This window comes from Mirounga leonina, unplaced genomic scaffold, assembly GCF_011800145.1.
Source record: "Mirounga leonina isolate KUSES-001 unplaced genomic scaffold, KU_Mleo_1.0 Mir_125, whole genome shotgun sequence".
Taxonomy (NCBI): Eukaryota; Metazoa; Chordata; class Mammalia; order Carnivora; family Phocidae; genus Mirounga; species Mirounga leonina.
This window is the reverse complement of record NW_023270305.1, coordinates 8,247,528-8,506,832: the sequence shown is the minus strand read 5'-3', so window position 1 is coordinate 8,506,832 and position 259,305 is coordinate 8,247,528. Positions and strand designations below refer to the sequence as shown.

The 259,305-nt window shown below is 46.2% G+C and overlaps 2 protein-coding genes, 1 long non-coding RNA gene and 1 other non-coding gene across 11 annotated transcripts; 3 read left to right on the top strand and 1 right to left on the bottom strand.

Annotated features, from left to right (window-relative positions):
* The first annotated feature begins 20,701 nt into the window (after positions 1-20,701).
* Positions 20,702-121,974, top strand: PUM2 (pumilio RNA binding family member 2). Of its 7 annotated transcripts, none has more exons than XM_035000649.1 (21): positions 20,702-20,862; positions 46,235-46,303; positions 53,778-53,886; positions 56,355-56,542; positions 57,093-57,262; positions 60,624-60,894; positions 61,131-61,224; positions 68,794-68,919; positions 71,660-71,802; positions 72,946-73,075; positions 85,127-85,270; positions 85,384-85,668; positions 89,861-90,097; positions 107,598-107,865; positions 108,815-108,944; positions 110,621-110,755; positions 114,111-114,248; positions 115,336-115,461; positions 115,730-115,851; positions 116,990-117,182; positions 118,953-121,974. In XM_035000649.1, the coding sequence occupies exons 2-21, from the start codon at positions 46,253-46,255 to the stop codon at positions 119,082-119,084; spliced, it is 3,192 nt and encodes a 1,063-aa protein (XP_034856540.1). In that variant the 5' UTR covers positions 20,702-20,862; positions 46,235-46,252; the 3' UTR covers positions 119,085-121,974. The 7 variants fall into 7 exon arrangements, with proteins under 7 accessions (XP_034856540.1, XP_034856544.1, XP_034856542.1 ...); XM_035000651.1 differs by having other exon boundaries at positions 20,703-20,862; positions 71,714-71,802; XM_035000650.1 differs by having other exon boundaries at positions 20,703-20,862; positions 110,621-110,749.
* LOC118008322 lies at positions 111,179-111,282 on the bottom strand. The gene has a single exon (XR_004678643.1). It is a non-coding gene; the product is annotated as a U6 spliceosomal RNA (small nuclear RNA).
* Positions 121,975-135,562: 13,588 nt separating the features above from the next.
* SDC1 (syndecan 1) lies at positions 135,563-159,769 on the top strand. Its single transcript, XM_035000648.1, has 5 exons — positions 135,563-135,911; positions 154,469-154,550; positions 155,494-155,972; positions 156,992-157,118; positions 157,252-159,769. The coding sequence occupies exons 1-5, from the start codon at positions 135,846-135,848 to the stop codon at positions 157,419-157,421; spliced, it is 924 nt and encodes a 307-aa protein (XP_034856539.1). The 5' UTR covers positions 135,563-135,845; the 3' UTR covers positions 157,422-159,769.
* A 4,338-nt stretch (positions 159,770-164,107) lies between these two features.
* On the top strand, positions 164,108-187,022 carry LOC118007625. Of its 2 annotated transcripts, none has more exons than XR_004678441.1 (3): positions 164,108-164,179; positions 168,041-168,171; positions 185,314-187,022. It is a non-coding gene; the product is annotated as an uncharacterized LOC118007625 (long non-coding RNA). The 2 variants fall into 2 exon arrangements; XR_004678442.1 differs by lacking the exon at positions 185,314-187,022 and adding an exon at positions 168,353-170,148.
* The last annotated feature ends 72,283 nt before the right edge of the window (positions 187,023-259,305 follow it).

The following is a 259,305-nucleotide window of genomic DNA, read 5'->3' as shown; positions in this document are numbered from 1 at the left end:
AAGGAAGGAAGGAAGGAAGGAAGGAAGGAAGGAAGGAAGGAAGGAAGGAAGGAAGACCAGAAATTGCAACAAAATTTCCCAGCTACAAAGAATCACCCCAAAAATGAAAATCCCAAACAAATATTTGGCCATGACTTAAAAAGACTTAATGAGAAAGTAGACTTAGTGAAGAAAAAGATACAGAAGAGAAATCTCTCGTCCCAGAGAAGACGGTGTGAGAAAACAAGAGAAGATAAAACTTGATCTTACCCATTTGCAGAACTTAGAGCAGAGGTACAAGGGGAAAAAGAAACATCATAGAAATCAAAGCAAAAGCCAGGGAGCACCAGGGGGTATAAACACAGTGGGAAACACAGGAGAAGAACCAGGGCATAAAAATGAAACAGGTGTAGAAAATGAAATGGAAATAGAGTTTTAAAATAAGTCATAAAGAGGGGCGCCTGGGGGGCTCAGTCGTTAAGCTCAGGTCATGATCCCAGGGTCCTGGGATCAAGTCCCACATTGGGCTCCCTGCTCAACAGGAAGCCTGCTTGTCCTTCTCCCACTCCCCCTGCTTGTGTTCCCTCTCTCGCTGTGTCTCTCTCTGTCAAATAAATAAAATCTTTAAAAAAAATAAAATAAAATAAGTCATAAAGATGCTGATACATAGAGAAGACAGGCAGTGGAGAGGCAATAAACAGATAAGTGGAGTCCCCAAAGGAAGAAAACAAACTAAAGGAACCGAGCAAGTAATATGAGATGATGTTCCTGAAATAAAAGGCAACTTGACATACTGAGTACCAGGGGAAATGGACACCACATGGTCACTGCAAAGACATAGTAGACGTTAAAAATAAAGGAACAGTCCCTCTTCCTCTTTCACTTCCTCTTTCTTTGTCCTGTCCCTTCTAATCAATTCAGACAAAAGTCATTTGTTGGCACCAGGTCAAACTGGCATGCATGTAGGGAGGGGGAGAATGGGCAGAGGCGACCCCAAAAGTAACAGTGTTGGAGCCTGAGCAGAGGAAGGAGGACATCTGGGGACAAGAGCACAATGGACGGAATGTTTGTGTCCCCCTGGAATTCATATGTTGAAATCCTAACCCCCCAATGTGATGGTATTAGGAGGTGGGGCTTTTGGAGGTGATTAGGTTAGCAGGGTGAGGCTTCACACAGAGCCCCCTTGCTGTCTTTCTACCACGTGGGGACACAATGAGCGAGAAGTGAGCAGTCTGAAACCTGAGAGAGGGTCTCACCCCACCCGACCCTGTTGGCACTCTGATCTCAGACGTCTGGTCTCCAGAACTGTGGGAAATCAATTGTGTTGTTTATACACCACCTCGTCTGTGGTATTTTGTTACAGCAGCCTGAAGTGACTAAGACAAAGAGTGACCTGTCCTAGGATGTCAGAGCTTCATTGGGGTAGAGAGGGGACCCCATGGGGAAGAGCTGGCTGGCACAGGGTGTCACAACCCAAGTGGGGTGCAGAGAGTGTCCATGTTAGAGGGCAGCCTGGCGTGGGGTGCTGGAGCCTAAGTGGGTGAGGAGGGCTTCCGCATGGAGGGACAGCTCAGCATGGGCCCAGGTCTTGTGAGAATAGTATCAGTGCAGGAAGGGAGGCGGCCCAGCATGAAGTGTAGCCCCCTGACAGCGACCTGCAGCCATGAGTAGCCGCCAGAGCAACGGGGCTGGTGCGTACTCCGCAAAGCTCAGAGAGAGCAGGCTATCGGGACAAACAAACCTGTAGGTGACGACAAAGGCAGGCACCACCCCTGGACTCGGGAACCAGTGCTCAGGTCAGTACAGCGCACAGCGGCAGCATGGCCAGCCTGCCCAGACCGTAAGGCTGGCCTCAGGGCTGCCCGTGGGCGCCACACAACAGCAAACACCCGAAGGTGTCAGAGCTGATTGGGAACGCGGTGCTCTGCGGCGCATTTCCATCCATCTCTGGTGCCCCACCGCCAGGCACTTGCCTGCCCCTCTCTCACTTCCATTTCTTTCCTTACTTCTCCCATCTGAGGACTTCCAAGAGAAGCGACCTCTAGCTGATCAGAGGCAGATCAGAGGGAGCCTCCTGCAAGAGTTAATGATTACAACAGCCCAAGAATGTTTGAACCAAAGGATTAGCAGGCTAATCTAAAGACCTTGGTTCCGGTCCTTGGCCCTGGGTGTGGGACCTTACCGACTCAGGCTTAGGTAAATCCTGCTCCCTGGACAACTGGGCCCCGTTCCAAAGGAGAGGTTTCAGTGAGAGCTCCTGGCACTCACTCTCTCAAGTTGGTGCAGAACTAGTTGAAGAAATTTCTGTACCTAAAATGTAAACTCCAAGCGATTGCAGATGGAAAGACCAAATTCATTTTAACAGGCAGTTCAGCAAAGATATCAAGAGACGTTCCTTCCAGGTCAGACAGCGTGGGACGAGGGACACAGATAAAGCCTCTGAATCAAGGATGAGGAACATACAGACGGGAATTCCAGAGTGTGAAGAGGTTAGATTTAATGACATTCTAGAACACAGCCGAGGTAAGACCGTCGAGGATGGTAGAAACGTTCTTTCCCTGGGCTGACTAATACGGCTGCACCAGTGACATGTGGCTACTGAGCACTGGGAATACGGCTAGTGCAACTGAAGACCTGCATTTTCAATTTTACCTAATTGTCATTAATTAAAATATTTAAATAGGCACATGTGGCTAGTGGCTCCCATACTGAACAGCGGGCAGCTCTGCAGAAGTTGTGGTCATTGTGTAATTGACTTCTGGTGAACTGTGCGAATTATTCTGGTAGTTTTCAAATGTCTCAAATAATCAAAAAGAATTATTTTTTGTATAAATAAAATTCTGAGTGAAAGAACTCTTTTTTTTTAAAGAATTTTATTTATTTATTTATTTGTCAGAGAGAGAGAGCACACAAGCAGGGGAAGCAGCAGACAGAGGGAGAAGCAGGGAGCTGGATGTGGGACTCGATCCCAGAACCCTGGGATCATGACCTGAGCCGAAGGCAGACGCTTAACCGACTGAGCCACCCAGGCATCCCTGAAAGAACCCTTCTTAATTCATGTAAGTCAAATTTGCAGGGCTCTGGAGTCCTGGTGAGGCAAGTTACGTGAACTCGGATGCTAACTGTGGTCCAGATGGTGGTGTTCAAAGTGGGCAAACCACTCCCAGATAGGCATTACCAGAGCTCGATGATGACCAGTTGCTATCTGGGTGTTTGTTCCTGGTGTATGAAGGGGCTTTGTAAACGGGTAGAGTGCCTTGTAGACCTCCCAGTGGGGGAGAATTCCCCAGTGTTCCCATCCCTACCTAAATCTTCCCCACAAGAGCCTATCAGACACGTGTCAGAAGAGGTAGCATGGTTTTCTTCAGACCAGCACTCACGTGGTTTCTTATGCATGGGAAGTAACACAGGGAGGGTAACAGAGATGGGGAAAGAAGAAAACAGATGGGAAATGAGGGGATAGAATGGGGTCAACAGGAAAGGAAAGTCATCTTCTGCCTGAGGTAAGAAACCAGCAATTTCTAAGACCCCTTGGTGAGGATTTATTAATGTGTAAACAAGATGTTCCCCTTTCAACCCCAAAGACTCAGAAGTCTTTTGGGACCCATAAACCTGCAGGAAGAGGGGGCCGTGAGGTGGGCTAAGGGGAGCCTGTGCCGTGAAGAGGCAGGAAGAAAGTAAGGTTAGAGCTTAGAACTGCCAAGAAAATAATGGGCAAGGAGAGGAGCCAGCTCAGGGTTTTCCTGGTCTAAAGGGACTAGGAAGGCTGAGGCCTCTCCCCCAGCTGTCTCCCACCTGCCATACCTAAGTGTCCTACAGCTTCAGTGGGGGACCCTGGGAGGCCATCGCTGGCCTTCCATCACTTGTGTGAGGGGACAGACCTTGCCTATGGCCCTGTCTGCTCTCAGCAGTGCGGATGAAGAGGAGCACCTGAGGGCCAGGAAACTTTGCTCTATGGCTACTTCCCTGTCTGTAACAGAAATCCCAAGTGCCTCCCAGGACTCTTGTAAGCATAACCCAAAAGTCCCCATAGCCGTCAGTCTATGGATACAAACAAAATTATGTTTGCATCAGCAAGTGGAGATGTCCTGCTTTCGTCCCCACTTGCCCACTTGGGGCCCCAGGGCCCGGCCCGTTGCCCTCAAGTATTTGGGGCATTTCTCAGGAGGTGCGTCCTATGTGCTCCGAAACCCATCTGTGGGCTAGAGTCAGCGTCAAGCACTTTCGCCCCGTCCCCCCTCCTGCCCTGCTCCTCTCCACCAGCGTCCCCGTTCACAAGCCTGCGGCGAGGGCACCTCACCTGGGCCTCAGCCCAGGTGCCGCTTGTGAAAATGCAATGTCTGTCCCATGAATGCTCTCCCGTGCTTCTAGTGCTGTGCTCAAAGGCGCCAGCCGCTGGGCAGAAACTTCTCCGATTTTGTGAAATACTTGACAACCCTGCTTGTTTCACTCCAGTGACCAGACCTCAGCAACCTGTGGCTGCCAGAGAAGGTCATTTAAGAAAAAAACAAAAACAACTTAATTTTGAATAATAATAATGAGCTCCCCTTCTGCCTCCCAGCTCCCCTTTTCTGAGGTGGAAGCCCGGTTCAGCCGCACCTCACTTCGGGTATTTTGAGGTCTCAGGGAATGCTTTTTGCTGTCCTTGATTTGCTCTTCCTTGTCACTCGCTGGTTCCCCTGCCTGGGGAACCGATGTTCAGTCACAGCCCTGTGTCCAGACTTTGCCAATGGTCTGGCCAGTTCTGCAGCAGGTCTGGGTTCTCTCAGAAGTATCTTGTACAAATATGCCCTGAAAAATACAAACCACTGCACTCAGAGCTCGGAATGTTCTTATATAAAAGCTGAAAAGTCTACGAGCCCGTAAAGATACATCTCTTCTCCTCTGAATCAGACAACCGCGGTGCCGGAAGCACCCCTAGCAATGACCCAAAGTCATTATACTTGTGAGGACAGCCCCAGCGCCACCGGGCTGATCATGCCCAGAACTCCCTGCACAGGCCAGGCAGGGAGTGCCAAATTCTGGAAACCAGGTCGCGTCAGCCTTTGCGTGTCTTCGCCTCACCCAGCTGCTTCAGACGTGCCGGTGACTTCACCCCCTCCAGCTGCCAGGGAGAACACAGACATCCGCAGTCTTGCCACTCCCAGAGTCCTGTGGGAAGCCGAGCCGGCCCTGTGGCCCGTGTCTAGGGGGTGAATGGATCAGGCCAGCCTGTACGACTTCAGGGTTAGCATGTCCCACTGAGCATTCGGTGGATCTTCCATTGCCCTCCAGGCCTTGGCAGGGTCAGAAGCAGCCTCGAGTGTCAGTGCCTGGGGGGCCTGCATCAGGGACTGCGGTCCATTCTGGATTCCCAACATGGCCCACTGGCCTAGAGTTTGGCCCTCTCGTATGGCTACCTGAGGCCTCCTCACCCACAGCCCCGGCCAACATCCCTAAAGAAATGCCCCTAAAGATACGCCCTGAAGAAACATATCTTGCTCCATTTCCTCCTTCTTCCCTGGACCCAGCCGGCTTCCTCGCCCCCAGCAAGCTACAAAGCCAGAGCCAGTAGTGGGCTGTAGGGCAGCTGGTGGAGGGAGGCCATCAGCAGACAGAGCTCTGGGTCTAGAGCACAGAACAGCAGGTGGTGGAAGTGACCCTCTGTCCCCTGGGGAGTTTGCAGCAGTTAAGACAAGGGGCGGAGGACCCTCATGGTGAGAAGCTGTGGTGGGAACCTCCGGGGGCTGCTCAGTGCCTCCCTGGGTCACCAGCATCCTCGGTGACACAGGCAGCTCTGATCCCTAGTGGAGGTGGAGCGGCAACCCAGCCTCAGCATCCGGGGAGAAAGAAGTAAGACTCCGACCTGGAGGGGAGATCTCGGCACTCTCCTGAGCCAACTTGGGCCCCTCCCTGTGGCCCGTGGCCCATCTCCCAGGCCTCCTCAGCTCCTGGAACAGTCTCCGAAGGCCTAAAGTCATGCTTGGCACATAGCACAGGCTTGGTAAACAGGTGCCAAATGAATGGATGAATCTGAAAGTGAGGCCTGCTCCCCTGCAGTGTCTGCTTTCATGGCAAAACAGGCTGCAGCTTCGATATCCTTTGTGTGTTGGGACGCCGCCGCCCTGTCCCCCTCACCGTCTCAGCCCCTGTTCCTCAGCGAGAGTGCCCTCCTTGCCCTCCTCACTCGGCGTGGACAGAATCAAGGCTTGGGAGGCCCCCATGATTCTCTCTTTTTTACTAGTCTGGGCAGAATCCTGCCCTCACTCCTGTCGGACTGGTTTGGATGGCTCCATTTCATGGGGCCTGCACTCCTAAGAACAGCGTCATAAACACCTCACAGCGACATCTCTCACACAGTTGAACCTCACTTTCCTGGGGCCACAGCCCTCTGTGCTGAGGGCAGAAGCAGAGCACCGTGTGAAGGGCAGCACCCTCCTTGACCACATCTCCTCAGGGGCTCTGGAGGAAATCCTTATAAAATCTTTTTTTTCCCCCAAAAAAATGCTTAAGCAAGTAGGAGTAGACAGCTCCTGTGTGGAGTTCATTCATACACTCCACACATATTTCTCACCTGCCTTCCCTGTGTCAGGAGCTGCCCTAGGAACTGGGGTCCAGCAGAGAGCGCAACTAAATGCCCTCATGGAGCTTCCATTCTACTGCAGTAAGAGGGACGATAAACAAATAAATAATAGCACTAAGTGCCAAGAAGAAGAATCGGTCAGAGTAAAGGGATACAGAATGGCTGGGAAGGACGTGTGTGTGCGTGTGTGTGTGTGTGCGCGCGCGCGCGTGTGTGTGTGTGTGTGTGTGTCTTATCTGAGGGAATGTCTCCAGAGAAAGTCTTCCCGATAAAGTGATTTTGAACAGAGACCTGGAGAAAGTGAGAAAGTGAGCTGTGTCTTTGGGAGGAAGTTTATCTGTCCAGGAAGAAATTAAAAACACAAAGACCCTGAAGCAAGAGTGTCTGGTATGTTGAAGGAACAGCCAAGCAGCTGGTGTGGCTTAGGTGAGGGCAAAGAGCGGTAGATTTGAGAGGTAGCACGGAGTCCGAACCCAGATGTCACGGTAAAGATTTTAGATTCATTCCAAGTGATATGGGAATCCATTACAAGGTTCTGAGCGGAGGTGAGACATTATCCAACTTGAATTATCAGAGGAACACACGAAAGGATTGGTCTTTTATAGAAAGCTAACCAGGGAACTTAAATCCTCTTAACATCTCTATTGATATCACCATTGAGCAAGTACTAGAGATAATACCTCCAATGGCTTACTTCCTTTTTAGGGTCTGGTTATTCTTTGTGGGTCACTGGTAATTATCATAAAAAAGACACCCACCCCAACGCCTAGGGCAGGGTGGTCCGGTTTGTTTCCTTATCCCTGGTTTTCCCACACCTCCACATTTTTGGGATTTCTGTGAGCCTGACCACATAGCCCCCTATGTATGTCTCCCTACCTAGCCCCACCTGTCCCTTACTCATTGTTTCATACATTTGTTAGCATTCATGATCTAGGAAACACAGTTTTTGCTTATGTCTCTATTTCAGAGGAGGATTTGCTTCTCTCTAATATCCTCTATAAAATGCTGAGTGCTGTCTCTACATGATGGGGCAGTTCTGTTTTCCCTGCCATGCTGTGTTTTCTCTCTAGGAGAAACTTTCTCCTCGAACTTCTGCTATGGGAGGGATATTTTAAAGCCCCGTGACACGACAGCACACCGGAGACCATGAACACTGAGGGTGAGTAAGTAGGAAAGACTCACCTCCTCTGCTACAACAGCTGAAGGGAAAAATTCTGTTTCTTCATCTACTACCCTTAATACTCCATTCTGGTCACCAAATATGGGGGAGAGGGGTTCCCCACACCAAGCAATTCTCCAGTTTTCTGTAGATAACAACTGGGTGTCCTAGAACTCAATTCTGACATGACCTACCTTGGGTTAGAGCATACCCCACTGGTTAAGAGCTAGTCCCAGAAGACTTCAGCCCCTCCCCCGCTCCAGATAACAATTACAAGTCCACGTTGTTACATGTGCTTGTGACCTACTGAATATAAGTCAGAGGTTCCCACAACACCCACCTTGGGTTTGATAATTGGTTACAGCAGCTCACAGAATTTATAAAAATAGTTTACTTACTAGATTACTGGTTTATTTTTAAAGGATACAGTTCAGAACAGCTAAATAGAAGAGGCGCATAGGGCAAGGTATGGGGGAAGAGGTGTGGAGTTTCCCTGCTCTCTCCAGCACCCTCACGTGTTCACCAGCCCAGAAGCTCTCTGAACCCCACTGTTTAAGGGTCTTATGGAGGCTTCATTATGTAGGCATGATTGATTATATCACTGGCCATTGGTGATTAATTCAACCTCCAAACCCTCTCCCCTCCCCCAGAGATAAGGGATGCGGCTGAAAGTTCTAACCTTCTAATTACCTGGATGGTTCCCCTGGCAGCCAGCTCCCAGGTTAGAGGCTTTCAAAAAGTCACCTCATTAACATAAAGTTAGATATGGTTGAATGGGACTTGCTATGAATAACGAAAAACACTTTTATCTCTCTCATCTCATGAAATTCCAAAGATTTTAGGAGCTCAGTGCCGGGAATGGGGATGAAAACCAAAAATATACTTTTTATTATAATTCACAGTATTGCACTGAGCCTGGTGTACTACCAGGAGGTTTTCTCTTTCTTTCTTTCTTTCTTTCTTTCTTTTTTTAGGATTTTATTTATTTATTTGAGATAGAGAGAGAGAGCGCGAGCGCACAAGCAGAGGGAGCTGCGTAGGGAGAGGAAGAAGCAGAACCCCCCCGTAGAGCAGGGAGCCTGATGTGGGGGCTCAATCCCAGGACCCTGGGATCATGACCTGCGCCGAAGGCAGACGCTTAACCCACTGAGCCACCCAGGCCCCCCTACCAGGAGGTTTACAATAATATTTTGTATATATTTTTCCTATGGGAATGCATCTCTAATTTAATGACAAATGAGAAAATATAATCAACTTGCAAAATCTCTATTCCTGACAGTCTATAAAGTAGAAGATATCAGTAGATTTTCCTTGACACCATGGACTGGTGGTAATTTATTTTTGAATTTATGAGCATTATTTGACTCCCTGACTCACCACACGGCCTGAGAATCACTCCGATGGCATGCGAGTCATACTCTGGGAATTATGGAGGTGTGGCATGTCTGAGATAGTACAGAGTCTCCTGGTCCAGTTTTGCCCTTGCCTAAGTCAAAGACATTGGACAAAATGTCCTAGAGCTCCCTGTGCCCAGGACCTATTCTTCTTATTTTAAGTCAAGGAAAGCCCTACTCTTTACTATGCGCAAATGCGAGGACCAGCCAGGTTCTCCCCCCTGAGAAACTAGAACAAGCTGGGAAAACCTCACTCTACCCAGGCATGCTCTTGTTCAGGGAAATGCCTCTGGCCCTCCCTCTAATATTCAGTTGGCTTCTCCCTCAGGGCAACAGGACACACAAAGCTATAACAACACTGGCCTCGTGCACAAACATTCAGAGAATACAAGCAAACAGACCCATGGCTACCACAGCTTCCTCATACTAGAACAACTGTTCCTAGAACCCCAAACATACCATGATTCAGATCTCCACTGTTTTATTGCCTGTCATTGGAGAATAGGTAGTTAAGGTTTAGCTAACAGTGGGGTCTTTATTTTGTATAAGCTTTAGAGCAAAGGTGGGGATTCAAGCCGCACTGGCCATGTTGTTCCTGACAGTACCACCAGAATGACAGAAGGTAAGTTTGGAAATGATTTTGAGATGGGAAACAGCAGCTTTGGAGAAATGCTCTACCTAAGACTGGAGGCCTCACTTGGAGAACAAGAAATAATTCCATGTTCTGAGAGGTCACCAGCTAAGACTATCTAAGAAAATTTTCCTCATAATTTTGAAAATGAGAGTGTGATATAAACCAATCTTCCACAAATATACAATTTCTTAAGAAACTGGGCTATGTCCTGGAAGGGGAAAGGGAAGGAAAAGGAAGCTTATTATAGCTATGCATAGGCTGGTCCTGGTTCTTGCTTAGCTTTCGTACTGAGATAGGGTTCACAGACCAGACAGTTAGGATGGAACATGACAGGAAACAAAGTGGACGTCACCATGGTTTGCCATCTCCCTGGACACTCTGAGTTGACGGAACAAGCTGAACCGCACGGGGGTGGAATAAAATCCTTGAATGGGTAGCATGGGCCTTGGCAAAGAGTGTTCAGGAGAGGGCGCCTGGGTGGCTGAGTTGGTTGGGCGACTGCCTTCGGCTCAGATCATGATCCTGGAGTCCCAGGATCGAGTCCCGCATCGGGCTCCCTGCTCAGCGGGGAGCCTGCTTCTCCCTCTGACCCTCCCCCCTCTCATGTGCTCTCTGTCTCTGTCTCAAATAAATAAATAAAATCTTTAAAAAAAAAAAAAAAAAAGAGTGTTCAGGAGGATCTCTACTGAGTGACCAGAATCTAGGTCCTCCAGCAAGAATCCAATTTAGTGCTGAATAAGCTTATTCCCTCCTCCACTATGGGTTCCGCGGGCTACAGAAAAGTGGCATAAAACTGAGCCTCCTGGGGAGGGGGGTGGGAGGATGGGTTAGCCTGGTGGTGGGTATTGAGGAGGGCACATTCTGCATGGAGCACTGGGTGTTATGCACAAACAATGAATCATGGAACACTTCATCTAAAACTAATGATGTAATGTATGGGGATTAACATAAGAATAAAAAAAAAAGAAAAAAAAAACTGAGCCTCCTACTCAAACTATAGCTCTGAAGGGAAGATACATTTGTCCCGGATGAGTGAGAAAGCTCACACTTGTTCAAAGCCAAAACGAAAGTACGCCAGGTCTGCCTACTGTGACCTTGAGCAGCAAGAAAAATAAGTGGCTTTTCCCCCCGGGCAATTAGGTGAAAACACAAGGGGGAAAAAGAAAGAATACCTCATACAAAAGGCAGAAAACCCAATCCGAGAGAAACTGCAATCTGAGAACAAAGACGCTCTACCCAAAAACTTGTTCATGAACACTCACAGCGGCATTATTCATTATAGCTAAAAGGTGAAAACCACCCAGATTTCCATTATTTGATGAATGGGTAAACAAAATGTGGTATATCCCTGCAATGGAATATTATTTGGCCATAAAAAGCAACAAGGTACTGATGTATGCTCCAGTGTAGGTGAAACTTGAAAGCATTATGCTAGGGGTGCCTGGGTGGCTCAGTGGGTTAAGCGTCTGCCTTCGGCCCAGGTCATGAGCCCAGGGTCCTGGGATGGAGTCCCATGTTGGGCTCCCTGCTTCTCTCTCTCCGTCTGCCTGCTGCTCCCCCTGCTCATGCTCTCTGTCAAATAAATAAATAAAATCTCTTAAAAAAAAAAAGAAAGCATTATGCTAAGGGAAAGAAGCCAGTCACAAAGACATATTTATATGATTCCATTTCTATAAAATATCCAGAATAGGCAAACTATCTATATAGACAAAAAGTGGATTAGTGGCAGTTTAGGACTAGGGGGTGGGAGGACAGCAGAGTACTACCCAAAGGGTATGTGGTTTCATTCTGAAGTGATGAAAATATTCTAAAATTGACTGTGCTGGTGGTTGTACACATCTGTGGATATCCTAAAACCCACTGAATTGTACACGTTAAATGGGCAAGTTGTATGGCATGTGAATTACAGCTCAATAAATCTGTTTAAAAAAATAAGAGCTAGCAATGTTGTCTAAGAGACTCATTTATTTTTATTTTTATTTTTTTATTTTTTAAAGATTTTATTTATTCATTTGACAGAGAGAGACACAGCGAGAGAGGGAACACAAGCAGGGGGAGTGGGAGAGGGAGAAGCAGGCTCCTCGCTGAGCAGGGAGCCCGATGCGGGGCTCAATTCCAGGACCCTGGGATCATGACCTGAGCCGAAGGCAGATGCTTAACGACTGAGCCACCCAGGCGCCCCTATTTTTATTTTTTTAAAGAGTTTATTTATTTGACACAGAGAGAGAGAGAGATAGTGAGAGAGAGAGAGTGCAAGCAGGGGGAGCAGCAGGCAGAGGGAGAAGCAGACTCTCCGCTGAGCAGGGAGCCCGATGCGGGGCTCGATTCCAGGACTCCAGGATCAGGACCTGAGCCGAAGGCAGACGCTTAACTGACTGAGCCACCCAGGCTCCCTAAGAGACTCATTTAAACCAACCAAAAAAAATAGGTGCAGAAAAAATGCAATAAAGGCAGGGGGGAAGATTTTTTTTTTTAAAGTCAAATTTTCTGCAAATGCTTATGCTATAATATTTAATTATAAAACTTTAATAAATTCTAGAAAGTGATGCATCAGTTCAGGACCAGTCAGGAAAACAGGGACCACATTGGTTATTTTAACGGAGAGAATGTGGGGAATTGGTCAGGCTGACAAAACAAAAAGCACAAGGAGAAGCATGATGAGGTAGGTAGTAGAGTTAGTAACTACAGCTACCACCCCTGGGGAAATCAAGAAAAGAGGGGGACATTAGCTGAACTTAGAAACAAAGGAGGTGCCCCACAGAGTTGGGACTTGGATCTCTGAGGAGGGGACACCCTGGTTCCTCCTGCTACCTCAGGAGTTTGGAGTTTGTCCCCAGAGAGCAGGATCCCAGTCCTCTGAGGAGGGGGCACTGTTCAGCCACTGCTTAGCCCTCCAAGGGAGTATCAGCAGGCTGGTTCTAGGAGCAGGCAAAGAAGTTAGAAACTGGAACCAAGTGCTACAGTTGGGCTGAGGTGCTGTCTTGGGATCCTTCTGACAGGAATAATAAGTGGAAAGAGCAAGAGGCTTCTCCTCTCTCCCACCTTCTCATCTCTTTCCAGGTGCCCGTTATTGACAATGTTTACCAGGTAGCCCACTGGTGAAGAAGTGTCATTTGCAGAATCCTAACCTCAGCACTGCCAAGTTTGGAGGTGGGAGACAATAGATTAATAGCACAGATGATGAGAAAACATCAAAATGAGATGAAAGGGATGATTGGAGAGCTAAGGAAAAATCAAAACCAACGGTCACATTGCACCATTGACAATTTGGCTAAAAATTGAATTTATAACATGGAGAAAATGCTTGATGTAATTGTAGTAAATTCAGAAGAAAAAGACAAAGATATTAAAGCAATTAACAAGGAGATGATACATGTGAAGGACAAAGATGTTTCTTTTTTTGTCCCCCAAATTCTTTTTAATAGTGTCTTCTCATTGGCTTTAAGTTGTACAAGATGTTTCAAACAAGACTAATTCTTATCCCTGAAGTAGAAAAATCTATCAAAGGTCAGAGAAAAAATATTCAGGGCTGTTATACAGAAAAATTTCCCTGAAAAGATTAAAGAACTTAATTTCAAATATCAAGGTTATACTGTAATACTGTTAGGAAATCTGTTAGGAACTGATTGACAGCGAGATATATTGTGGTTAAGACATCAAACTTCAGGGGTGCCTGGGTAGCTCAGTCGTTAAGTGTCTGCCTTCAGCTCAGGTTATGATCCCGGGGTCCTGGGATAGAGCCCGGCATTGGGCTCCCTGCTTCGGGGGAAGCCTGCTGCTCCCTCTCCCACTCCCCCTGCTTGTGTTCCCTCTCTAGCTGTCTCTCTCTCTGTCAAATAAATAAATAAATAAATCTTAAAAAAAAAAAGACATCAAACTTCAAAAGTAGAGAAAAAAATTCTTTTTTTCTTTTTTTTTTTAAAGTTTTTAATTATTTATTTGACAGAGAGACAGCGAGAAAAGGAACACAAGCAGGGGGAGTGGGGGAGAGAGAAGCAGGCTTCCCCCAAAGCAGGGAGCCCAATGCAGGGCTCGATCCCAGGACCCTGGGATCATGACCTGAGCCGAAGGCAGATGCTTAACTGACTGAGCCACCCAGGTGCCCCGAGAAAAAAATTCTTAAGTAGTTTAAAATCAAATCAGCCTAAGACTTTTCCATAAGATTCTTATGTAAGAACAGTGTTCACAAAGTCCCCGGGGGTGAGGGTGGTGGGGGGGGGGGAGGGGACAGCAAGACTCAAGAATAGTTGTTTAAGGGGCACCTAGGTGGCTCAGTTGGTTGAGCATCTGCCTTTGGCTCAGGTCATGATCCCAGGGTCCTGGGATCCAGCCCCAGAGCCCTGCATCTGGCTCACTGCTCAGATAGGAGCCTGCTTCTCCCTCTGCCTCTGCCTCTCCCCCTGCTTGTGCGTGTTCTCTCTCTCCAATAAATAAATAAAATCTTAAAAAAAAAAATCAGTTAAGTTTAAATAAAACAAGAAGGCATTTTTTTGTTTTGATTTCTTTTATTTAAATTCAATTAATTAACATAGAGTGTATTATTAGTTTCAGAGGTAGAGTTCAGTGATACATCAGTCTTATATAATACCCAGTGCTCATTACATCATGTGACCTCCTTAATGTCCATCACCCAGTTACCCCAATCTCCCACCCCCCTCCAGCACCCTCAGTTTGTTTCCTATGATTAAGTCTCTTATGGTTTGTCTCCCTTTCTGATTTCGTTTTGTTTTATTTTTCCCTCCCTTCCCCTAAGATCCTCTGTCTTGTTTCTTAAATTCCACATATGAGTGAGATCATATAATTGTCTTTCTCTGATTGACTTATTTCACTTAGCATAATACCCTCTAGTTCCATCCATATCCTTGCAAACAGCAAATTTCTTTTTTTGATGGCTGCATAATATTCCATTGTATATATACACCACAGCTTCTTTATCCATTCATCTGTAGATGGACATCTGGGCTCTTTCCATAGTTTGGCTATTGTGGACATTGCTCCTATAAACATTGGGGTGCACGTACCCCTTCGGATCCCTACATTTGTATCTTTGGGGTAAATCCCTAGTAGTGCAATTGCTGGGTCATAGGGTAGCTCTGTTTTCAACTTTTTGAGGAAACTCCATACTGTTCTCCAGAGTGGCTGCACCAGCTTGCATTCCCACCAACAGTATAAGTTGGCCCCCCCTTTCTCCACATCCTCACCAACATCTCTCTTCTCCTGACTTGTTAATTTTAGCCATTCTGACTGGTGTGAGGTGGTATCTCATTGTGGTTTTGATTTGTATTTCCCTGATACCTACTGATGTTATGCATTTTTTCACATGTCTGTTGGCCATTTGGATGTCTTCTTCGGAGAAATGTCTGTTCATGTCTTCTGCCCATGTCCTGATTGGATTATGTGGTTTTTGGGTGTTGAGTTTGATAAGTTCTTTATCGATTTTGGGTACTAGCCCTTTATCTCAAAAGACATTTGCAAATGCCTTCCCCCATTCTGTCAGTTGTCTTTTGGTTTTGTCCACTATTTCTTTTGCTGTGCAAAAGCTTTTTATCTTGATGAAGTTCAAATAGTTCATTTTTGCCTTAGTTTCCCTTGCCTTTGGAGACGTGTCTAGGAAGGCATTTTCAAAACTTAAGGAGTATAAGGCTGTTGAAAGATTGCAAATACACACAAATTCTTTGTAGCTTCTCCCATCAAAAGATGAAGTCTGTTTCTTCATCATTTAAATCTGGGCTGGCCTTATGATTTGCTTTGGCCAATGACACAGCAGAAGGGACATGACATGAATTCCAAGCCGGCAGCTTCCATTCTCACTCTCTGCCACCACTGTGAACAAACCCAAACAAGTCTGCAGGAGGGGCTACAGGTGCCTTGGCTGACCACCAGACCTGAGCCATGCAGCCCAGCCAGGTTTGATCCTGGCTGACCAGTTGCACAGGTAGGTCCAGGAGAGATCAGCTGAACCTCCCAGTTGAACCCAGCCCAACTGACCAACTTACAGAACCGGGAGCTAGGAAATGATCATTGGGGGTGGTTTGTAACCCACATAAATAAAGGCTAACTGATAAATGATGAAATCCCTATAACTGAATCAAAATCAAGTCAGACATGAAGAAGCCATACACAGTAAATACATTTAAATACTGAAATTAAGAAAAATCAATAGGAAAATGATGGATAAAAATAGAATGTAAGTATTATAAACCCTGACGAAGTAAAAAATAATATGATCCCCAAATTAGGAAGTACAGGGAAGATAGCAGGGAACTCGCTACTGAGCAATATTGAAACACATAGTTGAAAAAGTCCCTCCGTCCTATTATGATTTTTTTTATCATTTTAACTTTTGAGAAACCTTTTACAAATCAATCTCTCTTACAATGAAGAAACATGCATCTGAGCAGTTTCTTTCAGTTCTTTTGTTAAATCCAAGTAAGACTAAGTTCAACACTGTATTTTAAAAATAGCATGTGCAAACTGAGCCTATTCCTGTCCATTACTCTATGCAGCTCTCTATCTGTCCTCTCTGTATTTATGCTTGTCATAATGCTGTTCACCACATGTGGATATTAGTATTTCTGTGATACTGAAATTGGGATGGCTTGAACTTTTATTTCTTGAAATTTTTATAAAAGGCTTATATTATTTTTATAAAAACAACAAATTTGTAAAAAGAGTTTACAAGAAATTTCATTAGCAGTCCCGGTGGAAAGCGGCATTTTCATAGGGAATATTAAAATGGCATTATGCTCTAAGATGTGGTCTATCTAAACTAGTGGTATGCAATATCAATATCCAGGCTTCAGCCAGACCAGAACCATTCAATCAAAATCTCTGGGATGGGGCCCGAGAATGATATAATTCAAATGTTCCCCCAGGAGATTCTGATGTGCAACTCTGGCTGAGAACCACTTGTCTCAACAAGCCATACAGACACATTCCTAAAATGCAATGTGTGTTGCTGGAAGTCAGGCTCCTCATTCCACCCTATGCCTTTTCCAGCCCACAGGGACATCCAGAGGATCTGTTACTAAAGAAGACAGGGAGAACGAATATTCTGGGTGGGCTACTAGCAGATAGGATGCCTGTCAGCACCAACTGGGGGCAAGATGCTTTCTTGTTTACATCCAGAAGGAGAAAGAGCCTGGCTTTTCCCCCCCAGATGCTCTGAGTTGGCAGGTCTTTGTGTCCCACAGGTTCTAAATGAATCCACTACAGAACCAGTTCTTATCAAGTGAGATGGAATTATTGTGATTGGTTTACCAATGCTTCTTAAACTTTATTATGTAGAGGAATTGCCCAGGAATCTTGTTAAAATGCAGATTTTGATTCAGCAGGTCTGGAGTGGGGCCAAGATTCTGCATTTCTAACAAGCTCCCAGGTGATTAGAATGGCTGTCAGGCATCAATTACAATGTCCACCTTAACTATCAAGCACACCTGATATTTACAGTAGCTGAGGAACGCATTCTTTCCTTGTAGGTGAATATACGAGAAGCCAATTATTATCAGAAGGTGCCTAATGAGCAAAGCCAGATTGCAAAGCGTGTATGAAGGCACAGAAGCAAGGAACTGCTCACGTGCAGGGTGAATCAGGAGCTGGAGGTAGGCAGAGTCAGATCGCTGAAGGGTTGGACTTTCATCTGTATTCTGCAGAGCACAAAGCCTCTAAGAGATTTAGCATGAAAAAAAGTCTTTTAAGAGTCAAATTTGTTTGGGCAGTGCTGTACACTATGTCCCTCACTTGGACATTTACAATGCATAATTTGATTTTAAAGATACTAAGAAGCCTTTTGTCAAATAAAGATAATACCTCATAAACAGTACAGGTTATATAATTTGTGGAGCCCAATGCAAAATGATAATTTATCTTTTCCAAAAACTTAAGATTTTCTAGATGACAATGACGGAGCATTAAACCAATTGTGGAAGTCTTCTACTAAAGCTTCTAAAGCTTCAGGCCTTGTGGGACTGCAGGTCACATGCCTGTGAAGCTGCCCTGTTCATGGGGATATTGGGAGCATTAAATGAAATAATGTATGGAAAGTGCTTTAGTGCTTACATGCTGTAAGCATCACTACCAAAGCTACGGTTGGGTCTCAAGCCTGGAATCACCACTACCAAAGCTTACATACTGTAAGCTTACATATTGCAAGCACTAAATAAATAAATAATGATAGTGTTCACACAGCTTTTAGTTAGGACTCTTGGTTGTAACAAAAACTCACTTCATTAAGCTTAAGCAAAAAAAGCAGAATTTATTATAATGATCCAGGTATGTGTTTCAGAATCCAAGGGTAGGGGCGTCTGGGTGGCACAGTCATTGGGCGTCTGCCTTTGGCTCAGCTCATGATCCCGGGGTCCTGGGACTGAGCCCTGCATCGGGCTCCCTGCTCCACAGGAAGCCTGCTTCTCCCTCTCCCACTGTCCCTGCTTGTGTTCCCTCTCTCGCTGTCTCTGTCTCTGTCAAATAAATAAAATCTTAAAAAAAAAAACAAAAACAGAATCTAAGGGTAGAAGCAGCTAGCAAGGTACAGGAACAAAGGGAAAGAGAGGCATTATTAGGACTCTTCTTTTCTCTCTGAACTCAAGTTTTCTCTATGGGTTCCCTGTCCACACTGTGGGACAAATCAGCCCAGAGATGACAGGTTCAAGAGACTTCCCAGAGGGAGATGGGGGTCTCTTAATCCCAATTCCACATTCTGAGGGAGGGCTTCTGATGGCTCCATCTATGTTCACCCAGATTAAACAACTGTACATAACTCTTCAGCTATTATCAGCCCAAAGGAAGGGGAAGAAGGCAACATATGTACATCCCAGTGTCTCCCATTCTTCCTTGATCATGAGACATTTCTTGAAGAAACATCTATTAGTACTGAACAGAACATACTTGGGAAATGCAGTTGTGGGTGACAGGAAGCAATGGAATGGCTAAAGGAGAGGCAAGAGAGCCAGGAATCAGATTTTCATTTTATTTTATTTTTTTTATTTTTAAAGATTATTTATTTATTTATTTGAGACAGAGAGAATGAGAGAGAGAGAGCACATGAGAGGGGGGAGGGTCAGAGGGAGAAGCAGTTTCCTTGCTGAGCAGGGAGCCCGATGCGGGACTCGATCCAGGGACTCCAGGATCATGACCTGAGCCGAAGGCAGTCGCTTAACCAACTGAGCCACCCAGGCGCCCCAGATTTTCATTTTAGATGGCAGGGAGCAGAACTGACTAGAGAGAACAAGACTGAACACAAGAAGGCTAATTAAGAGCCTGCTATAGAAATCCAGACCTGGCATGCAAGGCTAGTATTAATGATACATGAGGAAAAACTCTCTCCAGAAATATATGGGAAGTGAAAATCCTGTATGAGGAGGGAGGTATAAGAGAAAGAGACAAGGATGCTTCAAAGGACTAACTTGGGGTACTCAGTAGGTCATGGCACTATCAACTGTTGAGATAATACAAGAATTGGGGGTGGGGGATGGGTGTAAGTTGTTTTTCTTTGGTGCCAGGAAGAATATTCAAGTGGGAATATCTAGAAGCGGGCGCCTGGGTGGCTCAGTTGGTTAAGCGACTGCCTTCGGCTCAGGTCATGATCCTGGAGTCCCTGGATCGAGTCCCGCATCGAGTCCCGCATCGGGCTCCCTGCTCGGCAGGGAGTCTGCTTCTCCCTCTGACCCTCCCCCCTCTCACGTGCTCTCTCTCTCTCTGTCTCAAATAAATAAATAAAATCTTTAAAAAAAAAAAAAAGAAATATCTAGAAGCCTGGAATGTGGGCCACACGTAAAGGCTTGAGACAGATTCAAATGTCACACATTTTCGATAATAATTAAAAACGGAAAAGCTCAGGCATTCAGCATATGATTGTTGAACACTACCATGGCCCAAGCCCTGGGGGACACAACACACCTGCGTGAACGAAACACACATGGTCCCTGCAGCCCCTCGTGGAGCTTACAGTCGCCCAGGAAGATAAATTAAAAAGCACTCCGTTTCAGAAATACAGAATGTCAGAGTTGTGCAAACCATGGAGAACAAGGTGGACACAGTGCCGCTGCCCCTGCCACATTACAGCTGTGCGACAGGGGCACACTACGGCTGGGTCTCAAGCCTGCAATCACCACCACCAAAGCCACGGACTCAGGATGGCAGCGCGGGTTTGGTCTCTAACTGCTGGGGGTGGGGCCCGGACAGGGCGGGTGCGCTTGGCGAGCGCGGGTGATGAAAATCGGCGGCGAGGGAGAATCACTCGCCCAGTAGATCGACCTGAATCTCCTTTGTGTTTACCCCGGCCAAGCAATGTGCTGAGCTGGCTCCACTTGCCCAAGGGGCAACGACTAGAATGACAGTCCACGTGGGGGGTTCACTTTTCCACCCGAAACACGTCTCCACCGTCTTGCTGCGGGGAGAGGGTGAGGATGAAACCTAAGGGCCTGGCTTTCTGTCTGGCTCCTGTGGGTGCCAGCACCCCAGAAGTGAAGTTCGAGGGCAATGACACCCGCACAAGCGGTTGGCGGAGAACAATGAGCTACCGGGGAGGAAGCGGAGGGTACGCGAATTCGGAAGTCGAGGCCCCACGCGGGAAGACAGAGGCGAACGCGGTGCTCGGCGACAGCACGCCTGCGCCACCCGAACTCAGGCTAGCGTCCCCGTCTGGCCGCGCCGCCGCCGAGCCCGGGACCAGGCGCGAGCCCGCAAGGTGAAGGCGGGGGAGCGCACGCCTGAGGGACGGCCGAAAAGCGCGAGCGCAGAGAGCGTGCGCACGCGCAGAACTCCCGCCGGCCGGCGCCCGGAGCGCGGGAGAAGCGACGGAAGCCACTGAGAGGAGCCGCACCTCGGTGAGTGCTCCCCCTCCCCTTTCTCCCGGAGTGCCTTGCGCGCGCCCGGTGGGCGGGGGGGGAGGGGAGGGGAGGCGGCGGTGGCAGCCATGTTGTTGTGAGTCTCTGTGTCTCACCCTCGGTACTTCGGTGGTTCGGAGGAGGAGGGGGAGGAGAAGGAGGAGGTGGGGTGGGGGGGAGGGAGGTAGGTGGAGAAAGAAGATATTGCCGCCACCGAAGGCGGAGGAGGGAAGGACGGCCAAGAGCGACGCCGCCGTGTGCCCAACGGTCGGTGTCCCCGGCTGAGGCAGCGCGGCCGCAGCAGCCCCGTAAGTCAGTGCGCGTTTGCTCCCTCTCCCCGTGCTCTGGCGGCGCAGGAGCTGGCTTCCCGGGCTTTGTGTGGCGGTCTTGGCGGGAGCAGCCCGCAGGGCGGGAGGGCGGATGGGGCCTGCGGGCAGCCCGGGAAGGCTGCGGCCTGGGGCCCGGGGCCCGCTCGCACAATGCGGGGGGAGGGGTGCCGGAAGGGGGTGTGCGCCCGGCTCGGGGGGGCTGCTCGGCTCTCCCGTTTCCTTTCCTCCCCCACGCCGCTGCCTCGCGGCGCTGGGGACCCACCCCACTAGCCCTGGGTTTCTCGGCGCTTGGGGTTAGGGACCGAGCTGTCCGCTCAGCCCATGGTCGTTAAGAGGGGAGAGGCCGGTAGACCCAGAGAAGTGTGCGAGTTGGAAGTGGGCGAAGAGGAAGGAGTGGGTTTATGAAAACAAGTGTGGGAATTCTCGGGGAGCCGAGTGTGTCCGGGAAAAGCTTTCGGCAGACAGGTGTGGGTATGAAGGAAACAGCGACTTGGGTTAGACTCATTAGGTGCCATTCTTAAGGAATGTTATGTTTCTGTTACCGGAACAGATTTCGACACTCAGGTGTATAAATTAAGACGAAAGACAAGATTAGAAGCTTCAGGCATTTTAGCAATAGTTTTGTGTCTGCATTGGGCCAAATTTTGGGATAATTGTTTAAAGTTTTATTCCCAAACGCGTGTAAAAGTTACGCTGCTTCTGAGAACACAGCTAGGGAAAACCCATTTTTCTTAACTTCGTTTTTCATTCTAACACATATTTAAACATTCTGGGGGGTTAATGTTGCGAGCATATTAGGTGTAATAAGACAATCATGTCGGTTAAAGTTAGGGTTTCGGACTTTGTGAGATTTTAACGTAAGAAAACTGGTGATAGGTTTTTTTCGGTAAAGGTTTTTAGGGAAAGCTTTATTAGACAAATGCTTTTAAACGCTTACGAGAAATATAATATCTGTAAGGGTATATCAAAAAACCAATTTTAACAAAGGGAGTTACCTAAGGATTTTAAAAGCTTGTTTACTGCTTAGATTTCGTATTTAATAGGTGACTCACCATGTGACCTGGAGTATCGGAGGACGATTTAAGGAATTCTGGCTAGGAATCGTAGGACAAATATTTTTAATTGGTTTCTTTTTAAAGATGATTGGCTTCATCTGCACAGGCAGCGTGAATAGTTGTTGATACTTCCCTTTCGCATGAATGTCTTTTAAAGTTCAATTTTTGGTGAACTTAAGTTTTGTAGAATTGTCTTTTGGGGTCCTAAAGGGCGGTTCTTTGTACCCAGTAAAGGTTTACACTGATTTAAAAAATTTTATTTCAGAATCCTGGTTCTTAAGCTTTTAAGTTTTTTTTTCTTATTTGTACAAGTCTGGCTATTTAATCTTCAAGTTAGATTTGCTATTAACAAACTTGAACATTTTCAAGAAAATTTAAACTTTAATTTTTATGCATAGTTTACTTAATTTGAGTGCAAAGTTCCCTTAGATGTTTTTAATATTTAGTAAGATTTCCACTTAAAAGTCTAAATTACTGCCATATTTAAATTGGTCTTACAAGGTTTGTACACCTTAATAGTCCAGTTTTTCTTAGGTAAGCCAAACTATGCAGTCTGAACAAAGGTAATACTAGGATTTTGTTTCTCTTAAACCTTCCATACTTGTTTATAAATCTTTCTGGTGTTGTAATATAATTTGTCTTCCTGTGTACGTACTTAGAAGTAACTATAATAGAGATTTGGGCCAGGTCTGACATCCAAATCCAATCTGGTCAGTGACCAGATAGTCTTGCTTTTTATAGACATTGACAAGATCTTCATAATTTTAAGGGGAGGTTGGTTCCTGTCTCCTGGACTCAAGTTCTCCATACTTCCTAATTCAATGACCTTTAAATTTGTTGGATTTTTAACATAGCAAAATAATCTGTATTTTTTTCATGTTTTTAAAGTTTAGGATTTTAAATATCTGAGTGTATCTCGTATGGCTTTGGCTTGCAGTTTGTGGCTGTTTTACTGACGTGTGTGATTAATATAAAAATTGTACTAATAACTAAAATTGGTTTGTGATGTATTAGATTTCTTGCTGTTTTTAAGGCATGAAAAACAGTCTGACTTGGCTCCTGTTGTCCCACTTGACTCTTGCCGGATGAATTTGTAAGAAGGAACTGATAAGAGTTTGACTTAGCCTTTCTCTTTTTCTCTTTGGAAGGCTGCCCCCTGCAGAAAGCACTTTGTTCTGCTTCTTGAGGCCACCATGATAGACTCTGCGCCTTTTTGGAGGACCATCTGTTGTCCAGTGCTATATCCCTGACTGGTTTAGGATAATTAAGGGGTATGGTGGTAGGAACCCCATTGGCCTAGGTCTGAATTAGTCGTTCCATTGTACCTTGGTCAGTAAAAGGAGATAGTTGAATTGCTATCAGTCTAGTTCCTGTGTGTCTCACTTCTGAATTCTGATGTGGTGGAAAAATTTTCCTTCAAACCTTATCATTTAGAAGCTAATATTTTAATAATGATTTTTATATTTAGGAAAGTAGAAGGTGTTTTTCACTTAAAATGTATTGCTTTTGTAGTGGGAAAAGTGAATTTACAGAGCTATTACTTTGAAGCCTTTCCAGTGAAACAGTATAGAATTATTATATAGGTAGTTTCATGGTAAATGCTTTTTTCTTCTCAGAGTTTCAGGTAGCAGTATGTTTACACATAAGGTTAATGTATTTTTTTCCTTAGTGACTTTTTCGTCCAACTCAAAAGATCCAACTTTATAAATAAAAAATTAAGACTTGGGGTGCCTGGGTGGCTCAGTCGTTAGGGGTCTGCCTTTGGCTCGGGTCATGATCCTGGGGCCCTGGGATCGAGCCCCACATCGGGTTCCGTGCTCGGCAGGAAGCCTGCATCTCTCTCTCCCACTCCCCATGCTTGTGTTCCCTCTCTCGCTATCTCTCTTTGTCAAATAAAGAAATAAAAAATCTTTTTTAAAAAAATTAAGACTTGCCTAATTAAACAGTGTCACCTTCTAAAGAGTCATTTAATTCTTTTTTTAAAAAAATTTTATTTGTGGGGCGCCTGGGTGGCCCAGTCGGTTAAGCGTCTGCCTTCGGCTCAGGTCATGATCCCAGGAGAGTCCCACGTTGGGCTCCCTGCTTGGCGAGGAGCCTGCTTCTCCCTCTTCCCCTGCTTGTGTGCTTTCTCTCTCTCGCTATCTCTCTCTCAAATAAATAAATAAAACTTAAAAAAAAAAAGATTTTATTTGTCAGAGAGAGCATGAGTGAGAGAGCACAAGCAGGGGGAGCGGCAGGCAGAGGGAGAAGCAGGCTCTCTGCTGAGCAAGGAGCCTGATGGCCGGACTCAATCCTAGGACTCTCCAGCCGAAGGCAGATGCTTAACCAGATTGAACCACCCAGGCGTCCCGAGTCATTTAATTCTTAATGAAATTGTGGACATTTTTGTCTTTTGTTGACCTTTTTCTTAAATGAAAAGTTTATTTGACCGTTTCCTGGCTCCTTTATTTTTCTAAAGTGCCTTTTTTTTTTTTTTTTTTTTTTTAGATTTTATTTATTTGACAGGGAGAGAGACAGAGAGGGAACCCAAGCAGGGACAGTGGGAGAGGGAGAAGTAGGGCTCCCGCTGAGCAGGGAGCCCAGTGCAGGGCTCGATCCCAGGACTCCGGGATCATGACCTGAGCCGAAGGCAGACACTTAACGACTGAGCCACCCAGGCGCCCCTCTAAAGTGCTTTAAAGAATTAAAGTATGGGTTATTCAAGCATGTTGGCAGAAATCATAGTTTCTTTAGTATATTTCACCTCTGCAGATTTAGCTGCTGTAATCCCATCCATTTTTAGTTTATGTATTACAGATTTTTACTTTTTTAAAAAAAGATTTTATTTTATTTATTTATTTGACGCAGAGAGCGCGCAGACTCCCCGCTGAGCAAGGAGCCCGATGCGGGGCTCCATCCCAGGCCCCTGAGATAATGACCTGGGCTGAAGGCGAGCCGCCCAGGCGCCCCTAGATTTTTACTTCTTATTCACTTACTGTTCTCTTCTAGAGAGATAAAAGATGTTGGAGTAGAGTACTAGAAAAACATGCAAAGGTGTACACCTTATGTTCATATCCCAGGATTTCGCTTCCAAGTACAAAAAAGGGGAAGAAGTGTGAAGGGAGAAGGGGTAGTTGGAATGTCAGAATACTTTGGACTGAAAATGGGACAGGGAAAGAAAAAAGGCAGTCATTATCACCTACCTAAGGCGAAAGGTGCATTTGAACCACAAAACTTCCCTTCCAGGAAGGGATGGTGAAATGGACTATAAAACGTTACAAAACCATCTATTGAACACCTGCCCAGGAGAATAAAACCTGCAACTGCCTGCCAGAGTATCTAAAAAATGGTGTGTGATGTGATGGGATGGGGTATAAAAGGCTCTTTTCACACTTTTTTTTTTTTTTTTTACATTTATTTATTTGAGAGAGTGAGAGCACACGAGGTGGGGGCAGAGGGCATCCTCAAGCAGACTCCCTGCTGAACATGGGGCCCAATGCAGTGCTTGATCCCAGGACCCTGAGATCATGACCTGAGCCCAGATCAAGAGGCAGTGCTTCATCAACTGAGCCACCCAGGCACCCCATATCTTTGTGATTTCTATTGTAGTGGACATCTCATATCAAGAGTTTTAGATCTCAAAGTAGTGATCTGTGATTTTAGGCATGGTTTTTGAAAGACTTATTTAGGGATCAGTGGGATATCCTCTTGACTGTGTAAGATGCAACTGGTTTTATTCATTCAGACATTAAAGAAGGTAAATGAGTAGTAGAGACAAGCTAACCCTAAGTATAGGTCTTTGCTAGGCAGTCAAATAAAGCAAATTGTACGTAGAGAAAAATATGGGTGGTTTTTGTCTGATTTTGTTAAATACCAAAAATTATATACAGATAGGAGCTACTTGTGTTTTCCATTTTGGTGATCAGGTCATTTATTAACATCTATTTAGTATTTTATCAGCACTTTAAGCCTGAATAAATGTAAAATAGTAAATTTTCTGTAGTACAATCTGAATCTTTAAAACATTATAAAATAAGCAAGATTAGAAGTTTTGAGAAGATGATAGCTGCAGTTTTCCCTGCAGATGTTTTCTTGGACCACCTTGCAGTTGAAATACAGTTGACTGCTGAAAAGGAATGCAAGGGGAAAGTCTTAGGTGCCTTCATTTAATCTCTAAGTTAGTTGCTCCTACACTAGCAGAAATGGGAGTACTCTGTGTAGGAACTTGCCAAAGATAAATTGTTTGCTAATTTTTATTTTAAGTCTGGTTGAGAAGATGGTTCTGGAGTGTTATTTGAGGAGCATTCAGTCCCATTTGTTACTCTGGATATTCTAAGTTTTATCTTCTCATCAGAGTAGACTACCAGAAACTTGCACACATTTTTTTGAGATTTGTAGGCCTGTGATGTGCCAGACTTTGTTTAGATATTGGTGGTACCAGATCCTTGTTAATTGAGTTTATAGCAAAGCGAAGAGTAAGATGATTAAACTTGTGATTGCAGTGCAGTACACTAAGTGCCACGCATATTGTGTTAAAAAAGTGCGGTGGACTCACATAGGTAGACATTGCAGGGGTCAGGAAGAGCTTTTCACATGAGGTTAAGTTAGTCTTTTTTTTTTTTTTTAATTTATTTATTCATGAGAGTCAGAGAGAGAGATAGAGAGAGGCAGTGGCAGAGGGAGAAGCAGACTCCCCACCTAGCAGGGAGCCCGATGCAGGACTCGATCCCAGGACCCTGGGATCGTGACCTGAGCCGAAGGCAGATGCTTAACCATCTGAGCCACCCAGGCATCCCTTTTTTTTTTTTTTTTTAAGATTTTATTTATTTATTTGACAGAGAGACAGCGAGAGAGGGAACACAAGCAGGGGGAGTGGGAGAGGGAGAAGCAGGCTTCCCACTGAGCAGGGAGCCTGATGCGGGGCTCTATCCCAGGACCCTGGGATCATGACCTGAGCGGAAGGCAGATACTTAACGACTGAGCCACCCAGGCGCCCTGAGGTTAAGTTAGTCTTAAAAAGACTTGAGAGGGGCATCTTGTTGGCTCAGTCAGTAGAGCATGCAACTCTTGGTCTCGGGGTCGTAAATTCAAGCTCCATGTTGGGCTTGGAGCCTACTTAAAATGGGAAAAAAAAAAAAGACTTGGAGAAATTAATTTAGTCAAGAGATAGGTGAAATGGCATTCAGCTGGAGGGATTAGTATGGGTAGTGACCCTGATAGGGGAGAATAGCAGAACTTGACATGGAAATAGGGAAAATTGAAAAGATATGACTGGGGGCACCTGGGTGGCTCATTCGGTTAAGCATCTGCCTTTGGCTTAGGTCATGATCCCAGGGTCCTGGGATCGAGCCCCGTATCAGGCTACCTGCTCAGTGGGGAGCCTGCTTCTCTTTCTCCCTCTGCCTGCCTCTCTGCCTACTTGTGCTTTCTCTCTCTGTCAAATAAATAAATAATCTTTAAAAAAAAAAAAAAAGATATGACTGGACGGGTGCCTGGGTGGCTCAGTCGGTTAGGAGTCTGCCTTCTGCTCAGGTCATGATCCTGGGACCTGGAATCGAGCCCCATGTAGGGCTCCCTGCTCAGCGGGAGCCTGTTTTCTCCTTCACCCTTTGCCTGCTGCTCCCCCTGCTTGTGCGCATGCACATGTGCTTCCCCCTCCCCATGATAAATAAAATCTTAAAAAAAAAAAGAAAAATGACTGGAGAGGTAAGTAGGGGGACCCACCGGATTTAAAGGCTTTTTCTGATTTGGGTAATCCTGAAAGACTTCGGATATCCAAGATTATAACTTGGGAAGATTAGACCATATTGTCCTGGAACCCTTACAGAATTAACTGTGGAATTGCTTTCCCTGGATTGTGTTACAAATTAGGTGCATGGCTTTCCTTGAGGGACTGACTATAAAAAATAAGATTATGAAACCTTGCATCTGTTGAGAGAATGTTGTTGGGATTTTCTATTATAATTCTGTGTCCTCTGTAATATCCCATATAAGAAATTTCTTTGAAAGCTTAGTGCTAGAAATATGGTTACCTATGAGGAATTGTTGGTATATTTTTTTTCTATGGATAGTGAGTATTGTATGTAATTAATTGTGTTTTCTCCCCTTTTATCTTTGTATCTTCAGAAGTTAAACTTAAGAGTTTACTTGCTATTTTGTTATTAATATTTACTTTGTTATTTTCCTAAGATTAGTTTTTGTTTTAGTGTGTATATTTCCTGTGAGATATTTCACGTACTTTTCAGAAATTGTTATTTAGGGGTGCCTGGGTGGCTCAGTCGGTTAAGTGTCTGCCTCAGGCTCAGGTCATGATCTCAGGGTTCTGGGATTGAGCCCCACTTGGGCTCCATGCTCAGTGGGGAGTCTGATTCTCCCTCCCCCTCTTCCCCTGCCCCTCTTCCCCTCCCTACTCCTCATGCTTTCTCTCTCTGTCTCAAATAAATAAAATCTTTATAAAAAGTTTTTTTTTTTTTATTTAAGGGGCACCTGAGTGGCTCAGTAGGTTAAGCATCTGACTTTTTTTTTTTTTTTTTTTAAGATTTTATTTATTTGACAGAGAGAGACACAGTGAGAGAGGGAACACGAGCAGGGGGAGTGAGAGAGGGAGAAGCAGGCTTCCCGCAAAGCAGGGAGCCCGATACGGGGCTCGATCCCAGGACCCTGGGATCATGACCTGAGCCGAAGGCAGATGCTTAACGGCTGAGCCACGCATGCACCCCAAGCATCTGACTCTTGATCTCAGCTCAGGTCTTGATCTCACAGTTGTGAGATCAAGCCCTGAGTTGGGCTCCACACTGGGCATGGAGCCTACTTAAAAAAAATTTTTTTCTTTTTTTATTTAAATGCATATAAAACAAGTTTCATCATTTAAAATCTACTCAGGAATAGACCTTTTTTGGTATATAAGGTAGTCCTGGAAACTTAACAAATTTGGTTTCTCTTTTCAGACATTGTAGCCTAGGCATTTGTTTTTTTTAATTAATTAATTTATTTATAAAGATTATTTATTTGTCAGAGAGAGAGAGCGAGCACAGGCAGAGGAAGTGACAGGCAGAGGGAGAAACAGAGTCCTCGCTGAGCAGGGAGCCTGATAGGGGACTTGATCCCAGGACACTTAACCAACTGAGCTGTCCAGGCATCCCTATCTATCTATCTATCTATCTATCTATTTTTTTAAAAGATTTTATTTATTTATGTATTTGACAGAGAGACAGCGAGAGAGGGAACACAAGCAGGGGGGAGTTGGAGAGGGAGAAGCAGGCTTCCCGCTGAGCAGAGAGCCCGATGCGGGGTTCCATCCCAGGACCCTGGGATCATGACCTGAGCCGAAGGCAGACGCTTAACAACTGAGCCACCCAGGCGCCCTGCTATTTATTTATTTTTTAAACTAATTTCTATAGCCAACTTAGGGCTGGAACTTACATCCTGGAGATCGAGTCGCATGCTCTTCTGAGCCAACTAGGTGGCCAGTGGGCATTTGTTTTTTTGTTGTTGTTTTCTAAGCAACTACTTGGAAAGTTTTTGTTTTGTTTAAATTGTTTTTTTGTTTTGTTTTGTTTTTTATTTACTTGAGAAAGAAAGAGAGGGAGAGCACAAGCAGAGGGAGCAGCAGAAGGAGAGGGCTGAGCAGGGAGCCTGACATGGGGCTCAATCCCAGGACCCTGAGATCATGACCTGAGCCAAAGGCAGACTCTTAACTAAACTGAGCCACCGAGGCACCCTGGAAAGTTTTTTAAAACTAAAACATCTTTAAGAAATTGGTTAGGTCATCTCACTTAAAGTTATTGGGGGAAAAAGTGATCACCAATTAAAGGCTTGTTCTTGAATATTTGAGGAATTTTAAAAATCACAATTCGTACTTACCACCTAAAAGATTACTCTTACTTAATTGAAAAGTTTGTACAGCTCATATATTTTTCTCATAGATTGTTCATAGTAGTCATCATAAACTAAATATATTTTAAATGTTTTTTTTTTTTTTAAAGATTTTATTTATTTATTTGAGACAGAGAGAATGAGAGAGAGAGAGCACATGAGAGGGGGGAGGGTCAGAGGGAGAAGCAGGCTCCCTGCCGAGCAGGGAGCCCGATGCGGGACTCAATCCAGGGACTCCAGGATCATGACCTGAGCCGAAAGCAGTCGCTTAACCAACTGAGCCACCCAGGCGCTCTATTTTAAATGTTTTAAGTTGTGAGTTTTCCTAGACAAAAGTTAAGAGTTGAAATATGTTACATAATTGACTAATTTTTTTCTTTTTCTTGGAAATGACTAGAAATACTGCTCAAAATAACCTTTTTTTTTTTTTTTAAGATTTTATTTATTTATTTGACAGAAAGAGCGAGAGAGCACAAGCAGGGGGAACAGTAGAGGAAGAGGGAGAAGCAGGCTCCATGCCAAGCAGGGAGCCCGATGCGGGGCTCGATCCCAGGACCCTGAGATCATGACCTGAGTCGAAGGCAGACACTTAATCATCTGAGCCACCCAGGCGCCCCTGCTCAAAATAACTTCTTTTGCATTAACATATTTACAGAAGAAAGTTATGGTAATACTGGATTAAATTTAAGCCATTTTAACTGTAGGACTTACTGTGTGAAAATGAATTCTGTAGTGACCATGTGCTCAGCTTGCAAAAGAACAAATGGGTACTAGGGAGCAGCATATAAATTTATTGGACAGGGAACCTCTTATTTCAAAGAACACTGTGAGTTGGTGATTAAGGAAAACGCTTTGGAAAATTCTGGTCTAAAGAAAAAAATCCGGGACGCCTGCTTGTGCACACGTGTGCGTGCTCTCTCTCTCTTCTCTAATAAATAAATAATACTGTAAGAAAAATAAAAAGAACATTTAGAAGAAAATCCCTTTTAAAACTGCATTCGAGTCTGCTGCTTAGAATGGTTTTTATTTTTTCTCAGTTGTCTCAGATCATGCATTGAAATGACTCCCTTTAGTTCTGTTACAACCTAACATTTCTTAGGATATTTCTCCTTGGTGCTATATTGATTCTGATTGATTATGTATAATAATTGAAAACTACTAGATAGCCATTTGAGACAAGTCTTCACTTTTTTTTTTTTAAAGATTTTATTTATTTATTTGAGAGAGAGAATGAGAGCGAGTACATGAGAGGGGGGAGGGTCAGAGGGAGAAGCAGACTCCCTGCCGAGCAGGGAGCCCAATGCGGGACTCGATCCCGGGACTCCAGGATCATGACCTGAGCCGAAGGCAGTCGCTTAACCAACTGAGCCACCCAGGCGCCCCGACAAGTCTTCACTTCTTAGGCATTCAACCTAGTACTAAAGTGAATTGAAAATAACACAGGATCATTGGTACTTTATTCTGTGATAAAGCCTCTGAACTATAGTGCATTTAAACAGTATTAATATGGGACCTTTAAAAAAAACCTTTATTTTGCTAACTTTAGTGAGCGTTACAACACAGAAAAAATGCAAAGATAAAGCAGTAGTACCTCCTATCCTACCAGAGTTCAGTGTTTATTTTGTTACAGTCCACACAAATACATAATTATGGTATTGCTTCTCTCTTTTAAAAAAAAATGGGATTGGGGCTCCTGGGTGGCTCAGTCGTTAGGCGTCTGCTTTCAGCTCAGGTCATGATCCCAGGGTCCTGGGGATCGAGCCCCATGTCAGGCTCCCTGCCAGGCGGGATGCCTGCTTCTCCCTCTCCTGCTCCCTGTGCTTGTGTTCCGTCTCTCGCTGTGTCTCTCTCTGTCAAATAAATAAATAAATAAATAAAATCTTAAAAAAAAAAACCCAAACAAACAGGATTGTATGATAACACCTTAGGCAACTTGGTGTTTTTATTTAATATCATAGACATTTTACTGTATTTGTATATTTAACTTTAATAACTTAAAACATTCAGTACATAGATTTTTATTTTGCTAAACCATTTTTCTGTTGAGTTTGTGTTCAATTTTTTTTATTTTTTATTTTTATTATTTATTTATTTATTATTATTTTTAAAATGTTTTATTTATTTATTCATGAGAGAGAGAGAGGCAGAGGCAGGCTCCCCGCCTAGCAGGGACCCCGATGTGGGACTCTGTCCCAGGACCCTGGGATCACGACCTGAGCTGAAGGCAGACGCTTAACCATCTGAGCCACCCAGTTGCCCCTTTTATTTTTTATTTAAATTCAAGTAATTAACATAGCGTATTATTAGTTTTAGAGGTGCGTTGTTCAGTTCTTATTTTTGAAGCACTGGAAGCGGTGCTGCAGTAACTGTTGATATGCTGTTCATTCTTTTCGTGTTGGTGCTGTTTATGTAAGGTAAATTCCTGGGTTAGAGGATTTTATGTTGATTTTTTAAACAAGAAAATATTCGCTCATTATGGTAGATCATTAATACTCTAGAAAGCACTTATATTTTAATTTCATATATTATCTCATTTATTTTTCACAGTAATCCTGTGAGGGAGGCGTATTCTCATTTGCAAACGGGAAAAGAGGACCAGTGTTCAACTGTTCTGAGTTCGTTCACCTAGTTTGGGACAAACATGGAACCATATTCTAGATCTTTTGATTCAGATTCATCTGTTACACCATGATGAGTGATTAATAATTTTTTTATTTGGAAAACCAGTAGAGTGGGTGTGGATATATTCCTTAGCTATAACTGTTAACAGTAATGTGTAAGGGTCTCAGTCCTATCCGTACAGGGAAGCATCATCTGGAGAACTTAAAAAAATACTAATAAAAATCTGTCCCTGTTTCCCTGCCTGGACTAATTCAAGTAAGTTTTATATAAGTGGTAACTGAGTGTGCAGTTTTAAATCTTCTACCTAGATTCTGATGCACCAAGGTTTTGAGAACTAGTGGCCTTAAAATTGGGGGTACATGAAAAATTTCCAAAATGTTAGCACATTTAGTTTTCTGGGAATCAGTTAACAGGTCCTCCTTATATATACTAAGAAATGCATACCTCCGATCCATCCCAAATCTTAATGTGGTATGTTTTACAGACAGTTAAGCCTTTAGGGCACAAAACTTAAAAAGTTAGCTTCCTTTAGTGGTTTAGCTCATTTAGTCTTAATTCATTCACATTGCTGTTAGGAATGAAAACATAGGATAGAACTGTAAGTATTTTGGCTTCTGTTGGGAATTCAGATCAGTGATTGGGCAATAGGAGTAATGGCAAATTAAAAAAAAAAAAAACAGCTCACCATGGGATGTCTGGGTGGCTCAGTCGTTTGAGTGTCCAGCTCTTGGTTTCAGCTCAGGTTATGATCTTACGGCAGTGGGATAGAGTGGTTCATGCTCAGCAGGGAGTCTGCTTAAGCTCCTCTCCTCCTCCCCCGCTCATGCATGCACTTTCTCAAAAATCTTTTTTATTTTTAAGATTTATTTAAGAGAGAGGAAGGGCGAATGGGGGGAGGGGCAGAGAGAGAGAGAATCTCAAGTAGACTCTGCATTGAGCATGGAGCCAAACATGGGGCTCAATCCCAAGGCCCAGAGATCATGACCCAAGCCAAAATCAAGAGTCAGGTGCTAAACCAACTGAGCCACCCACGCATTCCAAAATAAATCTTTAAAAAATAAGATAAAAGTTTAAAAAACAGTTTGTGTCTTCTTTCCTAAGCCTTTCTCAATACTTACTAAGCTGAAACAATACTATGAAATTGACTTTGAAAGCAAGAAATATGGGGGCGCCTGGGTGGCGCAGTCAGTTAGGCATCTGCCTTCAGCTCAGGTCGTGATCCCAGGGTCCTGGGTTCGAGCCCTGCATCGGGCTTTCTGCTCAGCAGCAAGTCGGCTTCTGCCTCTCCCTCTGTGATCTCTCTCATTTTTGCTCTCTCTCAAATAAAATAATCCTAAAAAAAAAAAGAAAGCTAGAAATATGTAAATCATGTTTATCACAGCATACTGTCAAATATATTGAGGAATTTAAAAGGTATGATTTGGTTGGTTCCTTGTTTTTGTTTTTGTTTTTTTTTACACACTTTGAGGAATATATCAGAGTAGGGTAGAACTAACCTACATGAAGTGGTTAGAAACGAAGTGCTAGCTACATATAAGTACAATGCCTTTAAATCAGGTGAGAAAATATTTAGATCTACAAATTAGATTTTGCTTTCTTAAAACCCAAAGTGTCATGAAGGTGTGGCTAGAGATATTTACTATAGTAGGTATTGGGTATACATGTAAATTTCTTTATATTGCCTTAAAAACCCTTAGAGGTTTACAAATAAGACCAGAATATTTTTCTTTTAAGTGATGGCCTAGTTTATGGAAAAGATGTTTTTCTGGTGTGTTTCTTTGTAAGTCGTACATAGCTTATGTATAGGTGTACATTTTTTTTTTTTTGAAAGATTTTATTTATTTGACATGGGGGTGCAGGCACAGGCAGGAGGAGCGGCAGGCAGAGGGAGAAGCAGGCTCCCTGCTGAGCAAGGAACCCGATGTGGGGCTGGTTCCCAGGACCCTGGGATCACAACCCAAGCCGAAGGCAGTCGCTTAACCAACTGAGCCACCCAGGTGCCCCATGTATAGGTGTACTTACGAAATACTTGAGTATTACCATGTAAAACTTGAGTTTTACCACGTAAGGCCATTGATTTCCAAGCTGACTTGACAGCAAGAACTATGTAAATGTGTTTAGTGATTTCCAGCATGTATATATTTAAATATTTTCTTTTTTTTTTAAATGATTTTATTTATTTATTTGACAGAGAGACACAGCGAGAGAGGGAACACAAGCAGGGGGAGTGGGAGAAGGAGAAGCAGGCTTCCCGCCGAGCAGGGAGCCCGATGTGGAACTCGACCCCAGGACCCTGGGATCATGACCCGGGCTGAAGGCAGACTCTTAATGACTGAGCCACCCAGGCTCCCCTATATTTAAGTATTTTCAAAGAGATAGTAATGAATGGGAAATACTCAAGGAGTGAATAATTACAGAATGTAAAATAAAAATCATGCATTCCCTTTTCCCAGATGTGTCACTAATAACAGTTGTGTCACAGTTTCTGATTGTTTTCTGTGTATCCGTATATATGTTTTTTTCCTGTTTTTACAAAAGTTGGATGATAGAGTGCTTTTCACCTTGCCTTTTCACTTATATTCTGGCTTTTTGTTTTTCCATATATGCCTAAATACATTTATCTCATGCTTTTAAATGGACTCATAGTTGATAATGTTATCAGTTTCCCTCTCCCTATTAATACTATCCTTAGTATTCTTCCTTTGATCCCCTCCCTCATTTCATGGAACACTGGTGTGACCAGAATAGTTTGCATAATTGTGCTACATGTTTTTTTCTATCCTAATTCTCATATAGAGAAGTTTTAAAGTCTTAACAGATGGGTGCCTGGGTGGCTCAAGTCGGTTAAGCATCTGCCTGCGGCTTAGGTCATGATCTCAGGGTCCTGGGATCGAGCCCCGCATCGGGCTCCCTGCTTGGCATGGAGCCTGCTTTTCCCTCTCCCTCTGTCTGCTGCTCCCCCTGTTTGTGCTCACGCACTCTCTCTCTGTCAAATAGATAAATAAAATCTTTTTTTTTTTTTAAAGATTTTATTTATTTGACAGAGACACAGTGAGAGAGGAAACACAAGCAGGGGGAGTGGGAGAGGGAGAAGCAGGCTTCCCCGCAGAGCAGGGAGCCTGATGTGGGGCTCAATCCCAGGACCCTGGGATCATGACCTGAGCCGAAGGCAGACGCTTAATGACCGAGCCACCCAGGCGCCCCTGGATAAATAAAATCTTTTAAAAAAAAGTCTTAACAGGTAATATGTTATTAATACATTGAAAATACCAATTAGGGTGCCTGGGTGGCTCAGGTGGTTAAGCGTCTGCCTTCAGCTCAGGTCATGATCCCAGGGTTCTGGGATCGAGTCCCACATTGGGCTCCCGGCTCAGCGGGGAGCCTGCTTCTCCCTCTGACCCTCTCCCCTCTCATGCTGTTTCTCGTTCGCTCGCTCTCTAAAAAATAAAATCTTTAAAAAAAAAATAAAGAAAATACCAATTAAATGCCATGGGAATTAAGAAAAAGATTTTTTGGGAGTAGGTTTTGATGGAAAAAGTGGCATTTGAGCCAAACTTTGAGTTTGTAGTATTTGCATATGAACAGATAAATGGCAAAGACCTGTCCAGGGGACTTGAATAGTGTAAGCAAAAGGATGATGGGCGGGGGGGGGGGTGCGGGAGGGGGAACTTTAAGAGAATTGTATAGTTAACATATAAGCTGACTTACGGTTTATGCTTGGTTGGTATGGAAAAGAACATGGAGCCTCTGGAGTCTTGACAGTATCACATCTGCCATTTTAGTAGTTTTGTCTGTGAGGATATGGAAATTGGCCACAGTTTCCTTATTTGTAAAGTAAGAATACAGTATCTACTTTGCTGGATAATAGAATTAGATATAATGTGTCTAGTACAATCTCTGGCATGACATTGAGTGTGAAATAAACTTTGTTTCCTGGGGGCATCTGGGTGGCTTGGTTGAGCTTCTGACTCTTGATTTTAACTAAGGTCATGATCTCAAGGGTTGTGAGGTCAAGCCCCATGTTGGGCTCCACGGTCAGGAGGGAGTCTGCTTGAGATTGTTTCCCTCTCTGCACAGGTGCATGCTCACTCAAATAAATAAATCTTAAAAAAAAAAAATTGTTCTCTTTGGGGGATGGTGTCTGATAAAAATTAGTCCAAAGATGTTTGTGTTCATTTGGAAATCAGTTTTTGGGAAAAAAATTTCATATGCCATTTGTCAAAAATACGGTTGAGAAAGTAATCAGGGATACTGAGTTTATACAATAGCTTGGAACCTAAGTCCGTTAACCTTGTGGGGAGTAACTGCTTTTATAAGCTGCAGTTTATAAATGTTTGTTCAGAAAGGGGGGAGTGGTTTCAAATTGTGCTTAACCCTCAAGGCCCAGCTTGAATGCCATCGGTTTCACATGGCCTTCTGTCCTAGTGTTATATTTTATTAAGCTTTATTATGGAAATATTAAACACAGAAGTAGAATAATGCATTGCATCTTCAGGTATCTATCATTGATTCAACCTTACGTGAAATCTAGTATTTTACTTTTTATAAAATAGTATTTCAAAGTAACTCCCAGACAGCAGGCCAGTTTAAGCATAAATTCTCTGGGTTAAGCATCCGACTCTTGATTTCACTCAGTGCCCCTGATGAGGGCTTATTAAAATATATAATCCTCTTGCTATTATTACCACTAACAAAATTCATGAATATCATATATACTCATTCTGTATTTAGATTTCCCTGATTTTCTCGAAAAAGTCTTTTTTATAGTTGGTTTATTAAAATCATGATTCAGAGAAGGTTTCCACAATATATTTGACATTTTAGCCTCTTAGTCTGAATAATATTCTTTCTTCTGTCCTCCCCCTTTACACATTTTGGATTAGACGATTACTTTCTTCTGTTATCTCTTGACTTTGTGCTTTTATATTGCTCATACGTCTGATAAACAGTATTTAGATCTGGCGACTTTATTGACTTTATTGAGATTGGGGTTTAGTGGGTTATTTTTTTGAGACAACTTTTCATAGATGGTGGTGCTGTTTCATATTTTATCATGGGGCAATATATTTGCTTGTTTTAGTTTTAAGATGATAGCATATTAAATTACTTAAAATGTTAATTCAGAAATACTGCCTTTGGGGGAGCTCATTTCATAATATATCTTTGATATTTCAGATGTATCTTTGACTCATTGGAGTCACTTTGTGTTATCTAAGTTTTTTCAGGCATGTCATCTTTACTTCCAGTTTATTTGACCTGCTTCTCTTAGGTGTTATCTAAAAGTTTGTTTGAGGTCGATTTAGTTTGGAGATCTTCTCTAAGCAGTATTTCATGTTTTAAAATAAAAGAATTTCCTTAAGCAGTATTTTATTTCTCAAAATAAAGCAATTGCGAGAATGCCTTGTAAAACAAGAGACTTCGTAAGGACTCAAATACATGGTAATATCCTTTGAGAGAATTTTAAGGAAAAAAAAATCTTGCCTCATATTTGCATATATGTAAGTTAAATATTTATCCTGTTTTGCCTGTTTGAGAATATGTTCTGAGATTTATCCTCAGCTAACACAGTTTTGCATGGAAATTCTTGGTAAATTTGTATTTAGTGGCTAAATGCTGATGTTGGAATAATCTAATTTCTAATCTTATTAAAAGATTTGAGGTAGGGTCTTTGAAGATTTCTGGTTTCTGGGAATCTATATTAATACTTGTGTTTGTGTGTCCAAATTTTATTCAAAACATAAAAACTTGACTTTTCCTTAGTATAGTTGTGTCAGTCATACTGTTTTTTATTACTGGGAAAACAAGCATCTATAATTACCCCATGAAGTATGTGGACAAACGAGTAGCAAATATCAAAAATGTTGATGTGGTTCTTGGCTCAACTACTAGCTAAGTGACTTGGTCAGCACCATTAGAAAAGTGTATGATTCAAGGGAAACAAGCAAAAATGAACTTATTGGGACTTCAAGATAAAAAGCTTCGGCACAGCGAAGGAAACAAATCAACAAAACTAAAAGGCAGCCTTGAGAATGGGAAAAGGTATTTGCAGATGAAGGGTTAGTATTCACAATCTATAAAGAACTTCTTAAACTCAACACCCAAAAACCAAATAATCCAGTTAAGAAATGGGCAGAAGACATGAATTAGACAGTTTTCTAAAGATTTCCAGATGCCTAACAGACACATGAAACAATGCTCAACATTACTTATCATCAGGGAAATACAAATCAAAACCAAGATGAGAGACCACCTCACACCTGTCAGAATGGCTACAGTTAACAACACAAGAAACAACAGATGTTGGCAAGGATGCAGAGAAAGGGGAACCCTCTTGCACTGTTGGTGGGAGCCACTGTGGAAAACAGTATGGACGTTCCTCAAAAAGTTAAAAATAGAACTACCCTGTGATCCAGCAATTGCACTACTAGGTATTTACCCAAAGGATACAAAAGTACTGATTCGAAGGGGGTGCATGCACCCCAATGTTTATAGCAACATTACCAACAATAGCCAAACTATGGAAAGAGCCCAAATGTCCATCGACTGATTACTGGATAAAGAAGATGTGGTATATATATGCGATGGAATATTACTCAGCCATCAGAAAGAATGTGTGGATGGAGCTAGAGTGTGTTATGCTAAGTAAAATAAGTCAGCCAAAGAAAGACAAATACCATATGATTTCACTCATGTGGAATTTAAGAAACAAAACAGATGAGCATATGGGAGGGGGGAAAAAGGGAAACAAACCATGAGAGACTCTTGATAGAGAACAGACTGAGGGTTGATGGAGGGAGGTGGGTGGGGGATGGGCTAGATAGGGGATGGGTATTAAGGGGGGCACTTGTTATGATAAGCACTGGGTGTTATATGTAAGTGATGAATCACTGAATTCTATTCCTTGAAACCAGTATTGCACTGCATGTTAACTAGAATTCAAATTTAAAACATTTCTTAAAGCCTCAAAATGTTTAAAGTTACACTTAGTAAAACGTACACACACACACACACACACACGAAAAGTGTATGATTCGATTTATGCCTCCAGAAAAAGTAAATTACTAGGTGTTGATGGTGATTAGTAGAAACTTGCAATGTAAAGTCTTTGAAGACTAATGGTCTGCTATAAATATGTAAGCCTGGATCTGGTTTAAAAAAAAGTAGCAAATTTTCTGGTTTAAAAAAAAGTAAACCTGGTTTACTTTTGTTGTGGATAAGAAAAGGTATTACTAAACAAATTTGTTGGCGAATTTGCTAAAGTGCTTTAATATGCTGAAGAAATGAAGATATTCTTAAGGACTTTAGCTTCTGTTTGCATTGGATACCACTACTGCTCAATGATTATGTTCATTAAAAACTATCCAAGATGGATGATTACCAAGAATATTTCATAAGCCTCTTAAGTTACTCTTTGTATTGGCTTATATTTAATTAAGTTTTCATGTAATTTTGTTGTTTTTGTAATTGATGCACAAGAGAGCAGTAGCTTTCAGGTATTATAGAACTGATATGGAAAAGTAGTGCCAAAGGGAAGTTGCTGTCAGACATTTTATGTTGATAAATGTCTTCATTGTTACAGAAAGTCTGAGGAAGAGCCTTGTTCACATCTCCATTAGAATGAGCATTGTGTATTAATACATATGAAGGCATTTATAAGCAGTTACTATCTGATACTTGATTTCTTGATCTGAATTTGCATTTCATAGCATAAAAAATCTTTTTCATTCAATATATATTGAGTATTTATAGATAGCTGAGACACAGTTCCTAGCCCCTTTGACCCCAGAGTTAATTTCTGCTATGGTCTTAAATACTGTGAAAATGTGATTAGTGTCCTTTGGTAGTAGAAAGTGCTTTAATATCATTTATTGTAGCTCTAAGTGGTTTTCCCCCCACCTTATTTTTTATAGTAGGCATATGGTGAGGAATTGGATCAGATGATGTCTGAGAAAAATTACTCTTAATGATATAAATGTACTTTATTAATGCATATTCTTGGTTCTTTACACAAACTTACTTGTAAACCTTTTGAATTACATGTTAGTAAATATGAAAACTTAGAACTTAACCAAGTTTTGTTATTCGAGGTGCTTTATCTGTTTTTCTCATGTAATTAGCAGTAATGTCGCCTACAAAAAGTTGGCTAATGTTAAATTTTATAATTTAATGAGACACTTCTCCTTTTTTTGAAACAAAGAATCAACCTCAAAAACTAACTTTTAAATTCAGACTTAAGATTAGAGTCTTGGCCATAGAAAAGTTTCTATTATGTATCTTCTATATGAGCCAATTCCAATTGTTTATTAAAGAAATAATATTGGGGGAGTTTCATGGCTTAATGATGCAAACAAAAAAAATTTGAAGACAGACTACACCCCAAGTAATACTGTGTACCATAACTTAGATACATTTTCTTCAAATTAACATAGTCAGTTCAATATTCCGTACCTGGATGCTGTATACTCTGTTGCTTGTTAGAAGAAAAAAGTGTTCTTTCTTCCTAAGATCTAACCATTCTGGATAAAGTTGTTAAATTCATGTCCAAATTCTTTTCCCTTGCCACCAAATGATACCAAAATTTGTAACTGTGTAGAACATAGAAAATTGGCATTTTCCCAAAATTTTGAGGGTCCCACTTAATGGTATATGTATGACTCCTGCCCCCTCAGCTTTATTATTACTAACATGGAGATTATTGGCCTGAGTGTTAGTGTTTACTTTCTATCCTGTTTTGCCCACTTTATCCTCCAGTCTTTTCAAGATTGAAATAAATGGTAATACCCTAACCTGCAAAACTGAGTTTGAGTCTTCTGCGGATTTTGTTTTCTTTAAAGTCTTTTCCTCATAACCTACTCAATCGCCTCCATTTAAATGTAACTTTCATTATAAGAAGACATATGCCTGGGGATAGTGTAGATGAAAAAGTTGGAAGCAAAGCCCTAATGCTTAACTTTTGGCTTGCTCATATTTGAGAGTGGATTATCTGCTTTTGATTTTTTTTGTAGAGCAAGGTGAATCCACTAGAGCAGAGGTCAGCAAACTATGGCCTACAGTCCAGATCTGGCCCACAACCTGTGGTTTTTTTGGCCCACTTTTTTTAGAATTGGTTTTTAGATTTTTAAATGGGTGGAAAAAGAATACTATTTTGTAACACATAAAAAAAATACATGAAATTAAGATTTCACTATTCATAAATAAAGTTTTATTGGGACACATTCATGCTCATTTATTTCGATATCATATGGCTGCTTTTGTGCTACAGAGGTGTCATTGAGAACATAGATCATATGACCTGCCAAACCTAAAATGTTTACTGTCTGGCTCTTTACTGAGAAAAGTTTGTTGACCCCTGCCCTGGGGCGTGATTCACCACAAAAGTAAGAATGGCTCCTAGAGACTTGTCACATTTATCTGGAGGTTCTTTAACTTACGCATAACCTCATTTATTTGGACCACAGATGAAAACCTGGAAGTAAGCAAAGAAAGGCTTCAGTAAAGATCCAGTCCTTTTTCACTCTTGAGAAAATTTCTTGTCTTCTACTCTGCTCTTTTCATTTTTCTTAATAAAAGTCTCCCTCCTGGGAAGCCTGGCTGGCTCAGTCAGTTGAGTGTCTGTCTTTGGCTCAGGTCATGATCCCAGAGTCCTAAGATCAGGTCCTGCATCCGGCTCCTTGCTCAGCGGGGAGCCTGCTTCTCCCTCTGCCTGTCGTTCTCCCTTTCCAGTAATTTCTTTCTCTAATAAATAAATAAAATTAAAAAAAAACCCAAAACAACAAACCTCTCCTTTTATTCACAGACCATACAGATACATTGTAGAAAGGTAATAAAATACAGATAAATAGAAAAAATGATGTACTCTGATCACTTAAGGACTGTATGAATTTGGGGTTATTTCCTTTCAGTCTTTCTGTTTATTTTTATTTTTATTTATTTATTTTTTTAAGATTTTATTTATTTGACAGAGAGAGAGAACGAGAGCAGGAACACAAGCAGGGGGAGTGGGAGAGGGAGAAGCAGGCTTCCTGCCGAGCAGGGAGCCCGATGTGGGACTCGATCCCAGGACCCTGGGATCATGATCTGAGCCGAAGGCAGACACTTAACGACTGAGCCACCCAGGCGCCCTATTTTTATTTTTTAAAGATTTTGTTTATTTGAGAGAGCACAAGCAGGGGGAATGGCAGGCAGAGGGAGAGCAGGCTCCTCACTGAGCAAGGAGCCCAATGTGGGGCTCGATTCCAGGACCCCGGGATCATGACGTGAGCCAAAGACAGACGCTTAACCTGCTGAGCCACCCAGGTGCCCCAGTCTTTTTGTTTTTTTAAAGATTTACTTATTTGAGAGAGAGCACGCCAGCCAGAGTGAGTGGGGGGAGGGGAGGGACAGAAGACGATGGGGAAGCAGACTCCTGGGGAGTCCCAGCACAGGGCGCGCAGGGCTCCATCCCAGGACCCCCAGATCATGACATGAGCCGCAGTCAGATGCTTAACTGACTGAGCTACCCAGCTACTCCTACTTTCAATCTTTCTTAACATTACTAAGCATTTTCTTAATTGCAAACTCAAGTATTTTTAATAGTTATGTGATAATTCCATTTTATAAATGTGTTGTGTCACTTAACTATTGTAGGACAGTTATGTGGTTTATAATTTCAGAATTTCAGTAATCTGCAAGCAATGCTACTGCAAGCATGTTTGTAATAAAGCTTTATATGTATTTATATATTTGTCTTTACATGTTGTCTTTACAGGTTGTTTTCCTTTCTGAGACTTCCTTCCTCAGTTTCCAGCATCTCTGGTTGCCCCAAAGTCTGTCCTTTGGTTCTTCAGGCCTTTAAGAGTGGATTCTCTATAGGAATTTTGGCACCCCACCTCCAAACCCAGGCCTGTCCTCAGGCAAAAAAGCCATTGAAAAACTCACTCTATGCCAGTTCTTTCTTTTAAGTGTAGACTATCTTCCAGTTTGTTTTTGTTGTTGTTTCCCATCACCTTCAAATTGTTTAGTATTTGTCCAGAGTTTATACTTATCTGCAGGAGGGTTTAGGTTAAAGGACTACACCTTCAGTTACCAGGAAACCTATGCAGTTCATTTAAACTCTTTAAGAACAGTGACCATATTTTAACTTGTTTTTTTCTCTACAAAATCTAACACATTGCAGATAATCCAGTAAAAGCTTACTGAGTAAATGAAATGTTCACTTTGTGAGAACTGTTAATGAATCCAGCTTTTCTAACAAGATAATAGCTTATTTGCCATCCATATATCTTTTTTGATGTAGTATCTGTTCAGATCTTTTGCCCATTTTTAAATTGGGTTATTATTTTTTTAAGAGTTTTTAATATATTCTGGATACAAGTCCTGTTTGGGATATGTGATTTCCAAGTATTTTCTCCTGGTCTGTGGTCTTTTCATTATTATCAGTGTCCTTCGTACAGTGTGTTTTTTATTGATGAAGCCAAATTTTTTGGACATCAGTTTTTCTTTTATTGACTCTGATTTTGATGTTGATCTTAAAAATCATTACCAGACTCTAGGTCACACAGCTTTTCTGTTTTTTCTAGAAGTCTTATTAGGTGTTAAATTTAGATGTATGATCCATTAGTTAATTTTTACATTAAGATGTAAGTTAAGGTTCATTTTTTGCATATGGATATCTCATTGTTCAAGTATCATTTGATGAAAAGATTGAAGAGCCTTTTTTTTAAATAATTTTTTAATTTATTCATTTGAGACAGATACAGAGAGTGAGCGAGAGAGAGCATGAGCAGCAGGGAGAGGCAGAGGGAGAGGGAGAAGCAGACTCCCCGCTGAGCAGGGAGCCCGGTGTGGGGCTTGATCCCAGGACCTGGAGATCATGACCTGAGCTGAAGGCAGATGCTTAACCATCTGAGCCAGCCAGGTGCCCCTGAAGAGCTTTTTTTTAATAGCTAACTTTTTTTAAAAGATTTTATTTTTAAGGTCTACACCTAACGTGGGGCTTGAATTTACAACCCTGAGATCAGGCGTTGCATGCTCTGTGGACTGAGCCAGCCAGGCACCACTTTAATAGCCAAGTTCTGAATACTTATGTACCCAGCACCAATTTAAGTGTTCTGTTATCTAATTCAGCTTTTCCAATAAGCCATGTGGCAGCTGCTGTTACCCTCCCATTACCCTCCCCTACCCCCAAAATTGAGAAAAAACAAGTTTAGATTACTTGTCCAGAGTTACAGAACTAGTAAGCTGCCAGAACTATAATTTGAATCCAGTTCTATCCCCTTGTAAGAAAGGAGTCAAGGATTAAAATATAGGAGTTACATGAACAAAGTACAATTGAGGAAGATGACTGATTACACTTTGAAGATTAGATTGTATAATGGGAAGATAGGAGAGGATCGCAATATTTTAGGTAAGAGATGATGGTAGTCTAAACAACCAGACAGCTGGTGGGGCACCTGGATGGCACGGTCGGTTAAGCATCCAACTCTTGATTTTGGCTCAGATCATGATCTCAGGGTAGTGAGATCAAGCCTTATGCCGGGCTGCACACCTGGGCGTGGAATCTGCTTCAGATTCTCTCTCTCTCCCCCTCCCCCCCCCCCCAAAAACCAAAAAATCACACAACAACCAGACAGATGGAAAATGGTTAGATGTTAAGTGAGGTAGGAGGCTGATATTACTGACTGGATATTGATGTAAGAAAGGAAAGAATGAAGTTATAAGTGGGGAAGAAAGAAGAGTAAAGTTGGAATTTTGTCCAGGGAATGGGAAGGAGATAATTGGAAATTTTTAAGAGGAGAGAAATTTGGCTCATAAATAGAAATGTTAGAGCCAGTGTCCTAAGCATATATATGGTTTTGAAAGCAATGAGAATGGATGAGATTACATAGGATAAAGGGTAGAGAGGAGACTACCATGAATAGAATACTAAGGAACTCTAACATTTACAATGGAGTTGAAGAGACAAATTGAAGTGTGTGAAGAAGCCTGAGAAAAAGCAGAGACACACAGGAAAGTAGAAAAGAATTTTAAGAGACAAAGTAGCAACAAAGAACAGTATTATAGGAAGGGAGGAGTGCTTTGTAATGTCACATGCTGTGGAGTTTTAAAGAGAGTTTTAAAGGGGGAAATGATAGGGTTATATTGTAAGGCCCCGAAGCAGGAAGGCTAAATTTGTAGTAGCTTCAGTGTTGAGTGTTGAGTGATTTTTTTTTTTCAGCAGTACTTAACATTAGAAGGCAAAGGGCCTCTGACTCAAGAACACATTGTCAAGTGAAAAACTAAACAGTTAGAAATGGAAAGATAAAATACACTTTAGTTTTAGTTGAAGAAGGGAAAGGAGCTACTCTTAAGGAAATTTCAATATTGCTCTCACAGCTGATTAATTTTTATGTTTCTTTGAGGTTGAACTGGATCACCACTTAAATATTTTCAGTGACTTTTTATCATTGGTATAAGATCTACAAATAATGAAATGCTGAGAAGTTTTGAAAAATGTTGAAGTAAAACAGTAATTTTGTAATTGGAGCTATAACAAAAAAAACAGACTATATTTTAGTATTTGAGCTTGCTTCCTTTATTCTTTACTTTCCATCTATTTTGCTCAACTAGTAGGGGTTTCTCTTGGCATACATAATAGCCCAAGAACCTTTGACCCCAGGGTTTTAATTTTCATTTTAATGTAGATTGCTATTATGTGCTCTATTTAGGAAAATCTGTCTTCATAGAGAAATCGATTTTTGCCCATCTCAGCTCATGCTAATAACAGTAATAGCAATATAATATAAAAATATTTGATGCAGTCTGTTTAAATTTTACTGATTTTTGTTTTTGTTATTCAACAGGTTTGATCTGTGGATGAAATGAATCATGATTTTCAAGCTCTTGCATTAGAATCTCGGGGAATGGGAGAGGTAAGTATTTATGAATACTAAGAATGTATACCTCACTTTGATTATTTGAGCCATTGAGACTCATTTTTTTAACCATAAATATTCTTGAAAATAGTGGTTATGTCTTCCACATGATGTGGGTTTTTTAAATCTTGGATTATACAATTCTGTATTGTGGTGATTTCAGCTTTTTTTTTTTTTAACCCCTAGCAGTAATTTTTAGTGAGATTGTGTCTAGTTGATGTGATCGACTTGGTTTAGAAATTAATGTTTTATATTTTGGTAATGAACCACAATTACTTGGCTCTGAAGAGCCTTTCTTTATCCTTGTCCTGCTGTTTTATATATGTATGATGTTTGCTTTAGCCACACTTAATTGTTCACTATTCTCTCTTCCAAAAATCTCTCCTTGTTTACTGTTCGCTTAATTAACTTCTAATCCTATACAAGACTGTACTGAGAAATGAGAGTCTTACTATTGTCCCATTGCTATCTGTAGTAGAATTAATTACTTCCTCTTCTGACTTCTCATAGATCTTTATACATATTTTTATTATATTACTTTGTTACAGTTTGTTTTATATTAGTCTTCTCTGTAGATTGTTAGCTTTGAATGACTGACACACAGTGAGCACTCTGAATTTTTTAATAGATTTTATCAGTCCTGTTAATATATGATTTTCATTGGGGTATCCCATTTAACTGCACCATAACATAATTTAAGGCATCAAAATGCTGTTTTCCATATACCTAAAGAATATTTAGAAAACTTTAATTGCTTATAAAAGCCCTTGTGGTCACATCTTTATTTTGTCATGTTCTATAGTACTAACATAGTGTGGACTTTGCTAATAGAACATAACAGTGAACAGACATAAGATGTGTAATTAACTGCTTGCTCCTGGAGATTATTTTACTTTGGTAGATTAGAGACCTTCATGAGACTCAACTCCATCCAATGCTGTGTGCTCTTCAGATGCAGAAAAAGAGTCCAGTCACTCCTCTGGGCCACAAGAGGGCACCCTGCAGCTAGCTAACCCTTCCCTTCTCCAGAACAGCGTTTTCCAAAGAGTTTGTCATTTTCAGAGGACTGATTTAAGGGTGAGTTAAGGTGCTTAAAGTGTTGCCAAAGTAAACTTGTTAGTCTAGTGCATAAGGTAAAATTCTAGTCCCTCAGAAAGATTTGAAAGGGGGAATAATTTTTTAGTCAAACAACAACAAAAAACTATAGAGCTTCACTGCAGTACAGTGGCTGCTTAGGCATTATTTACACTATGGGCGAATAAAAAGAAGCAGTTGAAAAGGGCTTTTGTTTTGTTCACTGCTAGTCTTTAAAAAGCAGAATAACCTATCTTGAAAGCAGGTTTGAACAGTGTTTCAGCCTAGTCTCTGACAAACTTGATTTTTAAGAGCAAGTAAAGTCACATCATTAACTTAATTCTCTTAGACCCCCCCAGCACTTTGCTTCCTAGATCTACATTGTACAATGATCTACATTGTACAAACCGATTGGCTTATTTTCTCCCTCCATTTCCAAATAGTGGTTGATAAATGCAAAGACATCTTTGCAGTTAAAAAAATGTCATGATCAGAAATAGTTGGAAGAGTTTGGTTAGTTACTTGAGGGTGGAGGAAGTACACTTGATGTTTTTGGAAAAGAGACAAGCTGGGTTGGAATAGTATGTTGATCTAAACTTAAATCTAGGCTTTCTTAATGGAAATTTCAGATAGGCAGAGTACAAGTAGGTAGGGTATAGACTGCCTGCTTTTTTTGGGCAGATAGCAGTAGGTCAGTGCTTCTGTGACCTTCATTTAGTAGAAATGTATTTTTAAATAAGCTGTTACTCACTAATTAAGTATTTTTTCTTAACAGTTTACCAACTAATTCTGTTACCTCTAGGAGATAGATAAGAAACCTACTCAGGTTTCTGTCTCTGGGTTCTCTCTCCCACAAGCCTTTCTATCTTTCCTCATCTCACAGGCAGCAGGGAACCTTCTGGGATTTCCTTCTTTGCCTGTCTCTCTCTCACCAGTCTTCTCCTCCTTTCCTGACAGGTGAGGTGTTTTGTTTTTGTTTTATCCCAGAATCCATTCATTTTAATAAATTAAAAGTAGCCCTGAGTTTCTGGCTCTTCCGTTTTCTAAAATTGCTTGTTTATTTTTTTAATGTGACATCCTTTTTTAATGGATTGCCCTATTCTTGACTTTTTCTTCAAAAATAAAGTTTTCTTATGTCTTAAGTTGTTATAGATCTCTAATGTAGAAAGCACTGCATTACATACAGGACTGTTTTCAAATGTACTGGGTTTTGTAGATCATGGTATTCTGTGCTGACCCATCATCAGAAGGGCAGTCTTTTCTATTTGGTCATCCAGAAATGGGAACAGATCTGTATTCATCCATTCATAAACTCATTCTTTCCATATTTTTCCATAGCATGTTTTTGTCAAAAGACTTCCTGATTTGTATTACATCATATCATTTAAAAAGAGCAAAGCTCATTCATAGGAGGTTGGACTCAGTTTCATTAGTATAGTGTTTTAAAACTACACTGCAGGGGCACCTGGGTGGCTCGGTTGTTGTGTCTGCCTTCGGCTCAGGTCATGATCCCAGGAGCCTGGGATCCGGCTCCCTGCTTGGCAGGGAGCCTGCTTCTCCCTCTCCCTTGGCCTGCTGCTCCCCCTATTTGTGCTCTCTCTCTCTGTCAAATAAATAAATAACATCTTAAAAAATAAAACTACACTGCAGAGGCACATACCTGTTGTTTTATACACACACTGTATGTTCCTGTTTATTTTTTAAATAGGGGGAAAGAGGCCCCTGCCTGAAATTCTTTAGGAAACCCAGAATTTAACTTTAAGTCACTGAATTAATGTGTCTTTTGGGGGGAGTATTCATAGCTTAGTATGATAAATAATGCCCCCTCGTTTCTTACACAATAATATTTAAAGAAAATTATGTGCTGAGATCCCAGGTGGTGTGGTGAAGTGGAATACTGGATAGGGGAGTAAGGAGACTTCTGTTTTCTCTGATCTATCACTAGTGCTATGACCTCAAGTAAGACTGACTTCTTTGGAGACAGTAATAAGAATAACCTTTTGTATGAATTACACATATCTCAAATGTTCTAGCTCTGATCTGATCTGTTAGGGATAACTAGAATGGAAACCAGCTACTTGAAGATAGATCATAGTTTTGTCTACATAAATCTTTGTCTTAACAATTCTACCTTAAAGTTTATCCACAGTAATGAATACCCACATTATATAGGCAGAATATCATGATAATATCATTAAAGTTTATTATATCTAGTGGTATTCTAATACTGGGAATTTTCAGAAGTACTGATTAATTAGACTGTGATTGAGAAGAACCATCTTCTATGGTAGTTAAGTGTAAAGAGAATGAATGTTAAAATTATAGAGATTGATGGGTTCAAATCCTAATGCAGCCATTTACTAGCCATATGTGTAACCTTGGTTCTGTTTCCTTATGCAGAATGGGACTGTATTAGGCATCTGTTCTTTGTTTCATGATTCTCCTACGATACTCAAATGGACTTGAAAAAGAAGGCAAATAGCTATAGACAAGAGTTTTATAATGAATAATGTCATAGTTCTTAGCCAGTTAAATGTTGCTGGTCAGTATGTTACTTATTTTTTTTTTTTTTAAGATTTTATTTATTTAAGAGAGAGAATGAGATAGAGCATGAGAGGGGGGAGGGTCAGAGGGAGAAGCAGACTCCCGCTGAGCAGGGAGCCCGATGCGGGACTCGATCCCAGGACTCCAGGATCATGACCCGAGCCGAAGGCAGTCGCTTAACCAACTGAGCCACCCAGGCGCCCCTTACTTATGTTTTATAATATTAGAAGATTCCTATTTTTTGTAGTAAAGATACCTAATATTTATGTGTCTGCAGTGTGCTAGATACTGTTCTAGGCCGTTTACTTACGCTATTTCATTCTAGCCTCATAGAAACTCTACGACAGTTGCTTTATTATCCTTACAGATGAGGAAACTGAAGCTCAGAATGGTTAACTGGCCTAAGATCATGTATGGTAGTAATGGAATGGTATAAACTCATGAATGCCTTGACTGTTTACAATACTGCTTCCTATTGGAAGTGATGACATCTAATGTTTTCTGTTAAAGGATATTAGGAATGGAGAAGATTTGAGGAAGTTGTATGATTTGAAAAAATAAAGAAGTGTTGATCTCTTTTCTTAACAGAAGAGATTAAAGTCTGGAAAAGCACTAATCTGGGGTTATAGGGAATTACCTTGTGTTTTTTGTTCTCAACACATTTAGTTATTAGCATCTATGCCTCTCTTTTCTGAATTTCCATAGATAGTCATTTTACATCCTAATTTGCCCAGACAGTCCAGATACATATCTCTTGTCGTGGCATAATTATTAATAGCACCCCCTTCCTCAAAAGTGTCCCAAGTTTGGATGTTTTATGAACACCTTAATTTAAAACACTGTATTGTAGACATAAAGCTTTTCAGATTCTTTTGATTCTTGGGATTATGTTAATTTGGTTGGTTATGTGATTTTATGTAATAATTTGTATTAAATCAGGCGTACCTCTAAATTCTAGTAGGAATTTATTATGTATTTTTGAGGCAGTATGCTAGGTTGTTGACTGATTTCTTTGATGATGGAGAGGGAAAGCCATAAATTAGCTTCTTGAAAGAAAGAACTAATAAAATGGTGGACAATTGGGGGATGAATTTGTATGTTCACCCAGTCATTTCTCAGTTGGAAGGACAAAGGTGCAGGTTGACAAATACTGAATTGCTTGACCTTGGTTTAAAGCTTTTGTGAATTACGGAACTAATATGAAGTGGTAGTGGATCATATATTTTACAGATCTTTAAGATCTGTTAGCCCTTGTTTTCTGTAATATTCTTCCCCATTTCTACTACAGTAAAAGAGTCTCCGGGGGCAAATTTCTGCTGCTGTTACAACCAGTGTACTGCCTAAATCTTTTTTGTTTGTTTGTTTCTGTTCTATCCTGAATTATTGCCTTCCCCTATATTTAGTTCATTTTAATTTAATTTATTCTTGGTCACAAACTAGTAGTTTCTGAAAGTATTTGGAATCAGTGTCTAAACTGTCACAAATAGTTGTTCCTAGAATGTACAGGTCTTTGTCAGTAGAAGTGTTAATTTTATTAACTACTAAATTATTTTCCTGTGCATGATAACTTACAAATGTTTGCAAAATGAAAAGATATTCATAGTATAGTGCTTGGCAGAAAGTAGGCACATTGCATAAGTGCTTAACATAGATTTTTTTTTCCCTAGTTGTACAATTTGTATTTTAAAGCAGTGATATATGAGTTTCTCTGTTAAAACACTACGTAGAATTTTTATCACAAAGACTTTGGAATGGTTTCCTCAAAGAGTTTCTATTATTTCTTCTACCTTAGAAGATTAGTTTTAAGCCACTTCTGTGTCTATGATGACTGCTTCTATTAAGTTGTTAAAATTTTATTCTCAATTCCTTATTTGTTACTATTACTTTGATATTGAATCTTTTTTCATGATGTGTGAGGTAAAAACTTTATTTTCTCAGGAGCCATTTTTTTAATGGTATTTTGAAGGATTAAGTTGGGTTTTACTATGAATGAATGTTCAATTATTTATATCAAGCACAGTGTTTTAGTATTAATCAGCTTTACATTTTGTACATGAACCTTTTATAGTGAGATTTAAAAAAAACAAAGGAACAGAGGTTGCATTTGGCTGGGATCTTTATTAGAGCAGATTATTGTTTAAAATGTCTGTGCACAAATCATTTGCAGCCCAGCCCAGTTCCTAACATGGAGAAACTTTTCTTTTTAAACTAGCGGAAGTTAGTTTCCTTTAAAATTAAATATATATAGTTTAGCAAAAAATCTGTAGATTAGGAACATGCCCAAATTGAACTTTTCCCCCTGCCATCAAAGCTGCTTCTGGTTTTTTGTTTGGTCAGTAATACTACATTTACCTTATTACCCAAATTTTAAAATTTTATCAATCTCCTCCCCGTTTGTAATCATATCCTACTGACTCTCCTAAATATCTCTCAAACCATTTTATTTTTCAATTCTTTCTGTTAGTGCCTTATTCCAGTTCTTACCATCTTGGCCCTGTTGTAGTTCTGCTAAACTGATTTCTTTGTCTGTAGTCTAGGAATATCCATTATTCTTATAGCTTACAACTTGAGTTGTTTTCTGAAACACAGTATCACTCTTAACAACCTCTGTGGATTCTCTTTACTTCAAAGTAATGTGCAGTTTTACTTTAACTTGTCGTTAAGGTTCCTGAGGATCTGACCTAGAAAGCTTTCCCAGCATCAGCTTTGACATTCCCTCATCTGTTCATCATCTCATACCTTGTTGTACACACAATGCAATTTACTAGGTTGTGCCTTTGTTCATGATTTACTTTATCTTCCTCGCCTTCCACTCACACTTTCACACCCAACACAGAGTTTTATTTCTCAGATCCAATTCAGGTTTTACTGAGTTTGTTTTATTACATTTAGTTTGTATGTTTGTGAGCTCTCTGAAAATAAGGTTACCATGTCCCTAAGGAGGCAAACAGGTAATTTAGTGTGATAAGTATAGTGTTAGAAGTATATACAGGTTTAATTATGACCACTGAAAGACTGGGTACCTAATTATGGGCTGAGAGGGAAGAGATCTGAGGAATGCTTATTTAAAATGCTAAATGCATGCCTCAGGAAACCAATCTATTGTTTTCAAACAAACATATCCCCAGTCCATCTTCTCTGAGTATCAGGGAAGGTAGAGAGGAGAGGCTAGGACGAGTGATAAAGTATCATTAGGAATTAGCCAAATGTACATTTTGAATAATCAGTGAATCATTGTATCAACACAATTTTTACGTGCTCTGTGTGTCACATGTATGGTAGATAGAGCATGGGGCTTTTAGATTATTTCAGAAGTATTTGAGGTTCCTTTCTGTGTGTCTTCCACCATCCACAGGTTCCTGATTTGGAATTGATAGATTGCTAGCACTCCAGACCTAGGAAGAGTCGTGAAGTTATGAAGTAAAAGTGAAGATGTATTTTCTATCATGGAAGCTATGGCATAGGAGGTGATCCAAGGGCAGTAAAGGAGAGGTTTTCACCTTTTTGTATAGATGTTTTTATTACCTATATTAAGAAATTTAGTAGGTTTTTTGAAAAAATTTATAAAGAAAGTCACATGATGGTAAAACCATTTCAAACATGTAGAAGAGTCAGAAGTGGACTTTGACTAGTGTTCAGGGTTAGAATTACTGGAGCCAGTACCCAAACATTAAGTGGGGAGTTATTTTATTATTAACAAGAAAAAATAGAAAATAGTTATCTCTGAATTTTCCTTAGTATTGAAAACTCACTTGTACATATTGGTGGTAAGTTCTCTTTCACCCACATGGAATTAGAATAAATTTGCAATTAGAGTGAAACTTAAATTAATATTTTTTTCCCTCCTAAATAGCTTTTGCCTACCAAAAAGTTTTGGGAACCTGATGATTCAACAAAAGATGGACAAAAAGGCATATTTCTTGGGGATGATGAATGGAGAGAGACTGCATGGGGAACTTCTCGTAAGTTATTGGTGTTAATGTGTGAGAATTATGAGTTTACTTGAATTTTTTGAAACCCTGCCTACCCCCAGACAGACAGTATTTGGAGGAAATTTCTGATGACTTTGTTGAAAATTTTGTAAGTCATTATAATGTACATTTTTAATGTAAATTAACCCTTATCTAATGGTCTACTTAATAGAAGTCTTTGTCACGTAAAATATTACTGGATGATAATTAATCAAATTAACTTTAAATTTTGAGTGTAAATTACCCGGGTGTTTCTTTATTCTCCCTTTGGCACCCCCCCGCCCCCCCATGCTTTTTCTCTCTCTCGCAAAAATAAATAAAATCTTTAAAATAAAATTACTTGTGCTCGAAAGTAGACATGTTTTAATTTTTGTTTTGAAGGTCGAGTGCTTAATTACTTTATTTACCAGAACCAAATATTTTTTAAAGCATTCTGAAGCAAAACATCTTGAGCACAACATGGTAATGAGAGATTATTTTCAAGATGGATGGTTGGGAAGTATTTTTGGTATGTTACATTTGGAGGACAACTTGTACAGGCAATAAAATATTTAAGCAACATTATATATTTCTTTTTAGTTAGTGTCAAGTTTGTATTTTTAATTTCTTGTGCCACTTCCTCTTGCAACTTAACTCTTTTTAGCTGTATGGATAAAATTTTGAAGATGAATATTAGTCTTTACCCAGAGATAGGAGGAAATTAGAAATGAATGAAAAAATTAGAAGTTATTTTGTTTATAGAACATTTATTGAATGCGAAGTATGTTACAAATACGAGTAAGATATTCCTTGTTCTAGAGGAATTGTTCTAAAGAAGAGTCTTTCCATGACTGCAGGAGACTTTATCATATAGTTAGTTTCTCTAACTGAATTTAAGGATTTTGTTTGACAGAGACACAGAGAGGGAACACAAGCAGGGGGCAGGGGAGAGGGAGAAGCAGGCTTCCCGCTGAGCAGGGAGCCTGATGCGGGGCTCGATCCCAGGACCGTGGGATCATGACCTGAGCCACCCAGGCGCCCCTCTAACTGAAGTTCTCTTTCTCACCCTCATGTTCATCTATTTTTTGCTGACTTTAACTCTTTACCCTTCGTATCACTTTGGGATTCACTCTAAGACTGGGAAGGATTAATGTTCCTTCTTTCTGTTTCCATAGTATCCTGGATCATTTTTACTGATGCACTTTTACTCTGTTACGATTGCCTTAGGGCAGGGACTGTGTTGTTTGTTCTTGGACTCCCCATACATAGCACAATGCCCAGCATACAAGAGACCATAAGCCAACATTTGTTTGAACTATGTTAATGAATGGGTAAATGAGTGAATGAAAAATATAATGACTAATCTCTTGTGGATAAAGGTACTGCAATGAAATGTTTTAATATGCTTTAACAAAAGTAGTAGTCATTTAAAAACATAAGAGTTCGTGAAGTGATGGCTGAGTACTACCGTGATAGTTCAGCCTGTTAAGGACCGGACTAATATTGAGTATTCTGTGTGATAACAAATGAACCAGGGGTAGCTTATTGGTGCCTTAAAAAAACAATATTTGAATGTTGCCTCAAATGTTTTATTATATTTGTATCCCATTTGTTCTCTAATCTTAAATACTGCTTTTTTTCTTTTTGTCATAAAAATGTGTAGAAAAGTTATTCACACCAGTTGAATAATTTTTTGTTAAAAATAAATGGAAAACTTTTAAACTAGGAAGGGACATTTATTTATTTATTTAGATTTTATTTATTTGACAGAGAATGCACACAAGTGGGGGGAGCTGCAGGCAGAGGGAGAGGGAGAAGCAGGCTCCCCGTCAATCAGGGGGCCCAATGTGGGGCTGGATCCCAGGATCCTGGGATCATGACCTGAGCCGAAGGCAGATGCTTAACAACTGAGCTACCCAGGTGTCCCTAGAAGGGACTTTTAAAAATAATCTTTAGGTGACAGTTTTTACACCAAGAGTAGAAAATTCTGTGATATTAACTAATATTTTCCAAACGTATTTGTTTGTGTTTATAGTGGTACAGCCATGTGTTCTGAATCTGCCCAGTATATAACTATGAGCTTGAGATGTGCCTCTGCCAGTTTAGGAGTTCTTTTTATTCTTCTAGGTTTCTATTTTGAATTATTATGAATCATGAAGAAAGCTTTAATATTTTAACAAGATGCTTCTAGGTAGCAGAGCCTTCAGGTTAATGTTTCTGTCTCCGTTGACCTTTCTGGTTTGACTGTTCTTCATATCGGCTTTTACTTTTTTTTGTTAACCAAATGGCTCTGTCTGTATTCCCAAGAAATGTGCCCAGGCCAGTGAGTTTCAAGAGTATGAAAGCTTTTTATTAAGATTATAATAACATTCAAAATAAAACAGTATGCCGATTTTTTTTTTTACTTTATTAATTTATATAAATACATTTTGGTTAGTTTAAAAGTACAAATATGTAATTGTGTTTTTCCTTCCAAACAGACCATTCAATGTCCCAGCCTATTATGGTACAGAGAAGATCTGGACAGGGTTTTCATGGAAACAGTGAAGTAAATGCAATACTGTCTCCGCGATCAGAAAGTGGAGGCCTTGGTGTGAGCATGGTAGAATATGTATTAAGTTCTTCTCCTGCTGATAAATTGGATTCTCGATTTAGGAAGGGAACTTTTGTAAGTATTTTGAATAAAGAAATATTTAATTAATGGTTATTTGGTTATCTTTTAAGTCCATTTATTTTTTTGGCTCTTCCAGAGCTCAAGGAAATCTTGCAGTTATTGGAGCTCTGGTTTTCTTCTCTTGGCCACTTCTTGAAATACATGAAATAGTAGAACCAATGGGAATATAACCTTAGCCATGTTACAAAAATCAAGCCATATTAATTATGAAACATAATTTGCAAGATTACAGTTGCTTATTTATGGTAGTGTTTGATGTGAAAGTAACTAAAAATCATCTGCATTAAGTAGAATTTTAATTTCGTCTGTGGTGTTACTGCTTTTCCAGCACCGCTATAGTTAAGGTTGCCTTAGCCCTTCTGTTATAAATCACTGTTTTGTGCTCAATTTTTTTGCCTTTGATAAATTAGTTGATTACAAAATTAAAATAAGGTACAATGCTTTTATTGTTTACGTGCACTATAGCGCAGTTTTAGGTCACCTTATGGAGCCTTTTTTTGTGTTCTATTAAATATTCAGAATCAAACAGATTCTTTTTCCTCAGGGCACTAGAGATGCTGAAACAGATGGACCTGAGAAAGGAGATCAAAAAGGCAAGGCTTCTCCATTTGAGGAGGACCAAAACAGAGATCTTAAACAAGGAGATGATGATGATTCTAAAATAAATGGCAGAGGTTTGCCAAATGGAATGGATGCCGATTGCAAAGATTTTAAGTAAGACTTTAACTTTCTCAAGAAGAAAAGCATATCTCTTTAGGGATAATTACTACTAGTTGGTGTGATTGATTTAGACATTTTCCAATTTTGGTTTATTTTATTTCCCTTTGTACCTTGTGTTAATCCAGAAGAAGATTTAATTTTTTTCCTAAGGAGTATTAGTTGATTGTGAACCTTTTTTTTTTTTTTTTAAATAATTCTTCAAAGTAGTCTCTAAAACAGTGCATTCCATTAAAGAAGTAATGTTAGAAGTTGCTGTTACCTTTCTGCTCCTATGGTAGTCTAAAATTTAACTTTTTCCTCCCTGCTAATATTTAGTGAATTTTAGGTTTAATCTGGTTTTTCTTGGCAAACTCCTTTCGGGGTTGCTCTTGAGCACCTTTCTGTGGAGTTTCCTCTTCCTTCTACCCCTATATTGTACCCCACCCAATCTAACTCTTAATCTTGGAAATGAGGGAACATAATTAGCTTGGAAGCTGTGACCTTTCTTCTTTAGTATATATGAATTTATGGTAATACTTAATATTCCTGAAACTATTCCTGAAGTAGGGAACATATTAGAGACTTCAAAAAGTTAACTTTAAGCTTAGAATTCTTTAAGTTGTAACTTTTTAGTTGTCTCTTTATGGTAATTAAATAAGTATTTTCTTCTAGCTTTGATCTCAGATTAGGCAGTGTGCATTTACCTAGATATTAGGGATTTGTTTCTTCATCCTGAATTCCTATACTTTATACTGCATTAGTCAGATGTTTTGGGGCTTATACCTGAAAATGAGCTGTTTCTTTAAGATCTTGTGAACCATGAAATCTCAGTTAACTGAGTATAACCATATATATGGGTGGTATGCTTTTACATTTATTGCCTTTAATTATCAAAAGCAGAGTAAAATGCTTCTTAAAACAGTGCCATTTGTATCTGTTCTAACTGCAAAAAAGCATCCAAAACCAGTAAACCTCTTTGATAAGAAATAAATTTAATGCTTTTCAATTTGTTTTAGAACCTTATCCTGATTTTACTTTTCTGCAATTATGTAATCTGAGTTTTAGTCAAGGGCATGTATTTAAAACTGAGTTGATTATGAGCCCTTCAGAGTATGCATTTATAATTGAAGTGTTAATACACCATTAACTATAGCAAGAAAATAGCACCACTTAATAGCGCAGTGCCTTTTTTCTCTTATATTCTCTAATTATTGCTGTATTAGAGTTGTTTGTATGAAAGGCTATGCTTCTTCATATTATGAACTTTTACATTTTTTAGCATTCTAATTTTATTCCATTAAGTTTGGGGTATACATTTTAAATTGTTTATGAAATATTTTAGATACAGTATTATACTTCATAGTGTAAAAATGTTTCAGACTAATAGCTGTGGCCATATGGTCACTATGCTGACATATCACTAATATGTACATTAATTGATACAGCATCAGTATATAATCACTGGAGTGTAGAACTGAAAGGAAGGGAAGAACTATAGTAGGCTTCATTTTAAAAGGCTAATTTTATTTATTTTTTAAAAGATTTTATTTATTTATTTGACAGAGAGAGACACAGTAAGAGAGGGAACACAAGCAGGGGAGTGGGAGAGGGAGAAGCAGGCTTCCCGCTGAGCAGGGAGCCCGATGCGGGGCTCGATCCCAGGACCCTGGGATCATGACCTGAGCTGAAGGCAGATGCTTAGCGACTGAGTCACCCAAGCGCCCCTAAAAGGCTAATTTTAAAGAAGATCCTTTCAGGTTTTTTTTTCTTTCCATATATGTTCTGAATGAAAAACCTTTGAATATTCACATGAAAAATTAGGTATGGTTAAAGGGGAAAGGACGTAGAAATTTCTTCTAAATATTGCAAGGATAGTGGTTGATTTTTAAATAAAATGTAAGTTCACCTAAATATGTGGAAACCTATTCTTTTTTTTTTTTTTAAAGATTTTATTTATTTATTTGACAGAGAGAGACACAGCGAGAGAGGGAACACAAGCAGGGGGAGTAGGAGAGGGAAAAGCAGGCTTCCTGCCAAGCGGGGAGCCCGATGCGGGGCTCGATCCCAGGATCCTGGGATCATGACCTGAGCTGAAGGCAGACGCTTAACGACTGAGCCACCCAGGTGCCCCGTGGAAACCGATTCTTACAATTAAGTAATTTTATTAAGTAATTTGTAAAATGCTCTGTACATGTTTGCAAATTTATCTTGATGTGAAGCTCCTGAACTTGGGTGCAGAGTTACATAGGTGTTAACAACTGGCACTGAAAACCAGGTAATATAGTTACTGTCATTTACTTAATGTACTTACGTTTGCATATACTGTGAACTCATGTTCCTCAGAACAAACTTATTTCTTGTGAGGGAAAAGATCTTGCATAAAATATTTTTGTAGAAGAAAAGACACTGTAAATGAGGATAGATTATGTCTAGATATAAAGTAAAAATAAGGTTTAGACCATGAAGGATGTTGATAAAAAGAGAAGAGTCGATGCTCAATAAATTTTTTGAAAAAATTAAGGAGGCTTGTTAGTAGAGGAAGTTGATGTTTTATATGACATATACTTTTTATTGATGGGCATACTTAATTATTGGTAAATATGTTACAAATTTCTATTTCTTTTTGATGATTTTAACTGAAACAATTTTGTGTGATAAAGATGGTTTTTGGAGAGCTGTCATAAAGGCTTTTCACACTTCATTTTTTGTCCTTACTTGAAACAGTAAGCACAAGAAGGTTATGTCTTCAGTCTCCTTTAAGAAACTGAGGCTTGGAAGATGAATTGATTTGCTCAAAATTGTATTTAAAGACAGTCCGGAGTCAACCTTCGTCTTAGTTCATGTCGTTTTCCATTGTATCTCACATTTTACACTCTGAAGTCATGAAGGCCATCCTTTATGGCTAATCCCCCCCCTCCCCCCCCGAACCATTATTAAGCAAGATATGGCAAAATTCTGTGCTGGTAGACAAGACCAGGAGTATGGTAGGTGGGTTTTGGTTTTGAGTCTTTCCATGTTTGTCACTTGATAGTCTGCTATTCATACACCATTCATTTTTTCTGTGACTTGAGAAAAATTTCGGGTAGTCTAAACCCTAAATTGTGATATTGGCTAATTTTCTTATCTGTAAAATTGAGTTAAATCTTGATGCTATTCAAATTAGAGAGAATGATCATTAGTAATATGAAAAAAACAAAACCATGTCAGTTCTTAAGAAGAAGTTAGAAAAAAAATGATGGAGTGGTTAGTGACCTGGGGTGCCTGATTTGCCCTCTGTATTTTACAACCTTTGTTTTTCATTATTTTCCTACTTTCCAATTCCAACTGTGACTGACTTACTACTTTTACTCATAAAGTCTTTGTTTTCTTTATACAGTCGTACTCCTGGAAGTCGTCAGTCTTCTCCAACTGAAGTAGTTGAGCGCCTGGGCCCCAATACTAATCCCCCAGAAGGATTGGGGCCTCTTCCTAATCCTACAGCTAATAAACCACTTGTTGAAGAATTTTCAAATCCTGAAACTCAGAATCTGGATGCCATGGAACAAGTTGGTCTGGATTCCTTACAGTTTGACTATCCTGGTAATCAGGTACCCATGGACTCTTCAGGAGCTACTGTAGGCCTTTTTGATTACAATTCCCAGCAGCAGGTAAAGCATGAAGTTCCTTTAATGATGCTCCTCTTAACTATGTACTGGTGTAGCCTGAAGTACTATGAGGCATTGATATGAATAACAGGAGTGTTGTTAAATACTTAATGTTTTATAAGTAAAATGTTTTTATAGTTGAGAAAGCGATTAAGTGTTTAAATACACTGTTCACAGCTTTTTAAATAGAAATGAAATGCTTTGAGACTAATCTTTATATTAAATGTTTTCTCTAATAGCTCTTTCAGAGGACTAATGCACTAACAGTTCAGCAGTTAACTGCAGCTCAACAGCAGCAATATGCATTAGCTGCAGCCCAGCAGCCACATATAGGTGAGTCTTTGTAAGTTACCATTTTGATGAGACTTAGAAAATCTTGGGTTAGTGTTTATTAGAATGCTTCGTTTTTCTTTTACTGAATGGTGTTATTTCGTTATGTTTTAAAACATCTCATTGAAATCAAAGAGTAATTACATGGCAAGAGTAAAGATTTAACTAGGGAAGAACTGTTTCTGATTATTGTATCCTAATCAAGGATATTTAATGAAAATAAAAATCTATAACTTGATGAAAGCTGGAGGCACATAAGTTTTTTTCTGTGTCAAGTTGAGAGTCAAACACTTGGAAATTTGGAAATTCAAATGTATGTTATATCTGTTATCAATCACAATGTTTACTTAAAAAAATCAGATTTCCAAGAAAATTCCTTAAAATATTTTCTTCTTTACTTCATTATTTGGTCCTTGACTTTTAGCCTTTAATGTGAATTATTATAATTACACATTTGTTACTGCTAAAGCATTGGTACGTGTTATCCATGTTGGGGTTTTATGTTTGCTTTTTAACTTTTTAATTTGAAATAATTATAGAGTCACATGGAGTTGCAAGGAGAGTACAGAGAGGTTCCCCACCCAGCTTTCCCTATATAGCTACATCTTACATAATTACAGTACAGTACCAAAATCAGGAATATGAAATTGATAAATGTATATATATGTGTTACATCACTTTATCACATGTGTAGATTTATGTAACCATTTTTATGCCTGATTTTAGCTGACCTTAATTTATTAAGTAGTTTGAAAAGGTATGAATATTCCCCACATCATAACCTATGGAAGCAGGCTTGGGAGGGGGTGATATACTAAGTTGATTCTCTTCCCTTACCTTAGTACTGTTCTGTGTCAATCCAAGAAGGTCTCCTACATCCCAGATTTTATTTTTGGTTTTAATCAAAGGTGACCACGCATTTCTAGATGGCTTCTAATAGCAGCATGCATTCTTTGCCACCAGCTTCCTTTATCCTTATATTTAGTCGTTCTTATTAGAAATGTGGTGATTCCTGGGGTACCTGGGTGGTTTAGTCGGTTAAGTATCTGATTCTTGATTTCAGCTCAGGTCATGATGTCAGGGTCATGAGATTGAGCCTCTTGTATGGCTCCACACTCAGCGCTGAGTCGGCTTAGGGTTCTCTCTCGCCCTGCTTGTGCGCGCATGTGTGCACGTGCGCACACTCTCTCTCTCTCTTCCAAATGAATAAATAAAATTTTAAAAAAGAAAAGAAATGTAGCGATTCCTGTCTACTCACAGACTAGTATAACCCTTTTTTGTTTCTTGAAGGCTCTAAGGTATGTTTTAGTATGTGACATTTTGAAGTTTTAAATTTTCTCCTCTTATTTGCTTTTTTAATATGAACTTTAGAATTTGCTTATTTATTTACTTCCAGAAGATTGGGTTTAAATTTTAAATTAACTTTGGGAAAATCTACATCTTTATGACCTTAAGTATTCTAACCAGGACATTGTGTATCTTTACATTTGTTCAAGTTTGCTTTTGTATTGTTTATCAGTGCTTTAAAGTTTTTCTCATGTAAGTTTGCATAGTCCTTGATAAGTTTGTTCTTAGGTATTTTATCTTTTGCTATCAATGTAAGTGGCCTCCTATCTTTTATTAAATCTTTAGATATCTGTGAAAGCTCTTGATTAGCAAATACTAAAATTTCTGAGTATATATTCTAATTGAACCATAATTGTGTTCACGGAATAAAAAAAAGTGCGTATAATCTCTTAACGAGCTCTTTCAATTTGCTAATGTTTTATTTAGAATGTCTGCATCAATAATGTGTACATGAAATTAGTCCTTAAGTTTGTGTGTTTCCTTGCATTTTTGTCAGATTTTGGAATATGGTCACTTCATAAAAACAATTTAGAACTATCCCCCCTTTTAATACCTTAAAGAGTATTTCAGGTAACATTGGACTTATGTCGTCTTTTAAAACTTGGCAGAACTTCTTTGTGAAGCCATCTAGGAAACCATGCACATAAATTTGAAAACCTGAATAAAAATGGAAATATTTCTAAGCATAATTTACCAAAATTGACTCCACCTTTTAATCTTTGTTCCGTAGTTAAATATATTCATTGTTGACCATCAGTCTTACTATCCAAGTTTGCCTAGTCATCTCTTGGCTGGCTGAAAGCCCATTTTAGAACAGCATTGTACAATAGAAATATAATATGTGCCACATAGATTTTTAAATTCTTTGGTAGCCACATTTTTGAAAAGTTAAAAGAAATAGGTGAAATTAAATTGAATATATTATTTAACCCATTACATCCAAAAATGTCATTTTAAATGTGACCAATATAAAACTTACTAATGAGAAATTAAAATTTTTTTCTTCATATGAAGCTTTTCTAATCAGGTGTGCATTTTTCCACTTTGAGCAGATGCTCAGTAGCTGTATCTGGTTGTAACTATCGTAATAGTGTGGCTCTAGAAGATTCTTCTAGAATGGGGATTGACAAACTTTAATAAAGGCCCAGATAGTAAATATTGTAATTTTTGCAACCCGTGTGATTTCAGTCACAACTAGTCAACTCTGCTGTTACAGCACAGAAGAACCTTGAGTGACATATGACTGAGTATGGCCATATTCCTATAAAATTTTACTGTGGATACTGTAATTTGAATATCATTATAATTTTTATGTGTTGCAAAGTATTATTTTCAACTGTTAAAAAATGTTAAAATTGTTCTTAGTTTATATAAAAATAAGTAGCAACCTGGACTTGGCTCATGGACAGGGCCAGAAAGAGATAATAGATACAGTAAGGGAGAGAAAGAGAAAAGAAAAAGGATTGTTTAGGTGGTTGGGAAATTTTTGTACTTTAGGAAATTGAGAGATAAGCCATAGGAGTAAATTAGAAATGAATCTATAGTCTGCAGAGGGCTATAAGAGGGACAAACCAATAGAGGGCCTACACACTACCAGGATTGGAGTTTGAGTCATGCTAACCATGTGTGGTAAGAGCACCCAGGTCACAAATAGAAATAAGACTTGGTTTGGAGACTTAACTTTATGATGTGTAGTTGGCAGTCTTGATATCACCTGATGGACAGGTGAGTGTAAGAGCTTCTCACAGATAGTATCGCAAACAAAATTGACAGTGTAAACAATAAAGATCAGCCAGAAAGCAGTCAGTTGTGTAACAAAGAGTAGAATTTACACCCGAGATGTAGAAATAAGAGAACCTTAAAGTTTCAGAAAGAACTTTTAAAAGTTGACTCACAATCTTAGGAGATAAAGGACTTAAGCCATCCAAGATCAGCGGTCTTAAAACAACAAAATGATGTGAAAACCAACCACTTCAGAGTCTTGTAAGTAAAAAGACCTAGGTGGGCTTCATTATTGAGTAGTTGTCACCTAGGATGAAATGAACTGGAGAAGAAAACTTAAGAGATCTCCAAGAACACTTAACCCATAGTAATTAGTACTTGGCAGAGAGGAGAGAAATTAGAAGCTAAGGAGTGGAGTCGGTAGTAACTAAAGATATGCAAGGCATAGAAGACTATAACTTTTCCTGACGTCTCAGATAAATGTGGACACATACATTTTGGAGAAAACTCAACATTATAAAGATGTCACTTCACCTAAGTTAATTTGAGGATTTAATGTATTCTTGGTTGGAATCCCAGTAAGATTTTTTTAGAACTTGAAAGTTTTTGATGTTTGTCTTAGAAAAGTAAAACGAGAAAATTAATGGAAAACTAAAGTGGAAAGAGGGAGACCTACTCAACCATATTTCAAAAGTTACCGTTTTCAATGATTAAAACTGTTGTACTGACTTTGGCATATACAAGTAGGTAGTAGACACGAATGCTTTGCAATAGATGTGCACATGTGTCTGTTTAGTGTGCAATGGTGGGAAAAGATTTTAATTTTAATTGACATCTCAAATAAACGATAAAAGAGTGTATGTGGAAAATAGCTTGGAGATAATTGGGTTCTCTTCCTGATAGATTAAAAATTTAAATGAGAGGGGAGCCTGGATGCCTCGGCAGGTTAAGCGTCTGCCTTCGGTTTAGGTCATGATCTCGGAGTGCTGCTCAGTGGGGAGTCTGCTTGTCCGTCTCCCTCTGCCCCTCCCCACCCCACTTGTGCACTCGCTCTCTCACATAAATAAAAATTACTTATGTGAGAGGGAGACAGACACAGCGAGAGAGGGAACACAAGCAGGGGGAGTGGGAGAGGGAGAAGCAGGCCTCCCGCCAAGCAGGGAGCCAGATGCGGGGCTCGATCCCAGGACCCTGGGATCATGACCTGAGCCAAAGGCAGATGCTTAATGACTGAGCCACCCAGGCACCCCTAAATAAAATGTTCATGAAAAAATTTTTTTGTTTTAATCTCTGGTTCTTTATCAAAGAGACATAACTTTATCTTTCTCATTTAATTTTTTTTTTATAGATTTATTTATTTGCGAGAGAGAGAATGAGAGAGAGCATGAGAGGGAGGAGGGTCAGAGAGAGAAGCAGACTCCCCACTGAGCAAGGAGCCCGATGCGGGACTCGATCCTGGGACTCCAGGATCATGACCTGAGCCGAAGGCAGTTGCCCAACCAACTGAGCCACCCAGGCGCCCTCTCATTTAAATTTTTTTGAACATTTTATTTATTTATTTATTTGAGAGAGTGAGAGCCAGAGAGATCATAGAGGGAGAGGGAGAAGCAAACTTGCCTTTGAGCAGAGAGTCTGATGCGGGACTCCATCCCAGGACCCCGAGATCATGACCTGAGCCGAAGGCAGACACTTAACTGGCTGAACCACCCAGGCGCCCCAAACAAAAAAAAATGTCTTAATGCTTTATTTTACGTCTCAGATTGACAACTGTTTAAAAAGTTTGGTAATGTCCTATTTTGGCAGGAGTCTGAGTGGCATTCTCATATGTTCCTGATGAGAATATAAATTGGTACAACTTTCCTGGAGAATAATATGGAAATGCTGAACAAGAACTGATATATATTTTCCCATTTATGTGAATGTTTATAAAGATACAATGATAATGCAGAACCCCTTTGTACTTAAAGAATAATAGGAGCACTGTTATTTATAACAAAACGTAGTGAGCCATGTGAATATATAGCAGTAATAGACTGATTAAATCACATTCCTTCTATACATTAGAAAGAATGATTTGATAGATTGTTTTGTTTTGTTTTGTTTTAAGATTTTATTTATTTATTCATGAGAGAGACAGACAGAGGCAGAGGGAGAAGCAGACTCGGGAGCCCGATGTGGGACTCAATCCCAGGACCCTGGGATCATGACCTGAGCCGAAGGCAGTTAGCCATCTGAGCCACCCAGGCGCCCTAGATTATCTTTTGACATAGAAAGGGATCTATGGTTAATTGGCAAATGAAAAAAAGCATATTAAAGTATCATCATAGCCTACAGTATAAAATGTGTGTGTTCATTTAAAAATGTAAAAGGATATATATTTCTACTTGTGTGCATGTATAAACAGATACATATTTGTATGTGTATATGTGCAAACATAAATATGTATGCATATATGTAAATACACAAGCATATTGTTTGATGCCTAGTATGTCTAGTATGTTGTAAATATTTCTTCGATGACTCGTGAGCTCTTTAAAACATGCGAGAAACATTTTTTTCAACAGAAGATTCAATATGTATCCATTAGGTCAAACTAATTCCTTGTTTTTCAAATATCTGAAACTTCCTGTCTGCTTTATAACATAAATGTGGAGAAAGCTGTGTTAAAATTATTTATAAAATTGAAAAATTTAGAAGGATATAAACCAATGGTCAGTAAAGAGTACATGAGGACTTTGGCTTTACATTTTATATGCTCTAATAGTATTTGAGATTTTAAAAGCAGTCTTTTTAACGACTAAGCCACCCAGGCGCCCTAAAAGCAGTCTTTTTAAATCCTATAATATGGAATATAAAAAAATTACATCTTAGCTTTGAGATTTTATACTGGTATGACTGGATATGAATACCGCTGCATCCTTTGTTTTCTCCTGTGATAAAGATAATTTGTGGTAGAGGAACCAGAAGGAAATCTTGAAACCTTTGCCCTCAGGTGTAGTTAAGGATGCAACTCTGAGCAAATGATTTTTTAAATAGTGCGGGGATTTTATTGAACCCTCTTAATTCTTCCTCTATTAAAAGCATATTTTTCAAATGGCTTTTTTGTGCCTGTGCATGAGATCAGTGTTATGGGTTATGGCCACTATATTTAGAAATTAAATAGATTTATAGACATTAATATAAAAAAGAAAAATTAGGTAAAAAATAGGTTATGTTGGAACTTTATAAAGATAATTTTTTTTGAGATATTTGTGGCATGTATATGTGTATATGGACACTAGGTCGATGTGAAATACATTTCATATTATGGGTCAGTCAAAACATTTAAAAACTGCTATAATACAGAATGAAGTTTCTGAATCTCAATTTTTAAGACAAGTGCTCCTTTTGGATACTTTTTAAAAGTTACTTATGTCCACTTGCTTTTATACTCCTATTCCCCCTTCTTAATCATCTTATTTTTTTTTAAAGATTTTATTTTTAAGTAATCTCTACACCCAACATGGGGTTCAAACTCACAACCCCAGTATCAGGAGTCATATGTTCTACCACCTGAGTCTGCTAGGCACCCCATTAATTATCTTTTAAATTGAACCTTTTTGAGCTCTTTTAACTTTAAACACACCCCTTTTGTTATTTCCTCACCTTCAACTTGTCTCCATTATTTTCCAGAAGAGACAGCTTTGGCAGTTAGTACTTTATGGTAAATGGTATACACAGTGATTCCTCGAAACCAGCAGTCGTCTTGTCTCTCTTAATAAATACTGCAAATGAATATTTTAAAATCTTTTGTAGCATTTGCTAAGTTCACATTGGCATACATTAGATGCAGAAGTGGCCTTAAAGTCACCATACTACTTAAAGCCCTTCATTTTTCTTCTATTGCTTTTGGGGGGTAAAGTCCAAACTATTTAACATAACCCAGGAAGATCTTTATGGGTTTTCCTTCTGATTATAACTGGTTTTGTCTTGTCTTGCCCTTTAGTCCCGCTTCATCCTACCCACTCCTTCTGAAGCTTAAGTACCCCTTCTCTCTATGTCCATAGCACTTACTATACTATATTCTAATTGCCAATTTGCTTGTTTTTCTCATTAGATGGATTGATTTGTGAGGGCAGAGCATATCTGTCTTCCTCACTGGAATCCCCTAGCTCATAGTATAGCTTAATAAAGATTGAATGAAAAACTACCATTGAACAATAGTAGTTCTAGCTCTCAACATTTATCATGTGCCTGTTGTGCTAGTTCTATATAGTCATTTCATAATCAGGATCATGTAATTCTCACAAAAATCCTCTTAAGACGTGGATAGACACCTATTTCAAAAACGAAGAATCTTAGAGTCAGGTTGTGTTACATGCCCAAGGTCACTCATTTAATCAGAATTTGAACCATTATACACAGTCTCTTCCCTCACTCCAAATTTAGTGTAGAAATGATTTTACCTAATGAAGAAACTCATACTTTACATTTACTCATTATTTCCTCCCTTTTTAAATACAGCTGGTGTATTCTCAGCAGGCCTTGCTCCAGCTGCATTTGTGCCAAATCCATATATTATTAGTGCTGCTCCTCCAGGGACTGATCCATACACTGCAGCAGGATTGGCTGCAGCAGCAACATTAGCAGGTAACTTACTCTTCATCCTTGTTGCTTATTATGGATTTAGTTTTAATTCTGGTATAAGCTTTATTTTTGTCTATTTGGGCAATTTGAAGTTCTAGGAAAATGAAACATTTATCTAAAATGAACTGAAGTTTCCGGAGAGTTAGTTTCCTACTTTTCCTGTTGTAATGCTTGGAAAAAGCCTAAGCCTGGTAACTCTTTCCTCATATACATAGTTGATTTATATTTCAGTTTTGTAGTTTCAGAAATCTTACATTGTCAACCACAAATCTTCCTTTTTGTGACCGTTTCTGTTGCCCACAGAGACAATGCAAAATCAAGTCACTTCTCATAAAATAAACTGGGGGTAGGTGCTATAAATACCCATGTCAGGGAAAGTGTGAGGTAAGGAGCTTCAGCAATCTTGAGAGAATGAGTATCTAGAAAGTAATTTATTTAGCAGTATTAAAATGTGTAAGCCAACTGAAGGGCAAAATGGAGGGATGGAGTTGGAAAGAACTTAACTGTCAAAAACCTGAAGCTACCACTCAAAATCTGAAATGAAAGCCAAAACTATACAATGTTACATGTTAGTGGTATTGCAATAAAGCTGGGGAAAAAATGTTTTTAAACCCAAAACTATATTTATTGCTTTTTTAAGTAAGGAGAGTTGTGTGCTGGTCAGGTACTATCCTGTTGAGCAAAGCAATTTGTTGATCTTCTGTGGGGTTATGAGGAAGTTATTTTAGGCTGAGTTGGGTATAGAGACAAATGAATGAGTCTTAGGTATGGGTTATTATGTTGGTCACAGAGGCAGAAACAGGGTAATATCAGCCACAGATGTATGTTCACTGGAGTGAGCCTGGCAGTTGAATTTCATTAACTCTAGACTACCATGATTTTTTTTACTTTGTTCACTGAAATGAATTGTCAGTAAGTGCCACTTCTGCGAGTTGTTATCATGACCATAGAACAGTTAGTCTTTTCCTAAGAGTTTGGGACTTTTTTTTATACTCAAGACTTTAAGAAGTGAAAAAATAAATGTTAGTTTCAAGTTCTTGTTTGATAGCTTGTTTAGCAGACTGAAACTAACCTGTCATATTCAGTAGTGTTTGGTATAGATCTGCATGTGATTCCATAAAGAAGGGATGAACTGTCTTGGTGCCATTTAACTGGATGTTAGTATGTAAAGTTCTGGTGTATCGTACAATCTATGGAATCAAAAGAAGCCCCTTTAAGAAATTGTTAGTTTTGAGAGTAAGTAGGCATTCTGGACTTAGGCTTCATGAGACCAGTGCTACCTAGTAAAATACAGTGTGAGCCAGATAATGTAATTTAAATTTTTCTAGTAGCTACATTATAAAATAAGTAAAAAACATGAAATTAATTTCAGTGTTTGATTTAGCCAAAATACCTAAAATATCATTTTAATATAATTTTAAGTTACTAATAGATGTTTTACACACACACACACACACACACACCCATGCAAAGTCTTCAAAATCTTGTGTATATCATACTTATAGCACATCTCAGTTGGGCTATCCAATTTTTTAAGTCTTGAGTAGCCACAAGTGGCTTCTGGCTACTGTTTTGGGCAGACAGGTTCTAGGTAGATGTCTCACTCTTGTTTTGATAATGTATTCTTCCTTCATAAATCCTGTTAATAGTTCTCATTGTAGAAATAGATTTTATCTTTAAATTTTTTAATGCTTTTTACTTTAGTTGATTCAGTACAGTTGTGTACTGGGCTTTACTTTTCTCCAAAACAAAGTAAAACCAAGAGTTTAACTTTATAAAATGTTAAATAGCTATACTAAAATCATACCAGTGGAATTTTAGGCCATCTTTGTTGTATCAATCCATAATAATGACATCTTATTCATCAGCTTAATGGTGGGGCTATATGTGCATGCTCTTTCCTCTCCTGGAAGCAAATTTATCTTAAATAAATAGAATAGAGCAATAAGAATTCATTCTGTTTTTCCTACTTTGCTTTTGCATGTCTGTGTCTGTCTGTGCTTTATATTACCTAGTTCTTTCTTGTCTTGACTCACTAGTCCCATTTTCCTAACCATATAAACACTGAAGTTTATTTTCATGTGATTTTCAATTGTTTTGTGAGAATTGTGACTAATTCTGTTTCAAATGTGAAGAATATGTTTAATAAAAACTTAATTAAATATATTTTTAAATTCAAGAGTTACAATTCAAGTAACAGTTGTAGCAAGCTTGGTGCCAGAATGTTCCCTAGTTTTATGTTATAGATTGCAAATAAAAAGATAAAAGTGTTTTTATTGTTGTAATTCTTTTCAGTAGTCAGAAAATGATCTTTCTTAAGAGAATTTGAATTGACATAGTAAATCTTAAAATTTTATGACGTCTAATGTTCCCTAAAAATATTACATGTTTGCCAGTATCAAACCCGTAAACTGGCATTCAGTAAATGTTGGATACATTGCTAAGTGTCCTGTCAATTCATTGGTCCTCTTGACGTTAGCTTTACCACCTCCACTAAGGCTGTTGCTGTCACTCCTGAATACTTTCTCTTTTAATAAACATACCTGAATGAGACTGTCCCCCTAATAGAATCAGAAAAAAATAGAAAGTATGTAGCAGATGTTAAGTGGGTAGAGGATTATAAGGACATTTGCTCTAAGTTACACACTGTTCCTTTTTATGATCTAATGGTAACTGACCTCATTTATCTATAAAATGTAAGTAACTTTTTTTTTGGGGGGGTGGGGTGGGGTGTGGGGTTTAGGTCCAGCAGTGGTTCCACCTCAGTATTATGGTGTTCCGTGGGGGGTGTATCCAGCCAATTTATTTCAGCAACAAGCTGCAGCTGCGGCAAACAACACAGCAAATCAGCAAGCAGCATCACAAGCTCAGCCTGGACAGCAACAGGTATAGGCCTGCCTTCATTAAATTAATACCTGGAGAGTCTCTGAAATTGCATGAGTTCCTTGTCAAGATCTGTGTCTTTTCATCATCTTCAATATGTAATATAGTACCTAGTATATAATTGATATACAAGTATTGATTACATTTTTTCTAATTATATGAATTTAAAGATTTGGATGTACTCCCATTTCTATGTTTCTGTTATTGAAACTCTTGAAATCTCTAGCAATTTTTAATTTTCTTTTCATGACCTCTTCAAGTGTGCTAATTTTCCTATCAAAGTAATTAACACTTCATTTTCTTCTGAGTATTTAAATTACTATTTTAAATATTAGTATATATCTGAGCAGAAAAAGATTAATTACTGGGTACTTTATATTTTTAAGCAAGATGAAAATATATTCACTAAACATTAGATTTAACTTCTTAAAATAGAAAATCTTTATTACAAAGCTGCCCCCCCCCCCCCCCAGCTTTCCTGGAACTATTTTAGTAATGTAGAAACACTATTGATGATTTCAGAATTCTGGTTGTCAATTTCTTCATATTTATACCAAAGAAGCAACTTAATTCCAAGAATAGTGTTACTTGACAACTAAATTTTGTTCTAAATTTCCTTTATATACTTGAATACTATATTGATGTTCTGTTGAAGCTGTCCTTTGGCTCAGTCCTTGTAGATTATACCACAGCATGATTTAATAAGTTCTTTTTTAACCTATATCTTCTTTGGGCAAACATGAAAATACCATACTACCTGAACAATACACACACCTACATGTGAGGCTTACTTACACAGGTGGTATTAACAGTGAATCCCCCTTGTCCTGAATTCCCCTCTCCAAATAAATTTCTCTTATTTTTAGTACTACATTGTTAACACAAATACTAGAAATAATTTTCCCCAAAGGCCTTCTAAAATTTCCATGTTACTTAATAATTGTTCTGGTTGTCAAGAGCCAGTGATTGTGTTTTTGATTTTAAGTATTTTATATTTTTTCATGCCAAATCAACATTTCATTGCACATAAATATGTTCAGAGAATATCCAGAGACTGTGTGTCATACGTAGAGAGTTGCCCGGGATAAATTTATTTATCTGTTACTTTATAATTTCATTTTTAAGGAAATCATTTGTCCTTTGTAGGTTCTTCGAGCCGGAGCAGGTCAGCGCCCTCTTACTCCCAATCAGGGCCAACAAGGGCAGCAGGCAGAGTCACTCGCAGCAGCAAATCCAACTTTGGCTTTTGGTCAGGGTCTTGCTACCGGCATGCCAGGTATATAGTTATGGTTAGTTAATTGTAGAAATTTGCATAGGTTTGAAATGTTAAATGTAGACACATTGGAGAGTGAAAAAACTCAAGAAATGTCTTTAGAGTCTTGCCTACCTTGCAATAAGTTATTTAGAACTCAGATGCCAATAGTTGAAATCAGTACTATTCGTGAGACTTAACATGAATGGCATACATGTACTAGAATTCTCAGTGCATCCATTTTTTCTTCTGTGTATGGCATCAACTGTGGCATTTTCCCAACCTAACATAGCCCAGAATTCTTGAAGGAGTATTTCAAGAAATAAAATCAGTTAGAGTTGGCATGTAAAGTAAAACTTCTGTTTGCCATTGCTGCCAAAGAAGGTCACTTCGTTAATATTCAGAAGTTTGCCGCTAAAATTTTCCAATTTGAACATTGTTCCTTTGTGTTCAGACCATTTATAGTATTTTAAACTGTTATTTATAACCTGAATAGTGTCTTTGAAATATGCCTTTGAAAGCCTAATACAAAGAAAATTATAAAGATTTCTTCCCATTACCACACTACAACTTTCAGAAAGGGCCAACAAAATACATTTTTTTGTGAAGTAGGTATTTATGAAACCAGATAGAAAATTACTACTTCAATAATAATGGAAGGAAGGTATTTTTCTTAATCTGATAAAAGCACTTGCTATGTTTATAAAGTGAAATTTAAAGCTGCATTTGAATATTAGTAGGTAATGGGTCACTTCCTATTCCTTCCTTCTCTCCACTCCTAAAGACTCATTCTCTTTTAAATATGCTGCTTTTTCATTTTTAGTACATGGGTAGTTATATAGATTGCTAATTAATGAAATGTGAGTTCCAGTTTCCATTTAATTGTAATGTAGTTACATTTTCTATTCATATCACTTCGGAAATGGGTTTAATGTACTGGAAAATAAGTGTAGTTGAGGGTTTCTTTTATGTGTTACGTGCTGCTGAATACTTCTGAAGTATGTTACTTTAAGGACTTCTCAATCGATTACATTCATTCTATTTTCTCTGAGATTCTGAGGTCTGATTTTATCATCTTGTGTAGCCCTCTGGATAAAGAGAAGATGTTAATACTGCAGTCCCTGAAGTACAAATAATAGAATGGAAGTGTTCTTGTCCTTTTTTTTTTTTTTTTTTTTTTAACCCCAGCCATGTACTTGCTTCGGGGAATCTGCTTTCCTGGAGCCATTGTGGATTAGAGACCTTTGAAAATGTACAGTGAAGCTGAAGTTACAGATGTGGAGGGACATGGAAACAAGGCTAAAGGGAACTGAGCTGAGAGTTTATGGAAGACACTGCTAAGACTACTCTGGGCTCCTCTTTCTACCCCTCACTTTTAAGCCCTGCCTCCATGATTCCTTTGCAGTAATCCTAATATTAACTCAGTAACAATTGCAAAGTATGACCTCCTCTCCTCCATTCTTATTTTTCTCAGTTCTTTATTGTGTTTCATCATATTGATGATGTCCAACTCTTCTACAACTGCTCTCTACCATTACATTACCTTCTGTGATCTTTTATTCTCCTGACTTTCCTTTCTCATGCTTTTTATCAAGTCTCCCTTTCCTCTGTGTATATCCTTAAAAATGAAAGATAGTCTGGCTTAGTGACTAGATGCTTTGGAGTCAAGTCTGCCTAATTGCTGTAGCACTTAGTCATGTGACCTTGGCCAAGTTACTTTCCTCTTTGAACTTAACTTCCAGTATTGGGACAATAGATACTTTACTTTTTTGTGGGGGAACGTCTGTCTACTTTTACCTTTTCAGCCATCATCCCTCTACCAGTAAACTAGAGTTTACATCTACATCTTGGATTCTTTGCTGAACACTTAACACATTTCTCCTTTTGTATAGGACATTACCGTGTGTGTTTCAGCCACTCTTCAAACTGAAGTGTCAAAAAATGAACTCTCTCCCACATTTACTTACCTTACTGTTTACTCTATTTCACTATTAATATTAATTCCACTATCCTCTTTTTTTCCAGTACCAAAATAGTTTTATTTTCAACATTTACTAAGTTTAAGTTGTGCTAATTTCTGATATATAAAAATGCGTATCCACTTAACTAGATATACACACATATAAATACATACCAACGTAATTCATATCCATAGTAATATTTTAAGTTTTATCTATACAATTAATTTCAATTCAGGTCAAATATTTCATCTTTTACGATAAACCTAATCTGTTCATGAGACTCTTCATTCCCTCTGAGGTAAGGAATATAATCCTGGGTAGAACTGGGATATGGTACTGCGATGGTCAGAGCTGCTCCTAGCCCATACAGGGTACCTTGGTACAACTTAGAAAAGAAGCCACATCGTCTGAGTAGGTATGGCCATATACCCATAAACTAAGCTTGGTGAGTGGAGCCTGACAGGATTTCAGCTCTCATTGGTTATCTCAGCCAGGTCCCCTTGTACAGGACACAGCCTGCATGTAGGAAGCCATCCTAGAGGGGGCTGCGCAGTGATGGTGCAAGCAGAAAGGAGTGATCAGGCCACCTTTGTACAGGTTTACTCCTTGCTCCAAAGACTGATCTAATTTGGCTGAGTTTGGTCAGATAGGGGGTCTCTTCTTCAAACCACTAATGCTAATTTAGTTCAGGAGAGCCGTCTCCTTGATGAAAGATCATTTTCATGCTTAAGTGTGCAAATGGCTGTGCCATATGCAAGTGGACTTTCAAGGTGTAGTCTTAAGAAAACAACCCAATGTCAATTCTTGACTGCTAAAAATTATGTTGTCCAGCTGGCTATAAGGGAGCTATGCAATTTCCCTCTTTTAAGTGTCTTTAGTCTTGAAGTACAAACTATAAGGAAGGCTTGTTCCAAAACTATTAAGATGAATTCATCACTTGGAGTGGGAGCTCAAACCACTGCTCTCGGAGCCTCGGCTTGGCCGCCTTTACCCAGGAATAGTCTGGACTGTCTGAGGGGAGGAAAGAGGGGCCAGCAAGCAATCTCTGTGTTGTGCCCTGGCCCCGGGCCCACGGGCCAGAGGACCAGGGCCATGGACGTCCCCATCTGCACACCTCAGCAAGGCAGATGCTTGCTTGGTACCACGCCCTCAAGGCTGTCCACTCTCCTCTTGAACTAGAAACTTTTGGTTTCAGCCTCTGTATCAGCTTCAGCTTTTGATTTTCTTCTGTGCTCCACATTCAGTAACTTGTCCGTTCTTTTTTTTTTTTTTTTTTTTAAGATTTTATTTATTTATTAGAGAGAGAGAGAAACAGCATGAGAGGGGAGAGGGTCAGAGGGAGAAGCAGGCTCCCCGCTGAGCCGGGAGCCCGATGTGGAACTTGATCCCAGGATTCCGGGATCATGACCTGAGCTGAAGGCAGTCGTTCAACCACCTGAACCACCCAGGCACCCAGTAACTTGTCCGTTCTTAATCATTCTGTCTCCTATTCATTTCTTTTCATCTCTGCTATTCTTGTTCAGCCTCTTCCTTACCCTCCCACTAACTCTGTCTGCCTCCAGTCTTTTCTATTCATCTTTTTATTCTCCTTTCATTTACCTTTCAAAAATACAGGTTAGTTTATACCATTCTGGTTCTTGATATTTTTAGTGATCTAATCCCAAACTATCTAATTGGTAGTATCCTTCTACATAACACACTAGATCATATACTGCCCCCCAAAAATACTTGTACTTTGATGCCTCTAGCCCTAGCTAATGACTTTTCACTTAGAATACCCTTTTGTACTTTATAAGCAAAATTGAGATATATAGAGTTTAACATTTTCCTTTTTTTAAACTAGCTTTATAAACATTTTGTAATTAGCTTTGCTTGTCATCCTTTAATATCCTTTCCATGATGCCTTCCCAATCTTTCTTTCCCAGTGCTTTTTCATCAATAATTATCCTTTCTTTTCCGTTCCTGTAGCACATAACTTGACCTGTCGTTAGTACTTCTGTCTGCCTTACATTTCATTTAGCTATTTGTGATTTATTTTCTCAATTCTGCACTTATTTTTTACCATGTTTAAAGGTAGAAAATGTCTTAAAATTAAAGTGGAACAGCTTTTTCTATTTCTCCCTGAACGGCAGTTAGTAGATCAGTGTCACGTCTTAAAACAAAGTGGCATCTTAGAATTAAGGAAATAATACATTACACACGCTACTAGATGGTACAGGTTTTTGGGGTGCCTGGGTGGCTCAGTCGTTAAGCGTCTGCCTTCGGCTCAGGTCATGATCCCGGGGTCCTGGGATCGAGCCCTGCATCGGGCTCCCTGCTCGGCTGGAAGCCTGCTTCTCCCTCCTGTACTCCCCCTGCTTGTGTTTCCTCTCTCGCTGTCTCTCACTCTGTCAAATAAATAAATAAAATCTTAAAAAAAAAAAAAAAAAAGGTACAGGTTTTGAGTATGGGGACCATGTCTTTTTTTTTTTTAAGCCCCTGGCTCTTTTCAGACTCTCAGTAGTAGAAAGATAAGTACAAATTAGCTTTTGAATTGAATGATCATGAAAATGCTAAAAATTAAGCTTGTGAACTACACCTAAGACAACAGAAGGGGAATATAAGAGGCTCAAATGCATACATTAGAAAATAAGTTTCTACTTAGGAACTAAGGAAGAGAAAAAACCCAAAGAATTGTAGAAGGAAACCAAATAATAAAGATGGGAGCTGATGTGAATGAAATAGATGGCAAACATACAATAAAAAGAGTCAGATTATCCCAAAAGTTATTTTCTTTGAAAGACTTAATAAAATTGATAAACCTCTGAGAGACTTACAAAAAAAGATTTAAAACAGGCATAAATAGCCAGTATGAGATAATCATTGGAAGCTATTAGGAACAATCTCATATTAACAAACGGGAAAATGTAGACAAAATGGACAAATAACTACTGAAAAATGTAACCAAACAGACTTGAGGATATATAGAAAATCTGAAGTCCATTACTATTAAGGAAATCAGTTAAGTAATCAAAAATTTTCCCCCACAAAAACTTTAGGCCAGCATAAAACTTCAGTGGTGAATACCAGGTATTTGAAGAGGAAATAATTTCAATTTTTAAAATTCTAGAGAATAGAAAAAGACAGTGTATGTCCCAAATAATTTTATGGGACTAGCAAAATCTAAATACTAAAACCTGTCACATTCAGTGCAATCCCTGTCAAAATCCCACCAGCATTTTTCACAAAGCTAGAACAGACAATCCTAAAATTTGTATGGAACCACAAAAGACCCCAAATAGTCACCATAGCTGGAGGCATCACAGTTCTGGACCTCGAGCTCTATTACAGAGTTACAGTCATCAAGACAGCATGGGACTGGCACAAAAACAGACACGTAGATCAATGGAACAGAATAGGGAGCCCAGAAATGGACCCTCAACTGTATGGTCAGCTCATTTTCAACAAAGCAAGAAAGAATATCCAGTGGAAAAAAGACAGTCTCTTCAACAAATGGTGTTGGGAAAATTGGACAGCCACATGCAGAAGAATGAAACTGGACCATTTTCTTACACCACACACAACATTAAATTCAAAATGGATGAACGACCTAAATGTGAGACAAGAAACAATTAAAATCCTGGAGAACACAACGGCAACCTCTTGAACATTAGCCATAGCAACTTCTTACTAGACAAATCTCCTGAGGTAAGGGGAAACAAAAGCAAAAATGAACTACTGGGACTTCATCAAGATAAAAAACTTCTGTATAGCAAAGGAAACAACAAAACTAAAAGGCAATCTTCAGAATGGGAGAAGATACATGCAAATGACATCTGATAAGGGGTTAGTATCTAAAATCTACAAAGAACTTAGAAAACTCAACACCCAGAAAAAACCAAATAGTCCACTCAAGAATGGGGCAGAAGACTTGAACAGACGTTTCTCCAAAGAAGACATACGGATGGCTATAACAGACACATGGAAAGCTACTCAACATCACTCGGCATCAGGGAAATACAAATCAAAACTACAGTGAGATACCACCTCACACCTGTCAGAATGGCTAAATTTAACAATACAGGAAACAACAGATCTTGGCGAAGATGCTGAGAAAGGGGAACTCTCTTACACTGCTGGTGGGAATGCAAACTTGTGCAGCCACTGTGGAAAACAGTATGGAGGTTCCTCAAAAAGTTAAAAATACAACTACCCTGTGATCCTATAATTGTACTGACGAGGTATTTGCCCAGTGGATACAACAATACTGATTCGAAGGGTACGTGCACCCCAGTGTTTATAGCAGCAGTATCAACAATAGCCAAACTATGGAAAGAGCCCAAATGTCCATTGACTGATGAATGAATAAAGAAGAATGGCTTCTACTCAGCCATTAGAAAGAATTAAATCTTGCCATTTGCAGTGATGTGGATGGAGCTAGAATGTATTATGCTAAGTGAAATAAGTCAGCCAGAGAAAGACAAATACCATATGATACATTCATATGTGGAATTTAAGAAACAAAACAGATGAATGTAGGGGAAAGGGAAAAAAAGAGAGAGGCAAACCATAAGAGAGACTCTTATGGATAGAGAGCAAGCTGATTGAGGGTGGGTGGAGGAATGGGTATTAAGGAGGGCACTTGTGATGAGCACTGGGTGTTGTATATAAGTGATGAATCACTAAATTCTCCTGAAAACCAGTATTACACTATATGTTAACTGGAATGAATCTATTTATTTATTTTTAAAGATTTTCTTTATTTGATCGAGACAGACACATGAGAGAGAGAACACAAGCAGGGGGAGTGGGAGAGGGAGAAGCAGGCTTCCCACTGAACAGGGAGCTGGATGCAGGGCTCGATTCCAGGACCCTGGGATCATGACTTAAGCCGAAGGCAGATGCTTAAAGACTGAGCCACCCAGGCGCCCCACTAACTGGAATTTAAATAAAAACTTGAAACTTTAAAAAAAAAAAAAGAAACTTCAATATTAAGAAATAGAAATAAAGGGCACCTGGGTGGCTCAGTTGGTTAAGCGACTGCCTTCGGCTCAGGTCATGATCCTGGAGTCCCGGGATCGTGTCCCGCATCGGGCTCCCTGCTCGGCGGGGAGTCTGCTTCTCCCTCTCACCCTCCCCCCTCTCATGCTCTCTTTCTCTATCTCATTCTCTCTCAAATAAATAAATAAAATCTTTAAAAAAAAAAAAAAAAGAAATAGAAATAAAAACGTCTAAATTTACATCGATTAGAAAGTCAAAATTATTCTACTGTAATCCTTCTTAGTCTTCATCTCTTTGTAAAATCCGCTTTCAGATTACAAATCCTTAGAAATATCCAAGTATTTTTGAGGGGCGCCTGGGTGATTCAGTTGGTTAAGCGTCTGCCTTTGGCTCAGGTCATGATCCCAGGGTCCTTAGCAGGGATCCTGCTTCTCCCTTTGCCTGCCACTCCCCCCTTCTTTGCGTGCTCTCTCTCTGTCTCTCCGTGTGTCTGTCAAATAAATAAAATCTTAAATAAACTTCTAAAAAACCACCAGTGTCCAAATATTTTTTAAAACAAAGTTAATATGTTGCATTTAGAAAATAATGTAAAACCTGTCAGGGACCGTGTATAGATAAGGAAAATTACAGGCCAATCACACAAATACGGATTTAGAAATCCTAGATTATATATTAGCAAGCCAGATCTAGCAGTATATAAGCAGGATAATATATGATGAACAAGTTGGTTTTATCCCTAGAATTCAAGAAGAACTTCAGGAAGTCACATAGTGTAATTTTCCACATTAAAAGATTAAAAGAAAGCAATCACAAGAACTTAAAGCCTCTTTGGCAAGTTAGGATTAGAAGATAATATGCTAAAGGGGGAATTGACAGCCTCCCCCCAATGGATAACAAACTACCTCTTTATGGGAAATATTGAAAGTTTTAAGACTGGGAACAAGACAGGGATTTTTATTTACACTTCAGCATGTTAGATACCCTGGCCAGTCTATAACATTAGAGAGAAATGAGAAAATTCTGTAAAGAAGAACTAAAAACGTCATGAAAAAATATGATTGTATATTAAATGAATCTGTAGATAAAGTATTAGAATTAAAATGTTCTTGTTAAGGTTTTTGGATATGAAAATCAATTTAAAAATCTTTTCTGTTAACAGGATACTGTTTGAAAATGAAACTTTAAAGATTTTTAATTTATTTGAGAGAGAGTGAGTAAGAGAGAGAGAGCATGAGGGGGTTGTGAGGGAGGAGCAGAGGGAAAGGGAGAAGCAGACTCCCTGCTGAGCAGGGAGCCAGATGTGGGGCTTGATCCCAGGACTTGGAGATCATGACCTGAGCCGAAGGCTGATGCTTAACCATCTGTGCCAACCAGGTGCCCTTGAAATTGAAAAATTTTAAAGCTAGTGACTTAGTAGTAGCAAGTACCTACGACTAAATTAAAAAAAATTATGCATGATTTCTGTGGGAAGCAGGTTTGCTTAGACATAAAGGAGACCTAAACAGAGACACCTCTGGACAAGTAGGTATTTTAAATATGTCACTTCTCCCTATTAAATGCATTAAAGGAGACCTAAACAGAGATACCTCTGGACAAGTAGGTATTTTAAATATGTCACTTCTCCCCCTATTAACCTGTAGTTTCAGTCATTCACAATCAGAATTGCTAATACATTCTTCCTATGGTATTTTGACAGCTGATAGGAAAATTTAATGAAAATACAAAGGGTCAATCAAGATTAAGCCACAACACTCCTAACAAAAATAAGTAAAAGGACTTGCTCTATTCTGAATTACTCTGGAGTCAGACTTACTCTAAAGCTGCAGTTAAATTACTGCATGGAGAGAGAAACAGACCAGTGTAACAGAATAGAGACCCCAAAGAAATGGACAGCGAATAGCAAAGAAACCCTACAAAGCTGTAAGGAGGGGAATGACTTGTTTTACAAGAAAGATGAAATGAAATTGGTTGTTTTGGAAACAAGATGAAACTGAACCCTAGCCCTGCCTTGTGTTCAATAACCAACTCCATTTGGATTTTTAGACCTAAATATGAGAAGTGGAATTTTAAAGCTATTATAATACAGGGACATTTTGTTACAAAATAAAGGAAATAATAAATTTGATACCATCACCCCAAACGTCACCATAAAGAGAGTAGAAGGTCAGGCTAGGAATGGAAGAAGATATTTGCTATATATTAAAATAGTGAAAGACTTAGATACAACATAAAGAATTCTAAACTAGTAAGATAAGGCAGCCCAGTAGGAAAATGGGTAAAAGACTTGAAAAAGCCTCTTCGAAGAGAAAAATCCAAACGCCCAATTTGCATATGAAAAGATGCTCAGCCTCCTTAGTATGGGGAAAAAATCAAAACCACAACAGATTACTTCTGCTTATCTTTCAGATTAGCCAGATTTAAAAGTCTGAGAATTAAAGACTTAACTAAAGTCACAGAGCAGTTGAAACTATTACCAAAGTAGCAAGAGTGTAAATGTGCACAATCATGTCAACTCCTTAGATATATACCTTGGAGTAGAGAAATCTGCACACTTAACATACCAAGATACGTGTACCAGAATGTTTATAGCAGTACTATTGGCAGTGTCCCCCAATGGTGTAAATGTGGAACAGATAAATGCATTGTGGTATCATTCCATTGAGGTGCAGTAATGGAAATGTATATGTACATGTACATGTAAATGTACAATAATGGAAATGTATATCTGTATACAACCACACGAATGAATCATACATGCAAATTTTTAAGTAACCCAAAACAAAAATGATGGTTAAGGAGGGATGCATTTATGGGTAGTAGAGTAGTATGTAACACAAAGAGGAGATTGTGGTAGAGCAGGGACCTATGAGAGGTAGGGTTCTGGGCAGTGGTTCTATTTCTTAACTTGGATGGTGGTTATAGTTTTTTTGGTTGTAGGCATTATATTGTACTTTTGGGTTTTGTACTCTTTTTTTTTTTTTTTAAGAGTTTGTTTATTTGACAGAGACACAGTGAGAGAGGGAACACAAGCAGAGGGAGTGGGAGAGGGAGAAGCAGGCCTTCTGCCGAGCAGGGAGCCTGATGCGGGGCTCGATCCCAGGCCCCTGGAATCATGACCTGAGCCAAAAGCAGATGCTTAATAACTAAGCCACCCAGGCGCCCCAGGTTTTGTACTCTTATGTGTTTTATTTCACAACAACAGTAAATTTTTAAACACAAAGTATTGTGCTTTGCTTAATAAGAGTACATTTTCTGTACTTTAAATAAGAAATTAACTCTCAGCATCCTCTTTCTCCCCTCTGGCCCTTTTTACAGCAGAACTCCTCAGAAGCATTGTCTGTACTTGTTTGTGGTTCTTCCATTCTTGACTCAATTCACCACAGTTTGGCTTTCATCCCTTACCATAATGACTTCCATGTTGCTAAACCTATTGGTCAGTTCTCAACTCTTCTTAATAGCTTTTAGCAGCATTTGACATTGTTGATCACTTAGCCTTCATTGAAATTCTTTTTTCTTTGGCCTGCAACACACCACATTGTTCTCATTTTCTTTCTTCTTACCGGCTATTCCTTCATAATTTCTTCCCTGGTTCCTTCTCTCTCCAACCTCTTAATCTGAAGTTCTCTGTCCATAGATCCCTTTTTAATTTTCTTGGTGATTTCATCCTTTATAGCTCCAGCTTGGACCTCTCTTCTGAAGTCAAGACTTTTATGTTCTATTTTGACATCTCCAGTTGGATATCTAATAATCTCTTCTCAGATTTATCACATTCATTCCGTGAGGAGAGGGCTTGAAAGCTCTGCCTTCCCGCCTAGATTTTGCCCTATATGTCTCTTTATTTGGCTGGTCCTCCTAATTTATATCCATTTATAACAAAACTGTAATTGCAAAACAGAATTACGTATTTAATTAAAAACCTTTGCATATGGGGGCACCTGGGTGGCTCAGTTGGTTAAGCAACTGCCTTCGGCTCAGGTCATGATCCTGGAGTCCCTGGATCGAGTCCCGCATCGGGCTCCCTGCTTGGCAGGCAGTCTGCTTCTCCCTCTGACCCTTCCCCGTCTCATGTGCTTTCTCTCTCTCTCATTCTCTCTCTCTCAAATAAATAAATAAAATATTTAAAAACAAAACAAAACAAAAAAAACCTTTGCATATGAAAGTGTTGGCCCTAGTGGTGAATGTAGTGTTTAAACTTAAAACTATCAGAGGTTGCCAGTGCCTTTTTGCAAATGGTTGTCAGGCTGCTGAACCTGAGTCCTTGTCACTGTATAAGACAGCCTTTCTCAACCTGACTTCTGGGAGGGGAGCTTTCCTGCATTGAAGTATCTCCTGTATGTAGTTAACTCCTCTCCTATGCATCTGGAGTGGTACTTGTTTTATAGTATCCTTGGGAGAATTGGCAAAATAGTCACTTTTCTGTTCACAGTAGTTACTTTCTGTTCTGTGGTTAAGATAAGGAATCCCCACTGAAAAAGGCTGCTAAGATACAAACTTCATTCTCCTGTAGTTCTGAATAGTGCAGATTGTCACCTGTCTTGTGCTTAAGGCTATGATAAAAACTAATGCTTGCGTGATTTTTATTCAAACTTTAGCTTGAGAACCTTTACAAAAAGAGTTACCTTAATGATTTTTAAAGTATCTGTTTACATCATGACTTAAGTTTTTAAATGGATGCTTACAAATGAAAATCTAAGGGAATGCTGGTAATGAAGCACTTGGTTTAGAACTTATTAAAATTGCCTAATCAACAATTCTTAGAGCGTTCTATCTCACATGCCTTAGTCTTTCCAATCTCCTCTCAGAACTAATAGGTAATATTTTTCAAATATCAGTGCTTGATAGCCTATAGTTTCTATATCAAAGAAGGTACCTTGTTTTTCTGTGGTCTGTAAGTGGAAGGCAGCTCTTAAAATTTAGAGAAAACAATTTTACCTACACTCTATTACATTTCCATATATTTAGTAAGTAATATCTTCTCATATGTGTTTGTTTTTCATATCATAACTAATGATTTTATATTAACAGTATACAGTTATCTTTTCTGGTTGATAAAAACAAATGTAGGGGGAAATAAACATGCATGTTCCTATAATAAATGTTTTCATTAGTAAACATTTATTTTAATATTATCTAGGCTATCAAGTACTAGCTCCAACTGCCTATTATGATCAGACTGGTGCCTTAGTGGTTGGCCCTGGAGCAAGAACTGGCCTTGGAGCTCCAGTTCGTTTAATGGCTCCAACACCTGTTTTAATTAGTTCAGCAGCAGCACAAGCTGGTAAGTGTAACTGATGTTTTCAGGGATAATATTTTTCTGGTGTTCTTTGAGATAATTTAAAAATAAATAGTCTTTTGAGTAGTTTCAAGAAGTATCTGAAATTTATTTTCCAGCAGCGGCAGCAGCAGCTGGAGGGACTGCAACCAGTCTCACAGGCGGCACAAACGGTCTCTTTCGGCCAGTTGGCACTCAGCCACCACAGCAGCAGCCGCCGCCGCCAAGCACCAATCTGCAGTCTAATTCGTTTTACGGGAGCTCTTCTTTGACTAGTAGCTCCCAGAGCAGTTCTTTATTTTCTCACGGACCCGGCCAACCTGGAAGTACATCTCTTGGCTTTGGCAGCAGTAGCTCTTTGGGTGCTGCTATAGGCTCCGCCCTCAGTGGATTTGGTTCATCAGGTAAGTTGCCTTTTAAGATGAGTGTACTCTGCTAAGTGGACATGAGGTATATGTATATTTTTAATAATAAACATTAATAAATAGCTTGTAGCATAGAAAAGACAGGAATAAAATACTGGTTTATTAGTTTAATTCTGTGCCAAAAAAACTACCTTCTGCAAATCTTTAAGTATTTATGAATGTATTTATGAATGTTTAGCTCATTTCAAACAGCCCATCTTTTACCCAGATATAGTACATTTTCCCCTGGCTTTAAGAATTTTTGTTTTAGTAAGGTTTGTTTGGAGCAATATATTTTATACTAATTACTAGCTCTTCCTTATTCTTTATATAATAATGATTAAGGAAGTAAATATTTTGCCATCTTAAATTTCTGGTATTTTAAAATAATTGTCTTTGTGTGCTTATCAGATATTCTTATTAAATGCTAGTGGTTCGTTACGGTTTTTTAGTTGGTATGATACATAAAAATAAAATACAATGAAATGTTCTAAACAGAAGCCCCTAGGAAACTACCAATGTGCTTATCTTTTAGACTAAATAATTTAGCCTTTATCACTAAAAATTCATCTAAAAGGATGTTTCTTCTCATATCCTGGTTTTATGTAGAATACTTAACAAATTTAAATTTGAAGTAAGCTTCACAAAATAATTTACCCACAACAGACTAATTCTGTAACTGAGGAATGACTAGGTGAAGTCAGAAGAGGCCCACATTGACTCCCTATTGATACACCTTGTGGTATCATTCTTTGAGGTTTCCATAGTATTCAGGAAACATTAGAGGAAAAATAACTTACCCTAGTTCTATTGGTACAGTTAATTGGCAGCCTTTTCTTCCTGAGGGGCAGGGCAATTTATTCAGACCTCAGGAGATTTTCTATTTCTGTAAAGTTCTAGAATCTTTAATACCTGCTTCTCATCGATTTTCCCACCACCTTAAAATACTATATGCTTTTCTGGTGTGGAAAATGGCAAAACTAATATGGGCCAGTTGTTATTAAATATGTTTGCCTGTTTTCTAAGAAAGGATCTTCTGAACTTTCAACACATAAGAGGAATGGTCTAAAACAGCTATAAACTTTTAGATGCAGAATGCTTTTTTTGTTATAATGAAGTACAATAGGGAAATAATCACAGTTGTAGAAACAAAGTTACCTAAAGAATGGGCACAAGAACTTCTGAGGGAAAATCAGGTGAACATGTAGACTCTTCAGTCTTTTAATTTTTCTACTTGAGTTTTTCATTTCTTTTGGATTTCAGTATTTTTATTTCTACCCAAGCACTCCCACAGGACTCATTTTTTATTTCTGATACAGTTGACAAGCATTTTCTCCCCCATAATCTAACATGCTGAAGAAAACTGAAAGAACATAAAACTTAAAAGATAAACTTTGTAGAAATAACTAGTTTCTAAACTAGAGATTATAGACTGTAAATAATTCAGGAAAAAACAAGAGACGAGCTTTGATAAATCTCCTATTCCCTTTTCTAATAAAACATGTCACTGATGGTCTGGAATAGATTTGTAGGTCCCCTTATCCAGTTCTTTCAAATTCCCATTTGTCTCTTAGTTGTTAAGGTCCTTTCCCCCAGCATTCAGGAACTGGTTGGCATGAACATTTTGTTCCCTACAAATATTTCCTGCAGATGCCTCTTTCCCAAAAACTGATCTTCTTCATGCCTCCCTTATTTTTAATCATTGCTTATGCAATTCTGACTACCAATCTGGGTGCCTCTGTTTACCTTGCTTCAGAGGGCATTAGCAGTTGCCACTCCTGGATGCCAGTACATAGCCTGTCATCTTCCCCTTCCTCTTGGACATTTTGTGAGAGTTATTCAAGTGCCGCACGTGTGTACTCTTAAAACAGGTCTACCCGCTGCCATTTCAGCATTATGGCAATTCCATGCCTCTGTGAAATCTAAAACGATAGTATGGTTATGTGCACATATACAAACACAGAATCAGACACACAATCATTCTCTTACCTATATGATGAAATTATTAACACTTATCAGTGTTAAATACCCCAGCTTATAACACAGTTGCTAGGAAGCTTAGCCATTATAATATAGTAACTAAATCATTCTTTCTATGACCCATTATTTAGAAAGTGTTGGAAGTTTGTAATTTAACATTTTATGCACAGTTGACAAATTAGTGACTTCACTGTTGGTCTAGCCTTTTAGATATTTTAGGTATACTTTGTTTCATATTTCATAGTCACACTGTTGGAGATAATTTAGGCATATAGTAAAAGTTAAAGGAGCCAGATTTTAGGTTTAAAATAAAACTATTTCTGAATTACTTTTAAATGTTTGGCTTGGCTTTTCCCTTTTGCAGGAAAATAATATTGCATGTATCAAAACTGTGGGGTTTTTTGGTTATTTGCCAGGGGAATGACAGTGCTACTGCTCTCGTTAGAGAGCTGTTGTCTTTTTCTTTGTCAGTTAAATTGTTTTCTGAAATAAATAGGAATTTTAATTGTAGCCATGTTCTAGAACAATCACTTTGACAGTGTCCTTTTAAATTAGCATAGTTAATGTAGCATATGTTGACAATTTTGCCAAAAGCAACTCAAAGAAGAAATATTTATTACATTAGTGTTTATATTTGGTTTTGCTATTAAAATGCATATAGCTTTATAGTATTTCCCTGTTACGATATCTTAAAATGTACAATTTTTAGTAAAACATGATTAGTCTTTCAGAAACCACACTGGCTGGTATAAAAGGTTGACTTGTGTTTTAATATTTTGCCCCATACAGTTGTGTGAGCCTGGTATTTTTCTTTTATAAGAATCTTGAATTTGGCAATACCAATGTAATTGTTTTCTATCTGTATTATAAGCTTAACTTGGTCTACCCATCATGTGCTCTGCTTAATTTTTCTCTTAATTTTTTCATTATACCCTAATGACCTACTTAAAATTGACTTACGATTAGAAAACCAAGACCTAGTAGAAACTTTAAAAATTCTCTTGAAAAATGTTACCATATTGGTCCGAATACAGAGCTTGTTCTTTAAAAACTTGACAAGAAACATATGAAATTCCTTTAGGTGTAAAAGGCATTCAGTTAAAAAACAAAAAAAAGGCCAGCGTTTAGAAATAGGAAAGAAGTACTTGAAAATGTGGCTGCTGAGACTTCAGAATTGGGAGTTTTGAACAGCCCTTTTAAACACTTGGTAAAGAATTTGATTATCCGATGTGTCGATTAAAGATCTTGGGTTATTTTTTTGAGCATGCATCAGTACATGGTAATGAGATTCTACCATTGTTTTATGATTTTGTGGAGTACAAAAGGAAAAAAGGACTAGAAGGTTGAATTTGGGATTAAGTAAAAAGAATTTAGTATGTAGTTCAGTAAGAGATATATGATGAGAGAATTGTATATTATCTAAGAAAAAAAAAGGCTTATCAGTCTTCACTTGAGTAAGGGCCTTGTAAAACCGGTAGTAGAAGTTTAGGAATGGACGATCCCAAGGGGTAAGTGAAAGCATGTCTTTGGTGTGGTAACAGTAATGAGAGCTATTAATTTTCTAAAAGGACGGTTAGTTTTTCATATCTATTTTGTAACTTAGTTGTTGAAGGACAGGGAGAATGTGTAATGTGAAAAATACTGAGAAGTTAGTTGTCATCTCTTTTTCACAACTGACTGATATTCGGGCCAATATGGACTTAAAGGACTATGGTTTGAAAACAAGCCAGAAGCAAAATTAAATGTGAATGGTGAAGGAAATGTATTATTAATCTATTTATCAGGGTAATCCTTTCTTGGCATTGAGTTGAAGTCTAAGAACCTGATTCCAGAGATTAGGACACTACCAAAATTTAACCTTATTGGAATTTAATCTCTAGCGTCTCCTAAAGCCGACACCTTACAATTCCAGGGTTTATAAATCATACCAGGGTATTAAAGCACAGTAATCATATGTGTCAGTGGTAAATATGTGTGAAATAATAAACATACGAGTGCTCTGTTAAGTATTTGGTTACTTTATTGGGGTGCATTTATACCCTTTTATGATTAATAAGTTAGTTTATATAGTTATCACAGTAATTATCTCCTCCATAATGTTTCTAAAAATAATTATTGTGATCACTTCTGTTATTTCCCAGCAAGAGTTGGGGATAGGTTTTATTCAGTTAACACATGTATGTAATTAGGGTTTTTTTTATTTCTTCTTCAGTTGGCAGTTCTGCAAGTAGTAGTGCCACAAGGAGAGAGTCTCTATCTACTAGCTCTGACTTGTACAAAAGATCTAGTAGCAGCCTAGCACCCATAGGGCAACCATTTTACAATAGTCTGGGATTTTCCTCCTCTCCAAGTCCAATAGGCATGCCTCTGCCAAGCCAAACTCCAGGACATTCACTTACGCCACCGCCATCACTTTCATCACATGGATCCTCATCCAGTTTGCATTTAGGTAAAAAAAAAAAACCAAAACCCTTTTTATTTGTATGTGTACATGTAAGTGTGTTTGTGTGTGTGTTTATAATATATGTAAAATATTTAATGTTGGATAAAACATGCCAAATTGCTTTTGCTTTTAGATATTAGCCTTTTGAAAAAGTTCTACTTTCGTGAAAATTCAAAGTGAGGGTCTAATGTACAGTAAGGTAAAGACCCCTATTATATCTTATGTTTCTTTTATGAAATACAGTGGTGTGTTTTTTCTTGTCTGTGCTTTTGATTTGTGTGTGTTTTAGATCATCTGAAAAGTCAACTGTTTAAACCTGATAGTAAAAGAAATTTCACTGTTGCAAGTTTTTGCACACCTAAAGGAAAACATTAGTCACATAGTTACTGAAATTCAAATAATGTAGATTAGTACAATGGTTTTTGCTTTGGCCTTTGAGTGCCTGGCCATTTTCTCAAAGGTTGTATCAGGGTATATGAACTTAGTATGTTTATGAGTTAGAGTCTTATGGGTTTGGTCCATATACTCTTACTTTTGAGTATGTCGTTAGTTTAAGAAAAAAAATGTTTTAGGCTTTTTATACCCTTAAATTTGGAGCATTTAGAACTTTGTTTCTATCTGTATGTTAAAATTGCCCCCCACCCCAAGATGATTGAGATGGTGGTTACCCTTTTCCCTCTCCAGGAAGTATTTATTCATGTAGTTAACAGAGTATTTTTAAGAGATTTTGGATATCAGAGGCTGTGTATGAATCCCTGTCTCTTCAAGGAAAGTTATTTGATTAAAATTAGATTTTGAATTTTTGTAACTTTAGTAAACTCAAAACTGAGATTCTTTTTTTTTTTGATTTTTTATGTGCTTGGAAAGATTTAAATCAGCTTGTGATTTAAAAAGTAATGTTGGCTGTTGTTAGCAAATATAAGTTAGTGATTATATTTGACCTCCCCCCCCGTCATAAGGGTATAGCAATTTTTTCCTCAAGTTCATTAATACGTAAGTGTCCATGTAACAAAAGGATCTTTTGCAGTGATCATTGTTTAGATATATGTCATTGTGAAGTGGCCTAGAGTTTTAAAGGCCGGTCCTGTGCCCCAAATTCTGGGTCCTTGCTCTTTTGTAGATATTAAATATATACAACTATTAATTTTATTTGGATGGGGTCCTAAGATCTCCTATACAGCACTATTTGTGTAAACTTAATTAGTTTGTAGCCTGACACCTTTGTTCATTTATCATCTTTTCTTGGTCATAGGAGCTGCTCAGTTCCTGATCGCTATTATATCTACTCAGACCCACTCACTCCCACCACCCCCATGTAAGACATGCCTTTGAAACTTTGAAATGGACACAAAAACTTGGAACATAACAAGCCTAAGAATAGGTCTTTCATAATAGTTTTGTGTTTTATTTGTTAAAAATTCTATTTGTCATGTCCTGTCCTTACATAGGTAAGTTCCAGATCAGATTCCTGTCAACTGTTACTGCTTATGTTGTGCTTTAGAGCCTGTAAAAATGGCATTAATTATTTTACATAGCTTGCTTAGAAATTAGACATAAATGACTTTTTAGATGTATCTATAATTAAACAGCAATCAAGATATTTTTCTTCAGACTGTAAAGAACCCAGCTGTGTAGATGCTTAGCGAAGAAATTCTTGTCAGTTATGAGAAATAATCATCATTTGGGCCAGCATTTCTGCATTACAGGCTGATACTCTTGTACCCAAAGTTAAACCCCTTAGTTTAGCTTCAGCTGGAAATCTGATATTTTAATACACCTCTGATTAGAATTATCTGTAGATGACTTTCTTTTGTGATCTCCCAATTTCCGTTAGTTTTAGCTATAGTAAGACTGGCAATGTTGTTAACAAGGACCATATATATAGACCCTGCCAGGTTGGAATAATTTAATAGATTTCATAAATTTGCTCTTTACATAGTGTTCATGGAAGTAATCTATTCTTTGCTTTCATCTGATTAAGTCACAATACAAGACTTACATGCTCTCTGGTCTAAGAAAATAATTGTATATCCTTTAGGTGATTTCTTCATGAATCAAGTTAACAAGGCAGATGATTTAGAAAATACCTATGGAAATGAATTTGCATATCCATTTTTAGAAATAATCTTACTCAGTAGCTCACATATTAAGAATAGAATATCCTGAGATATAGGAGTTAGTTCTCAGTTTCATTTTAATTGGTTGGAATTAATTAGTTCCAGGTTATTGTCTTGTGAGATTTTCAGACAGGTAACCATTATAATTACTGATAGGCCCTCCTGATACCTGTATTCTAAAAGTATTGAATGACACACTTTTTTTTTTTTAAACCAGCTCTCCCATTGCTAGTTATTTGATTCATAGAAAGGGCCTCCTAGCAACATTGTGTGCTTCTGTCTTTCCAAAAAAGATGTTTTGTTTTTTTAAAATAGTTGTCATTTTGATCACATAAGTATTTTCAGCTTATGACTACTATTCACTTTTTCATTAAAGAACAAGTATTTCAATTGATAGGTTTTGGTTGTTCATTTTTTAATTATTTTTTTTTTTTAAGATTTTATTTACTTGACACAGAGGGGGGATAGAGCAAGCACAAGCAGGAGGAGGGGCAGAGGGAGAGGGAGAAGCAGACTCCCCACCGAGCAGGGAGTCTGATGTGGAACTCAATCCCAGGACTCTGGGATCATGACCTCAGCCAAAGGCAGCCACTTAACCGACTGAGCCATCCAGGCGCCCTGTTCATTTTTTTATAAGCTAAAATACTCCTGGTTTGCAACCTTGTTGCATTTTAATGAAGCCAGGAACATGAAAAAATTTTATTCCTCCATTTCCTAGGACAAAATTTCCAAGAGATAAAATTCCTTTTTAAAAACAATTACAACCACAATATCATCATATCTTTTAAAATCAGTAATTTCTCATTTTTCTATTTTCCCTAATTGACTTAAATGTCTTTTTATGGGTCCTTATAAGGCCCCATACATTGCATTTGTTTGATAAGCCCTTTAATCTGGAGCCATTTCCCTTTCCTCTGTTTTTTCTTTCATTTCTTTATTGAAGAAACTTTGTCCTGTTGAATTTCCAACATTCCTAACTTTGCTGACCGCTCCCCCATGGTAGTATTTAATGTGTTCCTCTATTTCCTGTAATTCTTGTAAAATGTAATTAAATCTAGAGGCCTGGTCTTACTGTTTGTTTTTTGCTGTTTTTGGCAAAATGGTTTCTGTATTCTTTCTGTTGCACCATATCAGAAGACATGTCTCTGGTTGTCTCCACTGTGAACTTGTCAGCCCGATTTACCTAATGGCGTGCAGCCTTAATCGTTGTCTATTTTTCCAGAGGTTGCAAAGTGGTGAAACTCTAATTTTCTCATACCTTCAGCATTTATTAGCTGGAAGTTTTCTATAAAAAGGAACTTTGCATCAGTTGTGAGGTTACCCTGGTATATAGTTCATATAGGAGTCAGGAGAATGCTTGATTTCTTTATTTTCTAACTTCGAGAATTAACTTCTGAGAATGAGTTGATGGCCTAGCAATTTCTGTATGTAACCCGTGTTCTTTTAATCATCGTTAACCTGTAAATTGATGACTTTTTAAGGGTAGTTTATAGGTTTTAGTCCATTGCAGTCTGAGAGACATCAATCTTATACCTTTTTTTGATCCTAAAATTTTTACCATCTGGGGTGCTTGGGTGGCTCAGTCAGTTAAGCATCTGCCTTCAGCTCAGGTCATGATCCCAGGGTCCTGGGATTGGGCCCCATGTCAGGTTCAGTAGGGAGTCTTCTTTTCCCTCTCCTTCTGCTCCTCCTCCCACTTGTGTTCTTTCGCTCGCCTGCTATTTCTCTCTCAAATAATTAAATAAAATCTTTTTTAAAAAATGTACCATCTTTGGCCATTTGGAGCCCTTACAATTAGCTCCCGTTTGACTACAGCTTTTTAAAAGCACTTAAATACTGGGAATTAGAAATAGTGGGAAAGAACAAGGAAAGAGAAGAAATTTAAAATTAATGGTTTTTATCTTGAAATGCAAAGAACAATGCCATATTCTGTGCTTCAGGTTTAAGTGTTCAACATTAAGTGAATTATTTTTTCATGTTTTCTTGATCTGTAGAGATGGGGGGGAAAATCTACCTGCAGTTGTTTCTTTAATCATTCTCTCTCATAGAAGTCAGTATCTTATTTTGAGGTACTTCATCTCTGTGGAAAAAAATCATTAAATATTTCCAGTATTATTTTCTTCTCCTTGGAGTTAGCTAACAAATTCTTTCCTTTTCTATTTTTCCTTTTTTTAGTAAACTTCTAAAATGTGTTAGTGATTTCTGATTTACTCTAATCTTTATGCTCATAGTAATCAGATTGATACGCAATTTCCTGGGTATAAAGCAACATTCTGTGTTTTTATTTAACTTAGGACTTGACAAACTGATGGCTTATTATTTGGATCTCTTCATTTTTGAACTGGCTTGTTTTTCTTAAGAACAGGGTACTAAAAAGTGTAATTCAAGCTTTGAGCTTAGTGAAATTAGTTTATTAAATAAAGGTGGCTGTCAGTTCTGACAATTCATTAATGTCTTATATTCAGTAATTAAATTCAGTACTTGAGCTTGTTAAGGATTAGAAGATTTTTATAACCTATTTTCTCTCTCTTAATTTTATTTGAGAGAGAAAGCGAGCAAGAGCAGGGGGACAGGGAGGGGGAGAGAAAAAGGGAGAAGCAGACTCTCCACTGAGCAGGGAGCCCAACATGGGGCTCGATCCCAGGACCCTGAGCTATGACCTGAGCCAAAGGCAGACGCCTAACTGACTGAGCCACCCAGGCGTCCCACCTATATTCTCCTCTAATTGCAGAAAATTTTTTATTAAAAATAGGCAGAATAAAATTTAAGATAATTTTTTCCTATTAAGTACAGGTTAACATCTATTAAAATTGCTAAACTTCGGCAGATTTTTGTCATCTCCTTCTCTTAGAATGAAATGTTTAAAAATTAAAACAAGTATGACCAAATTGGTTGTAAGGCGATGTGTGGTTTTTCTAAGTGTCCTATGTGGTCCTTAAAGCAGAAAACAGTATAAATTGTTTTGAAGCTTTCATTAAAAGTACTATTATCCTTTAAGTAATAGGTTCCCTATAATTGAATAGCATTTGAATAGTTTTCTAAATCATCTTCATATTCATTATTTCATTTCACCTTAATTCTTAATGTAGACTGGTTGAGCGATATGGCCATTAAAGATAAGAAAAGTGTAGGTCTTAGGCGCCCAAGAGATTTGCCCAAACCAGTAAATGATGGAATTGACGATAGAATACCACTAGACTCCTGATACTATCCTTGATTTTTCTGTTATGCTATGCTATAATAAACTGAACAGTTTTACAAAGTGTATAAATAACAGTATTCTAATCAGCCTCCAAGTCTGGTACCTCAACAATGGCATAGGTTATATTTTTTTTTAAGTTCTATATAAGATTACTAAACTTCTAGATCCCTTTCTTTCTCATTTTAATTATTCTTTTTTTTTTTTTTAAGTTTTTTTTTTTTTTTTTTTTTTTTTTTTTTAAAAAGAGAGCACATGAGAGAAGGGAGGGTTAGAGGGAGAAGCAGAGTCCCTGCTGAGCAGGGAGCCTGATGTGGGACTGGATCCTGGGACTCCAGGATTATGACCTGAGCCAAAGGCAGTCGCCTAACCGACTGAGCCACCCAGGCGCCCTCATTTTAGTTATTCTTGAGAAAGTCCAAATATATTATCTACTCCATGAAATAAGAATAATATGTGTTAATCATAAGTCAGGCAACTCAGGAACTGGCTATAGGACAGCATTTCCAGCTCTCAACAGAATATTATTTATAGGTTCTCGTGGAGATGTTAAAGCACTGCTTCACAGCCTTTGGTGTGTCTAAAGGGCCTTTATTTATTGATTTGTATGAAATATTCTGTGAAGAGATCCCAAAATTACATTATTACTCACGGAAGAATTTGTTTCATTTCTGTATACAAATTTATTGATCTTAGTTCTAGTTGAGTTACAGTGATGGATTTTTACTTCTGTGTTTTAATAACATTATCTGTGACTTTGTGTTTCTAATGACTGAGAATGTTTTCACCATTTAATTCAGTTAAGATAATCTCAGGTTTAGAACTACCAAATACTTGATGATTTGAGTCAGTGGTTCAGCATCAGAATCACTTGGAGCAGTTGTTTAAAATACCAAGTATGAGGAGGTAAACAATTTGTAATTGTGTGGCAACAGTATTTGCTTACCACAGTGATTGTAGGGATTCTGTTGACATTCAATAACCAGATGCTAATCTTCTCATAAGAAAGAAAAAATGATTTTATCCCACTGAAATTTCCAGTAGCACCCACAGGGAGAGAGATACCTTGGAAGGAAATAATTCATAATTTACACATGACCTTATTCTAGTTCACATTTCCTTTTTATAGTTCCTGGATCCCTTGGGTGTTCATGTGAACCTTTGATCTTGTCCTCCATTGTCTCCCTAATGCCTTTTTTTTTTTTAATCTGAACTCTGCTTGCCATTGCATATTTCAAAGTTGTGGGAGGATTTGGGGCGCCTGGGTCGCTCAGTCGATTAAGCGTCTGCCTTTGCTCAAGTCATGATCCCAGGGTCCTGGGATTGAGCCCCGCATCGGGCTCCCTGCTCATCAGGAGCCTGCTTCTCCCTCCCCCTCTGCTGCTCCCCCTGTTTGCGCTCTCTCTGTCAAATAAATAAAAATCTTTAAAAAATTGGTTTTGAGGGATAAAAGTTGATAGATGAGAGAAAATTAAAAAGTCTCTCTTTTTGTATGTGTTATTTTTTTTTAAATTTTTTTGTTCATGTGTTTTTAAATGCCTTTTTCACCCTTGATAACGAATTTTGCAGATTGGAGCTTTTTTCAACTTTTGCTCATTATATGTCATTATTTACTGTCATCTTACTGTTTTTATTTTTTGGCCTTAACCTTCACATTTGCGTTTCAGCTCCGCACTCAATTTCTCTACCTTTTTCTTTTTACTGAGATAGCAAGTAAGTCTTCTTGTGCCTTAAAAATTCTTTTAATCTGCCAAGACTTCTCCTAGAATTTATATCATTGTTTTGTTCATATACTAACCAATGTACATTAAATAAACATAGGATCAGAAACAGAGCTCTTAAAATATATTCAGATGTACTTCAGGGGAGAGATCTGTAGCTCTAGCTAAATAATCTTTGAAAATGAAAACAGCATGTGTCTCATGGGGTGACATTGAAAATTGACTTACATATTCAGAATATTTTCATGTGTGATTGTTTCCTTATAATGTATCCAGGAATAGGTCCATTGGAAGAAGAGCAAGATCTTTCACACTGTAAACTCTAAAACACTGACAGAAGTTAAGACAGGGCACTGGGGTTGCCTAGTTGGTTAAGCATCTGCCTTTGGCTCAGGTCATGATCTCAGGGTCCTAGAATCGAGCCCCATATCAGTCTCTGCACTCAGCAAGGAGTCTGCTTCTCCTCCCTCTGCCTCACCCCCCCCCCGCTTGTACTCTATCAAATAAATAAATAAAATCTTTATAAAAAGAAAAGTTAAGACAAATAAATAGGTAAATATACCATGTTTGGGGGTTGAAAAATTCATTGTTAAAAAGACGATACCTTTCTTCAGGTTGATGTATAGATTTAAAACAGTTCCAAGGGGCGCCTGGGTGGCTCAGTTGGTTAAGCGACTGCCTTCGGCTCAGGTCATGATCCTGGAGTCCCGGGATCAAGTCCTGCATCAGGCTCCCTGCTCGGCAGGGAGTCTGCTTTTCCCTCTGACCCTCCTCCCTCTCATGAGCTCTCTCTCTCAAATAAATAAAATCTTAAAAAAAAAAAAAATACAGTTCAAGAATTTTTCAGGCTTTTTAAAGAAATTGACAAGCAGATTTAAATAATGGAAAGACAGCTGAGAACAGTCAAGACTATCTTGAAGAACCAGTTAATATCAAAATTTATTGTAAACTTACAGTATCTAAACTTGTGACATTGACACAAGGATAAGTAAACCAGTGGAGTAGAATAGCGGATCCAGAAATAAACCTAGTCATTTAGTTACCTGATTTATGCCCACACTCTGGCATATTTGGGAAGGACAGTCTTTTTAGTAAATTGGACTGGAGCAGTTAAATATCCAGATAGAAGTGAACTTTGACTCCTCTTGCACACTACACATACCCCCCCACACACATACCTGTTATTCTCTAATAACTTGCTTACAGTCAAGAAGTTAGTAAAGAACAAAAATCTTGAGCCCAGTCTGTCTGGCTCATTCCAGGATGTCACACTGCTTCTCAAAGAATGCTTTTTTTTCTGTCTAATATCTGTCTCAATAAATATTCCCTAAGTTTAGAATTTTTAATAAAATTATGGTAAAATATAATTTAGCCTCTTGTGAGTTGGTGGGAAAAGTGAGTTTGAATGTTAGTATATTGGCTGCTTTATGGTTTTTTCACTTGTTAACAATTGACCTTTAATCCAAATTAAATAATTTTTACCTTAGGCTCTTAAAACATTTTATAACTCGTTTTTAAATTAAAACTGATGACATAGGGTCTTCTTTATGTGATGTTTTAAATAGAATAGGATTAACTTAATTTAATTTATACTTAGACTAATCTATATTTTATGTTAATCTTTCGTGGGTAGTTTTATTGACCTCCATTTTAGAATTTTTGTGTCTGATCAGAAATTTTGCTAATATTAATTCATTCAGCCAGTAAAGAATACCTACATGCCAGACTGCTTGACTAGAGATATTTCCTTAAGGAAAAAGACACCATCCTTACCCACCATCATGGAGTTTGTAGTGTTGTGTTGAATGTAGACATGTATACCAGCACTTAAATGTAATGATTGTAATGCTCTTTTCTTATTGCACTTTAATTCCATTTTATAAAAACATAGTCTCTCCATTAAAATTACCATCTTTCCTTCATGTTTTTTTTTGTACCAAATTTACCACAGACTGGACTTCTATTAGAGGTACTTCTGGGTTTATTTTAGATTAGAAGCAAGAAAGCCCAGGCCTTTCTCCACAGCTTTAAGAGTATTCAGATCTCAACAGAAGTTTGGGTAATTGAATTTGAGGGGTTTTATTTCTTTGTTATTTTATTGATGAATCTATTCTTGGACATTAGCTACTTTGTTTCAAAAATTATTTTACATTCTATTTGGATTTCTACATTAAAGCATTATTTGGCTGTTCAGTCAGTGTTTTCTGATTAGTTTGTTAGGATCATACTCTTCAGAATACTGCACTTTGAAAAGTTCCATGACAGTTGTGGAATTTTTATTTTTGTGTGTGTATTTTGTGTGTGGTGGGGGGGTTGTTTGGTTTGGTTTTGGTTTTTGGAAATGAGTTTAGGTCTAGGTTTTTCTGGGTTAAATGTATCTTTCACAGTACCTTCCCAGTTCAGCCCTCTTCCTACCAGTGTAAACAGTCCCATCAAGAGATAAAATCATTGTGCCCGTGTTTGTCTAGGATCAGAAAGTTGTCGTTTACCCCAGTTATTCAGAACAGCTGGCCATGAAATCGCAACAGGAATATATTAAAAGAAATGCAGATGTTGTATGTAGCCTGATGGTTTGTTATGTCACCAAAAGTATTAACCAAAGAGAGGAATTCAAGTCAGATCTGAGAGGGTGGTTTGAGATGTGCAGGGAGATACTTTTGCCCACATGTTTATATCAGGCAGTCAGTGAAGTTCACACCACTACTTAGGATTTTGGGCTCATAGGCAGTTTTTAAAGTGTCCTCATTTTCAACAGAGAGGTAGCTTTCACTGAAGATTAAGGTTCAGGCAACTTTTGAAACCAAACAAACTAGCCTTTTTGTTGGAATAATGGGAATCAGCAAGTGAGTTAGTGATAGAAATAATGTAATACTAGTCTGAATTCTATAGTTGATGTGTTAATAACTCAAGTCTGTAAATGCTCTTTGATGAACGAGGGAAGATTATCAAGTATCTTTTGTCATGATGGTCTCCTTCTTTATATTTTTAGAACCTTTACGCCTAACTAGAGGCTAAAAGGTAAGGTTGCTTAATTGCTTTTAGAAAACAATTATAAGCAGTAGAAATGGAAACAACAGATTGTTATTTTGGTTTGTAGTTTGCATCTGATGTTTGCTGTACATATTGTCATAAGATGTACAACTTTAAGGTTGTATACCAGCCGTGTTCATGCTTTTTGCTTTTTATATTAACCTGTTAAATGTTATGTGGAAGACTGCTTTAAACTAGAATCACATTGGTGTTTGGGGCACCTGGGTGGCTCAGTTGGTTGAGCATCCGATTCTTGGTTTCGTCTTAGGTCGTGACCTCAGGGTCGTGGGAATGAGCCCAGAACGAGCCCAGAGTCAGGCTCTGCATTCAGCAGGGAGTCTCCTGGAGATTCTCTCCCTCTCCCATTGCCCCTCCCCCTATTCTGTTGCTTACTCTCTAAAAAAATAAATAAGTAAAATCTTAAAAAAAAACCACATTGGTTTTTAAACTCACTGAAACCTCAGTCTTTTTCCAGTAAAATTTTTGTGTCTTTATATGGCAAATACATATTTAATAATGATTAGAAAAATTCTTTGTGACTTATTCCCCATGTAACTTGAAACATATCCCAGATTTAAGAACATTATATGGTGTAAAATGTTCTTCATGAGGTATAGCGGGATATAACTAAAAGCTTTAAGTGAATTATTGAGACATAATGGTTTAAAAAAAAACCCTCAGTCTCATTATTATTTATGCATCCTCGAATAAGGTATTTAGCTTCTCCAAGCCTATTGTGTGACAAGTAAAATGGAGATAATATTCTTGTCCCATAGGGTTGTTAAGAAGGATAGCATATGTATTCGTTTCCTAGGACTGCTTTAACAAACTACTACAACTAGGTGGCTTAAAACACAAATTTATTGTCTCACACTTCTGAAGGGTAGAAATCAAATCAAGGTGACAGCAGGGCCATGTCCTTTTGAAGACCAAAGAGGGCAGTCCTTCCTTGCCTCTTCCTAGCTTCTGGTGGTTGCTGGTAAACCTTGGCTTATTAGATGCATCACTCTCATCTCTGCCTACCTCATTATGTGACATTCTCCCTGTGTGTCTCTGTCCTAATTTTACTCCTCTTACAAGGACACCAGTCATTGAGTAGGGGCCCAGCCTAGCCTTTCTTTAACTTGGTTACATCTGTAAAGATGCTATTTCCAAGTAAAATCAAATCACAGGTACTAGGAGTTAAGAATTGAACATACTTTTTTGGGAGACCATTCAACCTAGTATAGGCTGCCCTCTGGCTCCTCCAATTCATGTTTGGCCCACATGCAGAATACATTCACCCAAAACCAACATCACCAAGAGTCGGAACCCATCCTCCCATCAACTCAAAGTCTAAAATCTCATCTAAATAACTCAGAAAAGTCCAAATCTCATCTTGTCTGTCAGGTGAGACACTGAATATGGTCCATCTTGGGACAAAATTCTTCTCCATCTGTGGACCTATGAAACCTATAAAACAAGTTATCTGCTTCTAAAATACTATAGTAGGACAGGCATCGTATAGACAGTCCCATTGCAAAAGGGAGAAATTGGAAGGAATGAAGGGATTACCAGTCCCAAGCAAGTCTGAAAGCCAGCAGGGCAAATCCTGTTTGTTAAAAGGCCTGAGAATAATCATCTGTGGCTTAGATGCTCTGTCCTCTAGTCCATCGCCTTAACCACTCGGCCACGACTACACCCCGTCTGCTCTGTCCTCTAGACCTGCTGCCCCACCCCTCTAGCCTCTGCATCTGTGGCTCTGCTCTCAGTCGTTCTTCATTTTGTCCCATCTCTGATCTTTCAGACCGGCTGGCAGTGTTTCTGTTGAGAGGAAATTCTCAAAAACACTGTTGGGCTGCCCATTAATGTCAAGAGACTGTCCAGCCACACCCGTTGGCTCTGTGCCCTCAGCATTCTATCTCGATAAGCTAAGATTTTTTTCCAGATCATCAAGTGCTGGTTTTCTTTGGCTTAACAGTTCCTTCTTTGAATTATCTCTTTCTCTTATTTTACCTTAAGCATCCAGGAGAAACCAGAGCATACCTTTTAACATGTTGCTTGGAAATCTTAGTTATCCATACCACTTCTGTTTTCCACCCCGCATAACACATTTCAGTCTATTTTCTCTATTTCCAGTAACTTGTTTTTCATTTTCTTGAGACCTCACTTGGAGCATCTTTAGCATTCATATTTCTACCAACATTGTTCATGACAAACATACGTACTCTCTAAGATGGTAGCAGCTTTTGATAAGTGCTCCTCACATCTATCTGAGCCCTCCCCAGAATTGCCTTTAATATCCACATTTCTACCCAACTCCAAAGTCACTTCATTTTTAGGCATTTTTTTTTAATAGTAGCACTTCACTCTGAGTACCAAAATCTGTGTTAGTTTCCCAGGGCTGTTACGGCAAATTACCCCAGCTGAGTGGCTTAAAACAGAACAACAAACTGCAGGAGGCACAATTTCAACACCGAATAGCATTTTATGCAAAGTTCACATTCTCAATGTCCAAGAAAGAACGCTCAGTAAATGGTTCCTGCCTTTTAAAAAGACCCTCGTGGACCCTCAGGGTCTAGTGCATAGTATCAGTTAAGAATATTAAGTTATTAAGTGGACTTTCTTTTTTTTTTTGAAGATTTTATTTATTTATTTGAGAGAGAGAATGAGAGAGAGAGAGCATGAGAGGGGGGAGGGTCAGAGGGAGAAGCAGACTCCCTGCCGAGCAGGGAGCCCGATGCGGGACTCGATCCAGGGACTCCAGGATCATGACCTGAGCCGAAGGCAGTCGCTTAACCAACTGAGCCACCCAGGCGCCCCTTAAGTGGACTTTCTAAAGTAGGTAAGGAAACTGATTATATTGAACACGTAAACCCTATCTAAAACGAGACACCAGAACTCAGGAATAAGGTCTGATCAGTGTTGTCCTTTGAGAAATTTTTAAAGTTAGGAATGTGTAACCAATACCCCAAAGTGATTCATGTGCATATTGAGAAGCACTGCTCCAAAGTCATTTTCCTACCAAAGTCCAACATATGCATATAAATGTATCAGTAAGTCAAATTATTCGTGTTACCATCTACTCTAAATGTTCCATATACTTCTTTTAAAAAGTGATCATAGAAAAAAAATATTGGAACTAAAAGTACTAAGCTATCCTGTTTATGGGGTAGAAGTAACTAAATGTCAAAAAATAAAATAGACTGTCCTCATTTTAGGCTTTTTTTCTACCACTCTATATCACTGATTTTTGCCTGCTCCAACTAACTGGTCATCTTTGGTTATCAGCTTACCATTTCTTGAGCTTTCTAGAGCCTTGTCTTCTGAAACAGGCACTGTCTAGTAGCCTATATATGGTTGTACCCTTTTCAGGGTCCAAATCTACTAGGATTACCATTTTTATTTGAAATAGTGGTTGACAACCTGGTATAAAATGAAACCTTGAATTATGTCATTAGCCTCCAAACTCTTCTATCAGAATAACCTTCAGATTTTTTTTTTAAATAAATTTTTCCACTGAGGGTAATTCAGTAGGTCTTGAGTAAGGCTCAGAAATCTGTATTTTTAAAAGATTACACAGGGCGCCTGGGTGGCTCAGATGGTTAAGCATCTGCCTTCGGCTCAGGTCATGATCTCAGGATCCTGGGATCGAGTCCCGCAACGGGCTCCCTGCTCCTTGGGAGCCTGCTTCTCCCTCTGCCTCTCTCTCTCTCTCTGTCTGTCATGAATAAATAAATAAAATCTTTAAAAAAATAAAAGATTACACAGGTCTGATAGGTTGAGGAACTGCCTTTCCAAATCCTCGGGAGGTAGAAAATCATGAAAAGACTAGTCAGGTTTATTTATTTTGTGGTGGTTCCAGTTTTACATGGTTTTTCTTCTCCTGTGTTTTTCTTAGTATTTTATAATCTTGTATTTTTTATTAATAATAGGAAGGATTCTGAAACAACAGACTTCTCAAGGAAATTAATGAAAACTTATAAAATCATATTGTTTCTACTAGGATAATTGCATGGTGTTTGCCTTCACTCAGTTCTTATGAATGAACTTGAAAAATCCTAACGTAAATAGCATGTAAGTGGCAGCACACTGTTGTGTCATAAGCTTTAGCCAAGAGTCCTGGCTGACTAGCTGCATATCACATTTGACCCTGGTGACTTCATCTGTGAAATTATAGTACAAATGTCCATGTCCAATAACATTCTTATCCAAGTAGTGATTAAGAAGTGGTAAATAATAAGGGGGGATATCAGTGATGAATTGAAGGACTGTTATCCCTTTAACACATTTGGTGCAGAAACATCTGCTTATAGACTACCACTAGCAATGATATAGATAGCCTGCTTATATGTTTGTTTTTAATTAATTTTGGAATAATTTCAGACTTACAGGAAAGCTGTAACACTGATAGAAAAACATTCCAGCCTACCCTTTATCCACATTTTCCAAATGTTATTTTACCACATTAACTTTATCATTCTTTTCCTCTCTTCTTCTCTCCTCCTCTCTGTATAATCCTTTCCACTCACATCCAGTATTTTTTTTTTCTTGATACTTTGGAAAGGAATTTGCAGATGTATTGTCCTTTACCCATAAATATATCAATGTATGTTTTCTGAAAATAAGGATGTTCTTTTATGTAACCACAATTATCAAAGTCAGGGAATTAACAACGATACAATACCACAATCAAATCAGCCAACTTACTCAAACTTTGCCAGAGGGCTAAAGGAAAGAGTAAGGATTGGGAAGGAGATTGATTAGGGGGGGCTCACATATGACACTCATTTGTCATGGCTCTTTATTCTTCTTTAATCTTGCACTATTTCTCAGTCCTTTATGACTTCAACATTTTTTGAAGATTATAGGCCAGTTTTGTAAAATGTCCCTCAATCCCAAAATAGGTTTTGAATGGCATGCTTTGATTGTTTAGATAACTAGATTTAAAGTGTTTAATGTATATTATGAATTGGGTTTTAAATGCTTATTTAATTTGTAAGGAAAGAAAGGTATCCTACCCTGAGTGAATTTTTTTCAATTTTGTAAATACAAATACTAATTAAGACTTTCAGAACTGAAATTCTAAGGTTTTTTTTAAACTCAAGGCAGTTTAGCATTATTAGACTTTTCAAGTTGTCAAAGAGTGTATCAGGAGTTTGGTATTAGGGAGCTGATAGAATATAATCAAAGAGTATCTAGACATGGGAGAAATTGCTGTTGGATATTAGAAGTACCAGTTGGCATAGTCATACCTGGGGGTAAGTATGTAGGATTGGGCCTTAGGTTTGAGGTAATGATTAGCAATGGTACAGAGATAATAATAAGTGAACAGTTAAATTACTAGGTGCTACTAGGAAATTTGGGAAATAGGTTCAGCATAATGACTTGAAAATTAGGCTGAAGATTTTAGAGAATGTACTTTAGCAGGATACTTTAATGCAAAGTGACATCATCAAAGTGGCCTTTGAACAGGACATTATAATTTTTCTTTGTAAAAACAGATTGGAATGATAAGCAGAGCACCCCTGCCCTACAAAAAGAAGAATTGTTAGAGATTCAGATGGGCTAGTGAACAGTTCATGGCACTGTATATTTGTGGAACTGTATAAATAGAAATAATAGTAGGAGCTAGAGGGTTAAGAGTATTGAGGAAATCAGTCGGCTGAGGTCATGATCTCGGGGTGGTGGGATCAAGCCCCTTGTTGGGCTCTGCACTAGACGTGGAGCTTAAGATTCTCTCTCTCTCTCTCCTCCCACCCCTCCCCCCTAAAAAAAAAAAAGTATTGAGGAAATCACGACAGTATTAAAACACTGAATTCTTTCACTTTTTAGATTTTTTTATACATCAACACTGAGATAGTTATATAGACCTTGAATGAATGTGAGAATTTGATGTTAGTGGTTTTGGTGTATAAAAAGGTTTGTTAAATTACACACTTTTAAGAAAGAAGTACAGAACCAGACCTTGGGCAGTTAATGTTACATAAAATACTCAAGAATATTATTGTGTACCCACTGTCTGTCAGGCATTGTTTTAGGTGCCAGGTATCTAGCATGTAGGTAGGTGGATGTAATTTTGTGGCTCTTAACATTGGAAGGGGGACTGGAAAGTCATATAAATTATAATATGTATAATCTGGATGGTGGGAAATTCAACAACAACAATAAAAAGCTAGAGGAATGGGGACTGTAAGTAAAAGAGGAATGTTCTAATGCAATTCACTGTTCAGGATTATAACTCTTACTGCTCCTTGTCCTTATAACTCTTTTTGCTTTTAAATGCCTCTGTATAACTTGGCAACTTTGCACTGACAGTGTGTCCTTGACATCCTGCCTTGTTGTCTCGATTGTATATATAGCATTACTCTACATTGAGATGGTATATAGTAGCATAAAGCTGATGGTAGATTTTGTTTATTTGAGCTACTAAATCTGCGCTTTATGGTTTTCTATACATTTTTCTTTTTTAAAAGGACACTGTCAAGTACTTTTAAATGGTTATTTGTAGTAACAATTTCCTGCTTGTATTTTTTGTTTCTATTGACTACCCTTTAATTATCTTGTTTGGAATGGAATATAAGTTAAAGAGGTTTTTTATTTGTTTCAAATGATCAAGATTAAAGTTCTAGGAAAAATAAATGTTTACTTCTATTTCTTGGTAAAATAATAGTGTTTTATGGAGAATATTCCTTCAAATTTTTAAAAATAAGATGTAATTTGGATTAGTTAACTGGGTTTTTTGGTTTTTTTTTTTAACTTCAAAAATTAATCAGTGTGTTAACTTCTTCAAGAAGGTTTTTTGGGGCTCTGGCTGGCTCAGTCAATAGAGCATTCAGCTCTTGATATCAGGGTCGTGAGTTCAAGCCCCACCTTGTGCACCGAGTTTACTAAAAAAAAAAAAAGTTTTTCTTTACCTAGAGGTTTATACGACTTAATGCATTTTTTTATATAGTCCAAAAAAAGGACCGATTTAGCCCTCAGTGTTCCATTAACACTGGAGGTAAATTTCAGCCCAACTCTATTTCAGTGACTTAAAATCTGAGTTTGATAGCTATTTGTAACCTTGTTAATAAACTGGAAATTTTGTTGGTGGCTTTAGTGTTCTGGTGTTGATACTAGTATGTATGACGTTACTTGCTATAATTGTGTTTTAAACTAAGCTTCTGAGAACATACGACATTAGATGTTATAATTATGATTAAAATTAAACTGTTAAGAACAAATACAGGTTGATTTTTCTCATGTTTTCTAGTCTTTTTCCCCCAGATCCTATCGCCATACACACATTAAAGTAAATGTGTGAGATTTCTCTTCCAATTTTAATTTCCTTTTATAACATATGGGAATTAGTGGTTAGTGGAATGAATATTTCTTGATTGAATTTTTAGTTGAAGTAACTCTTATCTGAGGAATGGCCTTGTCAAAAACATTTGCTGACCACAGCTGCTTTGTTGTAGGAGGCCTGACAAATGGTAGTGGTCGATATATCTCTGCAGCACCTGGAGCAGAAGCAAAATACCGAAGTGCTTCAAGCACTTCCAGTCTGTTTAGCTCCAGCAGCCAGCTCTTTCCTCCTTCTCGGCTTCGGTATAATAGGTCTGATATTATGCCTTCTGGCCGAAGTAGATTACTGGAAGATTTCAGGAACAACCGTTTCCCAAACCTTCAGCTTAGAGACTTGATTGGACACATAGTTGAGTTTTCTCAAGACCAGCATGGCTCTAGGTAGGTGATTATCATTTTTGCTTTGAAAATTACTGCCTTGTAAGAGCATAAATTTTTCTTGACTGGGGTCATTTAATCTGCATGGAAGTTGGAAGTTTTTAAAAAACAAATACCCGATACGGATTTTTTCTTTGATACTAGGACAAATGATAAAAATTCAGGTTTTTTAATTATTTATGGTTTCCCAGTTTTCTCTAATGAGAATATTTGTATAATGAATATATAGCAGTGCCTTTTTATTGGATTATTTTTATTACATTGACTGACTTTAATTTTCCTTTTAAAATAATGCACTGAATTACATTTGTGGACTTAAGTGTCCCTGATGTAGACTTTGTCTAAAAAAATTAGAAAGTTAAATGCTTTTGTGTTCCTTTATAGATTTGTATTTGATGTGATGTGGGTTAAGTAGAAACATTTCACTTGTAACACATACATTAAATTTAAATTGTTTTTTCCTTTTATAGTTTTATTTTATCTCCCTATGTTTGAAAATTCTTAAGAGTAGCAAATCAACCTTGTATCACTCACAGTGGCTAAGAATTTATTTGTAAGAGCCTCTTTTATTCTCTAAACTTAGATATTATTTAGTAATATTATGAAAAAATGTGAATAACCAATAAAATCTAATTTTTCTTCATTGATTATAATGCAACCAGAACTAACTTAAGTGTTAAACCTCTTTATGTCCAGACTGTTTACCTAACTAGTAGTTACTTCAAATTAAGGTGTTCTACAGGAAAAAAATAATTAAGGTGTTATAAAGAAATGCTTCATAACTTTTGTCTTCTTTGCTTTAAATTGGCTGTTCACAGTACTAAATGCATTAGTACTATTTCTGGAAATAATTTTATGTGTATATATGTGGGGATATGTAAATCTCAAGTCAGATTTTTACAGAAGCGTGTTTCCAGTGTGCTGTCATGGCATGTACAATTTTTCTACATAGGTTCATTCAGCAAAAACTAGAGAGAGCTACTCCAGCTGAGCGACAGATGGTATTTAATGAAATTCTACAAGCAGCCTATCAGTTAATGACAGATGTTTTTGGAAACTATGTTATACAGAAATTTTTTGAGGTAAGCACACATACATGTTTGTACATCTATCCAACTATATGTTTTTAATGCTTAGAAAAATCCAGAAAGTTGGTAAGAGTCATTTTCATATAAAAATATATGAGCTTGGGAGGTGCCTAGGTGGCTCAATCCGTTGAGCATCTGTCTGCCTTTGGCTCGGGTCATGGTCTCAGGGTCCTGGGATTGATCCCCACCTTGTGCTCCCTGCTCAGTGGGGAGTCTGCCCCTCCCCTGCTTGTGCTCTCTCTCTGAAATAGATAAATAAAATTTAAAAAAAAACCCAAATACATATATATATATATATATATATATATATATATATATATATATGAATGAGCTTGGGAGAAAATAATTGCACATCCTTAACAACCTTAGTCATTAGGGAAATGCAGATCAAAACCACAGTGAGATTCTACTTTACGTCTACTAGCATGGCTGTAATGAAAAAAAAACAAAACGGAAAATAACCAATGTGGGTGGGAATGTGGAGAAATTGGAAGCCTCGTACATTGTTCATAGGAATGTAAAATGGTGTAGCTGTTGTGAAAAACAATTTGGCAGTTCCTTAAAAAATAAACAAAATTATCATACAGCCCAGCAATTCCACTTCTGTATATACACCCAAAAGAATTGAAAACAGGGACTCCAAACACTAGTGTTTGTTTCAGCATCATTCACAATAGCCAAAAGATAGAAACAACCCAAATGTCCAGCAGATGAATGGATAAACAAAATGTGATATATGCATACAATAGAATATTATTCAACCGCAAGGAATGAATTTCTGTTACATGCTACAACATGGATGAAGCTAAGTAAAATAAGCCAAATGTAAAAGGACAAACACCGTAGAGTTTCACTTATATGAAATACTTAGAAAAGGCAAATTGATAGGGACATAAAGTAGATTGGGGCTTACCAGGTATTGGGGGAAGTGGGAAGTTACTGCTTAATGCATACGGCATTTTGTTTGAGACAACAGGGAAGATTTAGAAACACTGTGATATGATTGCACAACATTGTGAATATAATTAATGCCAGTGAATTATGCACTTAAAAATAGTGAAAATGACATTTTATGCTATATATTTTATCACAAAAATAGTTTTAAAATACATGGGCCTACTTTAAATGAGAAGTTTAATATTAACCTGATTAACATTTGAAAATATAAAGCATTGGGAGTAAGTCGTAGGTGAAGAAATTAATAATAGTATAGTCCTTTTGATTTTGTTAGATGTCATGTATTTTGTGATTTAGCTAATTTTCAGTTTATAACTTTCTGTATTATAGCTTGGCTTAAGGTTCCTGCACAGTTAACATCAGAATGTAGTTGAGAATTATCTATCTGGTCTGTATGTATGGCTCAGAAGTTAAAGATGAAGAGATTGTTTAAAATGAAGAGTAAAGATGTTTATTTTAAAAGAATAACAGGTGGTTAATGTATGAGTAACAAGGAAATTTTAGATAGTGAGACTTAACCCCACAAACAAGCAGGACAGTTACTTCAGGCTGCTCTGGATCTATCTTTATTAGCTTTTACCTAAATCCTCCTTCCTACATGATTACCAAATGTGATATTTTTAAAATATAGTGAATAGGCTGCAAAAAGCGGGTTTTTCAGGTTTAACAAAATAATATGGTTATTTTTATTAATATTAATTTTTTTCCATCAGTTTGGGAGTTTGGATCAAAAATTAGCCCTCGCTACTCGTATTCGTGGTCATGTTCTGCCTTTAGCCTTGCAGATGTATGGCTGCCGTGTTATTCAGAAAGCGTTGGAGTCTATTTCATCTGACCAGCAGGTAATTGTAAGTTAAGACAAAATTTTTGTATTTTATTTGGTTTTTAAATTACTACTTTATTATGTTAGAATCTTAGAGTGAAACATTAAATATTTCCACAATTAGAATAAAATACTTTAAAAAATCTGTCTCAAACAGTACATTATTAATTGTTACACAGTGGATCTTTGTTCTGTCCTCTTCATTTTCTTCAGCATCTTTTCATCTTTAAATGAAGATATTTGAGTGCCTCCTGTGTGGTAAGCAGAATGCTAAATGATGGGTATTTTTGCTACACTTGCTTATTTGATTTTCTGTAGTATCAGGAATACCTTTTACTATTTCCAAAGTGTATTTGGATTGTACTTACATTTCTATCATAAGAATAAAAAAATTTTTCATTGAGTAGAGTGCTCTTTATTTTTAAGTTTTATTTTAATTCCAGTTAACACAAATGTGGAACGCTTCACGGATTTGTGTGTCATCTGTGTGCAGGCACCATGCTAATCTTTGTACCATTCCCATTTTGGTATATATCCTTCCAAAGCGAGCATAAGAATAAAAATTTTAAAACCAGTTGCGTTCCTATATGCCAGTTAAAAATTATATAAAGTTCTTAAAAATTTCACTCAATAAGAAAAGTAACCTAAGAATTCTATTAACAAGATTCACAGTTTTTAAGAGGAAAGAGAACACATATAAATGGGAATATACCGTAGTCTTGGATGAAAAAGTCTATTAAAATTCTAAGTTAAGAAAGGATTAATGCAATTCCAGTCATGTGCTCATGGGAATTATAACTGATCAGAATAATTTTTAAAATTACTTGAAATAGACAAGAATATTAAGAGGATGAGGATAAATGCTGATCTGCTAGCTTTTTAAAATGTGAAGCATCACTAGTGTGGCTCTTGTAGCAGATTAAGCAGACTTTAGAAATGAAATTCGTAACCCCAAATAGATACTATTTTATATATATAACTAGTTTATGTATTAAGTGAAACTTAAAGGAAATAATTATTTCTTAAAAGGCATTGGTAATTAGTAAAATTGGAAAGAGATCACATTTGATTCTCTACCCACATACATTATTGTGTAATAAAGTAAATTCCAGAATTAAAAAATAAAAACAGTAATAACATATATATGAATATGTGTGTGTTTATGTGTAAAAATTTGTGAGAAGAAAATAGTATTCTTTGGAGGAAATACTGAGTTCTAGAATAATTGGAGATATGTCACAATGGAAAGATCAACGAATTTTGATTATTGTCGACGCTTACATATCTGCTCTACCATAAGTCTCAAGCTGGTTTAGATACTTTAAAGATATTTTATTTATTTATTTTTTTAAAAGATTTTATTTATTTATTTGACAGAGAGAGATAGCGAGAGCAGGAACACAAGCAGGGGGTGTGGGAGAGCGAGAAGCAGGCTTCCTGCCAGCAGGGAGCCCGATGCAGGACTCGATCCCAGGACCCTGGGATCATGACCTGAGCCGAAGGCAGACGCTTAATGACTGAGCCACCCAGGCGCCCATTTTAAAGATATTTTAAAGAATGTGATCTTGGGTGCCTGGGTGGCTCAGTTGGTTAAGCGTCTGTCTTCGGATCAGAGTCCTGGGATTGAGTCTTGCGTCGTCGGGCTCCCTACTCAGCAGGGAGTCTGCTTCTCCCTCTACCCCTCCCCCTTGCTCATGATATCTCTTTCTGTCTTTCTTTCTCTCAAATGAATAAATAAAATCTTTAAAAACAATGAGATTTTGCCATTTGCAATAACACGGGTGGACCTAGAAGGCATTATACTAAGTGAAATAAGTCAAAGGAAGGACAGATACCTTTGATTTCACTTACATGTGGAATCTGATAAACAGAACAAACAACAAACTCAAGAGGGGTAGTGGGTGGCAGGTGGGGGAGGCAACAGGTGAAGGGAATTAAGAGGTATAAACTTTCAGTTATAAAATTTAAAAGTCATGGAAATGAGGGGCGCCTGGGTGGCTCAGTTGGTTAAGTGACTGCCTTCGGCTCAGGTCATGATCCTGGAGTCCCGGGATCAAGTCCCACATCGGGCTCCCTGCTCAGCAGGGAGTCTGCTTCTCCCTCTGACCCTCCTCCCTCTCCTGCTCTCTGTCTCTCATTCTCTCTCTCTCAAATAAATAAATAAAATCTTAAAAAAAAAAAAAAGTTATAAAAAGTCATGGAAATGAAAAATACAGCATAGGGAATATAGTCAGTAATGTAATAACGTTTTATGGTGACTATACCGTTCGGGATGAGCAATGTGTAGTTGTATAATTGTTAAATCACTGTGTTGTACACCTGAAACTAAATCTCAGTTATACTTCAGTAATAAATAAATAATAAAGATATCTTAAATGTCTTTAATATTTGAAAATATAAATCACTGGGAATAAGCCTTACGTGAACCTGTTAATAATGGTATTTTTTGGATTCTTTAGAATATTTTATTTTGTTATTTAGTTTATAGCTAAACATCTGTGTTATATCTTGGCTTAACAATTCCTCTAGAATTATATCAGTATGTAGTTGAGAGTTCTTTGGGTGAGAGAGACTTTAAACGTGTGTACTCCATTTCTTCACAATACTATTTCCTGTTGTACTAATAAGACACACAGATTATCGTGTGGCTACCTATATTTTTCTCTAAGGATTAAGGTGTTTGTTTAATAAATGCTTACAATTTTATTTTAAAAAATGATGATTACTAGCTAGAAGAAAATGCAGTTAGTAAATAAACCTTACTGTAAATAAGCTTAACCTTATTAGTGAGCAAAGAAACAAATGAAAGAGGTCATTTTTGCCAGTTAAAGTAACAAAAATCTAAAATTTCCCTAGAATTCATTTCCAAAGAGGTGCTTAGGTGGCTCAGTCAGTTAAGTGTCCCACTCTTGATTTCACTCAGGTCATGCTCTGATGGTTGTGAGATCAAGCTCCACATGGCTCCCTCTCCGCCTGCCCCTTGCCCCCACTTGCGTGCACTCTAAATAAGTAATAAGTCTTTTAAAAACTAAAAATTTATTTTTTGGAGGTAAGGGGGGTTGCTAAGTAGAGAAAAAGTGGAGAATTCTGAATTATATATATTGTCAGCTGAGAAAGATGAGTAGAAGGTGTATACAGTGAAGAGAGTTGTTTAAATATGGCAAATTTAGCATCACTAGGTTACTTTTCAGTAAGTGTCATTTACATTACAATCCTGCAAAAATGTTTTGATAATACTCACCATCAGTGGCTTCTGGGGATGGCAGATTTTAAACTCTGGTATCTAAAAAATTGCAAAGAAATTTTTTAGTATACTTCTGTACTTTTAATCCTGATGTCTTGCTTAATGAGGTAATTTTTTAAATGTCATCTTTTTGCAGAGTGAAATGGTAAAGGAGCTAGATGGTCATGTACTCAAATGTGTGAAAGATCAGAATGGAAACCACGTTGTACAAAAATGTATTGAATGTGTTCAGCCACAGTCACTACAGTTCATCATTGATGCTTTCAAAGGACAAGTAAGATTGATGTTTGGCTTCTAATTAGTTAGCAGGGCGTTCTTTTAGAATTTGAGTGTTAACACATTTTTCATAAGTCGCAAGTTATATAATACCCAGTACTGTCATACAAACATAGGAGACAAAACAGTAAATATACAATGATTTCTGCCTCTTCCATAGAGTACATCAATAGATAGCTTCATTTTTTTGAAGCTGAAAACTGTAGAAATAGGAGTTTAATAATACTACTTTAGGATCACAGGTCTTAGAATTATGAACCCAACAGTGTTTTCCAAATTTTTGAGAAGGAAAGGAAGGAATACTTCAGATCCTTTAGCATAAAGCACAGAAAATAAGTATCAATTTGTAACTAATACATAGTAATAAATAGCTGCTAATTATATTGTGCACTACCCTTACCTTGCAGTCTGTTTGTTTTCATTATTACATGCCCTTCATCTTCTGGTTTGGTACTTTTTGATCAAAATGTCTGTTAGCTCCTGGGGTGCCTGGGTGGCTGTCAGTTAACATCCTGCTCTTGGTTTCAGCTCAGGTCATGATCTTGAGGTTGTGGGATCGAGCCCCACGTCGGGCAATGCTCAGTGTGGAGTCTGCTTCAGATTCTCTCTCCCTATCCTTCTCATTCTCTCTCTCTCTCTCAAATAAATAAAATCTTAAAAAAAAAAAAAAAGAGGGGTGCCTGGGTGGCTCAGTCAGTTAGGCATCTGCCTTCAGCTTGGATCGTGATCCTGGGGTCCTGGGATCAAGACCCACATTGATTAGGCTCCCTGCTCAGCGGAGAGCCTGCTTCTCTCTCTCCCTCTGCTGCTCCCACTGCTTGTGTGCTCGATCTCTCTCTCTGTGTCAAATAAATAAATAAAATCTTTTTTAAAAAAAGAGCAAGAAAAGAAAATATCCGTTAGCTCCTAAATTGAGCACCCTGCTTTGCAGTCTTTACTAACAGGGTGGTGGTCTTATTGAAGGTGACTCCCCACCCTTCTATTTTAAGTAAATTCAGCATGTATGTCATCAGGAACCTGTCTGCCTCATAGAACTTTCCAAAAATGTCAGATAATGGAAATGTATTTCTTCCAATTGTTTTAAGGTGTTTGTACTTTCAACTCATCCTTATGGCTGCAGAGTGATCCAGCGCATCCTAGAGCATTGTACTGCAGAGCAGACCTTACCTATCTTAGAAGAACTCCACCAACATACAGAGCAGTTGGTACAGGTATAAATTCCCTAATAGTTTTAAATGTTTATGTATTTTTGAAAATACCTCAAAACATAGGCAAATACTATTTATTGTTAAGTTTAGGGAAATATAATTTATTCCTAATTTAACACACTGTAGAAACACATAGACAAAAAGCCTGGTATGTTCTACTGACTATATACTGCTGAATTTTTAGAAAAAATAATTTAACATCTTTTTAAAGAATAATCATTATTCTTAATGAATGACTTAAGGAAAGTAATTTTTAAATATCTATACTTAGGATCAGTATGGCAATTACGTTATTCAGCATGTACTGGAACATGGTCGACCTGAAGACAAAAGCAAAATTGTTTCTGAAATCAGAGGAAAAGTCTTAGCCCTGAGTCAACACAAATTTGCCAGGTATTGCAATATTTTCAAATTCCAGGGGTCAGTTCTTTTAGCTCTTTGGGTTTTATCAGGAGACAAAGAAATGCATGTAGACTATAGCATTAGAACATAATCTTTCTTGGGGCACCTGGGTGGCTCAGTGGGTTAAGTGTCTGCCTTTGCCTCAGGTCATGATCCCAGCGTCCTGGGATTTGAGTCCTGCATCGTGTTGTGGCTAACAGGGAGCCTGCTTCTCTCTCTGCCTGCCACTCCCTCTGCTTGTGCTCTTTCTCTCTCTCTCTCTGACAAATAAATAAAATTTTTAAATAAATAAAATTTTGAGAATAATTTAAAAAATAATAATAAACCATAATCTTTCTGAACGGTGCTTGTATTCTTACATGACAAATTGGTTTGCCCACATATATTCCATTTTTAAAGTCTGTATTCAGAAAGTGATTTGTCTCCCCAAACCTATCAATGCAAATTCTTTTAGTGCATGTTAATGAAAATCTCAGACTTACTAATGACCTGATTTCGTCCTTTTTGAATTACAATCATTATTTTAAGAGGCATATATTTAAACTTGAGGGTATCCAGTATGGGTTCCTCTGTGATACTAATTTCTGTTTTAAAAGTAAAGAAAGGGTAAGAGAATTACAAGAGAATACCATCTTGACTTTTACATCTTCGGATGTGTTTAGCAGATTCTTTCAAAACCAAGGATATTTTGCTATAAGGAAAAAAGTAACAGAATACAGGGTGCCTAGGTGGCACAGTTGGTTAAGCATCTGACTCTTGGTTTTGGCCGAGTTTGTGATCTCAGCGTCAAGATCAAGCCCCAAGTTGGTCTCTGTGTTCAGCCCGGAGTCCAGTTGGGTTTCTCTCTCCCTCTCTTTCTACCCCTCCCCCCCTGCATGGGTGTGGGCCCTCTCGCTCTCAAATAAATCTTTAAAGAAAAAAGTAACAAAATAACTTTTTGGGGGCGCCTGGGTGGCTCAGTTGGTTAGGCATCCTGCCTTTGGCTCAGGTCATGATCCCGGGATCCAGCCCTGCATTGGGCTCTCTGCTCAGTGGGGAGTCTGCTGCTCTCTCTCCCTCTGCCCCCCACCTCCCTCTGAAATAAATAATCTTAATTAAATAACTTTCTGTGTATATACTTAATTTTTAGCAACGTAGTAGAAAAGTGTGTTACTCATGCCTCCCGTGCTGAGAGAGCTTTACTGATTGACGAAGTTTGCTGCCAGAATGATGGTCCTCACAGTGCCTTATACACCATGATGAAGGACCAGTATGCCAATTATGTGGTTCAGAAGATGATTGATATGGCTGAACCTGCTCAGAGAAAGATAATCATGCACAAGGTAATATAGTTTATAGCACTTAAAATAGATGATTCAGTTGTGTGACTTTCAGGCTACAATTTTAGCTTTCTAGAAATCAGTGGATAACCTTTGACAAATGTAGGTATGGTGTACTGTTTCATTAAATTCCTAAAGTCTCAATAAAATCACGTTCATTTCTCATCTGTTTACCTATCTTTAGCATTGCCCATCCCTATCTTATTTAAATATATTTGGTTTGCCATAATACATGGGTTGAACATTAATTTTAAAATCTAATTAGGTTTTCTCGCTAACCCAAAACATTTTCCTAAAGAGAATTTATTTTGATTTGATTGGTTTTTTTTTTTTTTAAACAAGCTGTTTGCTCTCTAGAATCTAATGATTCTTTTAAACTGCATTAATTTCCATGGGAAAACTGTTAAAAAGAATACTGGAAGAAATATTAAATACCCAGTCTTTTTCTAAATCAGTTCATTTAAGAAACGGGACAAGGGGTGCCTTGGTTGCTCAGTTGGTTAAACGTCTGCCTTCGGCTCAGGGTATGATCCCGGGGTCCTGGGATCGAGTCCTATGTCAGGCTCCCTGCTTGGCATGGAGTCTGCTTCTCCCTCTGCGCCTCACCCTTGTCATGCTCTCTCTGTCTCACTCTCTCTCTCAAATAAATAACATCTTAAAAAAGAACTGGACATATAACTTCTTTGGACCTCTTGTCATATAAAGAGAAATGTAAGATCATAAATTTTTTTAACTTTTTAAAAATGTAATATTTCTGCTTAAAAAATATAAGACTTACAAAAATTATCAGTCTTATTTTTAATAACTACATTATTTAACCAATATTATTTATGACATTCGGATTGTTTCTAGTTTTTTTAACTGTCATAAGGAGTGCTGTATATGAATGTCTTTGCATAATTACCTGTTTTTGTAGAATAAATTCTTAGGTGTTTCCGGAATTGCTGGTTCAAAGTATGTAAACATTTTACGTGTTGATAGATATTGCCAGGTTGCTCTCAAAAAATCTGTGCACATTTGCACATCTACCAGTATATAAGAAGAATGCCTGTTTTGTCATCATCTCATCAGTACCAGTTGTTATTCCTTATAAAATTTTTGCCAGTCTGGAGCACCTGGGTGGCTCAGTCGGTTAAGTATCTGTCTTCGGCTTAGGTCATGATCCCAGGGTCCTTGGATCAAGCCCCACGTTGGGCTCCCTGCTTCTCCCCCTTCCCTCTTCCCTGACGTGCTCGCTCTCTCCCTCTGTCTCTCTCTCATAAATGAGTAAAATCTTAAAAAATTTTCTTTTGCCAGTCTGGGTGGAAAGATAATGATATGATTCTTTTTATTTGCATTTTTTAAAAAGTATTATTGAGATACTGAACAATTTAAATGTATTAGCCATCGCATATCTGATTGCTATTCATGTCTTTTGCTCCATTTTTATTGAATTTTTATCCAGCAGACTTGAGCTAGAAATTTCTGCCTTCATCAACTTTTTAAGAACTTAATAGTTCACTAGTGATGCTTTCCTGCTATGTTTGGAACCCCTCTGCTATTTGCATTTGTAATAGTTTAGAAGTAGTGGTTTGTTTATTCATTGAACAATTTTGAGAGTAGAAGTTTGGAGAGATTCAGTAGAATGAACTGCTTTTGCAAACAACTTTCTTTAAAGGATTTGAATATCAAAATCCAATTATTCTTCTAAATCACCGATATTGAGGAGTGATTTTTTAAGAAACCAGAAACTAAAATAATTAAGATTTACTAAGCAGATTATTTGTTTTTCAGATTCGACCTCACATTACTACTTTGCGCAAATACACATATGGGAAGCATATACTGGCCAAGTTGGAAAAATATTATTTGAAAAATAGCCCAGATCTAGGGCCTATTGGAGGACCACCAAATGGAATGCTGTAAAGGGAAAAGAGAAAGAAGATGATATAACCATGTGAAAAGAACGTTTCTTTTGTGAATTATCAAAACACAACTCAACTATGAATCTTCAAAATTTTTTTTTAAAGCAAAACTATTTATTGACTTTATTCATCCATTTGTAAATTTTTTAAGGTTCTTGTGTATATGTGGGGGGTGGGGGTGGTGAATTATAAATTATATTCAGCCCTGAGTGGAGACCTATCAGATTGGATTGCTGGCAAAGCACAGAATGCCTGTATATGATGTAACTATCAAAAAAAAAAAAAAAAAAGCTGTCACATATTTTGTAAATTTTTACCTTGTAAAGTCACAAAAATAGTTTTTAAAGGAAAAAGTACAGTATTCTTTTAATAAACTGGCTTGCAGTCTGGTAGGTCTACGGACCCCATAGCACAACAGGTTTATAGAGATGTATATAGAAATATAGTCCTTATTTTTTTTTTTTTGTCCTTTGTGTGGAGCCTTTTATAACCGATTAACAATCAACTGCATAAATATTAATATTTTAAAAAGAAAGTTAAGTTGTATTTTGGTAATTCACAAACTATCATGCAACTAAAAACTCGGCAAGTAAGACAAGAATTAAATGATTTGAGATGAAAAGAACTTATATTATTTACAGTGGATGTGATTTTAATACAAATACTGCCCTAAAACGTCTCTGGCAATGTACAGAAGTATTGTATATATACTTACATATGTAATTGTTGTAAGAGGTAGGAAAAAAAAAATCATGGTGACACTTCCATTCAGTTAAATGCACTAATTGAAAAGTTAAGTCCCTTTTTAACTTTTCAGTTTGGTTTGCAATCTGAGAAAGAGTGGAAATTTGTATATTGTTTTGCTTATAGAATTACAAGGACATGTTGAGGAAGTGTTGAGCTTTATTTTGCTTTTTCATAGTAGATTTTTGAGAAAGTAGGAACCAGATAGAGGTGAAAGGGGCCACTGAAAAGTGAATTTGATAGCTCAACATTTAAGCATGACTACATATTCAGATAGCTTTTTTTGCTTCCTATAAATATATGCATTGTGTGTGTAGTAATAGATGTAAGTTTACACTTTGAAAGCAAATCTTGTTTCAATGTTTATTATAAAAGCCTTGCTAATTTAGTAGTGATGCTTTCCTTGGTTGTACAGGTGTACATTTGTAAACCTTCATGCTGTAAATGGAATTTGTTTTATCTCTTTGGGAAACATTTGCATTTTAGTGTACATTTATGTCCCTGCCCTCTTTGACTTGGCATATAGTGTTGTATAATGTAAATTTATTTCTCCAAATCGAGAGTGATTTTTTAAAAAATTTTTTATCTTTATATGGTTTCAGAAGTATGAACCAGCTTTCTTTTTATTATTGTGGGAAACGTTTTCTTTTATAACATAGTTGTTGACTCTGTTAATATGGACATACTAGGATTTGGATCATTTTCAAGAAGTCAGGGTATTGTGCATAATAAGAAAGTATTGGACTGAGATATTTGGTTACCATGGAGGCCAATGCTTTTTCCATCTTATTAAATGTGATGTGACTTTTTTCTTTGTACAGAAGAGTACTGTATTTTTGAATAGCCTATTCCCAAGTAAGAGCAAATCTGTATGATAACATTTTTTTCTCTGGAAGACATAACAGTAACATGATGTACATTTACAAGCGGCCTTATGTACATTTCCCAACAATCTTTTTAAGGCAAAATTGTGACCATATGTGTATAATTAAAATCGTTTTTAATCCTTTGCCTATGAAAATATTTTGGAAAAAAAAAACTTGCTTTGTATATTCAGTTTCTGAAAGATAAAGAAAGTGCTTTGTATTTTGTTGAAGTCAGTATTTTGTATAAAACCATTTATGTTGACCCACTTCTGTTTAGTGCTGAAAACTAATGAACCATGCTATCTCTTTCGATTGAACATGTAAGGGATTTTTTATTGGAAGTCTGCAGAAGAAGATCATTCTTCTGAGCACAATATTGAATATAAAGGTTTTATCACTTAGCTGTTCATATCATGAGCCTAAAAATAATGGCATAAAGTTTGGGGTGCCAGGCATACTTTTTCTTGTTTGATGTTGAGTTACTCTAGTTTTCTAACCCGACATTCCATGTTGAGTCCATTAAATCCAACCACCTGTCACTGTCCCCTCTCATTATAGTCCTACTGGTTCATCAGCATGTCCCAGTCCCAGTGGCAGTGCTTTTCCCCTTACATAGAACGCTGCTCTCTTTCACCCAGTCCTACTTTGTTTTGCCAGCCTCAGAGTGTCTTGGCCCCGTGTCGAAATTTGTTTCCAGTATCAGCTCACGGTTGTGAGCTGATCATGATCCAAGTTGTTCCTGTTGGAGATTGATAAGTGACTTTCCTGGATTTGCACAGTTGAATTCCTGGTTTTCCTTTTTCCTACCCTCTGTTGGCACAGGCAGTTGCAAATTTAGAAAGCCCTAGGGGATGGCTGGGAAATGGAACCTTTCTAGGGTTTTGATGTTCCCATGTATCCCAGTGTTGACAACCCCATCTTCCCAATACTTTGGGGCCTGTTCTAGAAGAATATCTATTATTGTAGAAATTTTATGGTCTGCCATTTTGGTGCCCACCTCTCTGATTCCACCATTTAATAAGTTGGCATGGAATTTTGCTAAAATCTGAACATCACATTTCAGAATAAAGAAACTTTAATTGGGCAGAACCACTTAGACTTTACTCTTGAGTGTCTCCTTTTGATATGGATTGTTTCTGGACCAGTTTGTCTAAGTCCTGGCTCTTCTTGGTTCATATGAAATAATGTTATCTTCACTTTGTATATTATGTATAAATTAGAAAATGAAAAATGTGTGAATAACCTTGTATGAAATAAACCTGGTCTTGTGTTTTTCTCTAGCTAAAATACCCTTCTGTACCTCAATTATAATTCAGATTGCCCATTCAAGTTTACTCTGATTTAAGGAAAAGCAAATATTTTTATCACATGGATGCTAATCTGGGGCTACTGATTACTCTGATGGTATTCCTATCTTTTGATTAGTATTTAGGATCTCTGTCTAATTACATAGAGTGATTACACACTTCATAGGATTAAACTTTCAGCCTGTTTCCTTGATGATATTTCTTCAAGGTTGTTTTGAGGATTAAATTAAATCACTTACCTTTACCTGTAGGTGTTCGTTTCCTTTCCACATGAACTTCCAGAGACAGTGTTGTCTGAAGGAGAATACAGTTTGGGTTCAGGCATGGATTTGAAGTTTACCTCACGATTCACAGCCTTGTGAACTTGGGTGTGTTACTCGTCTCAGCCTCAGTGTTGCCACCTGTACCATGGATGAGTACTATTTCGGTCATTGTTTTTAAGAACTGAGAGTATCTTAAGGTACTTAGAACCCAGTCCTCAACTAATGCTAATACTATTTCCATTTTCCTCTCCCTTCTGTAGCTATTCGTTTTGTTTTAAGCCATACAGATAATTTGATAGAATCCAAAGCAGAGATCTACATAAAACTATGTGGGAAAAGACATGTTCATCATACACGTTTTTAATTTTATGCCAGTTTTAATTTCATCTTGTTTTGGTTCTGTTCTGAGCTGAAAGCAACCCTTCTGGAATTGTTGACCTATCCCACATCATAGAGATGAGATTAAAGGACCCTAAAAGAAAGAAATATTACATCCTCCTACCCTAGCTTACTAACCTAAGAAAAGCAAGTTTTCTAGGTGGCCTGGATGGTAGTCATTCTCTGCTCTCATGACGGATTCTCAGGAAGCCTGGGGTTGGCGGTGGACCATGGGGAAGGGCAGAGGAACCCCAGAGGAGCAGTGTTCACTGTCTACCTGACCTAGCTAGCTTTCAAGGACCAAATGAACCTCTCTGACGGGGTTTGGATGCTCCCAGACAGTGAATCTGCGAACACAGGTGAGAAGCATGGAGCGCGGTGGCACCGTGCGCACCTCTAGGAGGCTGCGTGGTCCTGGCCCGCTAGGCCTCAGTGTTCCCATCTGTAGTCACATACTGTTGGGGCACTTGGGTGGCTCGGTACATTCAGCGTCTGCCTTTGGCTTGGGTCATGATCTCAGGGTCCTGGGACTGAGTCCCGAATTGGGCTCCCTGCTCGGCGGGGAGTCTGCTGCACCCTTTCCCTCTGCCCCCACCCCCAGGCGGGTGTGCTTTCTGTCCCTCAAAATCTTCAAAAAAAAAAAAAGTGGGAATACTATCTTGGCTGCACCCAGAACCTTGCATCTGAGGAGTGCTTGATGCTAAGAACCTAAGAGAACTGCAGGACAGATCCTACAGGAAGCTCAAAATTCGCTGGAATTTTTGTCATTACCTCCATACCCTGTAGACAATTTCTCATTTCCTCTGTTTCAGTCACAGGACTTTTTTCTAAATATTCACCAGGAACTTAAACCAAATGAAATAGCCCTGTAGTTTGAAGAAAGAAATTTGCTAGGTTGAGTTTAATTTGAGTTTTCTTGGACATCAGAGTATAATGGTTCAGAGTCAGGACTCTGGGATTAGCCCAGATTGCAAACCTTTAGCTTTACGTCGTTAGGCAAATGGTTTTCATCTTTCAAGCCTTCGTTTCTTCACGTGTAGGTAAGGGAAATGAGACCTACCTCTTAAAACTGTGAGAATTAAATGAGACCTGTGTCGTTCTGGGGCAGTGAGTGACTCCTGTTACAGTGAGTTAACGAAAGGTTGGGGGGAGGGGTTGTTTTTAATTTACCTACATGCAGCCTGAAAACATTGGGATTGGAGCTCATTTATGTTTCTGCATATGAGCTCTTGATTCAAGTTGCAGATAAACCACTAAGGAAAACTGTTGAAGAAAGGATTAAGGAACTTAACAGCATTTTAGCTGTTGGTACATTTCATCTTTTTTCTTGGTACTAATACAGTCCTGATGACTGCCAGGATGTTAACAATAGGGAGTTGCCCTATATCCGGGAGCAGTGGAGTGACCTGTCTGCATGATGGTCAAAGCGTGGAAGTAGCGGGAACCTGGAGGGAGGGTGAAGTCAGCACTGTGGATTAGAAAAGAGTTCCCATCACAAAGGCCAAGCCCATCTCACCTCAGTCTCGGGTACCCCAGGCCTTTCATGGGAAGAAGCCCTGAAATGTTGTGTCTCAACACCTGGTGGGCCCATCTTACACCAGGGGTGTAAGAGGGAGGGATGTTTGGGAGCCTTCCCCACCCCCACTTTGAAAGTCAGTTCTGACATCATCCAGGACACATTCAGTTGAATAGAATGCGGTAGTTTTCACTGAAGAGAATTAGAAAAGAAGGCCAAAAATATATCTTAGAAATACATCTTAGAAATGTTTAAAATACAGTTCTTAACTCCTAGGTTAAAGAATAATCTGGAATAAACCATTTGGGCCAACTTCAAAATGAGTAACAGTGCTATATATCAAAACTCGGGGGACTTGGGCCAAAGGCTATTCAGAGAAAAATATTTAGCAAAGAAAGTCTGAAGATAATTTAAGAAGCTAGTAAGGGGCGCCTGGATGGCACAGTTGGCTTTCTGCTTGGGTCATGATCTCAAGGTTGTAAGAGTAAGCCACATGCCGGGCTCCTGGACCCATGCTCAGCACAGAGTAGGCTTCAGATTTTCTCCCTTTCCCTCTGCCCCTCCCCCCTCCCTAAAAAAAAGTAAAATAACAAAAGTACAAAAAATATAGGAAGGATTAATAATAAACTTCACAAAAAAGGAATAGGCTTGATTGGTTAAAAATGAGACATACTTTTGGCAAATCAGAATTTTAAAAATAGGTGAAAAACACAAACAGGGATTTATGAAATTGCAAGGTTTTTTTAAATTATAGAACATGATATAAAAAGTCTACCTATAGGGGCGCCTGGGTGGCTCAGTCAGGTGTCCTACTCGATTTTGGCTCAGGTCATAATCTTAGGGTGGGGATATCGAGCCCTGTGTTGGGCTCTGCAATCAGTGGGGAGTCTGCTTAAGATTCTCTCTCCCTCTGCCCCTCCCCCTGCTCACTCTCTCAAATAAATCCTTTTAAAAACAAGTCTACCAAGCCTACCTATAAATTAAAAATCAAATTTTCTATGGAAATACAAAGTTCCAGAATTAAGGAATAATAGAAAACATAAATAGACTAATCACTATAAAACAAGCTAGTCAAAAGAATAAAGAAGGAAGGTCTCGCACATTGCCTGATGTCAAATCTTTTTACAAACCTACAGTAATCAAAACAGTGTTTGGGTGTTAATTACACATTGTGATCATTTTGTAATATATACAAATAATCATGCATGTTATATGCCTGAAACTAACGTTATATTTCAATTATACCTCAATTTTTTATTAAAAAAAATATGTGGTACTAGTATAAAGACAGACATACAGACCAATAGGATAGAATAGAGAGCCCAGAAATAAACCCTTGCATATAGGGTCAAATATCTTCAACATGAGTGCCTACACCATTCAATAGGGAAAGTAGATGTCAGGAAAATAGGATATCCTCTTGCAAAAGAATGAAATTGGACCCTTACCTTACACCAAATACAAAAAATAGCTCTAAATGGATTGAAGACCTAAAACTATAAAACGCCTAGAAGAAAACAGGAGAAAACTTCATGGCTTTGGATTTGGCAATGATTTTTTGCATATGACACCAAAAGCACATTGCATGCAACGAAGCAAAATGGGATTACATCTGACTTAAAAAAATCTGTGCATCAAAGGGAATAATCAGAGTGAAAAGGCAACCCACAGAATGGGAGGAAATCTTTGCAAATCATGTATCTGATAAGGGGTTAATATCCAGAACATAAAGAACCATGATTCAAGAAGAAGAAAAAGAATCTGATTTTAAAAAGGGCAAAGTGAATTTCTCCGAAGATGTTACATGCAAAGATCTACAAGCTTTTGAAAAGATGCTTAATATCACTAATCTTTAGGTAAATGCAAATCAAACCACAGTGGGATATCACTCATCATGGCTTCGATGAAACAGACAACAGCAAGGGTTAGAATGTACAGAAACTGGAACCCTTGTGCACTGCTCGGAACATCAAATGTCACGTATGTACCCAAAGGTGCAGCTGTTATTGAAAACCGTTTGGAGGTTACTCAAAAAAATTAAAAATTGAATTACCATATGACCCAACAATCCCACTTCCGGGTGTATATATTCAAAAGAATTGAAAGTAGGATTTCAAAGTGATATTTGCATACCCATGTTCATAGCAGCATTGTTCACAATAGCTAAAAGGTAGAAACAATCCAAGTGTCCATCAAGAGATGAATGAATAAATAAAATGTTGTCCATACATATAATGGAACATTGTTCAGCCTTAAAGAGAAAGGAAGTTTTGACACATGCTGCAACATGAATAAACTTGACATGTGAAACCACAAAAAGACATACTGTCTGATTCCCCTTATATGAGGTTATTTAAAGTAGTTAAAATTATAGAAACAGAACAGTGGTTTCCAGGGGCTGGGGGAGGGGTAAATGAAGAGTTGCTGTTTAATGGGTATAGAGTTTTACTTTGCAAGATGAACAAGTTCTGGATATCTGCTGCGTAACAATGTGAATTATTACTGAACTGTACACCTAAAAATGGTTAAGATAGCAAAAAAAAAAAAAGGAAGGGAGGGAGGGAGGAAGGGAAAGAAAAAAGGGAAAGAAAGAAAAGAAAAGGCAGTCGAAAATATATAAGGTCATGAGCCCAGACTGTATAAGGGACCAGTTATGTAAATCTTTTTTTTTAGGATTTTATGTATTCATTTGAGACAGGGAGAGCATGAATGGGGGCGGGGGGGCGCAGAGGGAGAGGGAGAAGCAGGCTCCCCGTTGAGCTGGGAGCCCAACATGAGGCTTGGTCCCAGGACCCGGAGACCATGACCTGAGCTGAAGTCAGGCGCTTAACCATCTGAGCCCACCCAGGCACCTCAAGTTCTGTAAATCTTTAAGGAACATATAATACCTAGTTTATATAAATTTTACGGAGCATGGAAAACGATGAAAATTTCCCGAGTTATTCTACAAAACTGTAACGACCTTGAAAAAACCTAAACTATAGTGCACACAAACCATAAACATGGGCTATTTTCATATATGCATATAAATGCAAGACTTCTAACTAATATGTATATCAGTTGAATCCAATGTGATTGTATTCATGTATTATGAGATTAAAAGGCAGTCTTTTTTTTTTTTTAAAGATTTTATTTATTCATTTGACAGAGACACAAGCAGGGGGAGGGGAGAGGGAGAAGCAGGCTTCCCGCGGAGCAGGGAGCCCGATGTGGGGCTCAGATCCCAGGACCCTGAGATCATGACCTGAGCCGAAGGCAGACGCTTAACGACTGAGCCACCCAGGCGCCCTTAAAAGGCAGTCTTAACATATTGCCCAACCATCATGCTCCTATGTATTTACCCAAATGAGTTGAAAACTTAGGTCCACACAAAAGACTGCACGCAGATTATGTTTATAGCAGCTTTAATCATAATTGCCCAAACTTCGAAGCAAACAAGATGTCCTTCAGCAGGTGAGTGGATAAGCAAACGGATACATCCAGACAATGGAATATTATTCAGAGATAAAAAGAAATGAGCTATCAGACCGTGAGAAGACATGGAAGAAGCTTAAATGCATATTGCTCAGTGAAAGAAGTCAATCTGAAAAGTCTCCATACCGTATGATTCCAACTACATGACATTCTGGAAAAGGCAAAACTATGGAGACAGTAAAAAGATCAGGGGTTGCCAAGAGTTGTGGGGAGGTAGGAAGGGATCAGTACCTGGGGCGGAGGGGATTTTTAAAAATTTCCCCACAGTGTGGTTATGACCCGGGGAGAAAACAAACTGTCCAAATCAAGGAAGGCCCTTTCCAGTCTCTACCGAGGTCAGTTTTGATCCTGAAATCACGAACTGGTACCAGAAGCAGTAACAGCAAGGTGTTAAGTGATTTGCATATATTATCACATTCCTCCCAGAACAACTGTATTAGGATGGGACTAGTCTCTCCCTCTCTCTCTCTCTCTCTCTCTCTGTGTACACACACACACACACACACACACACACACACACACACATCTTTAAAGATTTATTTATTTGAGAGAGAGTGAGCGAGAGAGCACAAACTCGGAGGGGAGGGAGAGACAGAGCGAGAAGCGGGTTCCCTGGGATCATGACCTGAACTGAAGGCAGACACTTAACCCACTGAGCCATCCAGGTGACCCCCCCTTTTTTTTTTAAGATTTTATTTGAGAGCGAGAGCTAGAGAAAGAAGAGTGTGTGCTTGTGCACTCACCAGCAGGCGCGGGGGGAGGGGGAGCAGAGGGAGAGGGACAACCAGACTCCCCCCTGAGCAGGGAGCCCGATCCCAGGACCTGGAGATCATGACCTGAGCCGAAGGCAGGCAGACGCTCAACTGAGTCACCCAGGTGCCCCAGGAAGGGACTAGTCTTACCTGCCTTTTACAGATGACAAAGCTGAGGCTTCGAGGGCTTGTCTGACTTGTCCAGGGAGGCAGGGCCAGAGCGCACCTGCGGTCTCAGGCCAGAGCCAACACGCTTCGATGCTGTGCAGAGGCTCTTGGACGTCAGCCTCCTGCAGGGCCCACGAGGTGGCAGATGTGCTGGAAATGCATGCACTTCACGAGTCGTGGCTTTAGCTGGTCGCAGCCCTGATGGGATGGGGGTCCAGGGTTACTAGCTCTTCTGATCCTGCTAGAAAATCAGAAGTCGGGATTCTCATATGCAATTTCCTTATGGAAATCTCTCCTTTTTAAAAAACACGGTGAGGGCAAAACATTTCTACGAGCCAATGCAGCCCTGGGGGCTGTTTGCCACCTCTGCCTAATACAGTCCCCGTAGTGGAATGCAAAGGCGCCTTCACATCTGTGGGCTGAATTTGCCATGCGTACGTGCACCACACACGTACCTGCATCCACATCCCAACGTGCCTTTCACAGCCTGGCTGCCGTGAGCTCCTTCCCCTTCAGAGCCCACCCCACAGGCTCCCCTGAAGCCTTAGAATGCCTCACTTCTCTGCTAGCTCTGTTTACCAGGCCTGGGGCCAAGTGAAGTGCCAGGTGTTGTGTGCTCATTCTCTCCTGTAGCCGTCACTACAATCTGAGTTCAGGAGGCTTAAGCACCTCGGCCCAGGTCACAGGGGAGAGGGCTGCGAAGCTGAGGTTCTACCTACCTCTCCCAGGCCCACTGTCGCATCCTCAGCATCACTCACATGCAGGCCCCGTGTGCCAGGCCCGTGCTAAACCCTTCACGGTGCTTCTCTCTTTTAATCCTCACCACAACTCTTTGAGTAGGTACTAGTAGTAGGGGAGCAAATCAAAGCACAGAGAGGCTCACTTACTGGCTCGAGGTCACACAGCTAAGGCAATGCTAAGAATGCGTCTCATCGCTAGCTGAGACGGTGGGGGTGGGTGGGACAGACATGGTGTGCAGCTTCTCTGCGCTAGGAACATCAGCACCTGAGCCTCTTGCCGACAGTGCGCGGAGTCAGGGAAAGGCCAGGTCGCTGGGAAGTAGGGACAGGCGGCTGTGGGCCAGAGACAAGCAGCCCCACCCCAGGAAGTGACTCCGTGTGAATCAGTCTGACGGCACCTGGGAGGGCGAGGCTGGCGTTGGCTCACCTGTTTGAGAGCTTCCGGTCGAGCCTCCAGCAAAGGCTACTCCGGAGGTGGCCGGGCAGCAGGGCAGCTCTGGACATGTTTTATCAAATGAAGGAGCATCAGTCCACCTTCCTCCAAAAAAAAAAAAAAAAGCTCATAAACAAAGTCCTTGGGTCTCCTTAGGGTGGTGGGATGGGCAGCATCAGGTGATAAACACAATCATCCCCCAAGGGGAAGGCTTTAGGGAAGTAACTCTGATGTGGATGTGTAAATGCCGATGATATTTACAAAGGACGGATTTATTCTCTTTTTCTCCTGCTAACATTCGAGCAAATATCAGAGGCAATTTAGATGGGCAGGGAAACTATACAACAGAAATGGACAGGTGGTGTGGGGCTACAGCAGGGGGTGGGGATGGCAACAGAGAAGCAGCACGGAGAAGTTGAGTACACTCACCATACCCCCCGCAACCCCTGCTTCAGGCTCCCTGAGCCCAGAAGTGCAAACAGATCCCAAGTAAGTTACGGAGTTCTCGCTAGCCAACAAAACAAACATGCAAGTGCTTGGAAGTAACGAAACCTTCCCCTGGCCTTTCACTCTTCAAGGGTCCCCACGGACTCAAGCAGAGCTGCGCTGCCGACTGGGGTGAGGGCTTCCTGTGGAGCCCCCTTGGCATGCCTGCCACCCCGTGAGAGTGGTCCCAGCCGCATGAGCAGAGCAGAGGGACCGCATGGGCTTCAGCCTCTGAAAACACCCCATCACTCCAACAACCTCTCATCAAGACTTCTTTTGGGGGGGCAGCTGGGTGGCTCAGTGGTTAAGTGTCTGCCTTAGGTCATGATCCCAGGGTCCTGGGATCGAGCCCCACATCGGGCTCCCTGTTCCGTAGGAAGCCTGCTTCTCTCTCTCCCACTCCCCCTGCTTATGTTCCCTCTCTCTCTCTGTCAAATAAATAAAATATTAAAAAAAAAAAAAAGACTTCTTTTGGGGACAGAGGTTGTTAGGTGACATGAGTCATATCCAGAATGTAATACAGTCCAGGACTGGGGAGCTAGTGGGGTCACACCGCCCCCCCACCCTGGGCACTTACTGGCAGCACCTTCAGAACCGTCCCTCTCCCACCTCCCCACACACAACTGTCCTCCCCACACTCTCTTGGGTCACGTGCAGAAGGCCGGATTGACCAGTGTATTGTCAGAGTTAGATTCCCCGGCGAGGGGTAGAAAATCTGGGACGACCGTGTCTGAAGAAACGCAGAAGTCTAGCTCTCCATCACGCACAGAGCTGCATGGGCAGTCCCAGGCTGGCATGCTGCATCACTGGCCGGGGACCCACGCTCCTTCTAACCTGGTCCTCAGCCATGCACGGTCTCTGTTCTCAAGTTCACTTCATGTCCAAGATGACTGCTCCAGCTGCATCCATCATATCTTCATCCCAGCCAGGAGGAATGAAAACAGGAAAGGAAAAGAACCTGTTCCTCCCTTTGATACTTCCCTCAATGTATGTACACCATCTCTGCTCCTGTCCCACGGGCAAAATCCTCATCAGGCAGCGACATATAGCTGTAAGTGATGGTGCAAAGGGTAGTCTTTATTTCGAATGGCCAAGAGGCCATTTGAAATGTAGGGGTGGTTTTCCTGAAAAAAGGCGAAGAAAACAAATATGGGGAGTAACCAGGAGTATCTGCCCAAGCAGCCAGCAATAAAAGGCTTCAGTAAGACGTGTCGTAACAGTAAAGCCATTCAAAATCAAATGACAATGAGATTTTTTACTTGCTTCAGATTGGCAAAATATAAAATGTCCAATAAATGCCAAGTTACATAGAAGATGTAGAAAAATGGGAACTCTCATAACTCCTGCTGAGAGTATAAATTGCTATGGACCCTTTTGGAGAGCAATTTGAGCAATTAGAGAATTTAGAGCAATTCCTAAGAAGCTGAATATAGTTGTACCTAAAACCCAGCTGTATCTACTTTTAGAGAAAGTCTCCCATGCACTGGAGGAGAAAGGTACAAGAATCGATTGCAACACTGTATATAATATTGAAAAACTGGAAACAACCAAATGTCCATGGATAAACAAACTGTGATATATACATACAATAAATGATAACACAGCCATTAAGGTAAGTGACCCAGAGCCACATGTATCAACATGGATAAATCTCAAAACAAATTGAGAAGACTCAATGGAATCTATAATGTTTCATTTCATACAAAAATAATAAAAGAAAAAAGATCATGTTAAGACTTGATAAACAGTAGTAGTTGCGTAGGTGTTTATCATTATCTTGGGGGGTAGGTATTGCAAGTGAGGTGGAGTTTTTTTGCATTCCTTTTTATTGTAAAATATACATAATGTAAAATTTACCATTAAAAAAAGATTTTATTTATTTGATAGAGAGACAGCGAGCACAAGCAGGGGGAGCGGCAGGCAGAGGGAGAAGCAAACTTCTTGCTGAGCAGGGAGCCTAATGCAGGACTCGATCCCAGGGCCCTGGGATCATGACCCGAGCCCAAGGCAGACACTCAACGGACTGAGCCACCCAGGCTCTCTCTCTCTATAGATCTATATATAGATCTATATATCTAAAATTAAAAAACTGATTAATACAGAGTAAACTTAAAAATTCTCCTACACTGTCCCCATCCCATTTTCCTCCCCTAGAGGAAATTTTTTTTACATACATAGTCAATGTACATTACACACGTTTTTGTTTTAAAAAAATTGTGGCCATACCATATAAAGAGCACCCTTTTTTTTTTTTTTTAAGATTTTATCCATTTATTTGACAGAGAAAGAAACACAGCGAGAAAGGGAACACAAGCAGGGGCAGAGGGAGAGGCAGAAGCAGGCTTCCCACAGAGCAGGGAGCCTGATGCGGAGCTCGATCCCAGGACCCTGGGACCATGACCTCAGCTGAAGGCAGACGCTTAATGACTGAGCCACCCAGGCGCCCCTAAAGATCACTCTTTAACTTGCTTTTTTTCACCTAAAAACAGGCTTTGAAAAATGTTGCTTGTCAGGACTTAAACACCTGCTTTATTTTAAAAACTGTTGTATAGGGGACGCCTCCGTGGCTCAGTTAAGCGTTAAGCCTGTGCCTTGGGCTCAGGTCCCCATCCCAGATCCCCCGCACCCCATCCCTGCTCAGCAGGGAGTCTGCTTCTCCCTCTGCCCCTCCCCCTGCTCGTGCGCTCTCTCACTCTCTCAAATAAATAAATAAAATCTTTTTTTAAAAAATAAAAAGTGTTGTATAGTTTTCCACAGGGTGGGAATACTCACATTTATTTCACTTTTCCTTGACCGGTGAACATTCAGACATGTCTGTTTGGACACTAGTGAAAACACCTGGGAAGAGTAAGCTCGCCGAGCGGAAGGCTAAGTGCATTTTCAGGGTTGATAGAGGTGCACTTGCCTGAGGGTACCTGTGCCGGGTCTGACGCGCCTACCGCAGCGAAGGGCAGCCCTGCGCCCAGGGCCCCACACACCGCAGCCACAGCAGTGTGCGTTTCTCCCATAATGAAGCCCTGGGTGCCCAGGGGAAGAATGAGAGAAATAGGGTGGGGGAGACACTGGCCCTGCCTTTCTGGAACTTTCTTTCTCTTAGTGGGAAAAGGAAGAAACATTTAAGGTAGTTAGGGATTCACCAGGGATGATCCTGAACATATTTAATAACCCGTGTTGGGAACACAAATCAGGATGAGGACCCTGCCTTGGTACCTCCAGATGGGAGGCTAGAGGCCCCCTGCTCAGACAGATATTAACGCTTCAGTTGCGTGATTTATGAAGGTCTTGGAGGAGGTGGGGGTGGGTCCCAAGGCAGGGGGCTGCTGTACTCAGAGCAGGGATGGACGGCCATACCTGTGCATAAGGGCTGATGTCACTGGGGCGTTCCAAAGGCCTGTAGCTCTGAGATAGCTTTCGAGGAAAAGGCTAGTTTGCTGACTTTGGGCTGGAGGAGAAGCAAGCAGGCCAGGGGGCAGCTGGGCCAAAGGTGAGCCCTGACCCTCTACTTCCCTTCTTTCTGTCCATGCCTCCTTGGGGCCCCTCTGTTGGGTCCCTCCTCTTGCTGGTCTGTCCAAAGAAATCCACATTGACCTGGGGCAAATGCCCTGTTGGAAAGAAACACTAAACTGCTGATTTTTGAAAAGACTCCATCAACCCCGCCCCCCACCCTGCCCCACCCCAACTTTCTCTATTTTGTGCAGTAGGGAAAAGCAAGATTCCAAACTGACCTATTTTTCCTCCACATTGGGTTGAAAGGACTAAAGAATGAACTTCAGACCCATGGAGCCAGACCCCCCCTGGAGACACGGCCTTTCTACTAAAAGGGCTTTTTAACTCACCAGGACTCCCTGAGTTCCCAGAGAGACCCGGCCTGGTGCCATGCTATTGGATGATCCATGATACCAAGGCACTCAGGGACCCCACATTAGGCCCCCAAGACCCTGATGAGGATCTATCATCCTCCAAAGACAGATCTTGGGAAACAGACCCCAAAATGGGGAGCTGCCCAAGGTCACACAGGTATTCAGAGCAGGGACAAAAATAGGGCTGAGTGCTGTTGGGGGGCATCATGTTTTAGTGCTCTGATCGGGGGAGTGTGGCTGAGATGGGGAGGCAGGAGGCTGCATAGCTCTGGACAAACCTGCTGGGTGGGTGGAGAACCCAGGGGCCCACAGCAGATTGTTCAGGCCTGCCTATATAACTGAGACCCAGGAATGTTTAAATCATATAAAGAGAAACTCGGGGGACTGCTGAGAGGCCAAGACACTTCAGGAGACCTTCTTGGTTCCCAGTTCAGGCCAACTGAGGCTGTCCTTGCCCACTGGCCCGGAGAAGATGGGTGAGGAAGACGCCATCTTGGGTCTCCAGGTCCAGGTACAAAGGTCACTTGGCACCATCTCTACCGCCTACCAGATTGCAGGCAGGGCTGGCAGTTCTTCCCCTTTTCTCTCACGGCAATCTGTGCTACACCCACAGGCCTTCCATAGCCTTTTTGCACAGAGGTGCCTGATGGGTGTTGGACACGCTAGGGTTCAGGGCCTCTTAGGGAATCACGAAGGAGCAGTGGTGCTCCTCCGATCTGCAGGCCAGAGGAGGTCCGACCTGGGAAGAAAGACCTTTATTTTTCCATTTAGCTCAGAGGATGAAGAGAGAGGGCAATCTTCTATATAAAGACACAGAAAACGTTTTAGGGTTTTTGTTGTTGTTGTTTTTTCTTTTACGGCCAGTCCTGAGCATGTCCTGCCGTTCAAAGTAAGGCGCCAAGTTTTCAGCACTTTCTGGAGTGCTGGCAGAAGGCGAGGGCATGTGGGAACCTGTCCTTGGGGAAGTGGGGACGCAGGGGCCCCTTCCGAAGCCGGAGGAGAGGAGTGGGGGGAGGGCTCCATCGGTTTAAGGCCCCATCACCTCGAGGCCCCGCACAGCCTGGAAAGTGTTCCCGCCGCCAGGATCTGGGGAGTCTAACGCACCTGGAGGACGCTCGGTGCCCACGCCCAGAGGGCGCTGCAGACTGGCGCCCACAGTCGAAGAGCGATGCCCGCCCCTCCCGCCCCTCTCCCGGACAGCGCCCCACTATACTGGGCCGGGGCGGAAGGGGGTGCGCCCGGGACCCCGCCACCCAGGAGCAGCAGAGCTGAAACGCCGGGCACAACGGCCTGTGGGGACCACTGCTCCGGAGGAAGGCTTGGTTCTGCCCAGCGGGGCGAGAGGGGGCGGGGCTGGGGGCGGGGCCAGGATTCCGGGGGTGGGGCGTTCCAAGGGGGCCGGGCTGGGTGGCTCAGGAGGCGGGGTCCTAGGGGGTGGGGACTGGGGCTGGCCGGGAGACCTGGCGAGCTGGGGGTGGGGGGCTAGTTTTTGCAACGGCTAAGGGCCTGTGGGTTTATTATAAGGCGGAGCTCGGCGGGAGAGGTGCGGCCGGGAGCCGAGCGGAGCCGAGCGGAGAGGAATCCAGCGGTGGAGAGCGGACTGTAGCCGGCGGGTCTCGCAGCCCTCGCCGTGGACAGCTGCGCGCGGGGCATCGCCCGAGGGTGCGGAGCGCAACGACCCGGCGGAGCCGGCCAGGAGCCCCGCGCAGTCCGTGCCGCGCGGCGCCGCCCCGATCCCCGCAGCCTGCCGCGCTCCCGCCGCCGGTCCGGGCAGCATGAGGCGCGCGGCGCTCTGGCTCTGGCTCTGCGCGCTGGCGCTGCGCCTGCAGCCGGCTCTCCCGGTGAGTGCGGCCCGGGGCCGGGCAGGGAGCGGCGGGAAGCCGGTGCTCGCAGACCCGCCGACGCCGCGGGCGGCACGTGGAGGGGGAGGGGAAGCGGGGACTTGCCTTCCCGCGCTAGCCCGGCGGGCCGGGGACTGTGACCGCGAAACCAGGGCTCCCGCCTCAATTGCTTCCGCCGTCGGTGGGCGCCGCGCGGGTTCCGCCGCTGAGGGCCGGGGGTTCGGGCGCCCCGCGGAGAGGAGCCTGCGCCGGGGCCCCGCGCTCAGTTATGTGAACCGGCTCCACGTGCGGCGGCGCCCGGGGTCGCCGGCTGCCCCCCGGCCAGCCCAGGCACCGCAGCGGCCGGGGTCCCCGCCGGAGACCCGGGAAGATGCAGTGATCGCGGCCACAACGCCCCGCCCGCTGACCCTAATTTAAAGCAGACTCGCCGAGCCCGGGCGCCCGGCCCCTTCGGCGGAGGCAAGTTTGGGCGCAGCGGGGCCGGCGCGTTGGCAGAGGAGCTCGGGCCAGGGCTGCGCGGGGGTCGCGGTGGCGGCGGAGGTGGGGCCCTCGGCTTCGCGTCGGCTGCCCGAAGGGAGCCGGGCCGAGCTGGCAGCGGGAGGTTCCGGGAAGTTGGCCCCCGAACACCGGAGCCCCGTAGGAACCCAAGTTTGGGGCTGCTGAAGTTGTGCTGCCCGCGGAGGGGCGCGTGCGGTGCGGGGCACGGCCGGCGCGGGCTGTGGCTTCCACGCGAGCGGACCCCGGAATGGCTTTTCCCCTCCCCCGGCCTGGCTTTGTGCTGGAGCCGCGCGGAGGGAAGGCGGGTCCCTTGGCCCGCCCAGTGAAGCCGGGGGGAAAGAGGGACAAATGTGGAGCCCGTGGCTGGGGGAGGAGGCCTTTGGGTAGGACTCCAGCGTCCACCTTTGGCGAGGGGTGGGTCCCCCTTTAAAGAGGGACCTGGCCGACAAAGAGCATCCCGAGGGCCCCCAGAAAGTGATCTCCCGCCCCCGCCGCCGTCCGCTAGCCCGCCTTCCCCAATGGGGGCGCTTTGTTCTCGGCCCCTGTAACCCTTTCCTGGGAACCGCCCCGCAGCGCCGGCCCTGCCGTGGGCCGGGACCTGGGCGGCCGCCAGGTGTCAGCGCTGGCCGCAGCGTGTCCACGTCCACCCCCAGCCCCCACGCCCGCTGCCGGAGCCCCGGGGCCCTCCCCGCGGGCTGGGTCGGCTATCCCCGGGGATGGAGAGGGGAGGTGCGGACGGAGCGGGGGGGGGGCTCTTCCCCTTCCGGAAGTGGCGGTCTCTCGCCACCACATCTGGACCGCTCGACTTCCCTAGCTCTTGGTTAGGGAGGCACGTGGGCAGAGACGGATGGGGGCCGGGGACGGGGGGAGGTGCCGGGTCTATCCCTGATAATGTGGCATCTGCACAAGTCTGAGCAATGCCGACCGTCTGGAATCAGGTCCGTGTACAGTAATAGAAGCTACCAGCTATTGAGAGCTGTGGGGTATTTTATAGGGTCTGGCTCAGGTGAGGTATTTTCCAGGCTCATCTGTGAAGTGCCCTCCCTGCTTTCCAGGCGACTGTTGTGTCTGGAAGTATTTTGAAGTCCAGAACAGGGTCCCTGATGCCTCTTGAATTGCTGATGAGTTGGAGGTGGGGGGCGGAGGGTGCAAATCTGGGGGAGCCATGGGGACTGGTAGGATTTCTGAGCTCCATCTCCAGTGCATTCCTGGCTTTCAGGTCCAAGAAGTTGGCATCTGGCTTCTCTCTCTCTCTCTCTTTTTTTTTTTTTTTTTTAAGATTTTATTTGACAGAGAGAGACACAGTGAGAAAGAGAACACAAGCAGGGGGAGAGGGAGAGGGAGAAGCAGGCTTCCCGCGGAGCAGGGAGCCCTATGGGGGCTTGATCCCAGGACCCTGGGACCATGACCTTAAGGGAAGGCAGACGCTTAATGACCGAGCCACCCAGGTGCCGGTCTGGCTTCTCTCTTTAGGGTTGCAGCTTCTGTGGGACTCAGATTGTGCCTTGAATTGTAGTTAATACCCCGGAGAAGAGAGTGGAGGTGTGTGCCTTACTGCCGTGGCCTATGTGGCCTTACCTGACTGCTGCGCACTCTCCAGGCCCAAGATTGGGCCTCAGCAGAGACTGCTGAGGTGGGGCTCTCCACCTAGTTGCAGCAGAATCAGGAGGAGTGGGGGTGGTGGTTCTTTTGCCAACCTTGGTGGAGGCTGGCATTCTCGTGAGCTGGCATCCCAGCGTGCCTGTTGCCATGGCCGAGGCAGATGGGATGCGAGGTTCTCTGTGGCCCGTGTTTCCCAGGGTTTCCTGTGTACTGGGTAAGGGCAGATGCTGCACTAGGAGGCATTATATCTTGTCTAGGAACTTTGACACATTACAGAGGGAGACAGGACTGGGAGGCAGTTGAGTCTCAAGGGGGAGGGGAGGAAGGAGGGAGTCTCATTAGAATATGGTGGTGGGAGGGCTTCCTGGAGGGGGTGGCTGAGTGGAGCCTGAAAGCACTAAGCTTTGGAGTCAGACCTTGGCTTGGAGCTCAGGTTTTCCTTTTTCTTTTATAAAGTGTAGTTTCTTTTATAAAGTATAAAGGTAAGTTTCTCTTTCCTGGCCCTGCCTTTTCCCTCTTACAGTGGGTGTCCATGTTGGGTTAAAAGTGGGGACATAAAGTGGCATAAAGTACCCTCCCCTCCCCCCTTCCTAAAAGAAATAAGGCAGTGGGGTTTGCCTGAAATAGGAGGTGTCTACAGGTTGCAGAAATCTGGTCCTCTCTCAGGGTTCACTTTGGTCCCAGTGGGAAGCAGGTCAGAACCCCCCTGGGGACCAGTGAGGTAGGGCGTGATCCTGGGCACCTGACTTTGGGCAAGGGAAGGCTGCTAGGGCAGAAGGTTGCTTGAAACAACTCCCAGGAGACAAGAACAGGTTTGTCTAAAAAGGTTTCTGTGTGTGTTTCCCGTGGCCTTTTGTTTCTTCCATGCCAGAAAAATTGCTTGTTCTGGAATACTTACTTGCTGTTTTCCTCTCTTTCCCTTTTCTCTTTCTTGAAAGGCATAAAATCCCTTTTTGCCCTAATTACGGGGGCTAGTAGAGACATTTCCCAAAGGCCTGGCAGAATGGGTGGGGGCTGGGGGAGGCGCTAACTGCCTCCTCCTGGGCTCGGAGCCTTCTCTAGGTGATGTCACTCCTGGCTTCAGCTCCACCAGGAGGGTGGAGCTGGTTTAAGTCTCTACCTGTGGCTCATGGTGGGTTCCAATAAAACCTTATTAACCGAGGCTGGTGGGGAGAGGGATGAGAAAGAAGAGGGGCCTGGAAAGAATTAGTGAAAAGCTTGAGTTCTGTCGTATTTTATAGAGGACTGTTCCCTACTGCAGAATTTTGGATTCTGAAATCCCTTGGGAATGAGGTATCCTTGGTATCCAGGTTTTCTTAGTGAGCTAAGAATCCGTATTAACCTCAAATTATTCTCACTTTGGGCAGGACTCTGCAGTATTTCTTTTCCCTCCTTTATTAACAGAAGAATATGAAGCATAATCTAATCTGGGGATGCCGGGGTCCTCACTGTTGTCGCTGTGTTACGTTAGGCATTTAATCTCCTGGGTTTGTTGAACTCCAAAGACCACTTTGCCCCTTGTGCATGGTGCCCCCGGGTTGGTACGTTTGAATTCTGGCTTGCTCTTTTTTTCCCTCCAGCTCTGATAGCTGTGGGCCGAAGTGTAGCAAGCAGCTTTTCTGCTCAGTTCTAACTTGCACTTTCCTCCAGCAGTACCAAGACACTAATCAGATTTGTGCGAACGATTGCTAAGACATGAGTTTTCGGTGCTGAGTGAGAGTTTCGCTTGTGAGGAATGTTCATGATCTGTGACAAGTGTGGTTTGTGCGTTCGTGGACCCAGCTGGGACCTCTGCAGTATCCCCGATAGTACCTAGAATAACAGGCTGTCAAGGGAAGTGCGTACAGGCTCCCTCGGGGAACAGGTGTAAAGGACCTCTGGGAGGAGGCACCTGATGACCCCCATGTTCTGAGTTCCTCCATCTGGCTTGAGTTGTAAGTGACTCGCTAGTCACAGGTAGCCTGGACCTGGTGAGGCTAAGTCGCTGTAAATCTTAACTGGAAGGGCCCTTGTTCTCGGCGTGGGTCCTGTCTCCATCTCTTCACCATGTTTTATTTGGATCGAAGGGCATCTTTCTTAGTGCACGCATGCTGTTGGGCAGGCCAGAAACAGCTTTGGATTAAGCAGAGCCCCAGGACCAAGTCTCAACCCTGCCACTGATTTACCGTGTAATCTTGGGTGAGTCACTTCACTGCCAAGTCTTAATGTCCTCTGAAAAGCGGATACCATACCTGTTCTCCCTGTCCTCTTTCTGTCATTTGCATATTCCTTTCATAATGAGCGCTTGAAAGTGTTCGGAAGTGAAAGTGCCAGAGGAAAAGGGAGCTAACGATAGAATTACAGGTCCCTTTGATTGAGTGCCTGCTGTCGAGCGCTCGGGGCTTTCCTTACATTCTTATTTCATCTTTACCCCAAACCTTTACGAGATATGTCATTGCCCTCCTTTTGTGGATGAGACCTATAGCAGTGAGCCCCGCCAAGGGGCCGATGTGGAAGAACCAGGATTTGTACCTATGCAGGGCATATGTGTATGGCATGAATGAATTGATGGACTCTCAAGTCTCCGCAGTGAAGCCTGGTGTAGGAGGCTGCCTGAAACTTGCGAGGCCCTGTGGGTCTTTGCTGTTCCATCCCAGAGAACCGTGGGTGTGCATGTTTTGGATGGAGGGGGCAGTGGGCTGGGCTGAGCTGGCCTGAGCATTGGCCAACATCTTCGGCTTGGGTTGGGTTCACCTGATGGCTCAGGGACAGAGCCTAGGTCAGGAAACAGTGGGACCCATGAGAGCAGGGTAGGACATGCTCCCAGGTCTGATGCCCATGCAGGGGCCATATGTCCTTGGCTTGGTGCAAAGTGGCCTGATGGGGTGACTGTCCCCAGGGCAGCAGTCTCCCTTGACTTTCATCTTAGGCACGGGGGAGACATCTTCGGAATTGGTAGAACCGTTTTAAAGCTTGGGAGGCAGGCACTGTGGTACCAGCCAGGTGACCAGATACCCAGGACTCCTGGCTCCCGTGCTGGGTTCCCCTGCTGGCCCCCTCCCGCTCTCACTCTTGCCATAGGAGCAACCCTGTGAGAACTGGGCATTCAATGATTTCTAGTCCTGGAACCTTGCTAGTTTTACAGAACAAACGATTTCCTGATTTCTTCCTTCTTTTCAGCAACCCATTTTGGAGGCTTGGGTTGAAAGCCGCCCCCCCCCAACCCCACCCCGAGGGCCTGCCTAAATGTGTCTAGAGAGAAGGAATGGGATTAAGGGAGTCTGTGGAAAGAAGGCTTTTGGCGCCAAGATCCTGCTCCTGGAACAGACTCAGCACGGTGTCATTTCCCTCTCAGCTGCTCCAGCAGACGTGGGGCTTTAGATGGGAGTGTGCCTTCTGGAACCTCCCTCTGAGCCGGCTGGGAGTGCCCTGATGGTGCCGAGGGAGGGCAGGCACGTATCCCGCAAGACAAGGAGGCCCGTTTGAGGCCCCAAAGGCAAGACCCTGCGCCCAGGTCACCTCGGCAACTGTGTGACTTCCAATCCAGGAGACACGGGAGCGTCCCGTACAGCCTCTGGGAGGGCCAGCTCTGTCCGCGTGATGGCACTGCTTCGGCCTGTCCTCATGAAGCTTACACTGGGTGGGGAGGAGGCTCTAGAAGGTCCTCTGTGTTTCTGGGCCTGAGACAGGGGAACCTAGTCAGCTCAGTGCTCTGGGGCCCAGAGGAGTGAGCCGGTGATGGGGGTGGCCTGAGGGAAGGTGTGCTACGCTTCCTCTGGAAAGTGTCCTGCTTCCTGTCCTGCTGTGCAGGTTTGGGGAGCCAGGGGGTCTGGAGGGGCGCAAGTGCGTGGAGGCAGGCTTATGGGGGCAGGGAGTGCAGTGGGCAACCTTGGGGCTTGGGACCACGGGCCAGAAAAGTGGAAGGCTGGTGGCTGGACCTGCTCCTCGACTCCGTTGTCTGCCCAGTGATGTTTCCTGTGACTCATGAGTTTGGAGGCTTCCAGATGCACCCCTTTCTGCCTCTGGAGCTCCTTGGGGGTCTCTGTCCTCCTGGCGTTTGTTTGTGGCTCCGAGGGCTGCCTGCTCCTATGTGGAGGCTACTTCTCCTCTGGCCTTGTGACTCACCTGGGGGGTGCAGCCCCGCCAGAGGCTGTGTGTGCACGCGCGTGTGTGTGTGTGCGTGCACGCTCAGGTGGGGGGTGGTGGACCCGTAGCGTGGGTTGCAGCTACACCTGAGCCTTGCTTGGGGGTCCTGACTCTGTTTCCCTATTGGGCCTTCCTGCTGGTCTGTTCCGGGGGGCACCTGGTTTCCACCTGTCTGCAGCTTCCTCTTCAGAAGCCAGCAAGCGCTCTTCCTCTCTCTCTCCCTTTCCCGTGGACTTTTCCCTCTTCAGCTGCAGCTCTGACGCTCCTCCGTCGCTGGTGTTAGAAGTCTTGGGGAGTTCTTCCTACAGAGCAGGGCGGCTGGGACACCTGTCCTTCCTGAGTCCCGGCTTAGCCCCTGACTGGCCTGTGCAGGTCTTTGGCTCTCTGCGCCTCAGTTCTCCCATCTGCTCAAGGTGTCTCCGTCCCCTTCTTCAACTCTGATGGCCACGTGGTTGCAGAGTGACCTTGTCCCGGGGAGGGTGAAGGTGGCAGTGGGGGACTTGGCAGGGGCTTAGGCCTCTGCTGTTATTCTTCTGGGGCCTTGAAGGGACACTCACTGCCTGAGGAGTCACCTGTGGGGGGCAGAGGGCAGGGCGGGCTGCTTGGAGGAGGTGGACTTAGAGCTCAGTGTGGGAACCAGAAGTGGACAGAGGACCCTGGGCAAGGTCACGCTTGGTTCTCTGCCCACACCCAGGCATCCTGGCCATGTGCCCCGGGTGTGCTCAGCAGCAGGAACGGAAGCCACGTCGGGCAGGTTGGGGCAGTGGGGCAGGCGGGCGTGTTCATCGCTCCGCTTGTCAGCTGAGTCACGGTGCCAGGCCCACAGTCGTGGTGACTGGCACAACCAGTCTTGACCGTGACCCCACTAGTGCCAGGCCTGGGGTGGGGAGCAGCCCAGCGGGGCTGACTAAGGCTCTGCTGCCTGGTCTCCAGCCCTGGCCCCTCCTCTTTGCTGCTGAGTGGCTTTGTGTCAGGGCCTGTCTTGGCCTCAGTGAGCCCATCTGTGAAATGGGGGGAGGGGGCAAAGAAACCAAGGTGACTGTCCTGCCTTGGGGTGTTCGTGATGTTCTACTGTGTCACAGGACTGGTGAGCGTCTGGGCAGGGCCTCCCTCCGCTTCGGCTGCCTCACTCCCTGAGGGGCCTGAGCCCTCCCTGGCTTGACCAGATCTAAAGCCCAGAGCCTGGGCACCTGCCGTGTACGTAGCCCTGTGCAGGTGGGGAGCAGTCCACGCCTGGTCCGGGGGCACATGCAAGGGAGAGTGGCTGTGACTGGGACCAGACGGGAGGGTTGGTCTGTGCAGACAGGCCAGAGGGGCCGGGACAGTAAAGGTCATTCACTGAGACAGGGTTCATCCCAGAATCCCTCAGCAGTTTCTAATCAGGAGCTCAGACCTCAGCTTGCAGGTCATTTTCTGGCCGTGGGAAGTATCTGGGGAGGTGGTGCCCTGATGGGGCCAGTGGGAGTGGCCAGTCCTGCTCTGGGAGCGTCCACGGGCACCGCGGATCTCCAGCGGTGTTAAGAGACCTGTCCCACCACAACGATGTTGAATTCACTGTCTTTCCCACTTAGGGCTGCCTGGCACTTTCTGTGGCCATGCCGGCCCTCGTTGGGGGTCCCCTGGCCCTGGGTGGGTGGAATGTGGGGAGGCGAGGAGGGACCTTCTGCAGGGCCAAGGTGCGCTCATCCGCCCCAGACCCGGCACGGCCCTGGGGGCCTTGAGGACTGCTGTTTCCAGGCCACCTGCACCACGGTGGCCGCTGATGCCCGGGGCCTCGCTTGCCTGCTCGGGGCCTGGACTGTGTCGGCATCCCTGCTGCCCGGGAGACTGTCTGGGGCCTTGGAGTCCCATCTCTGGGGAGTGTCCCCAACGGATATGTGATCAGGTTTGGGCTCGCAGGGCCCCAGGCTGCGGGTGTTTTGGGAGCCTCCGAGACTGTGGCAGAGGCTGACGTCACTCCGCCTTCTCCCAGAGAGAACTGCTGGGGCGCCGCGCTGCCGTGTGTGGGGACCGCACCTCCTCCAGGTGCCGTGCGGGGACCGTCGGGGCAGCAGGACCTCGCAGTTGGCAGTGGGCCAGGCTAGGAGAATGGGCACACCTCGGCAAAGGGAGCTCCTCAGACTCTGCCCCTGCGTCCTCTACCCGCCCCCCACAGGCACTCTGGGGGTCTGGAGGAGGAGCATAGTTGCCACGTTTTCCTGGGGTCATCCTGGTTGTTGTAAGGTCCTGGGAAGGCCCTGAGCTGAGGTCTGGGTCCTGGTCTTGGCAATTGTGTGAGGAACAGAGAACCTGTGACCTCACGAACCCCCTTGCTCCAACTCGCTGCAGAACAGGGCCATTCTTCGAGACCCCTACCCAGGGGCTGGGCATCCAGGGGATACCCTGGTCCACCTTTCCTCCCAGTGTGATGGCAACAGCCTGAGCCTGATTGCTTGGGTCTGCCTATTTTTGGGGTAGGTCCTGGGGTCCTGAAGCTGTGGGACCGGGCAGGCCAGGTGGGATCTATAGGTGAGTGTCCCTGGGGACTGGGGCAGGTGGAGGCTGGGAAGAGCACCGGACATGGAGTTACCCAGGGAGTACCTCAGGCATGTTTCTTCACCTGCCCCTAAGCCTCAGTTTCCTCTTCTGTAAGTTGGGGGTTTTCGTCTGCCTCAGAGGGCTTTGGACAAGATCCCAGGAAGTAATGTATGTGGCATGAGTGAGAGCCTCTTCCTTGCCTGGGCTCAGAGGAGCACGTCTGGGGGAGTTTGGGGGCTGACTCTGTGTAGGGGGTCCCCTGGGGAGAGCCCCTGGTGGCTGTGACTGGGGGAAGGAGTACAGTCTGACCTGGCCTGGGCATGTCGTCACTTCATGTGAGTGGCCGGCTGGTCTTACTCCAGTGTGCTGATATCATAGGGTCTGAAAACAAGGCTTTTGCCGCTTCTCAGAAATTGGAACCTTCACTGGCAGGCCAGACTCCGCTCGCCTCTGCCTGAGCCTCTGCCAGGGGCCAGCTCCTGACCGCGAGGAGGTGTGGGCTGGGCCGATGGGCAGTGGGAGGAGGCCGGACACCAGGGCCCCTGGGCAGGGGCTCAGGCCAGCTGAGCAGACTGGGGCGGGGGTGACAGTGGCTTGTCCCCAGAACTGCAGACTGAAGGTCGCCCAGGAGAAGGAGCTGGGCTGGGCTGCAGGATGTTGGGGCGGAGGGAAGGCCCCACTTCTGTGGTCCTTCCTTCTGCACTTTCCCTTTTGCCACCTCCCACGGAAATGAGGGCTCTTCCTGAGGGTAAGAGAGCCACTTGGCCCTCACCGAAGGGTGGCTGACGGCATGCCTGCTGGATTGCCGGGTCGCAAACCCTCTCCCTGGCACTTTATTGACTGTGTGCCCTGGGACTAACAACTTGTCCCCTTTGCCTCAGTTTCTTTATCTGGAGGATGGATATGGTCCTAGAATCTAAGATTATTGTGAAGATTAATTAATTCAGCTAAAGTGCTTAGATTAGTGCCTGGCACGCTGTGCACAATAAATATTCGCTGTGGTAACTATTTTTTTTTCCTGAAGGCCTAATTTGGGGATTTCTGTTTTTCGAGTAAGCCCCAGCCCACGTTAAAGCCTGAGGTTCTTCCTGCACCCCTGACTGTCCCTGAGCCCTGGGCATGGAGTTAGGGCTACTCTCCCTCTCCTGGTGCCTCCGAGCTCCTAAGACTGGGGCTGCATCCACAGTCTCCCTTTAGCTGCCTTAGGCCCCAAACTCCCAGTTCCACTCTGCCATGGTACCCCCAGGGGACTCCTTCAAGGACACTCTGCCCTTCCTGTGTCTTTGTCTGGGCTTCTAGCAGCCTCAATGCCTAGTCAGTCTGAATCGTACTTTATCCCAGAGGCAGGTTCCCAGGCTAGCCCATTCTTCTGCATGTGGGAGGAGAAGCCATGTACATCCGTAGCCCCAAAGTGGGAACAAAGGCAAGTTAGTCTTTCTTGGGTATGGGGTTGGCTGGCAACCGTATTCTGACACAGGTTAAAAAATTTGGTCTTGGCATCGCCCAGCCTCTCTTTTGTAATCCTTTCCCATCCTCCATAGCTCCTACCCACCCACAGTGCCCCACTTCCAGAGTGAGCCCCTCCCCCGTATAGAGCTGCTTTATACTCTAGTACTAGAGAGTGACTAGCACTGGCTAGCCTTCCCAGAGGCATTTTAATGGGGATGCTCTGCAACTGCAGGGACATCGATTGGGTAAATTTGGATGATGAAGGGCTCCCTTCCCTGCATACACAGCTGGAGCCCTGACTGGTTTGCAGGTGTGTCCAAAGCTATAAGTTTCTGCCTCTCTGAAACCTGAGGATACTTTATTTAGACAGAGCAGGGGGAGGGTATCTCTAGAAGCCCATTTGCCAGAGGTGTCAGGCCCCCAGGCCTGGTGGAATCTGGAGATAGGCCAGCTAAAGAGCAGTGCAAGGGGCCCCTGGGAGGGCTGGTTGGGGAACCCTACACTGAGCTTCTGGTCTTAGCGGTCTTGGGTTAGCCAGGGCTGGGGAGGCACAAGGCTCTGGAGGCCTCAGCTGCTCCCTCTGTCCTCTTGGGTTGCCAGTTGCTATCCCAGAGTCCCCTTGATTTGGAACATCTCCAGCATCCTGCCTAGGCCATAACCCTTCTTGGGAAGCTGAGAGCAATGACCCCCAGTCCCTGTGATCAAGAGCCCTTCCCCCCACTAGCCACGGTGGGTCCTCCCTGCACCAAGCGCCGTGTTTGTGGTGCACCCCTTGGGGGTGGGGGTCTGCTGTGGCCGCTGCACCTGGCTGCCCCTCAAGGCCCGGCCTTGACTTCCCAGCCGTAGACTGGGAACTAGGAGCCCCCTTGCCGTCGCTCATTGGACAGATGGGGAACTGGAAATGGTGTCTTGTCCAAGGTCATCCAGTAAGTTGGGAACGGAGCCCAGGCTACAACCAGGTTTTCCTGGTGTTGGGTTTGGTGACTTTCCCCTGGCCAGCCCTCGTCTGGTTCCCAGGGCAGCCCCGGCCACAAAGGCTGGCTGGGCCAGGCTGCGCAGCCTTGCTCAATGCCCAGCCCAGGGCGCTCGCAGGCGGGGGCACGGGGGGTGGAAGCCGAGGAACTGGTCTTCCAGCTCTGCGGCCCCACACCCAGCCCTCAGCTGGGCCCGTTCTGAGACGAGTCTCAGCACGTGGGCTGTGAGGCGGGTGCCAGCTCTGGGGAGGGGTGGGTATGGGGGTGCTGTGGCAGCCCTGACCTGGCTTGGGCATCGGGTCTGGCCCTGGCTGCCAGGATCCTCTCTCCCTCAAGGCAGCCTTGTCCCCTCCGGGTACTTGACATAGGCCGAATGGGCCAGGGCGAAGGGCTCTGCGACCTTGACCTCAGGTTTCCCATCTGGAAAGGCCAACACTTAGTGCAGTGGGAGATGCTACTGCGGAGGGGCTTTCGAGCCCGGTGTGGATGCCGCCCTGCACCCCAGCCCTGCCCTGGAGTCCCCCACACGGTGAGGCCCGTGTCCGAGTGGCCGGGTGGGGACAGCTCGGGTGGGTTGTGTGTGTGGAAGGTGGGGGAGGGTGGTACCCTGAAAGATGCTCCTCCCGGTGGAAGTGCTGATGGGGGCTGGGGCCCTGGGGCCCTCATGGCTGCTCAGGGTGAAGGCAGGATAAGTCCCCTGTCACCCAGCTGCCATGCCCCGGGCCCCTGCCGCCCTGGGCCAGGCCCATCACGCCCTCTGCAAGTCCCAGCTTGACTGGGTTCTGGTAGAGAGACACCGAGCTGATAAATCACTGTGCCTGTCAGGCCGGAAATGCTGAGGCAGCTCTGAGGCACTGGTGGGGCCCCCACCTCCTGGGAGTGTCTTCAGTGGGAGAGGTTTCAGGGTCTTGAGGCCAAAGCTGGGAGATCGGTGCCTCTCGGCATCGTAAGCACGTCTCCCTGGCAGCTCCCAAGTGAGGAAAGAAGCCTCCGGAGAGGAAGGGATTTATCTGCCACCACTCGGATAGCCTGGGGCAGGAGGGAGCCCCGAGACTTCCTAGGCCCTGGCCCGTAGTCCTGCCCCTCCCTCTACCCCGCGTGGCTGTCTGCGGCCACCGTGTCACCCCTGTGCCGCTGTGGCCCCCCTGACAAGGAGTTGGGGCTGCTGCTCCCACCGGCTAGCCTAGCCTGTCAGAGCACTAAGGGAGTTTCGGGCACTCTGGCCAAGCCCCTTCTGTTGTCAGAGAGGCAGAGAGCTGCGCAGGTCCCCCAGCAAGGGAGCAGAACTAGACGTGCCCCGGGGCAGCCACCCTGCTCAGGCTCTTTGCCCCGCCAGCCCTGGCTCCGGTCCTTTCCCTGAGACCCTGGATCCAGGATGCTTTGGGTTTGACCTGCCTGGCCCCTCGGGTCTGTGCTTAGGCCATGTTAGCCAGGGCTAAGGGAGGGGGGACAAATGATGCCCTAGACGAGGAAAACAGTCACAAACCCCACTGCCTTAGGGTGCCAGGGTGTTCGGTGAGCCACAGGAGTGGGGCTGCGTGTTCTGCAACATTCTCTTCCCTGCCCCGCCCCCCCCAGCTGTCACCCACTCCATCCCCCCACCTCGGGCAGGCAGGTGCCCTGGAGAGACTGCAGTGAGGCTCTGCAGCCCCTGCTCCCCTACCTCGTGGGCTGAGAGACCCCGCTCCTCCTGCCAGGTCAGTGCCTCAGGCCTAAGATACCGTGGAGATCCTGCAGCCCCGGGCAGGCAGGGCAGGCTGGATGGAGGCTCAGCTTTGTCCCCTGCTGCTTGTTGCTAGCAGTCGGAGGGCCCATGCCTCTGGAAGGTCAGGGTTTCCTCGGCTCCCCGGTGAGGCTCTTTTGCAGAACAGGCAGGTGCTGTGGTGTATTGTTTGCAGAGAGTGGATGCATCAGAAATGCAGAGAATGTTCCAGAGCCATCCTGGATCCCTTTGCCACTAGGGCTTGTTTATGGGGCTCTGTTGCTATTTGGTACCTCTTCCTTGAACACGACCTGAGTGAGGGTCTTGGGACCTTTGTAGGGGTTTGCCTGCCCCAGTGCCCAGGTCCGGGGCAACTCCGGGCTAGACGTTTTCCTGTCCAGATGAGTGTTCTCCAAGTATAGTCTGCATCCCACCTACAGGAGCGGGGGCTTTGTTCAACATCAGAGCCCTGGGCCTTTGCCCCAGACCCACTCAATCAGCCTCAGGGATGGAGCTCAGAAGACTTCATATCTGATTGTCTCCTGGAGATTACAGGGACCCTGAGAAAGAGAGCCCCTGGCCTGGACAAAGGCAATGGTTTGAATGTCCCCTTTGGTCAGTTTGGCATCTTGATGCATAGGTGGGGGGTAAAGGCTGGGTTCTGTAGCTCTGAGCCCTCAGGCCCCAAGAGTTATGAACTCTAGGGGGGTGTGTGTGTGTTGGGGCAGGGAATCAACCTAGTTCCCTTAGTTCCATAGATCTGACCAAGAAACTGAGGGGGTAAAAATTTCTAAAGAAAATATGAATCTCTTCACCCTCCTGAGAATGTCTGCCACCTCGTGGGATCTCAGTGGGTGGGAATGATAGGTGTTTGTCCTGGCATGTCTGTGGGGCCCACCTGCCTTTTGACCCCACAGCTGGGCTCCTGGAGCAAGTTGAGGGCCCCTCCGGTCAATAGCCCTAGAGCCAGCACCAAGGCTGGCTGCTTAGGAAAAGCTGTGGCCAGCCCCTTTATCTTTGGCTTTCCTCGAGACTAGGAGGGCTGTGGATTCAGTAACTTGTCTCCTACCACAGCAGCCCAGGCTTTGTCGTCCCACTGGGACAAATAACGATCACCAGATACCTAAACTTTCTTCCCTGCTGGATGTGTAAGCCTGCCACACTCCTGAGGTTCCCACTGTTGCCGAGATTAGTGACTTGGGGCTAAGCATTGTCTTATTCTCTCCAGGTCTGCCTGGGGGGTTTCAAGGCCCAGCCCCAGTGTCCCCTGGAGAGTCACCCTCTGTGCCCCAGCCACCCTTTTGGAAGTCTGAAGTGGGGTTCCTGGCTGTGTGCCCTGGGAGCTTGCCAGGACCAGACCAGACCACGTCTTTTCCCTCCAAAGCCCCTAGATGGTGATCCCCTGAGTTTTGATGTCAAGGACCCTGTTTGTTGTCAGTCTGTGACCTCCTTACACGATATTGTACTTTTAGCAGTGTGTTGGTTGAGAGAATAACACAGTCCTGTGAACTCAGTAATGCTTTCTAAAGGATCCGTGCTTTATCCATCACTTAAGTCAGGCAGCAGGTGACGCATGGTTAGTGACTCAGGGTGTAGGTTAGAAACCACAGGTCTTTGGACCTGTTGGCTGCAGCTGATGGGGTGGCGGGAGTCCAGGAAGCAGGTGGATAGGCAGCCTCTTCCATTAGTCCGGAGTTAGAAGCCCCTGGGTCCGCCATCCTCAATCAAAGCTCTCTGAAATGTCCCCTCGCTATCCTGACTTGTGACCCTACCATGGAGCTCTTGTCCCTGAGGTGCCTTGGAGGGATGCTGCCACACGGCCTCAGGCCTCTCGGCCAGCCAGCACGAGGCGGCTGCTCGGATGGACGTTGCCCAGGAGAGTGGCCCTGTCTATGGCCAGTGCAGGGTGGGAGCTTGCCAGGCTTGGCTCGAGGCTCTGCCTCCTTGAGGCTCCTCTGCAGGCCCTCTGCCCACAGGCTCCCGATCTGTTCTTGGGATTGGCCGGCAGCAGCCCGATGCAGACTCCCAGCCCTCGGCAGCTGTGAGGTGGGGGCTGGCACCTTGGTCCCCTCAGCTGCTGGGGTAGGGGTCAGGAATTCTTACTCTGTGACACTCTCATCCCGGGGCTCCGGGGCCAGCGGCTGCGTCGACGAGATTGGCATCTTCACGCATGTGCTGCAGAAGCACAGACAGTCACCTTAAACCAGATGGGTCAGCCAGGGGGTCTTTCGGGGCTGGGGGTGGGGAGCTGGGTAGGTGAAGGGAGCATGTGCACCCACACCCCGTGGCCTTGGGCAAGTCCCTCAACTTGTCTGTTTCAGTTCCTTATCTGCCAGATGCTAATCTCAGGCCTGCCTGCCTCAAATAGAAGGGTAAAGGTGGAAGGGATAGAAAGTGTTTCCAGCGCTGGAGAATGCCTCAGTTTCTCATAGCCTCTTCCCTGCTCTGCTGGAGCCCTGGCCCCAGGTCCCCTCACTCAGTCCTTGCCACGCAGCTCGAGTGTGGCCAGCAGCCCAGGGTGGCCGAGATGGAGATGGGCTAAGCTCCTCTCGTACGCCCTGTCCCCCAGCCTCCATGTGTCTGCCCCACGACCCCCGCCCTCCACTGGAGCCAAACCTGGCTTTGGCCCTTTAGGCCGGTGGGCTTCTAAAGGCTCCGCAGCAGACTGGCCCTTACTTTGAGCAAACCGAATGTGCAAATGTTTAGATCTTACTACAAGGGTTTTGGGGTGTTAGATGAAAAGCTGAGCTTCCTGGGACTCTGCAGAGGTTAAAGAGCCCCATTCAAGGTGTGAAATGGCCTTCCTTTACCTTCCCAGGCTGCTTGAAGTGGGTTCCACGCTGGGCCAACCTGTCCCCGAGCAGCCCTGAGCTGTGGCCACGCGGTGGTCTCCGAGGGACCTAGGGCAGAGGCACAGCTGCGGAGAGCCCCGCAGGAGGCCATGGGGGCAGCTGACCACAGGCTCTTAGCACAGCTGCCTAAGTGAAACCGGAAGTCTCACCCCACAATGCCAGAGTCATCTGGCACTAGTGATCCAAGTTCAGACTCAGCAGTTTCTGCTGATTTCCTCTCCAGGGAGTTGAGGCCCTCACTAAGGTTCAGGCCGGAGGGGATCTGGAGGTCACTGCAGCCCTTCCCCAGCTGGAGACCCAGCCCTGAGAGGGGAGGGGCTGCCCCGAGGCCAGGGAGCTGGTTTCAGCAGAGAAAGCGTTTGCTTAAGAGCTTGTTGTGTAAACAAGATCGCAGAGGGATAAGCTGAGCAGAGGTGAGGGAACAAATTGTTTTTAGGGACTGGGCAGATTCACAGTCTTATCTGGTGATGAAAGAGTCCCCCTTCTTGGGAAACTGCTAACCTGTTGGGGCTTCTCGGGGTAGGTGAGAGGCTGAGCCTCCTCGGTGTCTGCCTCCACTCACCTGTGAAACAGGGCCTGGGCCCCAGACTCTGGCTGCTTCTGGAAGATTGGGCTCTCAGGACGGTGCCTCAGAGGCTGCTCTGGCTGGAGCCCTGACCTGCTCCGTGTTGAGCATCCTCTCCAAGGGACCAAGGAACGGAGGCAGTGCATTGGGGGAGGTGCTCTGCTCATCTCCTAGGGCCTCCTTGGGAACGGTGAGGGTGGGCAGAAGCATTGGGTGAGGGGAAGTGGGGTCTCAGGGAGTGTGGGTGGGTGGGGGTCCCCTGAATGCTTGTGTCTCCCCCCCCAGCCCCCTGCCAAGCTGCCCTGTGGGCCTGGGATGGCAGCGTGTTGGGGTGGGGGTCCCCACTCTGTGCCTGCCTGGTGAGTAGTATTCTTTGCTCCTGAAGGGTACAGAGACTTAGGGGAGGTGAGGGGCAGCTTCGAAGCTCTGTGGAGACAGGACAGGTGTTGGAAGCACCACCTGGGGACAGTGTAGGCAGGATGTGGCCTGAGGCGCAGGTGGAGGGCAGGGACTAAGCCAGTTCATGTACATGGGCCACGAGAGCCCAGACGGGCCCTTCTGGGGCCAGAACCTTTTTCTTGGGGGTAGGGGGAGAGGTAGAGTTTGGGTTTTGTACTTTCAGAGGAAGCTCAGTGGTATTTCTAGCCTGGTGGTTTCTATATGTGTCAGAAGCTTCCCTCTGACCTGAACCCCTGGATGCGGAGCCTCCACCTGGTCCAGCTCTGCCACAGGCAGCCTCAGGAGCCCAGAGGTCTTGTCTGTCCCCTCCCTGCTCTGCTCCACTCAAGAGTGAAACTCCGTGGCCTGTGGCCAGGACCCAGCGAGGCCTCTTGGGCTGAGGAGGCCTCACACCCTGGAGCCCAGCCTTGGGTCTCCTTTGACCTGGCTCCGTCCTGCCTCTCCTTGAAACTCCAGCACCTCCATCCCACCTCTTCCCAGCAGGCACCAGAACCCTCTTACCCATGCTGAGCAGCTCTCACTCCCCGAGTTACCGCAGTGGCTGCTGCGGGAGTGCCCAGGGCCTGGCACGTAGATATTAACTACTGTCCCCATTTTACAGATGGAGAGACTGAGGCCCTAAGAGGTTAAGTGATGTCCCCAGGGCCACTCAGCTAGTAAGTGGCCCAGGTCAGGGGGTCTCTAACCCCGTGTGCTCTGAACCTCTTTGTTCACGTTTTGTTCGGGCCTCTGACATCGGGGCCCTCTAGAGGTGGGCGTGTCACGAACTCACTTGCTGCTGAACAGAACACTCATCGCTACCCTTTCTGCCACTTGGCTCTTGGGTCTTCCCTCCTCCAACTGACGTTCTGGAACTAGCGTTGGGGAGCCCTCCACACCCCCACATCACCCTGCTGCAGGCTTCTGTGCAGGCTGCTCGGCTGTGTGTGCCGTCACTTGCCTCCTCCCGGGCCCGCTCACTAGTTCGGCAGGTGCAGCTCCTGCCTCTGGCCCCAGCGGCCTCTCGAGCTGCGCCGCGCAGGCAGGGTTCTGGGACAGCCGTTTGCACACAGGTCCCCACCAGGCCCCTAGCCCGTTTGTCGGTGCCTCCCGAGTGCAGGGCCTCTTCGAGATCAGTCTCATTTGTCCCCGGCCTAATGGGCACTCTGTCCTTCCTTCCCCAAGGGGGCCTGGACCCAGTCCTTCCTGTGGATGAGAAAACAGGCCAGGTATGGGAAGGAACACGGTGGTCAGGCCTGGGCTGTCCTGTGTGGGCATGTCCCGCACCCATCCCTGACCTCTCCCTCTGTGAGGCCCTCGATGTCCGTACCCTGGTGCCCAGCATGCCTGGAGAGCACCTCTTGGGAGTCAGGTCACTGGGGGATTGTTCCTGGGGCTCTAGAAAACCCCAGTCTTGGATGCTGAAGCTCCCTGGCCAATGGCCCCAGGACCTGATTTTCAGTGTAGGGTGAGCTGACAGGGTCCCATTGGGGCCACAGTCTCTCTGTTCCCAGTAATGGCATCTCCTGCTGCTCTTCTAAGAGGTCTGGGGCTCCCTTACCAGACTGCGTTTCTTGGGGCAAGAGCCCTGCCCTCTCTGGTGTGTTTTTGCACCCCCACCACCTGGTGTAGGGCTGTGTCGTCCTAGCATTCGGGGGCGTGTGGGGGACCAGAGGGCTGCCCTGAGCTGAGGGTTCCGGAGCCAGCCACAAAGTTTTATTCCCTGTGCTGTGTATGTGTGGTGGGGAGCTCACTCAGCCGTCTAGGACAGGGACCCCAGAGTAGCAGGGCCTTGACCAAGCCTCCACTCATACCCTTTTCTGATCCTTTTCCAGCAAATTGTGGCCACCAATGTGCCCCCTGAAGATCAGGATGCCTCTGGGGATGACTCTGACAACTTCTCTGGCTCCGGTGCAGGTGAGCTGACATGAGGGCCTCCCCCAAGATGGCGGTCAGGCAGCCCCCAGGGCTGGGTCTGGAGGGTGATGCTAGGAAAGAGAATGGGTCCATGCTGCAAGAAGACCTGTATGGGTTGAGGGAGTGAATGTTGGGGTTCCAGGAGGACCCAGGGGCTGTCCGCTGCAGAAAGACTTGGGCTCGTATTCTCCTAACTCCCTGGGCAAACTTTGGAAAGGTGGACTTCTCCGGGCCTCTATTTCTTCATCTGTAAAATGGGAATATATCTTGACGTCATAAGATTGTTGGGAGCTGTAAGGTAACACAGAGCCTGGTGGGGTGTAGCTCTTCCATAAATATTCCCTTATCTTCTCCTGTTTCCCCCTTCCCTGGGGGAGTGAAGTCCTTGAGTGGGAGGTGATCAGGGAAGCCTCCCAGAGGAGGTGCTCTTGAGCAGGATTTTGGAAGAGGGTCAAGACCATCTGTGGGGAAAGTGGCCGAGATAGGGGCGTGGGAGCTGGAAGGTAGGACACAGGCCTCTGTCCTTGGGGGCGCTGGGCCTTTCTGGGGGGAGGGCAGGTGAACAGGGAGGGGACCGGAGAGGTGTGTGTACCAGGGACGAGGCATTCGGGCTCCTGAGACTGCCCCCACCCAGGGAGCGGGCTTCAGCAGCTACTGGGGATGTTCCTTCCCAGACGGCCTTGCTGTGTCATGGCTCCCGAGACCGCACTCTCCCCAGGCACGTGCAGCAGCGAAGGGCAGCTTTCCTCGTCGGTCTTCCAAAGCGGAGTTTCGCCTCCTCTAGTTGTCCCCTGGGGAAACAGCTTTGCACAAAAGGGTTTGCGGTGCTGGCCTGGGAGCAGAGTGCAGGTCCTCGTCCAGGCCTTCCTCACCGCATGAGCTTGGCCGGTCTAGATGTTCTAGGCCTTCCCCGCTCCAACAAGCTCTGCTTCTGGGCCTCCAGGTGCTCTGCAAGATATCACCTTGTCACAGCAGACCCCGTCCACCTGGAAGGACGTGGCGCTTCTGACGGCCGTGCCCACAGCTCCAGAGCCCACCGGCAGAGGCCACACCACCACCTCCACCTTTGACCTGCCCACGGGAGAGGCGCCTGGGGAGGGAGAGGCGGTGCTCGTGGCCGAGGTGGAGCCTGGCTTCACCGACCAGGAGAAGGAGGCCACCCGCCCACCCAGTGAGACCACGCCGCACCCAGCCACTCACCGGCCATCGACAGCAAGAGCCACCACGGCCCAGGGCCCGGCCACCTCCCATCCCCACAGGGACATGCAGCCTGAGCACCAGGAGCCCTCGGCTTCGGCGGGACCCAGCCAGCTGGACCCTCACACTCCCAGTGTGGAGGACAGAGGTCCTTCTGCCACCGAGAGGGCCACGGAGGATGGAGTCTCCACTCAGCTCCCAGTAGGGGAGGGCTCTGGGGAGCAGGTGAGGGCCCCCCGCTGCCGTCGTCTGTGTTTCTTTCCACTCGGGGTGGCCGCCGCTGCCTGGGAAAGCACAGTGCGTGGCGCTGAGGGGCACTGGCTCGGTCATCGGGCACACCCAAGCCTGTGTCCTGTAAGCATGCCGCATCCCCCACCGTGAACACAGGGCCACGAGGTCCCACCTTCCCCCTGCCTCCAGGGCCGAGCCCAGAGCAGGGCAGACTAAGTAGGAGACCAGAGCAAAAGAGTCCTTCAAGGTGCCTGGGTGGCTCAGTTGGTTGAGTGTCTGCGTTCTGCTCATCTTCTGCTCAGGTCACGATCCCAGGGTCCTGGGATTGAGTCCCTCATCGGGCTCCTTGCTCAGCAGGGAGTCTGCTTCTCCCTCTGCCTGCCGCTCCCCCTGCTTGTGCTCTCCCTCTGTCGAATAAATAAAATCTTGGAAAAAAAAAAAAAAGTCCTTCAAGGTCGCCTGCAAGAGGGCTTCCCAAACTTAAGCAAGCAAGTATAAAAGTTCTACCTGGTCTAACTTTCTATCTTATAGTCATGGTAATTTTACACTTTACATTAAAATGAATGTATTTCTTTTCTTTTAAAGGTTTTTATTTATTTGTCAGAGAGAGAGTTTGCGTATGCACATACAAGTGGGGGAGCAGGGGCAGAGAGAGGGAGAAGCAGACTCCCCGCGGAGCAGGGAGCCCCATGCGGGGCTCCATCCCAGGACCCTGAGATCATGACCTGAGCCGAAGGCAGACGCTTAACGACTGAGCCACCCAGGTGTCCCCCTATCTGTCTTCATATAAATACATGTGTCTTGTATCACTTGATGTGATATCTCTGCCACAGTCCAGGGTCTGGTGTGACAGGATGAGAGGTGCCTGGCTTTGGGGGTCCAGGAGGTCTGCGTTAGGTGTGTCTGAGCTGGTGGCGGTGGTGACCAGGGAGGCCCGAGCTGCTTCTGGGTTTGGAAATAAAACTGGATGCTGCTGCCCACCCCAGCCTGAGACCGTCCCTGCCCCCCCGTAGGACTTCACCTTCGACCTGTCTGGGGAGAACATGGCCGGGACGGCGGTGGAGCCTGACCAGCGGAATCAGCCCCCAGTGGACCACGAGGCCTCACAGGGCCTCCTGGACAGGAAGGAAGTGCTGGGAGGTGAGTTTCTCTCGAGTGGGCAGGAGGGGGGCTGTATTTGTCCCTGGAGCGGGGCTGACCACGGCTGCCTTGGGGGCCCCGCCTGGTGTGGGGGGAGACTGCTGCTTAACCCCGGCCTCCCTGCCCCCCACAGGGGTCATCGCTGGAGGCCTCATGGGGCTCATCTTCGCCGTGTGCCTGGTGGGTTTCATGCTGTACCGGATGAAGAAGAAGGACGAGGGCAGCTACTCCTTGGAGGAGCCAAAACAAGCCAATGGTGGAGCCTACCAGAAGCCCAGCAAGCAGGAGGAGTTCTACGCTTGACGGGGCCCGCGCCCCTCCTCCCCCTGCCACTCGCTAGGCCCCCGCTTGTCTCTTCCATGAAGAACTGCAGGCCCTGCCGCCATGGCAGCCCCCCAGCGCCCTGCCCGCGGACCCCCGGGGTGCGCTGGGGGCTCTCGACGCTGCTTCTCTGACTTCTGCCTGGACACTTGGGCGCAGGGGCTTTCTCGCGCGTGACCCTTCCACCACAGCCAGCGCCTGGCATCTCCTGACTCCCGTTTCCCCAACCTGGAGCAGCCCCGCCCCAGGCCCAACTCTGGAGGGGAAGGGGACCCTGCCGCTTTGGCCCTGGATGGGCCCGCTGGCTGGGGGCTGGCACGTCTGTCGCACTTGCTGGCGGAGACCCCCGATCTGGGGGCGTTTCCATCCCCGAGGGGCGGGGAGAGGAGTTGAGAGCTCCATCGGATTCACATTGTTTTGCGGGGGTGGGGTGGGGGGGGTCTCCTTTAGATACAACTTGTTTTTGCACATGTTTCCTCTACTTTCTCTGTTCGTAGCCCAGTAGACTTTGTTACTCCTGAGGTAAGTAAGTTGATTCGGTTACCCCCGTCTTGCTTCCCCTAATCTACAGCGAGGAGACAGCATCAGGGTTCAGACTTGTTTTTTTGTTTTTGTTTTTTTTTCGTTTTTAAACTAGGAGAACCAAATCTGGAAGCCAACATACAGGCCTAGTATGTGTGTTGTCTCTGTGTTTGTCACTCACATGTGCAACAGGGTATGGAATGTCTGCCGGGTGGCCCGGGGGCTGGGCTGCCCATGGGCAGTCGCCGCTGGAGCAGCGGTGCCCGTGGCCGTGGCTGTGGCCGTGGGCCGCCGCCGTGGCCAGGCTGCTGTAAAGCAGAGGAGCTATGGGAGAATGGAATCCTGGCACCTCTGGCCAGGGACCAAGGAGAGAGGACTGTGGGGCGGGAGATGGGCAGTGGGCCCAGAGAGAGTCTCCCGTAGACTGAGCCCTGCCTTGGGTGCCCCAGAAAATGCCTCTGGGGGTCATTTTCTTCCAGAAGGTGACGTGAGGGGCTTTGGCACACACCCGGCGTGGAGCTGTTCCACGCAGGACCAGGTTCACCTTCGATTCGCTCCGGTGGCCCTGCCCTGGGCTGGAATCAGGAATGTTCCAAAGAGGGATAGTCTTTTGCTTTTGGCAAAACTCTACTTAATCCAATGGGTTTTTCCCTGTACAGTAGATTTTCCAAATGTAATAAACTTTAATATAAAGTAGTCACGCAAACTCTCCTGCCCTTTGCTTCTTCTGTCTGTGCTGGTCGTGTGGACGTGACCAGCCCTTTCTCTAAACACAGATGAAGTTGGGAAACTTGGCCAAAAACTCTGTGCCTTTATCTTTCCCAAGAGGAGGGATTCTGGGGTCAGAGTCCCTCTGGTTGGTTTGCTTTTCGTTTTTTTTTGTCTTTGCTAAAATTCTTCCGAAGGTCAGCAGGTTCAGCCAAGGTTATAGAAGGCCTGATAGAAATTGCTGTGTTGCCAAGCTCGAAGCACTGTCTCCTCATTGGCTGGAGAGGCCGTGGCGGCTGCAGCCCAGCCTCGGCGGACCCCACTGGTCCCCCAGCGGCCCGGAGCCAAGGCCTGCCTCTCAGACACCTTGGATGGACCTCCCCTCACACCTTTGCTAGGACCCGAGGCCCCCAGCCCAGCCCTCCTGGGAGCCCCTGTGCTTGCCTATTTAATTTGACCTTTCCAGCCGCTCTGTTGGCTGTTCCAGGAGGGGGGCCGTCGTGACGCAGAGCGATGCACCGCCAAGCGAAGGGAAGCTGTGCTCTGTGTTCCATACTGGGACTTTCTGCCCGGAGCGTGTGACTGGATGTGACTGCGGGGGGAGGGTGTGGGGAGAAGGGTGGGGAAGGGGTCCGTGACTGCTCATCTCTGCTCATCCCTGGGATGGCGCCGAGCCTGTGGCTGGGCCCATTTGTGTAATTGTAATAAACGGCACTTGTCATTTTGGGCTGTGGTGGTGCTTGGGTCTCTTCTTGGCCTGGCCGTGCCCTCCCCTGTCCTCTTCTTGGAGGGAGCCTGGCTCTGGGCTGTGCTATTGGTTGGTGAAGAGCAGCAGGATTAGGGCTGGGCCCTGTGCTGTAAGGGTGGGCTGTGTCCCCCTCTGCCCTGGGTCTGGCCTTTGTCATCTCACCTCCTCCCAGGGCTCTCGGTCTGTCTCCTGCCCAGCCCATCCTTCTTGCTCTCCTTCTAGATCATTCCCTACCGTGTGAGGGCTCCCTACCAACTCAAAGTTTGCTAGCTACTCTGTGCGCTCATCATCCTGCAACTCCTGAAAGTCCACCAGCAGCCGGTCTCAAGTGCCAAAAGCCTAAAAATGTCTACATATTAAGGAAAAACGACATTGAAAATTTTGGAGGTTGAAAACGTGTAATGCACTGTAGGAGGCCTAGTGTTCTAAGGGCGTCTGGCTGCCCTCCCCTTACTCAGAGTCCCGTCCAGGCTGCTGACGCCCACCCGGCCCCTCAGCCGCCCCTCCGTGGCAGGTCTCCCTGCCTGGGGCCCTTGGCAGCTGCCCCTCCGGCCCTGGGTTTGGAGGCTGAGACAAAGTCCTTAGCTCGCTCATTTTTCAACATCAAAACCCCCTAATGCCTGTTTTCTGCCAGCCTTGGTCTGGACAGTGAAGGTTTGGTTGTAGAATAGGCAACTTCCTACTCTGACTGAGCTCACTATGGGCCAGATGCTGCTGGACACCACCCCTGGATTATCTCCTCCGCTACCCACGTCTCCTAACCTGTCTCTGAGACCATGCTACTGTTGTCATGCCCACTTCGCAGACAAAAACTGGCCCAGGAAGGAAGCAGCTTCTCACAATTGCATGCCCGTGAGCAGGGGAGCTGGGCTTCGGAAGCAGGCAGCCTGGCCCCTGAGCCCGCAGCCGGCTGTGCACCCACTGAGGCGACACTAGGACCCAGGAGGGCTGATGGCCCTTCCACGTGGGACCTGCAAAGTTCCAGGACCCAGTGTCCCGGGCCGCCCCCTCCTGTCCTCTCCAAAGGGCAAAGCTGTGCCACTGCCCAGAGCTTCTCTTGCTCTCCCCGCTCTGAGCCCCTGCCGGGGTCACCCCGACCCGAGGGCACCACCAGTACGGGATGGTACAGGGTGGTGCCATAAAGCCGGCTTTACAGGGAGCCTAAGAGGGAGAAAGCTGCGATGTGAAGGGGTTACACAGCGTCTCCAAGTTCCTCGGGCACCCCAGCCTCAAGGAATTTCTCTACCTCTTCCTTCTCAGGCCTCAGCTTGCTGCCCTACTCCCCACGACCTTGACCTGCTTCTCCCCTCTTCTGCTTTCCCAAGACTCTCCCTCCCCACTCCTGGGGATGGAGCAATTGAGCGCTATTTCCTTTTCTCCTCACCTTCCCATCGCGCTCCTATGCGCCTGGCCATGTGTCGCTTGGCCATGTGTCCTTGCATTGTGTGGGGATGGGGCACTCCGGGAATTTTCTACCAAGAGTGCTTTCGAGCTATTTTCTAAACTAATGAGCCATCTTATCTTACATTGATGGTGTTGCCTTCTTCCTTTAAGCCGGTTTCTGCTTTAAATGACACTTTCTAGGGGCGCCTGGGTGGCTCAGATGGTTAAGCGTCTGCCTTCGGCTCAGGTCATGATCCCGGGGTCCTGGGATTGAGCCCCGCATCGGGCTCCCTGCTCGGCAGGAAGCCTCCTTCTCCCTCTCCCACTCCCCCTCCTTGTGTTCCCTCTCTCGCTGTGTCCCTCTCTGTCAAATAAATAAATAAAATCTTTAAAAAAAAAATAAATGGCACTTTCTGCCTTGTTTGCTCTCAGGTTTTTCTCCTGCTCACAGTCTCACCCTGTGCTTGCACTTCCAGAACAAAGATGCGCAGTGTTGCTCTCAGGGGTGTCGCGGTCCAGGGGCTTGGTGTGGGCTGCTGGGGGGAGGTGGGCACCCAACCCAGCGTGGCGCCAGGGTCAGGGGAGGTGCCTGGAGGTGGCACTGGAACTGGGTCTTGAAGGACAGAGGCCTTTCAAACGGGGCCGGGGAGGGTCAGGGGGAGGCATTCCAGGTGGAAGGCACGGCTTTGCCTAAAAGTAGGGACTCGGGAGACCTCGGGAGACTTGGTGCTGCCGTTGGATGAAATCAGGTGTGGGGAGAGGTGACGATGGGATGTGGCGAAAGTCACGTGCAACTTCTCTGAGGGTCTCTGAGGAGCAGCTCCAGGAATTGCAGAGGGATTTGGGGCCAAGGCTGGGGACAGTAGAGAGATGGGGAGGACGGGCTGGCTTTGAGAGCTGGTTCGGAGGGAGAACTGGCAGAACCTGTAGAGGCCTGTCCCCACTTCGCTGAGCGTCACCTTGCCCTCCCCCAGGTGTGCTTCTCCAGTGGAGTCTGAGGTGGTCCTCTGGGCCGGCCCGTCACAGGGTGGGGGCAGGGTAACGGGCGGCAGAAGGGACAGGCTAGGCATTGTTGGTAGGTGGGCCCCAAGCAGCATCTGGGGAAATGGGTCCGCAGGGGGCCCCCGTGCAGAGAGGAGTGCGGGGCCGTGCTCCCACCTCCAAGGCACCGTGTCCTCCTCTCTCCCCATCAACCCTACCCCGTCCTGCCCCTCTCCATCCTGGAGAGCAAGGCAGAGGAGCAAGGAGGACGGGCCGCCTTGGAAGAGTGGGGCGCTGGTTCCTGGAGTTACGGGGGCAGGAGCTGGAGGAGAGGGTCCTGAGCCAAGGGACCCTCGAGGGGCTTGGGATCCTGCCAGCCCTGCCTGGCCGTGGGCACCACCCTTACTTGGCCTCCTGGCCTCCTCCCACTCCCCAACACCATTGCACCCTGTCACCCAGGGCCATCCTTGAGCCTTGCCAGCTCTACACCCACTCCGAATGTGGGTGTGAGGGCAAACGCACCCCCAAGTGGGTCCTCGGCCGTGCTTCACGTCCAGCCTGGGCTACAGCTCTAGGAAGAGTCCTGTGTCCTCCGTGCCCCTTAGCTTCGGGCACCGCTCACCATGTCACCGAGGGATTTGCTTCCCCCGTGGCGTCCCGCTCCCCTGGGTGCCTCCTGAGGGCAGGCGCTTTCTTATGATCCAGCATGATGCATGCGCTCACTGCAAAGAGGGAGTCTTTGCCTTTGGGGCGCTCATTGTAGCCACCTGGTGCTGCTGTCTTGCTCTGAAAGTCAAGTCGTCTTTAGGAGCTTATTCACAGTGCAAGACACCACCACACCCACCACAAAGGCTGACATTAGAGATGGACGATAGTGGGGGGGGGCGTGGGGAGCCATGTGGTTGGAGAGTGAGCCGATGGGTCTGAGCCCTTTGGAGCAGGGTCTATTGAAGAGAAACATATGCCTTGCATATAATCCAGCACGTGTGTGTGTGCTGGAAGCTTCATTCACCATAGCCCAAGCGTGGAAACAACCCCCAAACAGGACAACGGATGAATAAACTGATAGCATTCATCCCGTGGAATGCTACTCAGCCGTCAAAAAGGACAAACCGGCTTCACACACATCACAGGCAACGTATAAAGCTCAAGAAACCAGACGCCAAAGAGCCCCTACTGCATGATTCCACTTACACAGAGCTCCGGAACAGGCAAAGCTAATCGATGTTAATAGAAGCCAGTGGTGCCTCTGCTGGGGGTGTGGGGTCTGCAAGGCAGGGACATGAAAGGAACCTTCTCTGGCTTGATGTAGCTGGTGATTACAAGGGTGTCTGTGTATGTAAAGAAATCATCAAGCTATACGCTTCAGATGGGTGTACTCCGTGTATGTTATTCTGCAAGAAGAAAGTTAAAGCGGGTGGTGGGGGTTGGGGGGGAGCTTTTAAAAGGGCTTCTGAGATTCTAATTAGTTCCTTTAAACCCCACTGTAGCTTTTTCAGCAAAAAACGAGGGAGGCCCACATGGCCTACGTTTTCTTCAGGATCCCAGAGGATTCTAATTTATGGGCAGAGAGGCCCAGGGCAAAAGCCTTTCCCAGCCGTGAGCTGCACAGAGCAAGTGGGCTGCTTCCTGCGGAGGGTGACGGGCTGGTGGGGTGGCCGGACCGCAGCGGCCCGGAGGGTGGGCACCGTGCCCCGAGGGCCGCCCCGAGGGCCCCCCTCCCCTGGCTGCAGCCGGACCCCGCTCCTCCTCTGGTTCCTGGAACCTGCCCGACCCGGCGGTGTTTCCAGCACTTAGGGCTGGGAGCTAAGCCGCTCCTCCGCTCCAGGAAAATATTTGCTCAGGGCCTTGGCGCCCGCCGCCGAGGAAATAGAAGCCAGCGTGGAGCGAGCGGGCGGCGCGGCTGCGGGTTGCTCCGACCGCCCCCCAGCCTGCGGCAGCGGCCCGAGGCCCCGGGACCCCAGCCCGCAACCAGGCCCGCCGCGGGGATGCGCCCGCGCGCCAGCTGTGTTGTGTGTTCGTTCCCCTCGGGGGCTCATCCGCCAGTTGGGCCGGCAGCCGTTCCTGGAGCGTCCTGTGTGCCAGGCACAGTGCTGGGCCCTGGATGCCGGGCACGCGCGCCCTGGCCCTACCTTCCAGGCCCTTGTGAGGTAGTGCGGGGGTGGGGGGGGGTGCTGGCCGGCAGAGAGGCCCTCCGCGCATAACAGGAGCACCGGCTTGGCCGAGGTGAGGCCGGGGTGCTGGGGAGCCAGCCAGGCGGGGCGGGACTGCCGGCGGGGCGGAGGGTGGGCAGGCTCCTGGCGCCAGGCTGGAGGAGCAGGAAGGCGGAAGGAAGAGGCAGGCGGAGGAGGGGCCGAGTATTCCAGGTAGATGGAACAGCACTGCCAAAGGCCCGGAGGTAAGAGAGTGAGCAAGGGGCTCTGGCGTGGGGAAGGCGGGTGGGGTTGGCTGTGGCGGGGACCCAGGAGTCAGGAGACTGGAGGGGAAGCTGCCGCCGGCGCCAAAGGACCTCCCAGGGCGAGCTCAGGAGCGTGGACTTTATCCCCAGGGCAGCGAAAGTTTTTGTTTGTTTTGCAACATTTAAACACATTGATTTTGATTCTTTTTGATACAGAAAAGTACAAAGAAGAAAACCAAATTGGCCTCACATCCCACCACCCAGATATTTCCCGATGACATTTTAAAAATTAAAATCCTCTGTGTCCGTGATTAGAAATCCAAGCAGAACAGCAAAGTCCACCATGAAAAGAGAAAGCCTCCTCCCCACCCGTCTCCCTCGCCAAAGGCGATTTCATTTAACAGGTTTTTGGTGCGTGCTTCCAGAAATTTTTCCATGCATACACTTGTGAGGATAAGCCTGTGCTTTCAAGAGTTGCAAGCGAGGGAATGGCTCTCACGGGGGGAGATCTGCAGCTCCTTTCCCTGAGCCGGGTCGGTTCTTCTTAATGTCTGCGGAGCATTTGGTCCGGGCAGAGCATTACTGGCTCGCCTCTCCCCTCCTGGGGGGCATCTTGTCTGCAGGCTTTCGCTCTTGCATCCACTGCTGGAAGCCGCCTCTGCAGGCAGCTCGGGATGCAGATGTAGGGCGCTGTTCCGAGTACGCACCACGGGCCCCTTCCTAGCACTGGGTTCTGGGTGGAAGGGGGTGTCCCTCCCGATGACCCTCCAAGGGTTTCACCACTTTGCCACAGCTGTCGCCCGTCCAGGCTGCGTGTGACAGACGCACAGACACCCCCTCACAGGTCACCACGCATACTGGCCGCGAGTTCCATTTTCCTCTTCCACGGGGGTGGGGGAGGCAGACGGTATCACACAGTTGTTTTGGTTTTCATTTATTTAACTGTAAATGAACTTAGGGATCTTTGTATGGGTTTTTGCTATTTGTATTTCTTTTTTCATAGGGCAATTGCTTCTTCATATGTTTTGGTCTGTTTGTCGAACGGGCCTTTTGCGTTTTCCTAATGGATTGGCGCGGGCTCCTGGTGTGCCCGTGATTTTGAAGGAACAAAATATCCCTCTGGCTGCAGGGTGAGGGGAATGGGGGGCTGGCCAGCTGGGAGGCCGGTGCAGGGGTCCCTGTGAGAGGTACATGGCCTGGAACGAGCGGTGGTCTTGGGAAAAGGTGTGAAGACATTCAGAAAGGAAGACCAACAGGACGCGCCAGGGGATTGATTTTTTTTTTTTTTTGCGCAACAGTCGGGGCACTTTGGGGTCAGTGAAAAACAAACAAACAAACAACACAACATTGCCAATTGCCTTCCTCAAAAGTTGTGACATAGGATTCATATCGATAAACCACCACGTAGGCCTGAGCCCCCCCAGGACACCTGCCTGCTAGTTTGTGCCTCCCCCCTTCCCTGACTGTGTGGGGCGTGGGAGGGGTGGGGTGACAAGGAGGAGGGAGGGGTCAAAGATGGTTCGCAGGTTCCCACTTCAAATATTATGGTCCCATAAACCACGGAAACGTCTCAGAAATTCCAGTATTTCAGCACAGAGTTACCGACTGACCTTCATCAGTCAGCATGAGGCCGAAGCAATCCAGAGGCCCCTAAGAGGGAAATAGGGGTGCACTGGGCCTCGGCACGCACGTTGGGAGGTGTGGGAGGAGGTAGGAGCTGATGACACAAGCTGAGGAGGGGCAGGGGTGGGGGGTGTCCCCGAGTGAGCGCAGGCCTCTGGGTGCCACTCCCCTCTCCGGGCAGAACAGAGGGCCTGGCATATGGGAGACATGCTGGAAATATCCATTAAGTCAGATTTGTTGATATTCAAGTTTATGTTGAGGTCAAAATGAGTGGAAAAAGGGACAGAAAAGGAAATGTAATTTTCTGTTTTTTTAAAAATTGAGATCTGTTTTACATACAGGAAAACCCAATCTTCTTGTCCTACAATTAATTCTTCTGCAAATGCAAACAGCCATGTAACTGCCCTCACAAGTACAGCATAGAACAGTTTCAGCACCCTGAAAACTCCCCGGCGCCCCTCTGTCGTCAAGACCCTCCCCGCCCAGCCCCTTAGCGACCACTGATCTGTTTTCTGTCCTGGGAATTTTGCCTTTTCCAGATGTCCTATAAATGGAATCATATAGCATGAAGCCTTTTGAGTCTGGTTCCTTTCATTTAGGAGGAGACTGCCTTTGAGCTCCGTCCAAGCTGTTGGTGTATCAGGAGCTTTGTTGCTTTTTATTGCTGAATCGTATTCCACGGTAGCGATGTGGTGACTTTACTCATAATCCCCCAAACTAGAACAACCCAAGTGCTCTTCAGCTGTGAGGATTTCCTTATTTCTAGATTCACACATCAATACTGCCTTGGTCCAACTTCAGATCCTGATTTCAGATCCAGAAGGCATGATCCCTGTAGCCTGAGGGAGAGGTTACCCGTGAGAACCTGCCGAGATTCGCAGGCCCCCAGGGAGGAGAGAGACCCGGGCCAGAGGCTAGGACGGGACCCCTGCTCCAGGGGCTCTTGGGCTGACTGTCCCTCCTCCTTTGAGGCAGCCCATGCAACACCTCTGGTGAATTAAAAAAGACTCCCCATTTGGGGCCTGGCTCAGTTAGCGGATTATACCTTTGTCCAGTAAGAACAAGGACCTTTTCCTCCAGGCCGTGAACCTCGAACCTGGAAAACAGGATATTGGCCCCTGCTGGCTCCTTGACCCAGGCAACGCTTGCGCAACCACAGGGGCAGGCCAGATTGGGGCCTCTCACGCTCACAAGCTGCAAAATGCTAACTCTGCAGACCTGGGAGGCAAGCAAGCATGAGGCCCTGTGTGAGCCTCAGAGGAAGCCTGCGTGGCATCCCTGGGCTGCCTCAGAACCGCCCCCCCGCCCTGCTGTCCACCGGGCGATCTGGACCCCAGAGACCTTGGCAGGGGAGCATCTTCAATCCTGGATCTATAGAGCCCTTCCTGGGCCAGACGCCCTGAGCGGCCAGGACCCACACTGGCTGGCACACCTGCCCCCGCAGCCCCAGGTGTAAGGGCTTCTCAGGATGGGAGCTGTTAGTGCTCCTGTTAACCCCCAAAGTGAAGGTGGTGTGGGGAGGAGCAGATGTGGTCACCCCTTCACAGCTCATGGAGAAGGCAGAATAGCATGGTGGTTGCGACAAAGACTGGAACCAGATGCTTGGGCTCAGAATCCTGGTGGTTCCATCTACCAGTCGTGTGATCTCCCTCACAGGGCGTCCTGAGGACTCAGTAAGGTACTAGGTGGACAGCATTTGGTCTGTTGCTGCCTTGCTGTAACAGACACTGTGGTTAAACCAGGGACAGCACCACAGGCTAGCAAGGCGTCGGGGACCCCAGCGTGCACATCACCAGCTAGTGTTCTCTCCCTCCAAACCCAGTCTCCCCATCTCCTAGGATGTAGCCAGAGGTGAGATCACCCCTCACACCTTCCAGAATCCTGCCAGGGCAGGGTGACCAGACCTGCTGCTAACCAGGCCCAGGGGCTTTGATGATGCAGACCCTGGTGCTCACCCTCCTGGGACGGGGTCCCTGCAGCCTGAGGGTCAGGGGAAGAAGGTCTACACCAGGCCCCAGGGGCCCCCAGTGCAGAAGTAGCTGAGCCTCCCGGGTGGGTCCAGCCTGGCTACTCCTAAGCCACAGCAGAACCTGAGGACGTGGGTTTGTTCCAGATCCGCTAGTGGCTGGCTGTCCATAGTCCACAGAAGGAGGAAGAATTTTATCAAACGCTTTTCCCTGTACGACGGGTTATCAAAGCTATATGAAATGTTTATATATTTTTCTCTTTTTAAATTAGGATGTTTTGCCACGCGTATGAGATGTGCTACCACTGGAACCTATGAGAGAAGTCTCATCTCCTGGTGTGACAGACAAGAAGCTGTCGGGCCTCGGAGTGCAGACGCAGAGCAGGGCTTCGCTGTGTGCAAGGTGGGCCGGGCTGTCCCCGAGATGTGCCCTCCAGCTGTGGCTCAGTGCAGCCTGGCGGGGCCCTCCCCAGCTGCGCTCCCACCTGCGGAGCCGGGGGAGTCACAGCCACGAGCCCCTCACATTCTCATGATGTCCTGGGACTGGGGCTGGTGCTGGTGTTATTAGCATTCCCATTCTCCAGGTGAGGACGCAGGTCTGGAGAGAAGAGAGACATGCGCAAGGCCCCGGGGCTGGAACTTCACATGCCCCGTGCTCCCCTGCCCCCCATCCCAACTCAGTTATGTGGCCCAAGGTAGGGGCAGAAGAGAGGGTGGTGGGGGAGGACGTGGGGAGCTGGCCTCTCTGCCCCCTCTCGGTCCAGGCCCCACGATCAGCCCTTCTCGGCCCTGTCTTTCCAGCCTTCTTCCTGGCCTGCACCCGCAGACACACTAGGTTTCTCCCAGGAGCCAGACGCCGGCCTTCCCACTGCAGAGGGCAGGCCCAGAGCCCGGGCCTGGTGCTCAGCCAGGGTCTGTGGGAACTAGCTGCGGGGCTGTGGAGAAGCCCTCACCACCTCGGGCCTCCGTTTTCCTCATCTGAAAATCAGGAGCACAACTGCCTACCTTCTGGTTCAGATAAAACTTTGAAAGAGATTTTTTAAAAATTCCATCTCCTGATATATGCCGGACAGCAGGATTTTGGATAGTTATTAAGAGCTATCATCTATGCTGTGCCTAGAATGTGCCAGGCCCCCCACACACCTGCCCTCTAATTTTAGGGACACTGGGTAGCATAGTGGTAGGAGAAGGAGCTTTGGAGTTATACCTCACTTGCTGTTTTCTCATCTGTGAAATGGGGCTAATAGGTCTGATCTCATAGGGCTCTGGGGGGCATTACATAGATAATGTGAGTAAAGTACGTTTTGCTGTGGACAAAGCACTCCATGAACAGTGGATGTTACTCTTACATTCACAAAAGCCCTGAAAGGCAGGCATAACTACCTCCATTTCACAGATGAGGAAATCAAGGCCCCACGCCGTTACTTTGTACAGCTGCTGAGTGGCCAAGCTGACGTGCAAACCCAGTCTTTTTCCCTCGGAAGCCCAGGGCCCTCTCTGTACCACCACTGCTTCCTGTCTCTCCCATTCTGGTCACGAAGGACCACCTGGGCAGGACCTGGGGGTGGGGGGCTCTTCTAGGCCGGGGCTGCCCCAGCCACCCCTGAGGCTTTTCCCAGGCATGGGAAAGGGTGGCCTCCCCGAAATGCCTGGGTGCTGGTGCCAAAGTCAATAATGATAGCCCGCCCTACAGGAAACCATGGTCACCAGGATACAAACAACTGGGAGGGGCGGCAGGTCACTTCGGCCCCAGCACCCGCCAGCTCTGTGCCCCTCTGTGCCAGGGGGCAGGCTGGGGCTGGCACCTGGTGAATCTCAGACCCAGGAGCGGGGAGGATGCCCCTTCCCGCAGTATGGGCCAGGTCCCCTGTCCCTGTCCTGCAGCTCTCCTAGAAAGCTGGCCAAGAAGGTGGCACTGGGCTCTGCTGGGAAAGATCCAAGGGAGTGCCTTGAGTCCCCAGGTAGCTCCTCGCATGAAACCCTGGGCCCCAAGCTTGCTACTTCATGCATCTCACTCCCTCAGCTCAATCTTGAGGCCTCTTCTGGATCAGGGGCTGAGACCCAGAGACCCCAGAACATAGCACTGGCCTCTGCAGAGCTGTCAGTTTTGCGGCAAGGACAGACATGCATTACTAAATAATACAGATGTCCAAGGGCAGTGTTCTAGGGTCACAGGGGACGGGCACTAATCGGGATTGAGGAGTTAGTGAAGACAGCCTAGAGGAGGAAACATGTGAATTGGGTATTACCAAAGGAGCTGGCCAGGCCACACAGGAGGTGGTGCTTCTGGCAAGTGCTGGGTGCACTCAGGGACCTGCAGGTGCCCCCCCGCGTGCGGTATCTGCGTCGGGGGTGGGAAGGCAGTGAGAGATGGGGCTGGAGGGACAACGGGGGCCAGTAGAGGAGGACTTTGCATCCTAGGTCAAGGGGAAAGGGGTAGAGATGGCTGTGTGCTGAGGTTAACAACTCCTGGCCTGTGAGTGCTGATGGGGCACGAGTTCAGTGACCTCACGCTGTTACTCTGAAATCAGCTGGGGTGGGAATATTTACATCATGGCACCTGGTCAGTGCTACAAAACAGAGCCAGCAGTTAAAAAACAAAAACACCCACGCAAACACACACAAACACAAAGGGCAGCCTTTGGTGGATTTAATCGTAAGGGCATGGGATAATTAGCTTTGTTCCACAGAAGGATGCTCTGGCTATTGCAGTGTGAAGGACGGGTGGAAGGAATGGGCTTGGAGCCTGGAGCCAGGCCCTGGGTGACCTCCCAGCGAGGGCGAGAGGCTGCCCACAAAGGGCTAGGTGGTGGGAGAGGACAGGCCCCGCCGTGTCGGCGCAGCCTGGGGTGGGGGGCGTGGAGGATAGGGTAGCTCCTTGGGCCTTCTTCAGCCAGAGCCCGAGACTCCACAATAAAAGCCTTAATGGGAAACACCTGGGCTCTGCTGGCGGGCTGAGAGCCGGGGACGGGAGGGTGAGGGATGGAGGGTGAACATGGAGGACCTGGCTCCCCATCCCTTCTTTTGCTTGTGCTCCAGCTCTTGCAAGTGTTCAGCTGGACTCCCTGGGCCTGGGCTGGTGAGCATAGTGAGGTGGGGAAGGAGGCGTGGGAGGGGTCACGGGGCATGGGCCCCTAGGGATCACCTGAGCCAAAGCGCTGTTGTGTGGGTGCTTATTCTAGGCTTCTAGGGAAGGTCCCATGTGTCAGAGTCACAAGCAGCCTAGGTCCTGGCTCTCCCCTGGCTTCCCCACAGAGGCTTGGGGGTGGGTGGGGGTGGACTTGACTGGAGAGAGTGCAGGGAGGAGAAGGCTGAGGCCCTCCCTATCTGTGCCCCCCAACCCCAGCCCTGGGATGCCTGGGGGAGGGAATACCTGAGACCCAAAATGGGAGACTTGGCTGATCCCAGAGACCACTGGGGCTTGGTCTTGCCTGGCCTGGCCTTCAGATCAGAACTGACCCGAGGGCTTCAGTGCCTGGAGATGTGGTTGTGGGAAGGGGGCTGGGCTCCAGGCCGTCCACCCTCCTTCCCTTGAGGGAGGTGCTCACAGGGCAGGACTTGCCTTGGGTGGGAAGGCACATCGAACCATGCATTTCTCTTTGGCTTCCCAAGATAGGTGAGCACTGGCCGGGCGGCAGCCATGGGGCTCGCAGGCCCTGTGCTGACTGGCTGAACCCTTGGTCTCCTGGCTGGGAGTGCTGGGGGTCAACAACCAGGTGTGTCAGAAATTGGGAAAAAGATGTTCTGGCTCCGAGAGGATACCACTTTGTGAACTGAGTTCCCACCTGTTGTGTGCCTTCCAAACCTTCCTCCTTACCCAAATTCCCACCCAGGGATGGGTGAGCCCCAGCCCAGCCTCAGGGCATCAGGGGCATACAGAACATCTCCACACGCATTAGAAACAGCGCCCCCTCTGGACAGATCCAGCTCTGCGGGCAGAGGGCGTGGTGAGGGGACATGCCTTGGTTTTGTCGTTAGAAAGGAAGACACTTCCTTCAAGGTGTGACCAGTGGGCACAGATGCACTGTCAGCCTCGGGGCGACCCTCCAACCCAGAGGAGAGGGCTTCCCTTGCACACACGCAACTCCGCCCTCTCTGCCCTTCCGCCATCCTCCGGCCACCCCCGGCCTCCCTAAGAAATGACCCTGGAAAGGCTGGGAGGGGGCTGCAGGGCGGAGGGGAGGGCCTTGAATGCAGAAATCCTCACACACTTCAAGGGCTGTGGGAGGTGTAGCCCACTGGAAACCCCATTCTAACCATCCACCCCCCACTGACGGTTCTGCCTCAGGCCGCCTTCCAGGAGGGAAGGCCTGCGCTCCTTCTGGGCACCATGTGGGGAGGGAGGCCCCGGCATCTGGAGATGAAAGGCATAGGGCCGGCTGCGGCCCCAGCCGCCCCTCCAGGGTTTCCCTCTGGTGCCATGTGGTCCCATCCAGCCCCCACCCCACCCCAGACACATGGAGTCACCAGCGTAGCCATAAACGCTCCTGGGCAGAGGAACTGGCCTTACCAGCTGGGCTGTGAGAGGCGGTGCCTTCATCCCAGCCCTTGAAAGCCAGAAGCCCCTCCACATCCTGGCCCTCTTTAGGACACTGACCCTTCAGGGTGCATCCTCTGGGGAAGAGGGGCGAGGAGCCCAGAGCTGCAGACCAGCAGGCTCAGGGACACGCTCTAGATCTTGGGGACATTCCTGCCCTCCTGGGATTCAGGTCTCCTCATCTGTGAAACAGGCTCAGAGAGCTGGGTCGTGGACAAGTGACAGGTGGCGCTAGGGTGGAACCCACGGCCACGGCTGCAGGCTTCCTTGAAGGCAGAGGGGCAGGCAGTGCTACCTGGGACACAGCCCTCGTGGATCCTTTAGGACGTGGCTGCCCCTCAGCGCTTCTCCACATATGTGAATTTCTGGAAATCACAACACGGAGGATTCTTAGGGCTCTCAAGGCCATACCCTTGCAACGGAGGTTCAGAGAAGGGAACTGACTACTCAGAGGGGGAACCAAGAGTTCCTGGGTCCCCTTGCTCCCAGCACAGTTTCTTTCCGCTATTCGGGTGGTTGTCTAGGACCCCGTCTGGTTAGACTGCATGCACGTGGCACCTGTGTCGTGACTGGGGCCTCCTTCCCGCCGGAGGGGACGGAGGGGACGGTCTCTCTGGAGAAGCGGAAGCAGATGCGCCTTCCCCCATGACTGTAGCTGTCACATGAGGCCACCCTTTCCCTTCATCCCCAGTTACTGACTCACAGAATAGCAGTTAGTTCCTCGAAGAGAAAGGAGCCGTGGCCAGGGACCGGTGGGAAGTGGTTGAGAGTTCCCTGGGCAGATCATCTGCTAAGACCAGGCCCCAAGTTCGTGCAGCTGGGCTCCAGCCTGCAAAGCCTGGGGCAGGGCTGCACCCACAGGCAGCAATTCCTGAGGCCAGCAGGCGTGGGGACTGCGGAGGGGGAGGGGGCAGAGGGGCTGCAGCTGAGGATTCGGTCCATCACCAAGTTCCCCCTGAGCACCTACAGGATGCCCGGCCCTCGGCTCCCCAGTGGAATAGACCATTAGGGACCCCACGGTCCTGCTGGGGAGACACCCATCAGACTCAAGCACTTGGCACCATGAGTTGACTCCAGGCCCTGTAGGAGCAAGGGAAGGAGGGAGACGCCTGCTGAGGGCTGTGGGTGTCGGGGGGTAGGGGGCAGGGGAGGCTCTCAAGGCTGGTCTAGAAGGATGGGTAGGATTTCTGATTGGGAGAGGTCTAGAGATAAGAAAAGACAAGGAACTAAGAAACCTAGTCTGGCAGGGGAAGTGAGTTGGTGGGGGGCTCCAGGCTTTCTGGGCATCGCCGAAGTGGGTGCTGGTTCCCCAAGAGCAGTTTCCCTGTAGCAGGTGCCGCAGTGACCAAAGCAGGCCATCCCATGGGCATGCTGGTGCAGGGGACTGTGATGTCATGAGCTCTAGTGCGTCAGGGGCCAGGAGTGGCCCCTGATTCCCAGCACTCCCTCCTTGTTCGGGGAAGACGTCCTGTGAGGGTTCAGGAAGAAGGTTCAGGAAGAAGTGGTCAGCTCTGTGGGTGCCCCCAGGCGGGGAGCTCAGACTCCACAGTTAGTGAGGGTGTCCTCCCCGCCCCCCCCCCCAGCACCACCTCCTGTGCGGGGGCAGCTTCCCTGTGGCCTTCTGGATGCTCCCTTTGTCCTGTCCAGGAAAGCCGTCCCTCTTACCTGCTGCCTGTCCCCACAGTGCCACCTGTACCATGGGCGGCCACCTGGAAGAAGGACCCGTGGGAGCTGGGGCCACACACCAGTGGAGCCAGCCTCCTAGGGAACAAGAGCCCAGGATGGACCCTGTGGCTTCTCCTCATCCCACATACTCTCCTGTCCTCTGCTTCCCCTCATTACTTTCTCAGCAGCTGCTCACTGATTCTAAAACTGCCCGCACTCACGGGCGGGCTTCCAGGAGGAGGTGTCACTCGGCCGGATCCTGGAGTGCTAGGAGGACCCTTGTGTAACGCTAGAAACTTCCAGCAGTTTCTGGGAGCCTTCCAGGGCAGGGCTGAGGCGGAGTGGAAGCAGCTCTGCTCTTCATCACCCACCCTTACACTGACCCACAGATTCTCCTCAAGCACAGTGGGAACGGGGTGCGGGTTTGAGGAGTTCGCAGTCTGTGGGACAAAGAATTGTGTCTGCCTCGTGGGATCTGCAGGTCCGGGGCAGCTGCCTGGGGACACAGCAGGAGGACTTGGAAGCCAGAGGGAGGGAGAGACAGGAATGGGCACAGAGAGAGAAGAGGGTGAGGCCATCTCTCCTCGCCGCCTCCACCATCCCGAACGCAGGAGCATCCCTGGCGCTCACACCAGTGTCTCGGGGTGCCTTTGCCAGATGCCCTCTTTTCAGCTTCTTGCTGGAGCTCCTGGTGATGTCAGTTCGGGCCGTGTCCCTGCGCTGTGCTGTCGTGGGCGGTGTGCGGAGAGCTGGTGCTGTAGCCAGGTAGCCAGGGCAGACCGGGGGGACAGCTAGACGCTACCTACTCGTGACCGTTACGATACCCTGCCCCTCCCCCACCAGGCCACCGAGACTGATGACTTCCTGAAAAGGGGTTCAGTGGGGGATTTGTGACATGGAACATTTGATGTAACCTGAGAACTTCCTGTTCAAATGACCCCCGGGGCTCCTGACCTCTGGAAGTGTCCCGTGCGTGCAGTTGGAATGAGCCCCCGGGGGTCACAGTTTCCTAAGAGCTGTCTGCAGGCCGCGCGGACCCTGGGCACCAGAATCCAGGCTCATCTGACTTTTTGCCACAGAGGCTGCTTGGTGACCTTGAGGCTCAGGAGATCAACAGGGGAATCTCAACAGGAAGCAGATCTTCCCATCAGGAAGGTGTTTCCCACACCCCTCCCCCCTTCCTCGGGGCACTTAGGAAAATGGATCCCAAACAGAGCCTTGGGAGCCGGTACCAAACCCCCAGGCCCTCAAGGCTCCCAAGTGTGAAGATGCCCTGGGCTGCTCCACAGGGCTCGTCAGATTTCCTGATTTCCAGTGGGTTTCCCGAGAATGCCTGATCAAGCCCACACTCTGTAGGGACCCCTATGTCACCCTTCCTTACGTGAACTGGACCATGAGGGATGTTTACCCTCTTCACACCAAGGAGTCTTTGAGAAGCCTTAATCAGGGTGGCTGATTCTCATCAGAAACGTCCTTGTTCAACACCATCTTGTGTGAGCTGGGATGTCCATGCTTTTGTTAAGAAAAAGTCTCTAGCAACTGATTTCTATGGAGACTTGCATCCCGCCAACTCTGCGATAGTCGGCCTATTCTGCGATGGGATGTGGAGCCCCTAGTTGTAATCTGAGCCCAGGGGCTGCAGTCTGTGGGGCACACCTCGGTGTTCCTGGGGAATTTTGTGGTGGGAAACCTGCTTCTTGCATGAAGTCTGAGCCAAAAATGCTTTGGCTGAAACAAAGATGAACGAACTTGTATAACGTCTTTTCATTCCATCCTCCACCCTGACCCCCGCAACTGAACTGCAGGGTAATTACTTCATGCCCACTAAGTTGTAGGTTCGGTAGCTGAGCACCTAATGGATCTTCTGGAAAGCTCAAGTCCTCCGCAGTCTCTAGCATGTCACAGAAGAATGATCCAGAAAGCAGTGCTCAGCCAACGAACACCCTATGGTCTGCACGGACCAGGCAGGAGTGATTGCTGGGTGTCTGCCCTAAGGAGAGGTCCCAGGCCTGATGGCAGAGCCAGGAAGGCTCTCTGGGAAAAAGGCCTTCCTGCATGTTTCAAGGTTTCAGTATCACCTGGTGAGTCAGAGCAAGGGGCTGTTCCATGGGTCCTGTCTCAGCCTCCTAAGGCTGAGGTCCACATAGCTGTTCCTGTTAGCTCCATGACCATCCGACTTGACCAACCAGTTGGTCAGACCTGGGTTGCCTAAGGCATTAGCTGTGTGCCCGCTGGGCTGCCTGTGGAGCAATGTGTCTGAATCAGGCCTCGACTAGACACTAATGAATACCAGACCTGGGGCTTAGGTGGTGGGGGTGGGGGGCTTGAAGGCAGGCCAGCCTCTCAGGAGAAGGAGATGTGGTAATTCGTCGTGGGCACATGGAGAGAGGTGTTGGGCAAACTGCTGAGCTCTCAAAGGCAGTGAATCTGAGGTAAGACTCTTAACTGCCCAGTGCTCTGTGGGTGAGAGAGAGCAGAGAAGCCTAAATGCCCATCCCAGCAGAAGGTCAGGCATGACTGTGGTCAGAATGATGAAGAGGCAAAGCCAGAGTATGTTTGATTTCCTGAGAGAAGGAAAACTGAGCAGTGACTCAGCTGAAAAATATTCAATCAAGTGTTTGTTTGGGGAAGGACAATGTAATCAGAAGGCAGTGCAGTTACGAAGGAGATGGAGCCCTGGAGAGGTCTGAAGGCGGTACCCCTCCCCTTGCCCCCCACATGTGCCAATACCAGGACCCCCTCTGGAGGGAAGCCTGGATCTAACTTCCTGCCTCCTACAAGCCACAAGGATGGGTGGTTAAAAGGAAGATTTAAAACCAAATATATCTCAAATTGAGGTGCCTCATCGTGTTCAACATCCTTGGCTGATGGGCAGAAGGATCCCCTGTCAATATCACTGGCTGGTGGCTCCGGCTTTAATTCACCCATGGCCCCTGGGGGATGCAGGCCCCCTGGGCCTCTCCTGAGGGCCCCAGCATGCCCTGTCACTCCTCCCTGCTAAGTTCATGGATCTGAGAGCCTTCTCCCTGCATCTAAAGGGCCGGCAACCATTTATGCATTGACCCCTCTCCAAGGCTCCCAGGCTCTTCCCAACAGGGTGGCTTGCCTGGGACAATGGAGTGGGTGGTGGTTAACGGTTGGGCAGAAAATCAGGACTGCAGGAGGGCTGGGGTACACCTGTGCATCCAGCCACCTGGGTGTCCTGTGGGTACTACTGCAAACTCCTCGTTTCCATTCCGAATGCCTGCCTCTGCCCCTGGGTACCTCCTGGGGGTCCTGAGCATCTCCATCTTCCCAGTTCCAGCTCTTCCTTGCCCTCACAGTCCCATTGCTTCACCTTCCTTCATCAAAATGACGATGGTCTCCTAACTGCTATCTCTCTCCTGTCTCACTCTCTTTGAGTCAATCAACCAGGTTGCACTCACATTCAGATAAACAGAAGAATTTGCGAACACGTGAGCAAGGGGTAGGAAAACATTGAGAACTAGTGAGGTCCGCCAGGCCTAGTACTTTGGCTTTCCCTCATGGGCTCAGCCAGCTTGCAGACACCTTGCAGGGAGTTAATGCTGAGAACCTTAGTCTCTTTCTCACCCCCCCCACTCCCTGCTGGGGCTCCCTGTTGGCTGAGTCTGGTGGGGGGTGAGGGGGGATGGAGGAGTCAGCTGACGCTGTCCACAAAGGTTGGGCTTCCCCAGCCCAGGGCAGCAGGTGGAGGGGGGATCTGGAGGGCGAAATGGAAGGTATTCACACCTAGGCTGACCCATTCTTCACATGGCCACCGGGGAGATGTTTCCGAAAGCTGTATCTGAATTAAGTTCCCGCCTAAAATCTTGAGAATAACCAAAACAATGGTATGAATTAATAAGGGCCACTCACCCACACCCCACCCCAGCTGGTCCCATTCATAGGACTTTCAAGGTCAACGGCATGTTCCATCTTACAGCTGAAGCGACTGAATCTCAGAGAGGCAAACACCGGGTTCTCACAGTCAGGGCCTGGTGACATCGGAACCGGAGCCTGGGGCTGACCCTGCTGTGACAACACCTCCTCTCAGGGCTCAAGGCACCCCAGGGGTGGTTCCGGATCCCCCCAGTCTTGGTCCATTCCTCACTCCTGAGGCTCCAGGGCTCTAGCCAATCTGCGTAACTAGTTCTCTGAAGCTTCCATTTGCTCTCAGCTCTGTGAGCCTTTGGGGCAGAGGTTGGCAAACTGTGGCCCATGGCTCCCCACCTGCCTGTTTTTGTACAGCCTGTGAGCTAAAATCACTTTTTACCTTTTAAAGGAGCGAAACACTTAAAAGAATCCTATTTTGCGACATGTGAAAACCGTGTGACATTTCCATGTCCATAAATAAAGTTTTATTGGCACACAGCCATGCCCATTTGTTCACATCCCGTCTGTGGCTGCTTTGGAGCTCTCATGGCAGAACGGAGTCGTTGTGACAGAAAAAGTATGGCCTACAAAGCCTCAAATATTTACCATCTGGCCTTCACAAGAGACGGTTGCCAACTCTTGCTCTGGGGTGTTGCTTTTTGACATGCTACTCAGTCTTTATCGTGTCTGTGTGTGTTTCGGTTTTACCTGTAACACGAAAATATGTGCTCATTCTGGGAGACCCCGAGCAGACAGGGGGATGGGGGTCCATGGGCCCCTGTCCCCGTCTCCTCCCTGGGGTTGCTGGTACTATTTCTTCCATCCCGATCGCCCCATGCCGCTTCTCTGACAGACTCCCATTCACACCTCGGCCCAGCTCTGCCGCCGTCCGGTTCAGGCACCACCCGGCCACCCCTTTCTCTCCTCTGCTGCTTCCGAGGCGGCCTACCGTGGCGGCTAAGAGCACAGCTGCCCAGGTTCGAATCCTGGCCCTGCGACTTACCTGCTTGGGCAAGTTGCTCAATTTCTTTGCTTTTCCCTCATGAGCTACAGTGGGGGGCATACCCTGCTGTGAAGCTCGTGGGATAAAAACCAGGAACTACAGGGGACCCGCCCAGAACAGGGCCCGGTATCCAGAAGGTGCTGTGTAGAAGGCAGAGCAGCTGGGACAGGCCTCCTTCGTGGAAATTCTGACCTGTCTCCCCCACAAGGTCACGTGCTCCTGAGGCGCAGTGAGCACATTCTGTTCTCTTCACGTCAGGAGTGGGTGTCGAGTAAAGGAAAGGATTTACTGTAAGAAGGTCGGCGGGAGGGGTGCGGGCAGGGGTCTCACGTGGCCCTGAGAGGATGAGATCCAGGTTCGGGTGTGGGATGGCATTATGAGAGAATAAACAGGATGGCTCAAAACTTGAGCTCCCTGAGGCTGGGCAGGTGACTCTGGGACAAAAGTATTCAGGAGGAGCCCACCCTTTGTTTATTGCTGAAAAGTTTTTGGAAAGCCTCAGGTCACGGTGTCCCCAGATTGTGAGGAGAGGCCAGGCAGCCCAGCCAGGCCCAAGCCTTCCTTAGTGCCCCCACCACTGGGGACTGTAGGGAGGTGGGGGGCACCCACAGGTCAGCTAAGACACCTCATTGGCCCAGCAGACCTGGCCTTCCTGGAATATTGAGGAAGGGGAGAGGATCAGCCCTGTCTGTGGCACCCCCTCTGAGCTTCAGAGAAATTATCTTTCCCTCCCTCACCCCATCTCCCACCCACACAGCTCACAGCTCAACCCTCTCTGGACTTCTGAAACGGTGGAGCCAGACCTGAAATGGGCGCAGCCTTTATGCAGGACCGAGGACATGCCTAGTCCATTCAGCTAACGAAGCGGCGCAGAGCCTCCGGTGAGGCTGGGCACGGGGGTGTGGGCCCAGCAGCACGTCTGGAGACGGCTTTGGCCCAGTCTTTTTTTTTTTAAAGATTTTATTTATTTACTTGAGAGAGAGAATGAGACAGAGAGAGAGAGAGAGAGAGAGCATGAGATGGGGGAGGATCAGAGGGAGAAGCAGACTCCCTGCTGAGCAGGGAGCCCGATGCGGGACTGGAGCCCGATGCGGGACTCGATCCCGGGACTCCAGGATCATGACCTGAGCTGAAGGCAGTCGCCCAACCAACTGAGCCACCCAGGCACCCGGCTTTGGCCCAGTCTAAACAGACTTCACTACCACCACCGCTCCAGGAACCGGGGTGCTCCTAGGGAAGGGGCCCTGGGGGTGACGCGTGGGCGGGTACACCAGACCTGGAACCTGCGTGTGCCTATGCTTCCTGGTGTAGCCAGGACAGGGCAGGAGGTGCTGAGGGGCTATGTGTGGCTCCATTAGCCAAAGGCTCTGAGTGGGCGTGGGGGGACCCTCAGGGTGAGCTCCTACCTCCTCCAGTCCCATCTGGGTATGCTGATCTGTGGCTGGAAGACAGGGGACAGGCTCAGGTGATACGGTTTGAAAAACATCTCCAGCAAGGCTGATCCCACCAAGCCCTGGGGCTGGAGTCTGCTCCTGGAACACACGGGAGCCCCCAGAAGCGGCCCCACAAGCTGGGGACCAGGGGCGCAGAATATGGTGGTGATCACCGGCAGCCAGGCTGTCCCTTGTCCTTCCTGGGGCCGTCTCCCCAGCTTCTTGGATCCTGCCTGGCCCTGCCCCCTGGGTCGCCCCTGAGCCCGGCAGGCGGGTGTGGCGGCCGTTGTGCAAGGGGTGAGCTCACCCACGGAGCCCGTCCCGGCCTGCGCTGGCCTGCCCATTGCAGTTAATCATTGTTCAAAGGCCCTGGCAGGCAAACAGGCTGCAGAGGAAGACGTGATGGGCAGGGCCACCCCCGCCAGGTCTCAGCAAAGCTCCTCCCGCAGGCCTGGGCTGGAGCCGTTCCCCAGGACCCCACAGTGAGCATCCAAAGGTGGGCCTGAGACCACCTCCCCTAATTCTCTAGTAGGAACTCAGCAATCATGTCTGATCGCAGCAAAGGACGTCCCTTTGTCGATCTCCTTTTTGAGTCCGAGTGGCCTTGGAGCAGTTTGGTCGCTGAGCTAGGAGGGCAGGTGCCAACACCGAATGCCTTGGTTCGAACCACAGCGATGCCACTTACCAGCTCTGTGACTAGGCCAAGCATCATCAGCTCTTTGGGCCTGTTTCCTGGGCTCTGAAAAGATGGTGTTGTTGTTGATGATGATGCTTTCCTCAAAGGACAGTTGTGAGGATTAGGATCTACATAAAGCGCTTACTACGCCAGTAACGCAGAAAGCCCAGCGCCCAAACCGAGACTAAAACACTCATCACTGGGCACGGCTAATGCCCAAGAGGAGGCCAAGAGGCCACCAGGCGCTGGGCTGGGCTATTTGTGCACGTTGTGTAATCGCCCCTCACGCGGGCCCTTGTGAGTTACGTACAACTGTCCCCACTTCCCAGACGAGGACAGCCACGCTTAGGGGAGTGAAGCGACTGCCCAAGGTCACTCGGTATAAGTGACAGAGCCGGGATGCAAGCCCCGGTCTGTCTGCCCCCAGATCCTGAGTTCTCTCCTCTACCCGCACTGCCAGGTTTGCAGATCAAAGATGCGAATCCAAACTTGCCAGGCGATTAACTTCTGCCCACACTCATTGACGTCCTCTGCGCGTGGGGGCGGGGGTGGGGACGGGGCGAAGGGGTTCGGGACTGAGCTCTGCTGTGGGAAAGACAGAGGTCAACAACAACCAGCCCCGGCCCTGTCCCCGTGCTCAGAGAACCCCAGACGCACGAGGCCAGAGCAAGCACCATGCACCTGCCCTGTAGAGTCCCAGTGCACCTGCCCTGTAGAGTCCCAGCGCTACCGTGGGCTGGGATCTGGCGGAACTCGGACCTTTTCCACTCGGCTGGTGGGAAAAGGGCCGGAAGCAGCACGCTCGTTTGGGGTTTGTTTTGTTTTGTTTTGTTACAGTATATGTTTATTTGTCATGGTTTGGGGAAGGGGACTATGGGGATGATGGGAGGCCTAGAACGCCTTCTCCTCCCACCGGAAGCTTCCCCGTGGCGCAACTCTTGGCCATGATGGCCTTGTGCCAGAGATCGCTGATAAATAGAAGAACACACGCCTCCAGGGGTGTCTCAGCCTCCTGCAGAGACTCTTCTGTCTGTTTCAGAGGTGCCCCTCGAGGGAGCTTGTCTTTGGGCCAGTGGGAGCATTTGGGAGGCCCCGTGGGAGCCGGCAACCTGTGGGATTAGCAGCTAGGAAAACTCCGTGTCAGACATGTAATCTGAGACCTTGGGAAAGAAAGGGCCATGAGGCCAACTAATGCAGCTCGGGGACCTCTTGGGGTGCGTGTGTGTGTGCATGCATGTGTGTGTGTGTGTGTGTGCACACGTGTGTTGGGGGCTGGCTAGGGCAGCAGTGCTTCTCCTCAGAATGGTGACGTTAGCAGAGTTCATCTCGTGACAGCTCTAGAAGGTTCTCTCTACATCCTCCCACCTCCCTTAACACTGGCATTCTTCCCCTGCGGTGCCCACCCCTTTTCCCACTCGAACACTCAGTGCTCTGCGCCTTCTCCACCTCTCTCCAGACAAATAGGCTTTCAGAATATGCTCTGATAAGCGCACTTTCCCTGAGCTGTCGAGGGCTGAAAAAAAGGTTTCCTGAGTGGCCCTCCCAGCCGCTCTCACTGACGGTCCCCCTGCCCCCTAGATGCATGGCCACCACTTATGACCAGGCAGCTCAGCCGGGGGCAGAAAGTGTGGTGCTGAGCAGCCAGGCCCCCTGGCTTTCTAGGACACGGAGGCAGCCTGTTCGTGCCTCTGTGTCCTAGAAGAAAGGACTGGAAATTGATGAAAGGAAGCCGAAAGCCAATCTTGGCCACCATGACGAATTCTAGCCACAGAGGCCAGACTCAGGCCCCAGAGGGGTCCTGGGTGTTTACTGCCTTGCCTTGGAGGCCCTGGGCACAAAAAGACCATTCCTGGCCGTGGTTGAGGCCACAGATGTGGGTGTTGGGAGACATGGGTGAGACCCCGGTGGACGGGAAGAAGTGTGAGACATAGTACTAGCACCAGGGAGGTAAGGGATATTAGAAAGCTATTAGAAAGATGCCCAAGGAAGGAAAAGGTCCAGTCTCCTCTGCCATCTAACCCCTTCACAGACCACCAGCATTATCCTACTGATCTCAGTCACCGTGGCCATTCCCTGATTCTCAGGCTCTTAGGTAAAAGTTGGTGTCCCCGAGGACTAGGTGGGGGTTCTGAGTTTTCAGGTGATGGGATGTTACAATGAAAGCAAATTTCAGACCAGATTCTGCCACAGTGACCTATTTTTAATAGCTAGGAGGTACAAAAACCATCATTGACCCTCTCCACTAAGCCTGGGGGCCTCCCCCCTTCTTTGTCCTTAGGCAGGCCGGCAAGCACGCACACGAAAAGTTCAGTGCCCCAAAGATAAGCCTATGTGCTGGCAGCGGGACCAGCCCACCTTCCAGTTGGATCAGGAGACAGAAACTTCTATTGGAGTTGGGGGGCGGTTGGGGCTCAGAGAGAGACCCAGAACCAAACGGGAGCAGACCCAGAGCACTGGTCCATGGGGCTTGCTCAATGAAGGCATGGGTGTCTGTACCATTTTCTAGCCAAACACAGTTTTTGAATATCACTTACTTCACCAATGAGAAATTATCTAGAATACCTTTCATGCTAACTAATGACTTTTGGGGAGCGGATTTAGGTAATTGTGTTTGAAGCTCTTGCTAGCCACTCCCATAGTATGAATTCCTTTAAGTGTTAACTGATCATCCCTAGAGCGTAAATTACAGTGAACTCCTCCACAAACATACCATCCCTCCTGTTCATGGATTGGTGCTTTAAAGTAAATTACAGACGACAGCACTAGCCCAGGTCCTCCAGCCTCAGAACCACTGACACTTCGGGCTGAATAATGCTTTGTTGTGGGGGCCGTGCTGTGCATGGTAACACTCAGCAGCTTCCTTGGCCGGTACCCACGAGATGCAGCAGCATGCACCCCCACCCCATGTCGTGACAACTCAAGATGCCTCTAGATGTTGCCAGCTGTTCCTTGAGGGCAAAATCCCTCCTGGCAATTGAACTAGAGTGACCGTATTTATTGTCCAGTGGGATGCTTTCTTTTTAAACTTTTTTTTTTTTTAAAGAATTTTATTTGTTTGAGAGAGATATAGAGAGAGAAAGAGCATGGGGGGGTGTATGGGGGTAGGGGCAGAGGGAGAGGGAGAAGCAGACTCCCCGCTGAGCAGGAAGCCCAGAGACTCAAGGAGTTGAGTTGGGGCTCAAACCCAGGACCCTGGGATCAGGACCTGAGCTGAAGGCAGATGCTTAACCGACTGAGCCACCCAGGCGTCCCTCTTTTTAAACTTTTTATAACAGACAATCTCAAACAAATACTGAAATAGAGAGAGTGGCTTGATGAACCCCCGTGTATCCACACCAGACCTTTGATGTGGACAATTATTAACTCAGCCAATCTCGTGTCATCTCTACTCCTGCCTACTCCCTGCTGCCATCCCACCCCTCAGATTGTGTGGAAGCAAATCTCAGACAATCATCTATAAATATTGAAGTGCATATCTTTAAAAGATAAGAGCTCTCTCTCTCTCTCTCTTTTTTAACATAACCACAAAGCTCCTATCTTAAAAAATTAAAAATAATTCCATAATATCATAAAATATCCAGTAAACAAAACCAGGGTACTTTTGAGAGTTTAACAGGGAGTTAATGGGGATAACAGGCATAAATTGGGACTGTCCCGGAAAATCAGGACGGAGCCAGGCACACTGGAACATTCGGTTTCCCTAAATAGAACACTTCCAATGCACATGTCTAAAAAGTCACTCTCCGGGGTGCTTGGGTGGCTCAGTCGTTAATCATCTGCCTTCAGCTCAGGTCATGATCCCAGGGTCCTGGGATCGAGCCCCACATCGGACTCCCTGCTCTGCGGGAAGCCTGCTTCTCCCTCTCCCGCTCCCCCTGCTTGTGCTCTCTTTCTCCCTATGTGTGTGTCAAATAAATAAATAAAATCTTAAAAAAAAAAAGTCACTCTCTTATTCAAAACCCTCCAAAGGCTCCCCAGTGCTGAAGCACAAAGTCCAAGACCCCCGTGATATGGTCCCACGTGCTCTGCCTTACCCTCCCATAGCTTGTCTGCGGCGGCTGCCGAGGTTCTAGCTGCTGACCGAACCTCCTGCGAAGGCCAAGCCCTGCTCCCCGCTGCCCAAAGGCCTTGCTGGCACACGGGACAGGGGGCTGTGCGTGCGGGCAGCCACCAGGACTGACTGGGGTGTGGTTTCTTTGCGCACTTAAGTTCTAGCTGTCCCTTCCAGGCGTTTGAATTTGAATGTGGGCAGAAGTAGGACGTTTGATGTTTTCTGTAAAAAAGTGCTGGGCTAGAGGTGCCTGAATTGCTTTTTTTGTCTCTTTTTTTCCTTTATTTTTAAAAACATACATATCCAGGGGCTGCTTTGCTCTCGTGGGGCTAAAAGGACTCCCTCCTGGATGCCAGGGCTCCTGTCCATGCCCAGCCAGGCCCAGTGAAGGGGCTGTGGCCCTGCCGGGCGTGCAGAGAGCTGCTGAGACAGGTGGTGCCGTCCCTGCAATGCAGATGGACAGACAGACATTCAGAGTTCGCTTTGTTTGACCAGAGTCAGCCCTGCTGCTTCCTGGGAGGGGCTCCCAGTGACGGAGTCTTGTCCTCTCTGGCAGAATCTCTTTCCTCTCTGGCAAAGCGAGCTCCTGAGCCAGACTGGTGGAGTGTGACCCCATCTCCACGTGCCTCTACAAATCTCCTGAAGGTTGAGTTTGGGGGCTTCTGGCAGAATGCAACTCCGAAGAATGACAGCAAGCCTTACTGCTTGAGAGGAAATGAAAACATAACCAGAAAAGTCTTCCACATCCTTCAAGGACTTGATCCTCAGCTCTGGCTCACCCCACATGCCCAGGACAGGCCGGAGACCAGCCCTGTGGGTCCTGGCCACGCATCACCAAGATGCCTTCAAGATAGACCTGGCCCTGGTGCTTCCAGAATCCCGTTTCTTGGCTTCACCCCGACTAGAAAGTCTCTCTCTGTCTACCTCTCTGTCCCGATCCCCAGCCAGTGCCTGGCCCAGGCCTTGTGTTGACCCGTGGCCCAGGTCACGTTTGCCTTGTCCTCCTGGTGGGCGCCCTTCTGAGCCCTTGGAGTCCTTTCCTGCAAACACACCTTTGTTCATTTATTCCCTAAACAAAGATTTATTGAGGACCCACTCTGTGCCGGGCCCAGGAGCAGGTGCTGGGACATGGGTAAGCAATATAGACCAACCTCCCCGGCCCATGGGCTTACATTCAGGAGAGCACTGCACCCAGGCCACCAAGACGAGTTTTCATACAGGTGTTGGGACTTCTTCTCTTCTCGGAAGCCCTGGGATTCTCATGAACACGATTCCCCTCTTCCCAAGGGACCAGGTTTACAGAACAAAGGGCTTGAAGACAGATGCCTGCCCTAGTCGGGCCACAATAGGTTGTGTTAACCCCTTACCCTGGGCAGAGGCTGTCTGCAGCCCCTATGATGACACAAGAGAGAGATCTGCCCTGTGGCTTTTGTCTGAGGAAAGGAGGCCCGTCCAAGGTGACTTGCTCTTTCTATTGGTGGGGACGGGAGTGCGTGCGCATGCTTGTGTGTGTGTGCATGTGTGTGCGTGCGTGCGTGTGTGGCAGGGGGGATTTAGGCTTCCAGGAGCAGTCTGGTGAATTCTATGAGGATTTTATATGGCTTCTGAAAGGGTTCTATGAAGCTTCTCCATGGGTTCCATTAGGATCTCCTAAGGGTTTTATGTTCATCCAGGAGAAGTCTATGTGGCTTCCATAAAGACTCTAAGAGATTTTAATGTGTCAAAGTGCTGACGCCTTGAAGGACGAGGTGGATGAGCAGGTCTTTGCTCTCAGCTGCCCCACTCGCCACCAATGGGCTTTCACCTCCCCTTCCCCTATAAACTGTAGCATTTTTCTTCTCCGCTGGGTTCCCTCTTTTGCTCTTTACACAACCAATTTAACGAGATGAATTTCAAAACGAATAAAAGGAAAACCCCAGAGCAAACAGCACATGGGGAGCTCAGCCAAGGACATCCTCTGACATCAAAGGCTCTGAGACCATTGAAGATGTTTTGAAACAAGCACACAGTGCCCTCCCCCCGGGGGGGCTGGTCGGGGATGGGGGTGTGGGGGGGAGGTGAGGGGGTGGGGGACTGGTGGCCAGCGTCTTCTGGATGGCAGACAGAATCCAAGTGCCTGCAGCCCCCAGCCAGCTCCCGTCCCCAGCGTTAGGTTTGTGTCCCTCGAAGCTCTCTGGGATGAGGGCAGGCGGGGGTGCTCCTGCCGGTCCCACCCCAGCTGGGCCACAGTCACCAGCTGCTGCATGCTGACACGTCCCTACAAGCCCCATTCTGTGCCCCTGGGTGATGGAGGCTGCTGCAGATGGGCCTAGGGCCAGGTCAGGCCTGGGGCTGGGGCTGGGGCTGGGGCATGAGGGGCAGGAGGAGCAGGAGGGAGGACCTGGGCCTGGGGGTGGGCCCTGCTCTGGGTCGCTGGTCCTTCATGGCCTCCTCCAAGACCCACTCCTCCGCATGTGGCTCAATTCCAGCGGGTTTGAGCACTGCTTTTCATTTCATCTGACTTCTTTCCAGGGCCAGTGCTGGAGCAGAGTTTTCTGGGATGATGGAAATGTTCTGAGTCTGCACCATCCAGCACATAACCCCTGACCAAAGGTGGCCGTTGAGCGCTTGCAATGTGGCTTTTGTGCCTAAGGAATGGAATTTTATGTTTTGCTTGATTTTAATTAGTGTAAATACAAATTGTCAAGTGTGGCTAGTGGGCAACTGAATGGAGAGTGCAGTCCTCCCCCCCTTTTTTTAAAAGATTTTATTTATTTATTTATTTAGACAGAGAGAGAGACACAGCGAGAGAGGGAACACAAGCAGGGGGAGTGGGAGAGGGAGAAGCAGGCTTCCCGCAGAGCAGGGAGCCCCAAGCGGGGCTCGATCCCAGGACCCTGGGACCATGTCCTGAGCCGAAGGCAGACGCCTAACGACTGAGCCACCCAGGTGCCCCCCAGCTTTTTAAAGATTTATTTATTTGAGAGAGAGCATGCATGCATGCACCAGTGGGGGAAGGGGCAGACGGAGAGAGTCCTCAAGCTGACTCCCCGCCAATCACAGAGCCCAAAGTAGGGCTCCATCCCACGACCCATGAGATCATGACTTGAGCCAAAACCAAGAGTCCCACACCCAGTGGACTGAGCCACCCAGGCGCCCCCCACATGGACGTGCAGCTGATGGGCAGGGCCTTGTTGGGTCCATTGCTGTTCTCCTTCTCACAGTGTCTTCCACGGGCCTATGATAGCCCCTCAACCAGGCCAAGGCTGACTCCCGTTCTGCCCTCCTGAGCCTCTCTGGGCTACTGTTGGGTCTGAGGACCAACTTCCCCACCTCTGATACCAGGAATAAAGTCACATTTCGGAGCATGTCCACGCCAGGCTTTGGAGACATTTCCTACCCTCAGCAGAAAGCCAGCAGGTATCCAGCATCTCCACCCCATTGTGGTGCCACAGGGACCCCACAGAAGCCCTGCAAAACACCCTGTCAGAGACCTGTAATATTTCTGTAGGAACTCTGCAAGGGCCATACTCGGAATGGAGCATTTTCATGAATCCCTGGATACACCACCTGGAATGAGCTGACTTCTGTGCATCTGTGTGTCTCAGCCCTTCTGGTGGTCATTCAAGGCCAAGTTCAGTGTCGCTTTCCCAAACAAATGTGAGGTTTTACTCTCTTGCTCTTTCCAACTTCACTTGCCTGCTGCATATCCCTTTCTTAAAACTTCTGTCGGTGTCCCCTGTGGGATGAAAGTTCTCCACTCCTGCCACCCTAGGGGCACAAATGAGGTCTTCCACCACTCCACAGCACGGCAGGACTTCCGGGCAGCACAGAGCCTCCCTGCCCCCACTGGGTGAGCCGTGCTCAGGAATAAGCGGCATCTGCTGGGCAGTGCTGTGTTCTCTCCCCGCAGGCCCAGGGGGCGTCTGTCCCGCCTGCTCGCACCTTTGTCACCTGCTCCTTCCACTTCTGCGGCCCATGCATCCCAAATTGGCAGAACCCTCGAAGCACCACCTCGGGGCTGGGCCACCCAGGCAGGTCCTCTCTCTTTCCAGTCTGCATCACGTTTTGTCACCTGGGCCTTAAGGTAGTTAGCTGCTGATGTCGGGCTGTCATTAAGTTCTTTATTCAGAAAAATAAAATGAGGGCGCCTGGGTGGCTCAGTTGGTTAAGCGACTGCCTTCGGCTCAGGTCATGATCCCAGGGTCCTGGGATCGAGTCCCACATCGGGCTCCCTGCTCGGCAGGAAGCCTGCTTCTCCCTCTCCCACTCCCCCTGCTTGTGTTCCTGCTCTCGCTGTCTCTGTCAAATAAATAAATAAAATCTTAAAAAAAAGAAAAAGAAAATGAAACAAAACTCTTTTCAGTTTTTGTCTCTAATCCTTATGTCCACACAGCCTCAAAAGCTAGCCCAGGGGACCAGATGAGGTCACATCCCTCCATGGCGCTGTGTTCTCCCCACCCCTTAGCCAAATACCTCTTGCCCCGGTGACTTCCCTTCTTCGGCACCATCGCCTCCCCAAATAAATGAAAGGGGAAAAGAAAACCTTTGGGCAAACCTACTCGCTGAAAAGGATACCCATAGGACTGCCAAAGAAACTGTCAGTCTCGTCCAGAGGGTCTGTTTAGGGGGGCCCTTCCCATTCATCCTGCATATGTGGGGTCCCACTTCACTTCAACCCTAAGTACAGATCCCGGAACATGGCCAGAGTGGGACCTGTTGAAGGTCATGTGGTCAGTGCCAGGGGCAGTACCACAGTTTTCCATGTATCAAGCCTCTATGTCTTCTACTACCCACATGATTCTTGACGGCAAGGATGAGTGGGGGTTATTTATTACAATCCCCCAAAGGACTTTTCGACACCCCCTACCCCTGCAGGATGGGATGTACACATTCCGCCTTCAGGCGTGATCGGCAAGAAAGGAGTTCCGGGACCCACCATACCACCCCTCGCTGTATCAAGGCCAAGAGGACCCTTGTTCAATGGTGTGGCTGCCCTGGGACCCTGGCCAGGCTGTTCCCAGGTATGAGGAGACTGGTGGCTGCTTTGAGGGGTGTCTGGGTTCTGGTTCTCTCCTCTCGGGCCCCCAGAGGCCATCCACATGAGGAGCAGGAAGGGGATTCCTCCTCTTCCTCCACGGGACGTCCTGGTTGACACAGAACCATAGCGCACCCGCAGAGCCAACCCCAGAGCGAGGGTGACCACAAGCGAGGCCTTCCCCGGGCCCCCAGGGTGGGTCCCAGCAGAGGCCTCCAGGCTGCTGGGCGGATGCGGGGACAGGAATCTGCTCCTGGCTCTGGCTCTGTGCTGGAGGCATGTGGAGTTCAGAATCGATTAGCTTGATTTGGGGTCAGACTGTTCTGCACCCCAGAATTTACTGAGATATTCTCAAGCTCAGAGATTCCCTTTTTTTTTTTTTTAATGTTTTAAATTGAAGTACAGTTGATGCACGACATGCCATTAGTTTCAGGCGTACAACACAGTGATCTGACACCTCTGTGCGTGAAGCTGTGCTCACAATTAGTGTAGCCCGCATCCATCACCATCCAGCGCTGCTGTAATACCATTGGCTACGTTCCCTGTGCTTACAGAGACTCCGGGCTGTGTCCAGTCTCCCAAGAAGCCCATCAAAGGCATTCCTCATTTCTGCTTGTGGTTTTGATCTTTAGCATTTCTTTTGGTTCTTAGAATTCCCATATCTCTGTACATTGCCCATCTGTTCTTGCATCGTGTCTACTTTATTTATTAGCGTCATTAGCATCTTAATTATAGTTATTTTAAATTGCTGGTCTGCTAATTCCAACATTCTAGCCATGTCTGTTCTGATGCTTGCTCTGTCTCTTCAAACTGTTTTGTTTTGTTTGCCTTTTAGTACGCCTTGTAACTTTTTCTTGCTGGCTGTACATGATGTATTGGATAAAAGCAATTGCTATAAGTAGGCCTCTAGTGATGTGGTTGTGAGGTATGGAGTGAAGGGAACGTTCTATGGTCCTGTGATTAAGTCTTGGTCTTTCAGTGAGCCTATGCCTCTGCGCTGTGAACTTCACAAGTGTTTCTCCATCTTTCCTCCCTGCTTAGGTGGGACAAGATGACTAGACTGGGTTGAGTTGGGTATTTCCCTTCCCCTAGGTCAGTAAGGCTCTGACAAAACCCCAGAGGTTAGGCTCTGCTGAGCTAGTTTCCCCCAGGGTAGGGCTTGTCAAGAAGAACTTTCAAAATGGTTCCTTTCCCCTCTCCCTGCCGGAAGCAAGGGGATTTTTCTCTGCTTTTCACTGTGGCAACCTGGGAGCCCTTGGAGATAAAACTCACAAAAGTACCCCTCTCCCCAGGACTGGGTCCCCTGCAGTTCTTCTCTCTCAGCCTTGTCCTCACTGAGCCTCCAGCCATCTGTCCATCACCGTTCCGTTTCCCTGACCAGCAGGATCCCATGGAAGTTTCTGTCCCTGCCACCTGCAGCGCATTGCCCCATCACTCTCCCGGTTCTGGGGGCAGTGGTTTGCTCGGTGGCCCACCTCTCTGAAGGATCTAAGAAGAGGTGTTGAGTTTTCAGTTTGTCCGGCTTTTTACTTGTTGTTAGGAGTAGCGACTTGTAGCTTTGTACATGCGGGAAAGAGGAAGTGCCCTCACAAGTTTATAGACACGCATTTTTATATATGGACATTTTCCCCCTGAGAAAATTATCTATAGGTTTCATCAGACGCTCCAATAACTCTGAGTCCTTTGTCACTGAGCCAGGTGGTGGATAGAAGGAAGGTTTGCTTTGGGAGCCATGGCTTAGAGTTCTCACCTGATTCCAAATTACTGTGTGAACTGGACAAGCCACTTTATGCTAAGCTTCTCTCTAAAACAGGACAATAGCCCTTGTCTTGTGTGGTGAGTTAAAAACATGTTCACAGTCATGTCCACACATTTTTTGACATGCTTCCCATCCAAAGGCTGAATCTAATTGTCTTCCCTTCAATATCGGGCGGCTTTGATGACATGCTTCCAATGAAGAGAGGCAGAAATGATACTGTGCGGCCCCAGATTCTAAGTTAGAAAAGGGGATATGGTGTCTGCCCAGCTTTCTCTTGCCCAGGAGCCCCGAGTGCATGGAAAAAGCCTGGCTACCCAGCAGCTGCCCCCGAGAGAGGTGGGTGTGAGGAGTCCCAGCTGTTCCTGCCCCCAGCTGTTGGCTCTTCCCAGGCCAGACCCAGCATGTGAGTGGCCTCAGATGATGAGTGCACGCAGCCTTCCAGCTGATGCCAAGTGGAGCACAGACAAGCTGGCCGCACTGAGCCCTATTCACAAGGAAGTCAATGTGTTTGGGTGGTTAGTTAGGCAGCATTAGATGATAACCCAACACCCTGCCTATCTTTGAGGAACGTTGTAAGCACCACTTAGCACAATACCTTCCACATGGTAGGCACTCAGTGAAGCTCAATACATGTGATCTGGAAACTGGGGTGGGTGTGAGCAACTGTTGGTCACGTGACAGGATAACCTGGTCACTCCTGCTGGGAGTTCTGTTTAGCTAAGTCACTCTGGGTTTTCCGGAGGTGCATAGTGTCCATCACTCCAGTCCAGCCAATCAGCTGGTTCCTTGAAGGGGGGCATGTGTCCCCAGGCCAGAAAAAGGCCCTGTGGGGTAAGTGTGGAGAGGGAGGGTGTTCTTTGTCCTGTTGGCGTTACTCACAGCAGGCTTCCCAGGAAAGGATGGGGAGAGTGAGGAAGGTCTGGGAGCGGTGGGCTGAGGCTGGGCTGGGGGGATGGTGGTCCCCGCAGGATCCATAGTCTGCCCTTCGGCCCTTTGGGGTCTATACCCTCACCCTGAGGCTGGGGCCTCCCCTCTGTGCCTCCTGGACCAGCTCTGCATTCCGTTACCCTTGCTCCCCTGCAGATCTATCTGCTGCTCCTAATCACCACAACCAGGAAGTCACTGTATTTTATTTATGTTATAACCCAAGAACTTAGTACACAAGCTGGCAAGAGTGTGGTGTCCACTAAATGTGTGTTGAAGGGCTCTGGGCATCTTACCACGTAGCCGGGGACCAAGGCACGAGCTGGCTATGAGATGAAATGGCTCCCCAAAGCTCACTGGGCTTGTGGCACAAGGACCAGAGTGGGAGCCCTCTAGCCCCCCCACCCCCTGCCTTCCCAGTGGGGAGAGGAGACCCTGAAGGACAGCACTCTGACCTCAGGCCTAGTTTTGAGGTTCCTGCCTGCTCTGAGCCCTGCATTCCACGATCAGATCCCTTGGCAGTAACCTTCCCAGCACTGCCAGTCCTGTAGAATGGGGATCCCATGCCCGGGCTCCCCACCAGCTCCCCACTCACTGCTGGGACCTGTGTTGCCTGCTGGGCCGGTCTTCTGGATCCCCTGCTTGGTCACAGCTGTCTCCCTGCCTGTCTCATCCCACAAGCCACAGTCTGATATCAGTTCTGACTGCTGTTTTCCCAGAAAGGGGTTTGCCCAGACCCAGAACTCAGAATCCACCTGAAGAGCTACCGCAGAACAGGCGGAATCGTCTGGGGCACTGAACCACTGAAGTGGCTGCCCCCCTCCCCTCCGCCAGCCTGCCCTTCCTAGTAGACCCAGAGCTTTACAGCAGGAAGGACTGTCCGCCAGGTTTCTGGACCCCCGGGCCCTGGCTGCTCCGTCTGCCTGCCTGCCCTGTGCCTGGATGTCTGCCCGAGCAGATGCGATTTAACTTGCTGCCGGAGAAATAGCTATAAACATTAACTATCAACATAAAAGCAGCCCGTCCGACCCAGGACCGGGCTGTCCGAGGAGCACCGAGCAGCTGGGTCGGTCGGTCTCCATGCGGAGGCTGTGACTCTCCCGCGTGCACATCTCTCTCCATCCCCCCCACCCCCACCGCAAGATGTCTTGGCCTGAGATCGTGGAGCTACCCTGATGGAAGAGCAGGCCAGCCTTGTGCTGTGTGACACGGCCGTGTCTCAGCGATTGCTCTCAGGCCAGAAGTGCTCCTGAGGCAGGGGTGGCATCTTTGTGGGAGTGGAGTGTGGGCCGAGGCTGGAGCAGCAGAAGTGCAAGCTGATGGTCTGAAATCAGCAGGAAGCAAGGGGCAAGGAGGATGACATTCCCCTGGCCGCGGGGCCGACCCTGGTGTGCCCAGAGATTGTGAGGACCAGGGCCCTGGCTCTCTCTGGAGCACGGACTTGACAGTGCGGTGGGGAGGGGCCCACCTCAGGAGAACAGCTGCTGGGGGGCTCTCCTGGGTCCTCTGGGTCTTCCACTCCTGGCCCACCTCCTGCCTGGAACTACCACACAGCTTTCAGGAAGGGGGAGGGGCAGAGTTGGGGGGGACCTTATAAGCTGGGGAGGTTTTGCAGGTCACAAGTCCCAGGGTTCCTGCCTGCCCGCTTGCTCTCAGATGCTCCCAGAGCCTACTGCCCTCAGTTGGAAAGGTAACTCTCGCTCAGACGCAGGAGGCCAGGCAACATGAGCTGGGCAGGCCAGTGGGGCCCACTATACTCCCGTGTCCCCAAGTTGTAGGCTTTCTCTTTCTTCCCACGCTGCCCACATCCTCCTTGCTGGGACTCAGCAAACACCTTATCCCTGGCGCACACCAAGGCTGGGGTAGTAAATGGGCCATTGGACTCACGGTGAAGACAGATGGAGGCCCTGAGCGTAATTTCACACCAGCTACATGACAGTAGGTGGCCCGGCGTGGCAATGCGCGTGGCCTGTTGATCCGGGAGAACTGTAGTGGTGGGATCTGAAGCCAGACTTCCGCCCTCAGAGCATCTTTTGAGTGAGACCAGATGGACTGCAAGAGCTGACCACACAAGCCAGTGGTCGGGGACAAGGGGTCAGGGTCCTGCCAGAAGGGAGAGGAGCAAAGAGCCTGAGTGGCCACGCCAGGGGACAGAAGAGAGAAGCCCGAGCAGGTGGGGGCCTGCTCCCCTGCGATCTGCAAGAGGAGGGTGTTGTGAGAAGGAAGGGGTGAGTGGAATGGAGCAGAGGGCTCTAGCAGACTCCCTTTCCAGCCAGGCCTCGTCCGGGGCTGGTAGACATCATCCAGACATGAGTGCCTGTGTTTGCTTCCGGGCTCTCTGGATGCGCCCAATGGACACGACAATAAGACTGTTAACAGTTGATGGTGGGACTAGACCTGGGGGCTTGGCATACATGTCTGTGTGCGTGCGTGCGTGCACACACACACACACACACACCCTGTTGGGATGAGGCGTGCTGCAGACAGAGCCCTGAGCAGGGCCGGCAGTCATCACTGTGTACTTACTGTACCCCCGCGGAGCCACCAAGGAAGAAGAAGATCTCTCTGCCCTGGGGAGCTTCAATCTGTCTGGGAAGGACACCCCCCCGCCCCCCACCCCCACGCCTACGCCAGGCACCCAGGGGATAAGCAGCGCATGAGTAAGCCCGAAGAGGTAGCTGTGTCACCCTGGTCTGTGGTGTGAGTAATGGGGCTAAGCAATTCCATGGGACAAACAGAAGGCGCTCTGGGCTCAGGAATCTCTTTCTTCTTGGCCTGGTGTGAATCACAGCCACCATTTTCCAGACATGAGGATCCATGGAATTTTGAGGTCTTTCTCCCTAAAGATCGTGAGATTCTCCTGCTGTCTGAGGTGAATCGAGTTGAAATCCATCTTTCCTACAGTGTAAGTGGCAGGCAGCATCAGTCCCCAAGAGACCGGGAGAGTTGAAGCGGGGTCTGCGGTAGAGACCCGAAGCGCGGCAGGAGAGGGGGAACCGTAGTTACCACACCGTCCTCCCGCCCAGCTGCTGGGTTTAGCTGTGGGAATGACCAATGAGCTGGCCTGTCGTCCTACAGACTGATGGCCGGGAACTCTTGGTTTAAAGTGTCCCCCACACCCTCAAAGAGCTGAGGCAGCAAATGGAAGTGATGAGGCATGTTATGCTGTAGTTGGTGCTCCGTGTGTGTGTGTGTGTATGTGTGTGTGTGTGTGTGGTGGGAGGAATCCGATCTTGCTCAGCATGGCCAGGGAGGGTGGTGAAAGGACAAGTGACACATCCAGAGTTCCCTGTGCTTTGGGAGCACGTGGACCAAGCCCATGCCCTTCTATGGACGGAAGAGTTTCCCTGGCTTGGCTCAGTGCAGACAGGGAAGGGGAGGAGGTGAGGGGAGGATGGGTCCAGCCCAACACTCATAAAACCTCTTTGTCTGAGTGTTTATGGGCCCAGGTCCCTGCGGTAAGCCTTTAAAGTCATATAGGGAGACTCCTGTGTGTTCATCAGATCCTGGCTGTCTATAACATGCTGCCCCAGCAACACCTCCCTCCCAGGCCACCTGGTCCCCTCCCTCATCACAGCCACTGGGAGGTGGGGCGCAGGGGGCTGGAGAGTCTGTCCCAGGGTTGGGGGGACATGGGGGCCAGGGCTGCAGTGCTCAGGCTAGAGGCTGCTCCTGGGCATAGGTTCTCCAGCCTCACAAGGAGCCTCCGCATTCCCTCATCTTCTGCCCAACTACCCAGTGGAGGGAGCCTGGTGACATCCAGCTCTTCTTCATTCCAGGGAAAATGGGTGAAATGGGGTTGCCAGACAAAGCAAAGGTTGCTCAGTTAAATCTGAATTTCAGTTAAACAATGAGTAACCGTTTTTTTACTACAAGTATGTCCCAAACACTGCGTGTGATTTGCTTAAAAAAGTTATTCGTCGTTTATCTGGAATTCAAATTTAACTCCTTGTCCTCTGATTTTATTTGTGGAATCTAGGGGCAATTTGAACTTGAAGGGAACCATGGTTTTTGTCACAAGTTGTTGAGAGCGCTCCTTCTGTGTTCCAGGCAACGGGCTGAGACTTTGCATACATTATTTCATTTAAACCTCACCATTTCCCTGCAACCCAAATTTGAATGATTTACTTCCCACCTTTAAGATGTTTGCCATATCTTTTGCATACCACTTGTGTTATTCTTTTATTTTATTTTATTTTGTTTTATTATGTTCAGTTAACCAGCATATAGTCCTTGTATTATTCTTTACTTAGTTCTTCTCTTTAGATCAGTTTCCTTTTTAAATTTTTATTTATTCATTTGTTTATTTATTTATTTATTTTTAAAGATTTTACTTATTTATTTGACACACACATAGGGAGAAAGAGAGAGAGCACAAGCAGGGGGAGTGGGAGAAGGAGAGGCCGGCTCCCCACTGAGCAGGGAGCCCTATGTGGAACTCTATCCCAGGACCCTGGGATCATGACCTGAGCTGAAGGCAGATGCTTAACTGACTGAGCCACCCAGGTGCCCTCAATTTCCTTTTAAAAAAAATTTAAATCCACTTATTTTTAAAGCAAATTATATCCAGTAGCACTTGTTATAAATAGCTGCACAAGTAAATGCAATGTTATCATTATATTTTCTGCTGGATACTATTGCCTATGGAGAGATTGGAGGCAGAGGCATTCCAAGGTATTTTCACTACTGTTTGAGAGGTTCCAGGCTCACTGTGACTGAAACTGGTGATCTACACCCTTCTCACACCGTCTTTCTCACTGGAAGAGCCCTCCTCCTCTGAGGGGGGTTAGACATGCTATACTTTTCCCAGCCTCCCTTCAGTGAGCATGGGATTATGGCCCAGCTCTGGCCCCTGAAAGCTGAGTGAAATCTACTGGGAGCTTCTGGGAGTGATTTACTTCTCTGTTTAAAAAATAAACAGGGCGCCTGGGTGGCTCAGTCAGTTAAGCGTCTGCCTTCGGCTCAGGTCATGATCCCAGAGTCCTGGGATCGAGTCTTAAATTGGGCTCCCTACTCAGTGGGGAGTCTTCTCCCTCTGCCCCTCCCTGGTTCCTGCTTGTGTGCTCGCTCTCTCTCTTAAAAATAAATAAATACAATCTTTAAAAAAAAATAAAAAAAACACAACACCCCAGAAACAACTTTAATGCCCATGAAAGAATGAATGGATAAAGAAATGTGGTCTATGCATACAATGGAATATTATGCAGTCTTAAAAAAGGAAGGGAATCCTGTCATTGGCTACAACATGGGTGAATCTTAAAGGCATTATGCTAAGTGAGATAAGCTAGGTACAAAAAGACAAATACTGTGCAATTCCAGTTATATTTTTATGAAATATCTCAAGTAGTCAAATTCTTAGAAACAGAAAGTAGAACAGGGGCTGGGAGTCGTTAATTCGGTATTGTGTTTCAGTTCTGCAAGATAAGAAAGCTCTAGAAAGTTGTTGTACAACAATGTGCATTCACTATTGTACTATACACCTAAGAATGGTTAAGATGATAAATTTTGTTATAGATCTTTTTACCACGATAAAAAAAAAATTTGGAATTAGATGGTGGTGGTGGTTGAACAATCTTGTGGCCCACTGAATAGTTTGTTTTGAAATGGTTATTTTATGTGAATTTCACTTCAATAAAACATTGTGTGTGTGTGTGTGTGCCTTAAAATAAACAAACAAGGGGCGCCTGGGTGGGGCAGTTGGTTTAGCGTCTGACTCTTGGTTTTGGCTCAGGTCATGATCTCAGAGTCGTGGGACAGAGCTCTGCATCAGGCTCCATGATCAGCACGGAGTCTGCTTGAGATTCTCTCTCTTCCTCTCCTTCTGCCCCTCCCCCTGCTCGTGCTCTCTTTCTCTCTCTCAAATAAATAAATAAATCTTTAAAAACAAACAAATCACAACTTGAGCTACTCTTAATGTCTTTAAATAACATTGAAGTGTATGTCTTAAAGTATAAGGACATAAAGTACATGTCTCTACAGATATATACTAATCCTGGTGCTTTTTGTAGCTGCAAAGGAACGTGCCGGAGGACCAAGCCAATGAGGAGATGAGGAAATATGAGGAGAACGTGGGCCTTTGATGACTTCATTGGGCTGTTGAACTTCTCTGGAATTGCCTTCCCCTGTAAGGTTACATGAGGTCATGCATTTTCCTCATTGTTTTATTTACTTTTAATTTGAGTGTTTGATTATTGCAGCAAAAGCATCCCAACTTAAACAAGTACCAGAGACTTTCTCCTTATGTAATCCGAAGAACTGGAGGAAAAAAAAAATGAAAAAGGAATCCATTTATCACCATGTAATTCATCATTATTTAAGGGTATATCCACATACTATGTAAAATAACCTATTATACCACCCAATATCTCCCGTAAAAAAAGCGTTCTACAACTTGGGGCACTTTGTTGAATTACTATCTTTATTTTTTGGATGAGAAAATAGCAATGGTCACAAAGCTAAGGAGGTGAATAACCTTCATTTACTAAAGAAACCTTGAATTTGCATGGTGCAGTTGAAACTAGTATTTCAGGAGAGGAAGAGCAGGGCGGATTCTAGCCCTGAGTCTTCTTCGTTCCCTCTGAGGGACTCTCTGTCTGCTTCCCTCTAACACCTCCACACTGGCCCCCAGGATAGTCATTCTGTACTCCCTTGGATGCTCCTTCCCTCAGACTCCTGACTCAGCCAAGATGGGCTGCAACTCTTCCCAACACCATGATGAATCCTGAATGAGACAAACATGGACACAAAGAAGCCGAGTGTCACACACACTATTAAGCTCCTCCAGCGCACTTCTGATTCAGAGATGTAGACTCACAGCATTCTTGCTTTCCAGGCTCTCAGGCCATCCCTCCCCACACTCCGCCTCATATGGTGGGTACTTTAGAAGCCATTGACCAGGCCCCTCAATTCCAGCTGTAGGCCTGCCTTCCCATTGAGGGTGTCACCCTATACCCTAGTGCTTGAGGGCTGGTCTCCTTCATCCCTGGACCCCTTTGCTGCCCCTTTGCAACCTAAGCATTCGGTTCTAATCAGTCTTCTCCATACTCACCTCTTGCCTTTCACCTTGTCTTCAAGGAATGGTCAGCCAGTGGCTTGGTCCCCATTATCAATGCCATGGTGTAATGATCCTTTAACCTTTTAATGATCATGGGATCCACTTACCAGGTTGGACTCTAGGACCTACACACAGTAGGCTTTGGTCACAGAGATAGGTAGAAGCACAGGACTGGCCTGGGAGAGACAAGCTGTAAAGCAAATGGAACACAGCGGGGAGGGAAAGGTGGGGAAGGGGAGGCAGGGTGTTGGGTGCTGTAGTTAAGTCTTCTAGGAGCCACACTGAGAGAGAGGCCAAGTTAAGTAAAGCCATGAGCTGGGTCCCCACTCAGCAAGTGAAAGAGAGACCCCTCAGCTCTGCTATCCTCCTCACCCTCCATTCCAGAGTCTTCCAGGCAGTTCCAGGCACTTAAGGGGCAGAGGACCTACATTTGGCCCTGGGCTTCCCTCTCTGAACTCCAGTGCCTCCCACAAAAAAGTTCCTATGTGTATCTTATGGGAACATTTACATGGGAAGACTTTGTTCCTACACGACAGTGCCCAATTTGAAAATATATGTGAGAGAAGATCCTCTTTACAACATAATGAAAACTCACAACATATTTAGGACTAGTCCTAAGAAAAAGTGAGAGACTTATGTGGAGAAATCCATAAAACTTAATAACGGACATAAAAGAAGACTCAAATAAAAGGGGGTATATACTATATCTGGAAATCTCCATATTATGAAAATATCCACTGTAGAAATTATCTATAAATTCAGTCAATCCCAATAGCCATCTCCCTGGGATTTCTAGTTAAAACGGACAGTTTTATTATTATTCACATGGAAGAAAAGATGCAGAAAAGACTATTTTGAAAAAGAAGAACAGGGAAGGGGATATCCTGCCAGATATCAAAACATATTGTGAAGTTATAGAATTAAAAACAACATAACAATAAATAATTAGACTGATGGAATAGAACAGTGAGCACAGAAACAGACCCGTGAACATATAGGAACTTAGTATATGATAAAGTTGGTAAAGCAATTGAGTGAAAAACTATTCAATTAAAAATGTTGAGAGAAATGAGTACAAAAAAATGAAAATCAAGTTTGCACCCTACTCCACGCCATTCATCAAAAAAACCCCTCTAGGGTACTTAAGAACAAAACATTTTTTAAAAATTACAAAAGAACAGAAAAAGTATAAGAGATTATTTTTATGGTTCTATGGTCAGGAAAGCTTGTGAAATGACTATGATTTTTTTTGTAGATAGAGACAAATTATTCTAAAATTTATATGGAAATGTAAAGGAACTAGAATAGCTAAAACAATTTTACAAAAGAAAAATGAAGTGAGTGTTAGTCTACCCAATTTCCCAGGTGTTATAATGACAGCTGTGTGTTGTTGGTGTGAAGGACACAGATGGTGGGACAGAGCAGAGAACGTGGAAAAAGGACCACACAAATATGCCCAACTCAGTTTTGATAAAGGAGCAAAAGCAACACAATAGAGGAAGGGCAACCTTTGAAACGAAGGGTGCGGAACAATCGGACAATCCAAACGCAAAAAAAGTGAACCTCAATCTAGACCCCATAGCCTGTATAAAAATGAACTCAAAATGGATCATAAACTTAAATGTGAAACATAAAACTATAAAACTTTTAGAAAAACAAACGAACATAGGAGAAGAATCTTTGGAATTTGGGGCTAAGCAGAGTTCTTAGCCTTGACACCAAAAGCACTCTCCATAAAAGGAAATAGTGATAAATTGAGCTTAATCAAAATTTAAAACTTTTGCTTTGTGAAAGGCCCAGGAAAGAGGATAAAAAGATAAGCTGCAGGAGCCCCCCCCGGAGGGGGGGGGCGCTCAGTTGGTTAAGCGGCTGCCTTCAGCTCAGGTCACGATCTCAAGGTCCTGGAATTGAGCCCTGGGTCTAGCTCCCTGTTCAGCAGGGAGTCTGCATCTCCTTCTCCCTCCGCCCCTCCCCGCCCCCGCTCATGCTCTCTCACTGCCTCTCTCAAATAAATAAAATCTTAAAAAAAAAAAAGATAAGCTGCAGACTGAGGGGAAAATATTTGCAAAACACGTATCTCACAAAGGACTATCATCTAGAATACATAAAGACCTTTCAAAACTGAACACTAAAAAAACCAACCCATTAAATTAGAAAATGGGCAAAAGACATGAACTGGTATTTTACTGAAGAGAATATTCTTATGGCAAATGAACATATGAAAAAATCTTCAACATTCTGAGCCATAGGGAAATGCTAATTAAAAACCACAGGAGAAAGCATCACCCACCTATCAAAATAGCTAAAGGAAATATAGTGACAACCTCAACTTCTGACTGGGATGAGAAGAACTTGGATCACCTGTACTTTGCAGGTGGGGACGTAACATGGTCTAGCCACCAGGAAACAGTTTGGTAGTTTCTTAAGAAACTAAACATGTAACTTTGATTCGACCTAACACTTGTATTTTTGAACAATCTGCACACAAATGTTCCTAACAACTTTATATGGAATAGCCCCAAACTGGAAATGACCTGCCCAGATGTTCTTCAACAGATGAAGGGTAAGCAAAGTGGGTGCATCCACACCAAGGAGTAAATATGTCCCAGCAATAAGAAGGAGCAAACTATTGACACCCAAAACAACTCGAATAATTCTCCGGGGAATTATGCAGAGTGAAGAAAGCCAATTCCCAAAGGGGAATTAGAATACTGTGTGATTCCGTTCATGGAACATTCTTGAAATGACAAGATTGTAGAAATGGAGAACAGATTAGTGGTTGCCAGAGTTAAGGATAGGGCGGCAGTGGGGTGGGGTGTAGGAGAGCGAGAAGTCCATGTGGCTCTAAAGGGGGAACATGGGGGCTCTTTGTGCGGAGGGACTTGTTCTGTATCTGCCCCAGTGTCAATGTCTAGGTTTTGCAAGCTGTTACCACTGGGGGAGAGCGGGTAAGGGAGGCTTGAGCTCCTCTGTATTATTTCTTTCAACCACATGTGAATCTATAATATCTCAGGAAAAAAAGGTGAATTAAAACAAATACAAAAGAGGGGCACCTGGCTGGCTCAGTTGGTGGAGGGTGCGATTCTTGATCTCGGGGTTGTGGGTTCGAGCCCCACGTTGGATGTAGAGATTACTTAAGAAAAAAATAAAAATCTTTAAAAACAACAATGGCTACAAAAGAATTAGAGAAAAACATATTATTTTTATGGATTTGTGACGGGGAAAGCTTGTGAGACAAGATACTCCACACAGAAGCCATTGAGGAACGGATATCAGTAAATTCAACCGCATCAAAACACACCATCACGAAAACTGAAAGCCAGCAACCGACTGAGGGAAATACTTGCAACAGTTATAATATGCACACAGTTGATATACAAAAATGTAAGTATATTATAAATCAATATGAAAAAGTAAACAATACACAAGGAAACAGTGTAAAGGATATGAAAGGACAGTTCACAGAAGGAGAAATCCAAATGGTCAAGAAACACAGGAAAGGGTGTAATATCTCAATAATAAAGGAAACGTAAATGAAAAGAATGAGAAGCCATTTTTTATTCTAACAGGCAAGCAAACTAGAAAGTAGGGCTGATAAAGATGTGGACTAGTCTCATATTTTGTTGGTGGGAATATAAATTAGTAGAATCACTTTGGAGGGCAATTGAAAGAATCTATTTAACTTTAAAATGCACTTACCTTATGATCCAGTAAATCTGTTTCCTGGTACGTTCTTAGGGCAATTGTCCTGTGTACCCAAGGCAGCAGGTAAAGGGCTCTCTTGTAGCTTCCCTTCTCATGGTGAAAACTGGAAATGGCCTCAGGGTCCATCACTGGGGGGATGGTGACAGAAGTCACTATGGACTAGTGTCCGTACAGTGTATTGGAAGTAGTAAAAGCAAGTTGCTGAATAATACGTAGAGAATGGGAGATATCATTCATGTAAACACACACATAGTTCCTGGAGGTAATTTTCATTTTAAGTGGATGACCACAAACCTCAAATGATCATGCCACACAGCCTGGTAATCCTAAAATGTTTCCCTAGTAAGTTTATTTTCTCTTTCTAAAATTATTATTTTGTATCTTCTCCCTCTTCACCTGTCCCACATCCCCTACCCACTTTACATCCAGCTGGTGACTTTGCTTAACACTTCCACCAAAAAAAAAAAAAATTAAAAATAGAATTACCATATGATTCAGAAATCCCACTTCTTGGTAGATGTCCAAAAAAACTGACAGTAGGATCTTGAAGGGTTATTTGCCTGCGCATGTTCATAGCAGCATTATTCACAGCAGCCAAAAGGTGGAAACAACCTAAATATCAACACATGAATGTTTAAAAAAAGGTGGTATATACATCTCATGAAATATTATTCGGCCTTAAAAAGGAAGGAAATTCTGACACATGCTACAATGTGGATGAATGAACTTTGAAAACATTCTGCCAAGTGTAATAAGCCAGACACAAAAGGACAAAGTGTGTATGATTTCACTTACATGAGGTACTTAGCATAAGCAAATCCATAGAAAGTAGAACAGAGCTTACCGGGGGCTGGGGAGAGGGAAGAATGGGAAGTTCCTGTTTAATGGGGACCGAGTTTCTGTTTGGAATGATTCAAAAGTGCTGGAAATGGATGATGGTGATGGATGCACCACATCATACAATGTACTTAATCCCACTGAACTGTAAAACTAAAAACGGTTAAAACGGTAAATGCTACATTTTGTATATATTTTATCCCCTCATACCTACAAAAAGAGTGAGGGGATTTATTACTCATCTTTCTTCCTGGCAGCAGGACCCACCAGACTACTAGGGTAGGTTAAAAAAAGTCTATCTTGTTTCCAGAGATACCCTCTCCTGCCGTCAGCACTAGCAAAGAGGTGGCAATGGGTAGCCGTGTTGGATGATGGGCGTCTGCGTGCTCCGTGAGCACCAGCAGCTAGTACCCGCATGCTGATCCTGCACGCTCGGTGCTCTAACGAGTCCTGCCCATTTCCAGGAGGTCTGCGAGGTCCTACCCATTTCCAGGAGGTCTGCGAGGTCGTCCACAGACGACCCAGCCTCCCGTGCCTGTCGGCACACCCCCAACCAAGATAGTCCCTGTGTGGATACCACCGACAGAACTTCTGCCAGCAAATAGGAAGCGGCAAAAAAAAAAAAAAAAAAAAAAAAAAAATAGGAGGATCTGAGGGGAACTTGTTTGTAAACTGATGGCTTATTCCAGCCCAGTCTCTGGCCTCCACATGTCCAGGTTTTAAGCCTGCTCCGTGCAGCTGAGGTTTGCATCGGGATCTGCCAAGCAGACCCTGCAAACGAAACCATGCAAACGAAATGGCCTTTGGCTCCTCAGACTTTATACATCCTTCCAGACTCCCACAGCCCACATCTTCTGCCCGCCACCATGTGCTTTAGGAAATGCATGAGCCATAAATCAGATTAATCTCAGGAAGGTCCCCTCGCTTAATGGAACACATGTAGTCCATCAAAGTGGCTACAAGGCGATGGGCTTTTAAGTGAACCTCATTTTCCCACTGATTGTCATTCTGAAATCAGGAATATGCTCTTCTGGAGAAAAATGATTGGTCGTTTAGGCATGATTTTTCTCAGCTTTATTGAGGTATAATTAACACATAAAGTTGTATATATTTAAAGTGTACAAGGTGATGATTTGATATAAATATACATTGTGAAATGATTTCCACAATCAAGTTAATTAACACGTTCATCATCTCATGGTTACTTGTGTGTGTGTGTTTGTGTGTTAAGATCTATTCTTAACAAATTTTAAGTATATACCACAGTATTATTATCTATAGTCCCCAAGCTGTACATTAGGTCCCCAGAACTTACTCATCTTATAACTGAGAGTTTGTGGCTTTTGACCGAAATGTCGCCATTTCCCTCCACAGCCCCAGCCCTGACCACCACTACTCTACTTTCTGAGTCTGTGAGTTCTATGGTTTGTTTGTTTTTTCTTTAGAGTCCCCATATAAAGGGGACAGTATTTGTCTTTCTGTGTCTCACTTATTTCACTTAGCAAAATGTACTCCGCGTTTATCCATGTTGTTGCAAATGACAGGGTTTCCTATTTTTAATGGTTGCATGATATTTCATGATACACAATCACATTTTCTTTATCTACACCTCTGTCAACAGGCACTGAGGTTGTTTCCATAGCTTCGCTCTTGTGAATATTGCTTCAGTGAACAGTTCCTCTTTTTAGTAGCTGAATAATATTCCATTATGCATATAATAAAAATAAAAGTATATTTGTTGCAATGCACATATAATGCCGGGAGTACAGATATCTCTTTGAGACAGTGATTTCATTTCCTTTGGATATAGACCATAAGTGGAATTGCTGGATCATATGGTAGTTCTATTTTTAATTTTTTGAGGAACTTCCATACCGTTTTCCATAATAGCTATACCAATTTACATTCCCAAGGTTCCTTTTTCCCACATCCTTGCCAACATTCTTTTTTTTTTTTTTTTTAATAATAGCCATCCTAACTGGTGTGAAATGAATTCTCCTTGTTGTTTTGATTTGCATTTCCCTGATGGTTAGTGATGTTGAGCACCTTTTCATATACCTGTTGGCCATTTGTATGTCTTCTTTGGAACAATATTTATTCGGGTCCTTTGCCCACTTTTAAATCAGATTATTGCCTTTTTAATCTGTTGATTTCTGATGCATTTTCTGTCAGTTCCTCTGAGAACTTTATTATGAAAATAGCAGCTCAGAAAGACTTGACCTCTCTAAGAATTGCTTGGCTATTTACACATCCATCACAGATTTATTAAATACCTACCACACAAATGTCACTAAGAATATCATGGTATCCTTGCCCTTATGGAGCTTATAGTCTTGTGGGACAGTCAGACATTAGACAAATAATTATATATATATACACAGACATAAATACACATATAATAAAGAAAAAGGTCAGGAATCAGAGCACTTAATAAGAGGGTTATAACCCAGAGAAAACTGAACTGAGGAAGTAAGGTGTGAACTGAGGTCTGATAGATAATTAAGTAATTTTCTTTACAGATATTTATTGAATGCTGACTGTGGTCCAGGCACCATTCTAGGCTATGCAGATGCAGTGATGAGCCAGCCAGCCAAAGTCCCTGTCCTCATGGAGCTTCCCTCTAGTCACAGTTCATGAATGACGTTGGGGTCATGAGAAGGGCAGTCAGAGGGAGAGCAGGAACCAAGGGCCTGGGGCAGAAAGGAACATGGCACTCTCAAGGGACAGCTGTGTGCTGTTTGGCTGGGGCCCAGAAAGGGGGAGACAGTCACAAAAGAAGCTGGACTGGTAGACAGGGGCCCAGACCAGAGCCTTGGGACTTCGGATGCCAGTAATGCAACCATCAGAACACATCGGCCTTAATGGTCCCATTCCCAAGCGCCACCCACCGGCTTTATACCCATTGATGATGGTGGCTTGCTGGACTTGGCAATGGGCTGATTGCTTCAGACGTCATCCGACCAGCTGGGTTTTGCTTTCCCACGTGCGTGTGAGGCAGATGGCAGCAGCCCCAGCACCTGGCCACCACAAGATAGACTCGCGGGACACCTGCACTCCCTAGAGTGTGTGTGTGTGTGTGTGTGTGTGTGTGTGTGTGTGTGTGGTTCCTTTGAGGACATCTTTTACTTGCTTTTACAATGCTGCTTACCAACCTGCGACCATGAGCGAGTTACACAATCCCCCGGGCCTCAGATTCTCTGCTGTCCTACGGAAGATAGTAATACCTCCACTGTGGTGTCGGATGACACGTGGGAAAGCGGACATGCATGTGGAACTGCCCGGCACAGTACCCGGGACTCAGGTCTCGGGAGACGGGCATCCCTAAAGCTATCGCCTCTCATTTACCCGTATGCAGTTTGGAGTTTTGTTAAGTGAATTTCTGTGAAGCAAGTGCTGTCTGTTCTCAAATTACAGTTAACTGCTATTTTCCGGGGCAAGAGGTTCTTAGCAAGGCTTCCTCTTGCAGTGGTGCAGGACCGGCCGGCAGAGATGGTGGAGGGAGCACCTTCGAGCTCTAAGGGTGAGACTTCATCCCGTAACAAAGAAGCAGCGAGGATCAAACCCAGGCCTTTGTCTTCCCCCTTTCGCGGGGACCAAAGTCATGTGCGGGCATGTATGTGAGAGTGAGCCATGTGACCACGTCAGGGCTCTAAAGCTAGTGCCTCTGAACGCTGGTCTCAAAACAAAATAATTGCATACAGACATTCCTTTTGATCACATTCTAATACCGATTTACAACTCTGCTTCCTTGTAACCCCAAAGAAAGCCCTAATCATGGGGCGCATACCAAAAATGAGACTTTTGGCTGTGTAGGAGTGGGTGTCTGTAAGGATGTATTTGTGTAGGGGCAGTGAGTGGAGATTTACTAATGTTTAGTTCTCCTTCCCCAAATTAAGCTCTCCATGTGGCTAGTGGGATATTTTCATCTGAATGGCTCAGTTGAGCACTGGAGGCAGAAGACAATTTTTTTGTGGTTTGCTGGAGGCCAGGCAGTTTTTCCATTCTGTTCTTTTATTATGATCATGATTACTTCATTACCTACCCCTGATGGGGTTTCTTTGGGTCCCAGTCTGTTTTTAATAAGAAGCAGACTAAAAACAAAGTTTTGGTTGTGTTTGAAATCTTCAGCTCTTTTTCTGAAATAATAGGTTAAAGAATTCTATTTGTCTTCTGAGGTTCTGAGCTTGGCTCAGAAATGCTCTGACCCAAGTCCTTTGGGAACAGGGTGATGGCACTTACAATAGCACCATCAAATGCAGATTCTTGGGCTCTGTGTCCATCCACTGAAGCCGAAGCTCCAAGGGGAGGCCCAGGAAACCGCACTTTTACAAACATTGCAGGTGATTCTTGTACACATTAATGTTTGAGAACCGAGTAAAGGAAGAAAAACCCATCAGCAGTATTTTTCTTTTTTTTTTTAGCAATATTTCTAATTGTGATATAATCCAAATGCCATAAAATTCACCAATTTAAAGTGTACAATTCAGCGGTTTTTAGTGTATTCACAAGGTTGTGCAACCATCACTCTCCGATTTCAGAGCATTTCTAACGGTCCCCCTCCCCTGAAGAAACCTTGTACGTATTAGCAGCTAGTCCCAATTTCCCCCTCCCCCAGCCTCTGGCAACCACTAATCTCTTTTCTGTTTCTATGGATTTGCCTATCCTGGATATTTCTTTTCTTTTCTTTTTTTTTAAATCCTGGATATTTCATATAAACGATATAACTTATGGTTTTTGGGTTCAGCTTCTTTCACTGAGCATAGTATTTTCAAGATTTATCTATATTGTAGCATGTTAGAATTCATTCCTTTCTGTTGCTGAGTAATATTCCCTTACGTGGATGCATCACATTTTCTTTATCCATTCATCAATTGATTATTAATCAATATTTGCCAAGTACCATTTATGTGCAAGATGGTCTGTTGGGCTGCCCAGAGAATGGAAATGGGTTCTCTCCAAGAGTGCAGGGAATCAAGAATGAATGAATGAATGAATGAACGGATGAACCAGAGGCCACACACACCAGAAAAGAAAGTTACTTGGAGAGGCAGCATGGTGCCCAGCCAGGTGGTGGGTGATGCTGCCCATGTTCAGGGCCCACAATGACGGATCACTCAGCCTTTACTGGAGGTTGGGTCTAGGCCCTGAAGTCCCAGAGATGAATCAGATGTGATCCACCCCACAGAGCTCACAGACTATGAAGGAGGCAAAACATGTACCCAAATTAGTATAATACAGGGTATCCATGGAGGGTGGGGCAGAGGGGGTGAGGGGGGAGGCCCCTTTCAGCTCAGGGACTGGAAAAAATGAAGGGAGAGGTAGCCTTAGAAGTGAGCTTGGCAGCTTGGGTAGGACTTAAATGGGTGATTGACAGTGAGAGCAAGTTACCGAAAGGTCATAGAAATGTCTGACAGGAGCTCAGGGACAGAGTTCCAGGACACCTGTCTTACTTAGGTCTGTGGTCGTGAACCCTGGCTGCACATCAGAGTTGCCTGGGCATTTAAAAAAAACTCCCAAGAGCCCTGCCACTCAAGATTCTGTCTTAATGAAATTGCTTGAGGGTGACCCCAGGCAGTCATCTTTATTAAAACCTCCCCAAGGGATTCTAATGAGCAGCTAGAGTCGGGAACCACTGACTTGGATCCGAGGAGAGACTGTTGGACATTAGCTTGGAGCATTAGGTTGAGTGGACTGGAGACAGGTTGGTCACATCACCTATTGTCCAAACTGGGACACTTCTTTTGCATGAGAGGAGGTGTTGTTAATTATCATGCCAGGGCAGGCTCAGTCGGTTAAGCGTCTGCCTTCGGCTCAGGTCATGATCCCAGGGTCCTGGGATCGAGCCCCATGTCAGGCCCTGCTCGGCTGGGAGCCTGCTTCTCCCTCTCCCTTGGCCTGCCGCTCCCCCTGCTTGCGCTCTCTCTCTATCAAATAAATAAATAAAATCTTAAAAAAAAAAAAATCATGCCAGGGCAGCAGGCATAAACCAGACCATCCCAGACAAACTGGACTGCATGGTCACCTTAACCGCAGAAGACCCTGAACGTGGGCTGTGGGATTTGTGCTTCACCTCAACACAAGTGGGAGCCGTTGGAGGTTCTGGAGCAGAATACTGACACCTAATAAAACTGTGCTTTAAGAAGATTAAGGAAACAGCAGGCTTAGGCAGATTGGAGGAGAGAGGCTAGGGGCAGGAAGGCAGAGGAATCTGGGCAGGATTGACCTGGGACAGCGAGAAGGCAGATGGAGTGCTGGAATGAGAGGTGCACCCCCAAGACCACTCCAAGTACACCTGCCGTTTAAATAAAAGGTGCACTTGCTGGGCAGTCCTTGCTTCAAGACAAGTCCATTCGCTGAGTCATTGTCTCTTTCTTCTACACGAAGGTAAAAAGTGGGGGGTGGGCAGTCAGGCTCCCCCAGCGCCTGAGGCAGCGTCTCGTAGGGAGGTCCTCTGAGGACTCTTTGCACAGTTGCCTCTGCTCATTTGTGAACTGTGAGAACTCCAGGAAGTCGGCCTTGGCGCCCTGCCCCAGCCCTGCTATGTCCAGGCCACTCCCTTGAGAGTTTCTGCCCCTTAGGAAGACCCCAGTCCTTCTTTTCTCCAGCTTCCGGATCAATCCTTCTCTCTCCCTTTGTCTCCTGCCTCATCGTAGAGCTTTAGGTGAGATATACCCCTGCCCCACACAGCCCGAGGCCCCAGAACTGGGTGTGTTTGGCTGTGAACATGAGAGTTCACAGCCTCCCCTTCTCAGAGGCTGGCACCCCAGCAGGTGGCACTGAGTCAGGCCTTTGCCCTCCATGTCCCCTAATCCCCAAAGCAGAAAGTGGTGGCCCAGGAGCTGGAGTGGGAGAAGGAAGACGCAGAACCCCCTACCTCCCCACCACCAGGCTGTGCTCCCTAGCGGAATCCAGTGGGGCACAGAGGGGTGCCCTCATGCCGAATGCATGGTCCACAGTGCAGGGTGGGAGGTTGGGAAGGGGAGAGGAAGTGGAGAGCAGAATGACCAGCTTCCAAGCACTCTACCTCTTCATTTCCCTCCTTTCCAGCCTGGGGAAAATATGTTGAATTATCTCAAATAATCTCAGAACATCAACACATAAATGCATACCAAACTGCTCCTGCCTTGCACTCACCCTTGTGGTGGCCAGGGAGGGCACTGGCAGCAGGGACAGTCCCAGCCCGGCTTCTAGCGTGTCCGGGAGTTGACAACAAGATGCCTCCCTGCAAGACAGCAGGGGACAAAGTGTGGCTGCCTCTGGCCTGGAAACCACATTCTCCCTGCCCTCGGACCCGAGGGGTGACCACAGCTGCACCTGGAGCCCAGGAGCGCAGCGGATAGGCCAGCCCTGGGTTCCGTGGCCTGGAGGCTGGGGCCAGAGGGCAGCTCGGTTCCTCCCAGCAGGAGAGGAGGAGAGGAATTCCAGATGCGTCCGTGTGCAGCTCTGTGATAGAATCTTCAGTGCTGGAGGCTGGGACTTCAGTCTCTCAAGAAGTAAGTGGATGGTCTCCATGTCCTTATCTGGAGAATGGGCACACTGCAAATTTGCTGGTTCCAGGTAGTTTACCAGGCCAGAACGTTCCCTTCTTTCTAATGCAAGTTGCTATCAGCTCCTTCTTTGTCTCTACAACTGTGTAAGAGCCACTTCTTTGTTCAGGGAACTGTCCCACTAGTGGCCCCTCGTGGTTGCCCACAGGTTAGGCTAGTGGGTCCTGATGTCTCTGGGGAAAGGATGGAGCCGGTTCCGGGGGGGGTTGCCTACAAAGGCAAGGCCCCTCTATGTGCCTGTGTGAAGGAGCGGGGAGTTCACTCTTTCAGGGCCAAGGAACATCTGGGAAGAAAGGGATGGAGACAAAGCCCCCTTCCATGTTGAGGCTGGAATTCCTCTGAGCATGTGCCCCTGCAGGGGAGGGCACCAGGAAGAAAGGGGGGGGGTCAGAACTCGTGGCCTGGCTTAATTTCAGGGCGTCTATGTGCCTGGGCCCGAAGTGTGGCTAAGAGCAGAATCCGCCCTGGGCTCAGCTGTCTCTGCCATGGTCATGCTGTGTGTGGGAACACGGCTACGTTCAGAGAGTGAGCTCTCGGCCTGACGCTGGGCACCTCTGAGGGCCCAGTGAAGGGCAGATCACAGCAGAGTGCAAGACAATTCTCCATAGAGACACCATAGTGCTGTTCCAGAAGCAACGGGAATCAGGACCTCTTGATTTTCCAGTGTGTCTCCGATTGCCATTTGCAGTCAGAATTACTCCTAGGACTGAGTATGCCCCCAAGTTCCTTGGGGAGTGGGTGTGGGTAGTGGGTGTGGGATGAGGTTTCCTGTTAATACAGGTAGATGGAGCTCAAGTGATTATTGAATAAATAGAAGTGACTGAATTTAAGCCCCAAACTAATGCAGTGTGTTTGCTTAGGAAAAAGTCCAGAAAGTTATACAACAAAAAGTCATTAGTCATTGCCTCTAGCTGGTCAGATATCAGGTGATACTATTCTTTTTTCTTTTAATTTATCTGTGTTTTCCATTTTTTTCCTATAGTACAAACTCATGTAATTACTTGAGTTATTAAAAAAACTTTTATTTTATTTTTTTAATTTTTATTTATTTATTTATTTATTTAAAGATTTTATTTATTCATTTGACAGAGAGACGCAGCGAGAGAGGGAACACAAGCAGGGGGAGAGGGAGAAGCAGGCTTCCTGCAGAGCAGGGAACCCGATGTGGGGCTCAATCCCAGGACCCTGAGATCATGACCTGAGCCGAAGGCAGACGCTTAACGACTGAGTCACCCAGGTGCCTCCTAAAAAATACTTTTATAGTGGCTCAAAAAAATAATTATTATCTAGAGGTCCCAAGGAAAGGCTACATTATGTCTGCTCTCATCTATCTGTTCCAGGAGGTGGAGAAGAATACATCGTGTTTTGGAAAGATTTTTCTTTTCTTTTTTTTTAAGATTTTATTTATTTATTTGAGAGAGAGAATGCACATGAGGTGGGGGGCAGCAGGGAGAGGCAGAGGAAGATAAGACCCTGAGATCATGACCTGAGCCAAAGGCAGATGCTTAACCGACTGAGCCACCCAAGTGCCCCTGGAAAAATTTTTCTTTCTTTTTAAAAATTTATTTAAATTTATTTAATATTAATTATTATTATTATTAATTATTTATTAATATTATTAGTTTCAGAGGTAGAGTGCAGTGATTCATCAGTCTTATATAACACCCAGGGCCCATTCCATCAAGTGCCCTCCTTAATGTCCTTCACCCAGTGACCCCATCCCCCCACCCTCTTCCCCCCCAGCAGCCCTCAGTTTGTTTCCTAGATTAAGAGTCTCTTATGGTTTGTCTCCCTCTCTGATTTCATCTTGTTTTATTTTTCCCTCCCTTCCCCTATGCTCCTCTGTTTTGTTGCTCAAATTCCACATATGAGTGAGATCATATTCACCCCAAAGATACAAATGTAGTGATCCAAAGGGGCACATGCACCCCAATGTTTATAGCAGCAATGTCCACAATAGCCAAACTATAGAAAGAGCCCAGATGTCCAACGACAGATGAATGGATAAAGAAGAGATGGTATATTAGAAGAGATGGAAATATTTTTCTTAACCACAAATGGTTAAAATAGAGAAGTGAGGTGCCTACTCGTATGTGTTCAATTATCTGGAGAAAATCAATTAGCAGAATCAGCAGAGCAGAGCTTGACCCACAGCGATGAGGGAGACCGAGCCACGGGGGGCTAGTTAAAGGGGAGGAAGACAGAAGATGTGGGTGGGGCCAGGTGTGGAGCATGATTTCCAAGTCTCTGAGGACGGCTATGGAGCAGAGGGAGCCAGGGTCCCTACTGCGCAGGACTTACAAGGGATGACGTGTCAGGCAGGCCGTATACGGAAGCCTTTCCAGCACGTCTGTGAACGGGATGTCTTAGGAAATGCTGTCATGAAATGACTTCAAACTTCAACTGACAAAGATGTTTTGTCCGGACCTGATTACATCATCTCAAACATGACAGGAGAGTCAGTGAGGATGGGCAGTGAGGAAAGAAGAGGTAGGACAGCTAGTCCAGCCCCAAAGAGAGAAGACAATCAGGGCATGCGTGCCACCAACAGTCGTGCGCAGCTTGGGGGGCTGGGCTCTCGCTGGTGCGGGCATGTGGGGACAGTGCAGGTCCAGTTGGTGTAGGTAGGGAAGAGGCAAGCGGAGTCCAGCTCAGAACGAAGGGACCTGGGGGAAGGGAGGTGTGAAGCTCAAACACTGGCCCATATCATGCATTTGTGCAAATTCGGAGAAGGTGCCCCAAATGGGTGGATGCCTCCTTGCAGGAGGGGACATGGCTAAGTGTAATGTGGGCTGGATTTTATCCCTCCGTTGGCTCCTTCAGACAGCTGCCCTTGTTCGGTATACGGCCTGTGCATGTGTATCCGGAGGCCCCGGGCAGTCCCAGGACAGTACCGGATGGCTGTCCACGAATGACCTCAGCCAGCCCTGGGGATACAGGAGCAGGAGGTGGTACCCAAGTGAGGAGAGCAGTCCCATGTATGGCATGGTACAGAGCCCAGTTCTAAGGCCGGCAGTGAGCTGGAGTTCGAGTGAGGGAAACTGAGGCAGCATCCTATTTGTATGGACAGTGGCAAGGATGCAGGCAAATGGCTGGAGGGTGCGCCTGGAGGGTTTGCCTACCCATGCCTTCAGGACATATCTCTGGCCATGAGACCCCTCTGGAATGTCCCGCCTGCAGAAGTCCTGCCTGCTTTAGAGGGAAGGGATCCCAGCAAGGGCCAGCAGAGTGGGCTTGCGGGAGCATCCGTGAGCCCCACTGGGGACCAGGACTGGCAGGTACGGACCAGGTACCAGACCCACTGATGGCCTTTGCTATTCTTTACGGCAGGAAGAAGAGCCAAACTTGAGCATGTGTCCGAATCATCTGAAAGACTTGCTGGGCCCACCCCTAGGTCTGGGGTGGAGCTGGAGGATTTGCATTTTGTATTTCTAACAAGTTCCCACATGCTGCTGATGTTGTTGGACCAGCGACCAGCGACCACACTCTGAAAAGCCCTGCTCCGTGAGCTGTTCTTCCCTCCTGATGCACAAGGCATTCCCTGGGAGGTGGCAGACACCTGGTTCCTGTCTGCTTCTCCTTGTCAGCTCTCGGTCCCTGGAGGGTCCCCTTACACTACCCCTCCAGGCCTTTGTGAGGTGCACTCAATCTCCTCCGCCTGGTAGGATTTTACACCTGTTCCCTCCTTCTACTCTCGAGTTTCTCTGAAACAGCTGATCTTTCTGAGGAAGGATTGGCCACTCCCCGCTTTGGGCAGTGGTCGGAGCTGGGGTGGTCCTTTGATCTCCTGCTGCTCCTGGCGCGTCTGTGCCCAAGGGGCAGCCACAGACCCCAGGGAGTGTGGACCCCAGTTCTGGGCCCTCCTGGCAGGTGTAAGGACTAAGAGCTTGGTTACTGGCTGAGCAGTGATTCTTTCCCCTGACATTCCGCTACAGCCCTAAATCAGACCCGTTCAGTGGGAGAGCCAGGTTCGAAGCGCATCACAGCCTGTGATGCTGGAAGGAGCTCCTGCCCCTGCCAGGGCCCCAGGGCCCCCGGCGCTAAAGGGAAGCTGCCCCAGGTACTCCCAGAGACCCATCCCCGTTCTAGCATTTCTTGACTCCCAGGAGAAGATGGATCAGAGAAAAGAGAGGGTTTGCTGGCAAGGGGTGGGGTAAAGGTGATGTCAGCTGTGGTGAGCTGGGCCTGGGAAGGCAGTGTGAGTCACTGGTCATGACAAGGAGGGGCTGGGGAGCCAGGGAAGGCTTTAATGAGGAGTCATGTGGTCACGCCACTGGTGAGAAGGCTGAAGGCTGGGGCTGGCAGTGGGGCTGGGCCTCGGGGCCGGTTAGCCTCTGGCCCAGGGGGCTGGATCTTTAAGGCCGTGCCGGAGCCCTGACCCGGGACTGTGTGGGCGACTTATGGGAGGCCTCTGTGTGGCCAGGCCCTCCTGGCAATTCTCACCGGCAAGGGGGCTGCCTGACCCTCTTTGCTCGACGCTCCAGTCCTGGGGTCACTTCACGAAGGTTCCTGTTCCTCTGCTGGTCTCTTAGTGCCTCAAAGGCAGGGACCAGGAGTCCCCCATTTTGCATTGTCTTGCACGGCTTAGCTCAGCCCAACGCAGGACACACTGTGGGGACCGACAGTCCGATTCAGTCCAAAGGCAACTGGGTTGGAGGCTGAGGGTCCGACGGGCCCTGCTCCCTCCCATGCTTCTTGCCCTTGACCCTTCTCTGCCCGTTGTGGCTTTTGCAGAGACCCCGGGTGCTTTGCTGTGCTGGCCACCATGTGGAGAGGGGCGGGCGCACCCAGGTGAGAGCGCCTTAGCCTCCCAGGCTCACAGACCAGGTGGAGACGCACCCATGCTCCCGCAGCTCCAAGGCCAGGCAGCCCCGGGGCCTGCGGCTCGTGCTTCCTGCCCAGAGGGCACCTGGCTCACGGCTGCCCGACCTTCTTCGCGGCTCCAGCTCTGCCACACACGCGTGCTCCTGAGGTCCCCTTTCTTTTCTGGCATCGGTTTCCTCCTCTGTGAGTTCGGAGCAGGTACTCTTGAGGGACCGGGTTCCCTGACGCAGGGTGTGTGTTACGCCAGTCGTCCTGTTGTTTAGTGCAAATCGCCACGGCAGGCAGGAGAGGGCTTGCGTCCCTGGATTCCTGGGGCTGGGCCGAGCTGGGCCCAGAGCCCCGGGGAGATGTTTGGGGGTGCGCAGGCATCTTGGGCCCTTGAGAGAAAAGGAGGTACTGGGAGGGAACCCGAGGTGGGGGGTGTCTCCAAGTGGGTCATGGCGGGGGGAGGCAGTGCCCCCTTAGCAGGGGCTTCTGGGCAGGTGGAGACTGGCTTGGGAGGTTATCTGAGGGCACAGGAAATATCTGGAATCTATGGGAATGGGAACTCAGGTCAAAGGGCACCTCAAATTAAAATTTAAAAAGCCCTCTGTATGAAGGGAATCAAAGGAGGTAAAGACATTTGCTCTTCCGGAGTCTCCTGCACCTAGCTGTTTGCAGTTAAAATTCTTGTGGGGGCAGACAATGGGCGCTGAGAACGGCTCTTGAGGCCCCGTGGGGCAGAGCTGCCCAGGGGATGAATGTGATTCTCAAGTGCCCTCGAGGACACTCACCCCAGGTTTGACTGAGCAAGCTGATGCTGTGGGGGGATGGGGCGCTCTGGGCTGGGTGGGTTGGGGAGGGGGCCCTCTGTGTCCCCCCGCCCCCACTCTAGGCTGGCTTCTCCTAGAATGAAACAGGATCCGGGATCCTGCTCCGGTCTGAGCCAGGGCAGCTTGTTAGCTGGAGGCCCAGCTCCTTCAGATTTATGGTCTGGAGCCCCTCATCTGAGGGCCAAGGTCTTTTGATCTGAGCCCAGGGCTAGGGGCAGGGAATGCCTGGGTTTTAATTGGCATCAGTCCGGCTGATGCTGACCAAGACTCCGTTTCAGCCCCAGCCGCTATGGCGGATGCTGATTGGCCATGCAGGGGTCTGGGAGGAGGACAGGGGTTTGGTCCTGCTCTGGGACCTCAAGTGCAGAAAGACCAAGAGTGAGAATTAACAGCTCCTGAGGATCATCTTTCTGCAGCACCCCCCGGCCTTGACCCATCCCTGATCCTGACCTCTTTCACTCCCCCCTCTGACCTCACCCAGATCCAGTGTCACGTCCTTCCTCGAGCGGTCGTCCTGTGCCTAGCCTGGAGCTGGGCACCATGAGCCTACAAGGCCAGTTTAGCAGACAGGCAAGATACACACCCAGCTGGAACTAACAGACAAAATAATAGGCCGTGCTTTGAAGTCCTAGACTCCCTCAGTCCAGGGTGTCAATTTGCATGAGGGTTTTCTTATGTGTTGTTCTTTTGTTTTCTGGCTGAAGGAGGAGGAGGGAGGTATATATACGGGGTACTTGGAGACAGAGAGACTTTAGGGAGAGGAGGGGGAGGAAGAAGAGTGGGGAGGGAATTCAGCTATTCCAAAACCTAGCTTAAAAGGCCGACTTTTCACATCTCTGTGCCCCACTAAATACTCTTTGGGCTTAAGTTAGATGGAGCTGGGCTTCTCTCCTGAACAAGGTGAGTAGTGAACAAACAAAGGAATGACAGTGTTGATGATCATGGACATTTTTTCTCAAGCATCGGTAGGGTGTCCCACTCCTGTCCCACGCTGGGCCTTCGTGGGATGGGCAGTAGCTAGGACGGAGGTCCTGCACTCAAGAGTTGACCTTGGTTTCGAGGAGCCAACACTCCAAAGTGAAAGTTGCCAGAAGATGCTGTCATTCTGGGCCAGAAAGGCAGAGAGAAGAGACCAGGGCCCACGTTGCCCTGCTGGCCTGGAGATGCCTCGGGAGCAGGCTGAGGAGAGAGATGCCATTGTGTCCCAGGCTGGTGACCCATGTCACCATGCTGGCTTTGGGGAGACACAATAGTATCTCACTCATGAAAGGCTAGCTCTTTATCACTCATGAAGGATGGATGAGGTTCTCTCAGGCAGAGCAAGGAGGAATGAGGGTATCAGAAAAGGGATCAAGGGTGGGGTTTAGGCAGAAAAGCGGGGCATACTTGCACTGAGGCCAGAGTCCATTTATCTGTAGGGCCTCTGTAAGGTCAATTGTTCTAGGATGCCCTGCTATTGTGTTTCTTCAAGCCCTCCTTCATCTTTACTGGTCACCCAATCTCTTATTTCTGGGAAGTACTAGACACTTCCTCAGGGTTCTCTGGGTAGAGAAACCGTTCCTCATGTATATGGCCTAGACCCCATTTTCCACATTGAAAGAGCTCCTCCCCACCAGCTTCACTGAAGTATAGCTTACATATAGTAAAATTCACCCATTTTAAGCATATGGTTGGATACGTTCCACCAGATGGAAATCGCCATATACCTACCACGGAACAAGATATTGAGGATCTTTACCCAAAGATCATTTTGGGAGCTCCAGTTGCCTTGTCTAGAGTTCACGTACGCAGAACCATACATGTAGCCTTTGGTGTTAGTCTCCCTCCATTTAGCTGTGAAACTTTTGGCTAAAGCTGTTGCCATGCACCTGTGTGGTTGGGCTACGTTACTGCTTTGTTCCTTTTATTACTGAGAGTCACTGTCACTTCCCCAGCTGATGAATGTTTACTTTTCCTGTTTTTGGGATATGATGGCTGAGGCGGCCCGAAGGCTGGGTGTCTGGCTGTCACACTAAGGGGCCCTCTTCACTCTCTCTCACCCTGCCCAAGTGGAGTGGGTGGGAGGGAGGCCAGAGCCTGACCCCGTGGCACCATGGGACCCTGGGAAAGGGAGGGCCCAGGAACCTGAGGGTCGGGGTGTTGAAGGGACTTCCTAATAATAACAACCACTAAGCGGGATCTAAAAGCCCACTGTCTGTGAGCCTCTCCAGTCCTCATTGAAACCATGCGGGGCTGGGGGGCTGTGGCCCCACTTGACAGCTTGAGCAAGCTTACTCATAAAGGCCAGGCACCTTGGAATCACGAGCTATTGGCGGCCAGTTAGGATTCAGGCCTCCTTAGTCTGTGGGCCTCCAAAGCCTCTGCTTCCTCACGTTGTCTTCCTGAAGGAGGTGGGATTATCCTGGGAGTTTGGGAGGTAAAAGGCCATGAGACCAGCAGGGTCGGGAAGGCAGGTAGAGGTCTTCTGAGGTTGGTAAGGACCCTTCTCAGAATCCCATGTAACTGGTGGTAGGTAGGCTGTCTGCCTCCAGGGCCTGCAGAGGAGGGTGGGAAGCTCTCCTGTCTCCTGAGGGCCAGGGGAGTGTTCTCCCTGCCACCCTGGGGTGTTTGGGTGAGCTCTGAAGTGGGGTGGGGGGCAGCTTTGGAGGAACTGAGCACCACAGACCGGGGAGGGAAGGTCCCTGTTGCCCCAGACCCGGGCAGGTGTGGACCTTCCCGCTCTACTGCCAGGTTCCTGCCGTTCCCAGGGAGTCTTAGGAGCAAGGCCATTTCACGTGGGTCTGAGAGCCTCACCGGAGGCTTCCCTTGGGCAGAGTGGCTTCCGTTCACTCTCAGCGGCCTGGGAGCCCCTCCTGAAGGTCTCTGCTTGGCTTTTCATGCTGCTCCGTGGGGGCCGGAGGGACCGGAATGGGGCTGGAAGTTCAGAAAGCTGAGCTGTTCCGGCTCTGCCACTACCTGACCGTGACTGCTCCCTTCCCCTTTCTGGGCCTCAGTTTCCCCAACTGTAAAAGGAAGCAGTTTTAGAGACAGAGGACAACGGTCCTGCTGCATCTGATTCAAGATCTTTGTGGAGTCGTCAGTGAGTCAAAGAGACTGAAAGCGAGAGTCCCCTCGAGGGAGGTGCAAGGTGCTGTCCCTCCCTCTCTGGACACTCTGGGCATCTCCTGGTGGAGCCTCTCTAAGGAAGCAGCTTTTCCAGGGCCCCTCTGAGAACACCCCCTTTGCTCTCTTGCCAGGGCTCCCTGGGGCTGCAGTGAAGACCTGCCCCCCCTCCACAGAAAGCAGGTGGAGCGGGGAAAGATGGGGGGCGGAGAGAAGCAGAAGCAGAGCCACAGTGTGCCAGAGCAAGAGCCGTTCCCTCGAAACCAGGTCAGCCTCTTGCAGCTCCTATTATCCCAGCGAAACCGGGAGAACACACACCTCGGGCCATTTGCTCGGCGTCCTGGTTTTGTGATCAGGGTGCCTGAGCCGGGGAAAAAATGAGTTCATTCCTGCTGCCTCCGCCCCTCTGAAGGGCTGGCTCTGCGTGGCCCCCGCCGGCCCCTCGGGCCCCGCAGCCTGGCCCCGGGCACCCCATCCTAGGAAGGTGGAAGGAGGCCGGCCCCGCCTCAGCCCTCAGCCCAGGGGGCACGGCGGATGTGGAGAAGCTGCCAGCCTCCCATCCTGTTTGAGGGTTCTAGAGTGGGCTGCAGAGGCCGGCAGACATAGAGCCGCGCAGGACAGGGCTGGCCCCTCTGCCACGTCCCCCGGCCCCTGTCTCAGACCTCGGGCCATGCAAGGCACTTCTTTCACAGATGGGGCTGGAGTTAGAGACGGCACGGATGGTTCCTACCTCTCCTGCTTCTGGGATGTTCCTCTGGGAGTCCTTGAATACTTGTGCACCCTGGAAGGTGGCCTTCCCTCCCCCCCCCCTCCCTACCAAACCTCCCTCTCCTGCTCTGGGCCCTGACTCCCTGTTGTTACACCAAAGACCCCAGCCTGAAGGATGGTGATGCCACAGAACAGACGGACTTCGGGGAAGAAGTGCCCACTTCCTGAAAGGTTTGTGCACATCTTGGTCCAGCAAGGCCTTTCAGTTGTCACTTAGGGCCATCCCCTGCCCGAACAGGCCACAGATGTTCCCGGAGCTCTGGCTGCCCTCTCGGGGACCAGCTCTGCCAGATGTCTCAGAGACTTGCCCTCAGACCCGAAATGCTCTGCGGCCTACAGAAAACCTTTCTCCTGACCTGCCCCACGGCCTTCGTCAGCAGCTCCATGACTGCCCTCAGCCTCTGGTCCCTTGGTCAGGTGCTGGGAGAGGGTTTCTGGGCCCGAGGACATAGGTAGTGCGGTGTGCGGAGGAGGGTGAGTTGGAAGATGGTAGGACCAAGGCCATGGTCCTGGTTCCCAGGGGTAAGGGGTGGCCAGCGGAATGAAGGGCAGGCAGGGCAGCAGGCACACGGAGCAGCGAGGATGGTCTCGGGGGCGTGGTCCCAGGATAGGAGCTTGAAGTCAGGCAGGACCGAGGATGGGGAGCCCAGAGCCTGGGCGGCCCAGCTCCCTTCACTTCTGCTTTCCTGGCTTTGCCTTGGGCTCAAAAGTAACCACCTCCACCCAGCAGCTCCGCTCTACCTGTCCAGTAGCCTTTGTCATGTCTGTGGCCTTCCCGTATCTTTTGCATATACTTCCTACGTCTGGAGAATTTTCCATGTTATGAGTCCGCCCAGTTACGGTAGAAGTCAGAACTTGCTCCTCTGCCTGCCGAGGGGCAGTTGCTATGACCAGGCTCTGCTGCTTACACGTCCCTACATGGGAGGGGTCCTCTGTGGGAAAGCACGGTGGTGGGGGCATCTGGCCCTTCTGGGCAGCAGTGACAATTTCTGGGGCCATGCCTAGAGCAGGGTTACGTGTGGTGTGCTGGCGCCATTTTGTCTTCCCTAGGCAGTTCCTGCTCTGTGGCTTGGCGGTATTGTTCTTGGCTTCATGGCATCCAAGTCTGACTCTTTGATCTCCTGAGGGTTCCGTGAGCCTCATTATATCTTTTAATAACTTACTTTTCTGCATAATCTAGCTAGAGTAGATTGTGTTGTTTGCAACTCAGATCCCTGATTGGTTTACCTTTTCTCCCCACTAGGACTCTTAGAAAACTCACCCCAGAAGGGGACAGAGAAGGAATCCCAGCCAATACTAACAGTTATTAACCCTTTAAATTAGCTGGCGCTCATAAAGCATGTCCACGTCCACCATCTTACTTGCTCCTGTGTGACCCATCTCTGAGTTATTAGCGCACCTTCAAATTCTCAGAGATTATGGGATTACCCTTTCCTGTAATATTTAAATACATTGGCTTGAGTCCCTATCACAGATAAGGTTAAGACCTCAAGATGTTCCCCCTCCCCCGCCCAGTGTCTTGGGGAAGTCTTGGAAACAATGAGGTTTATTCCGGTCTGCCTCCAGTGTTCTGCTTCTGCTTGAAGTCCTTACTGTCCTCCTCTCCTCCTTTTCTGCATGGCATCACCTCTGCCCAGACTCCCCTCTCCCTCTGGGCTCCCTCTGCTCCCCAAAGGACCACCACAACAAGGCTGAGACCACCAATACAGGCTGTGGAGCAGAATTTAATGAGATTTAGGAATAAGAAAAGGGAGATGACATCACATAACAGCATGGTAGACACACATAGAAAAGCACGTAAAACATCGATATATGTTTTAACAGGTTATTTTATTTATCTTTTTTAAAGAATTTATTTATTTATTTGACAGAGAGAGAGACACAGCGAGAGAGGGAACACAAGCAGGGGGAGCGGGAGAGGGAGAAGCAGGCTTCCCGCGGAGCAGGGAGCCCGATGCGGGGCTCGATCCCAGGACCCTGGGATCACGACCTGAGCCGAAGGCAGACGTTTAACGACTGAGCCATCCAGGCGCCCCTCAACAAGTTATTTTAAAGTGAACACCTGTATAACCATCACCCAAGTCAAGACATAAGACATTGCCTCCAGAAGCCTCCCATGTGTCCCTTGTATTCTATGTATTGTAAAATATATTGTACATTCAGAAGAGCGTGTTGAACGGATAGATGCAATCTGAAGAACAAGCATGAGATGAGCACTTGTGGGTGTGTTACATGTCGTGTTACTAGTACCTTAGAATACTTTTGTGTGCCACTCCCCGATCGTATCACCCCCCCACCCCCAATCCTTTCGTTCGATTTTCTGTGTGTATACGTCCTCCCAGATAGTGGAGTGTTTAGTGGTTGTATCCATCAGCACTCTGGCAGGAAATAGCACACAAGCAGGGCAACCGGGGGAAAGATTAATGAAGAGACTGTCTACAAGGTGTGAGCAGAGTGAAGGGAAGCCAGGGCTGGTAACATTACTACTCTTAGACCTGAGGAGTCAAGAGGAAGAAGCAGTTCCCAGAACCTGGAGGGAGAGAACCCACGCTGGGGCCTTGACTAGATGGTGGAGCCACCTTCTGTGATGGGACCAGAAGGGGCCAGGGCCAATCTGCTTGGCCTCCCTCTCCTTCTTCCACGTCCTGCCGCTACTTCCATTGGCCAGACCCAACTGGACACCAGTGAGCTCAGCTCACAAAGGAGCCCAACCAGGTGACTGTAAAGGTCAGCTCCTGGGTTTGGAGTGGGGTGGAGAAGGGTGAAGAATGGATCTGGGGGGCGCCTGGATGGCTCAGATGGTTAAGCGTCTGCCTTCGGCTCAGGTCATGATCCCAGGGTCCTGGGATCGAGTTCCGCATCGGGCTCCCTGCTCCTTGGGAGCCTGCTTCTCCCTCTGCCTCTTTCTCTCTCTCTGTCTCTCATGAATAAATAAATAAAATCTTTAAAAAAAAAAAAAAAGAATGGATCTGGATTAGGTGAGGGAGAGGGGGGCAGATAGAGCCAGAATTGAGAACCAGAGTGGCAAACACAAAGCTGGCATCTAAGGGAAAGCCTGCTGGTGTTGGTTGAAGATAGAGAAGATAAGCTGAAAGAGTCCTTGGGGGCACTGTATGGCTTCTGAATCGCCAAGAGTTTACAAAAGCCCTTTCTGGAGACATTGCTGGAGAAGGCCACGAGTGAGCCAAGGGCATCTGGTAGGGCTGGGCTGTGGGCCACATACAGGACACCTGGCAGAAGAGTGAGCTGCTTTACACTTTTCCATTCATTATAAGCTCCCTACAGCCTACGTCCTGTTCTCGGGAGCAGGGTAAACCAGAAAGCCCTGTCCGGTGGCCACAGACCAGGACAGGAAGCCATGAGCTTCACCAGCACATGGTCAAGTCAAGTCCAGGGCAGAGCAGATCTGGGCCAGGCTCATCCAGGCCTCTGTCCTCAGGATGGCAAGACAGCCCAGTGCCAGTGGGCTTGCTGGTGGTGGGACAGACTCCCTGGGGGTGACTCTCTGCCTCCTATCTGGGTGGGCTCTGCTGTGTCCTTTCTTTTTCCCTCAGTTTACTCTTAAGTTTGGGGGACATATTGTCCAGCAGTTTCCTGAAAACATATTGCCCAGGAGGGATTGTGATGTCACACATCTCAAACTGTCTTTATCCTCATACATTATTGGTCATTTGGCCTGATGGAGGGTTCTAGATTAGAGAGATTTCCTCTACCATCTCAGATATTCCTTCATTGTCTTCTTGTGTCCCCAGTACTACTGAGGAGACAATCAAAGGCATTCGGATTCCTTGGCATGTGACCTGTTTTCCGTCACTCCCTAATGCTCAGAGAAGTGTGTCATGGCCCTGGGTGCGTGCAATGTTGCACAGCTGTGCCTGGGGTGGGTCTGTTTTCACCTTTCCTCCAGGCTCTTCTCTCTGTGATTTCCCGCCAATATCGGATCTCCTGGGCCAATCCTCCAATAGCTGAAAGCTTTTCTCTCCTACTTTCCATTTCTGTGTCATCTTTTTTTCCTTCTGATTTCTAGGAGAATTCCTCAATTTTTCTTCCAGTTTTATCTTCCAAACCTCCTACTGCTGCTATCATGTTTTTAATTTCCAACAGTGTTTTGTTTTTGTTCTCAGAGCTTTAATTTTCTTAAGTCACTCTAGGGTGGGGCTGGCCAAACATTGTCTTTGCTGGGGAGAGATCTGGGTGTGCCATTTGTCGGGACAGCCCCAAACATCAGTACTAAGGTTTTCCTCTTGAGCAGGCCAGGCTTTCCAGAGAAGACTCTTCTAACCTCCTGCCCAGAGGGGAAAGCTGTATCTGCTAGCATTTCAGGGTGCTTGGAGCTGAGGGAGTGCTGGGGATAGGGTCACAATATGCACAGAATTCCCCAATTTCCCTGCTTTCTCTTCAGCACCCCCCAAATTGTGCCTAATCCCCAGCAGGATGGGGAAGGGGATAAGGGTCCAGGCATCTGACTGTTCCTTAAACAGTCTCCAACCCATCCTCCCTTGTAACTCCCTCTTCCCCCCTTCCACCTGCAGAGAGTCCCACTACCCCAGTTTCTGAGCCTTTTGAGCATCCCACTTGCGCCCCTCTGCCCACCCCCACTGGCTTTGGAAGAGCCTTTCTCTCTTGGTTAGGCCAGTTACTGCTCATCTGCTGGTTTCCCACGTTGGCCTGTGGTTCTTTCCTCTTTGGTTTTCCTCATGCTTCCCCTCTTGCTGTTTCAGTGAGATCTGGGGGAAAAGTGACACTAGATGTATATGTTTAAGCTGAAACTTTAACCTGAAACCCTCAAGTATTCATCTTACAGGAGCCCCCTGGGCACGTCTTGAGAGCAGGAACTCCTTGGCCCTCTCCTCCTCCTCCTCAGCTCCCCCAGTGCTGTTTGGATGTCCCCCTCTCCACCCACACCTCTGAGCCCCCCTCCAAGGCCCTTATCCCACCACGAGGTCCAGGCCACACCCCAGATTCTTTTCAATGTCCTACTCCAAGCCGTCTGGCCCTCCCGCTCTCCTCCCCTCTTCATCCAGGCCGGATCCCTGTTGTCCGCTTAAAGCGGCCATCCGTGGGCTCTGCCGTCCCAGACCACGGAGCCCTCCCACACACCAGGCAGGTGCGTGGTGTAAGGCAGCGGGGCGCCCCTGGCCAGGTGGCCTCTTCAGAGGAGCCGTGGGTGTGGGCTTGGGCTGACGCTTCTGGGGTGCGGGGCCACAGCATCTCGGTGGGCCTGAGTCCGGCACAGCCGTGGTGGACGCTGCCAGGCCTGTGTTCGGGTCCCACATCAGCCTTGGCCTCAGCGGCTCTCTGCATTTTTTTCCTTGAAGGTTTCCTCTGACGCTACAAAAACTAGGCATCCCCTGCAAGTGAAGGGTGGCTGATGCACCCAGGGGCCACCCTCAACACAGGGGCGGGGGGGCTGGTGAGGAGTTTATGGAGAGATGCCCAGACTCTCCTCCTCCACACAACCCCCCTGGAGCCCCAGGTGCCCATGTGAGGAGCTAGCCCTCCCAGGCAACCCCTGCTTCTTCCTGGAGTCACAGTCCCAGTAAACTAGTTGAGCCCAAGTCTTGTCCTAGGCTCTGCTAATGGGCTATCCCAAACTAAGAGAGCTGTGAATGGGGATATGGCAGGTAGCCCTTTATGTTACTGTTCTTCCTAGGAACCTTCCCCTAGCTCCCAAATCCACATCCTGAGCCCCCCGCCCCCCCATCCTTTGCCTTCACCAGGGGTTCCTCCATGGGCTAAGTTTGGCCAGCGCCCTCCGGCCAGCCCTACCCACTGTGGCTGGGCCATCCTCCTCATTTCTCTTGAGAATGACAGCCACATCCTCCTGACTGGTCCCCTTCAGCTTCTCCGCCCCAACTGGGTCAAGTGGCTCTGTGAAACCCTCCAGATTTGGGGAGGTTTGTCACAGTAGAAAACCACCCTGGATTTTTATAATGCAAAGGTCTTTCTGCCCCCAAACACTTCCCACGGTCCAGCCATGGAATGGGGTTGGCTTGGAGTACTAACAGCTCTTGGGGTGTGGGGTGCAGGGGGGTGGGGCATGGCCATGGAGGAAGCAGTTGTTTTTATTTCCAATCCTGGGGTGTCTGCTCCCTCCCCACCCCTTCTCTGTCAGAGACTGCTGTCCCCCACTCTGGCACAGATCCAAGCTCCAGGAGGGGCTCATGAGTTTTGAGACCTGTCCAGTGAGTCTACTCAGATTCATCTGGAACTTTGCCCCTAGGGAAGATGGATGGTCCATGATGGACAGTCAAGAAGAGAGACAGACTGACAAGGGAAAGACGAAAATGGAGAGACAGGGGGACATGGGAAGTGGGATAAGGGGAGGGAAGAGGAATGGGGGCGGTTTGGAGCCCAGGAGAGGGGCTCAAGTGGAGCCCTTGGGAAAAGAGTGAGGTACCTGTCCTCTGTGTGTAAGTAGGGGGAGTCAGGCTATGCTGGCGGGGGCTGAGGAGGGTCAGAGGAGGAAGGAACAAGGGTGGTCTCTGGCACAGCATGGGGCTGGGAGCTAGGACACCAGGGCTCTAGTACTGCTCTGCTGGAGGCTTATTGGGGGGCCTTGGGCAAGACCTTCCCCTCTCTGTGCCTCTGTGGAAAGAGGAGGCTCAGGGCACCTGGGTGGCTCAGTCGTTAAGCGTCTGCCTTCGGCTCAGGTCGATCCCAGGGTCCTGGGATCGAGCCCCGCATCGGGCTCCCTGCTCTGCGGGAAGCCTGCTTCTCCCTCTCCCACTGTCCCTGCTTGTGTTCCCTCTCTTGCTGTGTCTCTCTCTGTCAAATAAATAAATAAAATCTTAAAAAAAAAAAAAAAGAGGAGGCTGGGAAAGCTCCTCTTTCATTTAGTCTGCATCCCTGTCCATCCTTCTCTGCTCCTTCCTCTCCCCTTCCTGGAGATTGCCTCTTCCATGCAGCCTCCCTGATTTTTCTCACCTCTCTGGTGAGAGGGCTAATGTCCCTTCAGCTACAGCCGGGGCTCCTCTGGCAGCAGGACCTCAGCTGCTCACAGTGCACTCTGGGGTTCTGTGTTTAGGAGGTGGGCTCCCCCTGGGTCTGGGAGCACTGCTGAGATAAGGATGGCCTCTGCTTTCTTTCCACTTTCTTCATGGGGACTCGATAGCCCCATCTGAGGCCTGTACCAGGGAAGATGAAGAAGGCAGGAGCTGAAAGACCCTAGAAGGGGCATCTGCCCCCTGGAAATAAGGATGACAGGGCCTGGGGAACAGCAGGGCACCAGGGGGAAGCTTCTGGGCCGGGCCCTGGCTCAGATCTTGCCCAGGCAGACTTACAGACACTCCCAATGCCCTGTGGTCAGTGCCAGGATATGAAAAGTCTAGGGTAGAATGGAAGCCCAGAGAAGGTGTGACTGGCCCAGCTGGGAGTGTGGGGTGACCACCAGGGAAAGTTAGGGAAATGTCCTGGGCTGAGCTGAGTCTTGAAGAATGCGTAGTTTTTGGTCAGGTGGAGGAAGGGATGGAAGGGGGTGGGTGTTCCAGGCAGGGCCTCTGCTGGCCCATATGGTACCTTGTGTGAATTAGATAAAAGTGCCCCCTCGGGGCAGATGCAGCCCCATGCCTGCGCACACAGCATGGTCTGGATCTGAGCCCCAGAGTGAGCTCGCAGTCAGCCATTATTCTGCATGTCACTGTGCAGAGCGATCTCTGACTGACAGAATGACTCCCGAAGATGTCCATGTCCTGATCCCCGGAGCCTGTGAATGAGCTGCTTCCCATGGTCAAGGGGACTATGCAGATGTAATTAAATTAAGGATCTCGAGATGGGGAGATGATCCTCGATTATCTGGGCCGGCCCTAAAGGCAATCAGAAGGGTTCTTATAAGAGGGAAACAGGGGTGTCAGCCTCAAAGAGAGAAGGTGTGACCCAGAAACGAGGTCAGGAAGAGAGAGACTGGAAGAGGTTACCCAGCTGGCTTTGAAAATGGAGGAAGGGGCTCTGAGCCAAGGGAGGAGGTGACATTTTGAAGCTGGAAAAGATCAGGAAATCGATTCCTTCCTAGAGCCTCCAGAAGGAGCTTCTTGATTTTAGCCCCTTAAAACCTGTTTTTGGACTTGCAACTTCTGGAACTGGAAGATAATCCGTCTGTGCTGTTTTGAGCCACCATGTCTGTGGGGGTTTGTGTCGTAGGAGCTCAGGTTTGAGCCATGGTGCTTTCAGAGAGCACCGTGTCTGGAGCCCAGCCTGGCTGAGAAGGGAGACAGGAGAGGTATTCCGGGATTACCAAGGGCCTCCTCAGTCCTAGAAGAGAAAGACAGCACAGAGGGCAGAGTCCTCTCCTGCCTCATCCTCTCGTTCCTTGCCTCGCCCACCCGTGGGGCCAAAGCTCCAAAGGGCCACTTGAGATAAGGAATAGCAAATGCTGGAGAATGTTCCTGAGGGTCCAGTTGGGAAACGGTTATTGGCCCCCTGTGTATGCCCAGCATGTGCACACCCATACGCACGCACACACGGACACCGGGAGGGGTTCTAGTCTGCCCATGGCCCGTCTCCTCATTTACCTTCTTCCTCACAGAGCCGAGGTGAGGCGGCTCACCCTCAGCAGTCACAGGTGCCCTAGGTGCGGCCCTGCGGGGACTATCTGATGCCAGGTGTCCCAAGGTGACTGTCCTTTGGGGCAACCAGGTCTCACAGATCTGAACCCTGGGCGGGGATGCTCAGGGGGTGCGGGAAACTGAAACCGATTTTTTGTTGACACCTGTGATCACTGCTTGGGTGAAAATCTGGTCGCTTCATCTGAAGGATCAGGATGAATCGGATTAATCACAAAGCCCCACCTGGGATGCTAGAGGGGCTCGGAGTGCCTCCCACTTCCTCACCTCGGCAGACATCTGGCTCTCTGTCTGGGCACTTTCCCCACTCCTGATCTGCCTGCTTCACCCCTCCTGAGTGCCCGGGTGGCACCCCATGAACATCCACGCCCCCAGGGGGCCCCTCCACCATCCAGCTCTCCCACCACCACCGGCAGCCTCGCACGGTCTCTCCTGGAGGCAGTGACAAACAAGCTCAACCCCAACTGATGTGAGCAAAAATGCTGCATGTTGGCCCCCTTCTCAGGCGGCCCAGGCCTGTGGTCCCAAGGCAGCTGCAAGCTGTTCTGGGGCACACCCTCCCCTGTCAAATTTTATATTTACGTTTATATTATGTATATATAATATTTGCATCATTAAATATTATTAAATTTTATTTATACTCTAAATATGAATTTCATAGACAAATATGAAATGTACATAGAACATTTGTATGTGAACTTTATATTTATAAGATAAGGAAAAAAGAGAATTTTAAAGGAAATGCTGTTCCCTTTCTTTCTCTTCCTCCTCTGCTGGCCTGGGTCTCTGGGCCATGGCAGAAGGGAGTTGCAGTAGGAGATTAGAAGAAAAGCTTCGTAAAGCTTAGTAGTGTGTCTTTAAGAACGAAATGTCAGATGGAAGACCATTAGAATTCTAAATGCACTTACCCTTGACCCAACAATTCCACTTCTATGAATGTCTCCTGTAAATATATGACACTTGTTCGAAACAACATAATCAGAGGGTTATTCAGTGTCGCATTATTTGAAGTAGTGAACAGTTCAAAAAAAGCATTAATTGCCATTAATAGGTGATTGGTTAAACAAATTAGAGTATAGCCATACAATGGGATACTATGATAATGTGCTGTCATTAGCCGAGAATGAGGTATCTCTACACTGGTATGAAATCTCTAAGATATGTTAAATAAATTAAAAAAAAAACCCTAATGCAGGATATTGTGCAACCATTTATACAAAGACTGCGTGTGATGCGATGTGTGTGCATGGACACTTGTGCATGCAGACTTAGATTTATAAAATATAGCATGTCTGGAAGGCACTAACTATGGGCAAGGATGTGCTCCTCTGGGGAGCCTCTTCGGGTAGCATTAGCATCGTTTGAACTTTGTACAGTTTGTTTGTATTTACCTATTCTAAAATAATAATAGTTGACTCTTCTAAGCAGTTCAAAATAATGAAAACATAAATAAAAATAAGTGAAGTGCTTAGAACAGAGGCTGGCATGCAATAATCCCTAGGGAATTTCATATGTTAGTCCGCCTCCCCCAAGGCTGACCCGGGTACTTCTCAGTGTCCCCACTGCATTGTGTATACGCCTTCATCCTAGCCTTATATTAGTGTGTAATAACTGCGCATATCCATGCTTGTCCATCCAGCTGGACCAAACACGCCTCCAGGTCAAGCACAATACTTTTTCACCTTCTGTACCAAACAGAGACACTGGCAGATAGATTGTTGAGTGAATGAATGTATTAGAGGGGAAAACGAAGCCATAGGCCCTGCCCTCTAGAAGCTCAGGGTCCAGTGGTGGGAGAAGAGTCACACATGACACATTTCAGTTAATACAAGCCGCATATGGCAATGACCCTGTGAGCCTAAAGATCTGGAGGAAAGAGAAGGAAAGAGTCCCGAGCGCAGAGAAGTGACTGTAGTTGCAGGGACGGTGTTCAGGCCTGCAAAGACAGGAGTCAGCAAAGAGCTGGTCCAGGGCCAATGAAACATGGAGGCTGCAGCAGAAGCACTGGTTCTGAGGTGGTGGGACAATATCGGAGGGACCTAGTCCTGAGCAAGCCAGCGGGGCTCTGCTCAGTTGGCCCACCTCTCTGTCAGCCAGGCTGGGAGGGGCTCAACCATCCTATCCCTCCACTACAGCCTTCCATCTCAGAGCTATGCAAGGGCATCTGAATGGTACCTGAGCTTCACCATCTGCTTCTCTGGGCTAGTACTCAGAAATGGAGCTGGGTGGCCAGCCAGTCCCCCGTCTTGGTCTCCAGCCGTGTGGGAACTGGGTGTTTTGTGATTTTTGGAAGTTCAGTCCTAGAGTCTGACAGCATGTATGGATCCGTTTCTAGACTTGTCCTAAAAATTGGCTGACTTGCTTGGAATGGTTATCAATATGATAATTCACCTGGTCATTAACCAAGACCTGACTTAAACCTGTTAGGTGTTGGGGAGCAGTGAGGAAGGGAGCACAAGACTCAGGAATACCAGTCAATCTCCCCAAAGGGAGAATGTTCTTGTTAATCTGTCACTGCATAACAGACCACTCCAAAACTCAGTGGCTTTAGAACAACCACTATTTAATTCTCTCTCGTGGTTCTGTGGATTGACTGGGTTCAGCCAGCTGGTTCTTCTGCTGGTCTTGCTTCAGGGTGTCTCATGCAGGTGCATTCAGATCAAGGCTGGGGCCGAAGTCATCCGCAGCCTCAACAGCTGGACCTCTCTTCCTCTCCATGCGGGCTCTCCACATGGTCCCTTCAACAGGGTAGCCAGATGTCTTCCATGGTGACTCCAGGCAGAAGTTGCTATTTCTCCTAAAGGCTAAGGCTGGAACCGGCACTGAATCACCTCGGCCACATTCCGTTGAATAGTGTGTGTCTCAGGCCAACCTGGATTCAGCGTGGAAGGGGGCCTACCTCATGGCCTGAGTGTGTGTCATTGGGGACCCTTGTTGGAAACCAGCTGACACAGCCCTGCAGAGCCATGGAGGTGATAGCTGAGGCACCAAGGAGGGACTCACGTGAGGGGTGGTCTGTGATGTCTGTGACGGATCCTCTCCCCCCCACCCCATGCTGATCTCGGCTCTCTGGCATGGAAGAGCCGAGACCAGACAGATCTCCTTTATACAACCCCCTCCCTGCTCTAGCCACCCATCCTGCCTGTGCTCAGGGCCTTGACCCCACTGTCCTCTGAATGGGTGCCCCTTGACTGGCCCCTTTAACGTACAGGCTGAAAGAAGCCTCGAGTTTGGGAGTGAGTGTCCGGCCATCGTGGGGAAAGTTCCAGGCTCATATACCCAACTGCTTCCTGGGTTGTTCTACCCGATGTCCTAAAGGCACGTCAAACTCAGTGTCAAGAACTAATCCCCCACCTCCTGCTTCTGAGGGAAGCTTTAACCGGGAGCTCCGAGCTCACTTGCCCTTATAGAGGAGATGGCTCAAGGGACTTCAAGTTGACTCTATTATAGTAGAAAAGAAAAATCAAGTTCAATCAAGTCCGGAAGTGCTCTTGATCTAGAGTAAAATGTGGGTGATAATCGTGCCTGGCTCAAGATTATCTCCTGATAAACACACTGGATAAATTATGTGGAAGAGTTTAAAAGTGTAAAATGCTATAACGGAGGGAGGGACTGAAATTTAAGGAGGGGTATTTGACTTCCGTTGGTTTATCTGTCTAGTAGCCATTCCTCACTTTTGATAACAGGACCCCTCTTTCTTCCCCTTAAGAAACCTATTCCAGGTGGTTTGGTTGGGGCTGGGCTGCTTGAGAAGTAGATACATGCTTCAGGCTTAGCCAGTCAGAGAACTCCAGATCTCTGACCATCAGGACTGGTTCGGAAATGGGCATGTGACCTCAGACAAGACCGATCAGAATCCTCCACGCTTTTTCTGCTGGAGTTCTTGGCAAAGATTGTTTCTATCCACTTAAATTGCTAAAATCAGTCTGGCTTCCCGCATGGGGAGACTCAAGTTAGGAAATGCAGAAAGACATCATTCTAGCCTCTGGATCCAACACTGCCTGAAGCCAGAACAACTCTGACTTTTCAGTTCCATGAGTCAATCAATACATTATCTTTTTTGTAGCCTGATTCAGTGTGTCTAAAACCAAAAAACCAAAAACCCTCTTTCTATTCATTTTCACCATTCCATGACTGACTTAAAGACCTGACTCAAATTCTCTTTTTCCAAGAGGCCTGCTTGAGTAACCCCATCATGTAGTATACAGTGGTTCCGATTTCATTACCTTGTACTGCTTTGTCTGTAATATTATAAACGTTTTGGGGAGTGAGTGTTTCTGGAACCCCTGGGGTCCTTCCAAGTAGCATGGGAGTTTCTGGAGGGCTGGAGTGTGCTGTGTGAGCTATGGAGACCTGCATATAGGGTTCCCTGCCCGGGGTGTGGTGGGTGAGTGTGTGAGGACATAGGCACCCATGTGAGGCCATGAGGACAGGCGTGGGTGTGTGCGTGTGACCAGAGCAAAGGTGATGTGCATACCTGCGCGTGTGAGCACTGAACCAGAAAGACAGGTGGTGAGACTGGCTCGGGGACATGTTCCCTGCAGGGCTGGCAGGAGTGTCCCTGCTTCAGCCTCAAAGACCAGGCACGTGTGTGGCAGAGGAACCCAGAAGTGCCCTCCGCAGAGCGGCTGCAGTCTCGTGGTGTGGCCTTTGGCTGAGACTTCTTTGACCTCCACAGCTCAGCTCAGATTCTCCAGCCACAGAGGCCTCAGCCCTTTCATTTCTGTCTCCCCAGCAGCTAGCGCAGGTCCTGGCATGTTGTCAGAGCCCAGTGGGTCGTGTGGAAGGGGTCGATGAAGGAAGGAATGCTCTGCATCAGATGATGGCCTCCCCTCCTTCAAGCAACCCAGGGAGGAAGTAACACCCCTTCTGCAGTTGGGCAGGTCAGTGGTCTGCAGGGGTGATCCTCTGACCCACTCCCTGTGTTCTCCTCTCCTCCTGCTTTGTATGGTCAGGTGTCCCTGCCAGAGACACGCTCCTCCACCTCCCCCGCCCCTGCACAGCCGACCATCCGGTAGGTCTCAACTTAGACACAGCTTCCTTGGGAAGCCAGCCCCTGCACATGCTCACACACACTCCAGGTAGGTGCTTTTTCCAGGGGCTCCCCAGCACTGGTCCTGGAATTTATGGAAGTGCTTACCACATTGCGTGATAAATGCTAGTTTGTCTCCATTGGGTCTCCGTGTTTGAGTGCCTGGGGGCTGGGATTGTGTCAGATTCTGTTTTGGTTTTCTTTCCACTGCCTGGTCTCCATTTGTTCATTTATGCGACAGTGATTTACTGAGTACCCACTAATGTGCCAGGCACTGTTCTGGATGCAGGCGGTGTGGACATGAACGTGACAGAGAAGCTCCCTGCTCTCATGGAGCCTCCACCTTAGTTGGGTGGGGAGAGAGACAACCGACAAGCAAACAAATACTCAGATCAGAAACAGATCATTTCAATGAGGCTAAGTGCTGTAAAGGCAAGAAATCCTGGTTACACCACTGAGAGCCTCGAGAGCCTGGAGGGGTCAAAGAATGCCTCTTTCAGGAGCCGATGTTTGAGTGGAGACAGGCAGAAATCTGGGGGAGAATATCCTAAGCAGAGGGAAGAGTTGAAGTACTCCCCCGAGGTAGACACTATACCCTGCCCTCCAAGTTTGCACAGCAGGATGGAGGCTGATGTAGAGGAGGAGTGGGGAGAGCTGAGGTCAGAGAGGCAGGCTGGGGCCCTATTTTTATAGAACTGCAGGCCATGGCAAGGAATCCGGGTTTTATTCAAGTTACAATAGGGAAGTGCCATGCTCCTATTTAAAATCTTCCAAAATCATTCTGGCTGTTGTGGTAGGATGGATTGTAGGGGACAAGAGGAGGCCAACAGTCACATGGGGGGAGATGGGCAGTCACGGACATGGGGAAGAAAGGACGGACCAGGATACCCTGAGTTGAATTTACAGGACTTGCCGATGAATCTCATGTGGCTTGGAAGAGAAAGTGGGGAACCCAGGAGGCCTGCTAGTCTTGAAAGACTGAGTGCGTGCGAGTGGCAGTTATGAAGATGGGACAGATCAGATTGGGGTGGGGACAGAAAGCAAAAGTTTTGTTTTGCCTGTGTCAATTTTGAAATGCCTGGTAGATATCCAAAAGAGATGACAAGTAGATATGAGCCTGTAGCTCAGTGGAGAGGTCAGAGTTGAAGACGCAAGTGTAGGAGGAATCAACATACAGATGGTTTTAAAGCCTTGATGAGATCATCTAGGTAGAGCATGTCTAGAGAATAGTAGAACAATGACCAGGCCCTAACACCTGACAACGTTTAGAGGTTGACGGAAACCAACAAAGGGGCCTGAGATGGTCAGAGAGAGAGACACAGGAGAAGAAAAATAGGGAGGTGGTTTTCCCCGAAACCAAGAGAAGAGAACATTTCAATGAGGAGACACAGGCAACCATTCTAGCAATGCTGATAGATCCAACAAGCTGGCAAAGAAGTGACATGGGTTTCAACAATGTGAAGGTTGCTGGAGATCTTGACAAGGCAGTTTTAGTGGAGTGTTGGTAATGGAAGCCCATTGGGGGTGGGTATGGAGAGAATGGGGGTGAAGAAGTAAGAGCACCGGGTAGGGAGATCTTCCTAAAGGAATGTCACTGTGATGGAGAGCAAACCATTGGGGCAGAAGCTGCTGGGGGAGATGGGGCATCCAGGGGAAACTTTTTAAATTTCTTTTGTTTTTGTTTTGATTTTTGCTTTTAAAGAGATCGGAGCTCCTAGAGCATTTATGTATGCTGATGGGAAAAATCCTGTGGAGAGGGAAAATTATGCTGGAGAAGGGAAGATAAAAAGAGAATTTCACAAGCGAAGATCTTGAGGGAGCAAGAAAGATGGCATCCAGAGCTCAAGACCGAGCTGGCTTTAGAGAGGAATTGGGTTGAGTAGATGGGTACAGATCCAAGTAGACTTATAGTTTTAGTGGTAGGAGAATGAAGCATTTCTATTTTCTCAATGTCATTTAGGACAAAGTGATCAGCTGAGGAATAAGTGGCCTTTGGGGACGAGAAGGTAGAGTGAAAATGCCAGAGATGTATAGGGAGAATGCCATGTTGGGTGCCCCTTTGAGAATTCTATCAGTTGGGTGCCATCACGCAGTGCATGTTTCTCTCCAGCCAAATTCCGCCACATGGGTGCAGGCAGAGAGGAGGCAGAAAGTTAAAGCACATGGCCTTTGGACAACCCAGGGTTTGGGCCTGACCGAGAAGATGAAGTGTCTCAAATGTTCTCGTTGAACTTGGCCTCACCAACAGAGAAGTCTGTCCCATCCCTGCCAGCCCCCACTATGTTCAGAGCCAGGCCTCTGAACTGCTGGGGGAACTACCTGGGGGTGGGATAGAAGGATGAGATCACTGAATGGAATGCTCATTCCTGCTCACCCAACCCTCCTCACCCCCGCGCAGGCACAACATAGAGTAATCACTCCCATATGGTGGACCCAGGAACACAAAGATAGCACAGTGTGGGGCTGGGCCCTGGCCTCTGACAAACAGGCTGTCCTGGGACCCAGCCCAGCCACAAAGAGCTTCCCAGAGGAGTTTTATTGGGGTGCATGTGTGTGTCTCTCTTCTTCACTGTCAGGCACCCACTTGCCTCTGGAGAAAGGGCTCCTTCATCCCTTGGGTTAGTCATCCACCCCTGCACAAACAACGGGCCCTTTCCACAGCTTTCTCACCCACCCTGGGCCAGGGCCTAGCACAGTAGCTGGCACAGAAAGATGTTTCATAAATTCTTATTGAACAAATGAATGAGTGGACACATCAAAGCAACCATCCACCCAAGGCAGGAAAACCCTTGCCTTTTGCCTGGCCAGATATTGAGCAGTCCCTCCCCCATCTTCCCTGCAGTGGAGCCAGAATGAACGAGACCGGCTCAGGCAGAGCAGGAAGGTCTCCAGGTTCAAAGGAAGCTCCCCCTGAGAGGGGAGGGCAGAGACAGTTCTCAGGGGCTGAGGAAAGAAAGAAAGCCTTTCCCTGCCGTGAGTCTGGTACAAAAGGGCCTGGTGTCAGTTCAGTTCTGGACACCGTGCTGGGCATCAGCTTGACTGCCTTCTCTCGTGACCTCCTGGTCATAACCCTTTGGTGGCCAGAGCAGCCTCTGGTCCACAGGCCCCGGCTCCACCAGCTGTAGTGAGGCTCTTGACCTCAGGCTGAGGGCCCTCGGAGAGAATGGCCACCTGCAGGGCCAAGAGGTCAGCCAGTCAGGGATCCCACCAAGAAGCAGTTGCCATTTCCAGCAGGGCTCCCAGTTCTGGTTTAAGCCGAAAGGATTGCTGAAGAAGACCTGCCCCCCGTGGGGACCAGGCCTGAGGGGAGATGGGCCCTCATGCCCATTCTCCTGCTCCTCTATCCATCTCACCTCTTCTTTGTCGCCAGGATACCCTGGTCCTCAATACCCTGGTCAGCTAGGTGAGAAATGGAAACCCCAGCTGGTGTTCTGGAAGAGTTCTGAGCCATCAACCACAGGGAATACTTGCTGAACCCTCCTGGAGGGGTTGTCAATCTGGCTGGGAGCCAGGAGAGAGAATAAGGCCAAGTGGGTTGAGGGCCCAGACATGGTACAGGTGAGAGGTGCCCACACCTGGCCCCAGACTCCCTTGGAGGGGCTAACAGTGCCCTGCTGGGTGGGGGTGGGCCTCGGCTGCTAGGCTGCTAGTGGGAGAGAGGCCCTGGGAGCCGGGGATGCTTGAGAGGGCTGATGGCCTGGCCAGGGCTGGGGAGAAAGGGGGAGGGCTGAGGGAGCAGCCAGGTCCAGGGAAATATCACCTGTGAGAAGACCTTAGAGGAGCTTCCAGGACAAGCAAGGAGGCCCCACGGGTGATACCTTCGCAAAGTGTATTCCTGTCCTGGGGTTGCCAGAACGACAACGTCCACAGACTGGGCGCTTGAACAACAGAAATTTATTTTCTCACAGCTTCCAACCTCACAGGGAAGCTGGAAGTCCAAGATCAAGGTGTCAGCAGGTTGGTTTCTCCTGAGGCCTCTCTCCTGGGCTTGCAGATGGTCACCTTCTCCTTGTTCCTCACATGGTCTTTCCTGGTGTCTCTCTTCTTACAAGGGCACCAGCCACATTGGCTTAGGGCCCGCCTTAACCTTGCTCTCCTCCTTAAAGGCCCGCTCTCCACATACAGTCACAGTCTAAGGTACTGGAGGTCAGAGCGTCTACATATAAATTTGGGGGGACACGGTGACTATGGGAAGGCTACCCTGATTGTGATTGTGCGTGTCGTAGAACAAATAATTGGGCCCAAATAATAACATCAACAGTAGGAGCGGGAGCTCCTCCTCTGTGTGTGTGAGTGTGTCTGTGAGTGTGTGAATGAGAGTGTCTCTGTGTGTGTCTGTGTGTGTGTCTGTGTGTGAGTGTGTGTGAGCGTGTGTGAGTGTGTGTGCATGTGAGTGTGTGAGTGTGTGTGCATGCATGCACACAGGCTTAGCAGCCTGCTGTTTACCCAACAGGCCCACTTGCTTTGGCTCACCTGATTTGTCCCAGAGCCTTGGAGAAGGACAGCCATTACTGGCCCATTTTATGGATGAGCCGAAGGAAGTTGCCCGGGTCGCACAGCAGACAAGGGGCAGCCCTGGCACCTCTCCCCAGGCTGCCGTGGTGTCCTGGGTGCTCCTGGTCCACTGCCCCGCGCTCTCCAGTGAGGTCACGGGTGAAGGTCTCACACCACGCAGCTGGAGGAGCCCCCAGCAGGCACCTGAGTGCTCTCTACCCTGCGATGAAGAAACGGAGGCGGCAAGCTGCTCCCTGGAGCTGAAGGGATTCACGAGGCCCATAAGATTCCTGGCTGATGCGCTCTCTTATCTCCTTGACTCACTTTGTTTTCAGGCTCTGACAAGCTCCTGATTTGCCCAGGGTCGGACAGGTCCTGGCACCCAGAGGCCAGGGCTTGTTTCCAGTCCCTCTAGACGCCCTGTGCTGGCTTCTGGAGACTTCCCCTGAGTGGGTCCCTCCAGGGTGGGCCATCCTGCCACAGCTCCACCCTGACAGCTTCTGTCCCTGCTCTCTGGGGTCTTTGTCCCTCCCATGCCTGAGAGCCCTGTACCCCGGGGCCTCAGCCTGGTCTCTCCATGTGGGTGTGAAGGGGCTCAGCTCACCAGGAGCCGCCCATGGAGGGATGACGGCTGTGGCCCGCAAGGTCAGGTGGGAGAGGCAGCCAGGAGGCCACAATGCCCAGTCTCCAGGACACTAGCTGGTTTGTCATGGAAGCCAGAAGAAGCCTTTTCTTGAATTAGCCCTGCCTGGTCCCACCTAGTAGGGAAGCCTTGACCGGCTGAGGCCTTGCTTTGGTTTCCTATTGGAAAGCTTCATCTAGATACTTCCAGGGAGCTCAAGCTCTCCAGTGCCTTCCTCCGTGGCCATGGCAGATGAAAGGCCAGAGGGCAGATCCTTCTCTGACCTGGCCATGGTAGTGAGGGGTCTGTGGGAGGAGCACTGTGGACCTGGAGGTCTGCTCACCTTTGATTGTCAGTGTCTTCCAGCCAAGCAAGCACTGAAGGGACCCAGAGGGTCCCCATCTGCAACTTAGGGTTTAACCACAGTGGCCTATGAGTGCATCCCCAACCCCCAGATGGCTTGGGCTACCTGGGATCTCTTCTAATCAGCCCCAGCATTAAGGCCCGGCCTCGCCAAGGCTAGCACATAGTAACCAACCACTGCCGGCCGGATGGTCCCCTAAAGATCCTCTCACTGACAGTGTGGAAATGGGGCCAGAGAACCCACTTGCTCAGGTCAGGTCCGTGACAAACTGGGTGCCACTCGGTTCGTCTTAATTGCTGCTATACCCCAAGCTGACCACAGCGCCTGGAAGGTGGTGGACATTCAAGCATCCTTGTGAATGAATGGATTCAGGTCCCCAGGTAGTTCAAATCCCCTTCTCTGAGCCCCTCCCACCAGGGGGCATGGTCAAGGACTTGGTGCAGGTGCGAGGGGGACACCTCTCCATTTTCACCAGGAGCCCACAGGGGGTTGCCTGCATGGGAAGAGACTGCAGGTCTGACCAGGGCTGTTGCTGTGAGCGTGGGGCTTTTCAGGAAATAAAGAGGCATTGATTGTGTGAGACCTCTTGGCAGGTAATTGAGACAGGCTGATTCCCCTCAGACCAAACCCTGAGGTGCTCGGGGCTATGAGCTGGCATGGCGGTGAAAGGCGCTGACTGGGGCCTGGCCGGACTCCAGCAGGAGCGGCGTGGGAATGTGGCCTTTAGCCCCTGCTGGGCCCCATGTGAGGGAAGTTGGCCATGGCGGGGGTGGGGGGGGATCCATCAAGGGCCCAATACCAGGGCGGCCTCTGATGGACGCTTCTGCGCAAACCAGGCTTCCAAGGGCCCTGCGGCAGCCGCTTCTCCATGCCTTTTGTCCCCCTATGTGGGTTCCCAGGACCGCCTTTGGGTGGCTGAAGGGGCTCATGGGAACTCCCCCATTCCCATGAGTGGATGTGGCAGGGCTGATCATCATGTGCTGTCACCGCCCCTCCCAAGGACAGCATCTGGCCCACTTGAGGGAGGGGCGAGGGTGGCCAGGGGACCCTGGCTGCACCAACCCGGTCCTCCCTTTCCTCCATGTTGTTGAAGAAGGCAGCCTTCTAAGCTCTGACACATCAGGGACTATCACGGGGGACAGGGGCTGGCGGAGGTGCGGGGAGGCGATCATGTCTAGGGGTTGTGAGTGGGTGGCCTGGCAGGCAGCGGTAGCCGCAAATGGGCCTGTTCTGCCGGATCTTCTTGGTCTGGCCTGGCTGCCCCAGAGCCCGAGGCCAAGGCCACAGGAAACCTGCCTTTCCTGTCCAGCCTTCCCCGCCCCTATCAGGCTCCCTGGGTGAGGGCAGGGCAATCGCACCAGCTCTCCCACAAAGCTCTCTGGGGCTGGGTTCCCAACAAACAAGATCTCACCCTAGGGGGCCCACTTGCTTTTTCCTTCTTGTCTGCCTGGTTCAAAGGAAAGTGGTAGACAGCCTTGGGTTCACATTCTGGCTCTGGTTCTTCCTAACTGGGGCCGGAGGCAAAGCCATTTATTTTCTTGAGCCTGATTTTCTCATCTGCAAAACCAAGTGGTGGTGTGAGGATACTTTGAGAAGGTATAGACAAAAACACCGGGCACCCTGGGGGCTGTTCTTGGTTGGTTGTTCCTCCCCCCTGCCCCCCCAGGCCTCAGAGTCCTGAGCCTTGAGGGGTATCTCCCCCCCCACCCCCCACCCCCCACCTCGCCGGCCTGTCTTGCTGGCTGCTCACCGCGCCCTGAGTCAGGCCAGGCTCCTGAAGCCCTTGCTCTCGTCCCCTTGCGCCCCAAGCCAGCAGCCCCTGTGCCCTCCTTGGAGCCTGCTGGGCTAAGTCCCACCTCCCAGCCTCGTGCTGGCGTTGACCCTGCTGAACGGGGATGCCCGGCTCCCTGCCCTTTCCCTGGGCCCGTCTTTCTTGCTCCTGCAGGCCCCTCTCCTCCTCCTGGCTGAGTCAAACCGCATCAGGGCACCCCCTGAGACGGCAGGTGCTCCATGCTGGCTGCGGAGGTCTGTCCTGTGCACGCTAGCCAACCCCTGGGGCTTGTCAGGGAGCCCCATCCACACCTGCGCGGAAACCTGGCCACACGGGGTCGTCGTGGAGCAGCTCCTCCGCACTCCCAATTGGTCTGGATCAACCCCACCGCGGTGTCCTGCCCTCCGAGGGGGTCAGGACAATCATGCCACACAGTCATGCCTCCCATCTGCTCGGCTCTGAGGGCTTCGTGCTCGAGATCGCCGATCCTCCCAACAGCAGTCAGGTGAGTAATAGTATCTTCATTCGCAGAGGAAGAAACTGAGGCGCAGAGAGGTTAAGACACTTTCCTGAGGTCACACAGCTAGGAAGGGGCCCATCATGGACCTGACCCTAAAGTCCATGCACTTTCTGCTGAAGGGAGTACTTCCTGGCGGGGGAAGGAAAGAGGGAAGAGCTCTCTCAGGGGCAGTCACGGGGAGGGGCTTTTCCCCTGGGGTCTAGCTAAGCTGTCCAAAACTGACAGCAGCACCTCTAGCCTTCGAGATTCATCTTTAGGAGTCCCCTCATCTTTGGGCCTTTAGTGTCTGAGGCAGACTTCCCCTTACAACCTCCCACGGTGGGGAGCCCCTCCTCTTACCTGCCAAAGCCCACCAGCCTGCCTGCCACTCTGCCTGTCGCCCCTTGCCCCAGCCCTCTGGTTCTGGTTCTGTCCCGTGCAAAAGGGACTGAAGATGGGATGGGAAGCTCCCAAGTCAGGTCATTTTATGGGCGCAGGGGCTGCCTGCCAAGGCCCAGGATATGTTAGAAACACTTCGTGGAGTACTGCAAACAGACAGATCTAGACTCATGTAGTGGCTCCCACATTTATCAGCATGACACAGGGAGAAATGTATTTTGCCTTTCTGAGCCTCAGTTCTCTCACCTGTAAAATGGGTTTATTGTGAGGATTAAATAGTGAGGAGAGAAGAGGGCATTTGGTATTGTACTTGGCTCAGTAAGTGCCGTAGTTGTTATTAACCTTCCTCTAGATCTGGGTATTCTGGGTGAAGTCAGCCACCCAGCACTTTAGGAAACTTCTGGATTTCCTTGCTGCTCTGTACTGAGAGTTCACAGGTGGGGAGCTGAGATCAAGAGCAATTCACTAGATAGAGGAACCTCCTGTGGGATCAGAAGAGCCCACAGTGGGATGAGCATTGCAGGGGCAAGAGAGGCAAACCAGAGGCAGTGAAATCACAGTCAGGGGCAGCAACCCATCTCCTCCAGGGGCCTCCTCAGTCCCTTAGCTCATCTGCAGTCTCACTCCACGCCTCCAGTGAGCAGAATGGGCCCATAGGAACCTGAGCCTCGAGGATGTGATGAAGGCGTTCTATGCTCTGTGGTCTTTGTGGAAGGCCATTCCTGCCTCTCACTGCTCAGACCAGAAGGGGCAGGGTCCAGAGTAACACCAAGTCTGGGAGGGAGGAGGTGCCCAAGAGGGCCTTGGGTGCTAGGGTTAGGAGGAGGCTGTGCTTTATGCAGCAGGGATTGGGAGCTGAGGTGAGAGAGACCAGAAGGTAGCCAGCAGCTGGCTGGGTCAGGGAGCCGTGGGGAAATGGAAGGGGCCAGCTGGGGTAGGAGGTCTTTTCCCAATCCTGTAGCTTGTAGCTTAGGTGCCACCGTATAACAGGGCTGCCAGACTGGATCGTGGCTGGTTACCAAGCCTGCCTGGAGGCTGGACATAGGTCCCCTGAGAGCCAGGCCCCAGCACAATTGTGCTCTCCAGCAGGAAAGCTCTCAACTGGTTTGACTTGATTTCCAGAGCTCCCTGGCTAGGGGCTGGGACCTCAGAGAGGGGGGCTGGGGGAAGGCAGAGCTTTTGTCGGCATAAAAAGAAAGGCTGGTAATGGGAAGATTTAAGATCTGTCTCCTGGTGGACAAAGTCAAGGGCCTGCAAGATTTCCAGCAAATGCACCCTTCCCGGAGGGGGCCCGGCATTCCCACTCACATGCCCTGGCGGCTTTGCTGGTCACAGCATGGCTGCAAATTACATGTTATTAGAACAGTCCGGATGATGAAGTCACTGCAGCTCTAATCCTATTTATTTCAATGACAGCTTTGGCAGAGCAGTAAATCTTGCTGCCAATCCTGTCTCTTGTGGCCGGTTCCCCGAAGGAGCTACCATCAGACGTGACTAAAGGGAGGGGCCCTTGTCCGAGCCATAATTCACATTACCTTTTTCCTTCAAATACAAAATTCTTCCAGGAAAGCCTGCCATGAGGCACATTGTATTTTATAAAGATGGCCCCTGTGGCACATCCCGTCTTGCACACTCCTCCCCACAGGTAGTGGTCTATGTCCCCTTTCCTTGAACTTGGATGGGATTTTGTGACTGCCTTGACAAGCAGAAGTCACCGCAGAAATCACTGTGTGACTTCCGCAGCTAGGTCAGAGAAATGCTATACACGTCCACCCTATTTTCTTGGAGCTCTTTCTCTTGGAATCCAGCAGTCATGCTGGGAGGAAGCCCAGGTCACCTGGAGAGGTCACATGTGGGAGTTCTGGCCGACAGATCCCACTAGGTCCCGGCTGACCACCAGCATCAGCCAGACCAGCTGTGTGAGTGAGGAGATTGTCCAGATGACCAACCCAGCCAGCATCTGACTGTAATTTCCAGAAGGACAGAATTTCCTCTCCTGAGCAAGAACCATCAGGCTGAGCCCAGCCTGTCCCCAGAACTGGGAAAAAGGATAATAAAATGATTGTACAGTTGACTTTGAACAACACAGGGGTTAGGGGCACTGACTCCCCCCCATGCAGTTGAAAATCCCTGTATTATGTTTTGATTCCCCCAAAGCTTAACTACTAATAGCCTACAGTTGACCAGAAGCCTTACTGATAACATAAAGAGTTGATTAACATATATTGTGTATGTTGTATATATTATATACTGCATTCTTATAATAAAGGAAGCTGGAGAAAAGGAAATGTTATTTATTAAGAAAATCATAAGGAAGAAAAGATACACGGACAGTACTGTACTACATTTATTGAAAGAAATTTGTGTATAAGTGAACCCATGCAGTTCAAGCCCATGTTGTTCAAGGGTCAACCGTAGTTGTTTTAAGCCGCTAAGATTTGAGGTTATTGGCAGAGCAATAGGTCACCAGAACACTCACGAATGATGATAATGGACAACCTTTGCCTCTTAGGCTTCTCTGCTATGGAAAAATGTAAGTACACTCCTTCCTCCCAAGCTTTCCTTCTTAGGTTCTGGAACGTTGTAATATCTGGGTGATTCAATCTGTCAAAACAGAATTTGAGAGCAGGCATTCCAGTTTTCAGAAGCGGGAAGACTCCTCTCTTACTCACTTTCCCAAGGAAGTTATTCTCTCGGGCATTTTGACTGGGACAGGCAGTTACGATGTTCCGGAAAGATCATGACTCAAATGTCAGGTAGACCCAGTGTCTTAATTTGTTCAGGATGATATAACAAAATACCAGAGACTGGGTGGCTATAAACAACAAACACGTATTTCTCACAGTTCTGGAGGCTGGAAGTCCAAGGTCATGACGCAGGTAGATTTGGTGTCTGGTGAGAGCCCACCTTCTGGTTCATGGCCAGTGCCTCTGGCTAGCTCTCCAGGGTCTCTCGCACGGGGCACTAATCCCATCATGTGGGCTCTGCTCTCTTGACCTAAGGAAGTACCCCCAAAGCCCCACCTCCTAATACCCTATACTGGGGGGGACGCAAACATTCAGGCCATAGCCCCCGGGTACAAATCCCAATTCTGCCACCTCCTGGCACTCTGTCCTCAAGTCGGTCACTTGACTTTGTTCTTCAGGAGTCTCAGCTGCAAAATGGGAAAGCTGATACCTATCTTACGGGATGGGTATGACAATGCGAGATTCTCTATAACTAGTCTTGTTCTAAAAAAGGATTTGAGACAGGTTATGGAGATGGTGTATGTAAATCGTCTTGCATTAGCAATAACAACTCATATTTGTCAAATGCTTACTAGGTGCCAGGCACAGTTTTAAGCACTTGGCACATATCAACGTATTTGACAGTTACAACAACCCAGTGAGTGAAGTATTACTATCATGTGTATTTCACAGATGGGGAAACCAAGGCACAGAGAGATTAAGTAACTCTCCCAAGGCTACACAGTTAGTAGGTAGCAGAGCTGGAATTTGAACCCGGGAAGTTTGACCTTAGAGCCCTGTAGGCAATTCTGTCTCTTGGTAAATTGTTAACTCTGGGTTAGACACGCCGCTGGCCTGAGTGTCCAGCACATTCCCTTCCCGGAGAACCAGTCTGAAGAGATCCAGGGCTTGAACCAGAGTGATACCAACGGTGGGTTGCCTCGTGCTGAGGTGTGCTAATGCGGGAGACCCAGTAGGGGTGAAAGTCACGCCCAGGGCCCCCTGGCTGCTGGGGGTGCAGTGACTACCAGAATGGAAAGAAACAGCTAAGCGGACATTTTGCAACATTGGGACAGTAACATCCATCTGGAGCCCTTGGGGGCTGAGTCACCCCCGAGAGGGGCGGTCATGGGGAAGTAGAGCAAGAACACTTGATGCTGAGACTCGCCCTTCTACTTCGGCCATGGGACCCTCCAGTGAGTCACCCACCCTCGTCTCCCAAGTGCTGAGGAACTGTGCACCCTCCAAATGAGAGGAGGTGCACAAAGGGCACCAGAGATGGAAGCTGCCACTTCATTTTCTAGCTAGCAGAGGACGCATTCTGTTAAGCTTCCTTAAAACAATTTTAACTGTTTTGTAGGGAAACGAACGTAAAACAGATAAGGTGCTTCTTTGACCTCTTAACCAGTCATTCGAACATCATTTAACTTGTCTTCGTGACTCAGGGTTAATCATTATGAGCATCATTTCCATATTGAGCTGCAAAGTGACACCAGGTTAGAAGGCACTGCCTTGCCTAGGTGTGGCTCTGTGCCCTGTGCCGGATGGCCCCAGGCTGCTGGGCTGGAGTCCTTGTGACAGCCCAGTGCCAGCTGTCACCTCCCAGTGCCGTCCGCATGTCAGCCCAGAGCAGTTTCACAATACTTCGATTTGTTCCTCCTAATCTGTTGTGAATTTACTAACCAGATGCCTGTGTGTGTTAGAAATGCTCATAAAAGCAGGGATTCCTGAGTATGAATCATGGATTCCAACAGCTCCAGGTAGGGGAGGTGTTACCATAGCTGGTGACCTGTCAGTGACCCTCTTTTATTTCGTTATTTAGAGTCTTGGTTTTTACATAGAACTGTTTCTCTTCCTTCCTGCAACCGGTGTGTACTGTCATTCACAGTAACTTCAGGGCCGAGACTGCTCCTCCAGTCCAACGTCCCATACAATCTCTGGCCTCCTTAGGTCACACCTGACAAGCATTTTCTAAGTGCCCCTCTATGCCCAGTGCCTGGCCGGGCACTCGGTGCAGGGACAGGCCAAGCCATGGGCCTGCCTTCCAGGGGCTCACGGTCTGACTCAGGAGGCAAGGTCAACACTGGGAGCAGTTAGGGGACACACAGGACGGCCAGAAGTAAGGTAGAGGCTGGCTGGTTGTGGCCCCATGTGGCCAGTATGTTAGTGCCCTGGGTCGTCGGGAAGGAAGGCTGCCAAGAGTTTCAGGGAAGGCTCTGGGGGGGACCTGCAGGACACACGCTGGACAGCTAATCCTGGGCAATGCTCAGGTTCCAAAGGAGGCTGGCAGGTAGGAGGTGTGGGCCTCCCAGGATCCCCTGAGAGAAATGAGGAGTGGCTAGTTTGGGAAGTGTGGTTGGAGCCCCTCAGGATTATTGCCTGATGAAGAAACTGTGGGCCTTCCTCCAAAAGATTTGGGGTTGGAACTGGGGTGGGAAGAACACCAGGAAGCAAACAGCAAGAGTGGATGGTGCAGACGGGAGGCCAGAGTCCAGGCTGCGGGAGCCCCAGTGTGGAGGAGGCATGGGAGGTTAGGAGGGGGCCAGATGGCCGTTGCGGAGGGGTGCCTGAGCTCCCCAGCATCCCTGGGAGTCTGCCCAGGCTGAGCTCAGACAGAGCTAGCTCAAGGCCCAAGGGAGCCTGCAGACCCTCGGGTTCTCCAGGTTCTGGCTGTGGTGCCGGGTCTCTCCGGCCTGTTGGAATCGGGGATAATCAACGTGAAATGGAGACAGCCTCATATGTGACCACCTGCAAGTTGGTTTCAGGCAATATTAACTGGGCACGCACAAAATCTCCCCCCCACACATCTCCTGCACGCACACACCAAATCAAAGTTTTCGAATTTACCGTGGCTGGGGAGCTCACCTGCCCATGCGCAGGAGGGGCTGGGCGGCCATTGCTTCCCGCGCCTACACCAACCGAGCGGTTTGGTTCGAGGGCAGAGATGTCCCCGAAGTACGGTACTGAAGGTCCCAAGAAAGGCCCTGGAAGGGCTTCAGAGGTGCCTTGTGGGTCCCCTGACTCGTTGGCGCTCAGATGATCGGTGCATGATCCGCGCCCATCCTGAGAGGGGCCCTGCCCCAACAGGCCCGGCTCCCGGCACCCCCCTTCCCCCCGCCCGTGCTCTGAGGGCCCCGGAGGCAGCGGGCGAGCGTGCAGGAGCGGGGTCCTAGGAGGGATTCCGGCCCTCGCTCGGGAGACCTCAGCGGTGGAGCGGGGGCGACTGTGCGGACGTCGCAGCCCGCACACCCTTCGCCTTTGTCCTGAATCCTCTGGGTAGACTGTTGCACCTCTACTCTGTGCAGATGAGGCCACCCAGGCCCGGACTAGTGCAGGGTCACAGCGGCAAAGTACCGACTCACTGCTGCTTTCAGGCCCGCTATGACCCAGGAAGGCCACCAGCATGGGACGGCGGGACGCGCATCGCCACAGCTTGGAAATATACAGAGGCTCCTGCGTTCCCCGAGGCGACAAGATAGAAGGGCCTCCGGTCATCCCACGCGTCCCCAGCCGGGCGCCACCCAGGGAGAGCCGCGCCGCAGCGTCTCTGCCTGCGCCAGGTGCCCTGCTCGCCCCGCCGGCCCTTCCCAGGGAGGCGCCCCGGGGCGGGAAGCGCCGAGGACTCGGCGGACACGGGAGCCGGGGCGCAGCCGGCCGGGCACCCACCCCCCCGCGCGGCCGGAGCGGGAACTGCGGCGCGTCCCCCGCCCGCCCGCCGTGCTGGACTCCAGCACCCGCCTGACCTGCGCGGAGCATCACCGGGTGCAGGGAACCCGCGTCCTTCCCGTGGCCGCCCGGAGTCAGGGGGCAGAATGGGCAGCAGTGTGACCGATGCCATGGAGGAGCAGTGGCAGGAGGGGAATGTTTGGAGGGGAATGCCACCAGAGATCCAGGAGGATCCATCCCCATGGGACAGGAGCCTTCCACAGGGAGAGAAGAGCAAGCGTAGGGGCAAAGGCTGGAGGGGTGAGGCCCCAGGGTCCAAGGCGGGGACGCCTACCAGGGGGCTTCAGCACCCCATGGAGGAGCTGGGACTTCTCCTGGGGATTGTTGTGTCGCAAAGGAAGGCGGGGTGGCCCCCCGCTTCCAGAGGCGTTTGGTGACCTGCGAGGAAATCCAGAGGCCTCAAAAGAAATGTGACTTGCCTTTCTTGAGTTTGCACGAGAGCACATAAATACATAAACTTAAATTTTTAAAGATGGATAGCTTATGGAACCTATAATGCAAAATCCCCATGCACTTAATGCTGGGACAGGAGACTCGCCCTCTGTGTGAGCTGTGGCGGGCTGCTTTGCGATGTGTCTTCAGGTCCGGGGACACCATTCTGGCCATCACGCTCGGACAACGTGTCTGTGCACATGCAGGCAAAGCCCTGGGAAGTACTTGGGGTGGGGGGAGGCTTTGCTGGGAGGTGAGAGGAGTTTAGGTGGCCTTTTACAAAGCGTAGGGTAAGGAGTGGGGGGGGGGGGGGGCTGCTGGGGGCGGGGGGGGGGGGGGGGGCGGGGTTTCCTGGGGGGGGGGGGGGGGGGGGGGGGGGGGGGGCTGCTGCCGGGGCCAGGGAAGAGGGGAGCAGCCATGAAGCCTGTTTTAACCTCAGGGTTAAATCATATATGCAAAGCACTGAGGCGGTGGCCAGGGATTCAGCAGACCTGAAACATTTCAAAGTAGGGTCTTCCTAAAAGGAACTCACCCAGGTCACACACAATCAGGAAATAATATGGCTGGGGCCTCAGGTCTGCTGAATCCCTAGCCACCGCCTCAGTGCTTTGCATATATGATCTCTAAATCCTACCACAACTGGGAAAGGGGAGTCTATTAGTTTCACAGTTTTACAGATGAAGACACTTGAAGCTGAGATGGACAAAGAGACCTTCCCAAGGTCACATAGGTAGGAAGTGGCTGGCTCAGAACCACACCAGCCAGACTCCTCCAGAGACCCCTTTGCCCAGGCCTGAGGTATCATGACTGACCACCTCCTCCCTGGAAATCTCAGTCAACACCGTCATGGGGTCAGCCTCAGAGGTGAACATGCCCCCAAATCCCCTGCCCTAAAATGTCCCCTTTGATGGTTCTTCCTGTTGTGTGAAGTCCCCATCACTAGAGATTTCTCTGAGGGGCAAGGCCCTATAGGCCACTGTCTACTACGTGGAAAGTGATTATTAAATCTGGTGAAGCTCGGGGTTTGAGGAGTTGCCCAGGGACCTCAAGGGGGGTAGAGATTAGAGTGCCCAGGGCCAAGCCCCCTGAGCAGTGCTGTTGGGTGGCAAGGGTTAGCTCAGGGACAGGTCTGTTTCTTGGGACAGGCAAGAAGTCTTTCTCAACTTTCTTGTTTGAGAGGAGTGTCCCCTACTTCCTTCTGCTCAGGGGTCCAGGAGTATCCCGAACAGAAGGTAGGGCTCTCTGACAATGTTAGCTGCCCAGCAGGCTCCAGGGAGTGGCCAAGCAGGAGGATGGGTAAGAAACACTCTGAAAAATGCGCACCCAAACGTTGGTGACTCCCTGGAAGGCTTGCCCTCCTACCTGCGGTAGAGGTAGGTAGCCTGCGGGCCTGCGGTCAGGATCTCACGGGACACAGGGACCATTTGGGGACATTTCCTCCTCTCTCCTGCATATAGGACATTGTGGGAGCACGCACCCTTCCCATCTCAGGGCCATGTGTTCTTTGGCTAGCAAAGAAAGGGAAACGTGAACATCGAAGTTGGCCATTAACAAAAATACTGTGTTCTAGACCTGTACCCAGGCTTGTGGCTTATGTATCTGTATTCTTAACTCAGCAGTTCTCATAGTTCTCTGGGGCCCACTGGGGGTCCCTAAGACCCTTTCAGGGGGTCCTGAGGTCAAACCTGTTTTCACAAAAATACTAAGATGTTATTTGCCCTTTTCACTCTCATCCTTGCACGAGCATACGGGGGAATTTTCCAGAGGCTAGGTGACACGCGACATGGCAAGAGACTGAATGCAGAAGTGAACATAAGAATCTAGCTCTTGTCTGCTGAGCCAGACGTTAAACAGGTTTGCAAAAGTGTAAAACACCCTTTTTACTAACTTTTTTCATTTAAAAAAATCTAGTTATGTTTTCATTAAAATGTGTTAATATGGGTTTATTATTGTGATTTTTAAAAAGATTTTATTTATTTGAGAGAGAGAGGGGGAGAGAGCAGGGGGAGGAAGCTGAAGGGTATGGAGAGAGACAAGCAGACTGTGCTGAGTCCACAGCCCAAGGCAAGCAGACTGTGCTGAGTCCACAGCCCAAGGCCGTGCGCGATCCCACGACCCTGAGATCATGACCTGAACGGAAACCAGGAGTCAGATGCTTTAACGACTGTGCAACTCAGGCGCCGCTATTAGTGCTATTTTAAATGAAGTAATGCATACTTTTCAAATTCTCAGCTTTCGTTTCTAATAGAGTATAAACCAAGAGATACAATGCACACCAACATCCTGGGATCCTTGATCATTTCTGATTGTCAAGGTGTGTCGCATGTAAAGGGAGAAATGTTCAGTCGGGCTGGAGAGGCTCTCACGCAAGCCTGGCTGCCTCTCCCACTCGCAGGGGCTGACCCTAGCCTGGCGTTTCTCTCTCAGGGCCCTCAGTGGGCCCACTGGCCGGAGACAAGGAGAAAACGGCAGGCAGGAGACCAAGGAGACCAATGCAAGGAGATTTATGTTGCGGCCGCAGGGACCTAGTTGACATTACCCCGTAGTAACACAGGGGGGCGCCCTTACCAATCAGCAGATTTGTCGAGATTACCGAGATTGCCAACATGAGGTTTTTTGGTTTTTTTTAAAGATTTTATTTATTTATTTGAGAGAGAGAGAATGAGAGAGAGCACATGAGAGGGGGGAGGGTAAGAGGGAGAAGCAGACTCCCTGCCGAGCAGAGAGCCCAATGCGGGACTCGATCCCAGGACTCCAGGATCATGACCTGAGCCGAAGGCAGTCGTTTAACCAACTGAGCCACCCAGGCGCCAACATGAGTTTTATTCACCGAATTAAAAGTATTTAGTCTCTTGTCAGTGGTGATGTAATTTTTAACCTCTCTTGTGTTTCCCTTGCTCAGAGTGTGTGCTCCACTTCCTTCTTGACGATCACCTCTGCACTGGTAAATGGCCCTGCCGGGGCCCCTAAGGAGGGTGTCAGGAGCGCATGACGCCATGCATATGACACTGAGTCTCCTGCAGCCGCTGAAACCCCCACCTCCCGTGGGGTCCTGACTTACGACACGGAGCTCCCATCGAAGCCAGGCAGGACTGACATCAGACACTGCGGTGTCATGTCACAGGCTGTCTTTCTTGCTCTTTTTACTTTTATTTATTTATTTTTTCCTAATCTGTCTCATCATCTTTGTGATTATCCATACCTGAGACTGGTTTATAACAACTAATTAGATGTTGGCTTTGGAGGGGAGCAGCACCAGGAAGAGGATTAGCGGAGGTCAGGAACTTGGCTTCCACGTATGTCTCCTGAGTGTCCCGGACCACTCATGGGTCCATCCTACGGGGCCAAGGTTCTTGTCTTCCAGAAGGTTTCTACCTGGGTCAGAGGGTTGTTATGGGTATCAGATGGCCCAACTGTGCAATGGGCATCATCAACCATAAGACACTAAGAAGTGTGGACATTTATGGACTTCTCTCTCCTACTTTGGGAGGGGAGGGGCAATGACAGGTTTTTAGTAGGGAAAGGATATATAGTCTGTTTTGTGTCTTAGATTTTTTGGAGGATGTTTTGCAGGACCACATAGGTAGAGGGACATAAGTTAGGAGGCCATTATTAGAGGCCAGGGGAGAGAAGATGAAAGCCATACTGGGGAGGTGAAAGGAATGGAGGGGGAGGGGAGTGTGTTGAGAAACCTCAGAACCAGAATGGAGGAGGCCTGGTAATGATTAGATTGGACAGGGAGGTCCTAAGATAGGAACAACCTGGGACCACTCCCAGGTGTCTGGAGGGAAAGGAGTAACATGTTCCTGGAGATGGAGGTCATTTTCCTCACCTGTTCCAGGCTCTGCAGGTTTGTTCCTTCCCTAAAGGTGGTGCAGGTTTTGTGACTTGCTGCCCCCAAGGGGGGTGGTGTCAGTGCCACCAGCTGATGGGACACACAAGCCCATAAACATTATGCTAAGAATTCATTAAACACAGGAAGAAAAGACACACTTACAGATACTATTTTTTCTTATTTACAAGTCATTTTCCAACACAGGGACGTTGGCAGAGTTATGGGACATTAGAGCTATAGTAGGGCCCTGAGAATTGTAGTCCAACCCCGCCCCCGTCTTAAAGATGGAGAAATTGCAGCTCAGATAATCCAACCCAACCCAGGTCAACAAACATTGAGCACCTATGATGGGGCGAGTAGAATCAAGCAGAGTAAGATAGGGGCTGCTGGATGGGGTGTGCTATGTTCTGAATGTTTGTGTTCCCTCTAAATTCATGTGTTGAAATCTTAACTCCCGGAGGTGACGGTATTAGGACGTGGAGCTTTAGGTCATGAGCGTGGAAACCCAAATGAATGGGATTAGTGTTCTTACAAAAGGGACCTCAGAGAGGCCCATGACCCCTTCCATCATGTGAAGACACAGCAGGAAGTTGGCAGTCTGCAACCCGGAAGAGGGCTTTCAGTGAACCTGACCGTGCAAGTGCCGTGACCTTGGACTTGCAGCCTCTAGAGCTGTGAGAAAATAGTTTGTTGTTTATAAGCCACCCAGTTGATGGTGTTGGGTCACTGCTGCCCAAATGGACTAAGACGGGGTGTTACCTTAGGTGGGCTGCTCAAGGAAAGTCTCAGTGACAAGGTAGGCCTTAAGAACAGGTTCCCAGGCACCTCACTGACATGAAGGACCTGATATGTTCTAGGACCACAGAATCTGGTTACATTTGAGAGAAATGGTATCTCCATCTACAATCAGGGGGTAGAAAAAAATACCTACTGTCAGAGGAAATCCTCAATGAGGCATTTCAAGAACATTTCCTAGACCCGAAGGAAGGGTTTCCACATTGAAAGGGACTGTTCTGGCACAGTGGATGAAAAGAGACCCACAGCAAGGCAAGCCCTTGTGAACTTTCCAGAACACTGGGGACAAAAGAAAATAAATGAGATTTAAAGGGAAAATCCTGTCTCATACAAAGGAAGCAGAAATCAAACTGTTTTCATAGTCTCTCTCTTTTTTTTTTAAAGATTTTATTTATATTTTTGACAGAGGGAGACACGGCGAGAGAAGGAACACAAGCAGGGGGAGTGGGAGAGGGAGAAGCAGGCTTCCCACGGAGCAGGGAGCCCGATGCAGGGCTCGATCCCAGGTCCCTGGGACCATGACCTGAGCCGAAGGCAGACACTTAACGGCTGAGCCACCCAGGCGCCCCTGTTTTCATATTCTCAATAGCAACAATTTTTAAAGCAATGGAGCAACATTTTTACAATTTTAATAGAAAATGATCTTCAGCGTAGAATTCTGTTTCCAGCCAAACTATCAATCAATCGCAAGAGTAGAAGAAAAATTTTTCCAGATATTCAAGTGTTGACAAATTTGCCTCTAATGCACTTTTCCCCAGGAAGCTACTGGGAGATGGGCTCCACCAAAATTCGGGGTGGGGGCAGGGGGCAACAAGAGGAAGGCAAGGGAATGCTAAACCAGGTGAGGTGATGAGCGTCCTCCACAGACCTTCAGGGTCATCATTCAGATGGGAGCTTCAGGAGGGATTCCCAGGAAGACAAAATTGGCAGGCTGCCACAGGTGTCTGAACATCTTGAAAGGAGATTTATATACTTTATCTTATCCCAGATTTATAAAATTGGAGTTTAATTTTATACTTTGGGGTTTAATTAGTGATAACTAATTAGAAACCTAACCAAAACAAAACCAAAGACAACAATTAATTTTAGGAAAAGCACAAAAATAAACAAGCAAGAAAAAGTTATCATAGTATATTATATAATTCAACACCATTGGCATATTAATAGTAATATAAAGGCAAAATATTTAACTAAAATTATCATGTAACTATATTTTAAGGGATAGGAAATATGTTTATGCTTAGTGGGAAGGAGTAAAATCCTCATCTTCTATGGTGGAAATTCAGTGAATGACATTTAATATTGGAAATCACATAGTGGTAATATATGTCATATTTACTTATTTATTTTTATTTTTTTAAAGATTTATTTATTATTTTAGAGAGAACATGTGTGCAAGTGCATGGGGGAGGCGATAGGGGCAAAGGGAAAGGAGAGAGAATCTCAAGCAGACTCCACAACTGAGCGGGGAGCCCAGTGCAGGGCTTGATCTCACAACCCTCAGATCATGACCCTGAGATCATGACCTGAGCTGAAACTGAGAGTCAGACGCTCAACCAGCTGCGCCACCCAGGTGCCCCTATATGTCATATTTAGAGCAAGGAAGATTACTAAAAGAACCAGCTGAAAGCTTGGGGAGGAGGAGGTGAGACTGGGTCTGAAGACAAGGGCCCTTAAACTATGAGCAGGTGTAAGTGATAAAGTTCCAGCTAAAGTTAAACACTCTCCCCTCTGTCAGGACTTCAGTGTTCTTTGACATTCATCCAAAAAATTAGGCTGTTTTTCTAAGCTTATTTTTCCACTCTGCTTCCTCTCCCCACATACCTATGATGTTTCAGCCTCCATTATATCTCCCATCCAGACACTGTGTCCTCTGCCTGGGATGCATTCCCCCACCTGTCTCTCGTCAACCACTGAGGTCATCCCACTCATCATGGTCTCTGGATCGGTGCATGAGGCTGCCTCCCCAGTGGCCATGGGATCCTGAGACCCTGATCCTTGTCTCCTATAGGACCAGCACCGCCATGTCTGGCCTCCACCAGACTTGTTGCATCTCAGCTTTTGGCATCAGGGCTGGATGCATATGTGGAGTGTTCCCAAGAGATCCAGAAATCCAAACCCTGGCCTGCGATGTTAACTGAATGGGACTTTCTCCCGCCCTCAGGACCAAGATGGCCCTCCTTCCCCCGCTGGACTGGCCAACAAGCTTCCCCGAAGATGCTCCCCACTCCCTGGTATCCTAGCACCTCCCCTCACAGCTCTGTCCCTCTGCCTCTAGGCACTCACCCTCATTAAATGGCAAGCTGGTACAGGAGGGGTCAGATTTCCGAGAAAGAGGTGAGGGACAATTCACGGAGATATTAATATGTGTTCTGCCAGTGTTTTCTTCTCTTCATTGCAGGTAGCCAGACCCTTGGTAAATTCTTGCCTGGGGCTGCTTTGCAAAGCAGGCCTGATGTGTCACAGAAGAGCTTGGCTGATGTCCTGCAGGGGGCGCCTTTGAGAGTAGCACTGAATTAGAGATTCTTTCCCCCCAGGCTTGAGGGTGATCCCCACCAGGCATGTGAACACAGGGCTGGGCCGTGGTGCATCTGGTCCTCCTGGACCACACACCTGGGGCTTCCAGCCGTGCCAGATATTCCTGAACTGGGAATGTTGCCCGGAAAGCACAGGGCCACCTGACCCGGAGGGTCCACGCCAGCTGCCTAAGTCAGGTGTCCCACGTAGTTAAAGAGCAGGAACCAGTTTTATCCCCTCACCAGCACCCCCACGTCCTCAACAGTTAAATTAAAAAAGAGAGAGTTTGTAAAATGTGGCTTCACCATAGCTCTGAGTGACTGAGGCTTGGCCTGGGAAACAATAGGGCAAAATGAGTCATTTTTCCTAGAATCATGTGCCTTTGAAGTTTCCAGAGAACACAGCGCCTCTGTGGCACCTCGTGGAGAACCCTGCTTCCTGTCATGGCGGTGTCGCGGGGTCTCGCCCCAGTGGCCAAGCTTCCGGCAAGGGCAGGGGACCTGGAAGCTGCGGCTGAGCCCACGGGGCTCTGACAGCACATCCCAAGTGCATAATGGTGGCCACTCCAAGTACCTTTGTCTGGACTCGCTCAGGTAATGTCAGCCTGTCCTCGCTAGCACATGCAGCACCTTTGTGAGAATTAGAAGAAACAGGAGCCCTGTGTGGACAGATGAATTATGAAAAGGCACCTCTCCTCTGGTCCATAGCAAGGCTTGACCAACGGGTCTCAGGCTGAATTTCAGCCTTGCTCCGAGGCCAGTCACACTGGCCATCAGTGAAACTCCGTAAGAGAGCCAGGTGTGCAGAGAAGAGAACGCGGGATGTCATGAAAGGTGGTGGGGGGCTGGTGAAACACTCTGACTAGAGCAAAACATTTTTAAAATCCAGAAAAGTATAAAGAAGAAAACTGAAATCACCCATAATCTCGATATCTGTTGTTCGAGCCTCAGAAAATTTGATGTGGAGAGAAATCAGATCCAGAGGGCCCTTTGAAGGCCTTCCTTTGGATGATGATGTTGAGTCTTGCTTGGCAACCCGGGGCCAGGACGCCAGGCCTGCTGCTCCCACACCAGCCTGGGACCCTAGCCACGGTGACCACCAGGCTGGGCTGAACCACACCACTGTTTCCTCAGCAGCCTTGACCTGGGGATTCCGTTTCTCTTCACGCCCCTGGAAGTTCCCAACCTCTGGAAAACCATTCATTGATTCATTCTCATTCAAGATTATTTCTGGAGCATCTTCTCTGCCCCATTTTTACCCTTGAGAAAAAAAAAATCACAGCATGTAACAACGAACAGTTGAGTCCCTCCCCCCTACCCACGCGGCCAGCTGATCTAATCCTTCTGCTCAGAGCCTGGCCTCCCTTCAGCAGCCCATCCCAAGATACTCAGCTGCATGCCAGAGATCGGCTTCATGCTGATTCCTTCCAGTACGGCCCCTAACACTCCTTCACGTTGGTCTCACTTTGCCAACATCCTCTATACTGTCTCAGGAAGAGGCCCAGCCATTATCTGAAAGGTCCCAGCAGATGACAGGAAGTGGTCGTAATAGAAAGAAGTATCAGACAAAACTCCAAGGAGGAGGTGCGTTTGAAGGACTGAGGTTCTCAAGAGGTAGAAATGGCAGAAGAAGGCTATGGACCCTTGGGACATACCAAGGTAGCCCGTCACCATGTTTCCACTCATGTAAACTTCACATACATGCACCCCCATGCTTACATCTGTGCACAGGTCTTCTACCTAAGGATGAGCCCTAAAAGCTTTTTTTTTTTTTTTTTTTAAAGATTTTAATTTTTTGACAGAGAGAGAGACAGCGAGAGAGGGAACACAAGCAGGGGGAGTAGGAGAGGGAAAAGCAGGGTTCCCGCTGAGCAGGGAGCCCCCGATGCGGGGCTCGATCCCAGGATCCTGGGATCATGACCTGAATGGAAGGCAGATGCTTAAGACTGAACCACCCGGGCACCTGAGCCCTAAAAGCTTTTACATTTGCATAGGGGGATGGGGTTGCAAGTGGTTTCTGACACCAGAGGTGAGTGCTTCAATTAGCCTTTAGAGCAGACCTGTTCTTCCCTCCTTCCTTCCTTCCTTCCTTCCTTCCTTCCTTCCTTCTTCCTTCTTTCCTTCCTTCCTTCCTTCCTTCCTTCCTTCCTTCCTTCCTTCCTTCCTTCCTTCCTTCCT

Coding starts and splice junctions, on each gene's coding strand:
- PUM2 (XM_035000649.1), top strand. CDS start 46,253: ATGAATCATGATTTTCAAGCTCTTGCATTAGAATCTCGGGGAATGGGA. Junction 46,304..53,777: donor AATCTCGGGGAATGGGAGAG/GTAAGTATTTAT, acceptor CCTCCTAAATAG/CTTTTGCCTACCAAAAAGTT. Junction 114,249..115,335: donor TTGATGCTTTCAAAGGACAA/GTAAGATTGATG, acceptor AATTGTTTTAAG/GTGTTTGTACTTTCAACTCA.
- SDC1 (XM_035000648.1), top strand. CDS start 135,846: ATGAGGCGCGCGGCGCTCTGGCTCTGGCTCTGCGCGCTGGCGCTGCGC. Junction 135,912..154,468: donor GCCTGCAGCCGGCTCTCCCG/GTGAGTGCGGCC, acceptor ATCCTTTTCCAG/CAAATTGTGGCCACCAATGT. Junction 155,973..156,991: donor GGGAGGGCTCTGGGGAGCAG/GTGAGGGCCCCC, acceptor GCCCCCCCGTAG/GACTTCACCTTCGACCTGTC.